The sequence below is a fragment of the Rhinopithecus roxellana genome, chromosome 4 (genome assembly GCF_007565055.1).
Source record: "Rhinopithecus roxellana isolate Shanxi Qingling chromosome 4, ASM756505v1, whole genome shotgun sequence".
NCBI lineage: Eukaryota > Metazoa > Chordata > Mammalia > Primates > Cercopithecidae > Rhinopithecus > Rhinopithecus roxellana.
The window spans coordinates 53061950-53350307 of record NC_044552.1 but is presented as its reverse complement, the minus strand read 5'-3'; the positions used below and the strand labels follow the sequence as shown (position 1 = coordinate 53350307).

At 38.5% G+C, this 288358-nt stretch overlaps 1 protein-coding gene and 2 pseudogenes across 2 annotated transcripts; 1 reads left to right on the top strand and 2 right to left on the bottom strand.

Moving 5' to 3' along the window:
- Positions 1-29478: 29478 nt before the first annotated feature.
- Positions 29479-55334, top strand: TFAP2B (transcription factor AP-2 beta). 2 transcript variants are annotated; one of them, XM_010364272.2, is made up of 8 exons: positions 29479-29538; positions 29965-30101; positions 34485-34943; positions 39659-39719; positions 47069-47288; positions 48991-49109; positions 51207-51348; positions 54134-55334. In XM_010364272.2, exons 2-8 carry the CDS (start codon positions 30021-30023, stop codon positions 54432-54434), a joined length of 1383 nt encoding a protein of 460 aa, XP_010362574.1. In that variant the 5' UTR covers positions 29479-29538; positions 29965-30020; the 3' UTR covers positions 54435-55334. The 2 variants fall into 2 exon arrangements, with proteins under 2 accessions (XP_010362574.1, XP_030783937.1); XM_030928077.1 differs by lacking the exon at positions 29479-29538 and adding an exon at positions 29658-29745.
- A 12953-nt stretch (positions 55335-68287) lies between these two features.
- On the bottom strand, positions 68288-68695 carry LOC104663127 (annotated as a pseudogene).
- A 40644-nt stretch (positions 68696-109339) lies between these two features.
- On the bottom strand, positions 109340-235957 carry LOC104663271 (annotated as a pseudogene).
- Positions 235958-288358: the final 52401 nt, after the last annotated feature.

Sequence of the window (288358 nt, the reverse complement as noted above, 5' to 3'; positions counted from 1 at the left end):
AACAGTACTGCCTTCTAGGACTGTTGTGAGGCTTAACTGAATGAGTGCAGGCAAATTGCTTAACAGAGGGCCCAGCATGGAAAAAGCCATTTTGAGGGCAGTTTTCCAAAGAATTAGGAGTGATGAGCATGTTGGAGTCAGACTGTTTCAATTAGAATTTAGGCTCAACCACTTTCCTAGCTCTGTACCCTGGAAAAGTTCCATAACCCCTCTAAAACTTATGTGAAGTGGGACAAATGACATAGTGAGAATTAAAGGTGATAAACTCTGTAAAATATATAGCATATGCCTGATTCACGGTAAATGCTCATTCAGTTATAATTTCATCAAAATTAACAAATGTGCAAATTATGTTAAATGCTTTTATGAAGAAAAATATGGCAGATATTTAACTTAGACCCGGAGGGGTAGGGCAAACCCTCTCTAATGGAAGGGACAGTGACCTGAGGGAGGAGTTAACCAGTCCAAGAGGGAAGGAAAGAGCATCCCCCAATGAAGGAATAGCATGTGCTGATCCTGAGGAGGCGCCTGAGGAAGGAGAGGGCTTGGGATTTGTAGAAACTGTCAGAGGTCAGTGAGATTGCCATGCAGCAGTGGGTGAGCCAGGAGTATAGGTGGAGAGGAGGCTGCAGAGGTGTCCAGGTCCATGTGGCCTCACTCTACATCCTGTATTTCATCATGAACACAATAAGCAGGGAGTGAGGAGTTTTAATCTAGAAAGTGATGAAACCCAATTTACCTGTCATTCTTCGAAGGCTCTTAATGTCTGCCCTTTGGCTTTCTTTTTCTTTTCTTTCTTTCTTTTTTTTTTTTTTTTTTTTTTTGAGACAGAGTCCTCGCTCTGTCGCCCAGGCTGGAGTGCAGTGGCCAGATTTCAGCTCACTGCAAGCTCCGCCTTCCGGGTTTACGCCATTCTCCTGCCTCAGCCTCCCGAGCAGCTGGGACTACAGGCGCCCACCACCTCGCCCGGCTTGTTTTTTGTACTTTTTTTTAGTAGGGACGGGGTTTCACCGTGTTAGCCAAGATGGTCTCGATCTCCTGACCTCGTGATTCGCCCGTCTCGGCCTCCCAAAGTGCTGGAATTACAGGCTTGAGCCACCGCGCCCGGCCTTGCCCTTTGGCTTTCTTATCTCACAACTTTTTTCTTCCAATTTCCTTCTGGCTGCAAAATAGGTAGGCGATTTGGGGAGCTTAGAAATAAATGTTTTAAAATATTTTTAGGAAACCAAGTATGTGCAAATGGGACCAGGTGAACAAGAAACAATTGCCCAGCCCTCAGAAATATAAACATCATTGGCATCAGCAAAATGCCAACTCTGCCTTCTTTTAGAGGAAAAACAAACAAACAAACAAAACCAGAAAAACTACCCCCTCTAAATCCTTGAGGTAAAAGTCATCTAGATTTACAATACAATTGTTTACCCAAAAAGTAAAGGACAAGAGATTTAACTTCTGGTCTTATACTTAAGCCACTGTAGTATATGGAAATTTGGTAAAATTGGTATGTGAAGTTGAATGTTGCTTTGGATTGATCAATAATTTAAAACAAAATTAATCTTTCAAGTGTGATTTTTTTTTAAAAGATTTTATGCCCTGCCTTTAGAATTTCTAAAAAAAACAAAAAAAAATTCTAAACCATTGGTCTTGTCTGCTATCATATTTTGAAAATACTTTTATACACATAACCCCAAAAAGAGTTTGCTTATATTTCATAAGTATAGCAGTTCTCATTTTAATAATTATGACTTATGGATTAAATATATTATATGAAAAATATTATAACATTAAATTTCAAATTAATGACTTCTAGAATTAAAAATAATAATTAAAATATTATATATACAATTGATAACTACTTAAAGGCCCTGGTATGTAGCCATTTAAAAGGATCCCCACTCCTAAATATCTGTTAAGTTTGGCCAGAAAATTCTCCCAGACAGCTTCGTAAGCCTTAACAATTTTAAAAATTTAAAAAATTACAAAACAATTTTTAAGAAGAAATGGATTTGACTATATTTTATTATACCTCGTTCTTCTCTTTACATATAAACATATAAATTCAACATTAACAGAAAAGGCAGATAAAAGTGAGTATATGGAACCCTCAATTATCATCCAATCTGAGAAAACATCTGCAGACAGAATCAAGCTACACAGATCTAATGGACTAAGGCCAGCTGTTCACAAAATCTCACCTATGCAGACCCACTACGGGATATGTCCAGAACAAATGATTTTTAATGAAAGAAGCAGATGAATGTTCAGTCTTGTTTTGGCCGCATAATACTTTTGTGGCTTGTACTTTAACTAAAACTAAGACAAATCTGTTAGGAGACAATTCTCCGTGGGTCTCTTGTGTTTCTGCATGTATTTTGCACTGACTATTTCTGTACTGAACTGTCTTTTCAAAGACATTTTTTATTGTGTACCATTGTGGAAGATAGAGATAATGTTTCCCTTTGGAGTAAAGGGCAGGATTGCTTATAGCCTTAGTAGGTAGAGATGATATCTTCTTCCAGAGCACAATATAGGCATGCTTCTGTTTATTACCCATTATAAAATAGTTGTGTTCCATAAGCTCAGGTTTGCCCTGTTGTAACACAACCCACTGCATGTATAGGTGTCAACTGACCCTCTTCACATTGTTCTGTGAAAACTGGGAACTGGCACAAAGGCTTATACTTTGGCTACTTCTGTTACTACGAGTAATAAAGTTGTTTGTCTCTGACCTACAAGTCTTGTGTCTTCTGCCAGTTTATGTGAAACGGTGGCAGGCTAACTTGTTAGATTGCAAGTAGAATCTCTTCACATTTCTTGACAAAACCATTCCCTGAAGAATTCTTTGCTAATTCATACCTTTAAATAAATCTACATATGTGGGAGGATTTAATCTATGTTCAATGATACATTCCTATCACCCAAAACAGTGCCTATGTGAAGTGTCACCTAAATATTGATAAATAAATGAAAGAAATTAGAAGTATTATTTGGAAAATACATGCATAATACAGGGGTTTTGCCAAAAAATAAAGTAAAATTTCTGGCATTCTGAGAGAAATGGTTTATAAACTAGAAAATGGTGCCCTGTATTAAAACATATTCTGAAAATACTTCTTAGAACTTTAAGCAATTCCATTTAATGAATATTGGCTCCCAATGCTCATGGGCCAAAATTTGAAAACTTTAACACAGCTTAGAGACCTTTCATTTGTTTTTTGGCCTGCCAGCCTCTCCAGCCTTATCACCCAGACTCACTGAGGGCTCCTGGGCAGATCTGGATCACTTTTAGCAACTTGACAGGACAAGTCATGCCATCTACATCTTGCAAATACTCTTTTCTTTGCCTGGAATGCTCTTTACCCACCTCCTTTCCCTTTACCTCTCACACCTAGGAATCCTTCAGGTCTTAGTTTACATATCAGATACTTTGGTAAGCATTCTCTGATATCCCTTACCATCTAATTACCAACTAAAACTACCAACTAAACCAAGATTAGCTGCGATAAGAGCACACTCTTCTACTACCTTTGCGTAGTATTTGTTTACTTTTTTCACAGCACTTACCACTATCTGAAATTATCTCATTTATTTGTTTACTGATTTATTTCCTGTCTCCATGGGATTGGGGTACCTGACACAAAGTAGGTCATCAACAAATATATTAGTCAAATAAGTAAAGAATAAATGGAGGGACAACATTATAATTCTTTATTATATTTCTTTATTCATTTATGAGCCCAACCGGACTGTAAAGTCTTAAAAGCAGGAACCTCACCTCTCTTATTTCTATAGTACCTGGGACAGCAGCAAAAATTGTTGATGTAATGATAAAGATTGTTATAGCAAACCACTCAAACACTCACATAAGAGGAGCTATTTAAATAATTTTGAGCTGAAGTGAACCAGAGATGAAATGCAATATAGCCACTTAATCCTTTAACAAAAAAGCAGTATTTGAAATGATATGGACTTGAAATCTCATACAGGACCACTATTAAAAATGACTGTATATATTGCTTTGCTCAGAATACTCTTCCTATCTCTTCCATTGTGCCCACTCTTCTTCTCTACCCACTGGTTCCTCAAATTCCAGTTTCACTTTCATCATGGCTAGAAGGTAGCTGAGTTACAAATAGCTGGCATTGCCTGACAGTCTCCAATAATGAGATACCTCAAGGAATTGTGATTTGGGAGAATATTTAGATTTTCCTACTTCCTTTACTTCCTGTCCTCCAAATTGAAACTTGGTACAGACAGAGATAACCATAATAAAAGGAGGAACAAGGACAGTGTGGATGTTGTGGATGATAGAGATGTGTACATGTGAGTGTCTGCATATGAAATATGATCAAGCAGGTGGTGAGATCAAAGAGTAAGTGCTGAGACAACTCTCTGCATATCCTAACATGTTTCCAAGTATGGCATAAGCAAACAAGGTTTGGAAAAAAATTATCTATGCAGGCAGAACTCTAGAAAAAGATCTCTGCCCTAAAAATCTTTCTTTAAAGTTACTTTTAAAATGTTTATTCAATAATTAATAAATAAACATAATTATAGGACACAGATTTATCTGACTATAACATATTTTAGCAACTACTAGCAAAATTGTTGCTAGTATTTTATACCTTAACAACTTGGTACTTATGTACTACCTGAAATTTATCCAGTTTGTAACAACAATGAATTACTCAAAAGGGCAACCACAAAGTCTTTCCACAGAATTCAGCTCTAGAAGAAAACCAAAAAGTCATTTACCTTGTTAAATAAACTAGTAATCACAGGGGCATATTTATATTCCCTATAATTCTTCTCTACCCACTGGTTCCTATTCCCTATAACTCATTCAACAAAGGAAATACTGTGTAGATAGTATTTAAATACAGAAAGAATTAACAAAGGCGATTGCAAAGTATAGGCTTCTCTGGTTTTGAGTCACATACCACCTACAAATTCCCTGAAGAAGAAAAATATTACAATGAAAATTCTTTTGCTTCACTTGTAACAAGAATTAATATAATGTCTCTTTTTCTCTAATTTTTTTCACCAAAAACCGTCACCTTATTCTCTATCTTCAAACATATCTGAATACAGTACTTTCAAAATAGCACCAGTATTTCCCAAAGCCTTGGTGCTACAGAGTGTATTCTACTGCCCTCTGCTGGAAGATGAAGTGAGTTACCATTCATCAACGGGATTGCTGGAGCAAGTGAAGGAAAAAGTTGCTCCCATATCCGTTCAACAACTAGGTGTTTATCACCTACCAGACAATGTACCAGATAATTGATAGATAGATCAGTTGGTAGATTGATCTATCAATCTACAGATTCAGAATATTATTCAGAGACAAGATTGGTTCTCTGTACTCTACAACTATATTAGATTTATTTATGGAAGAAAGTTGAACTTCCTCAAACCTGCAAAATAAAAATAAGACAATACATTTAAAATGACAAGTGACAAGCATTTAATGAGTGGGGAATATGGAAGGATTGATTCTAACTAATGTGCAGATAATTAATAAAATGAAGCTTCTTAGTAAAGGGAAGGATCTAGGTTAGAACACAGGAAAATTGGTGTCAGATAAATAAAGAAAGAATAAATGGATGGGTAACTGAAGACCTTATCATAACATTATAATTCTTTATTACATTTCTCTGTCCATTTAAGAGTCCTCTGGACTGTAAAGTCTATGAGAGCACTTAATGCAATGTTCAGTAAATAATTTCACTGCTCTGTGCCATGGTTCTCTTATCTTTAAAGTAGAAAGTTTTCCTCCAACCCTACAAGCATATTGAGGGTGACAAATAAACAGTGTGTGTTATTTTGTGTGTGTGTGTGTATGTGAATTTTCTTACAATATGGATGTTATGTTTAATCTCATAACTTTATTTGAATCATGGATTTAATTCAAAGTTTCCAGAAGGTTTATGTGAAATATAATGGCTTAAAATCTTAATTGGTCCCAGTTTGGGAACATGTTGTATCCTTCCTTGCCAGTTACTTTTGACATTCATTTTTGAGTCTAAATGATGCATCTTGACTCACTGAATCTTTATTTGGACTCAAACACTGGCTCAGCAATGTGGTTTCAATCACTGGGCTAAGAACTAGCATAGGTTTCATATTCAAACAGACTTGGATTCAAATCTCAGCTCTAACAAAATATTTAATAACTGTCAGAGCAAACACTTGCATAACATGTACCATATATAGCAACCCCATGAGGGAAAAACAGTTACAATGCTCATTTTACAAATGAGAAACCTATGTCATGGAGATGGTTCAATAACTTTTATATACTGAGTCATATAGTTATTGAGTGGTGGAGTCAGGATTTGGGTCCACGTCTAAAGGCTCTAGAACTCTTCTTCTTAAACCTTACATTGCACTGCCTGTCTTCCCCAAATCATATTTTCCTAATACATAAAATGATAGTAGAGAAATCAAACTGAATTCAGGGAAGGATTGGGGCAAATGCATATGAAGCATAAAGCAGAGATCCTGGTACATAAAAGGTGCTGAATAAAATTGTTGTTAGTATTTTATGCCTTAATAACTGGATACTCAAGGACTACCTGACTTTTATCCAGTTTCTGAAAGCAATGAATTACTCGAAAAGGTAACCACAAAGTCTTTCTGAGAATTCAGCTCTAGAAGTGAACCAAAAGGCCATCTTTCCCACACTCTTCATTTTAGAGGTAAGAATCATGATGCCCAAAGAGCTTCAGAGGTTTACCCAAAGAAACACCAAAACCAGACCCCAGAGCCCCTCATGGTCAAATGGGTTTATCATTCTCATCATGCTGTGTTTTCTCCTGATATAGTTTGCTATCTGATTAGCCCCACTTCTGGAAAGTTTAGTGAGAAATTCTAGACTGCCTTTTATGTGAGCTCAGATGATGGTAAACCTCATCAAATCACATGTTATCAGTTGAAAAAGCACAATAGAAAAATAACTATGGTACATCTTCCCTATTAGATTATTAGATATCATGGCAGCACACAAATAAAAAATATTTTCAATTTCCTTCCATGACTTATACATGCTTTATTTTTTCTTTGTCCAAGTAATCAACCCTGAATTTCTAGTATGGGCGCATTTATTTGAAAGGAAATTTTATACACACATACCACCCCCTACAAAGTTTCATAGGACCACCTGAATCTGAATTTTCTGAAGTTTAGTAAAATGAAAATCCCTAGACTGTACTCCTGATTTACAGAATGAACCGAATCAGTATTTCTGAAGGTGGAGGCTTAGAAATTGTATTAAATTCATACTCCCATTAAAGCATCCTAAAGCTTGAAAACTATCACCTTAGGGCAGAAAACTATGGTGGAGCGCAGAGGAAAGTACGTTACACATCTTAAGCCCACATTCCCAGGGCTGAGTTTGATTCTTTGATTTTCCTTTCTGCTCCCACTCCCTCCCCCATGCCCATAGTGTGTTTCTCTCTTCCTTTCTCTCTCTCCATCCCTGTCTCTCTGTCTCTCTGTCTCTCTGTCTCTCTGTCTCTCTCTCTCTCTCTGTTTCTTTCTCTTTCTCTTTTGCCTTTTGCTTTATTGGTAAAAATGGGATCTGTATAGGCTAGAAGATGCTTATGAATTTCAGATCAGTATTTATGGTAAGGTATACATATGTGCCAGGAACTGTTGGTTTTAATCACATTTCTTTATTTATTGTAGCATATTTAAATTCAACATCAAAATTTATTTCTGACACTGGCAAAAATCTCCCATTTTCTTTAGTTCACCCCTAAAGAACAACTCATTTGGGGTGAGCTAATCACACAGAATAAGGTCACTTCAGGACTTTGTGGGGCTAGTGGGTTTCAAGGACCTCTCTTTGGTCAGTCTGCTAAGAAAATGAATCAGGGGAGAGAAGGAAGCATAGAAAAGGACACCCACCTCCTTCAGGTAGCTCAAGCACTACCAGGGTCCAGGCTAACCGAAGGATGGAAGGGCAGGAGACCGGAAGGCTAATTGACAGGAAGGTGGAGGCCTGTAAAAATGTGACCATCTGGGAGAAAATGGAGTCCCCATGGAGCTTTGGAAAGGAGAGAAAAGGACCCTTTTCTTCACTGAATACCCTTTTCTTTCCCATGGTTTTCCCAGGCTTCTTTTCCCTCACCTATCCATGGCCAAGTGGGTTTGATGGAGCCCTAAGATGGCTTCTCCTTTCCCTACTGGACTGAAATTGCATGCACAGCTAGAGTGGGTGTTAGGGTGAGGTTTTTCTACCTCCCACTCTTACACCTTAAGTAATGGGCCAATCCCATTATCTACATAATTCTGGGCCTAGAATCTACATGTACAAAATGCACAGAATAGTTGAAAATGAATACATTCTCATGGATCATTATTTAAAAGCAATATCAGACCCAGAGGCCACAGTGTGTTACAGTTGTCATTCCTGACTGATATGGTTTTCTCGGGGAACACAAGTTGCCCTCCTGAAGTTTCAATGGTATTAGGAAAGATGTCTTTTGTTTCCCTCTCCTCAACCCACAGAACGTCTTCAGTCCCTATTAACCCCTTAACCATTCCATAATATGACCTCTATTACAGAATGTTTACACCCTTGGTTGCCTCAAATGTTTGATGTGGTTCCTCCAAAGGATCAAAATATTCTTCAGATCTTTCTTCATGTGTCTGCTGCTTCTACCTGTGTAAGTAAGTAGCAGATGGGAAGGTGTCATTACTATACATTATTTATGAGCTGCAAAATTATATAGTTCATTCATAAACCCTCTGGTAAAATAGGCTTGTACAACTTTAAGTTGGAACATTTGAGGGGATTTCCAGTTAGTTTCAAGTCAGTTTCCACAGCACTAATTGGTACATTCCAGCTGCATGTGATATCTTTAAAAAAAAAAAAAAAAAAAAATGCCCAAAGCCTGGCACAGTGGCTCACGCCTGTAATCCTAGCACTTTGGGAGGCCAAGGCTCACGCCTGTAATCCTAGCACTTTGGAAGGCCAAGGCAAGTAGATCACAAGGTCAGGAGTTCGAGATCAGCCTGGCCAATATGGTGAAACCCCATCTCTACTAAAAATACAAAAAAAAAACTACCCGGGCGTGGTGGTGCGCGCCTGTAGTCCCAGCTACTCGGGAGACTGAGAAAGGAGAATCACTTGAAACCAGGAGGTGGAGGATGCAGTGAGCCAAGATTGCACCACTGCACTCCAGCCTAGGCAATAGAGGGAGACTCCATCTCAAAAAATAAAGAAATAAATAAAATAAAATAAGAAAAAAATAAGAAAAAAGAAAGCACTGAATTCCTACCCCTGTAAATATTTCCATCTAGGAGTTCCACCATCTATCAATAATGATGAATTATTAATGTACATGCTGTTGTTAACTATAGTTTGCCATGGTACACTAGAACTTATTCCTCCTATCTAACTGTAAGACACTTTCTTGAATATATGGGAAAATCAGCTTATACATCTATGGTCTTTTATAATAAAGGGAAAATTTTATTCTCTAGCCTCAAAAGTCCTCATTTAGTTATTCAATAAATATGTATTGAAGACCTAGTAGGTGCCATGCACTCTTCTAGATACTGGAGATATATCAACAAAACAACAACAACAGCAAACCTAAAGACTGTGCCCTCATTGAGCTTACATTCTAACTTGTGTTGCTTAACAGGAAGAGAAATATCTGGGAAAAAAGAAGATTTGGGTTCTAATCTTTATCTTCTAACTTATTTTCTGTTACCCATTTTACTTATTTTGACCTCACAGTTTTCCTTCCTATTAAATGATTGTTTAAAAAGAAAATAGGCTGGATGCAGTGGCTCATGTCTATAATCCAGAACTTTGAGAGCCCAAGGTGGGAGGATCACTTGAGACCAGGAGTTCAAGAACAGCCTGGGCAACATAGCAAGACCTTGTCTCTACAAAAAATAAAAATAAAAAATTAGCCAGGTTTGGTGGCCTGCACTTGCAGTCTCGGATACTTGAGAGGCTGAGTCAAGAGGATCACTTGAGCCCAGGAGTTCAAGGCTGCAGTAAGCTATGATCACACTGCTGCAGGGCAGGCCAGGTTCAAAGTGAGGTTTAGCCCATGAGGGTTCTTGGTAGCGGGATGAGGGAGAGTGGGGATGAATGGGAATAGTTAATGGGTGCAAAAATATAGTTAGAATGAATAAGATCTAGTATTTGATCATGCAACAGGGTAACTAACTATAGTCAACAATAATTTATTGCATATTTTAAAGTAACTAAGGTGATGAGATTGAAATGTTCCTCAAATAAATAAATGCTAGAGGTGGTAGACACCCAATTATCCGATATCATGATTACATATTGAATGCCTACATCAAAAATCATATGTACCCCATACATACATACACCTAGTATGTGCCCATAATAATTAAAAACCTAAAATTAAAAAAATAGCTTTTACTTGCTTCATTTAGGTGGATTGAAATTCGATAAAGCAGCATAGCTACAGAATGCCATATACACAAAAGCATGTAAGAGACATCTATGAGATATACTGAGGATGAACCTCAAAGAAGTCTTAATCTTGCTCAAGGAGATGGCTGTGATGTAAAACATACAGTGATGATTAATTACCAAGCTGTTTGCTGTTGACTCTAGCTTGTAGTCAGAGAAATCAATGAGCACTTGAGTAATGAGAGGGTGATTTAAGAAAAGGGTAAAACTTGAACTGAATCCCAAGTAATATTTAGGTTAGGCAGAGTAAGAAAAGTATAGAGATGAGAATTGATATGATGTAACTGGTGTACAACAATGAGGACTACTTAATAAGAAATGGGAGAAATAATTGGCGAAGTAAAAGTCATGAAAAAACATCTGGGAGGCTTTAAAGTCCTAAAGGAAGTTTTGATGTAACAGAGAGCCAATGGAGATCTCAAGCATGAAAGTGAGATGCTGACAGTCCTGTCTTTGGAGAGTCTATACTAGATGCTGATTTTCTGCTATAAATTTCTCTTATGAATAAGCATGTCCTGACATTGTCAGCCTCCTCCAATTATTAGAAGCCTTCCCTTTATAGACCTAGCAAAATCCTAAAGTCTTGGAAGAAGGGGAGAAACATATGTATGCTCTGAAGAAACCTGTCATCACCACACCACTGGATCCTCCATCTCTACCTATTTGGGAAGACCCTAAAAGTAAAGCAAAACTTTTGACTCAACTTTCCTCTTTCAAACCAAAGAAGAATAGCTTGGTCTTCGATCATGGTCATTCCATAAAGCATTTGAAACTTGAAAGACTGTGAAAATACAATTAATATACATTTGATACCTAAATGTAGGAGATGGCTGGAGAAACTATCTTACTATATTAAGACTCTCAGAGTAATGTGGTCAATGGGTTAAGAATAGGTTTAACAGAAAATCCAAAATCAAAATGGCTTGCATGAGAAAAAGTTTATTTCTCTCTTATATAAAAGAAGTACAGAATCAGGCAGTCCAGGGTTGGTATAGTGACTTCATTCATCAGTAGTCCAGGCCTCTTTCTGTCCTTCAGCTCCACTATCTGAACACAAGCTTCCATCTTTAAGTTTTAATACATGGCATCATTCGTACCTACACTGCAGACAAGAGGAATGAGAAAGAGACAAAGAACTAAATGTACCCGTCTCAGATGAGTTGCTCCGTTTGAACAGCCTTCCTAGAGTCTCACATCACATTGCACTTACAGTTCACTGGTTATATGACTATATGACCATCAGAGGCTGGAAAAGACAGTCTTTCAGCAAGGTTTATTCCTAGTAAAAACGAATTCACTAAGGCTATAAAGAAACTGAATTTCAAAGTCTGAATATAAATTCACTACAAATGGGAACAGAACAAAGTGAAAAATGGTGACAGTGATAGTTAAAGAACAGGATCTAAGTATTTTTCCCAGGATTAGACAAGAAATCAAAACAAGAACCAGCTGTCAGAACTGGGTCTTTTCTTTGGCCTTATAAATTGCTGAAGAGTGTGTTAACATACACTTCACTCGGATTCTCTAAATATTAACATTCTACCTAAATTGCTTTATATATCCATTTGAGAATAAATCACAGACATAATTCTCCTTTACCCCAAAATACTTCAGTGTGTGTTTCCTAAATTCAAAGACGTTTTTATATAGCCACACCCTAATTTTCAAAATCAGAAACATAGTATTGATAAAATACTACTTACAATTTACTAACTTATTTAGATTTCTCCAAATATACCAATAATGTATTTTATAGCAAAAGAAAATACCAGATTACATCTTGCATTCAGTTGTCATTTCTTTAATCTCCTTCAATATAGAATAGTTTCTCAGTCCTCCTTTTATGATTATTAACAGGTATTTTGTAGTGTATCTCTGATATCGTATTAGTTCTGTGCTTCCTCCCCACAGAGGAAAAAGAATGGCTTTAAAATGGAGATACCTAGGAGACACTATGTTAACGAAGCAATCAACATTAATATCACCAGCAATGGGACAGGCTTACATCATTTGCCTTTGATATGATGCAATTGACAACACATAATTCCCAAGCTATCCCTGCCAAAAATGCATAACGGAATCTCATTTCATGTTTATTTCTTGTAATATGCTAAAACTATTCAAGCAAAAAGATTTTTCCCTTACACTATCTATCTGTTGTAATTGAGTGATGAACCATGTGTGGTTCTATTTCAGGCACTAAATTAAACCATCTTATTTACTTCAAGATTTAGATTGTGAGAAAAGAAAAAGGTGAGTCCTATAAAGAAAACGATGCCAGGTGTTTTTCTTGACTCATTATCATATCTGGGTTTCTAGGCTTCCGTAATTTCCTCCACTTTTTGTATCTAACCAGTTGTGTTCTACTCTTTCTTTGTATATAAAAGTGTAAACCCAGAATCTGGTGAGCTAAAGGGGAAACTTAGTTCCCATCCAATGTTCTAGATTTTGAAAGAGACAACATTGCTCATTATGTTATTTTTTAACCACATCCTAAAGTTGCTTTGTGATTCTTCACTCTGAACAAAAGATAAAAAGAGATTTTAAAGTATTTGTTAAAATTAATCTTGTCTCTTTTCCCATGAATGCCCAAAGTATAGTATTGACATTATTTGCATAGAGAATGAAAGCTAAAATGTTCCCATGGTCTAATAGCAAACTATGCCAAAATTTAAATTTTCAGAGCCATTCCCCATTCCTCATGAAACCCAAGCTACCTAAGTAATGAAAAGAATCATGTTTTATTTATCAGCATTTATTATTTATCTTTATTCACCACCATATTTCCTTTATCTTATTTGTTTCATTTTATAACAGAGGTTAATCTGGAATCTCTGATTTTAATTGCAGATTAACTTTATACAGAACTTTTAAAGTATGATTTTTAATGTTATTTCTTCCTGACCTCAAATCCCTTGGACAGGTAATGTCAACAACTTCTAATAATGTTCTTTAAAGATTACATTAATAATGATTCAATGAATGGGCCAAGTGAGACCCACTGAAAAAAAAAAATCAAACAGGGGAAAGCCAAGAGCCAACATATATCAGTAAGTAAAAATAGAGTCAGCCTTGCTTTCAAAACAGCATAGTCCACTGTCTAATGGTACAAATTACGCCTTTTACTCTGTGGACCCAAGATAGTCCCTTAACCGTGCCATTCTTTCTGTTTTCTCTACAAAGCAACAATTAAAGCAAGCCTCTCCTGGATTTGTTCAACTAGATGTAGACCCTCTCCCCAAAACTGTTCTGATTAATCAGTAGAATATATAATATATAATTTTTTTTATTTTAAGTTCTGGGGTACATGTGCAGAAAGTGCAGGTTTGTCACATAGGTAAACGTGAGCCATGGGGGTTTGCTGCACCCATCAACCCATCACCTAGGTATTAAGCCCCACATGCATTAGCTATTTTTCCTAATGTTCTCCCTCCCCGACATCCTACCCACTGCCAGACCCCAGTGTGTGTTGTTCCCCTACCTGTGTCCATGTGTTCTCATTGTTCAGCTCCCACTTCAAAGTGAGAACATGTTGTGTTTGGTTTTCTGTTCCTGTGTTAGTTTGCTGAGGATAATGGCTTCCAGCTTCATCCATGTCCTTGCAAAGGACATGATCTCGTTCCTTTTTATGGCTGCATAGTATTCTATGATGTATATGTACCACATTTTTTTTAATCCAGTCTATCATTGATGGGCATTTAGGTTGATTCCATGTCTTTGCTATTGTGAATAGTGCTGCAATGAACATATGCGTGAATGTATCTTTGTAATATAATGGTTTATATCCAGTAGTGGAATTGTTGGGTCAAATGGTATTTCTGATTCTAGATCTTTGAGGAATTGTCACACCATCTTCCACAATGGTTGAATTAATTTACATTCCCACCAGCAGTATAAAAACATTCCTATTTCTCCACAACTTTTCCAGCATCTGCTGTTTCTTGACTTTGTAATAATCACCATGACATGGCATGAGATGGTATCTCATTGTGGTTTTGATTAGCTATTCTCTAATGACCAGTGATGTTGAGTTTCTTTTCATATGTTTGTTGGCTGCATGAATGTCTTCTTTTGAGAAGTGTCTGTTCATGTCCTTTGCCTACTTTTTAGTGGTGCTGTTTTTTTTTTGCTTGTAAATATAAGTAGTAGAATATATTTTTATATTCTTATCTGTAAGATAAGATATTTTGTATCTGTAAGGTAAAATATATTTTACCTTATCTGTAGTCAACCACATATGAAATTTTTATATCTAGGCTTTAGGATTTTACAATTCCTCTAAAATATTATTTTAGAATAATTAACTGATATTAAAACAAAGGTGGTATTATTGCTGCTTTTTTATCACCTCACTCTGCACATAATATTTGAGTGAGTTGCACCTCTGAACAAGAAATATTTGACTACATCAGTGAGCCAATTAATCCATCATCCTGTACACCTTTCCAGTTACACAGGAAAATAAATAGTGGTTTGTTGTTGTTGTTTTTATCTCCCGCCAAATGAAATTGTTAGCTAGCTGAAGAGACAGACCACTAGATGCCTTTTGGAGGTGTGAGCTAACTCCTTAGAACCAGCCTGGAGGGAAAAACAACATTCATTTTCACACTCAGGAAGAACCCCAGATCCTCGGCTTAGATCCCCTCCCAGTTCTGGGAGCTTCCCCTCTGGCTTGCAGATAAAGGCTTCAGGTATCATGTTCAGGTAGGTCAAGTTGAATTCAATTCACCCTGAGTCATTTAATTAGTTTTAGAACTTTGCCTTAGAATATAACCATGAAAAAATAGCAATTAATCAAAAACATATTACAATATCATTAATGTGGTTTCTCAGTTGCAGTTGGGAGAGGGTTCTTTATACTTTCACAATGACTGACACCCAATCCTCCTGTGCTGCTTTGTGTTTTCCCTCTCCTCTGCTTACTTTCAGTTTTAATTGTACATCTACCTTCTCCCAGAAACCCTCTCTGATTAAAATCATGCTCTTACTAATACTAGCTTTATCTCCTATTGGTTTTCCTTTTAGGCTTGATCAGACATTTCTATGTACAAGTGAGTATCAGCCTCATATGCATTGCTTATCTAATTAAATACATATTCTCAAAAGACAGAGGAATTGGCCTTTAGTTTCTTGTCATCTCCAGATCCTACCGTGGTTAGTACAGTAAATGAGTTAATACGCATAACACATACACTTACACCATTGCCTGGCACAGAGAAGCATTTAAGTGTTAGTTGTCACTGTCACAATCTGAGGTGCTCAATACAGGCAGTTGGCATCTAATAAATGTTTGTATATTAATGCATAGTTCATTCATTTTTCTGATTTCAATTTTTGTGCTTTATTATCCCATGCTTAAGTTACACTGATGAGAAAGACATATTTGAAAACTGCATTAAATTAAGAGAAACAGTGAATCCAAAGTGTTACTACTACTGTGAATTATAAAGGCTTGGCAACTACCATAATGGCAAAATTATAATCTGATTTAATCAAATGCAGTACTTTATTATCATTACATTTCTTTCCTCAGAAAAAAGAGGGGATATTGTATTAACTATTACAAAACTTTGAAAAGAATCTGTAAGTTGTTATGTCTGTGTGTCAGGGTTTGTGCTTGCCTCTTGTGTGCTTTTAACAAATAGACCTGATAAATTAAAGAAAAAGATGCTTAAGTCATTTCTGATGGTTGGTGTTAGTAGTAAATTGCAGCATCAAGTTTGATAGAGGGAAAGAACTGAGAATTAGAAGGTTGAAGAACTGGGATTTTGTCTCAACTCAGCCATCTATGGCCTTAGGCAAGTCACTTCATTTTTCTGAGCCCTGACTCCCTCCTCTGTAAAATGACAGGCCTGATATAATGGTTCCTTATGGTCCTCTCTGTTCCAACACTGGGATTTTAAAGTCCTCACATAGGAGAGTTAGAACTGACTGTTCAACCCCATTCTGCTTCCTTAGAGTTCACTGACATTAAATTGCAATTTATATTGAATAACATATTCAATTTGTATTAAAATATGAAGTGTACCACTCTAAAACTACATTATAGAATTTTTCCTCAGATATTGCAGGGACACAAAATAATCTACCAGTACTAAGACTTCTTTCATGTTCTTTTGTAACCTAGATGATGATCTCTTCATTTCTCCCTCCAAAATGTCTTTTTTAAATTATTGGTGTTAGTTAGGGGAGGTTGGACAAGCAAACCCTATACCAGGGTTTCTCAACCTCAGTACTATTGACATACCGATAATTCCTTTTTATAGAAGCTGTTCTATGCATTACTTAATGTTTATCAGCATTGTTGGCCTCTGCCCACTAAATGCCAGAAGCAGCACCACCCTCCAGGCAGACTGAGAATTTAAAAATGTTCCCAGACATTTCCAGATATACTCAGGGGATCAAGATTACCTAACTGTATGTTGAATAGCACTATTCAGAAAGTCAGCAGCCTACTACATGCTGTGTCTGTTTTCTTGTCTTTCTTTAAAATTTTACACTTTATCTATTCATCTTTCTTTCCTTTCCCTATTTGATTTCTCTTTCCTCCTTCTTTTATTCTTCTTTTTTCTTCTGTCTCTCTTATATGTGATCTGGTTTTTCCATTGTCCAAACCACTGGCTTGTGGAAGTCAGAATAAAGCTGACTCTGGGCCTTGAAAGTTTACACAGCTAAGGAGACGGGTTTACAGCCAAATTTAGGCTCAAATCCTATTTCTGTCATTTAAAAGTTCTATAAAAATTGATGAAAGTTATTTAAACCCTTTGGGGCTTGGTTTCCTCATCTGAAAAACTGGAGTAAGAGTGCCTTTTTCATAGACCCTGTGAAGATGAAATTAAGTGAGCTGAAGTAAAGTACTGTGCTTCATTTAGGGTATGAGACATGGTAAGGTCTCAATAGGTGGCAGCTATTGCTTAATACTGTTAGGTTACTAGAGAGGAAGAAGCAATTTCAAGAGTAGAAAAGCCCATAATAAAAACTAAAACAGTGTTGTTGTTTTCAAAACAGGTAGAATCCTAATCAGTGTACATAAAATAAACGTGCAGTAAAGGGCAGAGCTAATGATGGTGGTCCTTTGTGTCTTTCTGCCCAGTTAAATCCACAAATTGCTTATTTAATTGAAATGTCTATAATGTGACCATTTCACATAGGAGTAACTGCATTTATTCCCAAATATAAGTTGATGGTATAGGGTATATTAATATAATAATCACTCCAAAAGAAATGGTGTTCTTCCACTGAAGAAAAAAATAAAATGTTGCTTGGAAATAATAGTTTAAGGCACTAGATAATATTTGGATAAAAGGCTAGAGCTGGTATGCTGCCTCTTTTCAAATTTCATGTGACTTGGAGGGCCCTGGAAATCTGGTCTCTCTTTTTAGGCAAAGTCATTGTTTTTTTCTTTTGAGTTGCTTGGGTACAAGGTCATTTTGGAGCCACTGTCATCACATTCTCTAAAATTGTGTTCACCATTTTCTAGTACTGTCCCTCTAGTTAGAACTGAAATAAAAAGTATTTGCAAAAACAATATCAAGGTCATTAATAAGAAAGACCCATCGCCCCAAAACACCAGGTTAAGGAGAGATCATAGTCAGACTTTCATTATGGATTTGTGAAAACCAGAAAAGTTGCTGCCAAGTAAAGCTGTACATCCTAGATCATTTCTAGTATCTCCAATGACTCGTTGTTGTCAGATCTGCTCTCTCCCTGAGCTGTATTTCCGCAGAAGAAAGACTTAGAAAAGCTGTCATTCAATATGCATGAACACTCACTGACAGCATCTAGCTCCTGGATTCTGAGGTAAAAGGTCAGCCAAGTCTAGGTAATGTGTGGAGTCAAGGCCAAGGCCAGCCTTCACATTGGTTCACAGACCAATGCTGTTTGCTTTCCTTGGACCAAGAGCCAAAACCTAAGAAGGTGGTAAAAGGTGTGACCCTGGAGATAGGCTTCCAGTGGAAAGTGTATAAATCAAGATTTAGAAATTCTCAGAGTGAGACTTCATGGGAGAAAGTCACCACTAGCAGAATATGGAGGAGTTTCTCCTAAGAAATGCAGAATCTCAGAGCCTGATATGAAGCAAATAGAAACTCCTATTGATATGGTTTGACTGTGTCCCCACCAAAACCTCACCTTGAATTGTAGCTTCCATAATTCCCACTTGTTGTGAGAGGGACCTGGTGGGAGATAATTGAATCATGGGGGTGGTTTCTCTTATACTGTTCTCATGGTGGTGAATAAGTCTCACAAGATCGCATGGTTTCATGAGGGGTTTCCCCTTCCACTTGGTTCTCTTTTCTCTCTTGTCTGCTGCCATATAAGATGGCCTTTCACCTTCTGCTGTGATTGGGAGGCCTCCCCAGACACGTGGAACTGTGAGTCCATTAAACTTCCTTTTCTTTGCAGATTATCCAATCTCGGATATGTCTTTATCAGCAATGTGCAAAGGAACTATACACACACACACACACACACACACACACACACACACACACACACGCATATGCATTTAATTTACCAATCACTAATCACAAATTTTATTTATTTTTATTTTTATTATTATTATTTTTTTGAGACGGAGTCTCGCTCTGTCGCCCAGGTTGGAGTGCAGTGGCCGGATCTCAGTTCACTGCAACCTCCGCCTCCCAGGTTCACGCCATTCTCCTGCCTCAGCCTCCCGAGTGGCTGGGACTACAGGCGCCCGCCACCTCACCCGGCTAGTTTTTTGTATTTTTTAGTAGTGACAGGGTTTCACCGTGTTCGCCAGGATGATCTCGATCTCCTGACCTCGTGATCCGCCCGTCTCGGCCTCCCAAAGTGCTGGGATTACAGGCTTGAGCCACCGCGCCCGGCCACATATTTTATTTTTAAAAAACTTTCTGGCCAGGCTTGGTCGCTCACACCTGTAATCCCAACACTTTGGGAGGCCAAGGCGGGAGGATCGCCTGAGGCCGCGAGATCGAGACTAGCCTGACCAACATGCAGAAACCCCATCTCTACTAAAAATACAAAATTAGCCAGGCATGGTGGCACATGCCTGTAATCCCAGCTACTCAGGAGGCTGAGGCAGGAGAACTGCTTGAACTCAGGAGGCAGAGGTTGCAGTGTATTCTCCAAAATTATCAAGACAACCAGTAAGAAAGAGCACGAAAAAGTGACTGCCCATGCTTAGTTGGGTCTTTAAAATATTTTTTAAATTTAATTTAGGTTGTAATGATGGGGTTAATACAAATATTTTATAATACAGCAGGAAAAGAACATTCTTTATACTTTCTTTGTAAATACTAGTGAAAGTTTTATAAAGAGTTTTCACATTCCTTTGCAATTAAGGAGGGACTTGGAAAGAATTGCTTCTCTTTACTTGTGTGCTTATTTAAATCACTTAAAGGTTTTTGAAACTCCCTCAAAGGGAGCCTGGCTTTGAGTGTGTTCATTGGAGAAACGTTCTGCAAAGCATTTATTTCTTTTAGGGATCAAACAAATGTTCCTCAAAAATTATTGCAAATAAAAGCCCAAAAGGCCCTTCATCTATACCCTAAATAAATAAATTTGCTTTTCTTCATTCTATAAAGTCACCCACATAAATCTTATTAAATATGGAAAAAAGTGATAATGACAAAAGCAAAACAATCAGAGACTGACAGACCAATAAAGCTGTTGAGTATAATTACTGTGATGTTGTTTCTACTAATAGAAATCAGATAACATATGCATTACAAGGAAACATGGGCTCAGTAAATGTGTACAATTCCCCAATCAGATAATACTTTTATAGATGCAGAAATAATGGAATCTTCCACATGTATCTCTCAATGCCAGTCCTTTACAATGATTAATCTGCTCAGCTCACAATGCAATATCAAGCTGAGCACCTGTAGTAGAATCCCAACATATTGGTGTTGCAAAGGATCTCCTGCCCAGTGTTATATAGATAGACTTCCTGCCCCAGCATTACCCCATTCTAGACTGAGGTCATACAAACTCTGCCTGCATCCTACGGCTACCGACAGTTCATCATAATCAAAGATGCGTTTTCTAGTGCTTCAAATTTTTAGAATTTTTTTTCTCACACGGAGTTAGATCTGCCTCCTAGTAGCATCTCTCTATTGATCTTATTCTGTATCTTCAGAGCAAAGAGAATTATTTTGCCTAACATGCTTTGAGCACATCTGAGCCAGTCACTTTGCTATACAGTGGTAATATAACAGTGAACAAGACAAACGTTGACTTTTTCCTCAGTCTAATTCTCCTTCCCTATCATCAAATATTGAAAGACAGCATTCACATTCCCAAGTTTTCTCTGTATTAGTGTAAAAATTCAGTTTTCTCAACTCTTTCTTCCTTGGCATGACTTTCAGAACTTTTTAAAATCCGATTGCTTTCCTGTTTTTGTTTTCACTTTGAGACATGGTCTTATTCTGTCACCCAGCCTGGAGTGCAATGGTGCAATTTTGACTCACTGTAATCTCTACTTCTTGAGATCAAGTAATCCTCCCACCTCAGCCTCCTGAGTAGTTGGGACTACAGGCACAAGCCACCGTGCCCAGCTAAGTTGTCTTTAGTTTTTGTAGAAACGAAGTGTCACTACGTTGCCTAGGCTAGTCTTGAACTCCTGGACTCAAGCAATCCTCCTGCCTCTGACTCCCAAAGGGCTGAGATTATAGCCACTGTACCTAGCCTGAATACTTTCTGAGACATTTTGGTTTAGCAGTGATAGTTGTAGAGTAAGCCACCCCTGTTGGACACAAGTCCTGAAATGCAGTTTTACCAACATAAAAAACTGTGGGATTGCAACTTCTCTGCACTTAAACCAGGTTTACTAATGCAACTTGGAATTTCACTTACTCGATAGATTTTTCATTCTCATTAAGTTGTTGGGCATGGTGCTAATGTGGTTACTACAGTCCAGACACCATAAGGGCCCTGAGTGGTAAAAAACTATGGGTATTTTCATGTCTTCCTCTGTCGGTCTATGAGGCCCCCGCTTCTTGCTCATGTTTTTGTTACTTTTATCTTTGCTAATTACAGCTCTTGGGATTTGTTCCAGAGTATTGGCCTATTAAAATATTTCCGAATCCTCATTCTGTAATCCAGTGTACTGACTATTTTCCCGATGTTTAGCACCTAGAAAGTAACTAACATGTCTTGTAATTATTCTTCCAAGTCTTTTATATTAGCAAGAATGAGACTAAGGACAAACTCCTGTGGCAAACTAACTATTAAAGCTACTGTCTCAAATTGGTTTTTATTAATCAATTAATCTCTTTGGGAGATAATTATTCAAATAACTGCAAATCTGAGATAGAAACAGTAGATACAACATATACTGAGTTTCCTCATACTGGAGGTCACGAGAAGCATTTTATATGTATTATCGCAATTGATCATCATGACTATTTCCACACTATGGCTATTGCAATGCACATATTTCATGTAGGAAATATATTTAATAAGGAAATATGTATCATACAAAGCAATTGAGGCTCAGGGAGTTCAGGTAATTTTCTTACTGTCCAAGATAGTAAGTGGCAGATCTGGAATGTGCACACATCTGTCCTACTCCAAAGCTCATATCCTTCATCAGAGAGAAACACAGTCTCCAAATACCATAACACCACTCAACCCAGAAAAGGAGTCACTGAAAAACCTTTGAAATGTCTTCATGAACTCCAGATACACTGTGTCTCCAATATTCAATCTAGTGAATTTTTAGCAAAAGGAAATGAGAACATACAGAATGATCTGTTCTTCCTGAATTCATGCTAGTTCTAAGAGATCTCTTCATTCCCTTCCAGAATTGGCTAACTGCACTTTGACAAACTAAACTATCATTTTCTTAGGGAAACAATAGTATGATTCCCCATATGTAGTTTCTAGTATCCACCGAGTATCACTTTTTTTTTTTTTTTTTTTTTCAGACCGAGACTCACTCTGTCGCCCAGGCTGGAGTGCAGTGGCATGATCTTGGCTCACTACAGCCTCCACTTCTTGAGTTTAAGCAACTGCCATGCTTCAGCCTCCCAAGTAGCTGGAATTACAGGCGTGCATCACCTCACCTGGCTAATTTTTGTATTTTTAGCTGAGAAAGGGTTTCACCATGTTGGTCAAGCTAGTCTCCAACTCCTAACCTCAGGTGATTCGCCTGCCTCGGACTCCCACAGTGCTGGAATTGTAGGCACGAGCCACTGAGCCCGGCCTTAGTATCGCTCTTTCTGAAGAATGAAGTGTTTTCCATCCTTTGTTATTGGACATTGGTTCCACTCTGCATACTTTATCAAAGATTACTAACCACAATTTCAAGATTATAACTGCAAATTCTTTTAGTACATTAAATGTTATTCTTGTAGACATACATCCTTGAATTTTTCAAAGTGCCTATTAAGTACTAGCTATTAAAATAATATTCTCTTCCCTCAAGCTATATCCACAGTCTGAATGTTTGTGTCCCTCCAGAATTCATATGTTGAAATCCAACTCAATGTGTTGGCATTAAGAAATGAGGCCTTTCAGAGGTGGCAAGGTCAAGAGGACAGAGTCCTAGTGAATGGGATTAGCGCCCTTATAAAAGAAGCCTGAGGGCCAGGTGCGATGGCTCATGCCTGTAATCCCAGCACTTTGGGAGACCGAGGCAGGCGGATCACCTAAGGCTGGGAGTTCGAGACCAGCCAGGCCAACATGGTGAAACCCTGTCTCTACTAAAAAGAAAAAATACAAAAAATTAGCTGGGCATGGTGGCAGGCACCTGTACTAGCTACTCAGGGAGGCTGAGGAGGAGAATCGCTTGAACCCGGGAGGTGAAGGTTGCAGTGAGCTGAGATCACGCCACTGCACTCCAGCCTGGGTGACAGAGCAAGACTCCATCTAAAAAATAAATAAATAAATAAATAAATAAATAAATAAATAAATAATGCCTGAGAGCTTGTTTGCTCCTTTTGCCTATCCACCATGTGAGAACACATAGAAGTCACACACCATCTATTGGAACAGGCCCTCACCAAACACTGAATCTCCTGGTTAACTTATCTTGGTCTTCTCAACCTCCAGAACTGTTAGCAATAAGATGGTGCTGTTTATAAATTACCCATTCTAAGGTATTCTTTTTGGCCATACATAAAAACTTATTTTTATTGCAAACAAACAAAAAAAAAGGAGAGAAAGAGAGAAAATGGTCAGAAATACAACACATAAGATTAAGAATTTAAAAGCATCTTACATTCTGTCCTAATGGCAGGATAATTAATAGGAACGAATGGTCATCTTGCTTCCTGCCACAGCTGGGAGGTATTTTTTTATAGCAGCCTTTACAAACTAAGACACGATTTTCTTATCTTTCCTTTGTTTGCTTTCTTCTAAGATGGTATTCCTAAAAAAAATTTCGTGATTACCATTTATTAGAAGATTGGGACCAATTCTTTTAAACTGTCTCACAGAGGGTTCCAGAAAGATGAGGTTTGCTGCAACATGCTCAGAAAGAACACTTTCATTTAAATTTTTTGACTGGTCCCAGTGACTCACAAGGCTGAGGAAGGATTGCTTGATGCCAGGAGTTCAAGACCAATCTGATCAACATAGCAAGACCCCTTTCCTACAAATATAAAAATTAGCTAGGTGTGGTGGCATGCACCTATAGTCCCAGCTACTGGGGAGGCTGAGGTGGGAGGATTTATTGAGCCCAGGAGGGTGATGCTGCAGTGTTCATGTGATTATGCTACTGCACTCCAGCCTGGACAACAGGGTGAGACCCTGTCTCAAAAGAGTAATATTTAAAATAAAAAAAATAATTAATTACTACTTAATGCTTTTATCAGTTTCATAAAGTCCACTCCTAAGGAAGAAGCTTGAATATCACCTAGTATATTCTCCTTTTTTTTTTTTTTTTTTTTTGATGGAGTTTTGTTGTTACCTCCCAGGCTGGAGTGCAATGGCGTGATCTTGACTCATTGCATCCACCGCCTCCTGGATTCAAGCGATTCTCCTGCCTCAGCTTCCCAAGTAGCTGGGATTACAGGCGTGTGCTACTATGCCCACTAATTTTGTACTTTCAATAGAGACAGGCTTTCACCATGTTGGCCAAGCTGTTCTCGAACTCCTGACCTCAGGTTAAACAGCTGCCTCGGCCTCCCAAAGTGCTGGGATTACAGGCGTGAGCTTCTGGCTGAATTCTCCTCATTTTATCAACGAGAAAACTGAGACCTGGAAAGGTCAGAGGACTTGCCCAATGGAATGTAACTGGTAAGTGAAAAACTCATCTTATGTCAAAGAAATAAAAAAGAGGCATAAAATGAAGATCCTTTCCTATTTTTATCAGAATGCCAAATTGTGAATTTTAAGAAGTAGTTCCAATATAATGCTAATTTCTCCCAAATGTCCCTTGTACTAGACACTTCAGCTCTGATGCTATGCATTGTATGTGTTTATTCATGCTTTAAAGGTTATATTTCTGCTCTACATCTTTCAAAGTCTTTATTTGCAAATTTTTTTCCTCACAGATGTGTACTGGTCTACTGGTTGCATTTTGAAGCCAAATTGTTTAGTTTTCTCACCCTTCAAGATTGCTCCTTCTTAAAGCAATAATATGGAAAACATCCACAATGATGAAAGTACCTGTCCTCCTGCATTAGTCATGGCAGAGGAGACACACACCTCTCACATTTTGTATGTGAAATACCTATTGGTGTTGAAAACAATTGTTGCATGGCTGTTTGTATCATTTACTTCAGCCCCTCATCTTCCATTCCTTAACCTCTTTATCTCCAAGGGATAGAAATTTCAAAACTGTCCCCTTGGCCACTTCATACCCCCACAGTTAAACAGAAAAGCTTAAGGGGCTCAGGACATCTAAAATATATAATAAAATTACTATTGCTTCTCAAAAGTTCCAGAGAAAGGAGGAGTTTTCACAGTTACAGTTATTTTTATTCTCACAAGTGATTTCAATTCAGTATCTTTTACAAATTTACAAATGTACCATCAACTGAATATTATGATTAAAGTAAGAAATGCTGTTTCCTTTTTAGTGCTTGCCTCAATCTCGATAATTATGAAGGGTCAATTCAAAGATAACCCCACCCACATTTCTTTTTTAAAAACACTCCCATGCACACATTAGTCCCTCGTATTTTGTTTCCTCATACCAAGTCACTGAAACCTATATGGTATCAAAGCCCTAGAAATCTGAAGGCAGGCACTTAAATTGTAGTTTCAGACATTCAACAATATTTTGTTTCCAAATTGATGATAAAAACACATACCGAATCTTTCAAAAAAAATATAATCACTAGAAAGTTTCAAGACAGAAACATGGTAGGAAAATAAGGAGCCAGACTGCAACAATAAAAAATGGAGCTGTCATGTTTTATCATTTTTTAACTTATCAAGATCTGTTATATGGATGTCGTGTCTTATTATTCAACTCAATAGACAATAATGCTTCTGATGGGTAAAAGGTGGGCAATATCTGAGGATGCTGAAGTAAGACAGTTTTTCCTTCCTCTCTTCTTTCCTTTGCCTACCTATAAATCCAGGAGTATAAAAAATAACCCTGGAAATACTCAATGATCCAAAAATACTGTCTTCTTAACTTCAGAAGGAAAGATGGATGACAGCATCATGAGACTGTGGGCAAAGTGCTGAGTACATAGAGTACACAGTCTGAAGACCTTTGATGTGTTTCCCACCTCCACTTTCTAACCAGGAGCTTATTGCTAAGCCGTAGCTGTTAGAAGCCTCCACTTTCCTGACTCCCTCCTAAGTGTTTTGAGACAATGATAACAAGTTAAATTGTTTATGAAGCAATAGTACTACATGTATTTTTCCACTGGTATTATTTTAATAAATTTTCACAATCGTTTCCATTTTGTAGTTCAGTGCACTGAACCTCAGGCTATTAAATAGCTTGCCCCACCACCTAGAATGAGAAAGGCCAGGGTGAGAACTTGACACAATAATTCTAATTCTTGACTTTTCTAACTTTATTATTTTTGTGTGTTGGGTAGATGGAAAGGGGAAACCCAGGGAGACTGTGTAATAGAAAAAGAAAAGGTGGTACAGTGGGCATCTGCAAAGGAAGATAGCTCATGGAGTCTTAACCCATGGGTGCAAAGGTGAGGACTAGTGGAAGGAAGGAAGTCAAATAAATTTAGATAATTCGTAATTAGATTTTTACAAGAAAGATGAAAGAAGACATGAAAGTGCTCCTAGTTGACCTTGATTTAATAATGATATTTTTCTGTTACATTTTTAAAAAAACAGTCCGAAACCTACTTCGAAAATCACCAGCAGAGGGCTTCTTGCTGGGTGCATTTGCTTTTAATTATTAGACTCCGACACTTAATGAATAATATTCCCTCTATTTGAGGCTGAAAAAAGAGGGTATGAATAACCATTTTCTTTGCTGTTTTAAACTGAAATAAATATAAATGAAAGAGGAAAGCACGAGTGTTAATTATCTGGGATGTCTCAAGCGCCGTTCTACCTAGGCGAGCGTGTGCGTATCCTGAAAAAGAAATACGGACATAAAGCAAGATGAAATAACGAGGAAAATGCATATTCTACTCGTTTAATTTCCTTCAAATCCAATGTTTGTTTTGCCTTTGTGTTTCCATTTACTGAGTTCTTGCGGGAATCTTTTCCCTACGTCAAGTGATTGGGTGATAACGCGAAAGGCAATAGAAAGTAAAAGCAACAGAGGTAGGTTCAAGTTAGGAAAAATTTTCTCCGTAGTGGCTGAGCTTTTATTGTGCGTTTGGCGTTTGAACTTTTTAGATGCTGGAACGATCGTTTCTAAAATTAGTAAATATCATAAGAAGTGAACTTTAAAAATGTTCCTCTCGATAAATCACAGGTTTTCAAGAACGGAAAGAAACCTTTGCCGAAAAAGAAATCAAGGGGCCTTGCAGGGTTTGTGTCTACAAAATTCCGACAGAGGGCGCTGTTGCCCGTCCAATGATGGAACGCTCCGTGGGAACGGTTTACCTTGCAATGTAATGTCTAGAATTTTTCGAATAACGCCCACGTTAAAAAATTAACTAGGATTTAAATTATGATTATGTATTTTGAAGGTATTTCTCTATATGTGTATATTTTTAGGTTTATGCTTCATTATTAATAAAACCAGATTTGTTATTTTTCAGGTTTCCTGAATAACTTAAATTTTAACCAAATATCTCAAGATTATTTTCACTTTAAAAAATACCTAATACTAGCATAAAATAAAATTACATATGAAAAGTTTGAAATTATTCATATATAAGGCTATAAAAGTTATACTAACACAATACATTATATATATTTTAATTTATATATAAAATTATCTCTTGCAGGTTTTGTTTTGTTAAATCTCAGAGTTTATTTATTTTAGACTAGGCAATAATATACCAAAAAGATATTAAAAGCTGTTAAAACATTTAGAGAAAAATAGTAAGATTTTTCCAAATGTATTTTATTTGGGTTGTAATGATCTTTAGGTAATAACAATGATAGAATTATTGATTTGAAAGGGAGAAAACAATTATTTCCATTAATGAAATCTCTTGTGTCTGGAGAATCTGAATTTCCAAGTCTATAATATTTATCTTTCAGAGTATTGATCTCGCAGTGATTTTAGTTCTAGAAGTCAGGGGGTGTGGAATCCGTTTCTAGTCTCAACACACAATAAGATCAGGAAGAATCCCTTCCCATCTCCTAACTAGCTCCGGGAGCAAAGAAGAATATCTTTGCTGATGCTCCTAGTGAAAAATCTGTATAGATTGTGTATGATTTAAGGTTAACATTTAAAGGGGAACGAAGGAATGGAGAAAGGAAGGAAGGAAAAGGAAAATGAAGGAAAGAAAAAAGGAAAACAAAAAGGAGGGAGGAAGAGGAGAAACAGAAAGACAAAACATAAAAAATTCAACCGGAAATAAAGGGTTTATTTCTGAAGTTCCTTCTGAACCACCTTCTTTGTGTTCTTTTCCTTTGACTTATCTTTAAAAATTAAATTAAAAATCTGCAGAATTGTTTATTCTGTACTTCGTGAAGCTTCTCCTTGGTTTTGATGGAATCGACGTCCAACACGGTTGTCCGGAGCCCTCTACTCAAAGAGCGTCCATCTCTGTTCGCGCAGAGCTGCACACAGCAGTCTTGGATTTAAAGACAATCACCCTTTGCAGATTCACTCTCACCACACTTAATAACTTCCACCCCAAATTGCCCCATCCCTCTTCGGTCCCTCCTGGCATTTCTCTTCTGTCCCAGGGGGAGAGATCCTCTTCTGGGCGTCTGTTCCCGGCTGTGAGGAGCTTTCTGAACCCTGAAAGGGAGTAGAAAAACAGAGGGGATGGGAAAGGGGGGAACAGATGAGTATTCATTTCATTACAAAATTCAGAATCCATGCGCCTTAAAAGGTGCCCATTTTCGAAGTCTGGTTAATATTGTTCTTGTTGCTGATGATGTTTTCTTTTTTAAAAGACTGTATGAATCACCTTAGTAAGAAAAATTATACAAAAACAAAACAAAACAAAAAAAAAAAACAAAAAAACTCCACATACCCGAAAATATTTTTCACTGTCTCTTTGAAGACATTCTGCTTAAACCTTTTCAAAGATTCGGGTGGCCATTTCTTGACTCTCCATGATTAAAACCACCTACAAGTCATACACAACAGATGCAAATATAAAATGTCCTTTGCCTCTGCAAAGAAGGCTCAGAATTAACCTTTTGTGTATGTGTGCATATGTTGCCTCCAACATCTGAAAAAAACTTGATAAAATGGAGACTCCAGCCAAGAGGAATGGTGCATGGAATCCCTTGAAAATGCACACAAACAACACCTAAAATAACAAGCAGCGCAAACTGAGGTGTATTTAAGTTTCCAAAGGTTTTAGGCAAAACGACCAGAAAATATTAGAAATGGTCACCAATGGTGGCTAGCTTTTTTGTTCTACAGTGACACAGATAAAGTTAAAAAAAAAAAAAAAAAGTTGTGTAGCCATCAACACAGAGAGATAGTCCTTAAAATCCCCCATATCCAGTCTTTCAAAATACTCTCCTCCGGAACATACATGAATAGGAAGGAGCTTTTGTGTTTTAAAATCTTGGTAATGGTCCCCCTTTAAAATCTACATAGAAAATAGGGGACTGATGGCCCCTAGTTTCTCCTTATGAATTGCAAAGACTTCAGTTAGTGGCTACAATGATTTGTCATTTTCGATATAGAGGTTTTAAAATGTATATATTATATTAATCACCCTGAACAACTCTCTGTTAAATGCACATTTGGAGTCTGCAGACTGTGTGACCCAGAGGTGCTTATATAACTATATGTGGGTGTCTGGGTGTAAATACGGGTTTATGATTTTTATAATATATATGTCTGTGGGTTGCATCTAACTCCTGTGTGTGCAATAATGTTTTTTCTCTTTGCTGAGGCTTACTTGTCCAGCCTATTGTTTGAGACAACAGATATAAGTTGCGATGGGAGAGGAGCGTCGGATTTGGTGTGTATCCCCCATTTCCAATTATAGATGGATCATTACAGACAGCGGAGTCCTGAGAAGCCAGACATCTGCTCCTCACATGAATGCACTCACCTCCTAGAGACCAGGCTGCCATCATGCTCTGGAAGCTCGTGGAGAATGTCAAGTACGAAGATATCTACGAGGTGAGTTGACATCCCCAGATGCATCTTAGAGCTTTGCAGATAGAGAATTTGAGCTTCTTGATACCCCAACTGATATGTATTTTTAAGCTATTTACTGGTAGATTTCCGGTCGGTTTTCTCATCTTTCTTTAACTTTTAGAAAAGCTGGCTAGGGGAGACTTCGCTGTTCTGAAAAGGGACTTTAAAGTTGAAATCTGACAACTTTAATTTAGGAATTTTTTTTATTTATTTTATTTTTCTTTCTCTTTTCCTCGCCTCCCCCCACCCCACCCCACCCTTTTGAGCTCTGATGGGGAATGTGGTGCTACTGAATGTGGGCACGCTGTCAGAGAAAATCGAGATTCTGATAAAGGCAGGGACTTTTCTCGTTTTAAGTGTGGAAGAGAATTGGGTTTTCAAGCCTCATTTGTAACAGACTCGGGCTTTTAAATTTTATTTTCAATAAAATTTCTGAAATTGATAACAAATGGTTCCAAGTAGAGGACAGAGAATTAGCGGGAAAGAGGTAGATAGACGGATGGAGATACGGATGGATAGAGCAAAATCGAAGGAGTCGTAGCAGTTTATTATTTTCTATTTTCTTGTGTTTTGCTTCCTTGAGGGTCAGTGCGTCCAAACAGAGAAGGCAGCCGCGCCCTGTTTGGGCATCTTTCACAGAAATTTCTGCCCACATTCAATGCGCACGGGTCTCTAGCGCTGAGGCTAGCTCAACTCTTCCGGGACAGGAGAAGTTGCGCCCAGCCGGGAGAACGCCAGCCGCCTCCGAGGCCGGGGCCGCGCTCGTCAATGCCCTTTTCCGGCTCGGGCGAGGGCTGAAGCGGAGGCCGGGCGGCTCCGCTACTCGAGGGCGAGGCGGGCTAGGCGCGGGGCGCGCGGCTGGCTGGGCTGGGGACCGGGAAGCCCGCGGAGCCTCGCTCTTGAGCGGAATGGCCTGGGACAGCCCTAGGTGGTTGCCAGGGTAAGGGAGGAAGCGAAGGCTTTGCGGAGACGTCGAGGGAGGAAATAAAAACTTCAGAAAGGCGAAAGGAAAGGCGAAGCGGAGTTAGAAAAGGGGGGAAGTCGAGACGGGCGAAGCGGGCCATGGAGATTACTAAGAGGAAAAGTTGGAGAGAAAAGGGAGGAAGAGAAGCACACTCCCGGGTGGCGGGCATGGGCCGCTTGGTCGGACGAAAGGTGGAGGGACGCAGAGGCTCCCCAAAGAGCCGAGAAAGACACGCGACTCCTCCGGATCGGGACAGCTCCTGAAAGCCCAGCGGGGAGCCGCCTCGAAGATCATAAGAGTGGGCGACTCACAGGAGCGGCCGGCAAGCTCCTGCGGGACTTGAGCTCCGAGGAGGGCCCACAGGCAGCGCCCGGAGCCCACACCTCCTGCCCTCCCCGAATCCTAAAGTTGGGGCGTATGTGTGGAGATGTGTAGGAGAGAGGAGGAGGAGAGGAGAAGAGAGGAGAGGGAGAAAAGCAAGAGAGCCCGAGAGCGCAGAGGAGAGAGATTCGTCTTGTTGCTGAATGATGCTTGGGGTTTTCCTTTCCTCTTTGTGGTTGTGTATCGACTGTAACCAAGAGCCGCGCCTACGCGCCTGGTGGGGATTGTTTCGGTTCGGCCTCCTTTTCTTTCCTTAACAGGCGGGATAATGGTAGAGTCGAAGGCACTAGAACTGTCCTAAAGAATATTGGCGCCCAAAGTGGGCATGACATTAGCAGCCATGGGGCCATGGTGAAAACAGCTCAAGGTATATGTATGTGGAGGCATTTCAGTGAGTTCTAAAAAGTAACCAGGGTAACGCTGGTTCTTTACAGAAAGTAAAGTAGCTAAATGGGAAAGGAGGGAGGGAGAGAAGAAAGGAGGGAGGGAGAGAGGAAGAGGGAGGGGTGGAGTGGAAGGGAGGGAATAGAGAAGAGAAAAGGGGGGAGGGAGAGAGAGAGGAGAGAGAGAGAGAGAAAGAAACAGGGAGAGAGGGAATATTACAGGTAGTCCTGTCTGCCTAAATTTTCTGCTCAAAAAAACAGAATCCGCAGCTTGGTGGAAGGAGCCTATTTAAGTCTGGACTAAGGTTGAACTTTAACAGAAATGGCAGTCAGGCCAGTTGAACGGGTTCCTGAAACATCCAAAAAGGTTTTCTGTTGCCCCTGGCTTTGCCTGGAAAGGATAAGTTTAGTGTATTTGAAGATTGATGGCTTATGTTTTAAATTGAGGTAAAAATCGCAAACTATGTAAGCACTAAACAGGAGAAGGCTGCACAAGGAATGAAAAGCCTACATCTCGCGTCTGTCCTTTAACAAATGAGCGTAATCTTCCACATTTAGCAAAAGTCTGCAAAAGTCACTGTAAATAACCAGGCCCACCAATTTTCTTTTCTCTCGCCTCCAAATGATGAAGCAATCCTTTTTATTTTGTTTTTGTAATCCGCACACAAAGCGCCCAGGGCAATCAATTCCTCCGATTAGGAAAGTCTCTCTCCAGGTAGGAGGACACCTCCATTCTATACAACCTCCAGGCACTGTTCTCTCTCACTGCCTTGTCCAAAGGAGCAGGGGCTGCTTTACTCGTGTCCAAGGCACAGTTAATTGAAGTTCTGCCTCTTTTCTGCTAAACTTTTTTCCCAGTCTGCCTTTGCCAGCCCCCTCGTCTGATTACATCTAGTAATTCTCCACTGAATGAACGTCATTTACAATAGTAGGGGAGCTCTGCGCTCGCTGCTGCTTCACGCTCCATTTGTCCTCCATTCTCCCTTTAAAGTACTCGTGTAATATTAATAGTCATGAATATCAATTATTATGAGGCGGTGTAGGCAAGCGGAGGGAGGAAGGGGCGCCCGAGCAGTCTGAGCCCAGCTTTGGGTGGAAGAGGACTGCATCTGGAGCCCCGAAGAACGACAGAAGAAAAGAGGCCAAAAAGACAGCAAAGAGACAGATGAATAGTTCTGTCTGTGTGTGATAGGCATCACCAATCTTGTTGGGGTGGGGGGGGGAGTGTATTTTTTTTTTTTTTTTTTTTTTTTTGATGGCTTGTCCTGGAAACACATCAAGCTCAGCTCCTGTGTCCAGCTCGCTTCTCTGCTGGACTCCTTGATTTTTTTTTTAAATCATTGTTTGATTTTGAGCAGTAACCAGGCTTTTTTTTCCAGATGTTAGTCCACACCTATTCATCCATGGTGAGTTTGGATTCACGTGTTACCAGAATTGCATGCTCCCTCCTCTCACTGTCTCTCTGTCTCTGCGTCTCTGTGTGTGTGTGTGTCTCACACTCTCTGTCTCTCTCTGTCTTCCTCTGAGCGCCTTTGGCTTGGTAATTTAGCACCATAATTGGACGAGGCTGCAGCTGCTTCTCTCTGCATTGTGTGTTCTCCGTCTGAGCTCCATGAGTTAGCTGGGAGGGGAGAGGTCAAAAAGAAAAACTTTTTATTTGCCGTTGCAGTTTGGAAATTTAGGTGACTATTTCTGCAAAAAGAACCATGGGGAGATCCACAGAAGAGAGGGAGAAACAATGTCCCCCCCCCCATATACACACCTCCCCCTTCTTCTTTCACTTAGTTCACACTCCAGATAGGACCAGGAATAAGTTGTCTGGGCTTTTATTTCCCCCCACCCCAACTTTAGGTCCTTCATTTTCACACCCTGAGTATAACAGCATTAGATATAGAAAAACAGTCTTAGAAATAACTCCTGTGAACCACAATGCAACTTAATTCAACATGGGCTTAGGATATGATTTCGAATGAGATCCATTTCAATGAAATACTACTTAAGTTATTTAATTTCTCCTGGGGAGGGAGGAATGACTGGGAACTCAGACCAGGCCGATTCCTTGGAGCTCTTGGAATGATCCGGTTGTGTGGAAAGCTCCTCTTGATCAGCCAGCTGCATTTCCAGCCAAGGCAGAAGTTGGTTTTTAATCAGGGGGAGCAGCACAGCAAATAGTATGAAGTTTTATTTGTTGTGATTTGGACCTCTGGAAGAGTTAGAAAAAAGTAGTTAAAAACACCCACAGGAGCAAGCACCATATGTAAGACTCCTACAATTTTAGTTAAGACATTTAGAATCTCCCTCCATACACACTGTTCCTATATCCCTGCCTTTTGCCTGCTTTGCACTCCCCAAAAGGCGGCTAAAATGTTAAAGTGGGTGATTCCTTTCCCATTTACTCCCCAAGCCTCGGGTTTGAAATTGCTGAAATCATGTGGCCCTCTGAGTCAACTTGGGGGGTCTGAGTTTCAGATCCTTGCTTCCCTTGTCCCTGGAAGAGCGTACAAAAGCCGGGCTTCTCCATTTGTCACTTGTATTTTTTTTCTTCCTCTCTGTCACTCTGTCTCTCTCTGCCTCTGTCTCTTTCTCTTTCTCTGTCTCCTTCTCTCGCTCTCTGTCCCTTCCTCTCTCCGCTCCCAGGACCGGCACGATGGTGTCCCGAGCCACAGCTCGCGGCTCTCCCAGCTGGGCTCGGTGTCCCAAGGACCCTACTCGAGCGCCCCGCCGCTGTCCCACACCCCGTCGTCGGACTTTCAGCCTCCCTACTTTCCACCCCCCTACCAGCCGCTCCCCTACCACCAGAGCCAGGATCCCTACTCCCACGTCAACGACCCCTACTCCCTGAACCCACTGCACCAGCCCCAGCAGCATCCTTGGGGGCAACGACAGCGGCAAGAAGTGGGTTCGGAAGCCGGCTCTCTCCTGCCCCAGCCTCGGGCCGCCTTGCCCCAGCTCTCGGGCCTTGACCCCCGGAGGGACTACCACTCGGTCCGCCGGCCGGACGTGCTGCTGCATTCGGCGCACCACGGCCTGGACGCGGGCATGGGTGACAGCCTCTCGCTGCACGGCCTCGGCCATCCCGGCATGGAAGACGTCCAGGTAACCACAAACAAATAAACAAACCAAAAAGACCACGAATAAAGAATGCTTCGGGAGGGGGGAGGGCAGGAGAGGGCAGCTCTGTCTCTTTTTGGGGAGTTTGTTCCCATGTTTAGAACAGGACTAGACAGTGATATAGAACTGTTTATGTATGTCTGTATGTATGGATCTATAGTGGCGACTTCCAGAGGTCTAATTATGATAATCCAAACCACGAGAAATTAAATCTTGAAGAAGAGAAATATGTATTTGTTTTGGTACCTTAAGATTATTAGAATAAAGGCGAATGCTTTTGTCCTGCCTCAGCTACCATCTCCTGCATATTCTCTAGTGCTTTGTAGAAGCAAGCTTGGTACCCCTTCTTTACCAACACACACACCCTATAGTGGGGCTGTCCTGCTAACTTGACAGGTGAAGATCTGGCTGGCTAGAGGCTAGCTTCAGCATGAAGGTCCAGGGGCCTCTGTAAGCTCCAAAGGTTGCTGCTGGATGTACAAAGATTTTGCTAAGCATGACAATGAGCTATGATCATCTAAGCCAGGTTTTGCCTTGAATGTCTCATAAGCCACAGAGCTTTTTTCCAAGATAGAGTTGCAGTCGTCATCTGAGAAATAGAATATATGTGAAGGAGAAACTCAGAAAGCCATACTTCGGGAGTCCATGATGGTAGATATCATTTTGGAAATTCTTTTCACTTTTTGGTTCATTAAGTGACTGTAGAGTAATATTCTCCACCTCCCTCTCCTGGCTTCCGCCTATATTAACACTCTTCTCTCCTCACTGCCATCATCCCAGTTGAGAGGCATCACGTGTTTATTTCTTAAAACAAAAGGCTCAAAACACTCCCCCTACCCACCCACTATCCCATCTGCAGTCTACACAATGGAGCCTGATTTGGTTGAGAATACTTGGTTAAACTAAACAAAGAAACATCAAAGAAATTATTCCTAAAAATTGTTTGGGTGATTCTGAGCAGGTCTGCTTTTTCACCCTAAGTTAAATAGTCTGCAGAAAAGATAAGTACAGTTTACAGGTATGTAATTGACACTTCAGTTTCATTGTCCTAGTTGTATTTATTATGCATCCTTTGACATACCTCTGAAGCAAAGGAAAATAAAATGGGAAAGAGAAAAGGGTGCACAAGTGATTCTTCTGTACCTTGCTGAAAAAAAAATAGTTTTAAACAGTTAAAATGTGGTGACAGCATCAAATGCTGTCTGTGTGGTCTGTGATTGTTTATTATTTTAAAAGAAATTCAGTTATTTATTTTTTTAGAAAAGATGGAATTACCTGATTTGTGGCTGGATTTACCGATAGTAATAAGAGTGATGATGGTTTTGTTGATTTAACTGAGCTTGACTGTCCCTGTCTAGAGATACTGCTCATTTCAGAATATCATATGAGAAAGGAAATATTTAATAGTTTTTTTTTTTTTTAAATGCATGGGGTAATATGTGTCTCGGGGGGAAAAGTTTTTAAATTAACCTTTCTGAGCACAGTTCAAAGTGCTGGATAATGAAAGTAGATCAACTCATCACCATTACTGTTGGTGATGCTAATGCTGGTCCTGTCACCACCACCCTGCAGGCCGAGTGACTCTAGCGAAGAACTCAGGAATTTTTCCCCCAAAAGAAGGAGCAGATTTTTTAGTTAAATGTTTTTAAAGAAATAATTGAGTGAGTTTATTGTGTTTGGTGAAATGCAAAGTCTGAGAGAAAAACAGGGCCAGATAAGTGCACATTTGGGAGAATAGTCTTGTCAAAGCGTCGGAAAGGATTTAGAGTGTTTGTGTGAACAGAGCACCTCAGGGCCAAGTTGTTGCTGTGGGGAATACAGACCACAGAGGTGGAGAGCTGAAAGGAGAAAAGCAGCAGGCAGCAGACCAGGGGCACTTGCAGGCTCCCCACTCACCCGATCCCATCCTGTTCCTCCCCTGCTTAATCACATCCCATCACCTGCTGGGAGGTCCGCAGGACCTTCTTGGGACGACCCCTGTAGTGCAAGGGACACACCCTGTTCCTGTCCCTAGAGGGAAACAGCAAAGACAGGGACACTCTCTGTCTCCGCAGTGATAACAGACTTCCTGAGGCCAGGGTGAAGTTGACTGATGCAGGGCAGGTGACAAAGACCAGGGGTTATGTTTCCAGGACCACAGCCTCGAATCCAGAGGCTTCCACTCATCTGCTTAACACAGAAGGATCCATTTCTGAGTTAGGGATCTGGGGTACGGGGGCTAAAGTTACACAAGCAGGTCGGCATTTCAACACTCCCTGCAGCTATAGAATGGGTAGCCTGTGCTGGTCCAGTCTTTAAAAGGACCAGAGAGTGCCTAGGTCTGGATCTTAAGGTCACTTTTTCTGATCTCAGGGACCTCGTGTGTGTTCCAGATCTCCCTGAGCCAGGGAGCAGGCAGACCCTGAGGGTGCTGCCCTGCCTATGGGTTGAGGGTTTTGTTGTGTGACCCAGACGCACACACTCAGGGCCACAGCCCCCACCATGAGAGAATAGAAGGAGGAGAGCTAATTAACCAAATGCTTCTAATATTTTTTTTAAATGAAACTATAAAACCCTGTCAATTTCTATTTCAATTTACTCACAGGGGCTATTAAACTAGCAAATCGCTGTTTGGGTTCTGGGTATGCTACATTTCACCCATTGTGCATGCGTGCGCGTGCGTGCGTGTGTGTGTGTGTGTGTGGTTGGGGAGGGGGCTACAAGTGTTAAAAACTCAGGAAAACACCTACAGAGAGAGAGACAGAGGGAGTGAAATGACACCTAGTTTGGGATTTGTTTAGTTGCCATGTATACCTCTTTTTTTCTTCCCACCTTTGCTCTCTTACCTCCCATCACCTCCAGCACCCATGAATATGAGCATATAAGGATGTCAAGTCAACTCCCCCCCAAACACATACACACACTCAAACACACCCGAGTGTCTTAAAGCAACCCCTGGTATCACTTTTAACTAAAGAAGTCTAGTAATTACGAGTCTGAGTTGTTTTTCTGCGCTTCCGCATGCAGTCCTAATTAAATCTTTACGATCCTCCCTGTGACGATTAAGCGCCAGCATGCTGCGTGAATATCCTGTACAAAAACCCAGCAGGCGGCCGTAATTAGATAGAAAATCAGACAAGAGCCTTCTCATTAACTACCACAACTACCCCACGTCGCTGATGAGGCGTTTATACATATTTATGTACAAGAGTGAGGGTAAGGTGTGGGGGTTCCCGGGTCCGGGTCAGTGTAAGTCAGGGTCTGGCTGCTCAAGGCACAGGAGAATATTTCTGTCCCGCCTGGACACATTGTCACTGTATACACATGATCATAGAAAGGTGTGAATCGTGTGTGTTTGTGTGTGGCAGGGTCCCCTGAGGATTTATGAACAAGTTACATGAAATATTTTTAAAACACCTTTTTACTATTTCTTAAGATGTGCATGGCATGTTGCAGCAAGGAAAACAGTTCCTATAGAGAATAACAATTTTGCTCACCTTTCTGAGAACAAAAGAGTGACTATTAAAAATGAAAAGAAACAAATCAACCTGCCCCCTCTACGATTAGATCATCTCATTTCTAAAGTGTTGCTTGTTTGGGGTAGACAGTCTTTTTCTTATGATGAACTCACTCTCTGAGGATGCAGCATGAGTGGGTGTGAGTGCTGTGAAAACACCTCCTTACTCTCAAGCCTTTGCTTTTTACTTCTCTATAAAGTGGGTAACAATTTGGTCCCAACTTAGGTTTTGAAGGGTCAATAAAGTAGTTGTAGATTTTAGAAAGACCTAGTATTTATTTTCTTGGTGGGAGAGAGAGGGAACTCACTGCTTTTGGATGCCCTGGGATGCACAGCCAGAACTGTTCATGTGTATTCTGACAGTAAGAAACTTGCTCCAACAGCTATTTCCTCTCAGAAGTGCTACCAGTGCTCAGAGTTAAAACTTTCCTTCTCTGGAATGAAACTGTGGCACGGAAGATGAACATTCCTTGCAATTACCTAGGCGCTGACTGGGAGGATCTAGACCTTTGTGTGTGTCTGCTTGTCTGTAGTTACTGCCTTCATAGCAGGTGTGCTCCTTGCTGGGAAGCAGCATCAGCAGGGCTAGGAGGAAGGGTAAATTGTGAAGGTTCCTCCAAGAGGTTGTCATTGTGCAGCAAGAAGCTCATAGTTTACAGGATCGTGTATGAACTGTAATGGGTGTGCAGTCCTAGAGGCTTGCAAACATGTTCCTATGTGTTGCTGTTTGCATTCCATTCCAAATTGCTCAGACTTTAATTAAAATCCCATAATGTAAACTATTATGTATTTGTAAAATGGCTCTGGGGTTAAGATGCACTGGGATAGAATGGAAAACACAAATTGCTCGTACTAATATTGGTGAAAATCTGTCAGCTGTTGCCAAATTTTTACGATGCATAAGAGCAAATAATATAAAGGTTTATCTGTCTAATATCTATGTTTTATATAATAACTAAACCAATGTTGCATCCCAGATGTCTCTCAAAGTTTTCTTTGTCCACTTCTTCCACTGGAAAAATTTATAATTTGAGTAAATTTCATTTCTATGTCAATTTGGAGGTAATAATAATAATAATAAAACAGCCCTTTGTGAATTAATATAAATGGAAATAACAGAAGTTCCAGTTTGGAATAACATGATTTATGTGTGCAATTCTTTAATATCCAGTCAATTTGAATAGTGATGTTTTTATATTCACAGTCAGTTGAAGATGCCAATAACAGCGGCATGAATCTATTGGACCAGTCTGTCATTAAAAAAGGTATGGATTATTCCCCCCAAAAGTAAGCAAAGTTTTCTCATGCATTAATGTCTTTATGATGAGTTTTCATTTTGGGGGAATTCATTATTTGATAAGACATAAATGTTCACAATCATAGGGCAATGGCTGTCAGACTAAGGGGAAGGGCATGTTGGGAAGATGGAAGTTGGGCAAGGGAGAATGAAAACCTCAGACACAAACTCAGATGAGTGAGACAGACTGTTGCAATTTTTCTTACGGCATATTTGGTAGCCATTCTCGATACATCTTAAATAATTGAGCTATCATCATGTGTGGAATTGGCTGGTAAACACTGGTTTCAAGAAGGTGCTACAATTATTTCAATGATAACTGGAGTTTGCTGAGTTAAATCCTACGTTATTGAGACAGTTCTTTCTTCGTTTTGTATTTGATTTTTTGGTGATAATTTTGTTCCCAGTTCTCTATGTTTTATATGCTGTTTTTTATTTATTTATTTTTTCATTGTGCCAAATGTGTTGCTAAATATGCACATCCTGAGAAGCTGAGACAGCCTATGCACATTTCTAAATCTTCCTACATATGCATTCATGATTTAGTGTGACTGTGGAATCACCCCATACTGTTAAAGGGCATGTGATATTAACAAATGTTTGCAGTCTCTTGTACAGCTGTAAGCAAAATAATTAACTAATTAAACTAATTAAATGTAATTACAATAACTCATTTTGGGCGTATTGCAGCTGCTTAATTTTTTCTCCTCTTCTCTGACAGTCACTGAGAGAATTTCTGGCGATTAGTGTAGCTGCTGAAAGGCCTGAATGTCACTCACATGCCACACATTTAGGAGCTTAAATGTGTAAACAGGGCAATCTTTAATTATCACAGGAACTGGCATTTGAAGATACAATTTTAATACTGTAACCCTTTCTTATGGATGCTGGAGAAATTCTGTCCCTATATTTAGTGTCAACAATCCCCAGCTTTCAATCATTTATGATTCACTTGAGCCACTTGACATTCAACAAAAACAATTAAAAGAAAAAATGCTTTGGGAAGTAATTCATCCAGACTCAAATGGGATAGTAGGAGGGTTGTGGAATAAGGATTCCAAACAGGGTGAGGTATTCTAAATTGTCTTCTTTTACAAAGGCAGGAAGAGTAGCTTTGAAGGTGGGTAGGGGAAGCTGTACTAAAGATGCCATTGGGCCTTGGAAAGAAAATCCTGAAGTATAGTAAGGTTTGGGGCAAAACTATTTATTTTAATGGTTGCTTCAAACATCTCTCTCTCTGTCTTTAAATAATATTGTTTTGGCTTTTAATGCCAGCTTTTGGGTTTGCTAGGATAACCAGGCTCGGTGCTTAAATTTGCAACTCTGCTGACTGACAGCTCACTTTTCCCATTTTCTCTTGGGTCTCCTCTTTCTGTTAATTGCTGGTTGATTAGGGTGGGGTCGGGGAGGAGCTTCTCCATTGGCTTTTTTCAGTTTGTTTTAGTTCCTCCTCCCTTTTCATGGAAAACTAGAACCACTTAGCTCAGTGTTCTGTATCCTAGCAACATCATTTGGGCTGGTAGGGGAACATGCCCAACAGATGACCAATCAGAAATGTTATTCATAGCTGGTCCAATAAAAATATTTGTAACTTAGCTTGCCTAGCAAAACAGAGCTGGAGATTTTCTTAGATGTGGGATGCTTTGGTTTCAGAGCTTGTATATGTCTGTCAGTGAAATGTGAATATTGATGTGCAAGGTTGTCTCCAAGAATAAGAAAAGGAGAATGACGACTAAAGTTGATGGTTCTGTTTTTGGAAACACAAGAGTACATTTTATGTCCCCCCAAATGTGCAGTTTTTTAAAAATGTGCAGCTTAAAATATTTAAGTAGCATCCCAGTTACTTTAATTGATTCAGAGGTGTATGAATATGATGAAATGGTAGGTCAATTCCATTATTTAATATTTGACCTATTGCTTTATTACATTAAGAAAAGATTCTAACGTCATTTTTTTCTTTAGAGAGCCATAGGCAAAATAAGAATACAAGGTTGATTTACTTTTCTAACTCACTATAAGCCACTTAAAGTTGTGGTGGGTTCATTAGCCCCTTCCCTGCACCCTAGGCTCCCATCTTTGCTCATCATCTCCCCAATTATGAGAGATGTTTCCAAGAGATTAATTCTGTAAAAGAGGTGAGAAAGTCTTGTGAACTAAACATTCCAAATTTCAGCAGCTGGAAGAAGGCATAGTTTCTTAACATATTTTCTAATGGGCTTTTAGGCAGATAAAAAAAAATCTACCTCATTAGTAAAAGATTGGCAAGTGGTCTAGGTTTGGGGGTCTCTGACCCTGTGTTTATGAAGCTAGAAGACTTAGGCATAAATGATACATGTCTCTATCTCTATGTCTCTTTCTCCAGTTATGGCAAGGCCCCTTCTAAAATTTAACCAGTCTAATTTTTCACCTGTGTTTATATCACCCCATACATTATGGGCTCCCTCTCTTGTTATGTTTGCTATCTGGGTTTAGCTGACATTTCTGAAGTAATTTAGTTAAGAGGAAATGAGTTGTTCCCAGTAGAGAGAGCAAACGAGTGGAGTGAAGGTAGCCAGCGTGATAAATGGCTCTTTCATTTGAAGATCTCCAGAGCTCGTTTACGGCTAATTTTCTGTATTGGCCCCCTTTGAGCTATTAATGCAATCGGCAGGGACCGTGGCCCCTCTCCTCTTAGCTGCCCCATTAGAGCTCCCATTAAGCTGCCTAGTCTCAACTCCATGGCAGAAGTGGGCGGGGGATGGGAGTGAGGGTGGGGGTGAGAGCAATGAAAGGTGCTTTTTAAACTCTTCTAATCTAAACCGGCAGAGGGTGGTTAATACGATTTGAAGGGGGCTGGTCAATGAGCAATCAATAAAGTAATAATGAGAAGGATTCGGTACATTAACAGTCTAAAAATCCAACTAGACATTAAAAAATCATTCTTAACTCTCAGTTCCATTAAGATTAGAAATCTGGGGGGAGGAAGAGGGTGTACCCAGCTAATAAAAATGATCACTGCCACCATCATATTGCTTAACTCAGAAAAAGGCTCACCTAAACTTTAAGAAAAAAGTTTTTGGTGCAATCAGAGGCCAATATGCAATCTGTTTAACACCTTAGACAGCAGAAAATATGCTGGGATTTCTTGGAAAGGCTAGCGTGGCTGGAATCCAAGGTTCAAATGTTGTGACTGTGGGGCATTTTCATTGGTCTTAAGGATATCCTGTTTGGTTAGTTTCAGTTCAACCTCCATTCTCTTCCACTTTTTTTCCCGTTAGTTCTGGCCCCTTCCCCACATAAACACTTTGATTGGTGTGGATTTTCTTTCATGGGAAGTAAAGAAATTGCCAAATTTCTGTTACAATTGATTCTGTTGGGATTCTTCTGACCTAGAAGGTAAAATGCTCTGAGAGTCTGTCAGAGTCTTTGAATGGTATGAGTTTCCTCTCAAAAGGAAAAAGTTCACATTTCCAGGGTGGACTTGCATCCCAATAGCTATTTATCAACTAGAGACCCTGAGAAACACTGCAGCCACTCTTTCAAAGTCAGGCAGATTAGACATTCTTCTTCAACACTCCAAGTGCTGAAACTGAGAGAGACAATAAATGACTTTCTCATGGTCCTATACACCATGTAAGTGATGAGACTCAACTCAGTTTCCAGACTCTTAGCCTTTTAGACTCTGTTCCTACAAGATGCCAATACTGGATGTTTGAGTTTTTTAATATCCCTGCTTTATTTGTGGAAATTATTTTTCTTTCCATAATTTCAGTCCCCACACTTAGACACACGCTATAGCTGTGGAATAAAATTTTATGCTCAGGTACATGAGAAAGTGTTCAAATGTGAGGAAAGGGTGCTCTGCTGGAGAGAAAGAGTGCTAACTTTCAGGGGCCACTTTGAATCATTGCTAAGCCTCCTGGTTGTTTCCAGCATCATTTACATCTTTAGGTCAAGAGTGCCTTTCGGAGGGACTTACCCCATGAATCTATAAGATAGGTCCATTTCTTCCCTTCTCCTCACCAGCAGATCCAATCAAACACAAAAGTCTCAAAACTATAATTTCACGCTTAAGTTTAAAGAGTAGAGAATAAAAGCTAGCCCATTAACATTTTAGCTCTTCTAAAGAGCTATAGTCCACTAATGAATACAATTTTCCTAATCATTTTTCTTTCCTCTCTCTTAAATAAAACTCCAGCCATGTTAATGAAATATTGATCTGCGTTTAGCCTTTTTTTACTTCTCCCCAACATAATGCAGCAAAAAATGGGGGGAAATGAGTTTTGTAGGTGTTACATCCAGAACTTGGCCTTGACACCCAACTGGGAACTGAAGAGGAAAAAAAACACTTTTAATATATGCACAGAAAATTGTAAACATGTAAAGAACTGAAAGCTTCATGCTGAGTTTTGCCATGCCCCATTTCCTTACTATTTCCTGCTGTCGCTTTAAACCTATCTCAGTCATCTCTGGGTTCCATGAGCGGGAACAGTGTGCTCATAATTACTAACAAATCAACCGGGCCCTGTTGAGCGCTGGGTTTATTGATAAACTGGAAGAAAGCAGAAGGGAAAAGACAAAGAAAATAAAATATGGGGTTAATCAGGTGAGCTAAGCACGTGTGAAAGTGGAAGGGAAAGTAGATGATGATGGAGTTATGGACCTAAAGGAAAGCTGGGACAAGAAATGTGTCAGATCTAGTCTAGGGGACCAATACTAAGGAGAGAGGTTTAGAACATGAGGATAGGAGGCTAGGAATACAATTGTGATACTTAAATTAGAAAATGGAAATATAGTCCAAAGCACATCTTCTGACATTGTCCATGCTTTGACTGCAGGGAGCAAAAAAAAAAAAAAAAAAAAAAAAAAAAAAAAAAAACCTTCCCAGAGAGGGCAGTGCACTAACAGAAGCTGATTGGATTGGGGATATGCAGGTGATAATGTATATGCAGAAAGGTATTCAACCCATGGCAGGGAGCAATATACATTCCCCAAAGGAAATAGCTCTTGTCAGGTGAATCAGGCAATTAACAATAGTGAAATTACAGGGTGGTTTATAACATTTCTTTAAAAGGCCCAGCTTTTCCAGAGGTTTAGCTTCTGGGAGGGGGAGAAGCAGGTAAGAGTCCAATCCTCAGTGGGTATTTGGTTATCCACTGTAGGAAGCAGGAACTGAATTTAGTACTTTCAGCTTAGTGGAGTTGGTTGTTGTTATTTAAAAAAATATTCTAAATAGTATTTAGAGATAAATGTGTTGCTGAGTATTGAGGTGAGATTTTTATATAATTTATTTCACATCATGTTAAAATTACAAAGGGTCATCTATATTTTGGAAAATGAACTTTTCCAAGTTTTCATAATGCTAATTTCCATGATTGTCAATTATTTGTTTATAATGCCTTCACTATGAGTCTGAATTATGGATATCAGCACTGTTGTGAAGAATAAGATAGATGCCCCCACCAATCACCTATTAAGTGACTTTAAGTTCACATTTTACTCAAATTTGATTGACATTCACACTTCAACTTTTCATTGATTCATTCTTAAATGGGAAGCAGATTCACTGATGAGAAAATGAGGGAAATCAAAAAGAAGAAACACCTCTCTATATCCCCTGTCCCCACCCCATGACAGTGCAGAATATTTACTCTGTTGCCAACATCATTCATCCATCTGGGACAAGGTCTTGGGCTCTGTGGACAGATCTATAGATCCTAAAATGTCTACCAGGGAAGGCTTTAGTCTCCTCATCCACTCCTGTAATAAAGCTTTTTTCCACAAGGTGTTTGTAAAGGATCTAATGAAATTCATAGTAAATAAAAGATTTGGGACCAACCTGGCTTTTAGGAGTCTCTAAATAACTATGAAGGTTTGTATACTGGAATCTGTGGGAGAGAGAATAAACGGTTAGAGAAATACTCAGTATTGGTTAGTCTGTTCCATAGAAGGGAGGTTATGCATCTTGTTTGATATATAGGGTTCTAGGCTCCAGATGATAGAAACAGCATATCTTTCCCCCACACAATTACAGAGTGAGATAGACTTTATCAAATAGGTAGGGTTGGAAACCTCTTTTTTTTCACACCAGATGCATGTTTCCATAGATTTTTTGGACTGGTGATCAACAAATACCATGAAGATTTGGAAGCGTCATATCCCAGTGGAAGAAGCAAAGTTATAGTCACCTGTTCAGGGGCCTGTAAAACCTACATAAAGAAAATGGGCTTAAGCAGTGAAGTCCAAGGGGCAATACTGCCAGGGAACTGGGAGGTTGACTGTTCCTCATTCCCAGCCTTCTGGTTCCACTGAGCCTAGCCTCTTTCTGACATGCAGATGACACTGAAACACAATTAAGCAGAAATACAGGCTGGAGAGGCTGAATGCGCCAGGGTAGCAGTGGCAACCAGCTGTCAACTCTTATTAACTTCTGCATAAAACATACCTTGAGTGCGGTTTGTTATCAATTACTTGCCGAAATGAAACAACTGGGGCAAGGCAAGACCGCAGCTCATATGAATTAGAGTGATTGGTTGATTGATCAGGGCACCTGTTGTAAATCATAACTGCTCCAAACAATCACCAGCCGGTGCTTTAATTTGTAAACAAAATTCATGTCACTGCAGAATTGCTTTCACCGAAGATGAGCATTTGCGTTCCTTTCTAAATGAATCTGTTGTTATTATGTAGGGAAGAATGGGGCCCACTTTAAAGAGATGAGCAGCTCTTTTGGGCCCAACTCCCCAGCTCAATGGTATTATTTGTCTGTTCTTGGGCATAGTGTTTGATGGGGTCCACCCTCATTATCCTTTCTAGTGATGATCATAGATCTGGGTCCAATAGGAAAGGAGGAAGGGGTTTCCATTGGAGTTACCATTTTATATCACTGCATGGTGATAATCACCATCAGGCTTCAGCACCAAATGAGATAGGCATTATTATCCTCAGGAGACAGATAAGGAAACTGAGGTTCAGAGAGAGTCAATCAGGTGTCTAAGGTCACAGAGTTAGCACACGATGGGATAGGATTTGCCTGGTTCACAGCACAGTCCAAACTCTGGATTGTTTGATTTCTTGATTTGTGTAGTGAGCAGGACTGTAGCAAATGACACTCATATGTCTACACACGACGTAAGTTTCCAGAGGAGGTATGGCTTTTCCGTCTCTTTTTGCCGTTTTACAGCCCTCTGAACGCACTGCAGCCCCACTGGAACAAACACTTCCTCCCTCAGCTTTCCACTTGGTGTCTGTCCAGTGGCCTCACACAGAGACTTATTTTATCAGCCTGCCACCAGAATCGAGACTTGGTCACCTTTATGGCAATTTTTCTCTTTCTAGTTCCGGTTCCTCCCAAATCGGTGACTTCTCTAATGATGAATAAAGATGGCTTCCTGGGAGGCATGTCTGTCAACACCGGCGAGGTGTTTTGCTCCGTTCCAGGCCGTTTGTCTCTGCTCAGTTCAACTTCGAAGTACAAAGTAACTGTGGGAGAAGTTCAGAGACGGCTGTCGCCCCCAGAATGCCTCAATGCATCTCTCCTCGGCGGAGTCCTCAGAAGGTAACCCCACCACCAAAAAATAAAAAATAAAAAAACAAAACAAAACAAAACAAAAACGAAAAACAAAAAAACACCAGTTTTTATTGGACAGGGAGGAGAAGGTTCCAGCAAAACCCAATCTGCCGGCTGACGCGGTTGCCTAGCAACCGGGTGGTCCGCCGCACTTGCGAGGATCCATGGCCACCACGTGCTCGCCCACAAACTCTGGTGCTCTTGCACCCAGGCCTGCCAGCGCCGCCGCGTTCTACCGCAGATTTTGCCGCCCTGGGAACGTTTCACTTTCCTGGCCCTGCGCCTGGCACCTCTCTCCCTCTCACCCCTAGGACATCTCAGGGGGCATTCTCTAGCCTGAGTACAAGGCGGAACTAACATCTCCCCTTACCCCCCCATAAAAAAAAACCCGTAAGTTTCATGAAGCAACTCTCTTCATACCTTCAGGGTACTCTTTCTCTTTTGCAAGTTTTAAATGCAGTTGGCGCCCAGTGAAATTGGTCTTTCAACCTGCTGATGCACCGTAACCCAGTTTGATAAACTCTTTTTCTACATTTCTGACATCCCTCCTTCAATAACACCACCACCAGTAATAGCAATAATACCACTTTAGAAGTATTTATAGGTATTCCTTGGAGCCATTCAGGTGCTTCACAGTATTCCATAGCCCAGAGACTGACTCCTCCTCGTGGAAATGGGAGAGAATGTGGCTTTTATGTTGAGATGTAATGCCTCCCTTAAAGTCCCTGCCAATGTCTGAACACTTTGGCAGTATATGAAAGTGACTGATATGAAAGTGACTTTGTCTGAGACAAAACTTTCCAAGATAACTCGTTTTGGGGGTTGACAGTCCTTTTCTTTCCTAAAAGTGACTGTATGTACAGCAAAAGAGATTATAGTAACTGAGGATTTTTACTTGTACTTTTGTCCATACTTTAGAACATACAAGGAGAATCTTGGGGGAAATTAAGAGTGTGACCCAGGAACTTTCTCATTTTGAATCCTCTTGCTTTGACCTCCTTTGATTCAGTTTTCAAGTGAGTGTGTTGAGCCTCAGAGTGTGGAAGTTTTCAGTCACCCCTGAACATTAAGCCTGTGTACATAAACTTGCTGAGATGAAGTAAAATAATCAATATAAAGTGCTTATCACATAACTACACTTCCAAAAATGTTAGCCTTACTGTTATTATGATTATCACCATTTCATATTTCAGTCTGCCCTCTCCTTTTAACATAACACCATATACAGCAACTCTTGACCCCTTCCTCACAAAGCCCACCTGTTGCAGTAAGCGCGCTCCCCTCTCTAAGCCACCTGGCTCTTTCCCTCTTTTCAGCAAGGTTATGCTTGCCCAGTCTCTGCTCACCTCACTGACTCCATGACAAGGAAGCAACATGCATGTGTGTGCATGTGCAGCTTCTACTTTCTCTAGACCCATAACCTACACCTAATTATTCCCATCTGGTATCCTTTTTTTTTAATTTTCTTACAAGATAAAAAAAGAAAACTCAGTTAAAAAAAAAACTCTGTATTGCAGAAATTAAGCAAACCTCAGCAAACTATCAGCAAATAACCAAAAGGAAGGGGGAAAAATGTGCTAACCTCAAGTTAAAACCTCTTCAAGCTCCACTGGGCTTTAGATTGCTAAGTCTAAACTTTGTTTCAGGAACACTCTAAGGTTAATCAGAATGTTAATTCTTGCAATTTCAGAGCCAAATCGAAAAATGGGGGGAGATCTTTGCGAGAAAGGCTAGAAAAAATCGGTTTGAATTTACCCGCGGGCAGGCGCAAAGCAGCAAATGTCACGTTACTCACCTCCCTGGTGGAAGGTAAGCAAGACGTGTGGCCATTTCACGAAGTGGCTGAGCTTAACTGTCGGCTGGAGGCTGACATTTTACACATTTCATGATTAACTGGAAATCATTGTGATTGTTGTGCTCTTATGAGCTGGATGTCAAGCGGCTGCTTGAGAGAGGTTCAAAGGTCCTTTTACTTAGAGGAAGCCAGCAGTTGTAGAGAGGACAAGGGAAGTATATGAGAGTTCCTGTGTTCTGAAAAGTGCTCAGGTCCAGCCTCCAAACCAAAGCAGAGGTCACTCCTGCTGCCACGTGCAGGACATCCTCTATGTAAACTCGTGCAAGAGTAACTCTTTAAGCAGTAATTCATTCTATACCCCTTCACCTTGCCAGATTTGAATTGTCAGTAGTAGAAAACACATTGCATTCATGACCTCTAATGGTTATTTTAAAACTTTTGTCACTCCTAGGGCCAAATCCGCAGATTACCTGGGACATATTGTTATTGAAATATTGATAGCTTAGTAAGGTCAATGATAGCTAGGGGAAGATTGGGGAGGAGGGGTGACGAAATATTTAGGGGAGTCCGGTATTATCTTCAATATAGATTCATCAGTTGTGAACTAAAGGGTGATAATTGCAATAAGCACCTTATAATTTGCTCATCAGTTTGGGTTTCGGGATGATATTTATGGTATGTAATAAAATCATCTACACAGTCTAGAACAAGAGGATCTGCAGTTGAATTTGTGGAAAGTAATATGAAATACAGTCAGATAGTCCTAATGGAGGAAGATGCAGAATTTTCTCTAGCATCTAGCTTGTAGATCTTGTGTTTTAATTCCATTTGTATGGGTGCAATATTATGACGCTTCTGTAGAGAGTTGGTTTTTACAAGATGGAATATTAAAATATTTAAGTAGCAACCATTAATCATTATAGTTATAGGCCTTATACTTGGCCATTTTTAAGGCAAAGTTGCTTGGCCTGAATACCCTCCAGAGGGAGGAGTCACTGAATTTCCAGACCACACTTACTAGTGATTGACTCTCAGCCTGGAAGTTTCACATTTTACCCTTCAGGGAATTGCTAATATCATAGTCCTCGTTTTGAAAAGCAATCAAGGTAACCTTAGCTCAAGACAGGGATTTTAGTGGAGAAGGGAGGAAACTGGAAACCCCACTAAAATTCCAATATTTGTTAGGCAGTTTTTAGTTTTGTGACTCCTTGTAAGCACCATGCTTGAAGTCTTTTGTTATTATGATAATAATGATTAAAAGTAAGTCATCCTCCTTAAAAATAATGTAGCTATGGGGTCTATGGGGTATTTCAACATATCTGTTTTTCATGTTTGGGATCTTTCCTTGAACCCCAACAGGCTGTGTTTTAAAGGGTAATAATGCTTTACTTGAAAGGGGCTTTCGCATAAGCTGAGTAATACCTTAGATACCCCAGTTTTCTGTAGCTGCTGTGTCATCTTCATGCAGTGAAAAGTCCTGAAGTAGGAGGATGATGACAGGAACCTCTGAGGTGGGGAAACCTGAAACTTGACTAGCAGGAAAAGTGACAAGGAGAATTATTATTTCATTGCAGATAGAAATACTCTTTCCATATACATTTTACATATAGTCTTTAATATATGTGGACATCTATACACATAGGCTTGTTTTTATATATTTGTTGTAATACAATTGTAGCAAGATGATGGTGACTTTTAAGTTTTATTTAAAGCAAGTGTAACAGATACTTTAAAAAGAAAGAGGGATCTGGCTTAAATGTCCAGCCAAATGTCCAGATTCAGTTGCAAGGTGGTTCTTGAATTTATCGGCACATGTTTCCCTTAAGACAAAAAGAGTGGGATGTAGGAGACCCCTTAGCTATTCAGGGATGTCTAGCTAGGACTTGGCTCAGGGAGAGGCAGGAAAAGGGGGCAGGAACAAAGCTGGTCCCACCAATTTTAATTACAGCTTCAGAATCATTTTTTTCCTTTAGGCATCTCTCACCTTTGCTTTTGGCTCCAACAGCTGGCCTTCTCTGGAAATACTAACAAAGTTGACAAAGGACTGTCTCCTGCCCTGGGACATTTAGGGCCTGGGTGCTGAATATTACTTTCACTGCTGTCTTTTTCAGGAGAAGCTGTTCACCTAGCTCGGGATTTTGGGTACATTTGCGAAACAGAGTTTCCCGCCAAAGCCATCTCTGAGTATTTGAACCGGCAGCACACAGACCCGAGTGACCTGCACTCCCGAAAGAATATGCTGTTGGCCACCAAGTGAGTGATTAGACTCTGGGCCCTCATCTCACTCCCATCTGGCTGGGCCACCCGACTTTGGAGTAGGTGGTGGGGAGGGGCAGAGAAGGAATCCAGAGGGTTGTCTAGAAGTAGCATTTACAGCCTGTGGCAAGCAAGGTGGACAGAGTTGATGGGCTACAGGTTTGTCTCAGGTCTCTTCTCTCTGGGAAAATGCCTTTGTTAATCCGAATCCAGGCTTCTTACAATTCTCTTCTATCACTCTGGGAATGTCAGGCAGATCTTTTCTGAGTAGTTCTTGTTCCAGCTCTTCCCTGGATCCGAAGGTGCATATTTCTGCCTGGGTTTCACATCTATCTCCCTGTCGTAGCCACATAGCCATGTGTGCTCACTCAGGGTGTCTATAAAACCCACGTGTACCCATCTCTACACAGAGCTCTAATTACTCCGTTTCCAACGTTGCTGTTTGTCATCTTCCACAGACTTGTAAAATTTACTACAACTCCAGAGGGGAAAATAGTAAATCTCTGGCTAAATTTAGGTCTAGAGCTCATTTGAACTTTTACAGTGGGTTTTCTATTTATTTGATTTACTCCTGTCTTTGGCTTCGGTGTCATATTGTTGGTGTTTTATGGCCGGCTCAGGCCTGCAGTGGGCGGCGCTGCGTGCGCCTGCACGTTTCTCTTGCAGCCGCGGCCCAAACAGCGGCGCTCATTTATTTAGTGCTCGAGGACGCGGTTTGTCCCGTTGACAGCGTAATTTAAAGAAATATATGGAAGGCTGAAAAATCATTTGCTCAAATTTGTCCAGATGTTTTTGAGACGTGATTGGAATTTGATTGCCCCTTTCCGCAGGGTCAAAAAATATTAATGTCCCAGAACTTTAATTGCTTACAGACCCTGGTTTGGGCTTTGAAGATTTAAAATGTTTGACTTGTAAGCATTTGTTCTCCCCAGTTCAGAATATCTTTTTTGGCACTTTGGTAATGAGTACAAACTTGAGGAAAGACTTTACCCATCTCTCCCAATGATCAAAACCTGGCATCCACCCTCTTTTTAAAAGGTTTTCATCTGCTGTATCAACCAGCAATATAATAGATATTTGTCAGTAGATTGCCCTCCTACCCCTTGCGCTGGTGTCTGGTGTGGGGGTGGGGTGGGGTGGGGTGGAGGAATCAGTTGTGCTTTATAAAAGAGGAAGGGTATTTTAGGGAAAAAAATAAAACCAAACTATATAAATCAGATAGGACCCACAAATGACTCTCATTTCCCTACGGTATGCATCTAACTGCCCCCTGTCCAAGCACTGTGGCTTCTCTTAGGCCAGCACTTCTGACCCTGGGGTATCAGAATCAGCTGGTGAGCTCTTTCAAGCTATTTCTATATGGGGCTATCCTCAAATCTAAATTGGAATTACTGGAGCTGGGAGCTGGGAGTGTGTGTTTGAACCCCACAGGTGTTTCTAAGGTGTACCTCTTAAGAGCTTAAAAACTGCCCCACTTTGGTTAGAACCCTTATCTATTTCTTCCTGGTTGTGAGGATGTATGTGTGTATTTCAAAGGGAGAATCGAGGGTGCCTGTTAGTGTTCTCTATCCACCCGCCTTAAAACCAGCAACTGTTTAGCTGCTGTGACTGGGTGGTATTCCTCATCAGATTTAGCCACTATCCCAAAGTGGCAGCACCCTAGGAAAGGATGCCTCAGGGTTCTTTGAGTCCAATCACCTGCCCTGTTTACCTGTTGGCTAGGCCAGGTGTGGCCAGGTATCTGTCAGGCCAACCCATTGGAGGTCTAGGACTGGAGTGTTGTGGGTTTGTTTTTTTCTAAACCCCACAGACCCATAGGCTGGGTAGAGGCAGGTGGACATGAGAAATCTGCGCATCTGTGAAAAGCTGTGGCCTTTGGGATGCTGTGTGTCTGCCTGCCAGCCATTTGACCTTCAGGGCTAAAACCATCCCATCCAGCTCCTATATTAAAATGTCTCAAATAAGCTCAATCCATTGATAGGCACGCAGAATTTCTAAGGCTGGGAGATTCCTCTAAATTGTAGGTGGCTTGAGGAAATAAAAATCTTCAACAAATAAAAATCTATCCTCCCTAGTGTCTTAACAGCCTACCTTTAAGTTTTATTTAAACTATATGGGAATCCTTTTATATTGACAAGTCTGGTTATACAAAGATTTTCAGTAGCCTACACTTAGAAGAAAGAAAGAGGGGAAGGCAGAAACTACCTCCCTCCCCCAATACTGCAGGTAAACAGGTTTTTGCTTTGAATGGAATCAGCATTCTCTAGAATAAACAGTTTCTTGCCCTGGGCCATGGAAGGCTCCAGCAATCTGCTTCAGTGCCAGGGACAGGCTTGTGGCCGAGGGGCCTAAATCTTTCAGGGCTTTTTGCGCCTGATCACCAAGAGGTTGGAGAGGTGGGAGGGACGCGGGGGAAATAGCTCTAAAGAAATGCCAGGTAAGAGCTCAACATTATGAAGTATTTAAAATCAACCGCTAAAGCCCAGCGAATGTCCCAAAGCAGAGTCCACGCGGTCCTGGAAAGGAAGGGAAAAAGGCTGAAGTCGGGGGAAGGCAAGGCTTTGGGGTGGAAGGGGTGCATTACCTCCCCACCCCCGCTTTCCTTTCAGTCCCAGCTGCTCGAGAAGAGAGAGCGCTGGGAAAGGAAACAGAGCGGAATCGCCCACATTAGCCTCGCTCTTCGGTGACCCGGCGCCTCTGGGCTTGTATGAGCGTCTCCTTTCTAATGCCAATGACAACGACACTGAGGGTGATTTTCTGTGCCTCGCCTACCCCTTTGCAGGCAACTTTGTAAAGAATTTACGGATCTGCTGGCGCAGGACCGGACACCGATCGGGAACAGCCGACCCAGCCCCATCCTGGAGCCGGGGATCCAGAGCTGCCTCACGCACTTCAGCCTCATCACGCACGGCTTCGGCGCCCCGGCCATTTGCGCCGCGCTCACGGCCCTGCAGAACTATCTCACCGAGGCGCTGAAAGGCATGGACAAGATGTTCTTGAACAACACCACCAGTAACAGGCACACGTCTGGGGAAGGCCCAGGTAGTAAAACTGGCGACAAGGAGGAGAAACACAGGAAATGAAAAATTTTTAAAAAAAGAAGGAAAAATGTTTTAAATACAAAAGGAAAAACAGACAAAAATTTAATTTTAGCTTTAAAATGTTGGATTGGCTTTGGAAGAATTATATTAGGTAGAATACACATACAATCAAAATTTTAAAAAAAGCTAAATAACTTAAAAAAAAAACTGAGGCGTACAACGGAGCAACAATATCGGGTTCTCAGTGTCTATTTCAAGATACACTTGGAGACAACCGTCCGGATTTTCCACTTCGGTTCTTTCGAGCTTAGTAATACTGATAATAAAAGAAAACTATGATTTCCCCTTCCCTTTGGAAAATAAACATAAGACTAAACATGAGAAAAACGCTAACTTATTGGAAGAAAATCGGAGAAACGTTGGTGTCAATGCTTTGAGAGCTGGTTGACTGAGACGCACGAACTTTTTAATTTTAAATATATTTTTAGGACACTCTCTTGCAGTCCCCGCCCTCCATCTCACTTCACCCCTCTTCCAGCCACCCTTATCCTCCCTTCCTCACATTGTTACGGGAATCTTCTGGGATGAAAATGAGTGTGGTTGGCCCTTTTGTGTTGTTTCAGTCCTCTCGATACACCTCCCCCCGCCCCGCCCTGCGATCTTAACTCACCGGGCCCGGCTCCCCTGCCGCTTGCATAATTAGGGAGGGCGAGGGCGGGGCGGGAGGCCTGCGGAGATCAGGCGGAGGCTGCAGTTTTTGGTGCAGGCCGGCCGAGCAGGTTCTGACGGCTGAGGAAAATCCTGACCGATAAGTTGATTCAGACTCATCATCAGTTCCGTTCAGAAATGTTACTAGCTCCCAGCTTTGACAGCATCTGCATAGAGAGAAACTCACATTTGTTATATTTGTGTCATCTACTAATTTTATGAACGATAGTAAAACACACACACACAATATGAATACGTTGATTAGTATGTAATTCCTTCGGAGGGGTATGTACCATTTCATTCTCTTCTGTTTTCCAAAGCTTTGCCCGCATGGTTTATGAGCTTCTTCAAAGAGGACTTGGGCTTCCTACACAATCTATAAGGTACAGAGAAAAAAACAAAATCTGATCCCTTTTTAATCAAAGCCTGTGTGTCAGAATTCTGCAGGTGCACTTCTTTAAAGAAGCTCAAAGGGAATAATTTAGAAAGTGGCCAATATGATGGAAGCAGCTTTGAATCTACATGCTAACATTCCTCAACACTGCAATTCCGGTGGGGGTGACGGGGAAGGGCGTCTGCAAAATGAAATTTAAGGGAAAAGAGTAAGGATTCTTAGAGCCCTATATTCTAATAGTATTGCCCTGCATTTAAAATCGATTTGATTTCCCTGGGTTCTTTGGTGATTGCTGTTTAAGCGAGGAAAGCAGCAGCTTTGCGAGTGGACAAGGGGAGGAGGGCGGCACAAGCGCCCACATTTCTGTAACAATCGCTTTCTTACAAGATGCTTTATGAATGAGGCATTTTTCCCTCCCAGACGTGCACTTGTTTCGGCATATAATGGCAAAATAATGCAAAGTGAAGGGAGATATATTTCAGCTTTGATTTTTACCGTCTGGATATACTGGGACTATTCCCAGTGGATAAAGTTTCATGCATTTAATATTTCTCACTTCTGGCAGCCCAGCTCCTTTCTTGGGCTCCATCTTAGCATTATCATGAAATAAGATCTGGAATCCATTGTCTGCACCTCCCCAAAAGCAGTAAGAAATTATCCAGGCATAGGGGTGAATGAGAGATGTCTCTAAATACAGTGTAGATACACTCACCTATTTAACAAAGTAGACAGGATCTTTGCAATACTCCTTGAAGATAACGATATAGATGTTGTTCTGCAGGATTTATAGTTAGGACCCACTCAATTCTCCAGGACTCTCAGTTTTGCTCCCCTCCCAGTTTGCCTTGGTGGGGGTGGGGATTGGGTGGGTGGGGATTGGGTTGGGATTTTAGGAACCTGCTGAGAGCTTTGCCCATTTTTATTAAAAGAGGAAGGGGAAGTTAGGAAACTGGTCTCAGGTCACCAAAAGGGCCCAAGCAACTGTTTGGGCCACACTGCAGCCCCTCTGCAACCCCTAGCTTCTCTTGGCATCTCTGATCTTCAGGGCCCAGCCCTAGAACTGTTGAGAGGAATACAATGGCCAAGAATCAGACGTTATGGAGAGTGTAGTCACTCTCTTTTCCCAGTCCAGAGGCCTGCGCCTTCGTCCTAGAGCCTGGCCGATCGCATTAGATGTGTTCTGATTGCACAAGGCCAGGAGAGACCACACTGAAAACGATCGTCTCCTTTCCTTGCAGGGCAACGCGCCCCACGCGTGTGACGTGCGAGAGACGCGATGGACGCGCCTTGCTCTTACTGTGCAGGTCCTGAGAGCCTGTGGGCCACAGGCGCCCAGTCGTGTTGAGGACATAGAATCAGCCGCTGGAGGGGCTGCCGACTGCGCGGGCCCTTCCCGCTCTCGGTCTCACCCTAAGGGCTAAGGCGACCGAGAAAGCCCCATTCACCAGTAGGTAATGGGGCGGCGCCCGGTGGGCTGCAGGTGGGGAGGGCTCCCAGCGCTGCCAGCGGCCTCCCCGGGCGCCTGCTCCTGGAGGGAGAGTGGCCTAGAAATATCCAAGGAATCCGAAGCTTCCCCTCCTCCACCTCAGCCAGTACGGAAACACCCCACCGTCACAATCCTAAAGCGGGGAGATGGGATGGGAATTGTTTTACTTGGCAAGGCAGGCTACCTTCATTGCCAGACGCCCTCATTTGTGTGTTCCTCATTGCTCCAGCGAGATAGAACCTTTTGCGCCCCCGACCCCGTTTTGTGGAGTGAGCCCACTACCCCTTCTCCCTCCCTCACTTCTCCTTTCATGTAGGACCTCCGTTCCCTCGCTTTCCTTAGCCAGGCCCACTACATTTATCTGATAATTGAGTTATTAAAAGATTTGGTTTCCTTGGGCCTATAAATCAATAAACAGTAGGATTAACGCAAGAGTTTGCCTTTTAAGTCAAGGGAAACGTTTAAGGCAAGCCCCTTTGAGCTTTGTTTTCAAACCAAACAGGTGAGTTGCAGCTCTCCCTCTGACCCCTTCACTCTTCAGACATTTGGTCCCTGCCGAGTGACCACTCCTAAACGCTCGGTCCCAAAACAAAATAGCGAAAGACAGGAGGAGTCAGGATGTGGCAGTGCTGCCTTCACACTTTCCACTTCGCAAGTTCTTTTTAAGGTTCCAAATATCTCCAGACCATTCTCTGCCCAACCCTGCCGCCTCCTGCACGTATTGTGGGTCTCTGGGGAGCAAGAAATGTCCTGTTTGGGTGAGGATTCCGTCATCTAAAAAGATGTTTAACTTCTCCCCCAGAGTGAGAAGGTAACTTTCTCCCTCCTTTCTCCACCACCTTCACTCCTACACCCCCAATTACCTTGCATTTTCTTTCCTTCTTTCTGGCCTCCACACCCATAGCTTCCTCCACCCCCACTTAAAGAACCGAAGAGGCTTTCAAAGACCTGGCTGCTTTATTTTCTTTGGCCAAGGAAGCCACTTTCTCTCAAGCAATTATTTCATATCCTATGAAAACTTTGGTCGAATGGAAAACTCGAAACCCCGACCTTATCTACACACTGTTCCTCTGCTACAATGCGTTGCTAGTTAAGAGTGTTTATAAAGAATTTGTCATCACATCTGATATCCTGTACTTGTAATACATTATGTGGAAAGGAAATAACCTTAAACCATCTGATGTTGCCTCAAGAGCCCAAACAGCGTTTCCCCACCTTTGACGATGTATGTGAAATTACTGGCTTAAAAAAAAAAAGTATCGAATTTTTTTTTTCACGGAATGAACACTATCCTTCTTTAAATGCCAAAATCGACTCCTCTTTTGAGTTGGTCTCTAATTCTCTAACATTGTTTTTGCCACACAATCAAGAAATATCAATCTATTGACTCTTCACAAGAAGAGCTCTAGAGGGTATTCATGTTAAGTTTGTATATATTTATTTATGCTTAATTTAATGGGAATGTGTAAATATGGCGAGCAAGTAGTTTGGGATTATTTATCTGTGAATCTATACCTCTGTGAATGGGTGGTTAAAAAACCGCTTGACCCTAGATAGAGTCCTATCTGAATTTTTCTGTTCTTTATAAACAAGCTGTTATGGTAATGGGTAGAAATTGGTTTATTGTCCAGTGTTAATCTGATTTACATAAATAAAAAGATTGTTGTGTTTTTGTTGTGTTTTCATCTTCAGTTTCTTAAATGTGGACAATGTTTTTAATTCTACAGACAGAGGAAAAGTATAACAAGAAGCTTTTTTCTTTTTGTCTCCCCTCATTGAAGCACCCACAGTGTTTTCATTACAACAGAAATACAATAAATTTTGCTTCTCAGAAAAATGAACACTCTTTTTTCACTAGGAACTGTTTTTTATTTTTTAAATTCCAAATTTACATTCTTCTCTCCTATTTCTAACCAGATTTGCAATAAAAGCTAATGTTAACTGAATCTTTTGGTTTATTTTGCCCTTTACAAATCGAGGAGTCAAATTTACTTCCCAGGTAACTAGAGGACTCTGGGTCGCTGTCAAAGATGATGCTTCCTTCCCACACTGTTCATGGGTTGGCATTCTGGCATGGTGTTCTAAGGAGATGGTGCACGGTGCAGGAGAAGTCTTCACGGCTGGGTGTGGGCTCCTGCACCCCTCAACTTGGGATATGAAGGAGTTAACTCCCATTTCAGGACTGAACCCGACCCGACCCTGACCTCATTAGCAGTGCAAGACCCTCCATAAACAAAGGAGGAAAAAGCTCCCTTAACCGAGAAAAGTAAAAAAAGTGTACATGTCTTAGGAAGTTGGGGGGCTCCTACCTTAGGCTCAGAGGCTGCCTAGAGAGGCCAGAGCTTTTCACACCTGGGTTAATAGGCTTCAGCCGGGCCCTAATGGGCTGCAGTGATCAAACATCATCTCAATCTGTATTTTATTCCAAGGCTTAGGTGTCTTCCTTGAGGCCAGGAAAGCAAAATCATCCACGATGTTATACAGTTTGGGTGAGTCACTGTTCCTTTTTGCGCCTCAAGGTCTTTATCTGTAAAAACAAATATGGACCTCCTAACGTCCTTTACTTCATCAATATTGCCTATAGTTTAATTATAAAAAGCAGAAACAGCGACCTGTATATGAGTTCAAGGAGAATTGGAAACGTTAAATCGTGATGATCCCAGATTTATATATGAATTCTTAGCATATAGTTTGTTTTCAGTTAATATTCCTCCCATACAAATTTCCTGTTTTTAAACGTGAATCTTTTTCAATTGGATTTCCCTATAGAGAAAGGCAGAAGGAACAATGGAATCTGCTTTATGTGACATTTCCCCCTTTGTGTCCTATTAATTAAAAGCGGGGAGATCATGGCTAGAACTATAAATAATGGAATCAAAGAAAAGGAAAAAAAAGGGGGGGGGAAATAAAAGGAAACAAGGAAGCAGAGAAAACCAATGGATGTGTGCTTATGAGGACATACATTTATCTAGAAAAAAATAGATATGTCTTAGTCTCTGGCTGGATTGTTACATTGAGTGTCCTTTTCATTTGCTTTACAGAGGATGGGGGTTGATTACCACTGGGATTATATAAAGCAGGTGGTGTGTAATTTCCATATCCTATGGCAATTTTTCCTGCCCAAGGTTAGCTCGAGCCCTTGATAAACCGACTGCAATCTATTATCCCACAGGTAAGCTCCAGGCTACTCCTACCCACCACCACCACCTGGCAAAGAGAGGGTCTGAAACAGTCACCTTTAGCAAGTAAAACCCAAGATTTTGAGGAGCCTGAAAATAACTGTAGTAAAGACCAGGCAAGATGAACCAAATAGGGAAAGAAAAGGGGTTAGAAGCTGGACAGCCCTGGGCTGCGCGTCACAGCCCCCCCCCCCCCCTTTGTTATGGTGTTAGGAGGCTGTAGAGGGAGTAAGGAAAGAGCAGTAGCTAGAACCTCTAGGTCGTTGACCGGCCCAGCTCGAGGACCCCGGGTGACTCTGGAAGAGGGCTGTTGCCGTCCCTGACTGCCAAGAGTCCGCAAGATCCGGTAGGCGGCTTACGGTGACCCAGAACGGGTGCGTACCCGCCGGCCCGTGTAAGCGGGTTAAGGGCTTGATTAAAAATAGTGCTGAAAGGAAGACCCGATTTTTTTTTATGAAGACACATTCGTTTTCTTCATTTGCAAATAACAGTTCCGTAGGGTCCCTCCCCAGGGACCCTGGGCGCCGAAGTTAGGGGCCAACTGAGAGTTGTTGGCCCGCTGGGAAGTGTCCCTTTCCTGTGGGTGCTCACGGCTTCCCGAGGCAAGCTGCTTTCCACTTTTGGACTTCGAGGGCCGGTTGTCTGTCATGTTGAAGCCTCAGAAATTAAACGTGCAGCTCGCAAGTCCATTAATTTTAGCTTCCCATTAATCTATTTATAAGTGAGCCAGCGCTTGCTCTATAAATACAGTCCTATAAAATTGAACTCCTTTCCATAAATCTTCCAAGTTGTTTATTTACATGTATTCCCTGGCTCTCTAACGATCCTCGTGTAAACTTGGGGAAGACTCGGGCAGACCCTACCCACGACGGGGGAGTGCGCTCTCCTCCCGTTCCTCCCCGCCGGGAATCGCGGCCTCCTAGGGGAGGGAGCAACTGCGCGCGGTCGAAGGGAGTGGATAGAACAGAGAGGGCGAAAACTCATTTTTCCTTCTTGACTTTGTTTCCTTGTTTCTATCCTAAACTCGCAGTCTCCATATTTCCCATCACACGCTCCACGGTGATTTATATAGTCATAAACAGCATTCTTGTGACTGTAGCTTCTCTCATAGCTTGAGGTGAGCTCTTTTTCACTTTCCTGGCAGCCACTACTTTAAATCAGGCCTCATAAATAACCCCATGGGCTTCCTCACGATGCGGTCAAACATCTCCCCGGGTCTACTTTTCAGGCTTGGGTCTCGCCATGCCCCTCCCCTGGGTCACATGTTGGCGCACTCCCACTGCCTTTCCTTCAGGTTTCCAGAGCTCAATCGCCGACACCAGTTGGGAGACTGGGTAATAACACACGCTCTGGGCACAGGGACCGCGCGCCAACGAATCGCGCGTGCGCCGCGCCAGCCTGCGTCGAGCCGACGCACACGGCGCCCGGGGCCCGCGACTAGGCACGCTCTCCGGGTTGCTAAGCAGGGTGTCAACAAGCGCGCACGCGCGGATGCCCACCCAGGCGCACGCGCCGTGGCGCCTTCGGCCGTAACCCCGGCCGCCGGAACTGGCCAGGGCTCGCAGCTTGTCTGCTAGAGTTTGTGGCGCGCCCTCGGGATCAGGGCACTGGGGTATGAAGGGGCTGCAGCGTGGGAAGCCTTTATTTATTTATTTATTTTTGTAAGCTGCGTGTGCCCAGATTGAGGAAGCAGTTTTGTCACACAAGTTCAACACGTTATACGCTGGTCACAAGCTAACAAGGTCAGGTAGTGATTTTTCGCCCACTTGCTCGTAAACCTATTAGTTCCTGCTCACCCTGCTCTTCGCTTTTCCTCCTCTCTCCGAAGGGCTGCAGCCTTCTGGAGCTAACTCAGGCGAGAGGCGTCCAGGGCCCAAATAGGGGTCACACCTGCTGTTGAGAGAGTCCTCTGCATAAAAATGCTCTTAAAATTTTTTTTAAATCAGCATAATGGCCAATGGACTTAACAAAGCGTGACTTGCCCAGGCTGCACGGAGGGCAACTCTGGCAGTCATCTGTAACTCGACCAGTTAACGTCCCGAACGTGCCTGTTCGCAGAGATATTAGCAAACGTTTCAAGGATGTGGCTGTCAGATGTCATTAGCCAACGCTTGCTTACCCAACCATTTGCCTAACTGGGAGGAGGGCATGACCACGGCGTATAGGCGTAGAATTTGGGGTGGGCAGGAGTGTCACAGTTTGTTCCCTGTAATAGCCACATGTCCCGAGCTGTGCAGACATTTATCAAATGACTGGAGAAAAGCTGGCACATGACTACTAGGCTACAGAGACGTGGAAAGGGAGCTTCTCTGAGACTGGGACTGAACATGCAAGTCATGCAAGTCTTCTCTAGTGTGGAAACTCCCCAAACCAGACAGGTCTACTGCCTAGAATAGGGTGGAGGATCGAGTCCAGTCACTGAGCCCTAGCACTTGCCATGTGAACCATAAGGCCCTGAACACTGGAAATTCAGCGTCAGGACTCTCAATCAGATGCCCTGCAGCTCGGAAGCACCTGATTGCGCGAAAGGCTGGTGGTGGTTACTTGGGCAAAGAGAGTGCGACTCGAAACTCGAGTTTCTCGGATTTAGGAAATCCGATCTTTAGACAGTTTCTACACAGCGTTAGATTTTACTTATAAACAGTCAGCTGCTTGTTCTAAGTTTGAAAAGGGTCAGGTAGGTGTTGTACAAAATGACTGAGAAAGTGCTAGGCAATGCAACGAAAACAAGTATAAAACCAAATCAAGCCTCAGTGCTCGTTTAGCTAGTCCTCGCCAAACAAATAAAAAACATACAAAAAATGCCAGGACTAACTTTTGAGATTAAAGCATCATTCTTGGGAAGAATTTTCTGCAAATGTTATCCTCTCCGATACATGATTTGCCAAGTGACTAGGTGAAAGGTCCTTTTGGGGGACTGTAGTTAGGGCTACTTACCACACTCATACACATAATATCGCAATATGGGAACTCCCCAATATCATGACTAAATAAAACTCAACCACAACAAAGTAGTGTTTGCCAATGTGAATTTTCTTTGCCATAAGAGACCCATGTGTTAAGCAGAAGGAATTTTTGTTTTTGCTGTTTTTCTCATTGCTTAGGTTTAAAGACTCTTGCTTTTCTTGCTTTCAATATAGAATTCTTTTGGCCAGGGATTCCTAAAGATGGGGGACTATCAAGACTGAGGCAAAAGCAAAGCTTTTAAAAAATAAGTTGTTTCACATGCTTTTCCTTTTGCTATGTTTGGAGGCAGAAGAGGGGGCCACAGGCATGAGCCCTCCCAGTGAAATGAGCCCCCAAATGATGTGTTCACTTTTATGTTCAATCGAAATATTCTTTTCTTCTTCAAAGATGAAGACCATTCAAGACAATGGGGCCAAATAATCTAAAGAAGGATCAAGCTGATCTCGGTCCCTGCGACCTTTTACCCTTCCTTTAATTCTCAGGAGTGAACATCTGTGTTTGGAGCCAATGTCTGAAAGTAATAAAGACAATTAGAGCATTTTATTTTTTCTTGGGGAGGGGGAGTTGGGTGTCAGTGTGCAGAGGTTAAATCTTTGTCTATGACACTGCTTTTCAGTATGAAACTAGTGGAATAACATCCACGAAGCCTTGCTGCTTCTCAGGCCCTGAGGAATGGAGTGTACTAATTATGTACTCTCAAGCTATAGGTAATTCATATGCTTCTTCCCCATCTTTATTAGTCTGTGGGCATTTAAAAAACGATCCTATCATATGTCACCTATACACCAGGAACAGAAGACAGTTTTCCTCTCTTCAACCTTGTTTGGGGTTTACTTTCAGGTGTGATGACTATTAAATTAGGTTCCAGAATACTTCTCACTCTCTCATCAATTTTGTGAAGGCACTTCCCTCTTTCATTGACCTAAAAACAAACTAAAGTCAAACCACACCCCAACCTTGACAAAACACTAATACTCACTACATGTTTGTCAATTTTTTGAAAAGTGTTTCAACCTTTAGTGTGTAAAACTGCAAAGTCCACTAATCTCAAGCCCATTCGAAAGGGTCAAAGATCTGAAAGAATAAGATATTGCAGATATAACCAATTAGAGAAATTGATCTCCAAAACAAATGTCGACAGTGAAATAACACATTTTCTCAATACATGTTGTCCTTATGGCACTCTGTTGTGGGTTTTTGATGATCCAAAGCTTGTCTCTTGGAAAGGATATACCTGCGATCTTGAACGAGCAAACCTATTACATATGCATGCAGAAAACTCCATAACAACTTAAAACTTTTGGGTGAAGTTAAGGTTGAAAAGTGACCAAATATCTCTCCATATCTCTATCCCTCTGTATGTATCTCCTGGAATCACAATTGCAGTGAAACTTTTTTCCTAATGGAGGTCATTTGGAAAAGCCAGCCTATTTTTAATGTTTTAAAATTTGTAGAAGGGGGTGTGTCTAGTAACCAGAGTGTGAAACCTTAAAATGAGGGTAGAGTTTTCCTGTCAACTGGATACTGGATAGCTTCCCTGCATGTCATCACTCTAATGTCGACACAGAAACATTAGTTTGCAGTTGAATCATTCTACATTTAATCACATATGTGCACACATAGAAGACTGTTATCACTCATCATTTCTCCTTGATGTTAAACATGTGTTGGGAATTTTGGAACTCTGACTTCTCCAGGTCATTTATATTTGTGACTTTGTTCTTACACATGCAGTTTAGAAACCTACAAGGTGATAACTAGGTTATTCTTCTTCTGTTCCGTTTTTTTTTTTTCTGTTAATAACTCTGTCCTTCCTTTCCTCTCCCTCACTGACTCCCCCCACCCCAGCATTCTGTCAAGCAGTAGGCTGTAAAATAGTTATCCAGACCAGCAGCCAGGCAAGTGCTGTTTGAGAGTAATTTCTGCCCCAAGCGTTTAGCCCAGGGCAAAGCAAGCGTGCTCTCTAACTGATCAACCTGGATATTTCATTATTCATTAATTTACTGTTTAACCAAATCCCACTCATTATCAGAGGCAATGCTTGGCAGAGCCCAGCGAACAGTAGCAGTTGGTGTCAGGCGTGGAGAATTGGCCCATTTGATCCTGGGCTGTTTTATTATTCAACACCACTGACTGAGAAAAAGGTCCATGAATAATAAAGAGCCAAAGCGTGTTTGAACTGAGAAGCATGACACAGCCTTACAAAACAGCAGTTAGAAAATTAAAGGCAAGGTGGCCCAGACTTTGAATTTTTTATCTTGGCTGTGGGCACAGACATTTATATCCCTACATTGTTTTCAATGATTTTTTTTTCAAGTCTTTAAGACAGAGACATTTGTTTCAGTTGCACCCTTTCAAAACAGGCCATTGAAGAACTCAGGAGCAAACTTACACAGCAAGAAACAAACATGCCTCCAGATGGGAACTTGAAAATGTAATTTCTAACCTTATAATCAGTTAGGTCCTTTGTGGCCCTTCTCAGCTATAGGGAAGATTTGGGTGATTTTAATTCTCCTTTGGGCCTGCCATCATCCATACCCTGGGTTGTTTTAATAATATAATTCATCATGCCAATCAAACACATGTTATATTCCTTTTCTATCCAGCTGATTCCTTGACAAGTCTTTGGGTCCATAAGCACCTGGCCACACAGGGCATACAGCAAGGAGTTTATGGGCCTTATAGGTAATATTTAAGGTTTCATTAATATGAAAGAAGGGCTTATGAAATATATATGGATGGAGGCAGTAGAAGCACCTTTTCTGAATGTACACAGGCAACAGTGGTCATGAGTTCTCAGGCTCTGGTTAGGTCTGTAAGTGTACAGTTGAATTGAATACACTTGTTGGATCTATTAGTGGCAGGCCTGAAAGTATGGTGTCTGTAGGACTGATCTATCCTGTCATTTGTTCTACTCATGCATCTTTTTAATCCATTGCTTTATAGTCCTTGAATAAGTATGATGGAACTTAAAACTGTAATGATAGCAGTACCTTTTTAATATTTCCTTCTACTACCTAGTAACATTTATCCACACACAGCTTTACTTAGGCAGAAAAAATAGACTGCAGGAGCTATGGCTCTTTTATTTAGATAAACAATAGCTGTGTAGGAAAAAGTTTCTGACTACCAACAAAGTCCGCATGGGCTACCTATACCCATCAAAAGTAATATATAGCTGGGCATGGTGACACACACCTGTAATCCTAGCTACTCTGGAGGCTGAGACAGGAGAGTTGCTTGAGCCCAAGAGTGCAAGACCAGCCTGGGCAACATGGTAATTACTCCTGTCTCAAAGAAAAAAAAAAAAAAAAAGGTAATATATATATATATAACCTTCATAACTCGGCCAGGTAGAATGGCCTGGGCGCTAAATACTTAGAATGACATGTAAAAGCTCCTGTTCAAAGGTGGTAGTGGTGAAACCAAATTTCAAGTGATTTTTAATACTGGCATCTGTAAACCAATGCTGAAAGCACTAGAGGGATGTTAACATTTTTTACCTCAGGACATTCGCTTGCTTAAATGGTTTGGCTGTGTCCCCACCCAAAGCTCATCTTGAATTGTAATAATCCACACTTGTCAAGGGCAGGGCCGGGTAGAGATAATTGAATCATGGGGGCAGTTTTCCCCATACTGTTCTGGTGGTAGTGAATAAGTCTCACAAGATCTGATGGTTTTATAAATGGGAATCCCCCTGCACAAGCTCTCCTGCCTGTGCCATGTAAGACATGCCTTTGCTTCTCCTTTGCTGATTGCCATGATTGTAAGGTCTCCCCAGCCATGCTGAACTGAATTCATTATACCTCTTTCCTTTATAAATTACCCAGTCTTGGGTATGTCTTTATTAGCAGTTTCAGAACAGACTAATACACTTGCCTTGGATGCATTTGGAAACTGTTGTTAATATGTTGAATTTAAAATAGGATGCAATATTAGCTTGGAAAGGGTTCTTTTAACATCATAAGATGTTAAAGAATGACTTGTCCAACATCATGCATGTAACTCTTGACAGAACTGCAAATACAACTTTGGTTTCAAAGTGCTCTTTCCTCTACAATAGATGTTAGAGCTTAGGTTTCTATTTTAGATATTAGTGTCAATTATTTTCTACATAACTTTCTATAGTTTTGAAGGAAGAGAGCTTAAAAAAATTCTGATCCCATTGGACTGGAGTATAGTATTTTTAAACTCATAACTTTTTACTTTTATTTTTTATTTTTAAAATTTCAACTTTTATTTTAGATTACGAGTTACGTACACAGGTTTGTTACGTGGGTATATTGCAAGATGCTGAGGTTTCGGGTATGACTGAACCCATCATCCAGGTAGTAAGCATAGTTCCTAGTAGGTGGTTTTTCAACCTTGACTTCCTCAATCCATTTTATTTATTTATTTGTTTATTTATTTATTTATTTATTTAAGACAGAGTGTTGCTCTGTCACCCAGGCTGGAAGTGCAGTGATGTGATCTCGGCTCGCTGCAACCTCTGCCTCCTGGGTTCAAACGATTCTACTGCTTGAGCCTCCCGAGTAGCAGAGATTATAGGTGCCCTCCTCCACACCTGGCTAATTTTTGTATTTTTAGTAGAGGCAGGCATTCACATGTTGGCTAGGCTAGTCTCCTGACCTCAAGTGATCCACCTTATACTCATCAAAAGTAACATATAGCTGGGAGCCACTGTGCCTGGCCTTCCCTCCCTCCCCCGTCTTGTTGTCTCCAGTGTTTATTGTTCTCATCTTTATGTAAATGTATATCCAATACTTAGCTCTCACTTGTGAGGATGTGAAGTATATTTGGTTTTCTGTTTCTGTATTAATTAAGTTAGAATAATGGCCTGCAGGTGCATTCATGTTGTTGCAAAGGACATGATTTTGTTCCTTTTTATGGCAGCATGGTATTCCACCATGTATATGTACCACATTTTCTTTATTCAGTTCACTGTTGATGGGCATCTAGGTTGATTCCATGTCTTTGCTATTGTGATTAATGCTTCAATGAATATTCAGGGACATGTGTATTTTTCATAGAATGATTTATTTTTCTTTTGGGTACATATATCCAGTAATGAGATTGCTTGGCCAAATGGTAGTTCTACTTTTAGTTCCTTTTTGTTGTTGTCCCAGATTTATTGAAAATAATACAGCATTGCAGAAAAGATTTAAACAGGTCCCCAAGGCATTTTGAAATTCATCCCAACTGCAGGCTGAGTGACCTGCAGGTTGGACAGACTGCTGAAGTCCAAAAGTTTCAGCATTTCCTTAGTGTCAGGATCTACTTCAATGATCCCCTGGTCCAGGGCTGAGACCTCAGGAACATAATTGTCTTTCCTTTCTCTCACCTCCTCCTGCAGCTTGATGGAGATACCTCTTACTGGGCCTCTCTGAATCTGCTTCATCTGATGGGTGACATAGCCTCCTATCTTGTTGTGGAGCTTCTTGCTGGGGATAATGGTGATCTCCTTGCACATGCACTTGTTGGATTGGAAGTCGTTGCCCAGGCGCATGTAGTACTTTTCTATGACGATGCAGGCAGCCTTCTTCACGGTTTTGGTGAAAACGCAGCCCATGTTGGTGGGTCCTTGGTAAAAGAGGTAGTTCTTTGAGAAATCTCCAAACTGCTTTCCACAGAGGTTGAACTAATTTAAACTCTCACCAACAGTGTTTAAGTGTTTCCTTTTCTCCATAGCCTCACCAACATCTGTTATTTTTTGACTTTTTCATAACAGCCATTCTGACTGGTATGAGATGATATCTCATTTTGGTTTTGATTTGAATGTCCCTGATGATTAGTGGTTTTGAGCATTTTTAAAATATGTTCATTGGCTGCTTGCATGTCTTCTTTGAGAAGTGTCTGTTCATGTCCTTTGTTCACTTTTTAATGGGGTTATTTGATTTTTGCTTATTAAATTGTTTAAGTTCCTCATCGATTCTGAATATTGGACCTTTGTTGGATGTATATTTGTGAATATTTTCTCCCATTCTGTAGATTGTCTGTTTACTCCTGAGTACATTATTTTTAAAAACAGATCCTTTATAATGGATACTCTTTTGGTACACAATTTTTGGCATTACTTGCAAGAAGAGGGAAAAATTTTTCCTCCAACTTGGTTGGTATTGGAAAGTCAGGGTAATAAGATAAAGAACCCTGTTGTTTTCCTTCTCAATATGGGAGACCAAGTTATTCGCCTACTATTATAAATAAAAGTTAGTATAAGTTATTATAACTAAGTATGAACATGATTGAAACTTATGACAGATAAAGATAATGCTTTGACTTCTCAAGTCATACTACTAGCCCTGATTAAATCCACACCCTTGGGTTTGCCCACATGTGAAGAACTCTTGAAGTGAAGAAAATTAGATAAATATCAAACGTTCATCCACTTGAGAATCACAAGGTCCTTGTTCTCCTTTTTTTTTCTAACCTTGCTCTAGGTTGAATTGAATCTTTATCAATTCAGTATCTTGAATTGATCCAGATATTGAATCTTTTGCAAAGTGAGATGTGATCTAGGACTTTTAAGATTCTCGGGTACCACTTTAAGTCTTTGGGATTTAGAACTTCAAAGGGTTGGGAAGAGCAGCACATGGGAGGAACTCGTCTTCATAATCCGTTTAGAAGAGAAGGTCTGTTGAACATTTGGAAGGGGAAAAATTTGGCATTTTTTCTGGACTTCGTGAATCATAAAGACAAAGAGGCTTAGTATAAGTATCATTTCACCTGAGAAAATGTCCTTTCCTAACTCCTCTACCTGTTATAATTACTCCTTCTTAACTTCTCTATCAACTATTCTATTGCTGGCTGCACATTAGAATCACCTAATTAAAAAATAAATACTAGTGCCCCAAGCCCCATCCTCTGCTTTATTTGATCTCGGACACTGATATTGCTTCAAAAAATCCCTAGATGATTCTGATGTGCAACCGGCATAGCAAAACAGTGCCGTATGTTCCCAGAGCACTTTATTTCATAACTGGACACTTACTCTGTTGTCCCATAGTTCTTTAAAATTCTATCTCCCTGGTCGCTTCATATGATAAACTGAGTATAAAGACCACGTCTTAGTCAACTTACATAAGACATAACCTCTAGGAGTTGCTTGCTCATTGAGTTCTCCTCCTCCTTCTCTGCCTCCTCCTCCTCCTCCTCCTCTTCTTCTTCTTCTCCTCCTCCTTCTTCTCCTCCTCCTCCTCCTCTTCCCCGTTTCCTCCTCCTCCTCTTCCTCCTCCTCCTCGTCTCCCCCTTCTCCTTCTCCTTCTTCTGATGGAGTCACACTCTGTTGTCCAGGCTGGAGTGCAGTGGCATGATCTCGGTTCACTGCAACCTTCACCTCCCAGGTTCAAGCAATCCTCCTGCCTCAGCCCCACTAGTAGCTGGGATTACAGGCATGTGCCACCATGCCCAGCTAATTTTTGTATTTTCAGTAGAGATGGGGGTTTTGCCATGTTATCCAGGCTGGTCTCGAACTCCTGACCTCAGGTAATCCATCCGCCTCAGCCTCCCAAAGTGCTGAGATTACAGGCATGAGTCACTGCACCCGGCCTAATTGAGTTCTTTTTAAAAATCCCCAACACTTTCTACTGAACAATCACCAAGTTCTACAATCTGGGGCTACATCAGAAAATAAGACAGACCTAGTCCTTTACCTTATGAAATTTACAGTATTTTTTCCTTGAGGGCAAGTATATTGTCCTTGCATTTGCAAATCTATCTAGGGTTCACTAATAGCTCACCAAGAAGCATCACAGTAGAACAAATAATTGTTAAGTGCTTTCTGTTTGCTAGCCACTGTGCTAGGTCTTGGCTGTAAGAGGGCAGATGAACCAAGCTACAGAGGTCTTGATTTGTACATACTGTTTTATCTGCCCTTAGGACTGACCCATTCTGTGTTTTCTAAAACTTGTATGTTTGTGAAATTTTCATTTAAACTCCACTTACTTGACACATTAAATCACAAAGATTTTTAAAATCTAAAAGATTTCTACAAATTACTAAAAGATGGTATGGTTTCAGTGCCTACCCCTGCACTCTAAATGGTAAATAGAATGAGTAGATGTTTGTAGATTGCTTCAATTTCAGTTTTACCCCAAGTAGGACACAGTACACTTTTTGGGTAATAATGAACATAAAATGTATATCTGGTTATTTCAATATGGTATGTGTCATCTTCATTTCCTTCTAAATCAAAGGTAAGTATCTATTATGCAGAAAAAATAATTAGAACATATTTGCCTTTCACTTTATGAAGTATTTTCATTAGTTTAAATAACATCATCTGATTTGATCCTTGCACCAAGTCTGAGATGTAGGATGGTTACCAAAGCACTTCTCTTGATTTTACAGTGAGAAAACTTAGGCTCAAGTTGACACTCAAGCTCACCTTGCAAGATAGTGACAGAGCTGATAAGTTCAATGCTCTTTCTGTCATCCCATGCTGCCATAAATGTAAGTATGCATCTATAGGCATCATATAAATATGCAAATACCAAGTTTTGCTAAAGTACTTGAAAAGCAAAAACAAAAAATCTAGTACATTAATGTGTTATAGCATAATATATATTTTAACAGCTTATTAGTTTGCATTAGCTAGAGAAAGATGTGCTTCTCACATTTGTGCAAAATTTGAACTATCAAATATTTTTAAAAGGATGAAGATTTACCTCTTTCAAGTATATAAAAAAGTGGACCTGCAATAATGAAATATTCTTTTTAGAGGTTCTTAGAGTGCCTACTTTGGTTAATACTTAAGAATGTTTTGTAATTATACTCTCAATTATCTGTGTGTAAATGGGTGTTCCTCAAGTACTTGAGGATGCTAACAACAGTATATTCTCTTAAACAGTCTACATATGCTCCCTATAAACTTTATTTACACTACAGATTTGTTTAGCAAGTCTTTTGTCTGTTGATATGGTAATGGAAAACTTCTGCTTAGCCAGACTTTCAGTAGATCAGAAATTCCGATTTAAGGTGAGTCTGAATTAATGAGGTTTTCCTTTATTTGCAATTTAATAGGTGTTGCCCCATGTATCTGTCTTTACATACATGTATAACTTTATTAATATATATGTTTTTATACATTTAACAGTACTTTGCAGAGCTACTGACTTGATTTATCAATGAACCTGAGAAATTTCAAATTATTTTATAACTTCTTAGCATAGATTTGCCTTAGTCTGTCTGTAGCTGTGGAGGAAAAATTCTGTTTCCTTAAGTCCTTTTATGAGGGTGCCAAAAGGTATAAAAATATGAAGCCATTTAATAGCCAGGCTCTTTGAAACTACCAAGCACACACAGTGTGCGTGCTAAGTTTAATCACAGTGATGGATTTACACATAATGTCTCAATTCCAGACTCCCTCATTAGTGCAGTCAATCTTGAAATTCTCCCTGGTGAGAAGGGTGAAGGTGACTTCAACACCCGTGAGAGGACGGCTGGATATTGACAACACCCAGAAAAAGACAGTGGGAAAAATCTCTACCATATGAGGCTATAATCCTAGCTGTGGTCAATGTGTTGAAAGCTTTATATTTCCTGACCACAGGATCTTTCTATAAAATGAACAGGGAGGAGGGATATTCCTAGGATTAGCCAGCTGGCTATTCCTATATGCTTATTAAAATTTCTGGAAGAAATGGTGGGGCCTATAAACCCTTTTACAATAAGATGACTATATCCGTTTGAGAAATTATAAGCTTTTCCCTCCTCCAACTATTTCATGCAAGAGGGCAGAATAAAATATTTTCAATCTTAAAATTTGATAGTTGCAGCAAAGAAATGGGAATATAGAAAATGGTGGTAAAAACAGCAGTAGCAGCAGAAGCAAGGAGAGAATCCAGATGTCACCTTTGCAGGAAGTCTTTTTCTCCTCTGAGGACCTGCAGGTCAGGCTTTTAAATTTTGGGCAAAACACAGTTTTATTCCAAGCCATACAGAGTGTGGAGACAGCCTTGTCTTTTGGAGGCTGCATTTGAAACCTGCTGCCTCTTTTATTCAACACCCACGTGTTATTCCTCTAGCTTGCTGAGTGAATCCCTGCACAATTGTGGCATTAAAGAAAGTAAAGCACTGGCAATGTATTTGGCCTCTTTGTTTAGGAGAAGAAAACCAAGTAACTTAACACTTAACATTCATCAGAAGACACTGGATCATCAGGAACACTGTAGAAATAGCATTAGAATTGGGTCCCTTTTATAATAAATCCTCAGGGTGTTTAGTCAATAGTAGAATATTGTGTTTTATAGTCTTCTTTCTCCTCTTCCTTCTCCCCCTCCTCTTCTTCTTTTTGATAGAGATTTAGTAAGTAAAGCCAAGATGCACATGCACACACACACACCCACACACACCCACACTCTCTCTCCCCCTCTGTGTGTGTGTGTCCCTGAATATATAAGTAGATCTCCATTTCCTTCTTCCTCTCCCTCTACTTTAAATAGATCACTAAGCCAACCAGATCTTCATTTTCAGATGAGGGCTCTCAAGATATACATAGAGGATATCCAGTGAACCTTCAGTATCTTGACATTTTATCATTCCATTTAAGACTGTGTATTTTGTTCTAATTGATATTTTCGGAACTTGATGGGGGCCTTGAATGAACTTGAAGGAAAATCTTTTGTTGAAAAGTATAATTAAAACAATAGTTTATATTTGTTTAGCTTTTGTACAGTTTATAGTGTGCCTTCATACATTTTATTTAATTCCCCATAACAATTTATCTAATATATTATGAACTACTTAGAATTAGTTAAGCAGAGGGCTGTTGAGGAAAGTTAATAGGCTTGTTCAGTGGCCGGGCGCAGTGGCTCAGCCTGTAATCCCAGCACTTTGGGAGGCCGAGACGGGCGGATCACGAGGTCAGGTCAGGAGATCGAGACCATCCTGGCTAACACGGTGAAACCCCGTCTCTATTAAAAAATACAAAAAACTAGCCGGGCGAGGTGGCGGGCACCTGTAGCCCCAGCTACTCGGGAGGCTGAGGCAGGAGAATGGCGTAAACCCGGGAGGCGGAGCTTGCAGTGAGCTGAGATCTGGCCACTGCACTCCAGCCCGGACGACAGAGCGAGACTCCGTCTCAAAAAAAAAAAAAAAAAAAAAAAAAAAAAAAATTGGCTTGTTCAGCAATAAGAAACTAAAGAGATTTAACCTGACCGTCGGGAAGTCTTCTAATTGCCATTGGACATCCTGCCACACCAGAGTCCTCTAAATCGTAATAGACAATCCACACTTATCAATTTGACTACAATAATTTAGGTGGATCATGAAAGAATGAATTAGCATATTTTAAAAGGGTGTGTATGTCTGAATTAGCATATTTTTAAAGGGATGTGTGTATAAGGGACCCAATTCTAATTCTACTCCTAAAGTGTTCCTGATGACCCAGTGTCTTCTGATGAATGTTAAGTGTGTTTCCAACCCTCTGGTTTCTGGGGGTGAGGTGATATATGCAAGTCATGGGTGGTAGTGCAAGATGAAGAGAGGGCACTGAGTTTTAGAAAGATGTCTGCTTTCTGGCATTTAATCATCAGGATTTGAGAGCATGAAAAGACAAAGAATATGTTAAATGATTGTCCAAAGGGGGAATGAGGAAAGGAATATAAGGATGGAAAAGAAAGCAAGATAGGACAGAATGGAGAAATAAAGGAAAGAATAGATTAACAAGTGGGAAGGTAAGTGAAACAGCTGGTAATGCCACTGTTCTTTCTGACTGAAGGCTAATTTTGGGATCCTCAAAGATGATGTTGAAATTGACTCAGCCAGATATTTAACATGAGTTCGAGACAAGAAAAGGCTTCCTTCACTCTAAATATCTCTTCTACCTGATTCTTGAATGCCAGAAATTCTCTTAACATGAGGCAAAGTTTTTCAGTTCTTTATTACAAATTAAAGATTTTTAAAGCACAAATCTATAGGTAAAAGAGTATATTAGTATAAATAATTTTCTGTCAAAATATAAAGGGTAATTTCAGCTTATTTTTTGTTTGGATATACGAGTTGTATTCACAGTAAAATATTCTTTGTGTTTTCAATAATGAGGTGGAGCTACCACTACACAAAAAATGAATGGAGTCACTGGAGACTCTAAAGAGATATTTTACAATTTGCACCTGGTTATATCTATGCACTTGCATATGGGCAAGCAGGTTATTTATAGAGATGTCTTAGTAAATGTGATATGTATAATTAGACAGTTTACTTTGTAGTAGCCTTTCTGATCATCTCTCAAAGGTATACATCTCAGATATATAGTCAGATGACTGATTTAGAGAGTGATGGTTTTTCTAAACAAAAGAGAAATTCCAAACCCTAGAGAAAGATTCAGAAAACTTTGTCTTGCTGGTAAATATTTTTATAAGTCTGAGCAAATGATTCAATTAGTTTCAACAGAGTAAACTTTATAGAGTGCAATGCACTAGCTTCTGCAGAGGATAACAAGGTGAAGAGACACAGCTTTCTAGATCCAAAAGAACATAAAGTTGAGTTAAGGAGGCAATGCTATTTCCTTTTTTTTTTTTTTTTGAGACAGAGTCTCGCTCTGTCACCCAGGCTGGAGTGCAGTGACCGGATCTCAGCTCACTGCAAGCTCCGCCTCCCGGGTTTACGCCATTCTCCTGCCTCAGCCTCCGGAGTAGCTGGGACTACCGGTGCCCGCCACCTCGCCCGGCTAGATTTTTGTATTTTTTAATAGAGACGGGGTTTCACCGTGTTAGCCAGGATGGTCTCGATCTCCTGACCTGACCACGTGATCCGCCCGTCTCGGCCTCCCAAAGTGCTGGGATTACAGGCTTGAGCCACCGCGCCCGGCCTGGCAATGCTATTTCTTAAGTTGGACAAGATGAAGAGAAATAGAAAAATGTATAATTTAAAGCTAAGTTGAAAGAATAGATTAACAAGTGGGAAGGTAAGTGAAACAGCTGGTAATGCCACTGTTCTTTCTGACTGTTCTTTCCCTTCTCTTTCCTTCTCTTCTCCCTACCTTCCATCCTTTCATCCGTCCTCTTTTTAAATTTCTTCTCATATGTTTTTTTTCCTTGAGTGCCAGCTTTGTTTTTACTCAAAGCAAGTCAGCAAGTCTGGCATTCATCAGTTTAGCAGAGATAATCCTTAGTTCCTAGAAAGGCTGATTTTTTTGTTGTTGTAATGAAATCAAGAAAACAAAGGCCTAGCATTCCAGGTTTATACATGCCAATGTATCCAAGTAAAAGAGGGAAAAGGCATGACTCTTCAAGTAAAAAGTACTAGATAATTAGAGATAGGTGACTTTACTCTAAATTCAATTACTAGCTACTTGTGGCTTTAAGGGACTGTATCTTAGTTTATTCATTTATAAAATGGAAATATCATTTTATACTTGCCTCCTAGAGTTGCTATGATGGTTAGTATAATTAATATATGAAAAAGTGTTCTGTTTCAGTGCTACAAATGTTAGTTTACTAGGAGCGTGGATTTTTTCCTTAACTAACATAGCACCTCACGTGAAATGAAAAATAAAAAGTAACCCCATTCTGTATTTTGCATGTGAAAGAAGAGGGACATAAATTGCTTTCGTTAAGGTTGCACATAATGAAAGCAAAGACAGGAAAGCAAATCACCTTTATGTGTTTTATTGTCTTAGCTGGAGTGGGTTGAATTTTGTCCTTCAAAATATATGTTTAAGTCCTAAACCTTGGCATCTGTGAAGGTGACCTGATTTTTTTTTTTTTTTTTTTTTTTTTTTTTTTTTTTTAAGAATTTTGCAGATATAATTAAGGTAAGGATCTTGAGATGAGATCATCTGGGATTAGGGTGGGCCCTAAACTCAATGGTGAGTATCCTTAAAAGAGACACAAAAGAAGATGCAAAGAGACACAGAAAGAGAAGCCATGAGAAGACAAAAGCAGAAATTAAACTGCTGTGTCTTCACGCCAAGGAATGACAGAAATTGAGGAGAGTCACCAGAAGTTAGGAGAGAGGCATAGAATAGGTTCTCTCCCAGAATCTCCACCAACATCTTATTTTCAGACTTCTGGATTTTAGAATGGTGAGAGACTACATTTCTGTTGTTTTAAGCCACCCAGAAGATTCTAATGTGAACTAAGTTTCAGACCTACTGCTTGAGCATTGAGGGAAACAAATTTACCAAACTAGAGCTCATTATTTCTACTTAATGTCTGGTAGGTTGTTTTATAGGAAACTCTCACCTTACTTGTAGGCATGATTGATACCAACTTAGCTTCAGATAATGCTAAGAAAAATTTCATTTCAATGTCCTTTCAAGGAAATTAGCTCTAGAAATCAGATAATTTTATTGATAGGGTAATAAGTACATACTAGGGGAAGTTTCTGGTTTAATTTGAGAATGTCATCTGACAAAATACATTAGATTTAGACCAAAATGTGTTACTTTTCATTTATTCTCTAAACCAGAACTTGTTGGAAGTAAGAACATTCTTTTCAGATTTAACTAATTTATCATTAATAAGCTGTGTTCTTCAGTACATGGTCCTGCCAAATGCTACATTAGAAAAAGTTTCTTTTGACTTGAAACCATTATCAGGATTTTCGTCTCTTACAGCTTTAAGATGCATGGTAAATGCTCTGAGAAATCTTGCAATAAAAAACTGTTTATCCCTGTTTAAGAATTACTGAAATTTATTTGAAAATAGAAGGTTATTTTCCTTCTCTCATATAATATCGATGGATAATACACAAAATAAGTGATCTCCAGAAAATTGTTTTTTAAAAATATATATTATTAGAATTTTGTCTGGTTAAGAAGAGACTGTTAAATGAGATGGCTTGAGGGGTTCACATTTGACAAATCTGGGACAATTTGCCATCAAAATGAGTAAGGATAGTAATGGGTTATAACCCATGAAAAATATAAAAATTGATAATTCCATACTAATAATCAATCGATTGATAATTAAGTAGAAGGAAAGGAGAAGAAAACTCTTCCTGATTGTAGGATGCCAAATAATAAATGTAGAGGGAGTGATAAGAGTTTTTAAAAATCACCATTTTGCAACCATCATTGTAAAAATTGATTTGGATGAGAGTCATCAATAGATCCTAAAATTAATGAATACAATATGATGGATGTCAAGTTATTTATATAATTTCAAGGCATGCACCCAACTGATTACTTATTAATTGTAAGAGAAAAATTCTTATCGGTAGAAAATGTTGACTACCACTGTTTCAACAAGTACCATGTGTCTCCTCATAAGAAGCCACTTAAACTTTGACACTCTGCTGTTTGAAACTTGGGGGAAAAAATGCATAAGTTGAATTTAATCACAAAGAAACATCAGGTAAACCCAAATTTAGGGACAGTGTACAAAATAAGTGGCTTTCACTCTTCAAAAATATCAATGCTGTGAAAGATAGAGACTGGCCAAGGAACTCTTTCTTTCAGATTTTAAAAGACTTAGAACTAAATGCAATTTATAATCCCAGAATAGAAGCTGGATCCAAGAAAAAAATTGCTGTAAGGATTTATTGGAGAAACTGATATATATTAATCAATATAATTAATATATTAGAAAATAATATTGCACAAATGTTTTCCAGTTTTGATATTTGTACCTTCATAAAGTGACATGATATGTGCAACTTACTCTTTTTAAACATTATTATTATTTTTGAGACTGGATCTCATTCTGTTGCCCAGGCTAGAGTACAGTGGTATGATCATAGCTCACTGCAGTCTCAATCTCCAGGGCTTGACCATCCTCCCACCTTAGCCTGCCAAGTGGCTGGGACTTCAGGCCTGTACTACCACACCTGGCTAATTTTTCAAATTTTTAGTAGAGATGAGATCTCACCGTGTTGCCCTGGTTGGTCTTGAACTCCTGAGCTCAAGCAATTATTCTGCCTTGGCTTTTCAAAGTGCTGGGGTTACAGGTGTGAGCCACTGCACCTGGCAAAATTAATATTACTTTTGATTGACAAATCATAATCATATGTATTTATAGGGTAAAATGTAATGCATATATATATGTATATATATACACACACACAGGGTAGAGCTTATTTTTAAATATTTTAGGAGAACATGAGAGAAGGAGAAAGGAAGGAAGGTAACAAAATGAGGTAAAATGGTGAATCTGTGTGAATATGGGAATGATTTCTTCTGAAATCACTTGTGTAAGTTTGATAATATTTCTACATAAAAATGTTGTAAAAAGTGGAAAAAGTATTTTTTTTTCCAGAAAGAATTTCCTGCTGCTAAAGAGAGGAAAATTGAATTATGCATTTGGACTGTGTTTCTATAACTAATAACTTTTCATCTCTCACTAGTGAATAAGAGTAACAGGCTTAGATGCTGTCATTTGTTTACATTAAATACAAAAAACTAGCAGTGTTGAAGGTTCACATTGGTCAAACAACATAGCTCACACATTTGTAATATGTAATATTATGTTTTCAGCATAAACATATAATGCAAGATACTCTACAATGGGTTAGGCCTAGGTCAGATACCATTTTGTTTAATATGCAAACACAAAAATCTTGATTGAAAACCTGATTTGTGACCATTTGGTAGAATTTTCTCTCTTTAAAAATGATCAAATGGAGTTATTTGAAATATATATAAAGGCACTTTATAAAGATACAAAAATATTAAGAATAATTAAATGCTCATAATAGAATGAAGTAGATGTACTTACTAAATCATTAAATTACACACAACTGTAGACAAAACGAACTTTCTTTTTTTTTTTTTCTTTGAGACGGAGTTTTCCTCTTGTTGCCCAGGCTGGAGTGCAATGGCGCGATCCCGGCTCTGCGCGATCTCACTGCAAACTCTGACTTCCCGGGTTCAAGCAATTCTCCTGCCTCAGCCTCCCGAGTAGCTGGGATTACAGGCATGCGTCACTACGTCAGGCTAATTTTGTATTTTTAGGAGACACAGAGTTTCTCCATGTTGGTCAGGCTGGTATCAAATTCCCAACCTCAGGTGATCCGCCCGCCTCAGCCTCCCAAAGTGCTGGGATTACAGACGTGAGCCACCGCGCGCGGCCCGACAAAACGAACTTTAAGTAATATTTGGGAATAGTGATATTATAGTTCTGTGTTATTTCTTCATTTCTTCCCAACAAAGCCAGCAGCAGATGTGGCTAGAAAAACATCTCTGCTGTGGTTCAGGTCCAGACACTCAAATTTTCATTTTTTTCTTGAGACAGAGTCTTGCTCTGTCACCCAGGCTGGAGTACAGTGGCCGGATCTCGGCTCACTGCAAGCTCCACCTCCTGGGTTCATGCCATTCTCCTGCCTCAGCCTCCCAAGTAGCTGAGACTACAGGCGCCCGCCACCTCGCCCGGCTAGTTTTTTTTTTTTTGGTTTTGTATTTTTGTAGTAGAGACGGGGTTTCACTGTGTTAGCCAGGATGGTCTCGATCTCCTGACCTTGTGATCCGCCCGTCTCGGCCTCCCAAAGTGCTGGGATTACAGGCTTGAGCCAACGCGCCCGGCCACTCAAATTTTCTATTACCGCCGGAGTCCACATCAGTCCATGCCCATGTACCCATGTTGATGTGTTGCATCTTACAGCGGTCCATAGAGGCCTTGTCATGCTTCTGTCATACTTATATATGAATGATGTAGAATTCTTTGTCTCTCTGCCTGCGACAACAAAGTTTAGCATTTGAAGTGCAAAATCCTTATCTACTGGTATCTGTTTACTGGTAAATAAAGCCTTATCTGCTGGCTTTAGCTATTTGCTTCCTATCTCCTACTACATGGATTCATGTTAATGCTGGAAATGTGATTAGCCTCCCATTTGGTACTTGTTTGGTTATTCTATAGCTGCCCAGAAACACTTTCTTTTTCTATTCTTTCTTTCTTTCTTTTTTTTTTTCTGTAGCTATGGGGAGACTTTGTAGATATTCCTGGATTTTAGGGGTGGGAAACAGAACAAATTTCAGCCTGAGCACTAGTTAAAAAGTGTCTCCCCCACTACTCAGAAGTAATTTACTTTATTGTTACTTCCTGTGTTTTGCTATCAACAACCCCCCATGACATCAGCAGCCCTTGGTTAAAAGCTGTTCACTGATTCCTTGACAGGCTTTTGCTGTTTAACTGTTTCAGGCTCACTTAAGTATGTCATATACACACGCCTCCCAGTGATTTCATTGGGTTTTCCCATGAAAAAGGTCCTAGATCTAAACTAAAATCTTCAAAGACACACCCTGTTTTAAAAAGTAGCAGGTTTAGAATTTAGCTAGAGGAAAAAAATGTGAAAATGCACAGAACCCATGGGGCTCTCTTGAAATTCTTTACTGTCAAGATTTCATCATAACATAGGACACAGCTGGGTAGTACAGTGGGAATAGGAAATTTATGATTGAGAAGGGGGAACATGGTTTTATTTTCTGCCTCTATATAAACATTCTGATCCCTGTCTTGTTCCCTTACAACTAAGGATTGTACAATTGTCCAAGCCTCCACCAAAGAGTGATTTCTGCCGTATCTGAGTCAGTGCTGTAGCAGCATCAGTCAGAACATAGCCATTAGCAGGAACTGTCACAAATGTGGGGGCAGCAACATGGTAAGGGAGAGTCTCCCTTCAGCAGTAGTAGTTCCTTGGGGTCTCCATAAACATAGCCTCCTATCAGGTTGGCTTACAGGTTGCCACAGTGTTTACAGATTGTCCTGGAAATGAAATGTCATGTGAGGAGGATCCTGGGGTGCCGCTCTTGAAATGAATTCAATATGAAAAATTAAAGTGATGTGAGATCTTAGTACAAATCAAAAACCTATGCAGAATTATAGATGAAAGGAAGTTAGTACTGTAAATTATGTTATCACAGATGGGGAACATTTATATCAATCATTAGGGCTAGAGGATGAATTTATATAGGGTTAATTGATGAGCCACATTAAAAAAAAAAGCTAATGTAGATAATAGATGAGTAGAGAATAGTACTCCTGGTGTTTGGGCCTGCAGCTGTCCTCTGGGTCATAGTAGGTAACAGTCAGGAAATTATTTTTAACTGTGTGTGTAAGAAAATGCTGAGTACCTTTTCCTCTAGACATCCCTGAACATCCTAAGTCATTACAGGTGCCAAAGCCATGTATGGAGTTTAAAGCACTGCTTACAGATTCCAGAGGAGAAGGCCTGTGTGGTCTGTTTTACTGCAAGCACAGTAAAAATTAGTGGGCCCTATTTATTCATTATTAATCTGGTGGCAGAGGTGTATCTTAATTCCCGATGGGTTTTACATGCTGCTGCTATTATTTGTTGGGAAATTTCCCTTTTTTTTTTTTTTTTCTATTAAATCTTCATTCCAGGAGTTGTGTTTATTTGGCACCAAGTTGAAAGGAGAGGATGTTGTTAAAAGAAGGGACCACTTTACTGTTTCTTTTAACACAGCATCTCAGTTCTTACTACTACTAAAATTCAGTTGATTCAGTCTCTGAAGTCTGTCATCAAAGGTTAATTCAGAAACTATTAGAATTTGCAGATGTAATTTTTAAATCTAAAAATATGTATCAGGGTCAAACGGTTGGAGTTTTGTACAACAAATTTCCGTTCTCTAGGTTTTGGTAATAGGTAGTTGCCATATTGTATTTTGATTTCATTATTTTTCAATGCTTTTCATAGAGTTCTTTAGACTTCCCATCCTAGAGGCATGAGGAATTTAGAAAGGAAACAAAACTTCTTCCAATAAAGAATTCTGTCTACACTAATATGTACAAATAAGAACATTTCAAATTGCTGCAGCTGATGAGCAATGTCTGAAGTATCAGAAGACTGAAGTGTCCAGACATTGGCTTTAATGTATCTATCTGCTCTAATATTGAAGTATGGTGCACAAATAGAAATTTAATAAAATTCAAAGAGATAATAAATAGTACATTCTCTTCCAGAAGAGTAATAATTTAATTCTTAAGATTTTCCCTTTTCCCCAAAGAATTCAAGGAACTAGTAATGTTAAGTTCTTTGAAGCATTTGTACACTTCATATTATATAGGCATAATTGAGTGAACACTCCTAAGATAACCCCAGTTTTCTTTTAAACCCAGAACCCAAATAGGTATTTCTTTCTCATATGTGCAAATATGTATTAGGATATGCTATCCTATGTGCCTGTACCTAACTCCCTGATCCTTTAAGGGACTCAGAAAGACCATTTGTGGTATTGACCTAGTTTGATTTCAGTTGAAGATTCAGATGTCCTAAGAATACTGGAGTTTAGAGCTGGAACTTTATTGAGGGTACCTGGAGAGTCAGGTCGATATTATAGTGCTGGCTTTCCCCTCTTGTTACAGGTATTCTGGAGGTGGGGAGCAATGGCCATTCAATGTGCCCAGAACAACTCCTGGACAGAGAACCATTTTATGACTCTCTAGAATGAAAAGCTAATTTTTACTTAAGTTTGGGTACCCCCTATATTGATTTGACTTTCAGCCCTTTTACTATTATTATTATTATTATTATTATTATTGTTTTGCAAAGAGTTTCAATGGTGGTGCAAGCAGTATAGATTGTATTAACTCACAGTTTTTCTTTCATTCAGCCATTTTCATTTTGGTTTTGTTTCTGATTTGCCTGAAATAGACTCCCCAAATTGGGCTGCTCTGAAGCTTGATGTGGGGGCTGCTGAACTCATGGGTACTCCAAAGACTTTTATGGCTCTGTTGTTTGCCCCTTCCTGTCTATCTTGATAGTTAAACACTCAGGAATACTCAAATGTTCTTGAATATAAGGCTTTGTTTTTGTTTAGGTAAGTCTTGTATAAGAACTCAATTTATTCCAACTGAAAAAAAAATGCCTGTTACAGGTCAAGGGCTATGCATTAAAGTGAGGATCTGATAAAAGCAGGAGGAGCATGCTGTAACTCAAGAGAAAAATCAGAGAAAAATAGAAAACGATGAAAACTAGATACTGGTATGGTCTGATGAGTAGTCCCATTTCCTTATTGTGAGAATTTTTGAGAGAGTATACACTAAGCCTTATGATTATCATATCAACTTTTCCTCCTCAGGAAAATGAGACCACAACATTTTATTTTATTTTTATTTATTTTGTAGAGACAGGGTCTTGCTATGTTGCCTAGGCTCATCTCAGACTCCTGGCCTCAAGCAATCCTCCAGCCCTGGCCTCCCAAAGTGCTGAGATTACAGGCCACAACACATATGTTTTGATGACATTACAGTTGTTTCAGTGGATATCTGAAAGAATAATGATAAGTGATTAGTAGGTATAATTAAGCTCTTGAGAAAAATAAAGCACTACATTAGATTTCTAAGCTATCAAAACAATGGAATAGCATATTATAGATTATTTTTATCAATGTAAGAAGGACTCCAGATATGTGTTCATGATACTTGGGTTCCAGTGCTGGCTCTACCACTAAGTAGTCACATGACCTTGTAATTAGTTAATTCTCTTAACCTCCTTGGGAGTTGGTTTCTTTGCCTATAAAATGAAGGGGCTTTGGTAGACAGTTGAACTTTATAGACTTTGTCAGCTCTTTAACTCCATGCCTTTTGAAGGCATTTTGAGAAATAAACAATTAGCCTTCTTTGTTTTTTATTTTTTACAAAAATCTCCTGTTGGAGTATGTACCCACATGACAGCTGGGGGCTCTATTTAGTCAACTTATTAGTGAAAATATTCCTGAGTTTGTTCAGAAGATCTACAGATATGCTAATTGGCAGCTGCTCCATTCTTCTCAGGGAGCAATTCCAAGTGAAATATTTGGAATTGGGTTTGAAATACTTTTTCCTTATTTCTGCCTGGGGGATTCATGTAAAAGAATAAAATTTACCCTAAGTCAGAAGATTCTCTGGTCTGTTCCATCTCTTCTAGGACTTTATGAGCAGGGGGGATGGTTATAGCAGTTTTTCATTTTCTATGAGAATGTCAGAGCTTGGAACAATAATGGAGTCTGAAATTGCTCTTCATAAAAGTGTAAGAAATTATCAGCAGAATGGGAGGGAAATGCAGCACGTGAGATCAGAGATAGAAAAATAATTTTCCCATTACAAAGTAGTTTTCTTTCTCCAAATGGCATTCAGGGATAATCCTCCCTGATATCCATGCTGGGTATTTATCTGGATATTAATATATTTCATTGCAAATAACTTCATACTATACTATTATTGTGATAAACTCTCCTCTATCTGGAGCTTTCCCAAGTGGTGTAACACCCTAAGCAAAGCTGCTTCTGTCAACAGTGCAGGTGACTGTGGAGTTCTTTAGAACTTCAGACCATGGATGAGGCATTCCATGAAACATGACATCCAAAGGCTAATAAAAATCATGAATATTAAGTCTTGACTAAGTTTGCAAGAGAAATGGGGATAAGGCAACTCAAGTATCCCAGGACAAGCCAACTACAGTGCCTCCGAGGAACTGGCATTCATATAACCCTAAGAATGTAAATTGAATAATAATTTTGTAGACTTTAAGCCACAGCAGATGCCTGAGGTCAATATTAAATGCAGAAAAGAAGATGCTTAAAATTCAGCTATAGAAACTTGAATACTTTGTTAGATGTCCAAGGCTTTCTCTAACTAGAAAAAAAACATATTCTGTTGAGCACATGCATGATACATTATACATGCAGACATTCTAGGGGTTTATGAGTGGTGGTAGAGAGAGTAATTATGGACTACTGTTCGCAGAAAAGGCAAGAGGAAAGACAGAATTGCATTTTAATGTCACAAATAGTTCAAAGACAAGCCTGAGACATTTTTAGAAAGGGAAGAATTTGAGCAGGAAGGAAGACACAGAGCCATCCCTAAAGAGACTTGCTCGGAGCAGAGAGCCCTCCAGATCATTCTCTGGAGAATGGTCTTACAGTTAGAAGGAGTCATGGAAGACCTGGAGCTTAAATTTCCTTTCTGCTGAATGTCTGTGTGGAAATACTGCTTCTTTTTTTCTGTATTTGCTTTTTCTCTTTTAAAAGAAAATTATGAGTCCTGGGTATTCATTCCTCATCAGATTTGTTTTAATATACAATGCCCACCAAAATTATTTGTATTCCACGGTTCTTAAGTCAAACCTAGTTCAGTCAATTTCTATGTAATCAATTCCATACCAAAACAAGGTCTACATTTCTAAATGCAAGCATCGATATTGGAACAAAAAAAATTGCTCTTCTTGTTATTAAGCTAGTGAGATGCTTCTGTCAATTCTGGCATCCTTGTAGGGAAAACACATTACTTTTCCATTAATGAAAGCTGCGATGTAAATTAATAGCTTGGTAATTATTTGTCTTTTTTTTTTTTTTTTTTTGAGAGGGAGTCTGGCTCTGTCGCCCAGGCTGGAGTGCAGTGGCCGGATCTCAGCTCACTGCAAGCTCCGCCTCCCGGGTTTATGCCATTCTCCTGCCTCAGCCTCCCAAGTAGCTGGGACTACAGGCACCAGCCACCTCACCCGGCTAGCTTTTTGTATTTTTTAGTAGAGACGGGGTTTCACCGTGTTAGCCAGGATGGTCTCGAACTCCTGACCTCGTGATCCGCCCGTCTCGGCCTCCCAAAGTGCTGGGATTACAGGCTTGAGCCACCGCGCCTGGCCAATTATTTGTCTTGATTCATACAAAAAGGATGATGAGCAGCCTAGTGTTGTAAAAAGAACAGCAGCTTTGGAGTCAGAAAGGTCTGTCTAACTCTACCACTTACTAATTTGTTTGGTCTTGGGAAAGTTGCTTAAAATCTAAACTTCAGTTTTCTCATCTAAAAAGTACAGTTATAACATTTGCTTTATAGAAATATTCCAAATGTTAAAGTGAGTAGTGAGTAAGGAGTGTAAATCACTTAGCACAAAGCCTGGCAAATTACATAGTTCAAATCAATATTAGTTTAGCAAATCCCCCTGGTCCAATTTCCCCCACCCCTAGTAAGAAGTACACTCACGTGAATGGAAATGTATTCTAGGAGTTGTTTTCCTCAGCTATCCTTGACTCAGTGTACTGGCAATGCAGCTGTATTGAGCACTGAACTGTGGTGCGCCATCTTAATGGGCAGGGCTCCTAACATCTCCAATCTTTTTTTTTTTTTTTTTTTCTGCACCTGCCTCTTCCATTTCTCTTGCCTCAAGACAATGGATCTCTATCTTGAGGAGTAGTAAATCTACTTCCACTCCTGTTGTGGCTTATGAAGAACCATGAACCATTCTTTCCAGGTGGCCTTTAATTAGAGCTTCAGAAGGGTAACTTGGAACCCTTAGACTATACCCTTTCTCTATCTCTTTTTCTACTTTTTTTGCCCTTAAACTTTAATTTTATTGTTATATTCTCTATTGTCTAGATCATTTACTTAAATATTTTACTAGCTTTTTATATACTTTTGATATTAATTATAAAATATGAGACTATATAAAAACTTTAATTTCTATGGAATTACATTGATACCAATGTTTTTCATAGTTGTGCATCCTGTTTCCTCCATTTAAACATAGCTCCTGGGTAGGGATTTGATTTAGTAATAGGTAGGAGATATACTACGTCACTGAGATTAGGGGTCTTCCAAACTAATATCACTCATGATGAAACTTTTTTTTTAAAGCTTTGTTCAACAACCTAAACTAGCTGAAGACTGGAGGCCCTTGATGTAAATTTGACTGATTGTAACTGTATTGTAATATGATAATGCAGTAGTTTGACCATAGCACCAATGCTGTGTTGGAAATATAAGCATGATGACTTTTTGCTATGTATTTTAAAGGGGTAGCGACACTTTGTGACCCTGGGCATCTCAGGCCTGCAAGGCCTGGCTACTTGTGATGAGAGTTAGGGCTTCATCCAGTTGACTGGAGGACCAGCTCTCTGGAACAACCTGAGACCACAACATGCTCCCAGGGTATGTTTGTTGTACTCTGTAACCTGCTAACATTTTCTTAGCCTAGGTCCCCTTAAAAAAGAGGCTGAGACAAGTGTTTGATGTGGTTACTTTGGGAAGAAAGTCCACAGAACAGGGGTAAAGGACTAAAAAATGTGAAATCAAGAACAATTTAAAAACAATCAAAATGTGCATTATGGAATTGATCAGTACTTTGTGAAATTTAGACCAAGGAAAGAAATGTATACCCTTCAGCTTCCAAGCTCCAGAAATGGTTCAGAATTGCTCCTGGAACATTTTGCCTTATACTTCCAAGTGTGCTCATGCATCTGGCTGACTGTGCTTCTGCAGTACTCCTTGTGGGGACAGGGTGTGGAAAGCAAATGAAATTTGGTACAGTTGGAAAGAGCTCTTTCTGGATGCCTTGGAAACACCTGGAGAAAACAAAATGTCCCATAAGTGTAAGAAGTATTTAACACAGAAGTGCTCTTTTCCTTCAAGCCAGTCAAGGAAGGACCCAGTTTCCTTAGGGATCTGTCTGGAGTAGTGAAAAACCTGAACTTGAGACTTGACTCTGTAGTTAAAGTCCACAGTTGTAGACTTTCATGTGCTGCCTTAGTTGGATTCCCTTGAAAGCAGAGCCTGCGACAAAAGTTTGGATGGAGGTAGTTTATTTGGGCATTTCCATCCCAGGGAGCCAGAATTCAGGAGGAGGGGTTGATATAAGGAATGAGGGAGAGAAAATTAAAAGATGTAAGAGTGTGTATTATTGATTAGGCCACACTGGGGGGACTGGGGCTTGATCTTGCCTGGACTTTTGAGGAGCAGTATGTAATGTGTCTCTTTCATTGTCCCCCAGGCTTAGGGAAGTTAAGTACATCTCCTTAGGTCACAGGGCTAATAAGTGGCAGAAGACAGATTTTTAATTCAGATCTGTGTGACTCTCAAAACCTTCTATTTAACTACCAAGCTGTAATGTTTGCCTATGTGGCACATTTTTCTTATGATAATCTCATGTCTATTTAACCCCCACCCCCAGTCTAGAAGATAGAAGTCGGGTTAGAACAAAATTATCACACATTCTTAGTGATCAGGCATAATCTGATTTTTAAAGATTATGTCATTATGTCATTTAATTCTATGTCCATAAGACTACCACCAGAATTTGAGATGATAATAAATAGATTTGCCTACCACTATTCCCAGAATAGTAGACAGGAAATTTAACAGTTAAAATGTCTTGAAGGAAAGTATTACATGTTACATGCACTAACATTGTTTTCCTTTATTTGTTTATTTACATGTAAAATATCCAGGGAATCTAATACTTACGGTATAGTATGGAGGGGTATATGAGATATCATACAACTTGGACAATTTCTGTGATGACAGGGAATAGAGCTGTTAAAACAATAATTTGATTACTCATAATAATATTTCGATTCATCATAATATTGACGATATTTTTGAAATTGTCTAAAAGCATGTTTGTGGCTTCATTGTTTATGTTGTAGGCAAGCTTAATTGTCTGTGGATGATTTTTTCATGTTAAAGAGGCAGTTGTTTGTCTGTCTCTGCTTAGGACCCACCTAACCAAAATTACTGAAGGAGCAATGTTTGCCTTTAATATCTTGAGGCTTCGTTTTGGTCATGGTTTTCCCTTTCTCCACACTCTCAAATGGCAAGTACATCTATTCTAGCAGGGGAGGCTTTATGATCCATCATATATAATTAGCTATGAACTTAAATAGGCGTATTTGTATTTATTACCCCTTGCCACTTTCCTTATGTTGCAACAACCCTAAATTATCTTCAGTAGCCTAAACACAGTGTGGCTCTGATGTTGGCTCTATTCATGCATCCTTGTTTTTCTGTAAGACCCTCCTCCTTCCTCTTTGCTTGGCTATCTCCTGCTTATCTTTTGAGACTCAGCTCAGGGATAACTACTTCAAAAAGTCGCCCTTGATACTCTTGTCCTTTCCAGAGGTAGGAGACCCTCTTTTCTGGTCCCATAATGTTCTTTGTAGATACCTATTATTATACTTATCACATTACTTCACAGCTATTGTTTTCATTACATAGTGATTTTCTTGAGGGCAACAACTGTGTTCTCACATTTGTCAACTCAGGACCTAGTAAATAGAAGGCACTTTATATATGTCTGCTAAATTAAATTTGAACTAAATTTAATATTTTAGGGGCAAGAATTCTTTCTCTAGCTCCTAAAACAGTATCATAAAAAGGCTGCTTCTTCTACTTGCCCAGTGGAACATCAATATTTCCATTCTATGACTCTTACACTCAGGGTTTATAACTCGGTGAAGAGTTAAATTTGATCTACATAGTTTCATTTGATTAAAATAATTTTACATCATAGTGGGAGAGTTGAAATGAGTTGGAATGGAGTAGAAAATATGTTTCTGAATTTTTAACTGACACAAGAAATCAATTTTAAAACCGAAATAATATCCTTTGGTTTTAGTGACATTTTGTGCCAATTCTGAGTCATTGCATAGCTAACTAGAAGCTTCAGAATATTTAAAAAATGTGCATGCTGTGTGGATGGTGGGATGTCCAGAAAGTTGTAACCTTGAACTTATGTACTCACTGCTTCTTTCCCTGCTTTTTGCAATTCCTTCATATATGGGAAGATTACCATATATATGTAATCATTTATATTTGTAAGTTTGAATCTAGTGCTTAGGCAACCTACATAATTCTAAATTTTAAAGACTGCATAAATACATGCTCATGGATATTAAGGGAATTTTCAATTCCCATTTCATACATAATCATGTCATGCATTCTAAAAGCACAGTGTTGGGGGAAAATCACAAATCAAAGTCATTTATATCTAACGCCATTAGTGAAAAAACTTTAATATTAAAATGGTAAACATCAATTATTGCTATCACTGTGACAGCTTGGTAGAATGAACTTAAAAGATGGGGGGCCCTAGACAGTTAAAATACATGCTTTGTTGCATTTTAATTATTGGAGCTCTATATGTTGAAAAAACTGTTCAAATATGCAGGTATACATATGGTTTACTGTGTACTTGTACTGCCACTATTTTAGAAATATTTTTCTCTTTCTTCCTCCACTGTTATGTAGACTCTACTAATCTACATTCAAAACTTACTTAAGACTTCATTTCAAACATTTTTCTTTTCAAAAGGTTTCCATGATTTGTACTAACTTGCTCTAATAATTTCTTGTTTTCTATTTCTCAGCATTTATTTATCTAATTTATCCTGCATATTTTTCCAAACATATAAACTTTTTCACAATTTTATCTTTTATTCAGTGATATTAACTGTGAGCATCTCTGTGTGTGTGTGTGTTAGTGAGGTAGGAGTTTCAAAAAGAAAAAAATGGTTCTTTTCACTCACTGTGTATCAGCCAGGATTCAACCAGAGAAACTGTAGGATGGCTGTGTGTGTGTGTGTGTGTGTGTGTGTGTGTGTGTGTGTGTGAGAGAGAGAGAAAACAAGAATTGCCTTGCATTGTCAGAGCTGGGAAAACAAATTCAAAGTCTATAGGTCAAGCAGTCAGGAAAGGAAAATTATGAGCAGGATGAAACTCCACAGATGAAATTTCTTTCTCTCTGTTTCTCAAGCCTCAGCCCTACTTGTAAAGCCTCCAACAGGTAATTCAGGATATTTTCCTTTCCTTAAACTCAACTGATGATGAGAAGGCCCCCAAATACATCGGCAAAATCTCTTTACAGTAACATATAGGTTAGTATTTAATTGAATAACTAGACTGTGGTCTAGTTATTGTGGCATATCACAAATGCCATCAACTATATCTACACTCTGATGGAGAGTCAGGAGGGCTATAAGGTGTACATTAATGAAGCCAGTGAGTAAAAGGATAATCTGAAAACTATGCGGTACTGTTAGAATTCAAGACATATTCAAGGTTATTAAAGCACTGAGGTTAATCTAAGAAGGTTTTAAGCTGGGCCCTTTGGCAAGAATTGAGTATGGCAGTTGAATCTGGAAAAGAGGTCATGGAAAATATTCCAGATTACGAGAGAGGTATAAATATGGGCAGATGGATAAGACAAAAAGGTAAAGGACAGGAATTAAATTAGGTTGATTGGCAGGAGTTACAAACTTAACATTCCTTTATGGGGTAGGCAGGCAATGTTAATTATCTAAGTGGGAAAACATCTAAGGCAACTAGGAGTAGTGGGAACTGGGCTGACCAGGAGAGCTTGTACCCACCTTAAAGGCATCACATTAAACAAGCAGACAAAAAGCACTGTTTCAGCCAAACAAAATATACTGGGAGCTTCAACAAGGATACCCACATAGAAAATGTTACTTAGTGGTTGTGTGACCTTGGGTAAATTATTTAATTATGCTAATTTTTAAACTAGTGGTAATAATAGTACCCCCTTGGTAGGGTAAAATACTAGTACATGAAAGTGCTTAAAAAGGACATGGCACATAGTAAGCATTAGTTGTTTAATTTTTTAGTAAGTGCTAGCTGTTTCTGGCCTCTCTCCCCATCCCCCAGCCCCCCCACCCTCAGGGTATACTATCTGTATCTATATATCTATCTATATCTATAGCCAACTAGTCTAGTAAACTATGTTAAATTGATAGGGGTACAAATAGAAAAAAAGTGTTTTTTTTTTTCCCTTCTAACTGTTTTCAAACATGCTTTGATAAATCTTCTTTCTTTACACCTTGTCTATAACTTGAACAGACCCATTTCTTTCCCAGTCACTCATAGGCATTAAAGCATCTAATTTTCAGGTATTTAAAGGTTCATTCCAATCTAAAACTTAAGTTCTATTCAATTTCCCTCCCTACTCCCCTCCCTTTTTTTCCTTCTTTCATTCCTCCCTTCCCTTCTTCTCCCCTCCTCTTCCCTTCCCTCCTCCCTTCCTGTCCCCTTTTCTCTCCTCCTTTCCCCTCCCCTCCCCTTCCTGTACAGGTATTTTTTGAGTGCTTAGTCTGTGCTAAGCTCGCAGGGGGTTTTTAGAGGAGGATAAGGGTGGGGCTTCAGTGCTGGGAACACTGAAATAATAAGTACTTGCTGTCTATCGGGATACATAGGAAGTGTATGTAGATCAATACTGAGGCATCAGGGATGTCTTTCTGGATGAAGTAATGTCTAATATAAAACCCAAATCATAAGCAGGCATTAGCTAAGTGGGTGAGGAGGGACAGTAAGGGTACAGAGAGAATTTCTGGCAATGGGAATAGTAGATGAAACAATAAAAATTAGAACACGCTGATTTCTGAGAACTACAAGTATTTCACTATGGCTAGAAGAAAAGTGCAGGCAGTTAAATAAGAGACATGAAAAAAATGCGGCATTATACATACCTTAAATTTTTTTTCTTTTAAAAAGGAGGCTTAAAGTGTTTTATGTCACTTTCCTGTGGCCGAGTAGGCAGTATAGCTAGAACCAGGTTCTCCTTTGTCTCCTTCTCACTTTACTGAGCTCACACCATGCCATACCCCAGGACCATCCTGCCTCCTCTTTATTAGTACTAATGAAAGAGAGAGAGGCAAATGAAGACTCTGATTCCACTCATCCCTTCACTTAGAGAATCCATAGGAAAAGAGCATTTTCCTAAGTCATAGCTTTCAGGGGGAACGTTCTGCAGACAAAGTCATTCAGAGGGGAATATTCTGACTTGTGTGGACACAACCCACTGTTTTTTTCTTTTTTTTTAATATGATTTAATTCTTTTGATCATTAGATTCTTTTGTTTCTTTAAACTTTTAGGAGCTTTGCATTTTAGGTCTCCATTATTGTGAAACTGGCCTATCTGGGGAAGGGGGGCAAAATTCTTTTTCCTCACTACTTCCTTACTGGTAGCCTGTAGTGCAGGCATTTTTCAGGAGCCATTCTCATGCCTGACTTGGACTGTGTTTTATGGGGATTTTGCTGCATTTTAGCATTTTAATTTCCATTTCTGCAGTATAATGCTATTGATTCATTCAAAACCTTGTTCTCTGTATAACATTTTATACGTTGGTTATATACTTTTTAGAAGTTAAAAATACATGGTAACAACCTAGTAATACAAATAATGACATGCTCCATACTTGTACTTTGGTCCAAATTGCCTTTATATACTAAATAAAAAAAAGTTCTATTCACACACACACAAATATATATATATATAGATATAGATATAGTTTTTTTTGAGACGAGGGCTTCCTCCATTGCCCAGGCTGGAATGCAGTGGTGCGATCTTGGCTCACTGCAGCCTCTGCCTCCCAGGTTCAAGCAATTCTCCTGCTTCAGCCTCCTGAGTAGTTGGGATTACAGGCATGTGTCACCACGCCCCGCTAATTTTTGTATTTTTACTGGAGATGGGGTTTTACCATATTGGCCAGGCTGGTCTCGAACTCCTAATCTCAAGTGATCCACCCATCTTGGCCTCCCAAAGTGCTGGGATTACAGGTGTGAGCTTAAAAATAAGCCAGTTTCTTGTGATATAGGTGTGGTTTCAGCTGTAGAGTTTGCATATTGTAGAAAAGTTGGCTTTAGCAGTTTTTGGAGAGCTGTCATATTTGCAAAAGTATTTTAAATCAGAATATCCTATTATCTGCCTTGTATTTCCTATTTTATTCATAGGTAAAATCTGGAGACAACATCAGGGAAACTAGAGAAAAGACCAGGAAAAATGGAGTTTTATATAATTTGTTTAGTTATTATAATTAAAAAATCACCACAACTCTTCCATTAATGATCATAAATACATTGTAATTCTGTGATGAGTATGAGAGTGCAGATATCTTTTTAAGACACTTATTTCAATTCCTTTTGATATATACATCTAGAAGTGGGAGGACTGAATTGTATGATAGTTCTACTTCTGATTTTTCTTCAAAAGCATTCTTAATGTGTTAATGTTTATAGGATCCCACGCCAGACAGTAAGTAAAGGTATACACTGTGCCAGTCACAATGACTACTTGAATCTCCACATTCACTTGCAAATTGGCCAACTCTTTTATTTGCAGAAATCTTTTAGACCTATGGAGTTTAAATCTATAGAATGAGAATTTCTAGGGCTGAGCACAATTATTCATTAAATATTGGCTTAATTGAATTTACTTGAATTCAGAAGTGGTGTCAGGAACAAATATTTTCATTTTTGGAGAGAAGCAGCAGTAAAATGGTTATGTAACAGAGAACAAAAAGTAGGTTGATGAAAACTATGCCTGAATTGTTTTAATTTTATAAGTCTACGTTAACTATAAATAGTGAAAAATTCTTTAGAGAATGAAGTATGTTCATAGAGTAAATACAAGAAGGTAAACATACTTAAACATTCTAGAAATTTATAAACTGGCACAAGACTCATTCTCTTTGAGCCTTAGAACCTCTTCTGTAGGACTGATAATTTTTTAAAATTCTAGATAATTTCATGGGACCCTTTCTGCCTAAAAAATCTTGGATTTTGTGGTTTAAATTTTCTCTTCATCAAATAGACAACCAAAGATCATATATTCGTGTGTGTGTGTGTGTGTGTGTGTGTGTGTGTGTGGTGTCTTCCTGTTAAGATCTTCTTATCCTAAAGTGAAATTGTACAGCCAAAGTATAACCCTCCAAGGAATCTGTGGAAATACTGACAGATCTTAGCAGCAGGAATAAATTCTAGGGGTTCATCTTGGAGTTCAGATGAAGACATTGAAAACCCTGGGGCAACTCTGAGAGAGATTATATTATTAAAGGAATTTGGATAGAATATAAAGTATTGCAAAGCAGCATCTCCTGTGCAGAGGAGCTGTTTGGAAGATATAGTGAGGAGTGCTCAGTGTCACAGGGGAGTGCTCTTTGAGATCTCTGCTAGGGACTTTGGAGGAGAGCAGTGTAGAACCATGAATCAGACAGCACACGTGTGCAATGGTTGTTAATTATGTACCCTCTTGAATAGTTAGGAGAAACTTAATCTAAGTTCTATATTCCAACCAGAATAAATGCTTTTGTTTGAGGCATAGTTGCAGTACACTCCCATGGTACTTAGCACAGAGCACATTCTAGGTGCCCAATAGCTACTTGTGGAGTGATGATGTGAATGACTACTGGAAATCAATCAAGGGGGCCATATGTCTTGACCTGCAGCAGTGAGAATTAAGAGGGAAGTGGAAAGACAGTGAGGAGAACGGCTGAGTTGTTAATGTTAGGCGCTGTGAACGGACGCAGTGGCTATGAACCAAACAAGTATGTTAGTGAAGAGCCAACCTGAGAAGAATTAGTGTGTCTTTGTGCCATACAGGTAGCTGATACAGGCAGTAGCTGCCTCCCACCTGTTGGGTGAGTCAGAAAGCTAGAAGAAACCGTTTAAGTTTGAGGTCATTTGCTCTATTCTTCTTTTGGAGCTGAAAATTCATTAATATTTGTACCAGACACTCAAGTAACAAACCTGGATAATTTTTTTTTTTTTTTTTTTTTTTTTTTTTTTTAAGACAGAGTCGTGCTCTGTTATCCAGGCTGGAGTGCAGTGGCGCGATCTCGGCTCACTGCAAGCTCTGCCTCCCGGGTTCAGGCAATTCTCCTGCCTCAGCCTCCCGAGTAGCTGGGACTACAGGCGCCTGCCACCTCGCCAGGCTAATGTTTTTTTTGTATTTTTAGTGGAGACGGGGTTTCACCGTGTTAGCCAGGATGGTCTCGATATCCTGACCTCGTGATCCACCCGCCTTGGCCTCCCAAAGTGCTGGGATTACAGGTGTGAGCCACCGCGTCCGGCTTAAACCTGGATACTTTTTAAAAAGAAGATACATGTTCTTGGATTTCTAGCAAAATAGACCAAACCTGAAAGGCACTGTCTTAATACCAATGATCCAATTAGACATTGATCATTGCAAAGGGGCTTGGATGTTGTAGATCACTAGGAACAGGCTTCCTCGAAATGACCAGCAATGGATGGTATTGGTCTTCCTGTAGCTTGTTGTTTCTGAATGCTTTGTGGTTGCTCCCTAGGACCAAGCGTTGTATGCCTTTTCAACTGTGTGGTTATTCAGAAATGATTTTCCTACCAAGTCAAGTAATAGACAAAGTAATCACAGAATATTCTGTTCTTGTTGAACTAAATAGTGTGGTTTTTCAAAGGAACAACAATCAAAAGTGGTGGAAATCACTCATTTGCACATTTGCTTCTAATGAAATTAGAAACATTGAAACAAGTATCCGTGGGACTTTTCAGCCTTCTGGAATTCTAGTCTGTTGTGTTTGAAATAATAGTGCCTGGAACATAATAAGTACTTGAAAAATATTTGTTAAATGATTGAGTCAAAATGTTTTCTCCAGCTGCATTTTTGAAAGTTTAATAATTCTCCCTCTGTATTTAAAAACTGGAAAGCCCTTATTTCTATAGCAAGAGGAAAGGATTTGGGTATCTATGGAGGGCTTGTCTATGCCAGGAACTTTGCTAAGAACTTTATATTATTTCAGTTAGTTCCTACAACAACCCTGTGAGGCAGGTATTTTCACCATATTTTACAAAAGAAAATTAAAACTGCATGAGCAAATAGCACAGAGGCCCAGAATGGTGGACTTAGGATTTCCTTTTGAGTTAAAGGATTTGTATCTCCAACGGACTGGTTCTCTGGGAATCAAATCCAGGCAGTTCCTTATTTTTCTTTATTGCATCTATGTGAATTAAGATGAAAACAATAGGAATATCTCCTCCATTTTCTCTTTCTAGAACTTCCTTCATTATTCTCAGTTCCAAAAATCAGTCTGGTAAAAGTTGTACAGGTACTTATCATAGATTTAGAGAAGACTATGAAAATTATTTTTGAGAAACAATAGCACTTTTCTCAGAATGCTCTGTTAATATTTGAAAAAGTCATGAGAAAGCATGATTCTGGGACTGAGATCAGGTTCAGGAAATTAAGTGATGCTTCTAGTTTTTATTGGAAATGAAATGTTTTCCACTTTTCATATTATCTTATTGACATTTAAATCATCTTGTTGAGATGTGAGAATATAGACGCTAGAGTCATGTTGCTGGGATTTGCATCACAACTCCTCCACTTATTGGCTGGTGACCTTCAGAGAGTTACTTAACCTCTGTTTCTTACTCTCCTTTCCTGTAAGATGGGGATAATCGTAGAAATACATGGGACTGTTATGAGTGTTAAATAAGTTAAATTCCGTAAAGCACTTAGAATACCATCTGGCACAGAGCAAGCTCTATATAATATTTGTTAAATAATTACATAAAATGATCTGTCCCTAAAATTATATTGAAAAATCTCCTTCATACAAACTAATCTCAAAATTTCATTTATTTTCTGTTCTTAGAGTGAAAGTAAGATAGAACCAGACTTCAAATGAAGACCCTGTATGCTTTCAACATAAAGTAATTAAAATATTTGATTATCAGTATGTCTTACTGTTTCATTTGTCTGAGAAAAATTGGGACAGAGAGTTTATTGTTTTGAGTTTGTTTATCACCTGTCTACTTGTAGACAAGCATCACAGTGATGAGTACCAAGCTTTAATTTTACTGAGTAAGGATTAGGAGGTAGAGATTTGGCAAGAGCAAAAGTACTGGACAACACTGAATCACAAAAGATAAAATAGTCTCTGAAGTTTGAACTATATACAAAATGGTTACATTGAGATAATTGACATGATATCTCCACTGAAATATATGTTTTAAAAAACTTGAATTTCTATGTGTTAGGCAGTTACATTTTCTAGATGATTGAATTTCAACTCAGGAAAGAAGTGACTGAAAGGACTGAGTTAATACCTGGGCAAGATATCAAGAAATATATTATTTCCAACCCTCTTCTCCCACACACAGTCTAGCAATAGCATTTATTCAGAATCTGTTCCTGGTGAAGATTTAGATTGTATACATTTTAGAAAATGTGCAGAAGATAGACAAGATGGGGGCAAAGGACATGGACATTGTCTGGGCTGAATTACCTATGTTACCTCTTTGGAATCTGGTCTCCTGTATTCTGTGGTGATCGTGTCATATCATTTAAAATAGCCTGAGTTTTTTTTTTTCAGTACATTGAGGGCTAGAGACACTCCAAGTTAAGAGTGCACATATTCACTTTTAGGAGATATGCTCTTAGTTTGCTAACCAGTCCAGAGAGACTTCCAGATATACAGATCAAATGGTGATGTCAGGATATTTAGCATTCAGAGGGGAAGAGAAGGAAGCTAATATTGAGATACTTCTGGCCTAGATTTCCTGCCTGCCAGTGGTGACTATCATGATCAAATATAGAGACATCAATCTTTGCTTTCTCTGTGGTCCATTTGGTGCTCCAATGAACACCTGATTCCTTTAAGTATGAATTTTGGCAATTTAAACTACTTTATCTGCCAGACAGCCAAATATATTTAATGTTTTACCAATTCATACTGGGGGTCAGATTATTAACTGAATCAGATACAATTATTAAAAATTGTCTCACAAGGTCAGCAGATCGAGACCATCCTGGCTAACATTGTGAAACCCCGTATCTACTAAAAATACAAAAAATTAGCCGGGTGTGGTGGTGGACGCCTGTAGTCCCAGCTACTGGAGAGGCTGAGGCAGGAGAATGATGTGAACCTGGGAGGCAGAGCTTGCAGTGAGCCGAGATCACGCCACTGCACTGCAGCCTGCGTGATAGAGCGAGACTCCATCTAGAAAAAAAAAAAATTGTCATTTTCCTATAGAATATTTTGTGTTTTTTATGTAAATTTTGAAAAGATAGGGATTGGGTTCCATATTCCTCTGCTAAGCCACTGCATATTATTGGAAAAATCACTAAATCTCTCTGGGCTTCAGAATTTTTATTTCAGAATCGTGGAGAGTATGCCATTTCTTGGCCACTTGCATATGTTAGAATGATGTGGGAAGTCTTATCTAAAAATGTTCTTTAAAGACTGGGTAGGTTAAAAGTTTGAGCATTAAAGTAACAAAAAATTTATCTAATTTATTTTAAAATTCATTTTTAGAATATTGGAGTTGACATTGATGTTAGGGATCTTGTAGTCTCTGCCTCTTCCAATTAAAGATGAGGAAACTCATGATTTGCCTTCTATTTTTAACAGAAGCAAAACTAGAACCCAGGGCTCCTAACAGAGTCACATACAGCCTCAGAAAGGGTGCTGCTTAAAATTCTGACTCAGAAAGGGCACTGCTTAAAATATTTGATTTGGGCTTTAAAAATGTCATGGTGGAATCTAGAAGCAAGCCAGTTGCTTTATGCTTTTTATCCTTTCTGGTTTGAATTATTAGCTCTAATTCTGCACAGGTCACCATGTTATGGAAGGGGGCTATTGGAAGACAGCAAGATTCATGGGTTTTATACCTTATACTGCAATAAAGCAACATAAGAAGAGGAGGGGCTTTGGGGGCACATGATGACAAATGTAATACATCACAACACAAACTTCTTTCAGCCTCAGAAGCAGTATGTGAGATGACCAAAGTCTGTAAAATTAAGCATAAGAGGAAGAATGTCTGATACGAAGTTTCCTCCAGAGTTATCTAGCTCTCACCAACTCCCAATTTATTTGCAATATTAACCCTCAGTGAGTAAGAAAGGAATAAACCATAATATATTATTATTGGTAAAACAATAATAAGGGCAACCTTCATGTGAACTGGACAATAAAGCAATTTGCATGTTTGATAACAAGTTTAAAAGCTCTTCTAAGAAAATAATTTAATTATATATATATATATATATTTTTGCATGCTCTACTTTACTCTCCTATAGAATCTCAGTTTATCATAGCATAATCACAGTGCATTGTAAATTGCTAGTTACTTGTCTATCTTCAGCATGGGGCTTTAAGTTCAGTGGCCCCTAATTTCATCTGGTGCCTGCTAAATATTTGCTGAAATAATAAATGAATGAATGGCACTTCCTTCTCCCCAGTCTGTAGTTTAAAAATAGCCCGAAAGGTAAGATTAAGATAGAAAATACTGACATGATGATATATAAGATGAAGAATTATCTGTTTCAATTAATTAGTCAAACAACCAGTATTTTTGAGCATCTGATGAACTAATGTTAAGCAATTTTTATGTTACTTTTTCTGGTAGAATGTTTTGGAGGCTCCCACTCCATTAACTCCTTTTGCCAAGATTTACAGGTGCTTATAATACTACGGAGCATATAGAAGCTGCTCCTATAATCCTAACAGGGAATTGACATCTCCTAAGTCTGAGACACTGAATCATGGCCTCAAGTAAAATTTCATCAAGGTGAGTTTGGTTAATCTCAGACACTACAATGATTACACACTATGAGGGCCTCCTTGTTGGGTGATGACAGAAAATACTGAAATTATGGGAAAAAACATGAAGGATGCCCAGCTTGCCAAAACATGTAATCACGGGACTCTAGTACATCAGGAAGGTGAAGTGGGGAGAGGGTAGTGAAGAGTAGGGTAGGGTAAGGTCTTTGATCTACACAACTCAGGCTATGATCCCAAAGAAATAAAATTAAACACCCAAAACTTAATTTTCATGACAGTGTGTAACCCTCCATAATAGCTAATCATTCAAAGAATGAAGTCCTTTGAAGTATCCAAACAGGGCAATCCTTACCACCCTCCTACCCCATCCAAGGAATAGGCCAATGAACTGAAATCAATGGTTTGGAGCTTTCTTTTATTCTGAAACATTACAGCATCTTCACAGTAATTTGAATAGGAATTGAATAGGAATTAAACACTAAGATAGTAGAAGAAAAGATAAGCTATATCCTATCAATTCTGTATTATTTTCAGCATTGCACAGGCTCTTTCATATCATGCTGTGATAAAACTTACAAGTTTTCAATTTTATTTTATTTTTACTGCCCTCCCCCTTTGGATTACATAAATATCAAAATGAATACATATTTTCTAGCCCTACTCTGTTTTTTTCCCCTTTAATACTGCAGCTAATGAGGCAAAAGGCAATCCTACTGATTCAAACACAGCAATTTGGCAACTTTTATTTCCCTAGTTCAGCTGATTTTGTTATTCTCATAAATTTTTATAATTGCTATTTTTCAACTATCAAGTTAATGTAGGTAGAAGGGAAAGCTAGTTTGAATCTGAACCTGGTGCTAGAGGTCACAGGAAGATTATGTAACAGGACTGAGAACCTCTGCAAAGTATTTAATAGCAGAGCATTTCCAGGAGAGTTCAAAAACATAAAAGTGAAACCACAAGCCTAAAACATTTTGCAGTTACTGACAAAACTGTGCCTTGTCAGATAATGCCGGGGAATAGCTCAAGCAGAGGAGAGAGTTGCTAAAATGGCAATAAAGAGTATATATCTTGATTCTGAAACAACTGATTTCTCGTGTTTAATTTCTTGCTGTAATGGTTTTCCTTGAAAATTTGTGAATAGGTAGGTAAGACAAAGAAGAAAAAAATTTCAACGCTTTGCAAAGGACATGATAGAGATTATGGGTTATTTTCGAAGCAAACTCTAAAAATCTTAGTTCAGAAGCTTAAATGTGGACCGAGGGACTGTGTCCTGTTTCTCCCTGCTGGGTTCATTTAGGCTGAATCCCAGGCTGTCCTGCGTTTTAGTTGGAGACTCTCACAGTGGGGGTGATTGGACTTTCTCTGCCCTAGGCACAACATATGCTACTTCCCATCCCTTTTATAGGCATTAGTTCTGCAGACAGCACTGGTCAAATGTACATTATTCACAATCACTTTAATGCAAATATGCAAGGCTGAGGGAGAAAATATGTCACAAAGAGGCAGTCATCCATTTCTCTTCTTTTCTGATTTCTTTCTTTATAGGTTCCCTTCTATATGTTTGATTTTACAATTAATACAGGATAAAAATAAATAAATATGTAGCATCCACTGTGAGAACCATAAAAGAGCTCCCTAAAATTCCCTCAAATGCCTTTTGTTAAATGCTAGTAACTAGAACCCTATAAATTGTTTTGTTTTTATTGTTGTTCCTTTTTTTCTTCATGATTCTGCTTGTTTTAATTAAGTGGAATCCCTGCATATACTCTGACACTATCACATTTGTAAGAAACAGAAGAGGAATCAAAGCAAGGGTAGAACTATATTTAATCTGTTAAATGAAAATAAAACACACAATTAGTTTTGTACTGCAAAAATTAGCTTTTGCTGCATTTTCAACCTCTATTTAAAGAACTGTTTGATTTCTCAGTAACAAGGCATCTGATCTGTGGCAGAACATTTCTAGGACAGATTTGCAAATGTATATTACACAGGCATGCATTTTAAATTTGAGCAGAGATTATGTGGTATTTGTCTGTCAAAACCATGAAGATATAACTTACTTTGCCAGTAGTGAACCTGAGTCTTACAAAATCATCTGCCAAATATAGAAAGACTCCTGGATTTCTGATACCTTGTTTCTGAGAAGTTAAACAGTTCTGTTTTGTTTTAAAGTGTATCCAGTGAATTTATTTATATGCAACTATTTGTCACCCAAGACAACCTGACATGCTAGGCCTGGCTTTACATTAAGCACATGAAAGTTCTTCTATGTGCAGAATGAAAAACTAAAATGTAAGCATCTGCACATGATATTTAGAGGTACATAAAATTGTGCCAGGGACTCTGAGAAGCCCATATGCATGAACAGCAATATAGAATTAAAAAAAAAATGCAGATTAATAGAACATTTGGAAGACATTGTGCTACTTGAAATAATGCAATTAAAATGTTAAGCAAATCCTATGTTAGTCTAAGGTACAAGTGTAGCAAACATTTGTCATGAAGGAAACAACATGCTTTTATTGTGACTCAATTCTGTTAATTTAATGATCTATGTCAATGTGCTTAGATATCATGTAATGCACTCTTCTTTCTTTTCAAAAGCAGTCACTCTTATTCACCTTTATATTTGCTTTGTTATTGTTATGCTTATGATTAACTTAGGAAGTAGGGAAAATAAAAGCCAAATAAAGTGTCAGGTCACCCATTTTTTCTTACCATGTTGTTTTAATGTAGTCTTAACCTCAGATAATTTTATTAATAATGTTACTTTTTCCCCTTGTCCCAAAATTATCTTTTAACTAAAATAGCCAATTACCCAATCGATGAAGGAGTTCTCTTCCTCTATTGGTGCCTAGTGATTTACATGGACCCTTATTAATGCTAATGGAAGATACATCCATAAATCTCTTCACTCCAAAAGGATAATGGCCTTCTATTAGTCTCCCATAAAAGGAGAATAAGCAAACTCTCTTTATAAATGATACAGGTAGTGAATTACTTAAGGGAGATTTACAGCACCTGTAATTAAGTAGTTTAAACTATTTTGTTAGCATTCTGTGTACATTGTTGTAAATTTAAAAACGTCAGATATGTCTTCGACTCTACATAAACTGTCAAAATTAATCCAGGGAACTATTATTATTAATTAAATACCTGTGTTTTCAGAGGCAAACACATTTTGTAGTGAAAATATATGTCTTGTTGTTTCTAAGAAAAAGAATACGTAAAACCTTTTAAATTTAATTTAATTAATATTTTGTTTCAAAACATTATCATGTGCCTAATTTTGAAAAAAGAAGAAAAAGGGTTATTTTAGTTCATTTTTAAAGAGAAGTGACATACACATTTATTAATGTGAATGAGGGGCTGGGGTGGGGAAAATCATAGAGTAATTATCTCACCTACATGATAGGGGTACAGATAGTAATATACCAACAAGGTAATTGTGGATTGGGTGTATCAATTTTCATTAAAATTAAAAAAGAATTTTGAGAAACCTAGATTTTGACATAAGAATGAAATGACTTCATTTAAGTAAATAACATGGCCAGCATTGGTACTGGGATTCTGCATTATTGAATTGTAAAAGAGGAGTAGGTGTGTGTGAAGTGTTATCCTGAAGAATTACCTAATAGTCCCTTAATTCCTGGGCCCTGGGGAAGGTCATGGTGTTAGAGTAGTTTGCCAGACACCTACACAATGGTAACACTAAACTTTGTCAAACTGAAGTAAATGAAATTTGTTTTGGCATCAACTTCCCATGTATATACTGGATTCTCCTTTATTTGCTGTCCTTTTGCTTCTTCAGACATTTATATCTCACCCTTCCCAAAAGTTTATTTGAAAAGTGATACTTCAGATTAGTCATTTAAATCTTATCAAAACTTTATTAATGTATATACTACCACTAGGTCTATTTGCATTTTAAATCTCTTCTCTAGAAGTTCTCTTAGACTCCATAGTAAGGGACTCAGGTACATAGGCAGATTTCTTGAAATCATATTAATATGGTACTGCCAGGATTGGCTTTGGTTTACAGGCTGGTCTGAACTTTGCTTGAGAGCGTAGGGAATAGGAAGGTTGGAGAGAATTTGGGAATCCTGGAAAAAGGTTGAACGGTTTGCTATTTGTGGATTTACAGATCTACGTTTACATAGATGTGGTTGTAGTAGCCTGAATCTAAATGTCCATGATTGCTTCCTTTTCAATTCACACAAACCCTTGTTGTCAATTTTCAGAATTAGTGCTAGTTTCTTGATTTGGGGCCTAAAATTAAAACACATGAGATCAGATTAAGAGGTTCTATTTACTATATTTAATCTTTTACTCTTTCTCAAAAATAGGGCTATTCCCATTATCGATTTCTTCTTGAGTACATTTTGGTACTTTGTATTTTTCATTTAATCTGAATTATTCATTGTTTGGCCTAAAATTATTCATAATGATCACTTATTGTTATTTTAATGTCTATAGGACATTTAGTGGTATTTTATTTCTGATACTGATAATTTAATTTTCTTCTAGAAACATTTTGAATCTGGCTAAAGATTTATAAAATTTATTTATTTTTTTGAAGAAACTGATTTTGGTATATCAAATTTTTTCCTATTATTATCTTTTCTTTTTTTGTTTTCTCTTATTTTTATCATTTTCTTTTTTCAATTATTTTAGATTAAATTTTCTCTTTTTAAAAAATTTCTAAAGATTGATTTTGATAATCAATTTAGATATTAACTTGAGAACCCCTTTTTCTAATATAATCATTTCAAAGTTCTCAATTTCTCTCTAAGCTCTTCTTTGGCTGCATATAACAAAATTTTAAAAGATGTTTTTATTTTCCTTGTCTTTAAAACATTTTCTAGGCCGGGCGCGGTGGCTCAAGCCTGTAATCCCAGCACTTTGGGAGGCCGAGACGGGCGGATCACGAGGTCAGGAGGTCGAGACCATCCTGGCTAACACGGTGAAACCCCGTCTCTACTAAAAAATACAAAAAACTAGCCGGGCAAGGTGGCGGGCGCCTGTAGTCCCAGCTACTCGGGAGGTTGAGGCAGGAGAATGGCGTAAACCCGGGAGGCGGAGCTTGCAGTGAGCTGAGATCTGGCCACTGCACTCCAGCCCCCAGCCGGGGCGACAGAGCGAGACTCCATCTCAAAAAAAAAAAAAAAAAAAAAAAAACAAACACATTTTCTAGTTCTTATTGTGTTTTCTTCTTTGATATAATTTCTTCTTGGAAATAATGTGGTTTTTTTTGTCTGATTGCTCTTAAGTTTTCTATTCGTCACTGATGTTCAGCAAATTGAACACAAAAGTCTTGGTGTGGTTTCCTTTTTGTTTATTCTACTTGGGGTTTATTGAAATTCTTAGATTTATAGGTTTATAGATTTGGAAAATTTGGAAAATTATATATATTTTTGTCTCTTCTCTGTCCTCTTTTTTGGAACCCTAATTACTTATATGTTAGAAAACTTGTTGTCGGCCGGGCGCGGTGGCTCACGCCTGTAATCCCAGCACTCTGGGAGGCCGAGGCGGGCGGATCACAAGGTCAGGAGATCGAGACCACAGTGAAACCCCGTCTCTACTAAAAATACAAAAAATTAGCCGGGCGTGGTGGCAGGCGCCTATAGTCCCAGCTACTCGGGAGGCTGAGGCAGAGGAATGGCGTGAACCTGGGAGGCGGAGCTTGCAGTGAGCCGAGATCGCGCCACTGCACTCCAGCCTGGGCGGCAGAGCGAGACTCCGCCTCAAAAAAAAAAAAAAGAAAAAAGAAAACTTGTTGTCATGCGATAGGTCACTCATACTCTGTTCAGGTTTTCCAATTCTTCCAGTGTTTCATTTATTGTTTTTTACTCTTTATTTTTTGTCCTTGAAATTTCTAGTTCCATATTTTCAAGTTCATTGATTTATACTTCTGCACTGTTTAATCAGCTGATGATTTCTTCCAGTGTATTTTTCCCTTCAGAGATTGTGTTTTTCAGTTCTGTAAGTGCCATTGGGTTTTTAAAACATATTTTGCATTACTCTTTATACTTAATACTTAATACTTTTTAGAACATACATATTTTTAAAACATATATTTTAGAATATATGTATACACGTATAACATAATTATATATTTTTATATATATATATTCGCTGTAACATCTTTTCCTGATAATTCTACTATCTCTGTAATCTCTAAGTCTATTTCTCTTAATTGATTACTCTCTAATTTATGTTTCATCTTTTCCTGCTCCTTTGTTTGGTAACTTTTCATTCGATATTGTGTATTGTGCATTTCATATTTTGGTGTACTGTAATTTTTTGTATTCCTTTAAATAAAGTTGGACTTTTTTTCTGGCATGTGGCTATATTACTTGGAAATAGTTCATTCTGTTTGATGTTGGCTTTTACATTTTATTTATTTTTATTTTTTATTTTTTTGAGACAGAGTTTCAGTCTTGTCGCCTAGGCTGGAGTGCAGTGGTGCCAACTCAGCTCACTGCAACCTTTGCTTTCTGGGTTCAAGCTATTCTCCTGCCTCAGCCTCCTGAGTAGCTTGGATTACAGGTGTGTGCCACCACACCTGGCTAATTTTTGTATTTTTAGTAGAGACAGGGTTTCGCCATGTTGACCAGGGTGATCTAAAATGCCTGACCTCAGGTGAGCCACCTGCCTCGGCCTCCCAAAGTGCTGGAATTACAAGCATTGAGCCACCAGTGCCCAGCCAGCTTTTACATTTTATTAAGGTGGGTCTAGAAGAGCTTTTACTATAAGGTTAATATAGTTCTACTACTAAGATGATACCCCTCTGAGGATTCTAATCAATGATACATGATTTAGGAAATTTTATCTGGTGGAAAATCAACATTTTTCAATCCTACATTGGCTCCAAGAATATGCACAGCATTCAGTTTTCTAGTGATTTGATTCCTGGTTTCTCATACATGCATAGATTGGTACACAGCCAAAGACTGGAGTAGACCTCTGTAGATTTCCAGATTTGGGCTTCTGGCCTACAGACTTGTAAGAGAAAAAATTTGTGTTGGTATAAACTGTCAAATTTGTGATAGTTTGTTACAGCAGTCATAGGAAACTAATATGAATTTTATAATTACAGTTCTTATACTTAGGCCTATCATCTATTTTGAGTTCATTTTTTTATATTGTGTATGAAAGGGGTACAATTTTAATCTTTTGTCCATGAATATTAACTGTTCCAGCACCAATTGCTGAGAAGACATTTCTTTCCTCATTAAATTGGGGAAATCAACCTTGTTGAAAATCAATTAGCTATAAATGTTAAGAGTGTGTTTCTGAGCTCTCAATTCTATTACATTGATCAATATAGTTACTGTTAGGCCAATACTACATTGATTTGATTACTGTAGCAGTGTACTAAATTTTGAAATTGGAAAGTGTGAATTTTCCAACTTTGTTTTTCTTTTTCAAGACTATTTTTTTCACATTTAGTTTTCTTTTTTTAAAATTTTCCTTCCTTCCTTCCTTCCTTCCTTCCTTCCTTCCTTCCTTCCTTCCTTCCTTCCTTCCTTCCTTCCTTTCTCTTTCTCCTTCCTTCCTTCCTTCCTTCCTTCCTTCCTTCCTTCCTTCCTTCCTTCCTTCCTTCCTTCCTTCCTTCCTTCTTTCCTTCCTTCCTTCCATCCTTCCTTTCTACCTACCTAGACGCAGTCTTGTTCTTGTCACTCAGACTGGAGTGCGATGCTGTAATCTGTAATCTCAGTTCACTGCAACCTTTGCCTCCTGGGCTCAAGCAATTCTCCTGCCTCAGCCTCCCAAGTAGCTGGGATCACAGGTGCATACCACCATGCCCACCTAATTTTTGTATTTTTAGTAGACATGGGGTTTCACCATGTTGGCCAGGCTGGTCTCGAACTCCTGACCTCAAGTGATCCATCTGCCTTGGCCTCCCAAAGTGCTTTGATTACAGGCATGAGCCTCTGTGCCAGGCCCTTTTAAAAAAGTTTCTTAAAATTATTTTTCCTTTTAGAAACAACTTTACCAGGAAACCAGCTCCCCTCCTGCCACACTGGGCAGGCTGCAGTCATCTTTTTTTAAACTGCTCTGATTTTCCCTCACACCCCCAAACAGGATCTCCTCAGGATGGCCTCAGAAAGCTGGAGTCTCTCTGTGCCTGGTCGTAGACCCTGCTGGTGGTGAAGACCTCTCTGTCACATTGGAGGTTTCTGATTGTGGGACACAGTCTGGTTTTTTGTTTTCTTCCTATCTTCTAATTTAAAAGACAGGAACAGTGCAGGAGTGTGAGCTGTTGAAACAACCTGGTGAAGTCTTGCAAGGTCCAGCAAATTGCTTACATTCCTTAGCACTAGTGACTTGCTCACGGAAGTCTGTAAGTTGTTTGTGTGTCATGGTGCTGGGCTCCCATGGTTGTCTCCTTTGGCAATCCTTTCAAGGAATTATCTAACCATTGACAAAAATATTGGACTTTCAACCTGCATGACCTCCTAGAGCACTTTGGCTACATCTGGTAGGGTACGTTGGGGTGGAGACAAAAGCAGCATGTGTGGAGCAACTGGCTGACAAGTTACTGTCTAAGCTGGTTCATCACCTGCCCAATCAGATCTTTCTGTAAATCAAAGTCTTCGCCATGATCATTGGTTACCCCTGTATGGATGGTGGGAAACTCATGACAGTACAGTTGGCATCTCAGTGGTCCAGGGTAGTAGAGGCAATGGCCCACTGTGAGATAAGGGTGATTACTTGGCTCTTCAGCAAGGTAACAGGGCAATACTAAATAAACCTGGTGGCTATCTAGGCTGAATATGTCATCTACAGTGTCAGGGTGATTCTGGAGACCATTCTGCTGTTCTAGGAGCTGAAAGGAGGGGATGCATATTGCCTGGACATGTCGGGTAGTCCCTGTGTTTTGGCTACTTTGGGCCCCTACATTTCCACATGAATTTTATGATTAGACTGTCAATTGATGAAAAATGTAACACATGATGTCGAACATCTTTTTATGGGTTCATATGCCACGTGTATATCTTTCATAAGTTGTCCGCTTCAGAAATTTGCCCATTTTAAAATTGCCTTGTTTCCATATTGGAATTTAAAGTTTTTTAAAAATATGTTTTAGATACAACTATTTTATCAGATACATGTTTTGCATTTAGGTCCTCTCAGTCTGTAGCCTCTGTTTCCATTTACTTTTACTTAACTTTTCAGGGCCTTAGTTTTCTCATCGGAAAAAAAAAAAGGTATAATAATATGATCCACAGGATTATATTGAAGTTTATATCAATTAACATTCAATTCTTTAAAACCACTTCAGGTATTTTAAACAGTAAGATATTTAATACAGGTTAATTATGTGCTTATGAAATTGTTGGAAGAGCTAAAAAGCAAGCACCAGGCTGGACCGTGAGGCTATCCTCTGAAAACAAAACTATTCAATTGGCTTCCCAAGAGAGTTGCTGCCTCTGCCACATATGAGAATGTGGGAGTCAAGAGGCTGCCACTGGAACCATGTGTTAATAGCTCACTAAAATTTAGGATTTGAGAGCTTGTCATAACCTCTGTTACCACCACTCCCACTGCTACATCTATAACTGCCTGAGCATTGGGAAACTGAGCCCAGGTGCTATTTCTCCAATTCCTTATCAATATCTATAAAGCTGTGGGCATTGACTTCTTCATAGCCTTGCTTGTCATCAGAAAATATGCTGAAAGCCACAGGTATGTGATCTCCATTTACTTCTGCTTTCCAGATTTCAGGGGAGTGCTTTTAATTGGTGAAATCTACTTTGTAAGCCTAATGTGTTTTGTTAGTTGCAAAGAAATTCTGGGAATATACTTTTAAACTTTCCAGTGTCTGTAATAAAATGAGAAACAATAGAAGAAGGTGGGAAGAAGTGCTGAGTGCCAATATATACATACCATATCTAACTCAACAATTAAATGAGGTAGCTTATCCTCATTTAATTGAAAATTGAAAATCAATCAATTTTCATGATTACTAATTTTAGTGCATTTTGTGACCCATGAATTAGGTTATGAATTTTCCTACTACCATAAATTAAAAATCTAAAATTATTGATGTCAGATGCCAGGACTACACCTTTAAATGTTCCACAATTCCTTCAAGAAGGTGTATAATGTCTCTTTCATAATGTCCCCAATAGAGTAAGATTTGGGTTGGTGCTGTTGTAGAATAGCTATTTCCTCCTCATGTCATTTTTTGCTAACTTGTTCACCTTTGGAATTGTCTAAATTTGGTTCCTATTACTCCATTTTCTTGATTTTGAATTCTGAAATCCTTTTTACTCAGTTCTTTTTTTTTTTTTTTTTTTTTTTAAATCCTGACCTTAATTCTAGACCTTTACTTTGCTTCTTTCCTCTTTCTTACAGGCCAGAATCCAACTTTTTCCACTGCTTTTCTGGTATTGATTTGTGATCTGATCCTGGTTTGGGTATTCCTATTGCATATCTGTGACCCACCTTTACCACCACAGTATGGCAGTGCCTTAATCCTTTTGTGTTTCTTTATGTAGACAAGTTTCTATTTCTAGATGCAACATATTGGAAATTTTGAGGCCAATTTTTCTTTTCTTTTCTTTTGAATTGTGTCTTGCTCTGTCACCCAGGCTGGAGTGCAGTGGCATGGTCTCAGCTCACTGTAGCCTCCACCTGCCAGGTTCAAGTGATTCTCGGGTCTCAGCCCCTTGAGTAGATGGGATTCACAGGCACGCCACCATGCCCAGCTAATTTTTGTATTTTTAGTAGGTATGTGATTTCATCATGCTGGCCAAGCTGGTCTCGAACTCCTGGCCTCAAGTGATCCACCTGCCTCGGCCTCCCAAAGGGTTGGGATTACAGGCATGAGCCACTGTGCCTGGATGAAGCCTATTTTAAGGTATCAAATAGTTTATATTTTGTCTACAAGTCAAAATCTTTTATCTTCCTAGGCAATTCTAAATCGATATATATTTTATAAGATATTTAATTGATAACCCTTTGACTTACATATTTGAACCATTAGTATGCTTGGAAATGGCCATTTAGGAGTCTATACATCTCCAGCATGTTATTTTTCTTAGAAGAAGTTTGCTCTAAGTGAATTAATTTATCTTTCCATCTTTCCATGTTCAAAGCTTGGTTTCAAACTTGACACTTTGAATATAGAAAAGGTTTTGCTAGATTTTGGGAATTTTGCCACCTCTCATATCTAATTTAAGAAAAAGCATTTTTTTTTTTTTTTAGCTACCCATACTTACAAGTTTCCAAACAAATGATGGTTGTGGGAAAGCAACAGTCAGTAAGCATTTGAATAATGCATTTAAAAAATATTTTGTCCTCTTTTCCTGATCTTTAGAATGTTTGCTTCTGTATTTTGGATTAATATTTACTTTGTTTTAATTTATTTATTTTAATAGGAACCTTTTTACTGAAACAGAAACTCCATAGGATTTCTGAATTTGGAAACTGAGAAATACATAACAGTGTTAGCCACTTTCTACAGGTGATTTCATTTTAGCTGTTGAAGGAAGGAAGGAAGGAAGGAAGGGAGGGAGGGAGGGAGGGAGGGAAGGAGGGAGGAAGGGAGGGAGGAAGGGAGGGAGGGAAGGAGGAAGGAAGGAAGTAAGGAAAGAAGGGAGGGAGGAAGGAAGAGAGGAAGGAAGGAAGGAAAGAAGGGAGGGAGGAAGGAAGGGAGGAAGGAAGGAAGGAAAGAAAGAAGGGAGGAAGGAAGGAAGGAAAGAAAGAAGGGAGGAAGGAAGGAAGGAAAGAAAGAAGGGAGGAAGGAAGGAAGGAAAGAAAGAAGGGAGGAAGGAAGAGAGGAAGGGAGGAAGGAAAGAAAGAAGGGAAGAAGGAAGAGAGGAAGGGAGGAAGGAAGGAAAGAAGGGAGGGAGGAAGGAAGAGAGGAAGGAAGGAAGGGAGGGAGGAAGGAAGAGAGGAAGGAAGGAAGGGAGGAAAGAAGGGAGGAAGGAAGGAAGAAAGGAAGGAAGGAAGGAAGGAAGGATGGGAGGGAGGAAAGAAGGGAGGGAGGAAGGAAGAGAGGAAGGAAGGGAAGGAGGGAGGAAGGAAGGAAGGAACTTCAGAATCCCATATAAGACATGATGAACCTTGATTATTTTTGGTTATATCTGATGTAAGTAATAAACTTATATTCTTTTAGAAATGGCAGATACTTTTGATAAACCTAGGGATCCTCCAATTGTGTTCAAGCATTGCAGTACAACTTTTAGTGGGGAAAAGATACTGAGTACTTTCTTCTCCATTGCTTTTCCAGTGTTGCATTGGGCTTTGAAGAGGGAAAGCATTTTGTATGCTGTTTTCAGCAAGAAAAGCTTTTGGAGACCTATAAGGGAGAGCATAGTGTGCTTCCCTATAAATTTGTCACCCTATTTTTAAGATTGAACAGAAAGAGTAAAAGATAGGAACAATTAAGCAATAGATTATTTATTCAAGTATAAGACTATTCCTGTTTATCTCTTTTATCTTGTGGTGTTGAATACGTCTTTTACTTCTAAGGCCTCTAAGTTTCTTAAATCTAAGACATAGGGATAATATTAAGTCTTTAACTGTGTTATATATGTATGCGAAGTACATTTTGGCACTTTCATTCGTTAATTTTTGAAACATATGGAGGACCTATTGTGTATCTTTAGCATCAACAGGAGCTAGGAATACACAGTTGGAGCCAGAGGAGACAGAGAAACTAACCAAAATCGTTCTGTGTGATAGGTGCACTGATAAAGGTGTACCCCAGGAGCTTTGGAGGATGGAGAGAGAAGGTTTTCTAGAGCAGGTAACTACTGTTTCAGAGGACAAGAGGACCTAACCAAGAGGAACAACTGGGGAGAGGAGGGGGAAGGGAAAGGCAATGTCTCTTCAGGTAAAGGGAAGAGTATGGCAGATACTGCTAGAGGAAGTTCCACTTCCTTTTCCTTCTGGTACATGAGAGGAAACTACATTTCCTGCCAGTTTGCAGTTATATGGGGCCATGTGACTGTTCAGACCGATGGAATGTGAGCAGAGTGATTTATACCATCTCCATGCTGAATCCACATGAAGACCTCCCGGATGATTTTCCATGCATTCTTTTTTACCCTCTTTCTCTTCCTTCTTTGGGATGCAGGCAGTTGATTTAATTAAAAATGCTGAGCCCTCAGATTAGTGGCTCTTAGGTTTAGCTCCTGGGTAATTCTTTTTTTTTTTTTTTTTTTTTTGAGGCGGAGTCTCGCTCTGTCGCCCAGACTGGAGTGCAGTGGCGCAATCTTGGCTCACTGCAAGCTCCGCCTCCCGGATTCACGCCATTCTCCTGCCTCAGCCTCCCAAGTAGCTGGGACTACAGGTGCCCGCCACCTCGCCCGGATAGTTTTTTGTATTTTTAGTAGAGACGGGGTTTCACCATGTTAGCCAGGATGGTCTCGATCTCCTGACCTCGTGATCCGCCCGTCTCGGCCTCCCAAAGTGCTGGGATTACAGGCTTGAGCCTCCGCGCCCGGCCGCTCCTGGATAATTCTAATATGCAGCCAGTGTTGAAGACCATGCCCTGGAGCAGCCTTCCTCAAAGGGTTCATAGAGAAATAAGCTCTATGGAAAATGATTTAATGACTATTTTCTCAATTCATGCAAGGCTAGTACTTAGCTAGCATCATTACAGATGTGTAGGAGATGGCTAATTCCTCACATGCAGTACATTTCTGTGGAAATTACAGGTTAAGTCTTTCGTGGAATTCTGACTGAGGACTGTCCTAGAGGATACTGGAGATACTGAATGGAAGGGGCTTGGATTCTTTTGATGACTGAGTAGAGGAGAGAGAACCACTGCTTACTTGAATTGGATAGTGACTTGAGTGAGAAATAAGCCTTAATGCATTAAGTGACAAAATGTTGAGGTTATTTGTTATGTCAGTTAGCCTATCATTACCAATACAAATGGCATGTGCAAATATATTATGGCTGAAGAAGGCACAGGGAATCAAAGAGATCGTATAATTTTTTCCAGATAGAATAATGATTATGTATTTATTTGAGGTTGGGATGAGTTTAGGGAGAAGAAGGCATGGCTAATGTTGAGGCTGAACAACTATTCAGTGGCCACATTATTAAGAGCCTTGTATGACTTTTTTGGCAATTTCTCTTACTCTGAAAGTAATGAAATTCCATTTATTTCAAGACTTCTCGCTGGATAGGTAGCTTGACAAGTTCTACACTTTTGAATATTGCTTCAACTAAATCTTCTACAGTCAAAGTGAAGCCAATACTCTGATGGGAACTGAAGCCTGAAAAGGATGACAGCATTCCAGGGTTTGCTCTGTAATGATGAAAGCAGGATAAATGAAACTGGGAGAAGGCACCCCTCACCTTGCTGGAAATCAAATGATGTTTGCTACTCATTCCAACTGACTGCTAGCCTTGGTGATATTTAAAGAAGGCAGCCAGGATGCCACTGCTTAAACAAACATGTTTTTTATATTTTATTCTCTATGCCATTACACAATTAACACATGAGCTAACTGAACCAAGCAGAACAGCAAAACAACACAATTGGAAATGGTAAGCCTAGGGCAATAACCACTACTCATGCTTTATGTGGATACCTCAGTGCAAAAATCTGAACTGAAATACTGAGTAAGCACCATTCTTTGGATGTTCATTCAGTTAGGGGTATTAGTACAAAGACAGCAATCAGGAAGGACTGCTAAGCTTCACCTTCACCTCAGGGTGCAGTGGTATTTGAATGGAATCTTATGTGCTCCATTCTGGTTGGCTTTTGTTTTTAGTGGGTTTTTGATGTCTGAAAAGTAGGGGATCACTACACAAATCTGCAGGCATGCACACACAACATGGTTTCTCAAGCTTATATTGTTCTCTTGGGTAGAAAGAGAAAAAGGAAACCACTTTGGGAAATGCTAGAGTATTTTCTTGTAGGAAGTTCAAAAATTATCCATTCAAAAACCTGACAAATTAGGAACCAAGCCTTCCTGGGTGTTTGTCTGAGTCATATTTTCCAATCTATTATGAAAAACCTGAATAGGGCAGTCATTTTGAAGATGGCTTTGACCTTTATCAAGAAGAAGGAGCCAATTACATTCAGCACTATCTAGTCTACAATCAGTCATTGTGCTGTCTGGGCCTGCTTTTTTTAAGAAAGCTTATTTTTCTTCTTTCTTGTTGCTCATGGGCCTTGTCGTTTATGATTCCTCTACTGCAGGAAGTCTCGTTTGTGAAGAGTCATAGACTGTACCAGGTTTCCTTTTTCTGTAATAGGATAGATGAGAAGAAGACTTCACAGCTGCCACATAAGGTTATGCTGTGCTCATAGTGCCTTGTGAAGGATCTTTCTCTAAAGAATCTGTGTGCCATGGAGTAGTCCCTGAATCGCTCCATGCCTCTGTTTTCACCTGAAAAGCAAGCATACCACCTGCCTCCCAGAAATGTTTATAAAATCGATGAGCTCACATACTTGTTTATCACCTCTCTCTCCCTCCTAAAGGGAGGTGCCCCCTTAAGCAGTCATTCTGAAGTGATTAGTAATTTAAAAAAGACCTTTTTTTTTTCTTTTTGGACATAGTCTCACTCTGTTGCCCAGGCTGGAGTGCAAGTGGCATGATCTTGGCTCACTGCAACCTCCACCTCCCAGGCTCAAGCAATTCTCCTGTCTCGGCCTCCAGAGTAGCAGGGATTACAGGCATGCACTACCATGCTAGGCTAATTTTTGTATTTTTAGTAGACATGGGGTTTCACCATGTTGGCCAGGCTGGTCTCAAACTCCTGACCTCAGGTGATCTCAGGCCCGCCTTGGCCTCCCCAGGTGCTGGGATTATAGGTGTGAGCCACCACACCTGGCCTAAAAAGGCATTTTAAACTAGTTGCTAGGGAAATTTTCCCATAGGAATATTGATTTTGCATGTAGAATAATCTCTACCGTACAAATAAAATTTATTTTGGGGTTCTGTAGAACAGGCAGAAGTGTTCAAAGATTAAACCTTATCTCCAGTCAGAAGCTCTTCTAAAGAAAAATAAGCAACAATGAAGTGATTACAAATACAGATTTTGCAGACAAATAGTCTGGGTTCAAAACTCAGTTCTGCCATTTAATAGCCATGTGAGCTTGGACAAGTTTTTTTTTTTCTTTTTTTCCAACCTTTCTGTATCTTGGTTTTCTCATCTGTTAATTGGAGATAATAATGGAAACTTCATTTTAAGGTTGTCTGAAAGATTCATTTAAATGATAGTACTTGTAAAATGATTGTATGTGTTTCTGGTACAAATTACGTGCTATGTGTTGTTTAATAAAATACCATTCTGGTTATCTCACCTCTTCTGTTTGGAATATATGTATTTATAAAAAGTGGAATGAAACCTGTATCTCTCTTACTTTTCAAGTCTTTACTGAAATAGATCCTGCGTTAAAGGGGTTATAGGAATTTTCTTCTCCCCACTAAATTTTTCAAGCTCTCAGCTTATCTGCCAATATGGAAAGTCCCAGAGGCATTTCTTAAACTTCCTGGATAGGATAAAAATCTGCATGTCTATCTTATCTATCTGTATAGGTGTTCCATGTTGGAAAAAAGAATGCCATTGGAAGCAAGGCCTTTGCTTATGTTTAGAATAACCCCAATCCTTGCTTTCTTGTGGAATATTCTAGGTTTTTTAAACCTAATCATGATAATCAGTTTGCTAGTTTATTAATATACTTTCTTTTTACATGTTTGCTGGCCTCTCAATAACTCTAAATTTTCAAGCATTTTATCTACATCTATAAAATTTATCATATTTAAGATCGAATGCCTCTGTTCATGAATTAAAAAGAATTTATGTCATTCATTGTTCTTATAAGAAAAAAATTGCTTGAGCAAGAACTACTGGTCTCTGGATGGGCACTCTTAGCATATTTGATCAACAGTGTTTCCAGAGATCATATAGACTGGGGACAGAAATGCAAGGGTGGAACTGGGAGAGAAAAATGAAGGAAAATTAATATGATTATGATAACTCCTAGTTTTGTAAACATGTAAATCTTAAACAGTATACCACTGCCTTACTAGTCATATAGTTAGTCTTAGAGCAAATAAATCTTGTTACTTTTTCTGATCTACTCAATCTCCTTCCCTTCAGGCTGGATTATACTTCGTCATACCAGACATGTGAATGTCTATTCAGGTTTTTGTTGCGGCCATTCTTAACTTATGTTTAATTGTCAATGACACAACCGTTTTGAGAGTTATGGTGATCTTCTTTGCCTGGGACTCTTGTAAATGAAATCACAGCATAGTATGCAGCAAGTTGCAAATGAGCTTTTGTTTGTTGGTAGGTTTTTTGAAGGAATTTTTGTTTATTCTATTATTGGCCTAAAAATGTGATGCTGGAAAAGATGATCCTTTTAAGAAACATGATTCTATGAAACTTAAAGAAAAAGAATTATTTAGAATTATGCAATTGTAAATTATGATGCGATTATTATATATATTTTTTATAGCCAAAGACACACTAATAGAGGAAGAGATCCATAAGGTCTGTTTTATCTTTTCAACCCAAATGAGAAGGATTGAATTCTCAAGCATGAAATTGCCATCTGTGCTTCCCCTTCCCACCCCTCACATTAATACTTTTTTTTTTTCTTTTAGCAGACCAGGTGAAGTCAGAACTTTGTTTTAGAAAAAATGATGTCATTGTATAATTGAATGTATGCATTCATGAAGCTACTAGGAGTAACAACTTGTCACTTTAAAAATATGCCCAAGATAAGTTTTTCTTCTCCCTTGGATTCTAACCTCATGCTAATAATAACTGCTACTGGTTTTGTAAGCATTTGGTCTGTGCACCATGCTAAGTGGTTTAGGTTCATCACTTCTTTTTTAGGCCTTTTAAGAAACTCTTTAGGTAGATGTAATAGTGTAAATATCCCCCTTCATAGTTAAAGGCACTGGAAACTAAAGAGGTTAAATAATACCCAATGCCACGAGGCTAGTGCTAGTGTTGGGTGTCTATCTCACCTGATTAAACTATTCTTTAGCCTAAGAACATATGCTGACTCTTCTCACATTCATTCCTTTGTTTATGATGTTCTCTCTGCTCAGACTGTTCCTCCACCTCTGCCCATTGAAAATCTGCAGAACCTTCAAAACCCAATGGAAAGTTCTCTCTTCTCTGTAAACTAAGTTTCATAGAATCATGTTTCTCTGCACATTCCAGTGCTCCCTCCTATAAAATTTGTACACATTTACATATTAAATGTATTAATATCTTCATGGTATTAACAAATCTTGCAGCATGATTATTAGTGTACATGTCTACTCTCTCCTACTAGGATGCAAAGTACCTGAAGAGAAAGCCAGACTGTTCTTTGCTGCAAATTTATCAAGGACAAATCTCATGTTTTAGCCATTTGAATAATTACTTATATTTACTTATATCTCATCTTGTTTCAGAAATAATTCAAAGAGAATCCAAGAATATAGAAAATATAATCATATAGCATAAGAAAGAAACAAGGACAGAGACATAAAGTGGAACCAGAAAAGGAACTTAGCAGTGCTTACCATTTTATCTACATATAAATTTATTTTTTAAAAATAGGCTTTCCAAAAGCTCACTTATTTTCTTTGTATTCTTTATGCCAATTGCAGGATCTGAAGCATAGTAGGGTCAATAAATACTCATTTAATTGAATACTTGCATGTCAGATGTGGGAGGACAGTGGAGAAAAGATTGGTATTTGAAGTCTGATTACTTAAAAAAAAAAGGTTTGTTTTGAGATATAACTGATACACATTAAGCTGCATATATTTAAGTTATACAGTTTGATAAATTTTCAAACTTATAGACACTTGTAAAAACATCACCATATGCAAAATAATGAAGATTATATAATCAAAAGTTACCTTGTGTTCTTTTGTGTTATTTTGTGTTCTCCTCCTATCTAAGCAGCCAGTCATTTACTCTTTCTCACTCTGTATTAGTTTGCTTTTTTAGAAAGTTATGTAAATGGAATCATCCATATGGAGTGTGTACCAACATTGTTCATTCCATTTTATTGCTAAATAGTATTCCATTATATGGATGTGCCTTATCTTGTTTATCAATTTGTTCATGGACATTTTGTCATTTAAGGTTTTGACTGTTACAAAGATGCTAGGAACCTTTATATACAAGTATTTATGTGGACTTATGCTTTCATTTTTCTTGGATAAATACCTAGGAGACGAATGGCTGGATTATGTGATGGGTATGTGTTTAATTTTAAAGATATTGCTAATCTGTTTTCCAAAGTTTGTGGCATTTTCTATTTTCATCAGTAGTGTATGAAAGTTCCAGATTTTTCACTACTTTTCCCTGCCTGGCATGGTCAATTAAAAAAAAATCAGTCACTCTAACAGATGTGTAATAGTACCTCATTGTGGTACATTTCTACAATGACTAATGAGATTGAACCTCTTTTTATGTGCTTATTTGCCATCATTTATCTTCGTTGGGGAAATGTCTGTTTAGGTCTTTTGTCTGTAATTTCATACTTCTGTTGGATTTTTTTTTTCTTATTACTGAGTTTTGAGAGTTCTTTATATGTTCTGGGTATAAGTCTTTTAACAGATATATGACTTGCAAATACTTAATCACAACCTGTGGTTTTCCTTTTCATTCCATTAACTATCTTCTGAAGGCACTGTGACAGAAAATTTTAATTTCAATGAAGTTCAGTTTATCAATTTTCTCTGTCATGGATTGTACTTAGGTATTGCAGCCAGTAAGTTTGTGCTGATACCTATTTTTCCTGGAAGTTTTGTAATTTTAGGTTTTGCATTTAGGTCTATGATCTATTTTGGGGTAAATTTTGTATATAATGTTGAGGTATGGATTGATGTTGGCTTTTTTTTGCATATGGATATCTAATTATTTTCTGATTTTTTGAAAAGCTTATTCTATTTCCACAGAAATGCCTTTGCAATTTTGTTAAAAACAAGTTTCCCATATATATATATATATATATGTACATACACACACACAGTGGTGTGTGTGTGTGTATGTATTTTGGGGATCTATATTCCATACCAATGATGAATTCATCTTTATGCCAACACCACACACGCAGATTCATAATGAGCTTTGACATCAGGTAATGTTAGCTCTCTAAATTTACTCTTTTTCAAAGGTGTTTTTGGCTATTCTAGGTCCTTTTATTTTTCTATAAATTAAGAATCAGTTTGTCATTTTCTACCGAAAAACCTAGCTGGGATTATAAATAAAAATTCATAATATTTGTAGATCACATTTTAGACTTGATATCTTAGCAATATTTAGTCATTTGACTGAAGAAGATGGTGTATCTATTTATTTAGGGCTTCTTTCAGTGACATTTTGACGTTTTCAGTGTACAGAACTTCCATGTTTTGTCAAATTTATCTCTCCTCACTTTATTGTTTCTGATGCTATTGCAAATAATGTTATTTTGAAGTTTTAAATCCTGATTGTTTATCAATAATACAGAGAAATACAATTGATTTTTGTATTTTGATTTTGTATCCTGAGACATTCCTAAATTCAGTGATAAATTCTGTAGATTTTTTTCTCTTGGTAGATATTATCAGATTTCCAGTTATACCTTTGGGAACGATGTTTTCTGGAAATACAGTTTTACTTGTTTCTTATGCCTTTTTCTTTCTTTCTCTCTCTCTGGATAGAAATTCCAGTACAATGTTGATAAAAGTGGTAGTAGCAGATATCTATCTCTGTCTTGTTTCTGATGTTTGGAGAAAAGTTTTCAGTCTTTCACTAATAAATATTATAAATATAATGTTTGCTGTAGGTTCTTTGTAAATGCCCTTTATCAAGTTGAGGTTTGTTGATACTTTATCAGAAATGGATATGGGATTTTGTCAAGTACTTTTTATGTCTATTGAAATGATCATATGGTTTTTCTTTTTCCTTTTTTTTTTGATTGTTAATATAGTGAATTACATCAATTATTTGAAAATGTTAAACCAATCTGACATTCTTGGTATAAATGTCACTTTGTAATGATGCCTCATCTTTTTTATACATTATTGGATTTGAGTTGCTAAAATATTGTTTAGAATTTTTACATCCGTGTTAATGAAGGATGTTGGCCAGTAGTTTCCTATTCTGATAATAGCTTTGTCTGGATTTGGTAATAGCATGATAATGGCCTCCAATAATGAGATGGAACATTTTCCTCCGTTTTAAATTTTCTGGAAAAATTTGCATAGAATGGTATTTTTTTTCCTTAGATGTTTAGTAGAATTCATCAGTGAATCCATCTAGTTCCAAATTTTCTGAGAAAAATTTTAACTAAATATCCAATCTAACATAAAAGGTTAGTATCTTCGCTCTTTTTTTCTTGATCAGTCTGAACAAAGACTTTCAATTTTATTCATTTATTCAAATAATAACATTTTTGTTTTGTTGTTTTCTTTTCTACTTTGTTTTCATTGATTTCTGCTCTTTAAAAATTATATCATTTATTCTAGTGGCTTTGGATTTTATTTGCTCTTCTTTTTCTAGTTTCTTAAGTCTGAAGTTGAGATAACTGATTTAAGAAATTTCTTTTCCATTATAGGCATTTAGTGCTATAAATTTCTTCATCGATGCTACTTTAGTGGCATCACATACATTTAACTTGTTCTTTAAAAAATTTCATTCAGTTGCAAATGCTTTTCAGTAACTCTTCTTTATTTTTAAAAGTATGTTATTTAGTGTCCAATTATTTGGAGGAATTTTTCAGGTGTCTTTATGTTATTGATTTATTTTTTTTTAATTTTTATTTTTTTGAGACGAAGTCTTGCTCTGTCACCCAGGCTGGAGTGCAGTGGCCGGATCTTGGCTCACTGCAAGCTCCGTCTCCTGGGTTAACGCCATTCTCCTGCCTCAGCCTCCCCAGTAGCTGGGACTACAGGCGCCCGCCACCTCGCCCGGCTAGTTTTTTTTTTTCTTTTTTTGTATTTTTTTGGTAGAGACAGGGTTTCACCGGGTTAACCAGGATGGTCTCGATATCCTGACCTCGTGATCCGCCCGTCTCGGCCTCCCAAAGTGCTGGGATTACAGGCTTGAGCCACCGCGCCCGGCCTTGATTTATTTTTTAATAGAACTGCCAGATTTACTTATTTTTATTTTAAAAACTTGACAGATAAAATTGTATGTATGTGGAACCTAAAAATGTTGATCTCTTAGAAGTAGAGAGTAGAATGGTAGTTATCAGATTTATTTTAAAAAAATTTTCATTGATTTCCATTTTAATTCTTTTTATTCAGAGAATATAATTTGTGTGATCTGAATGCTTTCAAATTTGTTGATACTTACTTGTGATCCAGAGTATGTTCCATTTTGGTAAATGTTCAGTGTGCACTTCACAGGAAGCTGTTTTTGGGTGAAGGGTCTGGGTCAAACTTATTGATACTGTTCAAATTTTCTATACCCTTACTGATTCCTATCTAATTAGTCTGTCATTTATTGAGAAAGAGGATTGAAATCTCTGACTATAATTGGAGATCTGTTTATTTCTCCTTCCAGTTTTTGCTGCATTTATTTTGAACTGTGTAATTAGGTTTAGGATTATGTCTTTTTCATGAGTTGACCCCTTTATCACTATGAAATAATCATCTTTATTACTGGTAATATTCTGTACTCTGAAATTTACTTTGTCTGATATGAATATAGCCACTATGGCTTATTTCTATTTGTATTCACATGTGCTATCTTTTGTCATTCTTTTACTTTTACCATATCTGTGACTTTATATTCCAAGTGTGTTTTTTGTAGTTAGGTCTTGAATTTTTTCATTATCTATTTGACAGTCTCTCCTTTTTAATGGGGGTATTTGGACCATTTACATTTAATGTGATTATTGTGTGATTAGGTTTAAGTCTCTCAGCTTGGTGTTTGTTTTATAATTGTTTCATCTGTTCATTCTGTTTTACTATTATCCTGTCTTTTTGGAATTATTTGTATATTTCTTAAAATTACATTTTATCTCCTTTGTTGTCCTTTTTTAATTTTGCTATATTAATGGTTGCTTTAGTGTTTATAGTATATAGCTTTAAATTATTGCAGACTATCTTCAACTGATAATATACTAGTTATGTTGTTTAAGAATCTTAAAATAATAAATTTAATTTCCTTCCAATTTTATGTTATTTTGTCAAATATTTAATTTCTACATATAAGTCTGATACTACAATGGTTTATTTTAGAATCTGAGACAGATTCTTACTCTGTTGCCTAGGCTGGAGTGCAGTGGAGTAATTTCAGCTCACTGCAGCCTCTCCCTCCTGGATTCAAGTGATTCTCTTTCCTCAGCCTTGAGAGTAGCTGGGATTACAGGCACCTGCCACCACACCTGGCTAATTTTTGTATTTTTAAATAGAGACAAGGGTCACCATGTTGGCCAGGCTGGTCTTGAACTCCTGACCTCAAGTGATCCACCCACCTCAGCCTCCCAAAGTGCTGGGATTATAGGTGTGAGCCACTGCACGCAGCCTACATTGATATTTTTATTTAAACAGTCAATTCTCTTTTAAAGCATTTAAATAACAAGAAAAAAGCAATATATTTACTGATGTAGTTACCTTTTCTTATGTTCTTCATTCTTTCATGTAGATGTATATTTCCATCTGGTGTAATTTTCCTTCTGCCTGAAAGACTGCCTTCTATAGTTCTTTTAGTATGAGTCCGCTGGAGATGAATTTGTTCAGCTTTAATATTTCTAAAAAGTCTTGATTTTACTTTGATTTTTAAAAGCTGTTTTCAATGAGAATAGTTCTAGTTTGACCCTTTGCCCCCATTACTTTAAAGAGATTGCTTTTCTATCTTGCTTGCATTGTTTGATTGTTTATGATGTGAAATCTGCTGTCATCTTATTTTTGATTCTCTGCACATAAGGTGTTTTTCATTCTTGCTGCTTTTGAAACTTTTTTCATGACTGGTTTAAAGTGTTTGGTTACAATGCACTTTAGTTTTCCTCAGATTTTTTAATGTTTTGTGCTCATTGGACTTCTTAAATTTTTGGATTTATAATTTTCATCAAACAGAAATAATTTTAGCTCAATATTTCTTCAACTTTTCTGACTTACCTCATTCCCAGTTCAAGAACTCCAGTCACATGTATATTAGACTGCTAATGTCTCCCAGTTCACTATTGCTTTTTTCTTTTAAAATAAATTGTATTGTGTATATTTAAGGTATACAACATGATGTAATGGGATATGTGTAGATAGTAAAATGGTTACTATAGTAAAGCCAATTAACATATATTTCAGCTTGCATAACCATTTTCTATATGTAGCAAGAGCAGCTAAAATTTACTCAATTAGCAAAAATCCTGAATATTACATTATCAACTATAGTCTTTATATTATACATTAGATCTCTAGACCCTCATCTTACATATCTGCTACTTTGTATCCTTTGACCTACATCTCTCAATTTCTTCTCTAACCTGTGCCCCTGATAACAGCTGTTTTATTCCCTATTTTTGTATATTTGACTTTTCTTTTTCTTTTCTTTTCTTAGATTCCACATGTAATGGGACCATGCAATATTTATCTTTCTCTGTCTGCCTTATTTTACTTAGCACATGTCCTCTATATTCAACCATGTTGAGGCAAATGGCAAGATCTTCTTTTTAAAAGTTGAATAACATTCCATTTTACACACACGCACGCGCGCGCGCACACACACACACACACATGCCCCACAGTTTCTTTACCCATTTTTCCATTGATGGACATGTAGGTTGTTTGGCTATTTTAAATAGGTAATGAACATGGGAATACAGATATCTTCACAAGGTGATGATTTCATTTCCTTTGGATATGTACCCAGAAGAGGGATTGCTGGGTCATATCATGGTTCTATTTGTAATTTATGTAGGAACCTCTATACTGTTTCCCATAATGGCTGAACCAATCTCCACTTCCACCAACAGTGTACAAGGATTCCATTTTTCTCTATACCCTCATCAACACTTGTTATTTCTTGTCTTTTTAAAATGGTAGTTTTATGCTATTGAGTTCTATGAGTTCTTTATACCTTCTGGATATTAACCCCTTTTCAGATACATGGCTTGCAAGTGTTTATTTTTTTCTAATCCATAGGTTGCTTTTCATTTTACTGATTGTTTCCGTTGCACAGAACACCACACCCAGCTTTCTTTTTCTTTTTTCTTTTGGTAGATACAGGATCTTGCCATGTTCCCTGGGCTCATCTTGAACTCCTAAGCTCAAGCAATTTGCCTGGCTCCACCTCCCAAAGTTCTGGGATTACAGGCATCAGCGACTTCACCTGGCCAGGGTAGCCTGCGCTTTTGATGTGTTATTCAAAAAAATCATTGCCAAGGTCAATATCAAAGAGTTTTCTCCTATGTTTTCTTCTAGGAGTCTTATGGTTTCAGGTCTTACATTTAGGCCTTTTGTCTATTTTGAGTTGAATTTGTGTATGGTGTAAGATATGGGTCCAATTTTATTTTTTGCATGTGGGGATTCAGTTTTCCCATTGCCACTTATCAAAAAGACAATTTTTCTTATTGTGTCCTGTTGGTGACCATATATATTTGGATTTATTTATGGGTTCTCTATTCTATTCCACTGATTTATGTCTGCTTTTATGCCAGAACCATGCTGTTTTGATTCCTATAGCTTTGTAATATAATTTAAAATAAGGAAGTGTGATGCCTCCAATTTTTTTTGTTGTCGTTAGGGAGGGGGTGGATTGTTGTTTTGCCACCCAGGCTGGAGTGCGGTGGGGTGATCTGGGCTCACTGCAACCTCCACCTCCTGGGTTCAAAGCAATTCTCCTGCCTCAGCCTCTCAAGTGACTGGGATTACAGGCACTCACCACCACGCCCTGCTAATTTTTATATTTTTAGTAGAGATGGGGTTTCATCATGTGGCCAAAATGGTCCTGACCTCAAGCGATCCACCCACCTCAGCCTCCCAAAGTACTGGGATTATAGGTGTGAGCCACTGCACCCGGCTCAATGTTGTTTTTTCTTTCTTAGAACTGCTTTGGCTATTTGGGGTCTTTCGGGATACCATATGAATTTTAAGATTTTTTCCCCCATTTTTGTGAAGAATGCCATTGGGATTTTGATAAGGATTGCATGCAATCTGTAAATTTCTTTGGGTAGTATGGATATTTTAACAATATTAATTCTTTGCTTTTTTTTTCTTTCTTTTTCTTTTCTTTATTTTCATTCTCTGCTTACTCTGTGACTCATTTTGGATAGTTTCTATTGTTATGTCTTTAAGTTCACTTATCTTTCCTTCTGCAATGCCTAATCTGTCATTAATCTCAACTGGTATATTTTTCTTCTTGAATGTTGTAGTTTTTATCTCTGAAAGTTCAATTTGGGCCTTTAAAAAAAATCTTCCATGTCTCTACTTCATTTTTTGAACCTGTTTAATTTAGTTATCAACCATTTCAATGTGCTTGCCTACTAAATCTACAAAATGTATCAGCTCTGGGTCAGTTTTGAATGATTGATCGTTCTTCTTCTTTTTCTTATTGTGAGTCCTATTTTCCTGCTTAGTAATCTTTTATTGTTATGTCAGACAGTGAATTGTACCTTGTTGGTTACTGGAGAGTTTTCTATTTCTATGGATATTCTTGAGCTTTGTTCTTGTGATGCAGTTAAGTTACGTGACATTATTTTGATCTTTTCAGGTCTTGCTTTAAAGATTTAATGAGTAGGAATGGATTCTCCATTACTGAGGCAAGAGCATCCTATGTACTCTACCTATGCCCCTTGAATTCTGAGGTTTGCTAGATACTATAGCTGACCCTTTGTGAGTGTCAGGCACTGATATTGCTAGATATTGCCTGTGATTCTTTCCCTGTCATTTCCTCACATACATGTGTTACTTGTACTCAGCTGAACACTGAAGGACATCTTCTGTAGATCTTTAAGGAGTTCTCTCCATGTGCAGTTCTCTCCTCTTTAGGAATTTGTCCTGCAAATTCTGGCTGCCTTCATCTCTTCAGACTCTCAGCACTGTCTCCTCAACTTAGGGGGTCTTCTGGGCTTCACCTGGGTTCCATATTCTTGTGTGGGAGCTGGGAAACCCTCTCAATGACTGAATTGGGGGAAATTGCAGGGCTCACTTGTTTGTTTCCTGCTTCTCAGGAAACATTTTTTCTCGCTGTTCCTCATTGTATAATGTTAAGTGTTTTGAATATTTTGTTTTATATATTTTGAAAACCTATTTTACATATTTTATATTTTGGTTGTTTCAAGCAGGAGAGTAAAATTTTCCCCTGTTATTCCATAGAGGTATAAACAAAAGTTTAGGCACAATTGGTTTGAATGGCTCAGTCATTTAGTTGCTATCAGACCTTAGATACATTTCTTTAGTACTTTGAACTTTAAATTTTTTATCATTAAAACTAGGAAAATATCAGTACTTTCTTAATAGAAATAAAAGATAACATTCAAAGTTGTGTCCAGCATGGTGTTGAGTATATAGTTGGTATTTAATGTATCTATATTTTTGTGTCCCTTCTCACTTCTCTTTGCTTATGATAGTGTGGAGAAAATACTCATTGAGTTTGTTAAATTAGTTCCGTGATTCCAAATTCAATTCACTCTGTTCTCAAAACATGAAGATTAAACAATGCCACACTGTTGAAAACTGCCCAAACATCTTTTTCTTCTGAGTGTCCAAGGGCAAATAAATCATCTGCTTCTATTGCTAAGATTTGTCTAATTGCTAAGAATTGCTTAATCTTATGCTGTTAGTGTGAATAGTAGAGAAATACAAGTGAAGCTCATTGAATAGTACAGTTTTTGACCCCTAACATCTTTTCTCTTGTGCTAAATGATAGTTTGCAAGTGTTTAAAAATTATTTTATTATGCATGGCTTTAATATCATGTGGTGGGATTGGGGTTATCCAGAAATTTTAGGTTCTAATCTGTAAGATTTCACTTGATTCATACCATATTTATCTTTAAGGAGAGATATATAGACAGACAATCATATTTAAATATATTATTTGCATGTACCATGTGGTACTTAATCTAAATACCTATGTGCATATACCTACACACACCATATGTATTTAATTTTTAATTATGTCAAATGATTTACTAAATTCCTTACATACTACCTATGGTTAAAATTTGAGTTTTAGCTGTAGACTAATAAAACTTGTTCTGAGGCAGCTATTGCAACCATTGCATTTTTTTTTTCTCTGAGCATTAATAGTCAATTTTAGAAAGAGTAATTGGATCTGTTATCTATGTTCCTCCAATTCTCCTACATAACTTTATCAAATTAATCTTTCTTAATCACTGCTTTCATGCTGTCATTCCCCTTTCTCAGAAAAAGTTTAGGAAGTCTGAGTTTTTATCGGCTTACGAGGGAACCCGTTTACTTTCTTTCAAGTTTCTACCCACATAGTTCTCATCCTTCATATAAAAGCCCACTTCCTTTTACTTTCTTGTGTGAAGGCTTCAAATCGGTCAGAACATTGTCTTGTTGGTTCCCCTAGTCTGTCCCACTCCTTCTCAGTGTCTTCTCATATGTTTGTTTCTGACCCTGACCCTGCAAATTTATTTCTCACCTTTTCCCTTAGGTAGATCACCTTAACTTCCTTAATGAAAACTTCCATGACTCCAGCCCTCACTGATACCCCCATCTCTATTTATCTAATAATGTGTAATTATAGAATGATAGCCAGTGCCATAATATTGCGTTGAAACCATCTGGGCTAAATAAAACTTTATGTTTAGGTAGGGGAAATTAAAGTCCAGGAAGTTGATTACTAGCTCTGGCTCCCACAAGGTGCTAGTCATGGAGTCTGAATTAGAATTCAAATCCAGGCGTGGTGTCTGGAGCCTGTAATCCCAGCTACTCATTTAGGGCTGCAGTGAGCTATGATGGTTCCATGGCACGCCAGCCTGGGTATCAGGAACAGACCTTGTCTCAAAAAAAAAAAAAAAAAAAAAAAAAAGGATTCTTATATTTTGGACCACTGTACTTTATAACTGTGTGTAAAATTTTATTCATTTGTTCATGCAATTAACAAATATAAACAGTGTACCTTCTTTGATCCAATCTTTTAATCTACACAACAAGAGATAGATACTGTTGTCATGCTGATTTGACAGACAGGGACTGATCTAAGGCATCAGAAGTAAATGTCAGAGTTGGGATTCAAACCCCAGTCATTGGGCACTAGGACCTGTGTGTTTAATCACCATGTGACACTGCCTGTCTTTGCTGCAGGTCTAGTTCCCTGGCTACTTTTTATGTACATGAAGGATGAGGTCATGCCACATACTCCTGGTTCCCTGTTGTCTTCCAGATAGGGAATAAGCACACAGTGTGCCTCAATATTTGTTGATTGACTGGTGTCTGATTCCACAAATTGCCCATTAAGACAGTCCCCAAATCTGAATCAACATTGCCCACAGTCATATTTTTTAAAGAAATTACTTGAATCTAGATAAAGGATTCTGTGTGTATATATGGAAATTAAAATATGAGGTAATCATGAAGATAATTGAGGCAATACCTTACTTTTTACTTCAATAATTTTCCTTTTATTCTTTGTTTGACTTTGTCAGTGCAGCACTATAGCTCAAACCACTTGACCTGCACCAGTCATTTAGTTTTTGTCACAAAGCCAGGCAACTATGTAGAGAATTTGGATGGCAGAGCCAAAGTCAGTTCTTTCAGCCTCTTGACTGAGTTTGATTCATTCTCACCACACAGTCCAGGGTTATCAGTGGATTTCTTCACACACTGGTCTGTGTAGAATTTGTCCAGCGATCTCCATATTTCATTGCTTCACATGCAATGTGTATATTTCAGAAAGTAGACCTTATCTATATCTTTATATTAATATCTGTATTTCCAGAAATATTTTCCTGGATAAATTACACAGCCAGCCACCATGCCTGGAATTAAGTGAAGGAAACAGACCCACTAGAAAAAAAAGTCCTTTTTGCAGTCAGGTCATTCCAGACCAAAAAACTCAAATCCTTATTGTCAATAAGTATAATATATCATAACAAGATAGTGATTTGTGATGCAAGGCACCAATATAAAATATAGAAGATTATTATTATTCTTATATTTAACTCAACAGCAATATGAGGTTGATCTGCTTTTATTCTTTAAGTAAATGCTGGTAAGCTTACTAGGTTTATATGATCAACTGGTAGGACTTACTGAAATGATAATCAATAGTATAAATTCTAGTTTTACTTGATATTGGTATAGATATATAGTGGTGAGAAGTTCTGTAAGTTCACTGATTGTTATCTTTTTCTCTCACAGATAGATGAGTAATAAAGTTCTTCTTGAAGTAGAAACAAACGACTGTGTTAGGAACAGGGTTGTTGATTTGAACTTGTAATAGAGTCTGGAGAACCAGTCCAATTGTTGTTTTGATCTGAACCTGAATTTATTTTAAAAGATATAAAGTTTTGTAACTCTTTTCTGTTCTAGGAAACAAAATGAAGAAGAGGGCTTTTTATATCTTCCTCCATGTATTTATTTTAGGATAATTATTTAGATGTCATGTTTACTATTAGCATTGCCATTTGGAGCTATTTCCAGTTTTAGTTCAATTTCCATCTATTAGAAGGAAAGATAGAACAGTTTTTACCCCCTGATGGAAATGAAAAATGGTGACTGTTAATGTCTTTTAGCACAATAACCATGCTTGTTATGATGATTTAGTTGAATTCACTGGAACAGATATAATGGCTAACTTTAGCTGTGTCTACAGAATGGCAGATGCAGATCATTTGCTGAAAAAAACTGTAATAGTGCTCTGTACATCTCTGTTGATTTTTATTGTAAACAATAAAATATTTCATTAAAGGAGGCTACTACTTGATTTTTATGAACATCATCTGATCAACTGGACCTGGGACTATAGAATGCAGATGTACACTTGAGTTTCAACAAATGAGTGCTCTCTCTCTCTTTTTTTTTTCCTAGTTGAATATTTCCATTTATGTTACTTGGGAAAAGATTGCCACCATAATATGAAGCATCATTACTAAATCTAAATGATGCCCAATTAGGAAGGAGCCATGAAAGGTAAAGGAGAATATTAACAAGAGAAACTCAGTAAGAAGCTTGGCAGGCAGTTTAGGAAGAGACCCTAATCAGTGCATTAGATCTATTTCATCATAATCAGAGATAGTAATTTACTTGAATGAGGCCTACTAAGTACTTGGCACAGATTTGGATAACATAATGCAAAACAAAGACATACTGAAAGTGGCTTCGAGGGCCCTAGACGAGGGATCACATTTCTCCCGTGAAAAAATAACACAAAAATCTGATACCTTTTTTCTTAGGCTACCTGGACACACTTCTGTCATTGTGAAAATGAATGCATGTGGATAGCTGTGGCATCCATTAATGATTATTTTTGTGCTATGTAGATAGGTAGAAAAGGGTGGTTGCATAGTAGTTTAGTGAAAAAACTATACGATATCACCAGATTCAAAATTCATCAATGGAGGCTACCCTGCTAACAAGTCAAAGTGCTAAAATTTGCTGTGCTGTGGCTGGGTTAGTTCAACCTTCTGACAAAGGAATGAGTTGGCAAATACCTTTTGGGTTCTGAGGTTGTGGTGGTCGGCGCCATACTGTGGCTTATTTCTAAACTACTACTTAATGAATCTGAGCTCCAGCAGAGAAGCTATGATGATGACACCATTTGAAGACACTTTTGGACCTTTTTGCAAGTGTCCTTTGGTCTGTTTTGTGTGCTTTCATCTCTAAAGTGTCTGCTCCAGCCCTGCTGTCATTGCTGTTGCTACACATTTTTGAGACTTTATCAGAGGGGTTGGCAACTGTTCCTATAATCACACGTTTCACTACCAGGCCAAGCATGATTCAGTTTTTCAGTCCACTAGAAACTACAATGTTTTCGGAATTCCACAGCTATGTATTTTAATGTAAGGCTTTATCTACTCTATTGCCAAGGTGACATAAGACAGATTCAGTAGTGTTTGAGCCCCTTTAACTCGTTTTTGTACGTTCTCTCATTGGTAGAACTTTGCCCCACCTGTATTTTCTCTTCCAGCTATTGGGTTAAGCCAAGGAACTTCCTGAGACTTCTTGAGTGATTGATAACTCCATTGTGATTGGGAGAGTGGTGACTGAGCATTGATGCTGTCAAAACCCTTCTATCTGCTCTGTGGGCATCAGCATTTTGATGGTGCTGTTATGGATTTACCCCCACAGGCAGTTGAGAACCCAGTAGTTGTTTCAGTTAACCTACTAATCTAAACTCAGTACTATAGCTTTTCTGGTCTAGAGAATCAGTTTTTCAGAAAAGTGGCTTTGACCCCTTCATTTAAATATATAGTTTCTGTGTGCATCAAACATTTAGGGAAAAAAGTCGTTGATATGAGATGTCTTATAATTATGGGGTTATTTGTTTAGCATCAATCATGTGTCAGATACTGTTCTATCTCTGAAGATAAAAGAGTGAAAAACACAGGCAAAAATACATACCTTGATAGAGCTTGCATTCTATTGGGTTAGGATGGGACAAATAATAAAATAAAAGTAAAAAATAAATAAAATACATATAAAAAGAACTATGTGATAAATTTAAGCAGCCAAGTTGGTAACAAGTTGTTATGGTGCCAATAGAAAACTACTACAATTGTGCGTATCCAACATTTCTTCATTTGTATTGCTCAGCAGTATTCCAGGGGTCAGTGTCTTAGTGGACTTACCAGCTCTCCTATTTTTGAGCATCTAAGTTGATTTTAGTTGTTTAGTTATTATAAATAAAGCTATGGAACAAGAAAAAATAAAGTGTGTGGCATGTTGGATGGTAGTAAGTGTTATTGAGAAAAATAAAGAACAGAAGGCCTTCGTTGAGATGGTGGTATTTGAGCAGAGGCCAGAAGGAAGTATGGAGTGAAAAGTCTCCCTGGCACATAGACCTATAAAGAAACAGGTCCTGATTCCAGGAGTTTGCCTGGCAAAGTGAGAGCAAGGAGTGGAGTGGACAAGGGAGAGACCAGTAGGAGGTGAGGTCTGAGGGAGAATCGGGGAGGGCAGAGTTTGGAGACAGCTTCATTGTTGTTTTTGTGGACTTAGTTGATGTATTTAAGTCTATTTACCCAGTTGTAATAATGTGGCAACTGTGAAGGATTGGTTGCCCAGGGAAATTCATAAGTGAAATTTTTCATATCTGTAAAATCAATCCACATACCAGTATCCCTGTAAAGGGCTATGCTGACAGATGTTTAGAAGGTAACAGAGAGCAAGTGGATAGCAAGTGTCTTTATGCGGAGGCATGAAGGCAAGGCAGCCTGCACCTCTCATTATGATGATTCGGTAGATAGTATTTTACCTTGTCTTCAAAAGACAGCGACTTGGCAACTGAGCAAGGACAGCTACTTATGAATTTATCAATATAAAAATGTTTAATAAGGTTTTCTTTTAAACAGTTTCTGTTTTTTACCTTCATGCTTTGAGACATATCTAACAGTTATTCTTTCAAATCTTGAAACAAGAAATAAAGCAAAACAAATAATTTTGGGTGGCAATCTCAAAATAACTTGAGAAGAACAGTTTTTGGAACAAGGTTTTACATTTTTAGTGATAACATTGTGTGTATACATATAGTCAAATTGCTTTTATCTGTGTTCCTGTTTGTTGTTCAGCACAATATCCAAATTTCATGGTAACAGACTACATCCTTGTAGTTTTATTGCAAGAAAACTCAGTGTTCCAGAAATTTCCTTTTTTAGTTTTCAAATGTGCTTATTTATCTGGACCCCAGCACTGAATAATCAGTGTTACCAGAGTAATTAAATGCTTTTTCCAACTTCCAGAAAAGTTGACTTTATTTACCTATTTATTTAAATAAACTTTTATATAGAAAATATATTACAATATTTTAACTTTAAAACATTCAGAGTTATAAGACTAAAAAGTGAAATTTCTTTATTATCTTTCCTTGTAATAACTACTTGACTCTCCAGGAGCACTAATCACAATTTGGTATGCATCTTTTTAGATCTCTGTTATTTAATAACCTACATATATCTGTACACTTACACATATAAAGTGACAGATCATACCATGAGTCATGTCCTACAACTTGCCATTTTTATTATATTTTTATTTATTTTATTTCTTTGAGATGGAGTCTCACTGTCACCAGGCTGGAGTGCAGTGGCGTGATCTCAGCTCACTGCCACCTCCGCCTCCCGGGTTCAAGCGATTTTCCTGCCTCAGCCTCTCGAGTAGACGGGACTACAGGCGCACACCACCACGCCCAGCTGATTTTTATATTTTTAGTAGAGACAGGGTTTCACCATGTTGGCCAGGATGGTCTCGATCTCCTGACCTCATGATCCACCTGCCTTGGCCTCCCAAAGTGCTGGGATTACAGGCATGAGCCACCATGCCTGACTTGTTTTTATTTATTGACAGGTCTTGGGGAGCCTTCCATGCCACTATCCTACTTCTTTCTTTTTATTTGTTACATAGTATTCCATAGAATATATCTATTCCCTAAAATATTTCCATAGACACTTCTGTGGAATATTTTTAAAAATATATTTAATAGACCCATAATAATGCTATATGTTTACAGGGTACAGTGTGGTATTTTGATATATGCATACAATGTATAATAATCAAATAAGGGTGATTGGGATTACTGTCACCTCAAACATTTATCTTTTATTTGTTTTGGAAACATTCAAAACCATCTCCTCTAGCTATCTGAAAACATGCAGCAAATTGTTAGGTATCATCACCCTGCAGTGCTATAGAACAGTAGAGCTTATTCTTCCTATCTAGCTGCAATTTTGTGTCCATTAACCCAGCTCTACCTATCTATCCTACCCCTTCCCTTCTCAGCCTTTAGTAACCACTATTCTATCCTCTGCTTCTATGAGATTATCTTTTTTAGCTTTCTATGGAATATTTTAATATACTATTTATTTATAATCTCCATTTCATAAAGGAAATGTGTATTACAATAATATATAGTATACAATAAAAAATAAATTTCATTCATTTATTTATTTATTTTTAGAGATGGTTGCTCTGTTGCCCAGCTGGAGTGCAGTGATGAAATCATGGCTCACTGAAGCCTTGACCTTGTGGGCTTAAGTGATCTGTCCACCTCAGCCTCCAAAGTAGCTACGACTACAGATGCATGGCACCATGTCCAGCTAATTGTTTTAATTTTGGTAGAGATGGGGGTCACACTATGTTATCTTCCCCAGGCTGGTCTCAAACTCCTGGCCTCAAGCAATCCTCTTGCCTCAGTCTCCCAAAGCATTGGGATTACAGGCATGAGTTAGGAAACCCAGCCAAATTTTTGTTTTTAGATACAGTGGTGCTTCCTTATAGGTTGACCTTTTAATCAAGTGCACATATTTCTTGAAAACAGAAAGTTAAAAGGAAGAATTTTTTAGCTGAAGGATATACTCGTTGTGTACTCCCTATTGTAGGCTAGTTTAAAAATGAATGTGTTAGGCCGGGCGTAGTGGCTCACACCTGTTATCCCAGCACTTTGGGAAGCCGAGGCGGGTGGATCACCTGAGATCAGGAGTTCGAGACCAGCCTGGCCAACATGGAGAAACCCCATCTCTTCTAAAAATACAAAATTAGCCAGGCATGGTGGCGGATGCCTGTAATCCCAGCTACTCAAGAGGCTGAAGCAGGAGAATCGCTTGAACCGGGGAGGTGGAGGCTGCAGTGAGCCGAGATCGTGCCATTGCACTCTAGCTTGGGCAACAAGAGCGAAACTCCATCTCAAAAAACAAACAAACAAAAAATGCATTAACATCATAAACATAACATAATTCCCATGGTACAAATTCAAATACTAAAGCAAGGCATAATGTGAAAGTTAGTGACTTCTTCATTCCCTAAACAATGTGTTTTGCTTGCTGCAAAGGTAATTCCAATTAATATTATTTTGAGTATTTCAAGAACAATTTTAAGAATGCACATACACAGAGAATACACACCCAGAGACAGATATACATATGTACTATTCATGTTTACACAATGTAATTTTATATTATATATTTACACAGACTAAGGACAATCACTTTAGAAAACATTTAAAGTGATGTGGTTTAGAAGTTAAAGCTCTGGATTTAATTTTCCAGGTTGTATACAATGTTTTTCTTACTTCAAATTCTCTTTGGTCTTCCAAGTTAATATATTAAAACAGCTGAACTATTTTAAGTAAATTTATTAATATTGCAATTTCATATTTGCACATTGGAATTTTACTCCAAAATAATACACAATCTTAACATAGGTATTGTATTTGCATCTGATATCCCACTCTCACCATGATTGTGGATGGTTTAATTTTCTTGCTTACATGCTTACCTGCTTGCCCTATCAGTGTAAATGAAACCATAACTCCTCAATGAAATATATTACATTTCCTTACCAAACGCCTGTCCTTGTGACAGCATTACACCCAGCCAACAGGTATTATTTTTAACATTATAAAGTAGCAGCTTTCTTTCTCTGCATTGTTCATTTCCAAAAGTAAATTTTTGCGTGCCTGTAATCCCAGCTGCTGGGGAGGCTGAGACTTGAAGAATCACTTGAACCCAGGAGGCAGAGGTTGCAGTGAGCCAAGATTGTGCCACTGCACTTTAGCCTAGCAGACAGAGTGAAACTCCTCTCAAAAAAAAAAAAAAAAAAAAAAAAAAAAAGAATAAAACGTGAACATATAGAGAAAATTTCAGTTTAATGTTTATTAATGCAATTCCACAAATATGTGCTAGACACCAAGGAGAATATTAGACACCAAGGATAATATAAGGATGAAGAAGAAATATTTGTGTCTTCAAGGAACTTCCAATATAGTTACAGAGCTAAGAGAAAATATTACAGTAGTATAGATTATAATATGTTTTACAGGAATGGCATGTACAGAGCACTTGGCAAAAGGCTACAGGAGATACAGAGATGAATCCTCATCTTAAAAAGCCTAGTTTATGCCAGTGAGGGGACTTAAGGCATGTATACAAACAACTTTCAGTAAGCAAGAATGTATTAACTGTCACAAGAGACAATGTAATCAGTGTTCAAATAAGTCAAACTCCTATTTGACCAAAAGAGGCAGGAAAAGGTTTCAGAGAGGAGGTGGAATTTACAGTGTGCTTTGAAGGATGCATAGAAATTTGACAGGCTACTAGAAGTGTTCAAAAGGACAGATGCATAAACATTGTAGGAATTATTTCATTTGATCAAAAAGTACTCGTATGTATGAATAACTTTGAATAGAAAATAATCAGTGACATCTCCTCTGGTCTTTTACAGAAAAATGCAGACAATTACCCTTTTAGAGGCATAGGCATGACTGAGGCAATGTCTAGATAAATTGAGACTATAATTCAGTGATTCTCTAAGCCTGAACCCAAATAAAGTAAATATCTACTTATTTAAAATAAAATTTGTACCCATACCTAAAAGGAGTTGAAAAAAATCACATAAATGCCCATCTTAGTGGTACTAATAATAACTGCAACCATATTTTACTAAAATTTTTGAAGAAATTAATAAATTGTGGATTGCACATTCTCACTTTTCAGGTGAAGGAATGCTCAGTAGAGTTAAGCAATTGTCTTGAGTTCACACAACCATTAAGTGGAAGAATTAGGATTCCAAACCATGTCCTACTGACTCCAAAGACTCTTTTCTTCACTGCTGCTTAACACCATCTTCTTACCTGTTTACTGGAAGAGTAGGATAGAGTCAGTATGGTTGTACTAGAGTTCCTGTTTGCCAAAAACAAATGTCACTCTAGCTAAGATAAGTAGAAAAGTAAATTGTTAAAGGTGATTGACCATCTCACTGAATCTTTAGGAGAGCCAGGAGTCAAACTTGAAGGCTATGCATCCAGATAGGGTACCCAGTCCCACTGCTGCACTGATTTGATAGCGACCCCATGATTGCCACTTTTGTACAAAGCTTTGCACAGGGTGCTGTTGACACTGATTCAAGGTGCCAGTAAGACCTGGGCCACTGCTGCTCCTGGCTGCTAGATAGCCCTATGCCTCTCTTGCCAGAAGGAATAGTTCTATGCGGTGTCTCCTTTCTCCTTTCACTTTCTTCCAAATTGAAGTTGTAAGTGGGTGGGTCTAATTGGCAGAGCCTAAGTCACATGTCATAACAAATTACAAGAGGATGTGGGCAAGCAAATGCCCAGCTTCTAACTTGAGGAGGAGAGACTCAGAAATTGAAAAATTTCTCATATTGAAAGGATTTTCAAAAGGTCCTGGATAGGTTAAAAAAATCAGTGGCCAGGGAAATCTCATCTTGCATAGGATTCCAGCATTTGTCTAAATTTTTCTTTATCTGTCTGAAATTCCCATCTGCCCTTTACTTCCTTGTTTTCCGAAGGTGACCTCACCAGCATCTCAATTCTAACATTATGCTGGCAATGACCCAGGCAGTAAAAAATATATCACCAAATTAATTTAGTGGAAATACTAAAACGTTCATGGTCTTAAAATTTTAACAGAAGCCTGTGTTTTCTCCATTAAAAAAATGAATCGTGTAGGATGTCTTTAATCAAAAGACAAATCAACTGGGTCGCAAAAAAGACTAAATAATGGCATTGTAACTGTACAAATCTGACTTTTGGCTGCTTTTTATAGACCTGAAAAAAATATCAAAAGCAGTAAAAACTTATATTATTTCTGTCAGTAGTCCTTTTCATAAAATGTTGTGAAAACAATCTCTCTAAGTAGGAAGCAACATACTGAGCAACAAGCCTCAGTCACAGGAAGTTCATTTTTTCTTTGGCTTACAGCCCAATGCCATCAGAACTAATTAAAAACAGAGCCACGCTGGTATGGGGCTCGGTGTTTGGGTTTTACAATAACAGAGTCACAAAGCAGGGGGATGTCTAATGAGAATAGTTTCTGAGTTTGTTTTGTAGCATTGGGCAACTATGTCAATTACTGGAACTGCAGCTTAGGGCCAGCACCCATGCTGGGATGTGAGAAAGTCTTACTGCCTTACAGATTGAGCTTCCTCTTTGATACATGTGATATGCATGTCACTTGTATACTGGTGCCACTCCTTGGCTGCAGATTATATCAGAAAAGGCTGATGCCACCTAGCTTCTCTTATCTGAGGCCAGATCAAATGTTACCAGGCCCAGATTTCATCTGCATTATTAGCTATGCTCCAGTTAAAAAATAAAGCATGTCTTTTAGTTGAAAATTATTAGAAATGAAGGCTCTGACTTATACAGCCATATGTATGAGCTGCTGGAAAATTAATGTGGGATGGGAGGGGAGCACAGAAAGATGTACATTCCAAGGTAAAAATAGAAGAACACAGTAGTACGGCTAAAATATCTTCTTGCTTTCCTGCGTGTATAATAGGGATAATAGCAAGATTTTTCACCCTTGCTTAAATAATCAAAATTCACTCCACCCATACCCTAAAAGAACCTTTATTTCTTATTTGTGTATATGGGGATTATGATGTATGATGTTCTGGTCATTTAAGAAATTGACTTGGAAAAAGAAGGTAGGAGAGTCATGGAAATAGCTGGTAAAACATGGATAAGTAGTTATCAGTAGAGTGCTTGCAACTCCATATTATCTTTTCAAATTTACCAATTTAACCTTGTGTTCAAGGAGATTTTTCTTCTCCTTCATGCAAACCATAATGACAGAACAATTCAGTGCCAAACGTAAGTACCATCGATGTATTAAAATATAACTACAGGGCTGAGCATGGTGGCTCCCTCCTGTAATCCCAGAGTTTTGGGAGGCTAAGACTGGAGGATTGCTTGAGGCCAGGAGTTCCAGATATCTTGGACAACATTGCAGCACTGTACCCCAGTCTGGGCAACAGAGTGAGACGCTGTGTCTAAAAGTAAAAATGAAATAGAACTGCAATAAGAGCTTAACAAATTTTATATCCACTTCTTTTGGTGTAATTTAGTGCATTTAAGACAGATGTGTTTATTTGTATTTCTATTTCATTTACATTTCTTTTCATATTATAAGAACATATGTAAAGAAAAGTCAATAAATATGTAATTCTAGTAGAGGAATTAAAATAAATATTGAGACATTAACTAATTATGTAATCAAGTAATTGGTTATTTCAGTTACTAATGTCTCATGAAACACATACCTAGTTATATAAGATCTTACTTTATGCTTTTAAAAGTTGTGAGCAGATAAGTTTATGGCAGATGAACATGCTATAAGAGCAAGATTCTAAGAAGGCTGACATACACATTCTAGTCCAGCAATATTTGTACAAATTAACTTAAAACATTTAATAATTTATATATTAATTCTCAATCTCAGTGGTGATTAGGCAAAAAGAATAAGATTTTTTAAGTATGTGCAATTAATATTACCTTGCAAAGTAGAATATAACTTTATGCTTTTTCTTTTCTTACTTTGTTCACTCGCTGGACTTTCAATCTATGTTAGTATTGGATATTCCCCCTATATCACGTATAGTGCATGTCACGGAAACATATATCTGCCTTGAGAGTTATACATAACAAAACCTAATTGGCTGGGATTCCTTATCGTCTCTCTCTCCAGCACCTCCTCCCTCTCCTCAAAAAGTATTTCATCCCATGCCCCAGGAATTCTTTGATAGTACACTGAGCTAGATATCCCATACCTGTGCTCCCAAGTATACTGGTTTTCACCGGGCTCAAATAGCAAAGCTCTAAGTCAGGTCTGGTGGCTCATGCCTGTAGTCTCACCTACTTGGGAGACTGAGGCTGGAGGATCATTTGAGCCCAGGAGTTTGAGACCAGCCTGGGCAACATAATAAGACCCTGTCTCCTACAAAAACCAAAAAACCAAAAACAAAACTCTGGGCAGAAGATTCTAAGCAGTTTGTTTGGAGAATGGCAACAACATTAGCACCCTGAAGGTGTCATGTTGGAACACTTGGTGATGTCATGGCCTAGAGAATGATTAAGAAGTGGGACTTGTCACTCCAGAGTCTATTAATTGTGGACCAGAGAAAGGGAAGGTAGGGAAGGAGGGAAGGAGGGAAGGAGGAAAGGAGATGGGAACTGAAAAAAAGTGTGACAAGCAGAGACCTCTTCAAGTTGAATTCAGGTCCTGTGACTGGACCTGAAAATGATAGGACAGTCTCTAAAACTCTACTCTGTTCGAATAGAAAGGGGCAACATCAAATCTATTGTCACAGCAGGATTTACCAGGGGGTGGAGTTTGCAGTCTAAATCCTGCAGAAGTGGAATACTGAAAGTCACCGGTGGTAATTTAGACCATCAACAGCATGAATGAAGAAGACTTGATTTTTTCCTTTTCTTTCACTTTTCTTTCACAAAAAATGACGAGAGAACGTGATGTGTTTGGGGAAGGCGTGAAGAGTTTGGGTGATTTTGGAGTTTTTGCTTTGGTTCCTGTTTATGCTCAACTTCATGTATAAACTTATGTAAGTGACTTTGTAGAGCAGCCCCAGTCCCTTGTATAATCCTCTTAATGCAAACATTGATTTTATGATCTATGGCTTATAGTGTTGTAACCAATGAATGGTGAGGGAAGAGAAACTATATTTAATTTGGTATCTGTTACATGCCAGATCCTTTATGACATATCTTATTTATTTCTCAATACCATCCCCCAAAATGGGAAGTGACAATTATTTTCACAACTAAAGAAACTGAGTCTAAGATGGAATTAAAATTAAGACCACATAATTTGATTTAAAGAAAACCATTTTCTTTGCTTCAGAGGCAATTTCTTTTTACATTCCACCACATATTATTTATATGTTTATTATATTTCTTACGGAATTTGAAAATCATTGCAATCCAGTGGCAGTCCAAAATGATGTATTAATATCTTGGAGGTATCTACTACTTAAATAGGAAATTTATCTCCCTAACAAAAATAAAAATAACATCTTTGGCTAAAGCACACAGGATGTTGACTACACTAATGTGTATTTGTGAAGTGCTTTCCCATATACATGGCAGGTTCACCAGCATAACTCATCTGATCTTGACAACAACTCTGTAACCCGGATATTAGGTAAAATTGATTGAGGTAAAAATCTAAAAACAAGCTGGATGATATTAAGTAATTCATTGAGGATCCGAGTAGATAAACTGGAATTAGAATTCAAAACTTCACATGCCTAGTCTTGTCCTTGTAGGATGAGATTCATGTTTTTTTTTTTTTTTTTTTTTTATACTTTAAGTTCTAGGGTACATGTGCATAACGTGCAGGTTTGTTACATATGTATACTTGTGCCATGTTGGTGTGCTGCACCCATCAACTCGTCAGCACCCATCAATTCATCATTTATATCATGTATAACTCCCCAATGCAATCCCTCCCTCCTCCCCCCTCCCCCCTCCCCATGGTAGGCCCCAGTGTGTGATGTTCCCCTTCCCGAGTCCAAGTGATCTCATTGTTCAGTTCCCACCTATGAGTGAGAACATGCGGTGTTTGGTTTTCTCTTCTTGTGATAGTTTGCTAAGAATGATGGTTTCCAGCTGCATCCATGTCCCTACAAAGGACGCAAACTCATCCTTTTTTATGGCTGCATAGTATTCCATGGTGTATATGTGCCACATTTTCTTAATCCAGTCTGTCACAGATGGACATTTGGGTTGATTCCAAGTCTTTGCTATTGTGAATAGTGCTGCAATAAACATACGTGTGCATGTGTCTTTGTAGTAGAATAATTTATAATCCTTTGGGTATATACCCAGTAGTGGGATGGCTGGGTCATATGGTACATCTAGTTCTAGATCCTGGAGGAATTGCCATACTGTTTTCCATAATGGTTGAACTAGTTTACAATCCCACCAACAGTATAAAAGTGTTCCTATTTCTCCACATCCTCTCCAACAACTGTTGTTTCCTGATTTTTTAATGATTGCCATTCTAACTGGTGTGAGATGGTATCTCATTGTGGTTTTGATTTGCATTTCTCTGATGGTGAGTGATGATGAGCATTTTTTCATGTGTCTGTTGGCTGTATGAATGTCTTCTTTTGAGAAATGTCTGTTCATATTCTTTGCCCACTTTTTGATGGGGTTGTTTGTTTTTTTCTTGTATATTTGTTTGAGTTCTTTGTAGATTCTGGATATTAGCCCTTTGTCAGATGAGTAGATTGCAAAAATTTTCTCCCATTCTGTAGGTTGCCTGTTCACTCTGGTGGTAGTTTCTTTTGCTGTGCAGAAACTCTTTAGTTTAATTAGATCCCATTTGTCAATTTTGGCTTTTGCTGCCGTTGCTTTTGGTGTTTTAGACATGAAGTCCTTGCCCATGCCTATGTCCTGAATGGTACTACCTAGATTTTCTTCTAGGGTTTTTATGGTATTAGGTCTAACATTTAAGTCTCTAATCCATCTTGAATTAATCTTCATATAAGGAGTAAGGAAAGGATCCAGTTTCAGCTTTCTACTTATGGCTAGCCAATTTTCCCAGCACCATTTATTAAATAGGGAATCCTTTCCCCATTTCTTGTTTCTCTCAGGTTTGTCAAAGATCAGATGGCTGTAGATGTGTAGTATTATTTCTGAGGACTCTGTTCTGTTCCATTGGTCTATATCTCTGTTTTGGTACCAGTACCATGCTGTTTTGGTTACTGTATCCTTGTAGTATAGTTTGAAGTCAGGTAGCATGACGCCTCCAGCTTTGTCCTTTTGACTTAGGATTGTCTTGGCAATGCGGGCTCTTTTTTGGTTCCATATGAACTTTAAAGCCGTTTTTTCCAATTCTGTGAAGAAACTCATTGGTAGCTTGATGGGGATGGCATTGAATCTATAAATAACCTTGGGCAGTATGGCCATTTTCACGATATCGATTCTCCCTATCCATGAGCATGGTATGTTCTTCCATTTGTTAGTGTCCTCTTTTATTTCACTGAGCAGTGGTTTGTAGTTCTCCTTGAAGAGGTCCTTTACATCCCTTGTAAGTTGGATTCCTAGGTATTTTATTCTCTTTGAAGCAATTGTGAATGGAAGTTCATTCATGATTTGGCTCTCTGTTTGTCTGTTACTGGTGTATAAGAATGCTTGTGATTTTTGCACATTAATTTTGTATCCTGAGACTTTGCCAAAGTTGCTTATCAGCTTAAGGAGATTTTGGGCTGAGACAATGGGGTTTTCTAAATATACAATCATGTCATCTGCAAACAGGGACAATTTGACTTCTTCTTTTCCTAACTGAATACCCCTGATTTCTTTCTCTTGCCTGATTGCCCTAGCCAGAACTTCCAACACTATGTTGAATAGGAGTGGTGAGAGAGGGCATCCCTGTCTTGTACCAGTTTTCAAAGGGAATTTTTCCAGCTTTTGTCCATTCAGTATGATATTAGCTGTGGGTTTTTCATAAATAGCTCTTATTATTTTGAGGTACGTTCCATCAATACCGAATTTATTGAGCGTTTTTAGCATGAAGGGCTGTTGAATTTTGTCAAAAGCCTCTTCTGCATCTATTGAGATAATCATGTGGTTCTTGACTTTGGTTCTGTTTATATGCTGGATTATGTTTATTGATTTGCGAATGTTGAACCAGCCTTGCATCCCAGGGATGAAGCCCACTTGATCATGGTGGATAAGCTTTTGGATGTGCTGCTGAATCCGGTTTGCCAGTATTTTATTGAGGATTTTTGCATCGATGTTCATCAGGGATATTGGTCTAAAATTCTCTTTTTTTGTTGTGTCTCTGCCAGGCTTTGGTATCAGGATGATGTTGGCCTCATAAAATGAGTTAGGGAGGATTCCCTCTTTTTCTATTGATTGGAATAGTTTCAGAAGGAATGGTACCAGCTCCTCCTTGTACCTCTGGTAGAATTCAGCTGTGAATCCATCTGGTCCTGGACTTTTTTTGGTGGGTAGGCTATTAATTGTTGCCTCAATTTCAGAGCCTGCTATTGGTCTATTCAGGGATTCAACTTCTTCCTGGTTTAGTCTTGGAAGAGTGTAAGTGTCCAGGAAATTATCCATTTCTTCTAGATTTTCTAGTTGATTTGCGTAGAGGTGTTTATAGTATTCTCTGATGGTAGTTTGTATTTCTGTGGGGTCGGTCGTGATATCCCCTTTATCATTTTTTTATTGCATCTATTTGATTCCTCTCTCTTTTCTTCTTTATTAGTCTTGCTAGCAGTCTGTCAATTTTGTTGATCTTTTCAAAAAACCAACTCCTGGATTCATTGATTTTTTGGAGGGTTTTTTGTGTCTCTATCTCCTTCAGTTCTGCTCTGATCTTAGTTATTTCTTGCTTTCTGCTAGCTTTTGAATGTGTTTGCTCTTGCCTCTCTAGTTCTTTTAATTGTGATGTTAGAATGTCAATTTTAGATCTTTCCTGCTTTCTCTTGTGGGCATTTAGTGCTATAAATTTCCCTCTACACACTGCTTTAAATGTGTCCCAGGGATTCTGGTATGTTGTATCTTTGTTCTCATTGGTTTCAAAGAACATCTTTATTTCTGCCTTCATTTCGTTATGTACCCAGTAGTCATTCAGGAGCAGGTTGTTCAGTTTCCATGTAGTTGAGTGGTTTTGATTGTGTTTCTTAGTCCTGAGTTCTAGTTTGATTGCACTGTGGTCTGAGAGACAGTTTGTTATAATTTCTGTTCTTTTACATTTGCTGAGGAGTGCTTTACTTCCAATTATGTGGTCAATTTTGGAATAAGTGCGATGTGGTGCTGAGAAGAATGTATATTCTGTTGATTTGGGGTGGAGAGTTCTATAGATGTCTATTAGGTCCACTTGGTGCAGAGATGAGTTCAATTCCTGGATATCCTTGTTAACTTTCTGTCTCGTTGATCTGTCTAATGTTGACAGTGGAGTGTTGAAGTCTCCCATTATTATTGTATGGGAGTCTAAGTCTCTTTGTAAGTCTCTAAGGACTTGCTTTATGAATCTGGGTGCTCCTGTATTGGGTGCATATATATTTAGGAGAGTTAGCTCTTCCTGTTGAATTGATCCCCTTACCATTATGTAATGTCCTTCTTTGTCTCTTTTGATCTTTGATGGTTTAAAGTCTGTTTTATCAGAGACTAGGATTGCAACCCCTGCTTTTTTTTGTTCTCCATTTGCTTGGTAGATCTTCCTCCATCCCTTTATTTTGAGCCTATGTATGTCTCTGCATGTGAGATGGGTCTACTGAATACAGCAGACTGATGGGTCTTGACTCTTTATTCAGTTTGCCAGTCTGTGTCTTTTAATTGGAACATTTAGTCCATTTACATTTAAGTTTAATATTGTTATGTGTGAACTTGATCCTGCCATTATGATATTAACTGGTTATTTTGCTCGTTAGTTGATGCAGTTTCTGCCTAGCCTCGATGGTCTTTACATTTTGGCATGTTTTTGCAATGGCTGGTACCGGTTGTTCCTTTCCATGTTTAGGGCTTCCTTCAGGGTCTCTTGTAAGGCAGGCCTGGTGGTGACAAAATCTCTAAGCATTTGCTTATCTGTAAAGGATTTTATTTCTCCTTCACTTATGAAACTTAGTTTGGCTGGATATGAAATTCTGGGTTTAAAATTCTTTTCTTTAAGAACGTTGAATATTGGCCCCCACTCTCTTCTGGCTTGTAGACTTTCTGCCGAGAGATCTGTTGTTAGTCTGATGGGCTTCCCTTTGTGGGTAACCCGACCTTTCTCTCTGGCTGCCCTTAAGATTTTTTCCTTCATTTCAACTTTGTTGAATCTGGCAATTATGTGTCTTGGAGTTGCTCTTCTCGAGGAGTATCTTTGTGGCGTTCTCTGTATTTCCTGAATTTGAATGTTGGCCTGCCCTACTAGGTTGGGGAAGTTCTCCTGGATGATATCCTGAAGAGTGTTTTCCAACTTGGTTCCATTTTCCCCCTCACTTTCAGGCACCCCAATCAGACGTAGATTTGGTCTTTTTACGTAATCCCATACTTCTTGTAGGCTTTGTTCATTTCTTTTTCTTCTTTTTTCTTTTGGTTTCTCTTCTCACTTCATTTCATTCATTTGATCCTCAATCGCTGATACTCTTTCTTCCAGTTGGTCGAGTCGGTTACTGAAGCTTGTGCATTTGTCACGTATTTCTCGTGTCATGGTTTTCATCTCTGTCATTTCGTTTATTACCTTCTCTGCATTAATTAGTCTAGCTGTCAATTCTTCCACTCTTTTTTCAAGACTTTTAGTTTCTTTGCGCTGGGTACGTAATTCCTCCTTTAGCTCTGAGAAGTTTGATGGACTGAAGCCTTCTTCTCTCATCTCGTCAAAGTCATTCTCTGACCAGCTTCGGTCCGTTGCTAGTGATGAGCTGCGCTCCTTTGCAGGGGGAGATGTGCTCTTATTTTTTGAATTTCCAGCTTTTCTGTCCTGCTTTTTCCCCATCTTTGTGGTTTTATCTGTCTCTGGTCTTTGATGATGGTGACGTACTGATGGGGTTTTGGTATAGGTGTCCTTCCTGTTTGATAGTTTTCCTTCTAACAGTCAGGACCCTCAGCTATAGGTCTGTTGGAGATTGCTTGAGGTCCACTCCAGACCCTGTTTGCCTGGGTATCAGCAGCAGAGGTTGCAGAAGATAGAATATTGCTGAACAGCGAGTGTACCTGTCTGATTCTTACTTTGGAAGCTTCCTCTCAGGGGTGTACTCCACCCTGTGAGGTGTGGGGTGTCAGACTGCCCCTAGTGGGGGATGTCTCCCAGTTAGGCTACTCAGGGGTCAGTGACCCACTTGAGCAAGCAGTCTGTCCATTCTCAGATCTCAAGCTCCATGTTGGGAGATCCACTACTCTCTTCAAAGCTGTCAGACAGAGTCATTTGCGTCTGCTCAGGCCTCTCCTGCTTCCCCTGTTGTTTTTTTTTAGCTGAGCCCTGCCCCCAGAGGTGGAGTCTATAGAGACAGGCAGGTTTCCTTGAGCTGCTGTGAGCTCCACCCAGTTCCAGCTTCCCAGCAGCTTTGTTTACCTACTTAAGCCTCAGCAATGGCGGGCGCCCCTCCCCCAGCCTCGCTGCTGCCTTGCGGTTAGATCGCCGCAGACTGCTGTGTTAACAATGAGGGAGGCTCCGTGGGCGTGGGACCCTCCCGGCCAGGTGAGGGGTATATTCTTCTGGTGTGCCTGTTTGCTTAAAGTGCGGTATTGGGGTGGGAGTTACCCGATTTTCCAGGTGTTGTGTGTCTCAGTTCCCCTGGCTAGGAAAAGGGATTCCCTTCCCCCTTGCGCTTTCCAGGTGAGGCGATGCCTCACCCTGCTTCAGCTCTCGCTGGTCAGGCTGCAGCAGCTGACCAGCACCGATTGTCCGGCACTCCCTAGTGAGACGACCCCAGTACCTCAGTTGAAAATGCAGAAATCACCGGTCTTCTGTGTCGCTCGCGCTGGGAGTTGGAGACTGGAGCTGTTCCTCGAGATTCATGTTAAAAAGTGTACTGAAGACATGTGCAAAGACTTCTTCTGAAATTAATTTGGAATATCATGGGATTGGGTTTGATCTCTCAGCGCTCTGCATTGTTCAAGGATTTGGGGGATTAGAGAGAATGTGCTTCAAGTGGCACTTCATGGTAAGCTAAGACATTATGAAAAGTACTTCTGTGGTTTCTTTTTATCCAACTGACGTAAGAGGATTCCTGATGGGGGAAAAAAACCTGATTTTTTAACATTCTGGGCCACTGAAACTTTCCCACAAAATTTGACATATAATTATGTTGGTGTCTAGAAGTTGAACAAATAAGTGGAATTTTTTTCATGCCAGCCAAATTCATCTCCTACCAATTCAGTGGCATCAAATATTCCTTATTTCCTGTTCTCCCACTATACTTGGCAATTATATGTAGCACTGGCCTGTTGTTCTGTGAATGTGTCATCATTTCAGAGGTGCCAGCGAGGCTTTTGGCAGAAGCAGGATTAGTGTGCATTACTGATAATAACTACCAACTGGGCAGCAGTGTTGCCCCTGGTGCAAATTATAAATGACCTGTGTTTTTGGTCTTATCATATTCCTCTTTATCTTATTAATACCTTTTAGAAAACATTTATGAAACTCTCATTGGATACGAGTCATTATGGGGATGATACAAGAAGAGAAAACAAAGTGCTGTTCTCAAGGAGCTTCAGTGTGGTAGGGGAGTTAGACAGATGTAAACAGGTGCATCTATAAGGCTACCTCAACAATGTTCTATGGGGTCCATGAGGACATTTTTACTGTTTAGCAATTTTACTGTTCTTTAAACCAATCATTCACTTTGGTTCTATAATATTTGAAAGAAAAAAATATTAATAGGTGCATTAGGCTCCCTTTTCTCCCCAAAATAAAAGCCATTTCTTCTTTTCCATAGACTCTTTTGGATTTTTTTGGTGATTTGTGCATAAATTCTTTCCATGAACAATTGCTGATAGTGGTATATAAACATGTAGAGGTGAATAATTGGATGGACTGGAAAGAAAATGTAAGATGCTGCTGCTTCAATGTAATGTGTAGTCATTAGTGCAGTGGTCACTTTTTCTAAAACAGAAGGGGAGAATATTGATGTATCAAAGTCTTTCTTTTGTTTAATGTGAGTTTTGGTTTGTTGAGCCATCTCTTACAGTATGACCTTCTCAAATTCATTCACTGAAAATAGATCCAGAAGAGACTAACATTATGCAAGTTTAATTGACTGTAATCCTGTAAAAAATTAGAACCACATTTTTTTGTGTGTCCTCTACATGTGGGTGTTGAGGAAGAAACCTTCTAAATGAGGCCTCTTGACCTGGCTACAGCCATTGTGTTTGAGTTTGTCTTAGTAACACCAAACCTTATGTTAATTACCACCACCGAATTTTCCTTCATTAAAATTTAAGATAAAAACTGCTTTAAAATGTTGAGTGTTTTGAAAAGAAAGCCAGCAGCGTTAGAATAGAATAGTCATGTTAGTGGTCGCTGACTTGTCTATATAGTGAGCAGCTATTGAATTAATAAAAATGGGCAGAATAAAGGAAAGAAAATATTAATTGACTGGATTGTTGGGGTTTTAAGTGGGATTCCATAGTTTCCCTAGGTATTTTGGCGGAATAAGAATGCCACCTGTGGTGGGAATGTAATGGTGCAGTTGCTTTAGAAGGCAATCTGGCGGTTCCCCAAATGGCTAAACCTAGAGCTACCCAGCAACTCTACTCCTAGGTATATACTCAAGAGAGAGGAAAACATATGTTCATGCAAAAATTTGTACATAATATTCTTAGCAGTATTATTCATAGCAGACAAAAACTAAAAACAACAAAAATGCCCACAGGTTGATGAATGGATAAACAAAATGTGGTATATCCATATAATGGAATATTATTTGGCAATATAAAGAAATGTAATACTATAACATGGATGGACCTTGAAAACATTATGCTAAGTGAAAGAAGCCAGTCACAATGTACCCCATATGATATGACTCCATTTATATAAAATGTCCAAAATAGGAAAATTTATACTTAGAGGCAGAAAGTAGAATAGTGGTTGCCTAGGGCTGGTGGGGGAAGGAGGGGATTGAAGAGATTGGAGGGTGATGGCTAAAGGGTATAAGGTTTTCTTAGGGGAATAAAAATGTTATAAAATTGATGGTGGTGATGGTGCACAACTGTGTAAATATACTCAAAGCCATTGAATTGTACACTTTGAATGAAATATATGGTATGTGAACTACATCTCAATAAAACTGTTTTTAAATAAGAAGAATGTTGCCTGCATTCACAGTACCAGTATATAAAACTGAACCACTTTATATTATCAGTTTTAAAACCCTTACTTGTATTATGTTAGTTGATCTTTGGTCTCTTTTAATAAAGATTTAATATGACTTACATTCCATTTTACAAGGTGGGTATATAGAGCTAGGGGAACTATCTTATTATTACATATAATATACCAGCAATGCTTTTGGTCACTATGTAAAAGAGCCCCCTGTTAACCATGAAAAATCCGACTGAAGCCAATCGCGAAAGAACCACATTCATTTCAGAAGGATTTGTAAAAGCAAAAGTAATTGGCAATAATATATATAGGACTTGTAAATATTATATATACTTGATGAATTAGGTCTGAAACTTCTGGACTCTTGTCATGTGGCACTTCATTTGTACTCCATTCTTCCAGACCTCTCAAATTCATAAAGAGACATTAAAAAATTGTTATTAAGCTGTTAGGACTGCATACGGAACATGGGATGTGGTTGGCGATATACTCTGCATCTCATCACACAGCAAACTACAGAAGTGGGACGTTGGTTTTTGCTCACAACATGTTAAAGTACTGCTTGGCAAGTTTGAACAGATATATATTTTCTCTCTCCTATTCATCTTATTAATTGTGCAATAAGGTGTCAGTAATAGAAAAAGGCCTTGCTTCTTTCCTTCTTATATTTAAAGAAAAATGATTCTCAGTTTCAATGTTTATAAGAACAAATGAAACGCTTAAAGTATCAACAGTACAAAATTACAGATAATGTTATTTACCTTGTATGTATTCAATAATCTGAATGTATTTATTAAAGCTGTATTTTCTTTCAAGAAATATGTGTGTATGGTAATACACCTTATCAGATGGTATGCTGGTAAATGTTTAGCAATCAGATCTCCTGAAAAAAAAGTCTCAATTTATAGCTGTTGCCAACTTTGGTCATGTAAATATTCCCACCATGGCTGATTTCAAACTATTGAGATGTCTCTAATGTGGTGTTAAGCAAAGATATACAAAATGGCTCTTGAGAGGTTATATGAGTTGACTGCAGCACACTATTGGGTGCTTCTTAACATATATACACACACAAACATAGAGACACATGTACATGTGCACAGACATGCACACACTGTCATTTATAATCTATACAACTGTATTGGGAGATGATATGTTCAACAATATGTTTTTATTGATACATCCAGAGATACTTAAAATGTTTACCACATTGGAGTCTTCTCTTGCTAAAATAGATGATCAAATTCCTTGCTGACAATATAGAGCAGGGGTGTCTAATCTTTTGGATTCCCTGGACCACATTGGAAGAAGAATTGTCTTGGGCCACACATAAAATACACTAACACTAACGATAGTTGATGAGCTCAAAAAAACAGCCAAAAAAATCTCATAACGATTTAAGGAAGTTTATGAATTTATGTTGGGCCACATTCAAAGCTGTCCTGGGCCGCAGGCAGCCCTCAGGCCATGTGTTGGACAAGACTGATATAGAGTATACCTTAAGAAATGTAATCTTTTCTTAATTCAAAATCAATTGTTAGAGTAATAAAGTAGGACTAAGATTCTTATTTCAACTCAGTGATTAAGTAGGGGTGTGTGTGTGTGTGTGTGTGTGTGTGTGTGTGTGTGTGTGTGTGTGTATGGGGAGATTACCTTAATTGAGAGATCCCCTCAATCATCTCCCTAGGCTTTGGCTTGATTTACTTCATTACATTTAGCAAGTTTCATTGGATAAATTCCAAGTCCCTTCCATTTCCAAACCTATAGATTTAGTCACCATGAATTAATATATGCCACAGTACTAGTTTCAGTAGAGTATGATTGGGAGTGATTATATCTGTTATTGAGGTTGGTTCTCTTCAGCTGTTTGTGATATTATCCTTATTTTTGTTCTTGATCTTCAGATCTCCTTCCTCTACCTTTAGTTTGCTGCTTCTAATGTAATGGACTTGGGAGAAGCAACTTACGAGAATGGTATGTAAGCCAAGAGCAAATGAACTGATGTCTGAGGGGCCGGCTTTCCAAAGAACAAAAGATGGATCGTTAGATCATTCATTGAGGAGTTTCTTGCTCTTACAAGGTCTTTGCAATGATTTGAGAGAGGAAGTTGCTAGATAATGCTATCTGGATGAGGTCTTTGTATTTTTACTCTGCATTTTATTATTTAGTATTTATTCTGTGTTTTGGTTATATCACAATATTCTGGTAGTTTGTAATAGAACTTCAAAAATTCAGGTTTATTTAGAAGGCATATTTTAAGACATCTAATTTTCACATGTGGAGAATTTGAGGAAGATATTTGCTCAAAGCCACACATCATATTTCAAGCACAGACAAGACTAGAATTCAGACTTCCTGACCTTTAGGACTATTCAAACATTCATAATCCACCATCCATCTAGGAGTTTCAGTAAATAGGCCATAGTCCTTAAGCTGTAGAAAATTTTATTTCTAAGTCCTTCAAAATAGATTCATGAGGTACAAAATGTTGCATTCCATTCTTTATAAAGTGATTTGATTTGACCATCCTCCCTGGGTAAATATTCTAGCTTTATCATTCTTGTAGGCCCCTGTTGGGTCTTGAGTAATCAAAGGTAGTTACAATGCCTTGGCTGGTGGTCCTCTCTGATCATTAGCTTTCTTTTCAAGCAGGCTGCATCTCATTGTGCATTTGTTCTTTTTCCATTGTGACTTTAGGTTTGAGGGTCATTGTTGTTTTCATACCACAGTTGAGACATAACAATCTTTACAAGGTTTCCAATAGTGCCATCTGTAAATTTCCAAAGATACTATTTTCTCAAAGGTCTTACACCGCTTGTTTTTTGCCCCTGTAGGACTTATAGACCTGTTTCCCCTCTCTAATTCAGTGGGAAATTCTTTTTCTTGTTTATAAAGACAACTTTCTTCTTTGCTTCTTTCTAGATGCTCTGCTTGTTTCTGTAATTCCCCTTTGCACTTTTCCTTTCTTTGACAACTCTGTTTGTTCTCCCTTGGGACAGATTTTAGAAACAAGGACAGAAAGTCTGGCAGGCTAATTCTGCTTTTTCTTCTTTTACTGAGCACATCGCACCTCTCCTCCACCACGGATTTTGAAAAGTTAACTGGATACCTGCTTGAATGTGGGAATGTAAGAAATGTGTATAAAAACTGGTTGCTTCAAGGAGGAGGGATTAAGGATGAGACAGAAAAAGTTCATTAATATTTTCTTTATTCACTTTTGTAATTCTTGATCTTTCATAATTAGCTTATATTATCTTTTAAATCCAAAACTCTAATAAATAATTGGTCGAGTTTGGAAAATAGACTAGAGCTTTTCTAAAATCACTTTTTAGTTCCAATAGCGTTTTTTGTAGGCTGCAGTCTGTTTTCTAAACTGCAGTCTTACTTGCATATATTAGCAACAAACAAATGGAAATCGAAATGGATAGTTCACTTACAATAGCACAAAAATAAAATATTTAGAAATAAGAAAACTGAGGGAAGGGCAGCCTTTTCAACAAATGACAATTGGCTATTTGTATATTAAAAAAACTCAACCATTACCTTACACATTCATAAATATTAACTTACAACAGAACATATAATTAAATGTAAGAGCTAAAACTTTAAAGTACCTAGAACAAGATATCAGAGAGAATCTTTGTGACTCTGAGTTAGACAAAGCATTCTTAGATAGGATACAAAAACATGAAAGAAAAAACTGATGTTAAACTTCATCAAAGTTATAAAAATTTTACCCTTTGAACAACACTGTTAAAAACATGAAAAGCTATAGAATGGGAAAAACTATTTATAAAATGCATATTTGATAAAGGACTTATATCCAGAATATATAAAGAACTCTTACAACTCAGTAGTAAGAAGACAAATCCTTGATAAAAAAATCAATAGACAATTCAATAGACAAGATGTATGAATGGTCAGAAAACACACACAAAATAATACTTAACATTATTAGTCATCAGGGAAATGCAAATTAAAACCCATTAACATTGAGATATGCCTACACACCCACTAGAAAAGCTAATATTAGAAGGATAGAGAGTTCCAGGTGCTGACAAGGATGTAAAGCAACTAGAAGTCTCACACATTGCTGGTAGGAATGCAAAATGATACAGTGACTTTGAAAAACAGTTTGTCAGTTTCTTATGGACTTAAACATAGAATTGACTTGCTGTAAGACCCAGCAACCTCACTCTTAGGTTAGGTAGGTTGGTGCAAAAGTAGTTGCGGTTTTTTCCATTACTTTTAATGGCATTACTTTCAATAGAATACTTTTTTTTTTTCTTTTTTTTTTGAGACAGAGTCTCACTCTGTTGCACCCAGGCCAGAGTGCAGTGGTGTGATCTCAGCTCACTGCAACCTCTTCCTCCCGAGTTCAAGCGATTCTCCTGTCTCAGACTTCCAGGTAGCTGGGATTACAGGCACATGCCACACTTTTAATGGCAAAGACCACAATTACTTTTGCATCAAACTAATATTTAGGTAAGATAAATTAAAACATATGTTCACAAAAAGCTATATATGTGAATGTTGATGATAGCAGCATCACTCACAGTAACTCCACACTGGAAACAAACCAGATGTCCATCAGCGCGTGAATAGCTAAACAGGTTGTAGTAAATCCACGCAATGGAACACTACTCAGCAACATGAAAAAATAAGCAATCAATAAATGCAACAACCTTGATAAACCTCAAAAACACTATGCTAAGTGAAAGAAGTCAGACACAAAATATTACATACTGTGTGACTTCATCTATGTAAAATTCTAGAAAAAGCAAGAGTAGAAGAACAGAGTACAGATCAGTGGTTTCCAGAGTCTAGGGTGGGAGAGAGATTGACTACAAAGAACCCAAAAGGAATTTTTTTCAGGGGATAAGATAATAGTCTATATCTTTGTGGTAGTAGTTATAGGACTATATACACATACGTGTTTCAAAATTTATTTAACTGTGCACTGAAAAAGAGTAGACTTTATGTAATTGTACTCAATAAACCTCTCTTAAAATATACCGGGGACAGCGGGAGGAGGGAATTATATCTCCCTGCTTCAGTTTCCTCATCTGTAATGTGGACCTGATAATAAAACACTGCAAGCTCTGCCTCCTGGGTTTACGCCATTCTCCTGCCTCAGCCTCCCAAGTAGCTGGGACTACAGGCGCCCGCCACCATGCCAGGCTAATTTTTTGCATTTTTAGTAGAGACGGGGTTTCACTGTGTCAGCCAGGATGATCTCAATCTTCTAACCTCGTGATTCGCCCGCCTCAGCCTCCCAAAGTGCTGGGATTAGAAGTGTGAGCCATTATTATTATATTAATAATCATATTAGTTATTGTATCAGTCAGGGTTCTCTACAGGAACAGAATAGAATAGATGTATATATGTAGGGGAGTTTATTAGAGAAGTTGACTCACATGATCACAAGGTGAAGTCCCACAATAGGCCGTCTGCAAGCTGAGGATCCAGGAAGCCAGTCCGAGCCCCAAAAGCTCAACAGTAGTGAAGCCGATAGGGCAGCCTTCAGTCTGTAACTGAAGATCTGAGAGCCCCTAGCAAATCGCTAGTGTAAGTCCAAGAATCCAAAAACGGAAGAACTTGGAGTCTGATGTTCTAAGGCAGGAAGAATACAGCACAGGAGAAAGACGGAGGCCAGAAGACTCAGCAGGTCAGCCCTTGCCATGACTGCTTTTATGCTGGCAGCTGATTAGATGTTGCCCACCCAGACTGAGGGTGGGTCTGCCTCTCCCAATCCACTGACTCAAATGTTAATCTCCTTAGGCAACACCCTCACAGACACACCCAGGATCAATACTTTACATCCTTCAATCAAGTTGACAATATTAACCATCATAATAATTATTATTATTTATGGCTTTTCTGTGTTTTACTTATTTTACTTAGTAAAGATTAGTTAACTTACTGTAGTTCCCCATAAGATTTCACTGGAAACAAAGTTTGCTGCTAACAAGCACAAAATATAAGTTTGTAACTACATCTAAAAACTATGATCATGGACAGGTGTTTTTATGTGTTTTGGCATTTGTGAAATGGTGGCTGGGCAAAATGTGGGAGGCTGTGCTTATCTAAAGCCTTCGGGGTCCTAGAACCCTAGTTCACTGGGCATTAAGGCTCATGGAGTTGTAGCAAAGATCTGCTTGGATTTGGAGAAAGAGTATCTCAGTGTGTTGTGTTTCACTCTTTGAAATAACATAAAAAATCCCTGGTTCTTTCTGGTTCAGAAGTAAATTGTTTCATCAGTCTAAGTTCCCTTACTTCTTACCCCACCATGCTCTGAATAAGACCCATTCTTCATACTTACTTTTCCCATTTACACTCCTCCAATTTTCTAACTCTGTACAAAGACCAACTGATGCCTTTATATCCCTACATTAATTAAGCATTAATGTGGGCAGTTTTCTGCCTATTTATTTTAAACATTTTATTTTAAAATACTTTCATACAATTATACTTAGTTTTATTGTGCTTTGTAGTTATTATATTATTTACACCTGAACCCTGGGTTGCCACAAACATGTACCGAGAGTACATGTTATTTTTCCAACATGTACTCTCTTCCTGGCTCTGCATCACATTTGGTAATTCTTGTACTCCTTCAAGTATTTTCATTGTCATTATATCTGCTGTGGTGATCTGTGATTACTGATTTTTGATGTTACTATTGTAATTGTTTTGGGGTGCCAAGAACCATTCCCGTGTAAGACAGCAACATCATCAGTGAATGCTGTGTGTGTTCTGACTGCTCCACCAACCAGTCATTCCCCATCTTTCTCCCTCTTATGGGGCTTCCCTTTCCCTGAGACACAACAATATTAGAATTAGGCCAATTAATAACCCTACGATGACCTCTAAGTGTTCAAGTTAAAGGGAGAGTTGCATGTCTCTCACTTTAAATCAAAAGTGAGAAATGATTAATCTTAGTGAGGAAGGCATGTCCAAAGCTGAGACAGCCCAAAAATTAGGCTTACATTTACATAGCTAAGCTGTAAATGCAAAGGTAAGGTTCTTTAAGGAGACTAAATATGCTACTCTAGTGACCACATGAATGACAAGACAGCAAAATAGGCTCATTGCTAACATAGAGGAAGTTTGAGTGGTCTGGATAGAAGATCAAACCAGCTGCAACACTCCCTTAAGCCAAAGCCTAATCCACAGCAAGACCCCAACTCTCTTCAGTTCTATGAAGGCTGACAAATGTGAGGAAACTGTAGAAAAAACAGTTTGAAGCTAGCAGAGGTTGGTTAATGGAGTTTATGGAAGCAATCCATCTTCACAACACAAAAGTGCAGGGTGAAGCAGCAAGTGCTAATGTAGAAGCATCAGCAAGTTCTCCAGCTAAGATCATTGATTAATGTGGCTACACTAAACAACAGATTTTCAGTGCAGATGAAACAGCCTTCTATTGGAAGAAGACGCCATCTAGGATTTTCACAGCTAAAGAAGAGAAGTCAGTGGCTGGCTTCAAAGCTTCAAAGGACAGGTTGACTCTCTTGGGGTCTGGTGACTTGAAGTTGAAGCCAATGCTCATTTACTATTCCAAAAATTCTAATGCCCAGGCCGGACACAGTGGCTCACGCCTGTAATCTCAGCACTTTGGGAGGCCGAGGTGGGTGGATCGCGAGGTCAGGAGATTGAGATCATCCTGGCCAACATGGTGAAACCCCGCCTGTACTAAAAATACAAAAATTAGCTGGGTGAGGTGGTGCGTACCTGTAATCCCAGATACTCAGGAGGCTGAGGCAGGAGAGTGGCTTGAACCAGGGAGTTGGAGGTTGCAGTGAGCCGAGATTGTGCCACTGCACTCCAGCCTGGTGACAGAACAAGACTCTGTCGAGAAAAAAGAAAAAAAAAAAAATTCTAGGGCCCTTAAGAATTACGCTAAGTCTACTCTGCTTGTGCTCTCTATGTGGAACAACAAAGCCTACAGGACAGCATAACTGTTTACAGCATGGTTTACTGAATATTTTAAGCCCACTACTGATACCTACTGCTCAGAAGAAAAGATCCCTTTTGAAATATTATTGCTGTCTGACAGTGTGTACTTGGTCACTCAAAATCCCTGATGGAGATGTACAAGGAGATTCATGTTGCTTTTATGCCTGCTAACACAATATCCATTCTGTAGCCCATGGATTAAAGAGTAATTTTGATTTTTTAAGTTTTATTATTTCAGAAATTCATTTTATAAGACTATAGCTGCCCTAGCTAGTGATTCCTCTGATGGATCTGGGCAAAATAAATTGAAAATATTCTGGAAAGAATTCACCATTCTAGATGCCATCAAGAACATTTATGATTCATGAGATGAGGTTAAAAGATCAGTCTTAACAGGAGTTTGATGGAAGTTGATTCCAACCTTATGGATGACTTGGTGTGGTTCAAGACGTTAGTGAAGGAAGTAACTACAAATGTGCTGAAAATAGCCAGAGAACTAGAATTAGAAGTGGAGCCTGAAGATGTGACTGAATTGCTGCCATCTAATCATCAAACTTGAACTATGAGGAGTTGCTTCTTGTGGATGAAAATAAGTAAGTTTCTTGAGATGAAGAATCTACTGATAAAGATGCAGCAAACATTGTTGAAATGACAACAAAAGATTTAGAATATTACATAAACTTAGTTAATAAGCAGTGGTAGGATTTGAGAGGATAGACTTAAGTTTTGGAAGAAGTTCAAATATGGGTAAAATGCTATAAAACAGCATTGCATGCTACAGAGAAATTTTTCATGATAGGAAAAGGCCATCCATGTAGCTGGCAAACTTCGTTGTCTTATTTTAAGAAATTGCTATAGCCACCCCAAGTATCTGTAGCCATCACCTTGATCGGTTGGCAGCCATCAACATCGAGGCAGGACCCTCTACCAGCAAAAAGATTATGACTTGCTGAAGGCTCAGATAATTGTGAGTACTTTTAAGCAATATTTGAAAATTAAGGTATATACATTGTTTTTACAGACGTAATGTTATTGCATACTTAATAGACTACAGTATATTGTAAACTTAATTTTATATGCACTGGGAAAATAAAAAATTTGTGTGACTTGCTTTATTGCAATTTGTTTTATTTCAGTGACCTGGAACTGAACCTGCCATATCTCTGAGGTTTACCTTCAGTTAGATAAAATTTGCAAAATAGTACAGGGAATGTTTACCATTCATGGAGCTTTCCCTAACATTAATATTATTACAATACAACCATAGAAGTTAAGAAGACCAGGAAATTAACACTGACACAATGGAATACTGTTAATTTGTCTGAAAGTCTCATTTACATTTCACTTTTTCCCCACTAATGCCTTCTCTTTCTGATCCATGATTCTGGTCCAGGATCGTACTTAGCTATTATGTGTCCTTAGTCTGCTCTAATCTGTGACGGTTTCTCAGTCTTCCCTGTCTTTCATGACTCTGACACCTTTGAAGATTCTGGTTAGTTATTTGGTATAATGTCCCTCAATTTGAGTTTGCCTGATGTTTTATTCATGCTAAGATTGAGGTTATATTTTTTTGTGTGTGTGTTTTTTTTTTTAATTTTTATTTTTTTGAGACAGAGCCTCACTCTGTCACCCAGGCCGCAGTGCAGTGGTGCTAACCTCGGATCACTGCAACCTCTGCCTCCTGGGTTCAAGCGATTCTCATGCCTCAGCCTCCCAGATAACTGGGATTACAGGTGCCTGCTGCCATGCCCTGCTATTGTTTGTATTTTTATTTGAGATAGGGTTTTACCATGTTGGCCAGGCTGGTCTCAAACTCCTGATCTCAAGTAATCCATCTGCCTTGGCCTCTCAAAGTGCTGGTATTACAGGCATGAGCCACTGCGCCCAGCCTGGGGTTATATATTTTTGGACAAGAATAACATAGAAATGATATTGTGTCCTCAGTTCATCATAGGAATGGTATAAGATACTGGTATATCTTATTACAACATCTTATTACTGATGATGTTGACGTTGATCACTTGTTTAAGATAATGTCTGCCTAATTTATCCATTATAAAGTTACTATTTTTTAAGTTGCTTTTTTCACTTTTATAATCAATAAGTATATTTGGGAGAGATACTTTGAGGATTTGCAAATATCTTGTCGTTATTATATTTTTTCCTACTAGTTTTAATACAGAGAAACATTGGTTTACCCTGATTCTTAGCCAAGTGGCTCAGAAATAAAGAAAGCATTTAGGGACTTCAAAATGTGAGTCCCCAATAATTGGATGTATAAATGTACTTTAGCATTGATTCCTTCTGAATATGCACAAGATTATTTAAGGTCAAGTGAGGAGAGGGAGTAGACTGAAAATGTTTCAGTTTTCTGAAACATTTCAGGTTTCTGAAACAGCTGACTCACTCAGTCACATTCATGGCATATTTTTGAGTCTTATTTCATATAGTCCCTGCTGCCACTCTGACTTACTCCACCTCCAGGCCATTTCACACTGAAGTTTGTGAGGATCTCGGCTCAGTGTCCCCAGGGTGTTTATTTCCTAGTTTCTCAGAGGGAAGGCTCAGTGTGCCTACCCTGGCCTCCCACTCCAATCACAGATTCAGCTACTTCCACAGATGCCCATGTAAATCATCTTTAGTAGAACAATGAGAATCTGGGGAAAACCCCTCCTAGGGAAACGAGTGTCATTTCATTAAAAGAAAAAAAACCACAATCCTTCAAATCTGGTTCATCTCACAGTCTAAATGCAAGTTCTTAATTAAAAGCCAACAGAGATTTCTAAAGTTGGAGAAAAACTGGAGCAACAACTTTTAAAATTATCCTGTGGGCTTTTTTTTCCTTCTTAGTCTCTTAAAGGGAAAAAGGCTAATAATAACCATTCAGTGGCAAATTGCTGTTCCTTCAGAACAAGGAAGTGAATGAGAATGAAAAGTGGCATCCCAGGGGAATAGGGAGTCATCCTGTAATTAGACGGGGCACCATGTCGAGAGGCAGCAAAAAATTACTGGAATGGATCAATGAGGAATTGTCCTATTAGGCCTGAATTGTTTATTCTAATTTCGAGTTTCTGGAAGAAATTGTGTTTTCCACGGTACCTAAAACAGTGCTGAGCATAAAGTAAGAACTCAGTGAATCCTTGTTTATTGATTTGAGGATTCCATAGTTCAAAGTCTCTGGTGTTTTGGTAGACTGTGAGTTTTGTTTGAGCATGTCAGTGCTGAATGATGGTGATGATAATAAGCTCTTTATGTATGGGGTTGATCTTCCTCAGTACTACTGACATTTGGGATCAGATGATTCTTTGTTGTGGGGTGTTCGTTGTGGGATATTTAGCAGTGTTCCTGGGTTGTATGCACTAGATGCCAGCAGCATTGCTTCAACTCATGACAATCAAATATGTCTCCAGACATTGCCAAATGTTTTTATTTCTTTATCCCAAGGTTATCCCACAGATAAACGGTAGAATTGAGAATAAGACTCAGAGAGTCTGAATCCTGGCCTTTAGTAATTGCCATACTATAACCCTACTAATTGCATCATTTACTACATTGATATGAATGAAATGTTAGAAGCATTGACATACAGCAGCACAGTTTTTAAAAAAATTGTTTAGAATGAACTCTATACACACATCAGTTATGCAACTTAGTGGCATGGTGACCACCTTGAAGAATCAAGAAATTTTGTCCATTTTGCAGGAGAACCCACTGACCATGGAGGCATAAAACAAACTGAGTAGAGGAGATTTGCTTTTGCTTCTTTCTGAGTACCAGCCGAGGTCTGGGCAGTACTGAATCCGAGTCTCTTTCCTTAATTTACATATTGCCTCCATTTTAGCAATACAGAAGGGAAATGAATAAAAACAATTATCCTCAAAGACATTCAGTCTGGTCTTGACTTGTTAAGAACGATAAAAGTCAGCAGTTAGAAGCGTTTAATACAGCTGAACAAACCATAGAGTCTCAAAGAGCTTCATCTGGCGCATTTCCTCTCAATGGCAAATAAAAAGGAAGACTATAATTAGGGCATGATTCTGCACAAGCTATCCAATAAAAGCTTTTAAAAATGATTGCCCTTATAGACAGCAATGTAAAGAACAAAGGAATCGTGAATGGTTTATTTGCTTATTAGTATTACTATATGATAATCTATTTTTTGCATTTTAAACAAAAATGAAATGCTAAAATGCTCACCTGATTTCTTAAGGATATTTTTGACACCTCATTCAAAGTATGCTGGTTTGTCATTTTCTGAAAGTCAATTCCTCAGATTTTCAATTAATCAATAAATGTTTATTAAACCTCATGCTGTTCGCCAGATCCAGGGTACTGCACAAAATTTGGTTGGAAGATCTGAGTCTTCTCTTTCAATCTAGAAATTGAAAGTAAAATAAGAAAAAGAGGAATCAGTGACCCTGAACATTTAATGTGCCCATAACTCACCTGGGATCTCTTTTAAATGAGTTCCTGACTCCGCAGGTCTACGGTAGAGCATGAGATTCTGCATTGCTAAGTTTCCAGGTGATGCTGATGTTGCTGGTTCAAGGATCACATATTGTGTGGCAAGAATGGAAATGACAGTCCAAGGATACATGATATAAAATAAGCTGAGCTCTAATTACTAAGTACAAAGTATGTCTCATGTATGCTCAAAGAGTTATTCTCTTCTCATCTCTGTGGTATAGCAATCACTGAGGATGTTTATGTGCCTTGTGCTTTTGCCTATTGCTGGTACTGCATGTTTTTCTTTGTGCATGAAAACTTCCCTGCATTTTGCTACATGGAGATGGGATTGGGCTTCCACTGTTGTGCACTGCTAAGACGTATCTCAGCTGTTTGGAAAGCCACTTATAATTTGACATTGGCAGACGGTCTAGATTTCCACTGGAACCTCTGTGACTCATGTATTTTCTATTTAGGTTTTATAGTTGCTCAGAGACTCTTCAAATTAAGGTCTATGGCCTAACCCTGTGTACTAAGCACATGGTCCCTTGAGTACACTTCTAGTCACTCTCTCTTGATGCAGTGTGAGAAAGAAACAGGTATAAGTAGAGTCATGCTTTCTATTTCAAATAAAGGTGTAGAGGCCTTCCCTTTCAAGAGTTGCTCATGGCTGATTGTAACATTGTGCTTAGCTAGCAGCTTAGCACCTAGACCAGCAGTGTCCAATAAATCTTACTGCAATGATGTGATTTTATGTTTCTGTGCTGTCCATTTGGTAGCCATTAGTCACACGTGGCTATTGAGAACTTAAGATATAGCCTGTGAGACTGAAGAACTAAATTTTGAATTTTTATTATGTTTAAATTTAATTAAATAAAACTTAAATACTATTTGCGGCTAGTGGTTACCATATTGGACAGCACAGCCACATGAAATTCTCAAAGACACATGCACTCACAGGAAGGCAGCAGGAAATGATTGGATTCAACCAAAACTAGACTACTTTTGACCTGGCTTTCTAATTTATCAAGGTCATGGAGTACCCTGGGAAAATGTCTTAGTTTCTCTGTTCATTTTTGTATCTTTCTTAGAAATACGAGAAACAGTAGGTATTTAATTTTTAGTTTTAAATACCTTTCTGTTCACTTCATAAGAAATATGTAATCATTATAGAAGGCTTAGAAAATGTTATTATATAAAATGAAGAAAAACACTGATAATCCCACCGTTTAAAAATACCAGAGTGAACGTTTTGGTGAATAGCCTTTCAATTCTCTGTGTGTATGTATCATAATGATCTATAAATAAGCCCATATATCTATAAATCTATACATATTACATGAAAACATTTATTATTATTATTATTATTTTGAGACAAGTTTCATTCTTGTTGCCCAGGCTGGAGTGCAATGGCATGATCTCGGCTCACTGCAACCTCTGCCTCCTGGGTTCAAGCAATTCTCCTGCCTCACCCTCCCTGAGTAGCTGGGATTACAGGTGCCTGCTACCATAGCCAGCTAATTTTTTGTATTTTTAGTAGAGATGGGGTTTCACCATGTTGGCCCAGGTGGTCTGAAGCTCCTGACCTCAGGTGATCCACTTGCCTTGGCCTCCCGAAATGCTAGGATTACAGGCATGAGCCACCGCGCCTGGCCTTAATTTTTTTTTTTTTTTTTTTTTTTTAGACAGAGTCTCGCTCTGTTAACTGGGATGGAGTACAGTGGTGTAATCATGGCTCGCTGCAGCCTTGACCTCCTGGGCTCAAGCAATCCTCCCACCTCAGCCTCCTGAGTAGCAAGGACTACAGGCATGCACCACCACACCTGGCTAATTTTTAAAATTATTTGTAGAGACAGGGTCTCACTTTTTTTTCCAGGCTTGTCTTGAACTCCTGGCCTTAAGCAATCCTCCCACTTTGGTGTCCCCAAATGCTAGGATTACAGGCATGAGCCACTCTGCCTGGTTAAAAACACTTACTTTAGATAGAATACTTTTGGAAGGGGTCATAGTGACTTAGTGGTGGTAAACATGAACCCCTAGATGTCACTGGAAAAGGAGAGATATGGTAATTTTCTTCCTTTTTCTTAGAAAAAGGAATGCTTTGTTTTGTTAACTATGTCCAACCTAAGAAACTTTTTTGTAGGCATCAAAGAAATGGAGTCTATGAGTGACTGATCAAAACTCACGGGTTAACAGACGGACCCTAATCTAGAAGCCCTGGATGAGCACTTAGCCATCTGAGTTGCTGGCAGTATCACAGCCAAATAACAGATGGAAATGGTGGGAGAAAGTAGACCTAGCAAACTCCAGGATGAAGTTTTTCTTCATCATGTAGCGTTAAGTACTAAACAAGATGTTCTCTAGTTAGTAGAGTTGTTTTTGTAAATGCCCTTATGTTACTGCCTAAGCAGCCCCTGCCTTTGTTCAGGCCCACAAAGGGAAAAAATAAATTGCTTCAGGAATCAAGATGGTGATGTTTTGGGTTAGTTGAGTGGAGGGGAAAGTTCCTTTGCAAACTGCACTTGGACATTTGAAATTTAAATTTTTATATCTGGTGAAATGCAAATCATCTTTTAAAAAATCAAGATGACTTTCTGTGGGACAGAGAAAGGAAGAAACACAGGAGGCTGCCCAAGTCAGAGTATCAACCAGCGATTCACCCAGAAAGTTTCTGCAAGAGAAGCTTTCAAAATGTAGCTCCGTTTTCACTTTAGATCAGGTGCAGTGTTAAGTGCTTAATCAATCTGGAAGCACTGTCATAATAACAGCTGGCAGTACTGCTTTCATTCTTTTTCTGTCTGCTTCTCAGACTCACACAGAATGACAGGTTCAAAGTTTATGAAGCCTAGCAAGATGTACTCAGACTTTTCTCTTGTATTCTGTGAAAGCTTTATATTGTCCTCCCTGCCACCTAAGCCAGAAGCACAAATATGGCTGCAATGAACTGATGATTCTCTTTATGAATTACTGAAGGGTTCTTCCTTCTTATATTTTCTGCTCCCTTTTTGACCAGTTCTCTGAATATTTAAACTTAACGACTCCTGTGATATTTTCCTTCTAGAGTACTGGCTGCAGAGTGGTTCACAGAGCGTGGGCCCTGGGATTGTACTGCTAGATTTGAACACTGGCTTCACCATTATTTGGGCATGTTTCGACGTAGCTTTGTGTCTCAGTTTTTCCTTACTCAGCCTATTATCCATTATTATTGTCTGTTATGGATTGGGGATACTATGCTCCAACTCATAGAGTTGTGAGGCTGAAATTAGAAAATCCTTGAAAAGTGTTGGTTATAGTGATCAGCATATTCAATATTAAGTATCTATTAGTAAGAGTTGCACAGACTTGCCATTTTTCTCCAAGGGAAATGACCAGGGAAATTACATGTCCAAGCTTAAAATGAATTTTTTTCTCTGGAGAATATTCATTTATGGTTTGAATGACACCTACCAAAGTCAGATTCTATACTGGTGCCCCCTGCTGCAGCATTCAATTCAGGGTACACAATGGGTGCTTGACTTAAAAACTGTATATATACTTATAAATACATATAAATGTATATATAAATGTATAAATATAAAAAGATATATACACATATACACACATATATCTCACTTATGTAGCATTCACTATGGGTCAGGTATTCTAAATACTTAAATATTGAATCATTTAATTTTCACAGTAACTTCCATGAAGTATTACTATTGTCATTGTCATTTTACAGATAAGAAAACAGAGGCACAGAAAGGCTAAGTAGCTTTGGGGTCACAGAGCTAAGTACATGACAAAGCTGGGATTTGCACTCATAAAGTGTGGCTCAAGAATTTGTGTTTTGGTCCACTACACTATGCTGCCTTCAATTTATCCACATATATTCCCACTATATATATATATATATATTCCACATATATTTCTCCTTACAGTCTTCATTTTCTTCTGAATCTGGAAATCAAACAACCAAATGTAAAAGAAATATTTCTCTTTAAAGTTCTTTTACCTCTCTTCTCTCCCCTCCCCTATTCTTTTGCCATCCTATCACTTCATCTCTCAGGCCATTCCATTATATAAATTCCATTATGGGCTGCTGCTGTCACATGCTGGATACAGTATAATTCAACATGACACATGGTGAGCAGAGATGTGTAGAAATACCTGAAACTATTAGAGCCAAACAGCTTTCTGTTAAAGTTTTTTACTGCCACATAAATATTCTCCTAGGTGACTGGAGTCTCTGAGTATAAATACTTCATTAGAGACTATATCCATGGCGGTAGCATGGCCCTCTGGGTCTTGCCTAAGAGACCAAGAAAATGCAAGGGTCTGGTGGCATCTGGTTTCTTTGTATTTAAAAGGCCTTCTCTAGTTTCCAAAGTACAGGGGCATTATTAACACAGTCCATTTGGCTTATTACATCCCTAGAATAAATCCCAGCACCTCTGTGGACAGATGTAAAAATCAGTTAGGCAACTTGTACTTATTAAGTACTTACTATGTGTCCAACCTGTGCAGGCACTATAATAGAAATAGGTAAGCATTAAGAACCACAACTCGTTATCACTGAATATTCAAGCATTCTCATATGAGCTCTCTAAAGTGTTAACTGGACTTTAACTAGGTAGAGGGTCTTTTTCATCCGCAGATGGCACGTTTACCTTCCACAAAGATTTCTGAAAGAAAAAATCATTATTATTTATTTCCATCTCACCAGTTCTTGCCTTTTAGAATACCCAACCACATCTCCAAAATGCAGACGAAAAAGACTTTCCTGGCTGTCTCTTTTATAATATTTTCTGAGGGGGCCAAGCTCATCCCCAACCACTCCAGGTGGCTGATAACACCATACTCCTGATAATATAGAGATTATTATTTTCTGAGGAGGGATGACTTAGGAGGAAGGATGGGGGTCAGACTATTCAGGCCCAGCAAGACTGTATCATCAGCTTGTCCACAGACTTGCCAGATTCATTCATCCTTGTGCTCTGTCTGCCCCAGGCTATGCCACTCCAGAAACATGGGAACAGAGTGGCAGCATACAAGCTGGACACTGCATGCGGGCAAATGAGGCATACCCTCAGCCCTGCGTAGATATGAGAAGGGCATGCCTCTGCTTTCTCCGATCCACAAATCAGAAAATTAAGGTCTGCCTCTTTTTAGTCTAAACAACATCTCAGTGAGATGAAGTGGAAAGGAGGCAGTCAGCCTTATCGCCATTTCACAGGCTGGAGAGTTGAGACCTAGTGAAGGCCACACCTCCAGAGGGCAAGATGTTGTGAAGGCTCTCTCCACTGACGTGTCATATGCTTTCTACTTGACTGGGCTTCCCCAAACTTGGGTAATTAGCAACATCACCCATTGGCAAGGGTTAAACATACTGGATTCCAAGGCTCATCTATCCGTCAGAGATTCTGATTAAGTAATTCTGGGTACCAGTAATCCATATTTTCAATAAGCTTCCCACATAATTCTAAAGCTTGGCTATGTGCTACACCTCACGACTTTCCTTCTTTTTCCATAACTGACATGGGATGGGGGAAAAGGTTATATTTGACACTGATTGAAACTATAGTCAGACAGGTATTATTTGCCCTGTTGCATGAGATTCTATTGGGTCTTAAGCAAAGGATATCTCTTGAAAGAACAACTTTTCTGAGGTAAAGTCAAGCCACTTCTAAACAGCTAACACAGGCCCTGCCAATGTGTGATCAACATGAGGCTTTCATCCACCAAATGTATATATATTATGGTCATAGAAATGCCACACTATTTTTCTTGCAATGTATGCTCCCTGGGTTATGTTCCAGGAGGTTTTTTTCTGGGAGACATCAGTGTGAAAGGTATGCCAAATTCATCTTATGAGGGGTATCCTTTGGCTACGGAATGTCTCAGTCACATGGGGATTTGGTCTATTCTGTTTTCAGGGGAAGTCTGTGGAAACAGTACACAGATGTCAGATTTTTGCATGAAGTCACCTTGGCGATGGGGTCTTCCTCCCACTCTGGTGTTGGATCAGGTTGGGAGAAAATTGCCAAATTTTATTTCAGTAAATAAACTACATAAAAGGATAAGAATTATCAGAAATGAAGCTGAATGAACTCCTTTTCTTATATTCCCCAGCTAATTTAATAAATCACTAATCAAACATTAGCCACAGCAAGGAATAGGAATAGTGTGGGTAACTGAAACCTTCACATAGTTGCTACCCTTACCATTTTCCTTTAAACTCATGAGAACCCAGTTTTGTGAATAGAAAATCAAATAAACTGATTTAAACTCTTCTCTTTTTCTTCCCCTGTCTACCTTCCTGAGAAGGTACTCCATTTAAAAACATATTTATTTGAAAGAGGAAGGGGGTGGAATGGAATTTTATTGTCCACTTGGAAATAGGGAAAAATTCAATTATACTTATGCAGTAATCTTTACAGATGATTCCAAGATCCACATGGACATATTGACATATTTGATCATCCCAGGAGCTTTCCGAAAAATTAACATTGCTAGTGCATATAAAACTGCAATAATATTTTTAGGTGAAGAGAACTTCAAATACGTGGTTAATTCAGTTTTGCTGTGAATATACGTAGACATGTTTATTAGATTTTGCAAAAAGTTTAAAGCTAAATGCCTGAGATAGAATGTTAGTTATTTGCCTGTGTATGTCTTATGGAAGGTCCTGTGTGTGTATAGAGCTTACTCACTATTTCTAATCAGCACAGAGATGTCCCAGAGCTGGATGCCTCCCTTCAGTGGCTAGTTCTATGCTTAGGTTGTGGTGACAATAAAATGGGTTTAGCCTCTGCTCTGTCTCATCACATGAATTAGGGAAAAATTGCAGAGTAATAATGGGGTGAACTCAGTTCTGAGTGTATTTTATTTCATTTTATTTTATTTTTTGCTTCACTCCTAAAGCCACAGTCAAAATGATATTTTTCTCCAGTTTGTCTCACTATTCTTTAAAAATAAATTTTTGTCAGTTTCCTAATTTTCACTGCTCAGGAAGACTTTTATAATTCATTTTGTAACTAACTCTCAGGGGCTGGCAGTGGTTTGGTTAACAACTAGCTTCCAAATAGTATTAATCACTGTACCAAATTCCTCTTACTATAAACCTCCGGAATCTGTTTCTTTAAATGTGTGATGTCTTCCTTTCTTACTTTTCACTCTCAGCAGATCCTAGATGCCACATTTTAATAGTCAATAAATGTATCTAAGGAAAGTTGGAGGTTGGAACAAAATTTTATTTAAGAATGCGACTCTGTTGGGTTTAGCAGCATAAAGCATTTGAAGATGTATTGCACTAACATTATTGGAGGTACAAAATGGTAATCAGAAGACTTAATCTCACACATTAGTAGAGACCCTTTGAAGTACTTTTCACTGGATCTACAGTTTTTAAAAGATACGGTTTATTTTTATAATATAAATACATGTTTACTCTTCCTCTTCCACCACCAAAGCCAACACAATTTCTTATAAGGTTGGACTGCTCAAGTATTCATGATTCCTTCTCACATGTTTCCTTCTCCTTTTACTTCTAAATGCACTTCATCGTCTGGCTACCTATTCTCCAGACTTTGACAGACTTCTGCATTTATAGAGTCTTTATCCCCACAATCATGCAAATTTTTCAATACTAGAGTCTTCCTTTCAACAAAGTCACATAAATGCTTTCTTTGTAACTAGCCTTACCCCACCCCTCTTCTTTCTCTCTCCTAGTTTTGGAGAGCTGGCTCAAATTGGATATAGTATATATGCAGAGACTAGTTGTTCCCATGACTCTTTCTCCCCGAACGGTTTTTCAAAGAATTAGTAGGTATTATCTCCTTTCCTTCAAGAATGTTTGTTTGGGTATGTAGTTTGGCATGTAAGTATGCTATGAAAGACACACCTAAAGAAAACTTTGCTACATTCTGATTATTCTGTTTTCTGCGGCCTCTCAAAGGTTTTAGTAATCTGCTCTCAGCCTTCTTCAATGTAAACTTCTTCTCCCTTGGTGAGTCCATATATCTGAGGCTCAAGTCAGTATCTCCAACCCTCCTTCTTTTTTCTATGAGGCTGATTCAACAAATGTTAGTATTGAATACCAACTGTGTTCCAGGCATTGTAATGAAGCTATGGATATAGCAGTGAAATAAATATGAAACTCCGGTTCTCATGAAGCTTACATTTTTAGGTGAAAGAGATTAACAGACAAAGAAAGGGGAAGTAATGATGAGTGCAATGGAGAATGTAAAGTCGGGGTAAGGTTGATAGGAAGCGACAGTGGTGCTTTCTTTTTATGAGGTCATGAAGGAAACCTTCTCTGATGACACTGGAGCAGAGACCTGAAGAACACAAGGAGGAAAGCAGTCCATGTGACTATGGGTGGTATGACATTCCAGGCAGAAGGAAGAGCAGGTGCCAAAGCCCCAAGGCAGGAGAGGACTGAGGAGGTCCTAAGAAGAGCGGAGAAACTGGTATGTCAGGAAGGAATTGAATAAGGAAAAGAAAGGTGGGAGGAGAGTCAGAGAGGAAGCAGGGAGACCGAATCTTAGGGCTGTGAACAATGATGAAGGCTTTGGATTTTATAGTGAGTGAGATTGGAACATTTTAAGCAAACAAGGGACATAATGTGACTTGTTTAAAAAGTATCATCGATGTCGTGTGAATTATAGACTATTGAGAATAACACAGAAGCAGGGAGACCCATTAGGAAGACACAGTATTAGTTCAGATGAGAGATGATTATGTCTTGGGCTGGAATGGTAGTTACAATAGCAGTGAGAGAGAGCCAGGTTTGACATATATGTTGAATTTGCTATAGGAGAGTTTGCTATAGGAGAGTCCTATAGCCAACAGAATTTGCTATAGGAAAGTTTTCAAGGAAGTTGCAAATGTTTAACACATAGAAGTGAGACTGACAACATTTGGGGGTGGTTCAGTTTTTTTTTAATTAACTTTAGTTTTTAGAGAAGTTTTAGGTTCACAGCAAAATTGAGCAGAAAGTTCAGAAAGTTTGCATATACTGCCTGTCTCTACATACAAGCAACCTCTCACTATGGACATCTCATAGCAAAGTGGTACAGTAGTTACAATTGATGAACCTATATTAACGTATCATTATCACCCAAAGTTCATTGTTTATGCTAGGGTTCATCCTTGGTGTTGTACATTCTGTGACTTTGAACAATATATAATGACATGTATTCATAATTGTCATATTGTTACCTGGTGTAATGCCTATGTAACATAACTAAATTTCTACCCTGCTATAACTGTGTTTGTCTTTAAGAAACAGGAAACCTGCAATAAAAAGTTCCCCTGTAACCAGACCAACTGAGACTGCTTAGAACCAAGATAGCTGACTGACAGCTTCAAAAAGACTTCAGGCTTCATTATAATCTCTTTTCCATGCTAAATGGCACTACCACCAGCGCCATGACAGTTGACAGTCTCCATGACAATAATTGGAAGAAGTAATAAAAGGACAGAAAGGATGGCAACACTCCGGTTCCAGGAAGTTCCCTGCCCATTTCCATAGAACACATGAATATTTTTCCCTTGCTTTTTTTTTTTTTTTTTTTTTTTTGAGACGGAGTCTTGCTCTGCTGCCCGTGTGATCTTGGCTCACTGCAACCTCTGCCTCCTGGGTTGAAGCAATTCTCCCACCTCAGCCTCCTGAGTAGCTGGGACTACAGGCATGTGCCACCACACCTGGCTAATTTTTGTATTTTTAGTAGAGACAGGGTTTCACCACATTGGCCAGACTGCTCTCAAACTCCTGACCTCAAGTGATCCACCTGTCTTGGCCTCCCAAAGTGCTGGGATTACAGGCATAAGCCACTGCACCCGGCTTTCCCTTGCTTTTAATGTCCCACTTATTCATTAGAGAAACTATATTTTAACTTCCTCACCCTTCCATAGTAGAGAAGTTGATTTGTGAGCTAAGCTCCCACTTCTCCATTCCATTGCCATGAAATAAAGCCTGCACTGCTTGACACTTTTGGCTTTGCATATTGGCTTCATGGCACCAAACAGGCAAGGACCCCATTTTTTTGGTGGGGGCAGCTTTGTTGGTAACAATGTCATCCAGAATAATTTCACTACCCAAAATTTCCTCAATGCTCTACTTTTCTCCCCCAAACCTTTGGCAAATACTGATTCTTTTACCGTCTCCATAGTTTTGCCTTTTCCAGAATGTCATATAGTTGAAATAATGAGTGTGTAGCCTTTTCAGATTGACTTCTTTCATTTACTAGTATGCGTTTAAATGTCATCCATGTGTTTTCATGGCTTGATAACTTATTTCTTTCTACCATCCCATTGTTTGGATATACCATAGTTTATCCATTCACCGAAGGACATCTTCGCTACTTCCAAGTTTTGGCAATTTGAAATAAAGCTGTCATAAATATCTGAGTGCAGGTTTTTATGTGGATATAAATTTTCAACTCACTTGGGTAAATATCAAAGAGATAAATTTCAATTGCTGGATCATATGGTAAGAGTCTGTTTAATTTTGTAAGACACTGCCAAACTGTCTTCCAAAGTGGCTGTACCATTTTTGCCTTCCTACCAGCAACAGTAGAGAATTACTGTTTCTCATCATCATTTTCAGCATGCGGTGTTGTCAGTGTTTTTGCATTTTACTCATTTGAATTAATGGGCATATAGCGATATCTCGTCGTTAATTTGCAATTCCATAATGACATATGATGTCGAATATCTTTTAATATGCTTATTTGCCATATCTTCTTTGGTGAGGTGTCTGTTCATGTCTTTAGCCATTTTTTCAGTTAGGTTATTCATTTAAGACCCAACACTTAAGACTGTATTTTGGATAATAGTCCTTTATCAGACTTGTCTTATGAAAATATTTTTTCCCCATCTGTGGCTTGTCTTCACATTCTCTTGACATTTCTCTTTGTAGAGCAGAAGTTGTTCATTTTAATGAAGTGCAGCTTTAAAATTATTTCTTTCATGAATCACGCCTTTGGTGATATATCTAAAATGTCATTCCAATATCCAAGGTAATCTAGGTTTTTATCCTGTTATCTCTTAGAAGTTCGGGTTTTTAGAAATTAATTTTGAGATACCTATGAGATGTTCAATTTGAAGTTCAATGTATGAATCTTGAGTACAGTAGAAGTCAAGCATGGACACACAAATTTATGGATACTCAATATGAAATTGATCACTAAAGCCATGCAACCGAATTGATCATCTAGACATAGATAAAGAAAGGGTCAAAGGAATGAGTTCTTTGGCCCCCACATATTTCGTTTAGAGGTTGGGAAGATAAGGAAAAACTAATTAAGGGAACAGAGAATAATAATCAATTAAGTAAAAATAGAAGCAAGAGAAAATATTGTCCCAGAAGCCAAGTGAAGAAAGTGTCTCAAGATGCAGGGATGATTAAGTGTATCAAATCATGCTGATAAATTAAATTAGATAAGGGCTGAGAAATGACCATTGGATTTGGCAACATAAAAGCCATTGATGTCATTGGCAAGAATTATTTCAGTAGAACAGTGGGAAAGGAAATTCTAATGGAGTATGTTGAGAGAGAACAGAAGGAGAGAATGTCTAAACAAAATTGTCAAGGATTCTTGCTGTAAAGAAGAGACTAATGACATGGTTGTGAAGTACAGGGAGATTGTTTTAAAGATAAAAGATATTAAAGAATACCGTCTGTTGAGGGGGATAATCTAATACAGAGAGAAAAACTGATAACACAGGAGAGTTAGGAGACATTGTTAGAGCAATATAGGTGAGAAGGGACCAGATCTAGTGTACTGTAAGGGGATTGATGCTAGAAAACAGCATACAATAAATATAATGATAATAATCCATTTAATAGGAGGGAAGGCATAGATAATGGGTACTGATATAACTGGGTCAATAGATTTGTTGTTGAGAATATATGAAAGGGGGTATTTCCTGTTGATTTTCCAAAGACACCTAACATATAATATCATGAACACGCCGGGCGCAGTGGCTCAAGCCTGTAATCCCAGCACTTTGGGAGGCCGAGACGGACGGATCACAAGGTCAGGAGATGGAGACAATCCTGGCGAACACAGGATATTTTCTACTAAAAAATACAAAAAACTAGCTGGGCGAGGTGGCGGGTGCCTGTAGTCCCAGGTACTTGGGAGGCTGAGGCAGGAGAATGGCGGGAACCCGGGAGGCAGAGCTTGCAGTGAGCTGAGATCTGGCCACTGCACTCCAGCCTGGGCGACAGAGCAAGACTCCGCCTCAAAAAAAAAAACAAAACAAAACAAAAAAAATCATGAACACAACTTATCATTCTGGTCCCATCCCGAGTAGCCAATGATATTTCTGCTAAAAACACTACTGTTTTACCAATCCCCAAAACAGTAAAATTTTTTTTGCTGTTTCTTATTTATTATTGTTCTGTCACCTCATAATTTCGCATACCTGTTCCCACCTTAACATTTGTGGAGCTACAATTCCATGTCAGTGAGGTCATGTGACTTCAGTATGTATCTATTTTAAAACTTTATAATTCCTCTTTGAGTTATAAGATCTACTGTTAAAGATTTTTATTCTTCATCATTGTTAAGTTTCTTGGCATTAACTAACATATGTCCTCCTGAACTATAATTTTTTTCTTGCTTTTTGAGGAAGGTTTATGAAGATTACCATTATTCTACCATTATTTCTAGTGTTTCTCTTTTCAAAACACTTTAAATAGTCTTTTTGTTTTATTACTATCAATTATTTTTTGTTAAGGAGTCCTTACCTTTCACTATTCTCTCTACCTTCTGTACTTTGTTTGCATACACTTTTCTCAGTTTCTTTTTTCTGTTTATGCTTTCTTTTATTTCCTTATACTTCCCTATCTGTTTTATTTCATTAAACACTCTGTAGCTGAGAATATTTGTTTTGTTTGGTATAACCTTCATCTTCTACCAATGCATATTTTTTATATCATATTTTAACATATGACTGCCTGTCTGATATCTTGAAACTTAAGCTTTGATTATTCTTTTTATCATAGTTTTCATTTTTTCTTGTTCTAACAGGACTTGGTTTATTCATCTTTTATTTATTTAATATTTCAGGGACTTTGAGACATTAATACCAGTTATCACTATAGCATGATTAGCAAAGATGCTATCTTTCATTTTGTATTATACAAATTTTGTATTACACAAATTTTCTTATACATAAATCATATCACTTATAACTGGCCCACTTCTCTCTTTTTGTCATTTAATTTTTTCAGACTTAGTGTAATGCACACAAAACAGTCATAACAGATTTACTTATTATTTCAATGTGGTTGCCTACACTGTACTCATATTTGGGGTAACAAAGCTCTTTATAATGGGCATTTAGAGTAAAAAATAAATAACTATAGTGAAAAGGCATTTGAGTAATGTGTTCAATTTTGAAGATTATTTTTCCTACCGTAAGTCATGAGAGTCAGTCATATTCTTCTAAACTAGTACAATATAGAAGAAATTAACAAAGGAAATTAACAAGCCCAACAAAGTAGTCATGCCTTCTATACTTTATGTATAACATTAACTTTCAAAATAACAAATAGAATTTTATAAACAGAAACAGAACAGTAGAAACACAAGAGATAAACTTAAGTGGCTACAACCAGAAAAACTGTATAATTGAAAAATTATAGAGCTTATTACTATAAGCATATCAGCATTGATATCTGGAATTAATGAGTCTTGTATGAAATAGGAAGGACCAAGACAGAAGTCATATTTTAACAACAGTTGACAATTCTGGCCAAACATTTCTTGTAGATATTTTCTGGCTGAGGGGTATGTATTTACAGTTGTATATTACTCACAAGTACTGTTGAGTAGAGTTACATTTAATTATATCATGTAGTATGTAATGCTTTTTATAGTATATGTTCAGTTTTCCTTAATAGTTTCTTCCTTAAAAAATGGCTTTAAGATTAGCAGCAGAACAGGAACTGATTGAACAATTTACTATTATTTCCCTTATGGGGTAGTTTGGGTAGGCCAGATTTTACTTTATGTTTAAAAGTATGTTTCATCCATATTTTGTCATACATCAATAAGATTACTTTTCTTATTGTTTTCTTATTCTTCTTATTCTTTTTTCTTTTCTTATTTTTTTTTTTTTTTTTTTTTTTTTTTTTGAGACAGAGTTTCACTCTTTTTGCCCAGGCTGGAGTGCAATGGCATGATCTCGGCTCACTGCAACCTCCGCCTCCCAGGTTCAAGGGATTCTTCTGCCTCAGCCTCCTGAGTAGCTGGGATTACAGGCATGTACCACCACACCCAGCTAATTTTGTATTTTTAGTAGAGATGGAGTTTTTCCATATTGGTCAGGCTGGTCTTGAACTCCTGACTTCAGGTGATCCGCCTGCTTCTGCCTCCCAAAGTGCTGGGATACAGGCGTGAGCTACCACACCCAGCTGTTTTCTTATTCTTCTTATCCTGAACCTTACAATACTAACATTTAGTTAAGATGGACTTTCAACATCATCCTTCTTGTCTGCAGTACTTATGCCATATAGATTTGTATGCAATATGTCACTTTTGATCTATAATCTTATGTTTAATCTCAAATTAAATTGATTTTTTCATCTCACAGTGCTGTATCCTGTCTTTTAGGCTTCTCCAGTTTATGCTATTTTATTTATTTATTTATTTATTTATTTATTTATTTATTTATTTATTTTTGAGATAGAGTCTTGCTCTGTCACCCAGGCTGGAGTGCAGTGGTGTGATCTTGGTTCACTGCAACCTCCACCTCTCGGGTTCAAGTAGTTCTCCTGCCTCACCCTCCTGAGTAGGTGGGATTACAGGCTCATGCCACCATACTCGGCTAATTTTTGTAATTTTTTTTTTAGTAATTTTCACCATGTTGGCCAGGCTGGTCTCGAACCCCTGACCTTGCGATCTGCCCGCATCGGCCTCCCAAATTGCTGGGATTACAGGTGTGAGCTACCGTGCCCAGCCTGCCACTTTCATTATGTCTATGCTTTACCTAGTGCTATTCTCATGATTTTGAAAATGTATTTATTTTATTTTGAGGCCTTCTTTCTTCTTCTCAGACTCTCATCATTCTACCTAAAGCAAAACAAAAACGTTAAAAAAGCCACCTTTCTTATCTGTTTCGCCTTCTTAAACTTTGGTTCCATATATAGAGAACCTGTTTTAAGTTGTCTTTGCTTTCATTTTTGTCTATTAATTTCTCTGAATGCTTTATATCTTTCTTGTCAAGAACTAAACCACTTCTTTTGAAGGGTTTGTTCTCTCCTTTCTTTCTTCTGCAAGAACCACCCTTTCCTTGATGTCTGCTCACTGCTCTTGTCATCTGTCTCAAGCATTTCTGTGTTCCTTACAATACGGGGTTTCTATGTTCTTGAAACCTACTTTGGCCAAATTCTAAACTGAGGAGAATTTTAAACAGCTTTTCCTCTGCATACTGGATACCAGCCAAGATTTGCTAGCTGCCTTTTGCCATTACACTGCGTTGCATAGGTGGCATCACAAAAAGTGTGCTGAGTTTTCCCATTAACCAAATCGCTGTGGGCATTTTGGTCTCTGTATTTAAAACTTTTGTCTGGCTGCATAGCGCTTGCAGAAAGGCCACTGCTCTAGTCCACCGACTTCCATAATAGGTGCCACCAAGACCTAGAGGTTCATGAAACTGCGTCAAGGGCCACTGCAGGATGTAGGAAAGGCTGAGGGCAGAGTCCAGGACCTCTGCCTCTAGCTCTAATGTGAATTCCTCCTACATGTTGGGATTCTATATAAGTTTTCTATTTGAAAAAATGTTTTATGGATAAAAGTATAAGCTTGAAAACAGTTGGTACAGTGAAGAAGAATTGGCCAAGAAGCCAGAAGGTTCTTTACCTACCCCCGGGCAATCTTGAATACTCTCATCTGTAAAGTGGAGATGTTATAACTCATTTAACTCACTTGGAGTTGGAAGGATCACACAAAATAGTGCAAGAATGCATGACTGTCAGAAAAAATTAAATATGTTAAAGAAATCTCTGTATATCAAGATTTATGCATCTCAAAAAATAATATTTCATAAAATAGGCAAGTTGTAGAATGGTGGATACAGTGTGACAACATTTGTATTAATTTAAAACAAATACAGAATAATACCTATTATTGCTGGAGGATTAGCAGCGGGCATTAGGACACAATGGACTTGAGGATGATATGTAATGCTTTTTTTTTTTTTTTTTAAAGAGGCAATTAAGTCAAATGTTAATAATAATTGTACTGGTTATGTTATCATGTACTTTTTATGTGTTTTAAAGATACCCCTCTTCTCCCAAACCTGTAAATACTATTTAACTGTGTTCATGGCATTTTATTAAGTGATTTCTTCATCAACATTTATATCTTCTCTTCATTAGTCCCTAAAACTGTGTCTGTGCTTAAATGAAAAGTTCAAGGGGAAGAGAAATTGATGGTTGCTTTTCTGGCATGGTTTATATATTGGAATATATTTAGTTTATACCTTCTCGTCTACTCATTATTTTATTCCTATAAAAAGCGAAGGAAAGCTAAAACTCTGGGTGGTATCATCATTTATTTTTTCAACTATCCCATCTCTTTTCTCTGCTCAGAAACAAATCTCCAGAATAAGTTATTCTTTCACTGCCAATTTGGAAAACACATCAAACTTCCTCCTTCCCAGGCTTGAATGCCTGCAGATCAATCTTTTGAATCAATGTCAGTTCAATTACTAATCGGGGGTTCCTCTGCTGTCTACCAGGATGCTGAGCATAGATCTTTTCTCAAAAGGTCCTGATGCTTCCCTCCCTCCATGGAAATGGCAAGTATCTAAGATTACTTGTTTTTCCTCCTCTTTCTTCTTCTTCACTTCCTAACCTGGAAGGACACAATAATATCTAAAAGCCAGCTGCAGAGGTGCACACCTGTAGTCCTAGCTACTTGGGAGGTTGAGGCGGGAGGATCATTGAGCTCAGGAGTTGAAGTGCAGCCTGGGCAACATCCCCATCTTGAAAGGAAAACAGGAAGGTGGGAGAAAGGAAGAAAGGAGGGAAGGAGGGAAGGAAGGGAGGGAGAAAAGGAAAGAAGGAAGGAAGGAAGGAAGGAAGGAAGGAAGGAAGGAAGGAAGGAAGGAAGGAAGGAAGGAAGGAAGGAAGGAAGGAAGGAAGGAAGTTACTATTTCCTTTGCTCTTTAAATCTCCCCAGAATTTTCTTTCTTTTCTCTCTTCTCTGGCACTGCTCTAACTCATTCCTTTAATGCTCTTCTGTGGACGTTCATTTTGTAGCTCAGAGTTGACATTATTTAGCAGATGGGAAGAAGAAGTTGGGAGTTGGGGGATGCAGATATGGACTGCACATATTTTGGAATTAGCACAATGTCACTCTTGTCTTTCCTCTTCCCAGTATGTTATGGTATTTCTTGAGTTCACAACTTTTGTCTCCTTGCCTGCTAGAGGTGCTGCAACATTTCCGTGGTGACTTGTCACAGATGAAAGCTTTTGTGCCTTTTAACAAAGGTAGAAGTGTGGCAGGCACAGGTGATAATCCTCATTTATAAGTTATGAAGTGGAAATGAAGAGACCTTGATACTAGCCTCTGATACAGCTGTGATTATGGCTTGGGCCTCTGGTTGCCTAGCTTCAGCCTCCTTCTTCTTCACTTTTTGTCCTAGGTAAGAAATCTTTGCAGTCTTTGTTGGATCCTGCTTCACTCAATTCTAAATGCTAGGATGTCTTCCCCAGTTGTGCTCACTTTCTTGGTAATCTCATTCAGCTCCATTTAAAATACCAACTATATGCTATTGACTTCTAAATAGATATCTTTTGATCTGACCTCTCCCTTGAATTCTAGTTTCATTTGTCTTACTTATTTGACATCCATCAGGATATTTAATAGGCATCTCAAACCTAGCTTGTCTAAACTTGGTTCCCCTCCATCCTCAAACCAACTACTTCCTGAGCTTTCTCAATGTGACAATATTATTCACACAGCTGGCTTTTGTTAAAAAACAACTTGGAGTCAATATTGATTCTTATTTTTCTTTCATACCATTATTCAAACCATCAGCTAATCATGTGTGCCCCACTTTCAAAATATATCCCAAATCTAACCACATCTCACCATTGCCATCCTATTAAAGTTACTCATGTATCATCTATTCCGGGAAGACTCCTAACTGGTTTCCTTGAAACCAGTCTTACTTGCTATAATCTATTTTCCATGCAGCTGTCAGTGGGGTCCTTGTAAAACATAACTCAGATCATGACATCCCTTTGCTCAAAATTTTCTGATGTCTTCTCAGCATATTTTTAGGTATTCCAAACTCCTTACGATGGCATCTGATGACCTATATGATGGGCCACTGGCCAATTCTCTAATTATATCTCCTCATTTCTCTCCCTCACTCACTCTGCTCCAGGCACACTGACCTGCTTTCCCTTGAGTTGCCAAACACACTTGGCTTCAGTCTTTCCTATTGCTGATACTTTGCCTAGAAATATCCCAGGATAATTGCCCTACTCCCATCTTCACTTCTTTCAGGTATATGCAGATATCACCTCCTCAAGGACACTCAGCCACACTAATTAGAAACCATAGCCCTATCCCTCACTATCTCCTTTCTTGCTTTCTCTTCACAGCAGTTACCACATGCTGACTTCATACATCTCTTTATATATTTATCTTTTTCTATTTATCTTTCTAGAATGTAAGCTCTGTGAGGGAGATACTTTAACACTCTTCTTTACTGCTGTATCCCCACTGTCTAGAACTGCTTCTAAGTTATAAGAACAGATTAAAATGGACTCACTAAATATTTGTTGACTCGATGACTACTGGAGGATACTTCAGGCTAGACTACTGAGATGGGCCCAGATCAGAAGAAATCCTCTGACAAGGAGCCATCACACACTGAGCCTTACTGTGGTTGAATGCATGCTATCTATCTACACTATATAAACACACTTGTTTTGGGGACAGGCCCCGTTTCTACAGTCTGACTTATCTTAGCTTTTAATATTATTTTGTTTCTATAAATATACTCATATTTCTCAGATTACATATTTATTGGGTGCATACCAGAAACCAGTCTCTATAATATATTTTTTTTTTATTTTGGTAGGTTTCTGGGGAGCAAGTAGTTTTGGGTTACATGGATAAGTTCACTAATGGTGATTTCTGAGATTTTGGTGAACCCATCACCCAAGCAGTGCACGCTGTATCTAATGTGTACTCTTTTATTCCTCACCCCACTCCCACCTTTTCCCCTAAGTTCCCAAAGTCCATTGTATCATTTGTATCAGGCTCTGTACTTTTCTATTCGTTACGTATTTTAATCCTCACAAGAACTTAAGGGCACTATTGAGCTTGAGTACTTTGCCCAAAACTGGTCAGTGGTGAAGTGAGAATTTTAATCCTGGAAGCCTGACAAGAAGGCCAAACTCTTAACCACCATCGCTCTGCTTTGTGTTCTCACACTGCTCCTGGTGTCTCCGTTTTTGGCTGAGAAGCTATGAATATCATAGCAAAGCATCAGTGCAGCAATGCTCCCAGAGGATTCACACACCGTTACATATTTACTGAGGTGTGTGATGGAATGGCATTTTTCTTTTTAAGATTCAACAACCCATTAATTCTGCAACTTTAGGACAACCTGTCCCATGTGCTGCCCAACAAATATTCTTTCCCCCTATGATCATTGGACAATAAAGAGACCATGTTCTGGTCATTTCTCCCCACCTTGTCCTGCCCTCCTCCTCCTAAGAACTGATTGTTTTCTACATTCTGCAGGCTGCTCAGTCAACCCGGTCACTGTGATATCCTCAGTGCTAAGGACACTGGAAGCGGGAGTCAGGTTTGCACAGTTAGATTGATAAGCAGATGCTAAGCTGATGTGACACAGCTGCTACTGCTGAGCCAGGAAAAGCAGGTCAAGGTTATTAGGAGAAAGTGTAGCACTTGTCCATAGCTGGAAGCAAAAATATTCCCATATACTATTCCCTTTCCCAGTCTCTCTCTTCAGATCCCTTCTTGTTCTCTCTTTGTATTTCTTTCTGTCTTCTCTTTTTTTAGAGTATTGTGGCCAAAGAGACACATATTGAAATAGGTGGACCTCTCTAAACAAAGGACATCCATAAAACAGTAACTTTATTTTTCTAACATTATGTGTATTATTTGCTCTTCCAAGTAGTACCATGCTTTAAAAGTAAGTCAAAGATTAACAGTGACCATTTGCCATTTATTATATGATTCTATTTCTTTATTTCTAAAACATGGCTTCACATCTGAAATATACAGAACATTTTGTACTAATGCATCAGAAATGCATGGCACATTAGCATACATGCAATGCAGCCAGGCAGTCTAGTTTGCGGTTTCCATTTTTCGTTGAATTGAATTTATTGGTGGCTAAATTTGATTTTTCATCCAGAAGAACCTGTTTCCCCTAAGGTCTTTTTAGTTGTTTCTATGTAATTTTGAACTGAATATGATTTAATTAGGTGAAAATGACCACATGAAATAAACCAACCCTAAAACCAAAGGCATTTTAAAATGCTCATCTTTAGATTGACTGCATCAGTAACTACCAGTAGAACTTGAAGTCATATCAGGAAGACCACCAGATAGTACATGTTGCCCTGCCCCTGTTTGGGAATTCTCTGACTGTTACAAGTAGTGTGGCACCACCAAGAAAGTTCACTTCCCTTCTAGACCGCCCCCCGCTAACCTATTATGCCAATCCCCAACCTGGGACCAGGCCTTATCCTCTGCTTGGAAATCTTTGGGCTCACCAAAAATTTGGAGACCTCTGCTTCAATTATATGTTATACCTAATTTTGCCTTTACAATCCCTTCAGAATATGTCATGTGGAACATACGAAGAGCACTGAGATGGAAGTCTGGGTTTGTATTTGAGCACTGGCACTTATTAGCTGTGTAAGTACAGGAAATTGCACATCTCTCTGAGCTTCAATTCCTTGTTTGTCTGAATAAGAAGGGAGTGATGAAAGAAACAAAATCTATGAAGTACCTAGGATAATATAGTAATAACTGCAATAAACAATAGCAGTTCTTATAATATTGTTATTGTTTCCCTGAACTAGCTTTTGTGCTCCTGGTAATAAAGCACCTCAAGGCAGGGAATGATAAGTGAATAAATTAAAATGACTTTTCACCAAATTTTGCTTGTAAAATGTCTGAAATTTAAGCAAACAGACAGCAAACTTACATATAGTCAGGACAAGTAACTAGGTCATGGAGAAGAAATGGCAGATCTTACAAATGTAAAAAGTAGACCCAGGATTTAACAGTATGTTTCTAGGTCATATCCATAAGTGGGAATAAAAGTAATGCCTGCTGCATTGTGTTGTTATGAGAATAGAATGGTTTAATCCATATAAAGCACTTAAAAGATGTAGGGAGCAAAACCTCCAAATTAGATATTGCCATCATTGAATAAAAGACTTGACTTTTAGTCTCGGTGCCATGTCAGTGATTATGGGGAAGTCTCCTTCGTTTGAAATAGTGCAAGTCTGATTGTGGTATTTCTTGAGATTTTGAGGATGTCTAAATAGTATCCCATTAGCTCCTTGAGGCATTTATCTCTATATCTTACCTCTTGGTACAATATTTGGCACAGACTCAGTATTTAGTGAATGCTTATTGAATGAGTGGATAAGCGAGTAGAAAAGCTACCTGTCTTGTCTAATTCTAAAGGTTACTTGGTTAAGACCATAACATTTTGATGCAAATTGCAATTTCTTTATTTTTCTTCTCACTTTGCTCACCCACCCTATCCCATCAGGCACACAATTGTGCAACCTCCCTACCTCTTCTCACTCTAGAAAGCATTTACCTGGAAGCAGTCTGGAGCCACAAACTCTAGAGCCCACAGGATCCACACAGGGAGTACGAGTGAGTGGAGTGGTCCAGGGGATGATAGATGAGTCCTCCCAGAAAGTAAGATTAGGAGAGCAGCGGCCTCACCTGTGTTTCAATTGTGTCTTTACTCAGCAACTAGAACAGTGCCATCTACATAGTCCATCATAAATAAATACTGGTTGAATGAATAAATAAATACTCAAAATGAACTGACTGTTGAATGGAAAGGATGAGGACTAAATGCTGTCCAACTCTTAGCTTTCTTAAGAAATCTAAGAGAGTTTGTACTTTTATGTGAATTGTGTTGGTTTCAAAAGTTGACAACAAATTAAAAATGTAAAGACACTGGGCAGGTCAAACAAAAACATATCTAAGGGGAAAATTCCACTCCTAAGCTCCAGTTTGAAACCTCTGCTCTTCATAATAGCTTATGTAATATTTTCCCACTTGCCCTGTAGGATCACTTTTGTTATTACACTTTTTTTATATGTGCTGGATAGTATAAATAGTATTGTGCCCATTTTATGGATGAAATCACTGAAGCTCTGAGAATTTAATTGACTTGTTTAAGGTCACAACACTGGTATGTAATGAAACTGGGACTAGGATTTGTTTTCTGACCTCAAATCCTGTGTACATTCCAGGGCACCATTCTGATTATTTTACCGCACGTCCTTTGGGAGTAGAAGGTAAATCACAAACCATTTACTTGTTGTTACTTCACCCACTTGAATTTCTATTCTTATGACTGTCCAGCACTTTTTCACTGCTTCTTCTCCCCATCCTCCAACCAATCTGGTTCAAACAAGTAGTGTGCAATGCAGCATTAGAATTGGAATTAAAATAAAGTTGTTTCCAATTGGTGTTATTAATTCAGGAAAAGGCTGATTTCTCTTTGGCTATCCATTTGTATGTACAGACATCATTTTGAATCATGGAGAATTGGCAGTTCCTTCCATTTGGATCTAGATTTGATCACTGCAAAAAGAACATAATCTTTTTAACAAGATAAAAGTTGTTTGTATTTTCCCCTCTTTCATGTACATCTGAACATAAATAGTCCAGGGATGCTATAGGGGCTCCAAAGTGTTGGAAAGGTAGACTTTAAAAATTTATTATGTGGTTGTTATTCTTGTCTGCTTTACCAAGTACACTCACTAATATGTTCATATTAAATTCAGATGGGCAGAGGAAAGAGAAGGGGATTGTGTTCCCATTCCTCTTTTGGGCATGAAGTGAAGATTGCACGTATTGCTTCTGCTCACAGATTACTGGACAGAATTTATTATTTAGCCACTGAGCTGCAAGGGAGTGAGAAATGTAAATTTTATCTGGATGGTCATGGGTTCAATGCCATATAAAAACATGACAACAAATATAGGGAGCAATTTGTGATATCTGCCACAACAGCTAAGCATGAATGTGTTCTTTAGTGTTTAAGCCGTGTTTTCTAACTGGATTGAGCATTCTTGTTACAGATACTTAGTCTTTCTTCTTTTCACTTTTCATCTGCAACATTTAGTATGAATAGTAGATGTTTGGTGGATGAATATTTTAACACATTAAATTAAGGTGTTAACTGGATATGTCTTAAGACTCTTCTCTGAATTCATTGCAAATCATTAGGTAACTTTTGAAACTTGAAATTTCCAGAGAGTTAAAATAGTCAAGTATATTAGGACTTGGAGTTGAGAATTGTGGACAGAGGCCATTGAACAGGAATTCATCACATAACTCTTTGGAGATAACCCCATCCCTCCTGTTCTTAAGTATGTGGTTGACACAACCATTTCACATATCCACTCATCTTCTGATACTTGGGAGGTTTAATTCATGAGAACACTGAAAACATTACAGGTTAATTATTTCTGTTTTTGTGGCTGTTGTAACAAATTACCTCAAACTTTGGGGCTTAGAACAGCAGAAATGTATTCACTCACAGTCTTGGAAGCCAGAAGTCTGAAGTTAGTATCACTGGGCCCAAATCAAGGTGTCTGCAGGGTTGCACTCCCTCGTAAGGCTCCAGGGCAGAATCTGTTCCTTGCCTTTTTCAGGTTTTGGTGGCTGCTGACATTCCTTGACTTGTGGTCGCATCACTCCAGTCTCTGTTTCTGTCATTACGTTGCCACCTTCTTTTCTGTGTCAGATTTCCCTTTGTGTCCTTCTCATAAGGCCTTTTATGGTTGCATGTAGGACCCCCTGAATAATCCAGGATAATCTCCCCATCTCAAGACATAACTTTATCACATCTGCAAAGTCCTTTATTTGCCATGTAAGGTGACATTCACAGATTCCAGAAATTAGAGCATAGATATCTTCTGGGCAAATTATTATTCTGCTCACCATAGTAACACTATTGTTGTTGAAAACAGTAGCTATTTATTGAAGCTATACTGTGTGCTGAACATTGTGCTAGGTACTTCAGAGAATTTATTAACTTAATTTTTGCCTTGCATTAATTTTATTTTACTTCTCAGGAAACTAAGGTTCAGAGGTGCCGAGTAACCTGCTTTTGATCACCCAGACTGCTCTAGCTGCTTTTACCCACATTGCTTTCCTAAACCAGTATTCAAGTAAATGCACAATCAGTATATGCACAGTCAGCCTAGGACAGCATGACAGAATGTCCCCCTTCCCTGCTTTCATTACCAGGTCAACTTAAGTAGCACTACCTGCCTCTCCCTTTTGACCTTTTTGAGGCCCTTTCTGACTCCTTTTTCCGGTCAAGGGTGCCTTATTAATGTCCATTTTAACCTCATTTTACCTGTGTGTGAAGCTGAATGTCTGGGAGAGGTGCCACATGCCCATGTAACTCAAACTTTTCATAATTTACCCAAGGGACAATTGGGAGAGTATCAAGTTCCCTTTGCATAATTGAATCCAGAACTCTTCTAGACTCTTGGAGTTACAAAGTTGGATTATAAATGTCATGAGAACAAACTCTCTGGCAAGGTATCTAATGCTACTACTTCCAGTCTCAACTAGACATAGCAGGAGACTAGCTTTTCCCAGGGTATTTTAGTGCTTTGGGTTCTGGTCCCAACTGGAATCAAGTTGTGAAACAACTTCCAAGTAAACATTCAGAATGTTAGTGAAAATGCTTGGTTCAATATTAAGTGTATCAATAGGTGAAGCTGGGAGAGTGGGGTGATGAGAATGAGTGGAAGGAGTATAGGCATGTTTTTTTCCTCCAAATTATTAATGATTAAGACACCTATTGGAGTCCTAGATGGATCTACTGGATATTTTACATGCCATTTCCCAAATAGTTCTGTGCAGAGGTAGGGCCAGCTCAGCTGTATTGTTGCTATACTAATGTGGTAGCTCAGTCATTTGGAGTTAATTGTTAATCAGGCCAGACATTACTGTAATACTATTCTGAGAGGTAGAGACAAAAAATTCAATATCTTGTTATCCTTGTCATGAAAATGCTCTAAAAATTCTTTGATAATAAATAGTCAAAGGAATGACACAGACAGAGCTATTATAAGAACCAAAAATGCCTCTGTTTTTGGTTTCTATTTTCGAATCATTTTTATCTATGAACTAAAATCAGCTGGAAAGGATCTGACATATACTGGAAATTGCAAAGACTGGCTTCCAGCAGCACCCTCTCTGTGACACTCATTTTGCTATTAAGAGAAGCCACTTAACAAACCAATTGTCAACAGGGGGAGATGAAAACACAATTGTTAATCAGGCTTTACAAGGTCACACATCTAATTCAAATTGTAAAAGGACTCCATTAGTGCCTTCTTTCTCTTGTTCTAGAATGTAACCTTTCTTCAAATTGAGGGCTTACCACTTTGGATCCCCCTACAAGATAGCAGTAAGTTAATAAAGGCTTGAAGTACTATTTTCCTAACTGAGGGCCCCCTTTGGAGCCTATTAACACCCTTTTTTTATGGTGAGCAGAGCAAGTAGCCACCTCCTGACATGTGTTGGCACTTTCTAAAAGGTCATTAATGCTCCATATTTCAGAGCATAACAAACCCAGGAAGGCTTACAAGGAGCCCAGCAGGGGTAAATAAAAACAGTGAGTAATTTACAGAACTTCTTGTTTCACCTAGGTGGTGCATGGTAAATGAGAGAGAGAATTAGGCCGTTTCCCTCTTTTGACTTTTGCAAGGATTTGCAGGGTCCTAGAAATTTCCAGGCAAAATCTAGAAAGCAAGCTTTTGGAGAAAAAGCCTTGACCAAAGATTTGTGTTATAGAAAAGCATCATCACAGCATCAAAGTGGTCTTATTCCTCGCCTATTCTTATTCTTTAGAATGAATATTATTTATAGGTAGGCCTTTCTGGCCTTCTGATGAAGCTCTGCTGTGATTCTTCAATAATATATCATACTGAACGTGGCAACTGATGAACAATTCTGGAGCTTCACTTTTTTTCATGTTTTCAAATTTCAAGGACTTTTTAAAAATAGATAAACTCATTATATACTTTCCAGGGGAGCTACTGATGTTGCTAAAACTTACATTGAACACTAGATTGATGGTGGTTTATTTTCATAAATTACATGTTAGGGTCTATGATAGAAATGAATGTTAAAAAGTAAAAAAAAAAAAAAAACTTTAAAGCATTATTACAAATAAAAAGTATCTAAATTTCACTTATATATAAGACTTTGCAGAGCTGACAAGCCAATGGCCTTTCTGTATATTTAAAGGTAAATATCACACCAACGAATGTGTATGCAACAATCCCTTCTTGCTCACATTGTAGTTTCCTCAAAGGATAGAAGGACCATTCCCACTGGCCATTGCCTCTGGTGAGGTGTTCCTATTCCTCCTGTGTTCATAAGCATATCCTTTTGCACCATTCCAGCATTTGATAGGATTCTACTGAAAAGTACCTTCTTACCATAAATACCTCCTGACCGTGATAAAGATGCCCATGACCCACCCATCTTCTATTTTTCTGAGCCTGTTAGAGAACCAGAGAGGTGCGAAGCAACTTGAATTATGCATGAAGGAAAAACCTGGTAATAGCTGCCAGACATTTCTTCAGGTAAGTTAGGCTGGCTAGTTAGGGACAGGGATTTTTTTATTCTATCTCAAATTCAGATTTAAGGTGACAGTATATATCCCAGCAACTATTTTGAGCACCGGAGCACCTACTATGTGACAGATACTATTTTAAGGTTCTAGGGAAACAATAGTAAATAAAGCAGAGTAAACCTCCTGTCCTCATCATGTTCGCATTTGTGTGTGTGTGTGTGTGTGTGTGTGTGTGAGAGAGAGAGAGAGAGAGAGAGAGAGAGAGAGACAGACAAACAATAAACAAGATATACAAATTACTTAAATACTATATTGTTTAAGTTTCTAAGTGCCATAGAAACAATAAAGCAAGAAAGCAAGGAATGGGAGAATATATGATGAGGAGTTGTGATTTTGAATTGAGGATTCAGGAAAACCTCTCTGAGTAATTACTATTTGATCACAGACTTGTGAAATGTACTTTTTCCACTTAATTGGTAATTGATGGATAAAATGAGTATTCCCATCAAATAGTTATATTAGAAGAATTAAACAGGTTTCATTTACATTTCAAGATAAATATGTTAAGTGCCTTAAGAAATCTATGAGGGAAACAGCAGAGTGGGTAGAGGAGAAAGATAAGCGAAAGTTGGTGGGAGGAAAGAGAGGAGACAGAGATATCCTCTCATTAAAATGATTAGAATCTTGCCTGGGCACGGTGGCTCATGCCTGTAATCCCAAAACTTTGGGAGGCTGAGGCAGGCAGATCACTTGAGGTCAGGAATTCGAGACCAGCCTAGCCAACATGGTGAAACCCCGTCTTTACCAAAAAAATGAAAAATTAGTCAGGTGTGGTGGCAGGCACCTGTAGTCCCAGCTACTCAGGAGGCTGAGGCAGGAGAGTCACGTGAACCCAGGAGGCAGAGGTTGCAGTGAGCTGAGATCCCACCACTGCACTTCCAGCCTGGGCAACAGAGTGAGACTCCATCTCAAAAAAAAAAAAAAAAAAAAAAGTAGATTAGAGTTAGATGTATGAAGAAGCATTGCCTCAAGACTATGAGAAATCTGATATAATTTAAAGATTTAATTGTTTCTGATTGTACCTTTGCTGACTACCATTAAGCCTAGCCTATAGGAGAGGAGATGAATCAGGCCCTCTGACATTTTTGTTAGGGCTTTATGAAAGGAATCAAAACTAGGATTGAGAAGCTGAGTTTCCTCATCCTGCTAACCATCATACTTGATTACAAAGGTGTATGCTACCCACAGGACACTTTAGTTAATACTCTCTTTATTACTGTTCAGGGCTTCGGCCCCGTTGCCTATCTGTTCTCTGACCCTATAAGGAAGGGTGGCCTTGAGGGCTGACTCCTTTTATTGCTGTAGCCTGAGGCCCACCATTTACTGGAGAAGTGGGCTCCTTGGCCCTTTGTCCCAAACCCACACTTGTCCTGGCTGTCTGCTTCTTGCACTCATACTGTGAATGGAGTCATGGAACATAGAGTGAAAGTGGTCATTTGTCCTGATCCAGATCCATCTACCCCCCACTTCTCTCCTGTAAAAGTGCTTCTGAGAACCCAATTTAGCCCTTGACCCTTCCAGAGCTCTTCCCACCTGTTAATGAATGACTAGAAGCCCCAAACTTAAAACAGAGCATGAAAATGAGCACTATGTAGCTCTGTTATCAGTTTTAAAGGCTCTATGGTATTCCACTGAATGGAGGTAACATAATATAGTTAACTAAATATTTAGTAGAACGTACTGTGTTTGTTACTAGTTTTTTTCTCCCCTATTACAGGGATGCACATAACTTAAATACTATATTATTTCTAGTATTTTATAATAATATAGTATTGTAGTATTTTCTAGATAGATCATTCCCACTTTAAATTATAAAAATATTTACATTTTCCCCTAATACTACTTTAATTTTTCTTTGTTACATTTTAGTTCACTTATGTTTTATTCTAGTACTTTTATGCTTTACTTTTTAAACTTTACATGTTAAATTTTAAGTATTTAAATGATATTCAATAATTTGATGGCTTAATATAAAATATTCACCCATATTTTGTGTGGACTATTTGGAGTTGATTTTGGAATAAGAAGTGAGGTAGTGCTCCAATTTTATATTTTATTAAATATAAATGCTAAATGCTAATCAATTTTGTAAATACTACTTATTGGATAATCCCTAGTTCTCTCTCATTCACAAATTTGAAATGCCGATCTTTTAAATATATCAAATTCTAAATATGCTTGTCTTTATTTCCGAATTTCTGTTCATTCTGATATCTTTCTTCTATTTCTATACCATCAGCACATGGTTTTAATTATAACAGATTTTATAATTGAACATCTGTCAGGACAAATACCTCTTCGCTACTTTTCTTTTTCAAAATTTTATTGTATGTTACAACATGTTTATTTTTCCAGGTGAAATTTTGAATTATTTTGTCCAGGCTCAAATGTAAACCTCTTTTGGATTTCTAATATGGATCACACTGAATTTAAAAATAAATTTAAGGATAAATGGTATTTTTATGTTACTGATTCTACTGAACCAAGAGACAAAATATGGCTTTCCAATATTTCAAGGTTTTCTTTGTTTTGTTTTGTTTTGTTGTGGTGTGTGTATTTCCCAGCAATGTTTTGTTTTATTCACTCACACTGTATCAGTTAGGATTTGTCAGGTGTTAGACAGAAACTGAGTTTAGCTAATTTAAACAAAAAAGGAATTTTAATTCAAAGAAAATTATCAGCTCAGAAAGTTGCTAAAAGGTTGGGGAAGCAAGCCTGGAAAAAAGACAAAAATCAGGGCAGTCCTGGCAGGAAGAACTGGGCAGTCTTGTCTAGGAACTGAAGCGGGAGAGATAACCATGGACTGTCTTCCTATGCTTAAGATCAAAATTCTATTTTGGGACTGAGGTATCTAACTGGTTTGACTTTGATAATGTGTCTAGCTCTTGACATAAAAGAAAGCTTACATAACTCTGGAAAGAGTCTCTATATGCATATAACAGGATGACCCAGCTGAGTCTCCATGGAAGACAGACTCTGGGAGGTTGGTGACCTTATCTTCAACTAAGATTCATTTGTTTTGTTAGACTAATGGGGTTGAGAAACATCCTGAGAAAAGATCATGAACAGAATCAATGATGGCAGTCTAGAAATATACAGATATCCCAGAAAGCCTTGGGAGGATGCAGTGGAAGGCAGAACACAACATGTCAAGCTAGATTCAGTACACAATGTGAAGGATAGTAAGATGAGAGAGAGAAGACTATCTGAGTATAGTATATTACTATGATTTTAATGTACCTTGGCTCAGCCACTCTGACATTATGAATGCCCCCTTTGTTTAAATGCTCAGTGTATAAAAATTAAAATAATTGTTGTAACTGGGGGTCTACAAACTATTTCTGACTGTAGTTTCAAAGTAGGGTTTGGTGAGCAGAAAGCTGTTTTCTTTCCAAGTAGTAGCAGGTAAGCACTAAGAATTTGGATCAGCGCCAGAACTATGTATGGTTGTGCAAGTTGTACACTGCAATTTCAGAGGCTGTCTTTCACATAAACTACAGTGTGCAGGTACTTTATGGCTATACTTCATTCCCCTGCCAAGAGTAAACATCAGCTGGGGCAGTAGGGAGAGCAGCATCTCAAGGCAACATCAGTGGTCTGAGATGGAGTAGCCATGATAGTGCATGGCAGTAGGCTGGCCCCAAGTGATGGTCAGCTGTGGACAGTGACTTGGAAAAGCTCAATAACTTAAATTAGAGTGCTGGTCTGAGGAAACTCTGAGTATAATGGGAAACCCCTGGGAGCTTCCTGAGATACTAGGATAGGAGAGGATATTAAAAGGTGGTGGAGGAACTGGCTATGTTTGTGAAAACTGAGAAACTTGTGTGTTAGTGGAGCCTATTTTCATAGGACCCTGGGGTCTTGGATTATCCACGTAGACAAATATGCTTAGTTTATTTTCAGAACTTAGATTTGTGGCTGAGATCTGTTTGTCCTTTTTGGAGGTTTGATTAAAAATCCCTTCTTTGTTAATGGGAAGAGCATGGCTGCTGTAAATGTTTGCTATTTGGCTATGAAAGAGCACGTAGCCAGCTGGCCTAGTAGTCGCTGCCATACTACATTTTTCCTAAATCTTGTTAACTGGCACAAATTTTAAAGTGAAATGACATTAAATGGACTGATGATCTGAGTGCTCCATGATAAATCACGAGAAAATAATTCTTGGCCATGACATTTAAAGAAAAAGGAAAAAATAATAAAATAATGATTTTTAAGAGACCTTCAGGAAAGGGAAAAATTTCAGATTTTTTTTTTTTTTTTTTTTTTTTTTATCAGAAAGCATACACAAAGAGGATAAGACTACCTAGTAAAAAGTCTTTTCCTTTCAACCTAATCATAACAAAATAAACATGATGGGAAACTATAAGGAGTAGTTTTAATGGTGGAATTTCTACGTCCACAGAGAAGGCAGTATCTTAAAGGCCCTGTGGTTCCAGCATTTTATAGAAATTCACAAAACGCAACCCCTGCTGCAATCAGCTCCAGAGGAAAGGGGCAGTGAGCCAACTGGCAGAAAGGCAAAGCTGACTCAGGCCAAAGGGTGTGGCTGAATTTTCACACCTCCAAAAATATCACCTGGGCTGGGCGCAGTGGCTCACTCCTGTAATCCCAGCACTTTGGGAGGCCAAGGTGGGGGGATCATCTGAGGTCAGGAGTTCAAGACCAGCCTAGCCAACATGGTGAAACCCCATCTCTACTAAAAATACAAACAGCTAGGTGTGGTGGTGGGTGCCTGTAATCCCAGCTACTTGGGAGGCTGAGGCAGGAGAATCACTTGAACCCAGGAGGCAGAGGTTGCACTGAGCTGAGATCTCGCCACTGCACTCCAACCTGGGCGATAGAGTGAGACTCCATCTCAAAAAAAAAAGAAAAAGAAATCACCTGACCGATGCCTTGCTTGCCCACATAATATCCAGCATAATCAATATTCAGCATAATGTACCCACTTTACATTGAGCATTTACATAAAATCCTTGGAAGTCAAGAAACACTTTCTTTTAATGAGGAAGAAAATATGAGATAATTGATGAAAGAAAAGAAGAAAAACTGGCCTAATATTCCATAAGCTATTTCTCAGTACTAGTAAGAGGATGTATAAAGAATTGACATCTTCAGGGTGGGTTTTGAGGAAAAGGTGTAACACATAAAGCCTTTGTAGAGAAGGAAAGCAAGTATATATGAGATAACTTTAAATGCCAGGAACTTTGCATTATCTCTTGAGGTGTGGATATTATCATTCCTATTTTATCAAAAAGGAAAATGAGGCTCAAAAAGCATAAGTGACTGCTAGAGTCACTCATCCAGTAAATGATAGAATCAGGATTGAACTGAGTCACCTCTGAGGGTAACTCAGGTTCTGTTTCCACCACACCAGGCTGCTCTTTCTCCTGACCTCCCTCCAACCATGGAACCCTATGGTGCTCATATTTGTAGGTGCTGTCCTCCAAGTGTGTATTGGCAAACAGCGCCCCCCTTCCCCCCTGCCCCATTTACAGGTCAGGTAGCATCTCTGGACTCTCCATCAATCATGAGAGTATTAGTGGTTCTACTCTATCATCTACCTGATTGCTCGCTCACTCATGTCTTCACCTCTGCGAACCTCTGTTAACTCTTGTTTAAATATACATTGCTGAGAGTGATAGCATTTACATTCTCTTGAGTAAGTTTACTTAATTCTTCTGAGCTTTGTTAGTCAAGTAAAAGTTCACTTTAAATCCCGAAAGTGAAATTAGGTTCTCCTTTTTAAAAAATAAATAGATTGGTAAGGCAGAAATATATCAGTCTCATTCAATATGCCACCACTGTCATACTCAGAGCCAGGGAGAGGGAAGAAGAGGTTTCATTCACTGTTACTCCTGGAAGAGCATGACACATTCTGGGGATGGAGAGGGACTTCCAGTAGCTATTGGGACCACAAAGAATGTGACTGCAATTCTGTTAGCAGGATCCAGGAGGTGTATCTGCAATGGCACAGACAATAGAGCTTAGCCTGCAATGTCATCATGGCCTCCTAAAGGGAGAATAAAAGATATCAGGTTCTGTGTGGACATTTGGGGGTTTTACAGGAGTTACCAGTCTTTCACCAGTGAAGGTGCCTATTGACAAGTAACTTTCTCATTTTTTTTCAACTAATAACACAAAAGACAAGCATAAATGTATGCCTAAATCATAATTTATGCCCAAATTCAAAGTACACTTCAGTTGCTTCTTCTTACTTATTACTTAAGGTCTAAAGTAATTTCAGGGAAAGTCTACTGATGAAGGAGAAAATAGCTCTTTATTGAATGACAGTTGCTTTGAAGGCCCATTCTACACAAAGAGAGATTTTTCCTGGAGACCTCTACTTTGTCTATGTCTACGTTTTCATAGCTGAAGTTCAGTGAAAAGCATTTACATTATTATGCTTATGTAAATATTGCTCACTATATATAAAATAAATGTTACATCCTCAAACCCCTTATGACCCTTGAGCAATCAGTGTTCCAGTGCTAGGTCAACAGATTGTATTTATTTAAAGTCTTTCAAATACTCTAATCATGTTGCAGTTTTCCTGGGGTTTCTAATTACTAGGAGAAGAAATAGAGCCTTCTACACCATATTATTATGACCTTGCAGCTTCTGGCTCATCCCATCTATTGAATGGGATCAATTCCTTCATCCTGCCTGAAAAGTTAGTCATAGGAGCCCACTGAGTTTCTGTTCTTGTTTGGAGCGATTGCTTTATGGGTTGTCTACACCTCTGTCAACCTCTGATTTACTTTTATTGAACTTTTGAGTTATTCCTAGAGATTATTAATCGCTCAAGTCTCTTTCTTTCTTGAATTTGACACTTACTTTGTTGGAGCATATCTTTAAGTTGCTTACTTAAAAAGGCTATGCAGGAGGTAAACTTTCTAAGCACTTTTGTATAAATGATATCTTTATTTTCTCACTATATTTAAAATGTAGAATAATAGATTCAAAATAACTTTTCCCTAAAACATTTAAGAAACCAACCCACTGTACATTTCTGCATTTATTTTAGACTTCCTCTTATTTCTTTTTCTGCAAAAATGTTTCTGTATACCATCCACCTTCAAGAAATTTGTAGAGTTGTCTCTCTCTTTTTAAAAACCAAATGATCCTCCTTTCTTCACAATTAGGGGTTTAGTCCCTTAAGAGAAAATTTTATTATCAATTTAGTTATATTCATGAAGGGAGACAAGACACACTTCTACATTCTATTTGTGCTCAGTCCACCTTCTTGATAAAAAACAATAACAAGCCCCCAAATAATTAAATCTGAAAATGAACAAAAGATCTGAATAGACATTTCTCGAAAGAAGATATACTAATTGCCCACACATATATAAAAAATGTTCAACATTGCTAATCATCAGGGAAATGCAAACGCTGACCAGGATGTAGAGAAAGGGGAATACTCATACTTTGCTAGGGGGATGTAAATTAGTATAGCTACTATGGAAAAAAAAAAAAAAAAAAACAACCCAGGAAAAAAAGGTGTCTTAAAAAACTAAAACTAGAACTACCATACAATCCAGCAATCCCACTGAGGACTGCATATCCAAAAGAAAGAAAATCAGTATGTCAAAGAGATACCTGTACTCCCATGCTCATTGATACTGTTTACAATAGCCAAGGTATGGAATCAACCTAAATGTTTATCAATGGATGAACGGATAAAGAAAATGTGACACACACACACACACACACACACACACATACACATTGTAATATTCAGCCACAAAAAAGGAATGAAATTCTGTTATTTGCAGCAACATGGATGGAACTGGAGGACATTATGTTAAGTGAAAAAAGCCAGGCACAGAACTTATCCATATGTAGAAGCTAAAAACAAAAATGTATCCCATTGAGGTGAGAGAGTAGAATAGCTGGAGGCTGGGAAGGCTCGGAGTAGAAGATGAAGAGAAGTTGGTTAATGGGTACTAAAATACAGTTAGATAGAAGAAATAAGTTCTGGTGGCTCATGTCTGTAAACCCAGCACTTTGGGAGGCTGAGGTGGGTGGATCACCTAAGGTCAGGAGTTCAAGACCAGCCTGGCCAACATGATGAACCCCATCTCTACTAAAAATACAAAAAAATTAGCTGGGTATGGTGGCAGGTGCCTGTAATCTCAGCTACTTGGGAGGCTGAGGCAGGAGAATTGCTTGAGCCTGGGAGCCAGAGGTTGCAGTGAGTTGAGACTGCGCCATTGCACTCCAACCTGGGCAACAAGAACGAAACTCCATCTTTAAAAAAAAAAAAAAGAAGAAGAAGAAATAAATTCTAGTGTATGATAGCACAGTAGAGAGACTATAGCTAACAATAGTTTATTGTGTATTTCAAAATAGCCAGAAGTGAAACCTTGTAATAGTCCCAACACAAAGAAATAATTGTTTGAGGTGATGGATATCCCAATTACCCTGATTTCATCCTTACACATTGTATGCATGTATCAAAATATCACATGTACCCCATATATGTGTACAACCACTATGAATCAATTAAAAGAAATTTTGCCTTCACCTGTTAAAAGTACAAATACCTTTGGGGTAAGAGTGAAAGAGGAAGCTAACCTTATCACATGCATTCCAATAACCAACTTATTCTGAACAGCTGGAGCGAACAGTAAATCCGAGCTTTCCAAGGGCATATAAACAAGGCTTTAATAGTACCTCTTTATGTGAACTAGGAAATGGATAACAGTTTCTTTGGAACTGGAAAGCTGACAGTGGTTATAACTGGTGTTTAATCCTAACCCAGGGAGAATTACGTCAGTGTTGGAAATCCTGTGTACAAGTTGCTTTTGATTTTTTTGGTAGTAGTGTCATATATATGTGTCTGTGTATAAATAGATATACATAGATACATATGCCATGTATATACACATATTATACACATATAAACACATATCTTTACACACATATTTACTGATCTATTAAACATATATAAGCACATATGTACATATATAAACCTATATATTAAAGTTGGAGCCTCAGCTAGTTTTATTTCAGACATACTTCCTTTTTTTCTAAATCTTATAATAGGATGTCTGGGTATTTGGTTACTGTAAGTCTTGGGGTTGCTACTCATGGGTAGAATTTAGGGCGCATGCCCATGTGACCTTTGAGGCAACCAGTCTTACTGAGTCTTTAACTCTTAGAAATGTTCAGACTCCTCCCGGGTCGGGCGTGGTGGCTCACACCTGTAATCCTGGTGACTTGGAAGGCCGAGATGGGAGGATCACTTGGGGCCAGGAATTCAAAGCTAGCCTGGGCAACATAAGGAGACCCTGTCTCTAGAAAAAGAAAGAAGATACTAGCTGGGTGTGGGGTGGAGCGCACTTGCAGTCTTAGGTACTGAGGAGTCTGAAGAAGGAGGATCACTTTGAGCCCTGGAGTTCAAGGCTGCAGTGAACTATCCAGCCTGGGTGACAGAATGAGACCCTGCCTCAAAAACAAACAAACAAGCAAACAAACAAAAACCCAATAAAAAAGAAATGTTTAAACTTCTTTTCTGACAAAGTTGTGACCACTCAGTTTTTGTTGGTTTGTTTTGTTTTAACAAGACTTCATGGTGCCCTGAAGAGAAAATAACACCTTCTAAAGTTGATTTTATCATACAGTTCAAGCTTGTCCAACCCACAGCCTGTGGGCCACATGTGGCCCTTGATGGTTTTGAAAGTGACCCAATACAATTTCATAAATGTCCTTAAAACATTATGGGGTTTTTTTTTGCAATTTTTTTAGCTCATCAGCTATTGTTAGTGTTAGCGTATTTTATGTGTGACCCAAAACAATTCTTCTTCTTTCAGTGTGGCCCAGGGAAGCCGAAAGATTGGACATCCCTGTGGGGAAAAGAAAGAGAGATCAGACTGTTACTGTGTCTATATAGAAAGAAGTAGACATAAGAGACTCCATTTTGTTCTGTATTTGAGATGCTGTTAATCTGTGACCCTACCCCCAACCTTGTCCTTGCAAAAGACATGTGCTGTGGTGACTCAAGGTTTAACGGATTTTGGGCTGTGCAGGGTGTGCTTTGTTAAACAAGTGCCTGAAGGCAGTATGCTTGTGAAAAGTCATCACTATTCTCTTAATCTCAAGTACCCATGGACATATACACTGCCAAAGGTCGCAGGGACCTCTGCCTAGGAAAGCTAGGTATTGTCCAAGGTTTCTCCCCATGTGATAGTCTGAAATATGGCCTCGTGGGAAGGGAAAGACCTGATCGTACCCCAGCCTGACATCGTGAAGGGTCTGTGCTGAGGAGGACTAGTATAAGAGGAAAGAAGGCCTCTTGGCAGTTGAGATAGAGAAAAGCATCTGTCTCCCGCCCGTCCCTGGGCAATGGAACATCTCGGTGTTTAAAACCCTATTGTATGTTCTGTTTACTGAGAAAGGAGAAAGCCGCCTTAGGGCTGAAGATGGGACGTGCAATGCTGCTCTTTATGCACTAAAAAGGAGATGTTTGCATATGCATATCAAGGCAGAGGACTTTTCCTTAAACTTATTCATGTCACAGAGATCTTTATTCATATGTCTTACTGCTGACCTTCTCCCTAAGATGATGCTATTATCCTGCCACTTCCCTTTTTCTAAGATGGTAAAGATAATGATCAATAAATACTGAGGGAACTCAGAGACCAGTGCCAGTGTGGGTCCTCTGTATGCTGAGCTATGGTTCCCTGGACCCACTTTTTCTTTCTCTATACTTTGTCGCTGTGTCTCATTTCTTTTCTCAAGTCTCTCGTTCCACCTAACGAGAAACGCCCACAGGTGTGGAGGGGCAGGCCACCCCTTCACATCCCTGATGTAGTTGTTCAGGCTGACCATACTACCATTTGAGACCAGAGTTCCTCTAGCTAAAACTCATCCACCCCTCATCCTCTTTTTTCAGGAAATTTTGGGTTTGAGAATATGCAGGTGAACCTGGCTACCTACATAGGTTACCCAAGACCACGAAGGGAAGAGACCATTTTCTCAAGAGGCCTCACCTGTCACTAAATCTTTCCTTTGCCCACTGTCTTAAATGTCACTAGTTTGATCAATAGGATTAGTTATTCATACTTAAATGTTTAAATGTCCAAGATTTTTTCCTTCCATCTACTTTAGGCCTGTTGAGGAAATGAGGTTTGGAGGTGAATGAAGGCGGAGGTGAGAAAGGAAGCTCTGGGGCAAGCAGGGACAGGCAGGAGGTGGATAGGACTCAGGGAGAGAGTGAAAAAGACAGTGTGGCCTCCTCCCAAGGCAGCATCCCATTATGCAAGCCGGGGACCTCTGAGAGCTGTAGAATGCTGCTGTCCACATCACTAGTTTGGGACATCTCTATCTTTTGGTGATAAAAGAGCAAAATACTCATTTCCCCCAAAGTTAACCCTCTGGTTTGAGGACCTGTAACCCTAATTCCTGAGGTATGTCAGCCTCTTAGGCCAATGTGATCCAACTATGTCCATGCTGAGAATTCTCACCATAGTTTCCTCACAGCTGGAGCCATATTTGAACAAGTGGTGACTCACTGGACTGTGTATTCCAATTTCCCTGTAAGAAAGGTAATGAGAAAAGGAAATGCCTACAGGAGAAGGACTTCAGGGGAGGTTTTGGGACTTTTTCCTGAACATATGAGGCAATATTTATCTTCTAGGCCTTAGTTTGATGCTAGCTGGGGGAGGCAGACTCTGTATCCCTGTTTAAAAAAACCTAGCTTTAGTTTTTTGGTTTTTTTTTTTAAATTTTTCTATTAGAATTAAAGAAGAGAACATTTTTGAGTTTCATGTGTTTAGATAGCTGCAAATTGAGCTCATTCCTGGGTCAGGCTAGCTAATTCAGCCTCCTGAAGCAGTGGAAATGTGCAGCCAGACCCCTGAAATAATATACAACAAATAGCTATGACATGATTGAGTTATATGTCTCTTACAAGTCATTTTCAGTTTGCTTTCTCTCATCTGTCAGAGTTTTTTTTTTTTTTTTTTACTACATTAATAATTCATATCTCACACACAGAAAATGAAAAGATTCACACTATGGATTACTCAAAATAAGTAATTTGGAATTTTTGCATATGCAGGATGAATTTAGATAGAGATTGAAAAGGGCTTAACACTTACTGAACATGTTTTATGTGCCAGGTATTGTTTAGATTCTTTAATATATTTTCTTATTTTATTTTCCATTACAAAAACAACAATACCACTTTGAGAAAAGTATTATTAAGATATTTTATAGTTGACAAAATTGACTTGCAATGAACTGCAGTAATTTGCCCAAGGTCTCTTAGCCTATAAGTGGTTGAGTTACATTCAAATCTAGGTTTTTGTGATATCAAATCAGAACTTTTTCTGTCATCCCACAGTGTCTCTGAAAATGATGCAAAAACGTCTTCCTGGTCAGAAATATTTCTGTCACTGATCCGCCACAGGGCCTGAAATTGCCTTTACTGAAGTCACTGAAAGACGTAATTTTTAGAGGTTGTCTATGAAAATGTGATGTGCAACCCAGAGTAAGTACAGCAAGGAAGTCATATTAATCCCCCTGCCAACTCCTACTGGAGTTTACTGATAGACTCAATGTTAGACCACAAAGGGGCTCGGAGCATTTAGCCCACCTCTTCTTTTTAAAAATGATAAAACTTGATTGAGAGAAGTTAAAGAAACTCCTCAAATTTACATAGCTTGTGTGGTTAATTTTATCAGAAATCAGGGCCCCCAGGGGCTAACACAGATGAGACTTGATTTATGGAGGGAGGAAGGGACAGATAAGTTTCATGTTCAGGGTGCTTCTTAGTGGAAAGCATGAAGACAAATAGCATAGTGAGAAATCACAGCCATCCATAGGGCCACTGGTCTGGGTGCCTGGGTGGAGGCAGCCCCAAAAGTAGGGGAATGCCTATCATAGGGAGGTGAACATTGCAATTTTGCCCAGTACCTGTATTGTTAGAGGGCACAGATCATTAGAAATGTTTGGGAAGGCCTTTACCGTTGTTGTCTGTTTCTTGGGAACTCCTCCAATCATTACTATCTGTAGTTCATTCAGAGTTGATGAAGTACTCAAATTAAAACAAACAATACTCTTTGAGAACAGTTTAGGCGCAATTTGTAGGCCAAAGCTCCCAAGTGTCTGGCACCTGAAAATGGAGAGTCAAAAAGCAAGAAGTTAAATTGTGACCTCATCTAATGTTTTGTGTGTCAGTGACCTCACTGGGCACCCGCACAGACAGCTTCCGGTTTACCTCCCTGATTCTGATAAATGGAACTGCCAGGGAAATGGCAGGTCTTGCAAATGTGATAGCATTCTGGCTGGAGGGGTTTGGTTTTAGTACTCATATAAATGTGAGGAAAGCCTTTTACCTCAAGCTTAAAAAACAAAGGAGCAATTCTAGTTCCTAAAAGCGAGAAATGCTACCCTGCTTGCCTCAGCCTAGGAAATAGCACCACTGGCAAATTTGGCAGCTGTTCTGAGGAGAGTTGTGTGGCCAGCTTTTCAGGCTAGCAGTGTAATGGTAACTGCATAATGATGTCTGAGAAAATCAAAGACCAAAGGAACAATTACAGTTTGGAGGAAACAAATATACAACCAAGCTCATCTTGGATAATTTTTGAAAGGATGCCCTTGGGTCTTGGGGAGACATTCTGGCTATAGATTCTAGAGGAAAATCATAATCATAACAGGGCACTCAAAAGGATCTGTTGACCTGTGGTTAGGCCTGTATGTGTAATTGTGATTAGCCGGTCAGGCGAGAGTACTTGAGGATCAGGAAGCCAAGAATGACATGTCCAAGTGTAGCAATAGAACTAAACCTTGGGTACTTGTTTCCCACGAAAGCACAGAAGAGAGAAAAGCGAGACCTTGTTTTTACCACTCACAGGCTGCTTGTTCTTGGAAAATCACCTGGCCTCCTTAGATCTCAGTTTTCTGTAAAAAGAAAAGCTTCAATTAGATTATTTCAATGATCCTTCCAGTTATAAGGTTATGTATTCTGGGCCTCCAGAGTATTTATATGTATAGTTTTCTAACTCTTCAGATGGTTGAGTGCTTCCAGAGAGTGGGACGCTTGCAAGGAATAACAAGTCCTGGATTCCTGCCCTTCAGATTGATAATTCAATGTTATTAATGTCCTGAGATGTACGTGAAATTCAGTGCTAACTAAATATTTATATGGGTGCTGTGCACGATGAGAGATGCAAAAAGGTGTAAGGCCCCTATATTCAGGAGTTTCAGTTAATACATGTGAAACAATTAGAAGATAATTAAGGAATCAACTTTTGGATACCGACTATAAATACAACTAGGATTCATCATGTGGACTGGGAATTCAGAGCAAGCATACTGGAGAAGGAGGGACTTGGCGGAACCTTGGAGGAGTGCTAGGATTTGGATAGGCAGAGAGGAGAAACAAGGAAACACCAGCTGGGGAAAATGGTATAATAATTAATAGAAAAGATTATTCATAGTTTTTCTCAGAAGCACTGAGAGCTTCAGCTGTCTTCAGCCAAATGTTAACCCAGATGGTATATCCAAATTTTATAATTAACAGTTCACCCAGTCACCACAGGTGCTTACATATAAGTCTTAAGTTATTTATTTGTGGGGCCACAGAAGAAGAAAAAACCTAGGGGTAGGGAAGGAGGAAGGGTGGGTGGGAGTGATACCCAGGGCAATTTTCCAAGATGAGTGAGTTTGATTAGTTTCTGTTTGGTAAGTGTTCCCGAAGTTGATTGTAGGTTTCATCTCTGTGTGCAGACAAGGTATCTGTTTTGCTGGGAAGTCACAGATGGAGTTAATAAGTCTAGAAGATGAGCAAGCACAAGGCACAGTAGCTGACACAGAATTCTCTCTTGCGTTCTTTGGCTGAGTGAGGCCTAGGCAAGAGAAGATAGGTAACCAATTAGTAAAACTAATCATCATCTGTGTTGAAAAAACAAGTCACAGCAAATCTTGTACAGAAGATGGCTATGGGAAGGAAGAAATAGAAATAGCATCTTTAGCATAGTTCCCAGATACAGGGTTGAAGCTACACTGGGTTACCCATGAGACTGGGTTCTAGTCTCTTAACTCCTTGCTTCCTGGACTAGCCCCATCCTCAAAGGCACATGGATGATTTCTGCAATAAAGGCCCTAGGCAAAATTGCAATGTGAGCATAATTTATTTTGGGCTGCTGCTGTTCCTTTTTGAGAAAGGTTTCAACTTCCATGAGGGCATGTTTAACTCAGCTCATTCATTCCATCCTTGGAGTTCTGTGTTTAAACATTCCCCTTCTTGTAAAGTGAGACATGGCATTGGGATTCCAATTGGTGAGCTTTGTGGGTTTAAATTCAGAGTGAGAGTAGAAGTAAAAGCCAGTTAGCAAGGTCTGAGGAATGCGCATTAGAACCTAGGACTGAAATATTTATTCACGACGCTCAGCTTGAAGCAGGCTCATGTGCCTTCTCAACCTTGTGCTTTTAATGGTAGGAGACAATTGAGTGCCAGGGCTGTCTGTCAGCTGCCCTGTCCTAAGCGGAAGCAGCTCTTCTGCAGAAAGAGACAAGCTGGTTGCAAACGTGATTCTTGAATTTGATAAGTAGATCCTTCCACAGAGTCATTTCCCGCTCTTCGGAAGTGTCATTTCTAATGAACTATGTGCAAACAGTGAAAAGAGCCTGTCTCTCCTTAATCCTCTTCATTTTTAAATGCTTTCATTTTTCCCAGTTTCTGTCATGTCAGGGATTGGTGGGTGGTTTGTTCTGGAGCATGGAGGGGTTTTAGCTGTCCCAACTACCTCTTGTTTATTTAGAAGTAAAAGGGTCCCCAAGGAGTAACTGCCCGAGGCCGAAGTGCTTCTTGGCTGTGGCTCTCAAATTTGGTTGATTATCTGAATTACCTGGGGGCATTTTTAAAAACATAGATTATTGGACCTCACTTTTGGGAAGTCTAACTTAGTAGGTGTAGAATCTGTTTTATAAAAAGCACTCTGGCTGATTCCAAGGAAATACAAGGATAAAGCTTTCATCTGTAACAGCAGTCCGCAAGATTTTTTTGTTTTGTTTCCTTCAGTAAATGTTTCAGGCCTTGTATGCCATACAATCTCCATTGCAACTACTCTGCCACTACGGTGGGAAAACTGTCACAGACAATGTGTAAATGACTGAGTGAGCTGGGTTCTCATAAAATACACTGAAATTTGAATTACATAAAATTCTCATGTGTCACAAGATATTATTTTTTTCCCTTAACTATTTAAACTTGTTAAAACTGTTCTCAGCTTATGGGCCAGATAAGTATAGGCAGTGCATTGTATTTGGCCCACAGGCTATAGTCTGCCAGACCTTGATCTATAATATGTACTAGGGTACTTAACTGCAAATATCAACTAAATTTTGACCAGCATAGCTTAGAATATAGGCTGGAATCCCAGCTTCACCACGTCCCACTCCTCTGATCTTGGGCAAATTAATTAACCTCTCTGGGCCTCTGGTATCTTTAAATGGGATACTCTAGTTCATATTTCCTGGGTTGTTGTGAAGATTGAATAAAATTTTACATGTAAGTTTCTAGCATAGTACAGTGCCTCATAATTTCAAGTACTCGTAAGTGTCAACATTTGTATTATTACAAAGAACTGCAAACTCCAGAGATTTAACATATGGATAAAGCCAATTCTTCAGCCTTAAAAGAAGTTACACACTAACCAGCAGGATAAGACTTGTATGCAAACAGTTATTTTATGATATAATATAAATTCCACTGGGGCTAATATTACACAAAAACTATGTCTGTAGACATTGACAAGGGTGTTGAGGGCTCTTATTATTTGGTTTTAGGGAGGCAGGTCTGCAATCCTGTTTTGCACAGAGTCATTTCCACCCTTCCTTTGGAAACACCTGCATGTTGATCTTGTATTATGAAGCATATCAGTTATAACAGATCTCCTGATAGACACTGAACAACTTGAATAGGATCTGTAGCTCTGGACAACATAGTCTCATCTGATTGATTCACATGTCTAATCATTGTCAACTATCAAGGGAGTGAACACAGAGCTTGTCCTTAGAATACAATTGACTCATATGTTCAGAGTTCCATAAATCACTAAAAAATGAGAGTGTAAAAAACACTTTTGAAATTTAGTCAGTTTGTTTTGTTTTGTTTTGTTTTGTTTTTTTTACACAGAGAGACATAGATAGTCGGAGGTTGGCATTCTCAGCTTGGTCACTTACCAGCTTTCAGATCTTAGACAAATTTTTTTTTTTTTAAATATACTTTAAGTTCTGGAATACATGTGCAGAATGTGCAGGTTTATTACATAGGTATACATGTGTCATGGTGGTTTGCTGCACCCATCAACCTGTCATCTAGGTTTTAAGCCCCACATGCATTAGGTATTTGTCCTAATGCTCTCCCTCCCCTAGTCCCCCACCCCCTACAGACCTCTATGTGTGTCCATGTGTTCTCATTGTTCAACTCCTATCTGGTGGAGTTTCTTTGAAAAAAAAAAGTGCTACATCTTCAACGTAAATTTTAAAAAATTTGAAAGCACAATGAGAAAGATAAATATAACTTTTATTCTCCATATTTAGCTATATCATTGTTAGTATTTTTTGCATATGCTCCCAATCTTTTTGGGACTATGCGTTGATATGTACCATGGGATTGATTGATCAATCTATCTATCATCTCTCTCTCTCGCTCTACCTGTCACATTTTCTTTTTAACAAGACTGGGATTATGGTATCTAAATTGCATCTTAAATTTCTCTTTGGCTTAACAATATTACATGTATAATTCATTATTATTCATTAAGTCATTAAGCATTATTCAACACCATCCCTGTAAAATTATTCAACGTATAGCAGTATCTGTTAGCTGACAGCCTCCAGCTGCCACACTTCAGGATCTGCCAGAGTGTTTATGCTGGGGCTGCAATGTGTTGGCACTGAACATGAAGAGGGTTTTGACACCAGGGCACTTCTGCCTGATGTGGGACTCCTCTGTTGGGCACTTGCTGGATGTTTGGTTCTCCATTGGCCTGGCTGGAACTTCCTCAGAGCTGCACTGCACTCTGAGGCTCCTTCTGTCCTATCTTTCTTTCTTTCTTCTCTCCTTTCTCAGGTGTCAAACCCACATTGCAGTTGGAAGACTCTCTTTGCCTTCTCCTATTTCCTCTCCCTTTTATCTTACAAATGTTTTCCCCAATAGATCTCTTGTACTTGCAATCTTATTTTGGCAGCGTCTCCCTGGAGGATCCAAATAGATACAGGTGTATAAGTCTCCCTCCCATTCCTGCTTCTTAGCCTCTCAGTGCCCTTCCTCAAAGGCAATTCCCACTATTGCTTTATATATGCTTCCAGAGTCTTCATTCATATGGAAGCATTTCATATATTTCTCCTTCTGTTTCCTTTCCTCTTAATATTTCTTCATCTTCTCTTCTTTCTTCTCTTTCTTAACAAGAATGGTAGCATACAGTGCAAATTGCCCTGCATGTTGCTTTTTTATTTAATATATCTTGGGGGCAGTCTTACTTTATCAGTAGTATATGTAGAATTACGTTATTCCTTTTTAAAATTTTGTCTTTACTGTAGTCCCCCCTACCCACCTTATCCATAAGGAAAATGTTCCAAGACCCTCAGTAGATGCTTGAAACCACAAATAGCACCAAACCCTATGTATACACAATACTTTTCATATAAATATATATATATAAATATGATGAAGTTTGACTTATAAGTCAGACACAGAAAGAGGCTAACAACAATAACCAATAATCAAATAGAACAATTATAACAATACATTGTAATACAAGCTATATCAATGTGATCTCTCTCCCCATCCCCACCCCTGCCCTTAAGATATCTTATTGTATGTAATATTTTCAGACTGTGGTTGACTAAGGGTAACTGAAACCACTAAAAGTGCAAATATAGATGGGGGGGTACTGTATAGTATTAAATTGTTTAGTGTATTATAATTAATCTAACTAATTATCTATTATCAGGTTATTTCCAACATTTTCTACTAAAATCAGGGCTGATCCATAACTAAATATTTTTACACCCATGTGAGAGTATATCTTTATGAACAAACCCCAGATGTAGCATTGCTGGATCAATTGGTATGAGTGTTGTGATTTTAATACATATTGTCAAATTTCCCTCCTTAGAGAATGCACCAATTTCTACTTTAAGGCATGCATGGCAGCAATAGCATCAAGTATAATGGCAACATCGTTTCCCATCATAAAATATAGAATAGACATAATATCATTAAGCTCTTCTCTACTGGTTTGGACTTCAATAAAGTGTCTGATCTTTGTTTATTTTCATGGTTACTTTCCCTGGAGACTTTTCATTGAGGCTTTGTGAACAGTCCAGGAAGTTAATATTACTATTGGAAGTTTGAGAACCTTGTTGAACATTCAATATCATCAACAGGAAATAATAAACAGTTATGTTGATAGGGGCCACTTGTAGCTGTTAAGGTATTAGAATAAATTAGTAAGACACCAGAAGTAGAAGTTTATACCTTTAGGAAAAATGATTTACACATTAAGAAGAATACAGAACAGGAGTAAGCAGGCTGTTTTGTTCTGTTTTTGTCTCTTCTATGGTTCTTCAATGTCCTCTACCCGTTTACCTCACAGGGTTCCTGCGAGGGCAGAATAAGAGAGCAAATGTAATATATTATTAACATGATCATTTGTTATTAATAAGGGTAAGATGTTATTCTAGAGGGTCAAATGTTAGTGACATTCATTCATTCAACATTAATATTTACAGTACCAGTACACTGATTCTTCTGGTGAAATTCCTCCAGTATAGATACGATTTGGGTTAAAAAGTGAAGAGGGTTGGTCCTAGGACAAGCTATTTTATTTTTCTATATGTTATTATAAAATGGTGATATTAATAGTAACTACAGCACAGAGTTATTGTAAATATTAAATTAGTAATGTAAAAACTCTTCTAAGAATCTCTGGCACATAATATATACTCAATAAATATCAGCCATCATCATCATTATTGTTATACACAATTACCTCTATTTAATTTATTTACTCTTTGAATTTGAGGTTATAGAATCATTTATTAAAAGTTAATTCAAATAAAGAAGAGAGGTAGCCCTAAAAAGATATAAAAATGGTAAAAAGAAAGGGCTGAAAAATGAACCAAAATTAGCGAGTCAAACAAACAAACAAACAAACAAACAAAAAACAACCCAAACAAACCAGTAACCAGATACATTTTTCTCAAAGCAAATCACCATATTAATAAAATTAATTTTGGTCAAAGTGTATGCTGCTGAATTCTTAAATCTGATGCATGTCACTGTCATCTCATCTCCATTGCGCAAGTATTAGGCAAAATTCTGAACCATGTAAAATACATCTTGGGATTCATCTTTCTCTCTTTTTCTGCATCCCCTCCTGAATCTTTTCACCCAACTCTATTGTAGGGCTGCTCAGCTTGCCTTCTCAGCTGCCCATAGCTGTGAATCGTCCCCAAACCACAATGTTTTACCCCAAGAAATGCAATTGTTCTAACATTTTTTCTCCCTTCTTTTATTGGAGAAAAGTAATCAGATAAATTAGTTCACATTAGACTTTACTTTTGTATCTTTTGTAGATGGTCCAGCTAGACTGAATTTCTATCACAAAGATTAAAAACACAAAACCCAAAGGCTATCTCTATCTATAGTCCTGTCAATTCCAACTCCTTAATATCCTTTGAATTCATTCCACTTTCTATAGCTCTGCTGCCATAGCCTGCAAGTCCTAATCAGCTCTTACCTGGGTAACCGCCCCACTCAGTCTTCTAAAATAAAGTTTGACTATGTCAACTCGCTCTTAAAATCCTCCGTTTAATGTGACCCCTTACCTCGGTAGCTTCACCCATCCTCGTTTCTCACTTGTGGACTGTGCTACTACATGAAAACTTCTGGAAGTTACTCATTTTTCTCTGTATCTCTGTTTTGCAAATGCTTAACTGGATGAATATCGGCTCTTATTTTTATTTCATCTCTCTGCTTGAGGACTAATTCATAATTCCCCCCCTTTTTTTTTGGAACCGAATTTGTGGTTCTCATTTTACAGACACATGGACATTTACTAGCATGCATTGAATTTAACTCTGAGTTCAACTGGTTTTCCCCACAATTTTTCCTTTGTCCCTCCTTCTCCACTTTAAACAAAAACCTTATTTTGCATTTTTGTTACCTTCTCTGTTTCTTCTATGCAAAGTTTAGCAATAGGCCACCCATAATGTCTCCTGATGATGAGAAAGAGAAGCTGAAAGATCACTGGAAAAAGATGAACATACTTGAAGAAATAGTACTCATTGAAAGAATAAAATGTCTTTTTTATGTTCAGTTCATCTATGCTGATCAAGAAAAATGATGTTATGAATATTTCTCTTAACTAAAAAATCCAAAGCAAGAACTGCTCAGAATTTAGCGTACAGCTGAGGTCACATGTTATACATTCCCAAGTTTTCTTTATGTGCTTCGGAAACTGATGTACATAGTATAATTTATGCATGTCATCTTTTTTTTTAATGTCCAGCCATAGATTTATCACCAAGTTTGGGATTAATGGCAGATTTGGTTTTTAGGTCATTTAGATTAGTTATCCCAGGTAAATTTAATATTCACTTTGATATCCATCTTAGGTCCCCTGACATAAAAATGTATGTCTGTGCTAGAGGCCTTTTTCCCCCTCTCTTTTCCCCAATATATTATTGCCTTATTCATGTTAAGGACAGATTTTAGACCTTCTGTTTTCTCCAGGTTCATTTCTGGAATATATTTCATAAGGCCTAAAAAAAAGTTCCAGTTTTGATGTGTTTTTATTTCCATTATTTAAGGTACACTTGTCACTGAATACCAACAGACTGACCACAACACCTTTCAACTGGTCACTTTGAGGACACAGAGTTTCCTAAGGTAGAATGGGCTTATCCATCCTACCACTATCCATGGTGTCGAAAGCTACAGATATAAGGGATACTCCTTGACTGCAATCAGTGAAGGGGACTTGGTCTTACATAAAACTAAAGTAGGTGTCTTGTGGCACTTTGAAACGCTTGATAGAAAAAAGGCTTTACATCAAGTTTCATATATTATATCTCCCTCTTGTTGCTCTATAATACATATTAGCATATTACAAACTTTAAAAGGCCCTATATTGCCAGATTAATTTCGTTTAACTTATTGTTTCTGATAAATACTTGACAATGGTGGTTTTAAAAATGATATTGGGCTGGGCACTGTGGCTCACGTCTGTAATCCTAGCACATTGGGAGGCTGAGGTGGGAGGATCACTTGAGGTCAGGAGTTCAAAACCAGTCTGGCCAATATGGTGAAACCCTGTCTTTACTAAAATACAAAAAAAGAACCATGCGTGGTAGCAGGCACCTGTAATCCCAGCGACTCGGGAGGCTGAGGCAGGAGAATCACTTGCACCCAGGAGGCAGAGATTGCAGTGAGCTGAGATTGCACCAATGCACTCCAGCCTGGGTGACAGAGTAAGACTCCGTCACAAAAAAAAAAAAAAAAAAAAAAAGATATTGTTATTAGTATTAGCACTGCTTTAGCATGTTGGTCTAATAGCATGCTGGTCACTTTTATGACTGTGAAAATGTTTCATAGGAAATGCTAACATCAAATGTGCATGGCCATGATTCTCTAAATGTGCAACTAGAAACTCCCTGCTTTGGTTAATTCCTACAGTACTTATTAAGTGCTATGTGAGAATTGACACATGAATATGTAAATAATAATGCAATTATAATTTTTTAGGGTGCTGTATTGTTTACAATTCAGGACTCATAAGAAGGAAGTGAGAAAGTGGTCACTGTATTGTAGGAAGTGTTCCTGGAGAAAGAGAGGAGGCATGGCATGGTGGAAGGAGCTCTAGACTGAATCATAAGACAAAGGTCAGGTATAAGCCTCACCACTAGATGTGCTTTCTGGTGGTAACCAATTCAAACAAGGTTCAGTTGTGTCATCTGCAAAGTGGGCTTATGAGGTAGGTGGAATTTCACAGATGGTCCCTTCCTCACATTCCTAGCCTAGCCCTTACTTATTCAGTCAAACACTAATCTAGGTACTTATGGGAAAGGATTTTGCAGATGGAATTAAAGTCCCAACTCAGTTGATCTCAAAATATCTGGGTGATCCTAATCTAATTACCAGTCCATTAAAAGCAGAAAGTTTTCTTCAGCTGGTGTCAGAATAAGTCAGAGAGGTTCCTGCTGACCTGTAGTAAGAAAGCACTTATGTTGTGATCTTCCTATGGGGCCAAAGGGCCTCTAAAAGCTGAGACCAACCCTGACCAATGGGAGAAAGAAAATAAAAATCTCAGTCCCACACTTGCAAAGAAGGGAATTTTGCCAACAACCAGTGAGCTTAGAACAACTCCTCTAGAACCCCAAGTGAGAAAGTATAGTTGGCTGACGACTTGATTTCAGCCTGTGAGACCTGAGCTGAAGACCCAGTCAATTCCTACCTGAAGTCCTTTCCCAAGGCAATTATGAGATAATAAATGTGTATTGTTTGAGTTGCCAAATCTGTGCCTTTTTTTTTTAAAGGTAGCAATGGAAAACAAAAACAGGCTATTCACCGCTTTTCCTTGTCAGATGAAAAGTAACAGGACATAATGTGAGTGAAAGCACTTTATAAAATGTAAATGTGCACATGGTGAAAGTCTGAAGCAGATTCCTTGACTTCCCACCCAAATCTACTTCTCCCGCTCTTCCCTGTTTCAGTAAATGGTACCATCATCCAGCTTCTACAAGCCTAAAACCTAGGAGTCATCATCTTTATCTTTTTTGCTCTCTCCCTCCATATCTTATTCTGCCAGCAAGCCCTGTCAGCTCCTAGAACACTGCCTGACACTTAGAAAGTTCTTCAAAACATGTGTTGATTCAGTGAATGATGCTAATTATCCACTGAATTAAGTCATTTAGAAAATTGCATCCATTTGCCAGGCACGGTGGCTCATGCCTGTAATCCTAGCACTTTGAGAGGCCGAGGTGGGTAGATCACCTGAGGTCAGGAGTTTGAGACCAGCCTGGGCAACATGGTGAAACCCTGTCTCTACTAAAAGTACAAAAATTAGCCAGACGTGATGGCAGGCACATGTAACTCCAGCTATTCAGGAGGTGGAGGCAGGAGAATTGCTTGCACCCAGGAGGCGGAGTTTGCAGTGAGTCAAATTCACGCCATTGCACTCCAGCCTGGGCAACAAGAGCAAAATCCCATCTCAGAAAAGAAAAATAAAAAAAGAAAATTGCATTCATGAGCTTTGCTCTTTGGGCTGTCTGTCAATGTGATAGATTGGAATTTTTTTCAGAAGTACTTACTCCCTTGTCCACTCCCTACCTCAGTGGAAGGGTCTGTTTCCCTGGTTCATTATGTTACGGTTGGTGATAAGACTGGCTTTGGCCAATGGGCATAGGAGGAAGTGATAATCTGCCAGTTTGAACCAAGGTCTTAGGAAGCACTGGTTTTTCCACTGGCCCCTTTTGGAGCTTCCAAACTTCTTCATTAATAAAACAGCCTCTAGGTATCTGCTACCCCTCCAATGTGGACCACTGAGTGAGATACATGGAGCAGAGTTACTCTAACCACCCTACCTTCTGGAGGCTGCGACAGAGCAGTCACAGACAACTGCAGGCCTGTGAGCAAGAGGATAAATAATTGTGCAAGCCAGTGATTTTTGGCTTGGTGTGTTATGCAGCATTTGAAAGACAATAGTGGACTAATACACATTTCTAAAGCAGTAATACTCCTACACATCTAGGAAGTTATGCACCTTATTTAATGAGATTATTTAAGAAACTGATTTCCATCAGTTAAATATACTGAGCACTAACTCATTTTGTGACTTAAGAGATTTAAAATTATAAAACTGGATGGAATTTTAGAGATTGTTCAGTTTGCATCTTTCATGTTGCAGATAAGGAAATTGATGTCCAGGTGTGCTCAAGCTTGTATAACTAATTCATTCTCGAGTAAGGACTGAAGTCCAGAGCTCCTGAAGCCATGCCTCCAAGGCCCTAATGGGAGAATGTGATGATAAGGAAACCAAATTGTGTGTGGAAATCAGTTCATTTTATAACTTTCTTTGAAAGATGCAGAGAGCAAGAAGCTCAATAAAAGCCAACAATGGCAGAACATATTTTAAAATATCCTTTGGGAGGAAACTGCCATGTGCACCTATTAGCTGCCATCATTCAGAGGCATAATTTTAGCTAATACTGATATCCTGATTAGACACAACCTTAGGTTTTGATCTCAGCTGACCTACAGGACCTGAATTTTGATTTGATTAAAGGAATAGGTGACATTTAATTAGAAAATTTCTTTGAGTTAAGCTTGGGTACAGCAGTTAATTCCAAATCACTTTCACTGATACCTGTTTTATGAACATATCGGCATTTTCCTTTGAAAACAATCACATTAGACACTCTTTAGGTATTATTTAACTTAGTTAAGGATCCTCATATACTTCTGGGTTTTCTAATTTAGGAGAATCCACTGTCCTCAGAAACCCCTTTACACTATAAATTTGGATATGCTTTAAAAATTTCATACTTTTGTGTCAGGATATATTAGGGTTGTAACCTACAGAGGTGTCTGTATCAGCAAGTGCCTTTCTGCTCATACCTACTTCCCCCAGCTATTTTAGCCTGATGGCCATTTGGCCCAAATGTCATATTTAATTGTCTTTGAATTTCCGTAAGTTTTATAATTGTAGCAATTCAAATCCAGGTACACAATATCTTGACAATATGTCTAATTTCTTTTCTAAAGAAGGCAACTTGATTATATCCTACAGTTTTTTTGAAAGATGGTGAGTTATGGAAAAATAGTCATCTTAGTTTGTGTTACAAAGTAAGTAAGCATTCAAAAAATTAATATTTAGTAACTAAAAGAAAGACATTGGGAACTAGATGAATAACTATTTATAAATGCACTTTTCTGGAGTTCTCTCAATATCTAAAAAAAAGTTAGAATAAAAGTTAAAAACATAACTATGTGTATGCATTGTTTCTGAATTTTAAAAAATCTTTTTAAATTATCTTATATTTTCTGGTTTTTTTCTTACAAATTACTTGACTATTTTTATTGCAGTATTTTTGTTAAATTAGAAAATTCATTGTGGAGAAAAGGGAATGCTTATACACAGCTCGTAGGAATGTAAATTTGTTCAGCTACTGTGGAGAGCAATTTGGAGATTTCTCAAAGAACTTAAGACAGAATTTAAAGCATTCGACCCAGCATCCCGTTACTGGACATATAAGGGAATATAAATAATTTCAGCATAAAGAACCATCTACACACATGTTCATCGCACATCACTTTTCACAATTGCAAGGACATGGAATCAACCTAGGTGCCCATCAACAATGGATTGGATAAAGAAAATGTGGTACATATACACTGTGGAATACTATGAAGCTATAAAAAAAGAATTAAATCATGTCCTTTGCAGCAACATGAATGCAGCTGAAGGCCATTATCCAAAGCAAATTAGCACAGGAACAGAAAACCAAATACCACATGTTCTCACTTATAAGTGGTAGCTAAACACTGAGTACACTTGGACACAAAGAGGGGAAGAATGGACACTGAGGCCTACGTGAGGGTGAAGGATGGGAGGAGGGTGAGAATTAAGCTTCCTATTGGGTGCTGTGCTCACTACCTGGATGACAAAATCATTTGTACATCAAACCCTAGTGACACACAATTTACTCACGTAACAAGTCTGCACATGTACTCCCTGAACCTCAGTTAAAAGCTGGAAGGAAAATAAAAAAGAATAAACCTTGAATTAAAAAAAAAGAGAAAATTCAGAAAAGCACAAAACAAACAAACAAAAACACCCAGTAATCTTATGACCAGTAGCAGATATTATTAACATTTTGGTATATATTTTCCCAGTTTTTTGCATATCTATATAACTAAAATATAAACTGAAATTTTTAGCCAGTAATTTTTTGGAAACATACTGTAAAAATGACATCTTTATTAGTTTTTAACTTATAAAGTAACACATGGATGTTGTAAAAACGCAAATATTATATGTTTAAATTACAAAAAATAGAAGTTTTTCTATCCTCTTCTATGTCCAATCCTACCTCTCACAGGGAAACTATTATTTTGTGTGTGTGTTTTCAGTCTTTTGCTTATGTGTGTATATTTTAAAAAATAAAAGTTAACTGTTTTCATTTCTCACACATTATAAACATTACCACATTACTTTAAAGAATCATCAATAAGTGATTTTCATTAGTTGCCAGGTTTTATGTTTCATATATTATTGTAATTGATTTTTACTAAATTCCTACTATTGGAGATCTTTACTGATGCATTTTTTTTTTGTATGTCCATTGCCTCCTTATGATGAATCCTTAGAAGTGAACTTTCTACATTAATGCCTTTATGTGTATGCGTGTGTGTGTGTGTGTGTATTTCTGTGCATATGTTTGGACAAACTTTGTTTCTGGAAACACAGTAAAATTTCACTTTCACCTAGAATTGTATCCTTTCACTGTTCCTGTTTCTTTTCACGCTATAAGGGACATTATAATTTAAAATAATTTTGCTCAGTACTAGCTTATTTGATTGTATTTTCATATCTTTACTCAGCAAGGTTGAACACTTTTCCTATATTTATTGAACTTATGCATTTCTTTTTTTTTTTTTTTTTTTTTTTGAGACGGAGCCTCACTCTGCCGCACAGGCTGGAGTGCAGTGGCCGGATCTCAGCTCGCTGCAAGCTCCGCCTCCCGGGTTCACGCCATTCTCCTGCCTCAGCCTCCCTAGCAGCTGGGACTACAGGCGCCAGCCCTGTCGCCCGGCTAGTTTTTTGTATTTTTTTAGTAGAGACGGGGTTTCACCGTGTTAGCCAGGATGGTCTCGATCTCCTGACCTCGTGATCCGCCCGTCTCGGCCTCCCAAAGTGCTGGGATTACAGGCTTGAGCCACCGCACCCGGCCGAATTTTTGCGTTTCTTTTGAGAAATGCTAGTTCATGAGGTTGGTTTTAAAATTTGATACTATTAGTTTATAAAAAGTATTATTTACAGGTTAAATTTATCTTTTTTTGCTAAAGTATATGTTGCAAAAAATTTCTGCTCAATTAATACGCCTTTACATTGTAAGTCATTGCTTTCTTTTCTTTTCTTTTTTTTTTTTTTTTTGAGAAGGAGTCTCACTGTCGACCAGGCTGGAGTGCAGTGGAGCGATCTGGGCTCACTGCAAGCTCCGCCTCCCGGGTTCACACCATTCTCCTGCCTCAGCCTCCCAAGTAGCTGGGACTACTGGTGCCTGCCACCACACCTTACCTTTTAAAATTATACTTTAAGTTCTGGAATACATGTGCAGAAAGTGCAGGTTTGTTATATAGGTATAGATGTGCCATGGTGGTTTGTTGCACCCATCAACCTGTCATCTACATTAGACATTTCTCCTAATGCTCTTCCTCCCCTACTCCTGCCCAACCCTCAACAGGACCCGGTGTGTGATCTTCCTCTCCCTGTGTTCATGTGTTCTCATTGTTCAGCTCCCACTTGTGAGTGAGAACATGCCGTGTTTCGTCTTCTATTCCTGTGTTAGTTTGCTGAGAATGATGGTTTCCAGCTTCATCCATGTCATCCTTGCAAAGGATGTGAACTCATCCTTTTTTATGGCTGCATAGTAGTCCATGGGATATATGTGCCACATTTTCTTTACCCAGTCTATCATTGATGGGCATTTGGGTAAGTTCCAAGTCTTTGTTATTGTGAATAGTATGCAATAAACATACGTGTGCATGTGTCTTTATAGTAGAATGATTTATAATCCTTTGGGTATATACCCAGTAATGGGATTGCTGGGTCAAATGGCATTTCTGATTCTAAATACTTGAGGAGTCACCACACTGTCTCCCAAAATGGTTGAACTAATTTACACTCCCACTAACAGTGTAAAAGCATTCCTATTTCTCCACATCCTCTCCAGCATGTGTTGTTTCCTGACTTTTTAATGATCACCATTCTAACTGGCATGAGCTGGTATCTCATTGTGGTTTTGATTTGCATTTCTCTGATGACCAGTGATGATGAGCATTTTTTCATATGTTTATTGGCCATATAAATGTCTTCTTTTGAGAAGAGTCTGTTCGTATCCTTTGCCCACTTTTCGATAGGGTTTTTTTTTTTTTTTTTTAATTGTAAATTTGTTTAAGTTCCTTTTAGATTCTGGATATTAGCCCTTTGTCAGATGGATAGATTGCAAAAGTTTTCTCCCATTCTGTAGGTTGCCTGTTCACTCTGATGGTAGTTTCTTTTGCTGTGCAGAAGCTCTTTAGTTTAATTAGATCCCATTTGTCAATTTTGGGTTTTGTTGCCATTGCTTTTGGTGTTTTAGTCGTAAAGTCTTTGCCCATAAAAACTCTCAATAAACTAGGTATTAATGGAACATATCTAAAAATAGTAACTATTTATGACAAACCCACAGTCAATATCCTGAATGGGCAAAAACTAGAAGCATTCCCTTTGAAAACTGGCACAAGACAGGGATGCCCGCTCTCACCACTTCTATTCAACATAGTACTGGAAGTTCTGGCCAGGACAATCAGGCAAGAGAAAGAAATAAAGAGTATTCGATTAGGAAGAGAGGAAGTCAAATTGTCCCTGTTTGCAGATGACATGACTGTATATTTAGAAAGCTTCATCATGTCAGCCCCAAATCTCCTTAAGCTGACAAGCAACTTCAGCAAAGTCTCAGGATACAAAATCAAAGTGCAAAACTCACAAGTATTCCTATACACCAATAATAGACAAACAGAGAGCCAAATCATGAGTGAACTCCAATTCACAATTGCTACAAAGACAATAAAATACCTAGGAATACAACTTACAAGGGATATGAAGGACCTTTTCAAAGAGTACAAACCACTGCTCAAGGAAATAAGGGAGGACACAAACAAATGGAAAAACATTCCATGCTCATGAATAAGAAGAATCAATATCGTGAAAATGGCCATATTACCCAAAGTAATTTATAGATTCAGTGCTATCCCCATCAAGGTATCACTGACATTCTTCACAGAATTAAAAAAAAAAAAAAAAAAAAAAACTACTTTAAATTTTATATGGAACCAAAAAAGAGCCCGCATAGCCAAGACAATCCTAAGCAAAAGGAACAAACCTGGAGGCATTATGCTACCTGACTTCAAAGTATACAAGAAGGCTACAGTAATCGAAAGAGCATGGTACTGGTACAAAACAGATATACAGACCAATGGAACAGAACAGAGACCTCAGAAATCACATCACACATCTTCAACCATCTGATCTTTGACAAACCTGACAAAAATGAGCAATGGGGAAAGGATTCCCTATTCACTAAATGGTATTGGGAAAACTGGCTAGTCATATGCAGAAAACTAAATCTAGACCCCTTCCTTACACCTTATACAAAAATTACTTCCAGATGGATTAAAGATTTAAATGTAAGACATAAAACCATAAAACCCTAGAATAAAACCTAGGCAATACCATTCAGGAATCATTAATTTTTATGAGGTCAAATCTGTTAATCTTTTAGTTTATAGAGATTTCACCTTTTGGCATTATGCTTAGAAAGGCCTTCTCAACACAGAGATCAAAAAAATATTCTTACGTTTTTTAAAAATTAACTTTTTATTTTAGAATAGTTTTACAGAAAAGTTGCAAAGGTAGTACAGAGATTTCTCATATACTCTGCACTCAGTTTTACTCATTATAAACAATGGTACAATGCATTGGCACAACTAATATACCACTATTGATACATTATTATCAATTGAAGGTCATATTTTGTTCAGATTTCCTTTGTTTTTACCTAATGTCCTTCTTCTGTTCTGAGATCTCATCCAGGATACCATATTGCATTTGACCATCATGTCTCTGCCGGCTTCTGTGGGTGTGACAGTTTTTCAGACCATTCTCGTTCTTGATAACCTTTGCATTTTGAGGTGTACTGGCTAAATATTTGTAGAAAGTCTCTCAGGTAGGATTTGTCTAATATTGTTCTCATTAGTGGATTGGGATTATGGATTTTTGGGAGACAGAACATAGAAGTAAAGTTCGGCATCATTATATCATATCAAAAATACACACCATCAATGATAAGCCACGTTTATATTAACCTTGATCATCTGAGAAAGATAGTGTTCATCAGGTTTCCACTCTAAAGTTACTCATCCTCTCCCCTACTTTCTCATATGCATGGCTCAAATTTAAATTGTAGGGAATTAATGCTTGAAACTCCTTGACAGTGGAGTATCTACACAAGTTGCCTGGTATTCCTTACAGGAGATTTGTCTCTTTTCTCCTATTTACTTTTTCAATGATTTGTTTATATGTGTATAAACTCATGGTGTTTTCTTCATGCTTCAAGTTATAATCCAATACAATGTTATCAGTTTCGTTGCTCAAATTGTTCCAGTTTTGGCCATTGGGAGCTTTCTTTTTTCTTTTTTTTACTTTTATTTATTTATTTATTTATTTTTTGAGAAACTGTCTCGCTTTCTCACCCAGGCTGGAGTGCAGTATCATGATCTCAGATCTGCAATCTCCACCTCACGGGTCCAAGTGATTCTTGTGCCTCAGCCTCCTGAGTAGCTGGGACTACAGGCACATGCCACCATGCCTGGATAATTGTTGTAGTTTTAGTAGAGACAGGGTTTTGCCCTATTACCCAGGTGGGAGCTCTTTTCAGTTGGCTTTTGTCAAAGGGTTGACATTCCCCAGTCACTTGGTTTTGGAGCACCTCCTTACTTCCCGACACTACAAAGAGCTCCAGGCTATTCTTGTATGTTCCTTTCCCAACTCTACACTCAGTAATTTCTCCAAGGAGCCTTAGCTCCTTTTATTGTAGGATGTTATTACAAAAGAAAATTTGAGTGCTGGGTTTGCACACTGCTACTGGAGAATCCTTGTTTCTAGATCCTCTCAGCTGACACAGCAAGAAAGTATATGTATAATCTGTGTATATATCCATATCAATGATTATATATGTTGATTGTAACATCAATGATTATATGTATCCATTAACATCTTTATTAAGCTAAACATGAGGTCCTACTCATGTCTCTCACTGTAGTCTACAACCACATTCGTGATTCGAGCCTTAGTCTTTTACTTATCTGTAAATTCTCACTCCTCTAGTAACAATCCTGGCTCCAGAAACTACCATCCTTTTACTTATTTTTCCAATCTCAGCCTACATGTGTACTGGTTTCAGAGTTGGTCACCCAAGACCCCATAGAAAACAACTTGGCAGGTAGAGTTCAGGTGCTATATACAGTTTTATTTGTTTTTAGTTTAATGGTTCCAGTCATTTTCAGAGTTACTTAGGTCAGTATGTCTTTTTCCTTGCCCCTACATTGTTGTATTTTACACAAGTTATATCAAACATTTGTAACACAGCTAGATTGTTTTCTCACAGTTTCATCTTATTCTGGCATCCCATCTCCTCCTGGTTGGTATTTTTGAGGTGCTATATGGATTTTGACAAATGCAGTGTCATGTATGCACCACTGTAGTGCCATATAAAATAATTTTATTTATTTTATTTTTTGATTGTTAAAATTATTATTGTTGGTGTTTTCTCTTTATTATATCTTACACACCCTTATGTCAAGGGCTGACTCAATAATCACAGTGAGAGAGCCACTCTGCTATGAATAAAACCCTGACCCAGAAGCAGGCTGTCCAAGAATGGTTTAGCACCAGGTTCCCCAGGAATGCACACGGAATAATTTTATAGCCATCAAAAATCCCCAGTGCTTCACCTTTTTAACCTCCCTCATCTCCAAACCCCTGGCAGCCACAGGCTTTGCCATCTCTATAGTTTTACCTTTTCCAGAATGTCACGTAAGTGGAATAATACAATATGTAGGCTTCTCGGACTGTCTTCTTTCACTTAGCAACATGCAACTAAGATGGATGCATCAATGTTGTTGTGTGGAATTATTAATTGTTCTTTTGGATTTATCCTTTATTTTACCTAATTCTTTTATGATTTCAGTTTTTACAATTAACTCTTTAGACAGTTTGGTATTTATTTTGGTATATGGTTTGTGATAGAGATCTAACTTTCCCTACAAATAGTTAATAAATTTTGTATAATTTATTGGAAGGACTCTTTTCATTGAATTTGAGTTGAAATACTTTAACATAACTAAGTTGATGTTCATGGGATGGTCTGTTTCTTAGCTTTCTAAGGCTCAATTTTTCTGTTATTTAATTCTTATGCTACTCCCAAAATATTTAAAATATTGTAATAATTTAATATTATATATTTAAATATTAAATTATATAATGACCCCTTTATTCTTCTTCATTAAAATTCTTTATATGTTTCCTCAAGTCTTTCTTTTGAATGAGTTTTAGATTTGTTTTCTTTATTATAAAAACCACATTCTGATTTGAAACAGAACTAAGTTTACAAGCTAAATTAAGGAAGAATTGATATCTTTACAACGTTGTCTTTCTTTACCTAATCATGATACATCTCTTCATGAATTTTAACTTTTTAAATTGTTCAGTTTTCTTCATTTGAAACTTGCATATATTTTATTAAGTTTATTTCTAGATACTTGCATATTTTTTGGCATTGTGAATTTTTGCTGTATGCTGTACATTTTCAATTACATTTTCTAAAAAGTTAATTTCTTATATGTAGGGGAGCAATTAATATTTACATTCTAACACATAATATGACCTTTTATTAGATTTTAAGTTGTCTTTCATAGACAATTATATTCAAATAATGATGCATTGATATCTCCTTTCTGAATTGTATATTTCTTTCTTTTACTTATTCTACTGGATGGAACTTTCAGATGAATGGAACTAGTAGATTATTTTGTCTTTCTTCCTACTTTTAATAAAAAAATGCCTGTAATGTTCAATTTAAGGAATTTATTTTAAAGGCAACACAGATTTTTCCCATTCAAAGAGATTCTAAGAGCATACTTGATTTTGCAAATGGCATAATTATGAATTAATTTATTCTTATAAAACAAGTCATCCCTATACTTACTGTTTACTTTAGGAAAAACATACCAATATCTGCTTTTTTTTTTTTTTTTGCCAGTTTTATCAATATATAACTAGAATATCTTCTTATTGCTAACAACAGGAGCACTGGGATTAAATCTACTTGCGGTACAGCATCGAAATTGAACACAGCACTTTAATTTTCCAGTTACTTACTTTTCTAGCTGTACTCCACCATCCATGTTGCAGTACATTTTGACAGAAGTCTGTTTGTCTACCTATGCAGACAAAACATACCATTTTGGCTATGAATGTGTTGGAATTTAAGCTTTTGTTAATTTACATAAACTTAATTTCTTAAACTTAACACTTTATGGTTGTTGAAGATATAATTGCACACTAGTCTGTGTCCATTCTGATTGGTTAAATATTTCTTCTTACTGATTGTTGACTATACTATGCCAGTAATAAATATATTTATATGACCATAAACATTTGACTATTATAAGATAATCAATCCTTTATTTTAAAAAAGATTTTCATTCTCTAGTGCCATGCAACATCACATTCCTAGTGATTGGAACATGAAATCAGTTTCAGAATTTCGATGTACTAGAGGGAGATATCTCTCTCTTTCTCTATCTGTGTGTGTGTGTGTGTGTGTATTATATATATATGTACATAAGCTAAAACTTGTTCTAAGTCAATATATCAATCAATATCTCTGAGTTTCCAGTATCATCCAGGTCAGTAAGTGCTATTGAATAGATAAGAGGTGTGTAAACCCTTTGGTGGACAGACGTTTTCGGTCCAGAATTCTGATAGGGAAAGGACAGGCCTGTAGTATTTGGTACAATCTAAATATAAGAACATTATCTTCCTTTTCTTTTTCTCCCCAAACTCAGCATTTCCTTTCATCTGCAAGATGTTTCTGTTTTCCAATGTGGAGTCCTGGCAGTTAAGGTTGCCTTGCCTTTGCAGTTTACGTTGGTGATGGCTCAGAAGACCGCCCAGGTTCAACGAATGACAAATCATTACTGACTGTACAATGTAATTAAACAACACAAGCATTGATTAGCGATGAGCTAAACCTGAGACCAAAAAGTGGGAGACCCAGAATAGCTGGCACCGCTTCTCATTGGATCTGTCTGAAATGGAAGATGTTTGCCCCTGCAGGCATGGCGCGAGGCCCATTGTGCATTTCCATTAGAGACCCACACTGGATCTGAGCATGCCATTGATGTTGGCCTATTTATGAGAGGCTGTTGAAAGAGGTTTCAGAGCTAATTGAAAAGAGATGTTTCTGAACTACAGTCACTTCAAAAAACATAGCTCCAAAATCTGTTTCAATAGTTGGAAAATTGGTGCATTTCCATAATTTACACATGAAATTAAACAAATGATTTGAAATGAAAGCTTCATGGGCATTTAGTAAGACTTGGTTCTTTAAAAGAATTATTAATTGAACAGTTGGCTGAATTTATTATAACAGTCCTTCCCCACATCTATCTGTGCTTCCGTTATTTAGTCTATTCCTGTTTTCAGGGATGTCAATTGCAGTTGCCTAAATCTACCTTGTCTGGAGACAAGGAATTTAGCCTGAACAGGATGCTGTCAACTACTGTTCAGTTGCAAATTTTTATCTTCTAGGAAAAAGAAATCTCTCACAACCTACTTTGCAAAAAAAAAAAAAAAAAAAAAAAGTAATAATAACAACATCTTACACAAGTTTCCACAAGATTTTCTCAAGGTAGAACTTAATAGAAAAACTCTAGGGCAAGCCGCACCTCGACCACACTGAAAATTGAGTGTATTTATGTGAACAGAATGCAAACATAATTATTAAAAAATGTTCTCCCCCAGGCAGTTTTCAATCAAGATCTGAAAGCATTAGCAAACACTGATTTCTTCCATATCACTTGTACTTATTATTGGACCTGATTTTTGTCTATTCTTAAAGCAGAAATCGAGGTCTGATAACTGAAGCTGGTGTGGCCAAGTTTACAAGTTACCCATTGCCTCTAGGGGAGGGAAAGTAGGGACTAATATATAGCTCTTCCTCAAAGCAAAGGGGGAATCAGGTTCATTGCTATTATCTTAATTGTCATAATTACTCTGTCCTTAATGTTTTAACAACTTTTTTTTTTTTTTTTTTTTTTTTTTTAAGTTAGGAAGACTGGTGCTAAGCAATTTACCTGGTTAGGCATGTAGTTGGTGCTAAACCAGAAATGAGATACAATTTATCACCAGTCTCTTATTCTGGTGTGGTTTAAAGCAAACAATCAGGTTTTAAAAGTTTAACCCCCAAGGGGAATACGAAGTCCCAGTTTCTATGACTGATTGAGAAGGGTGTTTAAGGCTTAATTGTCATAACCACAACGGAGATAATTTGATTGATTGAAGTAAATCAATTAAGATGGTAGGTGCAGTTACTTTGGGTATGTGTCTGACTGAATTGTTTTAGCTTTGGAGAAACTTAGTGCCACTTTTTGTCTGACAACAGAAAATGTCCTCAAGATATTTCTTATTCTGGTTCGAGCACTTACTGGACGTTTTATTTTATTTTATTTTATTTTATTTTATTTTATTTTATTTTTGAGACGGAGTCTGGCTCTGTCGCCCGGGCTGGAGTGCAGTGGCGGGATCTCAGCTCACTGCAAGCTCTGCCTCCTGGGTTTACTACATTCTCCTGCCTCAGCCTCCCGAGTAGCTGGGACTACAGGCGCCCGCCACCGTGCACGGCTAGTTTTTTGTATTTTTTTTAGTAGAGACGGGGTTTCACCATGTTAGCCAGGATGGTCTCGATTTCCTGACCTCGTGATCCGTCCGTCTCGGCCTCCCAAAGTGCCGGGATTACAGGCTTGAGCCACCGCGCCCGGCCTACCTTATCTGCTTCTTGAGAGCTAGAGTATCTCTGAGAGATCCCAGGACATTCAGAAGAGCTGGGACAGACGATAGGAATGTGGGAAAAGGAGTGAGGCAGACCCGAAAATGATTTGCCTTAGACGCTAAGGCGAGGGTTCAAAATTTACTTGAGGTGGTGTAGGAAACATAAAAGATTTTATGATTCTGCCTCCTCCATGCAGACATGGTAAAACTCACTTTTAGCCTTCCTTTCAATAGATGATCATGAGCTACAGTGGTAGAGTTTTGGCGCCTCTGGCCTTAACTATTCATCCCTAGCTCTATGGAAGCCTTTAACACATGTACTCTTTCTGTGTTTTGTTTTTGTTTTTTTTTTTAAATTAGGACTCTTAGGTAACCCCAAGCTGCATTTTGTGTTTGATCCTGAGTGGATTTAATGGGGATATGCTAGAAGTCCGGAGGTTTAAGGGGGAGAAAGGATGAATATACCTAACAGTGGTGGACAGTGAAAGACTGGGAACCAATGTGATCTGATTTGAAAGGCATCAGGTAGATCACAGGACACATGGGAGTTTACATACAATGATTGTTTAGAAATAGAAAAAACAGCAATATATTTTAGTAGGTCCTAATTCTGGTATCTTCTTCTTAACTAAGCATTCATGGGAGAAGAAATGAAAAGGAGGAGAGAGCTGGTCAATTTAACATCGATCCAGTGCTTATGATGTGTGAAGTACTGCACTAACTTTAGCCTGCATTATCTCATTTAGTCCTCATAGCGTCCTGTGAAGGAGACTCTGTTATTATTCCCATTTTATAGACTAGGAAACTGTTCTCAAACCATAGAGAGGATCAGGTTTATACTCAATGCCAAAGTCACACCCTGGATTGCAAACCTAGCTATATTTTATGCCTAATAGCTTTCATGTATATTAAAGTAAAGCAAAAAAAAAAAAAAAAAAAAAAAAAAAAAAAAAAAAAAAAAAAGAGAGAGAGAGCAAAAGAGAGGAAAATAGAAAGTTTATAAAGTACAGACCCAAAACCAGTATTTGCTTATAATCTGACTCTCTAGAAGTTCCATGTTTTCCAAATGATTTTCCCATTATTTTCCATGGCTGCCTATGAGAGCTAAGCTTGTAAGGAGATGGAGTGGGTAAGCCATCTGACAAACCCAGAACCAACTTATCAACATGGCTGAAATCATATGATTAGGAAGGATCATATGCATGTGTGCGTGCACATGGCTGAGCAATTGTGAAGCAGAGATTAAGGCAGAAGTTTCTTTTTAAATCATAAATACAATCTGAGAATAGGATGCATTTAAGCAGTCTCTGGACATCAGTATGAATCATTTTTATGGGTAGCAGAGGACTTTTCAAAAGCAAATGGTAAGTCTATTTTCTTCATGGAGTTTATTTTTATATCTTTAATTCTTCAAAATGTTGTATTATTTCCAAGTGAGTAATACACTTATGTGGTCTAAGCAGAAAAAGTGTTATAATCAATTATGCATGGAGAAGGTTTGCTCACAGAACAGTTCTTGTCCCCACTGCTTCCTCTAGATAATCACTTGCTTAAATTCTTCTATATACTTCTAATATATAAAAGCAAATATGAATATCTATTCTTATGAGCCCCTTTTTTACACAAAGGTAGCATACAAGAGATATTTCATTAATACCTTGCTTTTTTCTCCTAACAATATATTCTGGATGTTTGGAGATCTTTTCATACCAACACAGAAAGTGGTCTTTCCTCTTATACAGCTGCATAGTATTCAGTTACATTGTGTAATATACTATAGTTTAATCCATCACTTCCCTATTTATGGGCACCTGGGCTGTTTCCAATTCTGCAAACAAATAACCCTATACAAATGTCATTTTGTATGTGAGCAAGTGTTGCCATAAGATACATGACCAAAAATTAAGTTGCTGTGATAAACAGTATTTATATTTGTAATTGATAGATTTCGCCAAATTGTACTCCACAGCAGTTGTATCAATATAATAAATTCTATGGATAAATCTTGATTTTCTGTTTATAAATGTTGATTAATTCTTATGAGAGGAGATGTCATGTTGGCAAACGCAAGGGGTTTCAAATCAGGGAATTGTGCTAGGTTACTGTAGCACTCTAGGCCTTATTAACCTAATCCATAATGAGAAGGCGTAGAGTGTGATCATTTATAGGGTTTATTCCTCCAAAAGCTTTTTAAAATAATAAGCTTTCTTGAGAGGACAACGTGGGTGGATCACGAGATCAGGAGTTTGAGACCAGCCTGACCAACATGGTGAAACCTGGTCTCTACTGAAAATACAAAAATTAACTGGGCGTGGTGGCATGTGCCCATAATCCCAGCTACTCAGGAAGTGGAGACAGGAGAATTGCTTGAACCTACAAGGTGGAGGTTGCAGTGAGCTGAGATTGCACCACTGCACTCCAGCCTGGGTGACAGAGTAAGATTCCATCTCAAAAAAACAAAACAAAACCAAACAAAAATAATAAGCTTTTATATTTCCTGTAGTTATCAACACTGTGTACTTCATGTTTAACATTACCCCAGTTCTGTGATCTTTTCCAATATTCAAAAGTAAAGCAAAATCTTCCAATAGCTGTTTCACCCAGAAAAAGTTGCCTAAGAATGATAACTACTGTTAGTTACATTGCTGAAATGAAATGAAACTTAGGTGCTACCTAGAGTAGACTTTGGCTGCTGGTTGGTTTGAACAGCTCTCAAGCATCACATTTCACTGCAGCCGTGGTGTGTGCTAGAGGCTTACGGCATAGTTAGCAGCTGAACTAAGCTTCATCAGGTAAATAGCTACATGACTGTGATGCAATCTATGTCAGGTGCTCCCAGCCCGGTGTTTTGACAGGCAGGCACTGTCTGCCAGCCATGAAGAGCCCATCTATTGCACATGCACTGTGGTGGGCCCTCCAGTAAAGATACTAAAAGGCATCTAGTTGGCAAATGCAGGAGGAGGCTTGACCATATTAGGAGTAGGCTGGATCTTGCTGTGTGTTCTGGTTTGAAGTCTGGGTGGGTATGCATTATGGTTTTGGAGAGAAGGCAGCAAAAAAGGCCAGTCTTTCTTGGTACTCTAAATTTTCTATTTTGCCATCTTATTGCAAAACTTCAACCACCTAACATTTTCAGTAGGTTGATATCTGAATAAAAATATATTTATCATGGGCTATCCCATTATGTGTAAAAATATCCCAGTCTCTTTTTTTTTTTCCTGCCTCTGTAAGTTTTAGCAATAGAGAGGAGAAATCTTTTGTGGCAAATAGAAAAAGGGAAAGGATGCAGAGAAAGTACTATTTGTTGAATGCCTACTTTCTGCCAAACTGAGCTGGCTGCTTTACATGTAAGCAAAAATGGAAGCTAGGTTTTGTTTCCCCCTGGGATTAGCAAACTCTTTTTGCTGCCAAAGTTCTTAGTAGCCTTTCAGAATCAGGAAATGAAGACCAAAATTGACACTACACTAGGTATATACATTATTATATGACAGGAAGAGAATATTATTGAGAAGCTGATCGTGTTTTAGATGTTGTATAGAACACTGTGAATGCAACAAAATTAATTGTCTCTGTGCAGATAAATCTTGCTAGAACACTGAAGTTATCAAATCTCCATCTCTTCAAAGCCCCGTACCTATATTTCTCCTTATCAGGGAAAACACACACACACACACAAACACACACACACACACACACACACAGAGATAATAGTTTCCCAGGAGTACATATCTTGTCTCATTTTTTCCTTTTTATCTCGCAGATAAAAATTGCAATTTGAAAAGATAATTCTTCCCAACTGTCAGACTCCATTAGAATTTCTTCAGCTTGATGTTCTTTAAGGTAAACATACCGTATGCATTTACTGCAACCAACTCATCGTATTTACATTTTGATTGTCGAACACTGTACAAATTGCACATAATTGCCTTCTCTATGGCTACAATCTTGCTATTTGAAACTTTTGAAAATCTTCCTCATCTGGAATTTAGTAACAGATTAATCTTCCCATCAAATAAGGGGACAGGAAATTATCTTCTGCAGTTGTATCCTGTGAGGACACTACTAATTAGAAGCCATTTCCTGCTCTCTGACCACTTTCTAGCAGCACTCCCTGGAGGTCCAAGACATGTCACGTGATTTCATTTGAGCTGAAGTCCTTGGTGGTCAGTAGAAGTTGTCTATGTGGAGCGTTTGGAGATGGTAGGAATCCAAATTATTTCCAGATTTGTGTTGTCTGTAGAGCAGGGTTTCTCAACCTTGGCATTACTGATATTTTGGACCAGAAAATTCTTTGTTGTGGGACTGTCCCTGGCAGTGTAGGATGTCTAGCAGCCTCCCTGGCCTCTACCCACTAGATGCCAGTAATGTTTTGACAACCATAAATGTCTCCAGACATTGCTGAAGATCCCCTTGGGGACAAAGATCACTCCTGTTTGAGAACCACTGATGCAGAGAAATTTAAATTATATTAAGTATCGAAATGTGGGTGAACTCACTGGCAATGTTAAAATGCAATCATTTGGATGAATTTCTTCCTTGTCTCTACACAAATGCCAGAAGGAAACTGGTTCACACATTAGCTTCTTTCCCCAAATTTCTCTCTGGTTTGGTGGAATCAGAACAGAGGTTTGACTTCTCTGATCCATTTTTTTTTTAACAGCAGTAGTTCTAACTTTCTTTTAGAAGTCTCCAGAGTCTTGGTCTAGTTTCTTTCCAACAAATGAGGTTGGTGACCTCAAGACAGTAAGTGTAATTTCCTGGAATGACAATGAAATTCATTTTGGTATTGATAAGAATTAGAAGTAACCTGTTCTTTAGCTTCTGTCTTGGTCTGTTTGGTTGCTATGACAAAATATCACAGATTGAAAGCAACAGAAATTTGTTTCTCAAAGTTCTGGAGTCTGGGAAGTCCAAGATCAAGATACCAGCAGATTTGGTATCCAGTAAGGACCCACTTTCTACTTCATAAAATAGGGCCTTTTCACTGTGTCCTCACAAAGTGGAACACGCAAGTAAGCTCTCTGAAGTCCTTTTATAAGGGCATTAATCCCATTCATGAGGGCACTAACCTTATTACCTAATCACCTCCTCAAAGGCACCACCTGCTAATACCATCACCTTGGAGGTTAGCATTTCAACATATGAATGTTAGGGGTACACAAATATTCCAACTATAGTGGCTTCCATCATCATGTCTGAATGGGTTCAGAGAAAAATATAATCATTTATATGTATCTCTTAAACATGTTTGCTATTTTGAATGACAGATTATTTTCTAGTTGGGGAACAAAGGACACTTGGTCCCAATAATCTATTTGTAAGCTTCTTTAATCACACAGCCCACCATACATACACCTGACAGCAATTTTAACCCTAATGGTGCTTATTTATATATTTACCTCTCACTTACAGATATCAATTTCTTATCAGTAGGAACAATGTCTATTTTATGTTTGTCTTCATTATCTAGTACAGCAATTGGAACATATGGGGCCAAAATCACTAGACTATATATTCCATGAGAAAGGAACTATATCTGGTTCACCACTGTTTCCATAGGACTTAGCATTTTCCTGGCACATCATGGGCACTCAATGCATGTTTATGGAATAAATAAATGATTGGGAATCACACTGGAAAACTGGAATTAAATTCTAGGTGCACAGGTTAAATGGATTTTGACTTCATAGTTCAAATGAATCCAAGTTAACTCAGTTTTACTTGTTTTAGCTAGAGTTTGGGGAAAAAGTACTTTGCCTGCTTTTTTTATTTGCTTTATTTATAGGCAACCCAAAAGAAAGATGTGGGAAGTCTAACTAAATGCTCACAAAAGCACTTGACATCTAATGAATAAGTGCAAATTGGTGTGACCACAGCTTTCTTCTCATGAACCAAGGGTCCTATATCTACTCCAGCTGAAAGGAATGAACACTTTCTTTCATTAGAGTCTCTTTTCTCCTACAGTCTGCTTTAAAAGGCAGTTTAGCATAGTGGTTAAGAGAGCAGACTGTATAGTTAGACTGATCAAGTTCATATTATACTATTTATTGGATGTGTGACCTTTCAAAAATTGCTTAACCTTGCTGTACTTTAATTTTCTTATCTAATAGATACCTAAGTTTAAAAACGGTACCCACATCACAAAGATATTGATGGGATTACATGGATAAATGAGTAAGTTGCTTAAAACTCTTAAAGGGTATGCCGTGTTAGATAGTACTTTACTTTTTAGATGGAGATCTCTATATATCTATATTTCTCTGTCTATATTAAATTCAGTTAAAAAAATTAGACTAATTTTCTTTTCTTTTTGAGTCAGAGTCTTGTTCTGTCATCCAGGCTGGAGTTCAGTGGTGCAATCTCAGCTCACTGCAACCTCGCCTCCTGGGTTCAAGTGATTCTCCTGCCTCAGCATCTGTAGTAGCTAGATTACAGGCACGCACCACCATGTTAATTTTTAGGTGGCAGATTTTGTATTTTTAGTAGAGATGGGGTTTCACCATGTTGGTCAGGCTGCTCTTGAACTCCTGACCTCAAGTGATCTACCTGCCTCGGCCTCCCAAAGCACTAGGATTACAGGCTTGAGCCACTGCACCCGGCCTAGATTAATTCTTATACTACCCCAAGTTTAAACATATTTGAATAAACGATAAAAAAGCGAAACTCCACTCTATTGAAATTCTTAGGAAAATAATATCCAAATTGTCAGCTTTTGAAGGCAGGAAAGGCTCATGTCATTGCGGAGACATAGCTGGCCTTGTGGCTTTAGCAAAAATGAGATGTTAATGAAGGATGCAAAGGGAACAGCTGTAGGGGAAACAAAGGTATAATGTAGCAGAAATTGAAGACTCGAAGCCTTCCATTTTGTAAATATTTGGGTTGGTAGAAATTTGTTAATTGAGGCAATTGATTTTCACCTGAAAGTGGTAGCAATATCTAATTCATTAAATCCTGAAATAACATCCTTTGGGCCAAATGGGGTCATTCCATTCTTAACCTCTTAGTGATATATTAACAGTTGGAAAGCATTTGGACGCATATCTTAAAAAGTGCCTTATTAACAGGAATACATGGCGGAAAAAAAAATGCACAAACCCACACTTGTACCGAGATGGGGGAAATGCCTCCATGGCCTCCAGCCCCTGTCCTCCTCTTCAGTAGTATTTTAAGGTCTGTGTTTAATATTGCCAAGCCTACTTGAGTGATAAATGTAACTGTATAAAAATTACTTATTACAAGCTGTCATGTTGCCTCACTCACATCGGCTGGGCTGGAGGCATTGTACATAAAACTTGAATCTCTACCTTGACAGCGTCAGCCGCACTGGCTTTAAAGTAAAATGCTTTCAGTCATGAATACAAAACATAATTTACCTTTTCATAATACTTCAGTTTGAAACAAGTTGGAAAGCTCGTGTTACTGTCAGACCTGTACCTGAGCCGAGTAGGGAACCAGTGAATTCCAAGCTGTCACCTGAAACCTACTGCTGCTTCCCTGCAGTCCTTTGAAGCAAACTTAAGCTGTTAAATTATGGGGCCTCTAATTTTTAAAGTCGTATTTATGTGTAATTCCTTTTTGCAACTTTGCAGTGACAACATGTTGTCAAGGTGGATTAGCTCATTTTCTAAATTGGTATTTGTATTGGAATTCCTGATTGAATGAATTTTTCTCCTCTTGAAGCTCTTAGGCCCCTTCTAGCAACTATTCGTTCAAGAGGTCAGGAAGCTTTCACTGACAGATGTATATTTTCAAAAAATGAAACCCTTAGCCATTTGCAAACACAATCAAGTCTACCGTGAGTTCTCTCAAACCAGCAAAAGCTTTCAAACCAGTGGCCCAGTCAGCAAGTGAATCACCACCATTCGGGGACTTGAGGGTTAGTTTCGAACCTCTGTTTAATCGAGCCTCTGACTACAACCTGCAGATGTCAGCCGGATGGAAATTGAATGTGAAGGTTCCAAGGAGCCTCTCCGCAGTACAGCTGATTCATTGTGACTGTTTTTATGGCTGGTCATGATGCATACAGTATGTGAGGATCCATCTACGGGGGTGTCTGCCCACCAGCCTCTATGCCACGTCGGCAGACCTGGCCCCCACCAGAATGCAGTGGGGATGGAGCTGCAGATGCTGTGCGTTAGCCCAATTCCTTTTGACAATGTTCACATTCAGTTAGGGCCCAAAGTGCTTGTAGTTGTCAGCTGGGATAAATGATGAAGAAAATAGTTCCCCTGCGGAAAGTGAAACAGAATGACCAAAGGAGAGACTTTCCTCTACTGATCCTCCACGCTGTACTCCTAAGAACTCATCCTTATAAAACAGCTCCTGCGTTTCCCATTTCTCCTTCACTTTGCCAGATATGACTGTTGGAGAAAAGATAGTTGACCTACAGGGGCGTTCAATATCGTGGGCTGTTCTCTTTTTGAAATTTTAGGACAAGTGAAATTGATTCTGAAAGGAAACTAGTGGGGCAGGGAAAGTATTTCTGCTTCCACAAAGACAACTCCCTCAGAAATGTTGGATTTTGATTTCATAGTTTGCCTATTTGTGTCTACATAACACCTTCCCCTAAGGAATTTAAAGCATTAGACAAACACTACTTTTCATGTTTATAAAGGCCTCATTGGTAAATATAATATTCTTTTTACTAGCAGTTTGAAGATTTCCCAAAACGTAGCTCCAAGCTCTCTTGTCCAGCTCTTTTCCTCAGACACATGATCCCCCCTTCCCCCAGAGGTACTTGTCTTAGGCAGACGTACTCCATTCTTGACTTCATAGCTTTTCAGTGCCATCATTACACCCCAGCTGGCCCATTATTCACCTCCTCTTTCTTCTTCATTGCTGCCTTCTCTGATTGATGGAAACACATTTTCCTTTATCATGCCAAGTTACATAAGGCACATAGTGTAAATCCTAAGTTAAAAAGGTAAAGTCTCTTCTCTCTGGGGTTTGCCTCTTGTTCCACATTCTCACTCAGCTCTAGGACCCTTGCAATGGACACCTGAAACAAAATGTTCTGCATGTCATGCCACATTGTATCTCATGATGTCTCCATTTCAACACATATTTATTGATTGATAAAAATTTTGCCAGTGGACTTTTTCTTCTGCTGTATTATTTATTCTCTGTACATTAATATAGATTCTCCTGGGAATTCTGTTATTCTAAATGTACAGGACTTTTAGGTAGTGCCTGTTTGAACTTAGAAGCATATAAACTGGTTCTGGGTCTAAACAATGTGTTTTTATGTGGTATCTTGGTGGATCCTAATTGAGTGTGTGCGAAAGTGACGTTTGATGATTTTCAGATATTATTTTTAAAGTGTCTAAATGGACCCTTACTGGGTTCTGGGATAAAGCTCTAGTATGAGATGCCATAGATCAGTGGTCATCAGATCTGTATTTCTTATGTCCTACTGAACACATGTGGAAGCATATTTATTCATTTGTGCATTTATAAGTGTTCTATTAATTTCTAAATTTACAATGACATTTTAGTCATACCATAGCATATTATTTTGGAGATCACTTCTGATTGTCATTGTTCATACACATGCTTCTGAACCAGGTAAGCTGATTATATCAAGTACAAATTAATGTTTTTCTTACATTTAAATAATTGGAATATGTATAGATTTACAAATATATCACAGCATAAAGCTCTATATCAGTAGTCAGCTGACATATAGGGAGTATCTATTTATTAAACAAAAATTAATTCAGAATTTACTATGGGTTTAATGTATATCTTCCTAGTTACCTAGGAGGATAAGAATGGTAGATGATAGTAAGATAAGCTTATATTCTTTACTCCCAAGATGAACAATATGTTAATAAGTACTGTAGAAGCTCACTGAAATGGGAGATGAGTGGGTCTGTGAAAAGCTAAGATGTGAATACAAGTTTAAAAAGTAGAGAGGAAGAGAGAAGAGGGTCAGAAGATGCAATCTTTGCACGCCCGGCTAATTGTTTTATATTTTTAGTAGAAATGGGGTTTCACCATTTTAGCTAGGGTGGTCTCGATCTCCTGACCTCATGATCCATGTAACGTTTCTTTAGCTTGTAATTCATTATTAACAAAGATGGATATTTTCAACTAATATATGTTCTAAAGTAAAAAGAGAAACATACATCCAATTAAATCAAAAGCACTTAGAGTAGCTTTCAATATCAGTGTATTGATTCAATTGTTAATAAACTAGGAATACATATTTTTCCCTTTCATTGTAGGAATATTTACTTTGTGGTTTTAAAGAAGCATTTTGTCTCCTCAAAGTCAAGTAGTTATTCCTTTTTAATTTCATAACACCATGACAAAGCAACAGGTACATTCTGTAACAGCAGGTAAAATGCATGAACATTGTAGATAACTTTATTTAGCATTATTTGTTTATCATCTTTTTACCCTAGGAAAACAATAACAGAAATCAGAAAGTCATGTAGAGGTTATATGATGGAATCTCATTCTCCTCCATGCATATTTACATTTCCGGGACCAAATAAGAACATGTCAGCAGGGTAGCTCCCTTTGAAGTCAGGGCAGGCAAGACTGAGAATTCCAAGTAGGCATCTGAGCCTCATTCACTGAGGCACATGCTGCCTTCTTTTGGAGAGAGGTTGGCTCATTTGTTCTGGCACCTGGAAGGTAATTTTCACCTTTTCTCTTGAGAGTGAAAAAGCAGTGGAGAAGAATTAAAGAAGGGAAAGCTTTGGATTGTTCTTTTTGAAAATTCTATCAGGGAATTTCTTGGAATTTCTTTTTCTTTTTCTTTTTTAATGAAATTAATCCCACAGCTAAACTACTTCTAAAATAAGTTGTCTAAAACTACTCATTGTTTTAACAAATCAACTGAAATAAGTCTTCCCAAAATCATATAATCACCGAAATGTTTCCTTATGACATAATTTATTGTTCCTTCCTCTATTCTCCAAACGCATTTTGCATAAACTTTATTTATTTCATGCTACCTCATTATATGTATTGTTTAATTTTTGCAAGCCTCATTCTTGCTTTTAGAATGAAAGCTCTTTTTTTTGTTTGTTTTGTTTTGTTTTGTTTTTGAGACGGAGTCTGGCTCTGTCGCCCAGGCTGGAGTGCAGTGGCGAGATCTCGGCTCACTGCAAGCTCCGCCTCCCGGGTTCAAGCCATTCTCCGAACTCAGCCTCCGGAGTAGCTGGGACTACAGGCGCCCGTCACCATGCCGGGCTAATTTTTCTGTTTTTAGTAGTGACGGCGTTTCACCGTGTTAGCCAGGATGGTCTCGATCTCCTGACCTTGTGATCCGCCTGCGTCGGCATCCCAAAGTGCTGGGATTAGAGGCGTGAGCCACGGCGCCTGGCCGAATGAAAGCTCTTAGTAGGAAAACCTCGGTTAATATTTCATTCCACGAAACTTCTAATAAACTAACATTCACAGGATGCATCACAAATGGCAGGAGTAGCATTTCACATGCTTTACATCATTTAATCCTTACAACAACTCCATTAAATAGTTACTATTCTCTCCCGTTTACTGATGAGGAAGTTAAGACTTGAGGAGGTTAAGTAACCTGCCCAGGGACGCACAGTTATTTCACAGCAGAGCTGGAATTCAAATCGGATCTGACTCCGAGCCTAAATTCTTTATTAAAACAGACCATGGTATTACCTTTATTTTTCAAGCCTGGGGAAAATTTTTGGCCCAGGTATTGGAGACTCTTTCAAATGTCTGAATTATCAGGCCTTTTAGGGGAATAAAGTATAGTATTCTGCTTCTACCACCCTATAGAAATGGAAGGTTTTTATGTGTGGATGCCAATTCCAATGACCATTTTTTAATGTTCATCTTACTAAGTAAGGTAGGATCATATTGTAGAAAGAACATGACTTTAGAGTCAGTCTAACCTGGGCTCTAATACCCACCCCATAATTTTATAGCTGTGTCATCTTTAATAAACTACATTACATAGTGGAACCTCCATGTTTTCATCTGAAACATAAGGGTATAATACCAATCTCAGGGCTTTTATGAAAATCAAATAAGATCATTTTAGATTGGAAATCTATGAGTGGGACAGCATATTTATTTTTCACTGTCATATGTCCTGTGATGTAGCCAGTACCTCACATAGTACTGTGGACATAGTCCTCAGTAACTATCTGTTGAATAAATGAATTAACTTACATAGCACCTTACATATAGAAGATGCTCAGTTTCAGGCAGGGCACAGTGGCTTACCCCTGTAATCTCAGTACTTTGGGAGGCCAAGGCGGGCAGATCACGAGGTTAGGAGTTGGAGACCAGCCTGGCCAACATGGTGAAACCCTGTCTCTACTAAAGATACAAAAACTTAGTTGGGCGTGGTGCTGCCTGCCTGTAATCCCAGCTACTCAGGAGGCTGAGGCAGGAGAATTGCTTAAACCCAGGAGGCGGAGGTTGCAGTGAGCCGAGATCCCACCAATGCACTCCAGCCTGGGTGACAGGGCAAGACTCTGTCTCAATAAATAAATAAATAAATAAATAAATAAATAAATAAATAAATAAGATGCTTAATTTCTGCTAGTGTAGTCCACCTAAACTTTTTATTTTTGCACTTACTATTGTTTATCATTGCCTCCTTGAAACTCTGTTTTCTTGCCTTTTGGGGCAGTATGTTTACTTTAGAACTTCTATAATGCTTTGTGTTAATTGTCCATTTCCTAAGTGTTAGTACTCTCATGAAGTGTATCTTTGACTCTCATCTTTTTTCATCCTCACTTGCAGCCTTGAGCAGAACTATATTGCCAGTTAAATGTGAGAAGTGAAGATGAGAACTCAAGAAGGGTTCTCAGCTTCCAGTCCTATTGTCTGGCTGTACAGGGGCTGGTGCTGGGAATCACCGACAGAGAGATTTCAGTTATATGCAGGGTGTGAGTTGTGTGACTATTAAAATGGGCTATGCATAGTGTGAACAGAGCCTGGACAGAGGTGCTATATATATATATATATATATATATGTAGGTAAAGCAGACATTTAGAAGAACCAAATAGATATGATATTTAATTAGGTTAGAGGTTAGAAGGCAAGGAAAAGAGAAGACTTAAGTTTTTAGGTAGGTAACCAGAGAAGTAGAGGTATGTTAAGAGAAACAGAAAAATCATAAGTTACTAATTTTCAGAAAATGTTGATGAAATTCTGTTTTTTATGTGTTAGATTACAAGAGTAATTATAAAAAGTCATTATTGTACAGAGCAGAAATACAATTACAGTCAGTTCTCTGTATCTGCAGATTCTGCATTCTCAAATTTAACTACAGATTGTAAATATAGTATCCATAGGATGTGGAACCCAGGGATAAGGAGGGCTGACATTTTGTGTCCACAGGTCCCACAGGGCTGACTGCAGGACTTGAACATATGAGGATTTGATATCTATGGGGTTCCTGGAACCAATCCCTTACTGATCCCTAGAGATGACTGTATTCATGTATGGGCTGCTGAGATGTTTTCTACTAACTAAATGCACCTCAAATACCTTGTTTTTTGTTTTCATGTCTAGTTTTATAATCTTAGTGCAACTATTCAATATTGTCAGTTGTTTCTATTGCCAAATTATATCAATGAATTTTTTTATACTCAATATTTTAAAAAATTTTATGTATTTATTTTTGAGACAGGGTCTTGCTCTGTTGCCCAGGGTAGAGTACAGTGGCATGATCATGGCCCACTGCAACCTCAAACTCCCAGGATCAAGCAGCCCTCCCACCTTAGCTTCCTGAGTAGCTGGGATTACAGGGGTACATCACCATGCCTGGGTAATGTTTTTGTTTTTTTGCAGAAAAAAAGTCTCATTATGTTGCCCAGGTTGGTCTCAAACTCCTGGGCTCAAGCAATCCCCCTGCTTCAGCCTCCCGAAGTGCTGAGACTGTGGGCATGAGGCACCATTTTTTTTTTTTTTAATTACTTTAAGTTCTAGGGTACATGTGTACAATGTGCAGGTTTGATACATATGTATACATGTGCCAAGCTGGTTTCCTGCACCCATTAACTTGTCATTTACATTAGGTATTTCTCCTAATGCTATCCTTCCCCCACCCCCCAACCCCATGACAGGCCCTGGTTTATGATGTTCCCGACCCTGTGTCCAAGTATTCTCATTGTTCAATTCCCACCTATGAGTGAGAACATGTGGGAGGCATCATATTTTATATTATGTATTGAGTGGATTACTATGTACTAGGCATTCTACTGAATGTTTTCATGCATTAAGTCATTTAATCTTCAGAGAATCCCTGTCATAGATGGCAGTATTTGTCATTTATTGCTTTGTAATCAGTATCCAGTAGGACTTTTCTTGCTTTCCTACAAGCCCACACCTGCTGTATTCTCAAAGCACAAAATTCTACAAAATACGTTCAAGGCATGTTAAGTGTTAACTAATACTTTACCCGAAGCCCACTCACTGTCTGGTTCCAAAGCCACTTTTACATTTTAGGTGTCTGCTAAAACAGCACCACACTTTCATTACCAAAATATGTATTAGTGATCTATTGCTGTATAAAAAATTACCCCATGGCTTGGTGGTTGAAAAATAGCACAAATTTGTCTCAGAGTTTCTTATTATCAGGAATCTAGGAGTAGCTTAGCTGGGTCATTTTAACTCAGGGTCTCTTGCAATGCTGCAATTAGTATGTTGGCCAAAATGCAGTCATCTCAAGTCTCCAATGGGAGGATCCACTTTCTCTTTTTTTTTTTTTTCTTTTTGAGATGAAGTCTCGCTCTGTCACCCAGGCTGGAGTGCAGTGGCATGATGTCAGCTCACTGCAACCTCCACCTCCAGGGTTCTAGTCTTTCTCCTGCCTCAGCCTCCCAAGTAGCTGGAACAACAGGCATGAGCCACCATGACCGGCTAATTTTTGTACTTTTTAGTAGAGTCAGGGTTTCACCATGTTGGGTGGGCTAGTCTCAAACTCCTGACCTCAAGCGATGGGAGGGTCCACTTTCAAGCTCACTCACGCAGTTGTTGGTAGGACTCCAAAGATCCACTTCTAAACTCTCTTACTTCATTGTTGACAGGCCTCATGTCTTTGTTGCTTGTTGGCTGGAGACATCAGTTCCTTGCTACATTGGCCTCTCCATGAGGCTGCTCACAATATGTGCAGCTTGCTTCTCCCAGAATAAGGTTTCTGATAGAGAAAGAATGGACATTATAACCTAATCTCAGAGGTGACATCTCACTGCTTCTGATCTATTTGTTGAAAGTGAGTAATTAAATCCAGCTCACATTCGGGGGGATGGGGTCTCCATGAAGACATGAATACTAATGAACCAGGAATTATTGTAGCCCATCTTCTGGGCTGTCTACTACCATGAGAATGCTGAAACACACAGAGAGAAGTAACTTTTAGCTGAATTACACAAAAGATGGGTTTGACTCTAGAGTCTCAATTCTTGATGGCTATATTATACTGTTATCATAAATATATTGTGTGCTAAGAAATCAGATAGCCTATTTGTTAGAGAAATTCAAAAATACTATTTGTAGCTCCCTTTGAAGACTTATGAAGTTAAGCATGTAAGTTTTTTGTTTATTTGTTTTATATCAGGTTATTGCAGAGACATACAGAAAATGTTTTGTTATTGTGGATCATGGTGTTGTTTATTTTAGCTTACATTTGAGTTGGGTTTCAAGTGTTAAACTTCCAGATAACTGTGATGTTTTATAACTATAATTGTAAAACAAAGAATAAAAAACATTGAACCAACATTCCTGTTTATTCACTTTAGGGTTCTGAGTACAATGAGAAAAAGAATATAGCTCCATAAAAATACCCTAGAAGGGACAAAGAAAGATTCAAGAAAATTCCAATATGAAATCTAAATAAACATTAAAGCCAGAGTTGTGTTAAATGTATGAGAGGAAGGAGGAAAAATTGTGCAAAATAATGTACATTAATGCTTACCTTTAACTTTCCAATCAAGCACATATATTGTGATAGCAAATGTTACACGTTTGATAAGATTAAATGTGTTTAATTCCTTTAGAAAACTTTGCTTACTATTCAGCAATCAGATTTCGTTCATGTAGGCGGTCTGGTCAGCTTACATGATGAGAAGGTCATCTGCCACAACCTAGTTAGGAGGACTTGGACAGTAGTTAATGAACAAATAACATATCACTGTGTCCCTGGAGTTCTGTTCTACAAGACAAATGATGCTTTTTCAAGAGGAAGTTGAGACTGTAATTTCTCCAATGTGTAACAGATCTTTGCATCTACTTACAATTAAGGAGCCTGAAGTGATTTTTAAAATACTTTCAAGTTTTCAAGAAAGCATTTAGACTCATTTCTTTTTTCACTGTTTCCTCTGCTCTATGGGACACCCATACTATGAGAGACTCAGTGGAAAAAGAAAATTCTGTGGAATAAGTTTGTGAATAAATAAACTTGTGAAAAGAAGAGCAATCTGTTAAACATAGACCTGAGTCAACAGATGTAAGAGAATGGATTTGTGCTACTGTGGTTGTGACCACACAATCTGTCTCAAATGAGCCTCCCAGGAAGTGGCCATGAGGTGGGAAACCATTATCCAAGCTCTGCTGCAAGGAGGTGAGCTTGACTCTCCATGCCCCATACCTTGTCTCCTCTTGTCTTACTGTTCTTGCTGTGGGAATTATACCAAGCAAACCACACCCTCATCCCAAGAAAGGAAGAAAAGCAACTCTATCTCCCTCTCTCTGTTTTTCTCCTTTCATGTCAGCAGTCAGGTTTGGGTAGGCTGTGTTTTGCCTTCTTTGCCCTAATGACAGCCTTGAAATGGTTAAAATTGCATGTAACTTTCTCCTTAGTTTCAGGGTGAGATGCTCATAGATGACTGAGAGATGTAAGTATGTAAATAATGAAATATTTTAAGATGTGATAAATGCTATGCAGATGTATAAAATGCTAAGAGAGTGCACAGAAATTAATGACTCCAAATTGAACAATGTGCTGGATATTCACACTTTGCCACTTTCAGATCCACTCTTCATCCTCCCCTTCTCCACCCCTCTGCTTTGCTTTGTGCACTTGGAAACTAAAGCAGACTTCTATGGACTTCACAGCAGGCTTCTCTTGCCCTCCGTTGCTTCTGCTTGAGTTTGGCCAATGGAAGGCACCATTCCTTGCTAGTTACCCTTAACTCTGCCTGCATCTTAGTGAATAGTCCCTTTATTGCATTCTTCTTAATTACACCTGCTGAGTGTGTCATCTCCTCCCTACTGAATCCCTGACTCTAAAATGACTGGATAAATGAAAAGAATAAATCATGCCAGGGCCATAGCTTTATTTTATAGATCGTGCTATGTCTTAACTGAAAATTCACCTTTGGAGTACAGAAATTATATAAAGAAGTAAAAATTAGGCCCTTTGATGATTCTTTAAATCTTATGGTTGTATCGTTACAAAAATTTATTGTAAAATTTTAGCTAACTCTGAAAGCAGCTATGAGAGAAGCATTTTAAAACATGAATTCAGGTTTTGTACATTAGGTAAGAGAGCAGTTAATTTTTATGAACATGATATTGCTTCAAGCTTTCTTTTAAGTGTGATATCTTTAAGTATATCCCATAAGAGAATCTACTCAAACACGTACATTTTGAAAACCCATTTTATCTGCAAATCTTGCCAAATATCTATCACTTCTGTAAATTGCTCTATTTTTTTTTTTTTTTTTTTTTTTACTCAGAAAGGTATTTGGCTTCATCTCAAAATTTGAAAATCATTAAAGGAAAATAGTAAGTGATTACAATAATTCTTTAAGCTTTCCATGAATGTGTGATTCAATTTGACAAAATGTGATAAGAAAAAATTATTTTTTCTAGATTTGTTTGTTGAGGAGAAGTTAATGTTTACAGATAGTAAAAGATAGTTTAAAAGCATTAAAGAAAACAAGAACCCTTTTGGAGATATAGTTTATACCCTTATGTATAGAAAGATTTTCTAGTCCCTATTATATTTTAAAAGAATTACTTTTCCATGGAGACATACCAAATAAATGCCATGATTCTGGAAATGACTTATAAGAAAAGATAGTAGACAGATAATCAGCATACCATGGCTAGTTTTTGGCTCATATGTCATTAAACACGTTAGGTTTCAGTTTCTTTATTTATAATATAAGATGTTGGACTGGATCTCTTTTCCAAGCCATTTCTCAACATTAAGAATACAGTATGTTTTGTCCAGCAGAGACACATAATTTTTTCAAAGGCAGGATAATTGCAGTTAACAAAAATCCTGAGAACTGGACTAGATGAAGAAGTTGAGAGGTAGAAATGTCTAAGTAAGTTCAACCCAATCAGAAGATGTCCCCTTGGTCCTCTTAGGTGACCATAACTCCTCTGCACTATTGCTTTATGCCATGGGGTCCAGATTAGCCTGTTCCAGTAATGTTTTTTCTATTAGAAAGGTGTCTGGGGATAGTTCTGAGGTTATTTTAAGCTAGAGGGAGACCCAGAAATAAACCAGTAAGTGACAGATCTAATGAGGTCAATTGCTCAGCTTTATGTGAGGCCAGACAAAGGTGAGTTTGTAAAACACTAGGTTTGCATTGCTGTCTCCATCTTTCATTTCCATATAAATTCAGTAACAGTCTCGAGGCACCAGCAGAAGTACAGCATGCTGAACAAAAGCCTTTCAAATAGATCCTTTCTTGAAGAATTTCATGAAGCAGCAGCGGCTATTTAAAGCAGCATGTATGTCATTTTCCATGAGAAAATTGAACCAAAGAAATTTGCTTTTCCATTGGTGTTATCTTCCTGAATTCTAGATATCTTTATAGATGTACTATAGGTAGAGCCCAAATATTTGCACTCCAAATGAGCTTTTAAGAGATTCAATCCTTGTTTTCCCAAACCAAGATTTCAGTAAAAACAGTTTGGACTAGCTAGCACAATGTTATGGTTTATATCACTAGAGACCAAATATAAAACTCGAAGAAATATGTTTTGCAAGAGATTTATATCTCTTTCCACATATTAACATTTTAAAAACCTACTGCTTCAATATTTTTTCCCAGTCATCGTAGTGGCAAATTGCTTACATGAATAACTGTCCAAATGAAATTAATGATCACTAGCAAAGAGAACACAAATAGTCAACTAGGAATATATCAGCATGTCCATTTCTGTTTGGTGCCATGTAATAACAATAATTTTTTTTTTAAAAAAAAAACACACACATACAACACCTGGTTCTCATTTTAAAAAGAGAAATTAAACTGTAGCTTTTCAATGCTGACCTCCTGAGACAGAAAGGTGAATAAGAGTTGCTTGTTTGTTTTTGAGTGGTGCAGCCAATTTTCAGACAAATGCAATGTCTATTAATAAGGGCAAATTGTATTTTAACCTCTTCTTGGGCTGGGTCTGGAAATTTTGAAGTGCTATTTGTTACATTCTGATATGACAGATTTAGAAATCAGAATGATATTGTGGCCTACATATAGGCCCAAGAATACAGGGATTCCCAGTTAGCCTCACTTCTGCTCACAGCAGCCAACAACAGTTTAAGAAACATGTGGAGACACTTTGGGATTTTCAGGAATTGTCAATGCCTGTCTCAGTTGACCTAAAACTACCCCAGAGGATTTGTAAAATAAAGACCAATTAACCCTCAAAAATAACATACTGAGAAGTGTGGCTAAAATAGCAGCACCATTCCTTCTTATTGAAAGGATTCATCGTTTTTAAAACAGCATATTCCTCTGAATTAGAGCTATGTATTTTGAATTGCAAGTGAGAAATCTGAAACTAAACTATCAGCTATTCTACTTTGAAACTCACTTAATGCAGCACCTGCCTAAGTGTCAGGTGTGTGTTCAATAACTGGCTTTGTGAGATGGTGTTTTTTGTCCAACTTTCTGTTGTAACATGTCAACTCCCTGGGGGCAGACACATCATCTCCAATTTCCCTCCTTACTAGATAAGTAGACAGCAAATGCTAAAAAGTTTGGCTGACTGACACATGTCGGCCATTATGAAAATTAAAACAAAAAGATGGACTTATTGTTTAAACGGTACAGAGTTTATGTTTTGCAAGATAAAAAAGTTCTAGAGATGAATGGTAGGATGGTTGCACAACCATGTGAATGTACTTAATGCCACTGAACTGTACATGTAAAATAGTTAAAATATTAAATTTTATGTATATGTATATTTTAATGCAAAAATGATGGAGTCATTAAAGGGGAGAGAAAATGATAAAAGTGAAACTCAGACTAATTTTTATCTATACATTCACAATTATAAATTGTTTTCTCTTTTCCTTCTTTTCCTTTACTCACATCAAAGTGACTGATCACTAACCAGTGGGGCCCTTAAGATCTGTCATATGTATCGCTTGAAAATGTTTCATCTTAAATGTTCTTGATTGTATTATATATTTCTTATTTTTTAAATCTGATTTGATGCAAAGAGAGAGCAAATGCAAAAGGATCAGAGGTTTTATTAATTATGGTATTACCCTATTTAAGCCAGGGCATACGCTACTGAGAGGAACGTGAGAGATGCTGATCCAGTATCTACCACTACCGAGCCCAACTTCATCTTTGCAAAATCACTTTGGGATCACTTCCAGCTCATAGAATCCTTTTACACATGGAGAGGAAGATGCCAAGTTCTGGATTTATGAGAGACCAGTGGCCACATGATGGGGGCAGAACAAAGGAGATATAGAAATGGATATTCTTTAGGTCCAGAAGAGGAAGGAAAAGAGAAAAAAAACTTTTTAATTTTTCCGGTGATGAATTTTTCTGACATGATATATCTGTCATATTTCTACTGTTCTGTAAAAGCTACTCTATACGTGTTAATATTTTCCTGTGTGTGATTTAAAGCAATGAGTCTATACACTTAATTTACATAAGTGAATGTAATTCATATAACTATGCACAAAACAATAGATTAATATTCAAATGCATTTTTCAAATTTTAGTTTTTTTTTTTTTTTTTTTTTTTTTTGAGATAGGGTCTACTCTGTTGCCCAGGTGCAGTGGTGCTATGTTTGGTCACTTCTACCTCAACCTCCCAGGCTCAAGTGGTCCTCCCACTTCAGCCTCCCAAGTAGCTGGAACTACAGGCAAGCACCACCACACCTGGCTAATTTCTGTTTTTTTTTGGAGGGGGTAGAGATGGAGTTTTGCCACGTTACCAAGGCTGGTCTTAAACTGTTGCGCTCAAACGATCCACCCACATTGGCCTTCCAAACTGCTAGGATTACAGGCATGAACCACTGTGCGTGGCCAAGTACTTTCAGAATATAAACTTTTGGTATGTTAAAATGTAAAAGATTATTTTATGTATTTTTTAAACTATTGGAATGAAATAAAAAGCAATAACAAATCAAAGATGTTGGTTTATAGTAAACCAAACTAAGCTGCATAAAAGTTGCTTGTTGTAATAATAACAACTAAATGAATAGCCTCCAAAAATAATCCTTCAAATACTTGAACTAAACTTGATAGAAGTTGGTGTTCAAGTTCACGGAATACTTGAAGTGTTCTGGTGTAAATCAGCTAGTAAATGAAAATTTAGGTAAGCTTTTGAGAATACATGTTTCTTATTGATCTCTTCTTTTTAAAATTTATTTCTTATATGGTATATAAGAAAATATCTGTTAGAACAAAAAGACTAAAATAAATGGCGAGAGGCTGGACATGCTTCTTTGAATGCTGTTTTTGACTTGAGTGTGTCCTGTGGTAGGTGACAGGTGCTGTCCCAATATCCTCACTTATTTGACAGTCCCCATTTAGTCATGAGTTTAGTGGAGAAATAGAGCATATATAGTATTTGCTAGATGCAAGGACAAGCACACTGAGCTCACTTCATAACCACATGCTCATCACTGCCCTTGGATAATACAGTAAGGTTCTCTCCCTCTCTGTCTTGCTTACTTACAAATTTTAAAACAGGCCAGGTACCATGGCTCACGCCTGTAATCCCAGCACTTTGGGAGGCCGAGGAGAGAGGATTGCCTGAGCTCAGGAGTTTGCGACCAGCCTGGACAACACAGTGAAACCCCATCTCTACTGAAATACAAAAAAATTAGCTGGGTGTGGCGGTGTGTGCCTGTAGTACCAGCTACTTGGGAGGCTGAGGTTGCAGTGAGCCGAGATCACACCACTGCACTCCAGCCTGGGCAACAGAGCGAGACTCTGCCTTTAAAAAAGAAAAAATTTTAAGACATACCTACTGTCAAAAAGCTGTGGACCTCACTTATAACAATATCAGAATCACAGATTTGTATCACAGTTAAGTGGCAGTTGGCCTCAAAGTAGAAGTGGAATATAGGCCCACCCAGTCATAGAAAACTATAATCTAGGCCCTGCCAAATTCATTATATTTATAGGCAACAGGAAAGAGCAACCTGGAGTTATGATTGTGGATGTAGATTTGTATCCCTTGGCAAGAGAACACTGGAACTGACATCTTACAAAACTGGGAGTCGGTTGCAGAAAGGATGACTCCCTAAAAACATCTAGATTAAAGGAAGATACTGTGGACTCTTCCCAATTTGCCAAGTAATTATTTGGAGCACCTATTATATCAATCATGTAATGACTAAGAAGTGGTGCCCAAGGTACCATTTTCCAGGAGATGTTGATACAGGAAGTTTTATCATAAGGTATATATAAGGACAGGTTATTTTCACTTTAAGACAAAATAAATAGCTAACATTTAGAGAGCTCAAACTGTTTTTGAAGCACTCTTCTCTGTATTATTTTATTTAATCTTCACATCTCTACAAGATGCTACTGTTATCATCGAACTCTTTTACAGAAAAAGAGATAAGTATCACTGTACTATCTACTCCTACTTTGCTTAACAAAGGAGCCTTCCTATAACCACAGCACCAAAAGGTATGTCTCCAGAGAAGCTTCAATCCTCAAATCATGCTTAAGTTAGAATGCCATTTTGAAGCTAAAATATAAAGGTGACTCATTACCTGAATCCTGTACTGGAGACCCTGCAGTAAGTAATGGACACCCCAATTCATGTCCCATTGCATGGGGTGTGGTTATGAGGAACATGAGGGAGACCCAAAAGAACTAGATCCAGGTATCACCTCTTCCTGGTATGAAGGGTCTGGAGACTGACGCTAGAATTTATTGTTACACCATTATATTAAATTTCTTTAGGAAGTTTATATTCTTATAAAAGAATATGGGGCCAGCCATTTCCCACAAATCCTCCACTTGACTTTATAAGGTTAGTAATTAGCAGTGCCAAGGTTTTTTTGTCCAGAGTAAATAAAACTAGATAAACATCATCTTAGATATTTGAATCACTTCTGTGTCATATTAAATATATTATTTCTCTGGGTCTCATTTTTTTAGCCCACAGAATGAAGAAATTTGAGCAGATAAGTCCTACAAAGCCCTTTCAACTGTAAAATCTGTAGATTCCAGGGCGTGATGGGAATCGTAGCCTCATGTAGTTGTCTGAAATGGTGCTTATTATCTTGGATATAGACATTCTCTTAAAGTTCTTTACCTGAAGCCTCACAAAGCATTTAGCTATGTATGTTTACCTGTTCATACTCCATGTTTGAAGGGTGTGGGGGCATGGGGTAATTTTTCTACCTCGTTTCCTCTGTAAACCCTCTTCAGCTGATGACGTGGGAAGCCCAGACCCTCTCCTAAGGAGGAAGACCTTCCCACGTGTGATTCATTTCTGTTTTTATCTTCCTTCTCCCAGAGCCACCCTTCACCCCAGGAGGAGGAGGTACCTGGGCATTCTAACTGTCTCTAAACTACAGTAGTTACTGCCTAGCAGGGTTTGGGTGTCTGTAAGCTCCGTTGGGTAGTCTAGTGCTGGTGTGTTGTGACTTTTCTTTAGTGCTAATTGGCCAAGACAGTAATAATTGCAGATGACGTGAAAGCTGAGGAGTGCTGAGAAAGGTGTACTCTCTATATGATAATGGATAATTGAATATTTTTCCTTTCTGTTTCACAGCCTTGGGAACACCAGGTCTGGCAGATTTAAGCTGAGGCCTGTAAGTTCATTTGCCATTTTCTTCCACCACAAGTGGCCCCTGCTGGGCTGATCTGTTCTTCCACTTGTTCCTCTGGCACCTGCCCATGTGGAGGGGATTCTTCAATAGGGCACATCTGTTGTAGCCTCACAGCTTCTTCTGCTGTTGGAGAGCCGTGTGTGTGGAGGAGTCCCTTTGTGTGAAAATCATCCAGCCACAACCACACAGTTCAGCAATTTTGCTGAAAGGAGAACAGTCTTGGCTGCACTTGGTGAGTCAGGATGACATTAGCAATCTTGCCTTGCTTATGCTTTGCAGAAGGAAGAATCCCAGCTTCTATGCTTAGCTTGTGCTGTGGCTATACAGATAAATCATATGGTTTTCATGCTTGAACTGTATCAGACCTTATTTGACAACACCTTCTTTGTAAGACCTCTAAGTAGCAAGATCCTATGAGTATTATCTACACTAACACACAACCCTTAAACTGTATTCCTACACATTTTCCATTAGTAGTTACCGATTGCAGTTAAAAGCAAAAAGAGTGTTTGTGATGAAAAGAACAGAAGATTGCTTGTTTAGTCCCTCAGTTTTTTGAGTCACTTGTTGCCACAGCTTTTAAAATTCAAGTTCTTTGTCTTCTATTGTCTGAGATTGTTCATTGTTATTTGGCATATTTATGAGGGTCTAACAACTTTGTGTCACTGGAACTTATTCTGATTTTCACTCTACTGTGGGTGAGTCAACATTTTGCAGTCTTTTTTTCTTCTTTTTTTGAGGAGGAAATGTTAGTAAGCCCTGAAGGAAACTCCAGTTTGTTCTTTGAACTTCTTTTGTCCTCTGTGATTTGCTATAGCAACTGCCATACTTTGGGCATCTTTATTTCTATTTTAGTCTCTGAGTAACAGGAGGAAGGCCCTCCTGAAGGTAGATATCACCAATCAACTCTTGTTTTTGTATTCCTAATGCCTGGCACTGTGCTCGTTTGGATAGATAGATGAATAATTAGATGAAATTTAGGCTTAATATTTGATGTTGTTCACAAATGATGTTTTGCACAGATAGCCAAATAATCTGAAGGAGTTTTCTTCATAAATCTTGCTAAATGAAAGAAAAAACAGTACTTGTGATAAGTTTCATATATCCTGCAACTCCACCAAGTTCTCCTTATTTATCACACATGTGCTACCTTTATTTCCCTCTCTGCCAAGACTGTTCATGAATGGCCACACTCTCATAGCTACCATATAATCCCCAACATCTTCAATATCTCAGTCCTACTGACCATCTCTGCTTTCTTGAAAGTCTCCCTTCCTTCTTGTAAGTTCCACTAATGAACTGTTTCTCTTCACTGCTTCTTTCAAAGGGCTCTGTTTTTTTCTGTTTAGAAAATGTTGGCTTTTCCAAATATTCAGTCTCTGCCTCTTTTTTAAAAATATTGTCTCTCTTGTTTGGGGATCATTCATCATGCATCATCTCTAGGCACACCTGTATCTGTTGCCCTGCTGTCTCTTTTATGACCTATGCCTACCTTTTCAGTTGCTTGTTCCACATCCCAGGTTAGGTGCTCTACCAGCCCTCCAAACTAAACATTTATTTTACTGAATGAGTTTTCAGAAGGCTGGCTTCTTCTCATTTTCTCATTTCTGTTGAGAGCACTTCTCCTTTCTTGGTCTCCCAGGATAAATGCCTTGGTATCACCTTTGATTCTTGTGCTTTTATTTCTCCAACTCCAGTGGGAGAGTCTTGAAGATTCTGTTCCCTACCTGTATCTATCCAGTTTGTTCTCCTCATTTCGTACAATGACAACCACTTAGTGATGGTTAACACTGAGTGTCAATTTGATTGGATTGAAGGGTGCAAAATATTGATCCTGGGTGTGTCTGTGAGGGTGTTGCCAAAGGAGATTAACATTTGAGTCAGTGGACTGGGAAAGGCAGACCCACCCTTAATCTGGGTGGGCACCATTTAATCAGCTGCCAGTACAACTAGAATACAAAGCAAGCAGAAAAATGTGAAAAGACTGGACTGGACTAGCCTCCAGCCTGCATCTTTCTTCTGTGCTGGATGCTTCCTGCCCTTGAACATGAAACTCCAAGTTCTTCAGTTTTGAAACTTGGACTGGCTCTCCTTCCTCCTTGGCTTGCAGATGGCCTGTTGTGGGACCTTTTGATACTGTGAGTTAATACTTAATAAATTCCCCCTTTAAATATATATCTATCTTATTAGTTCTGTACCTCTAGAGAACCCTGCCTAATACAGATCTTGATACCAGGAGTGGTTCTAGAGGAATAGCATATTAAGAGTAGAGTTATTTTGTTGGTTTTGGGGTTTTTGGAGTTGGCTGCTTAATATGATTAGATCCCAAAATGCTAAGGATTCTACTTCTAATAGTATGGAGAAGACTGATACTCCTTGGCATGAACTGTTTAGAGAGTTATGCAAAATAAATGCATTTGACACTCCTGATTCACTGCTCATGAGAGGCAAGGAGTTTAGTGACTGTACATAATACCTTTGACCATATGTGGAGAACCAAGAAACATAATGAAACTGGTTGGTTGCTCCTAAGTTCAATGGACAAAGTGATGAAAGAAAATGAGCTCAGGGATTGCAACTTATGACTTCAGAAGCAGATATGGAGCCTCAAATCTGCTAAGATTTCCCTGAGTGAGAGTCTTATCTCCTAAAGAGAAAGAGCTGAAATTGTGGAAAAACAGACACAAACTCTTATCATGTGAGTGACTGACCTGCAACAAAAGGTGTAGCCACAGCCTTGCCAGGTGTCTACTGTTAAAGTGAGGACATTGATTGGAAAAGAATGGGATGTGTGGGAGGACCCTGATGAAGCTGGGGACACTGAGTTTGTGAGCTCTGATGAAACTTTTTTGTCCAAAGAAACAGTTTCCCCATCCCCAGTAGTGGCAACATCCCCTCCCCGACCCATGCTGCCATCAGCCTTTCCACCTTTGTCTGAGGAGATAAACCCTGTGCTGCCTGAGGCAACAATGATGGCCTCCCCTGAGGCAGCTGTCAGGCAAGATAATGTTGATTCTCTTCAGGAGCCACCCCAACACCCCTGTTTGCTTCTAGACCTGTAACTAGACTAAAGTCCCAGAAGGCCCCTAGAGGTGAAGTTGAGAGTGTGACCCATGAGTGGGTGTGCTACATTAGATAATAATTGTATCAGTTTTCTACTTTATACAAGCAGAAATTTGGAGAACAGTCATGGAAATGGATATTAAGTGTGTGGAATAATGGTGGAAGGAATGTAAAGTTGGATCAGGCTGAATTTTTTGATTTGGGCCCACTAAGTAGAAACTCTGTATTTAATATTGCAGCTCAGGGAGTTAAAAAAGGTTCTAATAGTTTATTTGCCTGGTTAGCTGAAATATGGATTTAAAGATGGCCCACCGTGAGTGAGCTGGAAATGCCTGATCTCCCTTGGTTTAATGTAGAGGAAGGTATCCAAAGGCTTAGAGAGATTGGGATGGGTGGAGTGGATTAGTCACTTTAGACCTACTCATCCCAGCTGGGAGGGTCCAGAAACTATACCCTTGACCAATGCCTTGTGAAATAGATTTGTGAGAGCAGCACCTGCCTCTTTGAAGAGCACTGTAATTGCTCTTCTCTGTATGTCAGATCTAACAGTGGGAAGTGCAGTCACTCAACTAAAAACTTTAAATACAATGGGAATAATTGGATCCTGAGGTGGCAGGGGTCAAGTGGCAGCACTCAACCATCAAAGGCAAGGTGAGCATACCTACTGTAATGAACAGCAGAGGCAAAGCAGCATTTATCATAGTCTGACTCCTGTAGTGCTCTAGCATTGGCTAATTAATCATGGTGTTTCTAGAACACCATGAAATTGATAGAAGCTTATTGCATTCCTATTTAATTTATATACACAGAAAAATTTCTAGGTTGAATGGACAAAAGACTAATTTGAATTATGAAAACAGAATCAAGGCCCCTCAATCAATTTCCAGACTTGAGCCAGTTTACAGACCCAGAACCCCTTGAATGAAGGGGATGCTGGGTCCCCTTGAGAAGCGGACCCTAAGACACTATCGACAATTTATGCTGTTAGTGTTTCTCCCAATCTTCTCCAGGGGGACCTCTGGCCTTTTTCCAGGGTAACTGTGGACTGGAGAAAGGGAAATGATCAGACATTTCGGGGACTACTGGACACTGGCTCTGAGCTGACGTTGATTCCAGGGGACCCAAAATGTCATTGTGGTCCTCTAGTTAAAGTAAGGTTTTATGAAGGTCAGGTAATTAATGGAATTTTAGCTCAGGTACGACTTACAGTGGGTCCTCGCACTCATCCTGTGGTTATTTCCCCAGTGCCAGAATGCACAATTGACATAGACATACTTAGCAGCTGGCAAAACCCCCACATTGGCTCCCTGACTGGTAGCCGGAGGGCTATTACTGTGGAAAAGGCCAAATGAAAGCCATTAGAGCTGCCTCTACCTAGGAAAATAGTAAATCAAAAACAATATTGCATCCCTGGAGAAATTGTGAAGATTAGTGCCACCATCAAGGACTTGAAAGATGCAGGGGTGATGATTCCCACCACATTCCCATTCAACTCTCTTATTTGGCCTGTGCAGAAGACAGATGGATCTTGGAGAATGATATTGTAAGCTTAACCAAGTGGTGACTCCAATTACAGCTGCTATATAAGATGTGGTTTTGTTGCTTGAGCAAATTAACACATCTGCTGGTACCTGGTATACACCCATTGACTTGGCATATGCCTTTTTCTACATTCCTGTCCATAAGGCCCACCAGAAGAAATTTACTTTCAGCTGGCAAGACCAGCAATATACCTTTACTGTCCTACCTCAGGGGCATTGCAACTCTCTGACTTTGTGTCATAATCTTATTGGGAGAGAACTTGATTGCTTTTTGCTTCCACAAGATATCACACTGGTCCGTAACATTGATGACATTATGCTGATTGGATCCAATCTGCAAGAAGTAGCAAACACACTGGACTACTGGTGAGACATTTGCTTGCCACAGGTTGGAAATTAAACCTGATTAAAATTCAGGGACCTTCTACCTCAGTAAAATTTCTAAGGTTCTAGTGGTGTAGGACCTGTTGAGATATTCCTTCTAAGGTGAAGGATAAGTTGCTGCATTTGGCCCCTCCTACAACCAAGAAAGGGGCGCAGTGTCTAGTGGGCCTATTTGGATTTTAGAGGCAATACATCCTCATTTGGTGTGTTACTCCAGCCCATTTATTGAGTGAACTGAAAGGCTGCCAGATTTGAGTGGGGTCCAGAACAGTAGAAGGCTGTGCAACAGGTCCCGGGTGCTGTGCAAGCTCCTCTGCCACTTTGGCCATATGACCCAACAGATCCAAAGGTGGCTGAGGTGTCAGTGGCAGATAGGGATGCTGTTTGGAGTCTTTGGCAGGCCTCCATAGGTGAATCACAGTGGAGGCCTCTAGGGTTTTGGAGCAAGACTCGGCCATCTTCTGCAGATAACTACTCTCCTTTTGAGAAACAACTCTTGGCCTGTTACTGACGTTTGGTGAATGTTCGACTACGGGTCATCAAGTCACCATGTGACCTGAACTGCCTATCATGAACTGGGTGCTTTCTGACCCATCTAGTCATAAAGTATGTCATGCACAGCAGCATTCCATCATCAAATGGAAGTGGTATATACGTGACTGGGCTCTAATAGGTCCTGAAGGCACAAGTAAGTTACATGATGAAGTGTCTCAAATGCCCATGGTCTCCACTCCTGCCACCCTGCCTTCTCTCCCCTAGCCTTCACTGATGGCCTCAGGGGGAGATTCCTATGATCAGCTGATAGAGGAAGTGAAGACAAGGGCCTGGTTTACAGATTGTTCTGCACAATATGCAGGCACCACCCGAAAGTGGACGGCTGCAGCACTACAGTCCCTTTCTAGTACATCCCTGAAGGACAGCAGTGAAAGGAAATCTTCCTGGCGGGCAGAACTTTGAGCAGTACACCTGGTTGTGTACTTTGCCTGAAAGGAGAAATGGTCAGATGTGCAAGTATATACTGATTTATGGACCGTGGTCAATTGTTTGGCTGGATGGCCAGGGACTTGGAAGAAGCATGATTGGAAAATTGGTGACAAAGGAATTTGGGGAAGAAGTATGTGGATAGACCTCTGTGAGTGGTGAAAAACTGGGGATGTTTGTATGCTATGTGAGTGCTCACCAAAGGGTGACCTCAGCAAAGGAGGATTTTAATAATCTGTGGACACCACTCAGCCTCTTTCCCCAGTCACCCCTGTCATTGTCCGATGGGCCTATAAACAAAGCAGCCATGGTGGCAGGGACGGAGGTTATGCATGGGCTCAGCAACATGGACTTCCACTCACCAAGACTGATCTGGCTGTGGCCACTGCTGAGTGCTCAATTTGTCAGAAGCAGAAACCAACACTGAGCCCTCAATATGGCACCATTTCTCAGGATCATCAGCCAGCTACCTGGTGGCAGGTTGATTGCATTGGACCTCTTCCAACATGTAAAGGGCAGTTTTGTCCTCAACTGGAGTAGACATTTACTCCAGATACGGGTTTGCCTCTCCTACATGCAATGCTTCTGCCAAGACTACCATCCATGAACTCATGGAATGCTTTATCCACCATCATGGTATTCTACACAGCACTGCCTCTGACCAAGGTGTTGAGGGAAGTCAGGGACCCCACATGGAGCAATCAGCTGAAGCCATGGGAGAAGAACATAAATTTTGAAGATTTCATGGACATTTATTAGTTCCCCAAATTAATACTTTTATAATTTCTTACGCCTGTCTTTACTGCAATCTCTGAACATAAATTGTGAAGATTTCATGGACACTTATCACTTCCCCAATCGATATCCTTGTGATTTCCTATGCCTGTCTTTAATCTCTTAATCCCGTCATCTTCTTCGTAAGCTGAGGAGGATATATGTCGCTTCAGGACCCTGTGATGATTGTGTTAACTGCACAAATTGTTTGTAGAGCATGTGTGTTTGAACAATGTGAAATCTGGGCATCTTGAAAAAAGAACAGGATAACAGCGATATTCAGGGAACCAGGGAGGTAACCTTGAACTGACTGCTGGTGAGCTGGATGGCACAGAGCCATATTTCTCTTCTTTCAAATGCAAGTAGGAGAAATATCGCTGAATTCTCTTTCTCAGCAAGGAACATCCCTGAGAAAGAGAATGTGCCCTGAGGGTAGGTCTATAGATGGTCCCCTGAAGGCGACCACCTTTTACGGTCAAAGCCGAAGGGATGAAATAAGCCCCTGTCTCCTGTAGTGCTCCCAGGCTTATTAGGTTGCAGAAATTCCAGCCTAATAAATTTTGGTCAGACAGGTTGTCTGCTCTCAAACCCTGTCTCCTGATAAGATGTTATCAATGACAATGCATGCCTGAAACTTCATTAGCAATTTTAATTTCGCCCCATCCAGTGGTCCTGTGATCTCACCCTGCCTCCATTTGCTTTGTGATATTTTATTACCTTGTGAAGTACGTGATCTCTGTAGACCCACACCCTATTCATGCACTCCCTCTCCTTTTGAAAATCGCTAATAAAAACTTGCTGGTTTTACGGCTCGGAGAACATCATGGAACCTGCCAACATGTGATGTCTCCCCCGGACACCCAGCTTTAAATTTATCTCTCTTGTGCTCTTTCCCTTTATTTCTCAAACCAGCCAAGATGCCTAGGAAATAGAAAAGAACCCATGATAAACATCAGGGGTGGGGTTTTTCGCCGATACCAAGGCACTCACTTTTCAACTAAATAAGTGTGGCAGTGGGCTCATGATCATAGAATTCACTGGTCTTACCATGTTTCTCATCATCCTGAAGCAGCTGGATTGGTAGAACTGTGAAGTGGCCATTTGAAGTCACAATTACAATGGCAGTACTTTGCAGGGCTGGCCAGAAGGCCATGTGTGCTCTGAATCGGCATCCAATGTATCATACTGTTTCTCCCATAGCCAGGATTCACGGGTCCAGGAATCAAGGGGGGAAAGTGGAAGTAGCACTACTCACCATCACCCCTAGTGAGCCACTAGCAAAATTTTTGCTCCTGTTCCCATGACATTATGTTCTGCTGGCCTAGAGGTCTTAGATCCAGAGGGAGAAATGCTGCCACCAGGAGACAACAATGATTCCATTAAACTAAAAGTTAAGATTGCCACCTGGACACTTTGGATTCCTCCTACCTTTAAATCAATAGGCTAAGAAGAAAGTTACAATGTTTGCTGGGGTGATTGACCCAGACTATCAAGATAAAATCGGTCTACTACTCCACAAGAGAAGTAAGAAAGAGAATGCATGGGATACAAGAGATTCATTAGGGCGTCTCTTAGTATACCATGCCCTGTGATTAAGGTAATGGGAAACTACAACAGTCCAATCCAGGCAGGAGTACAAATGGCCCAGACACCTCAGAAACAAAGGTTTGGGTCACTCCACTAGAAAAAGAAATCACTGGCTGCTGAGGTGCTTGCCGAAGGCAAAGGGAATAACAGAATGGGTAGTAGAAGAAGGTAGTCATCAATACCAGCTACAACCACATGACCAACTGCAGAAACTAGGACTGCATCTGTCATGAGTATTTCCTCCTTCTTGTGTTAAAAACATGTTTGTGCATGTGTACACTTGTACTAACAAAATATCTTCATTTATTTCCTTTTCCTTTATGATGTAACGTAAGATTTATTGACTTCATATCAACATTTAAGTATTGTTAACTTTATGTAATAGTATTTCGGTTGAGGATTGGTGTGTTCTGGTTGTAGAAAATATAGTTGTATTATGTTAGTGTAATTATGATTTTATTATTGTCTTTATTTGAAGATTTCATATGATCTCAGGAGATGTGTATGGGTTCAGGTTGACAAGAGGTGGACTTATGATGGTTAACACTGAGTGTCAACTTGATTGGATTGAAGGCTGCAAAGTATTGATCCTGGGTGTGTCTGTGAGGGTGTTGCCAGTGGAGATTAACATTTGGGTCAGTGGGCTGAGAAAGGCAGACCCACCCTTAACCTGTGTGGGCACCATCTAATCAGCTGCCAGTGAATATAAAGCAGGCAAAAAAATGTGAAAAGACTGGACTGGCCTAGCCTCCCAGTCTACATCTTTCTCCTGTGCTAGATGCTTCCTGCCCTCAGATATCAAACTCCAAGTTCTTCAGTTTGGGGACTCAGACTGGCTCTCCTTGCTCCTCAGCTTGCAGATGGCCTATTGTGTAACCTTGTGATCATGTGAGTTAATACTAATAAACTCCTATATATATAATGTATATTATATTGTATATGCAAAAATATATATATTGCATATTGTATATGCAAATATATATATATATGTGTGTATATATATATCCTGTTAGTTCTGTCCCTCTAGAGAACCCTAATGAATACACATTTTATTTCTAGTTTTTGCATGGCCCCCAACCATATTCAGAGTTAATAGCTGTTCTTACCACCTTCTAATCTGTAACTTAGGTTTCTTAGTCGTTAGTCATAATCTGGTATTCCAGCATCCAGATTTTACTTTTTTTGCAATGCCTCTGCATTCTCCTACTGATGGAGACATTTTACATTAATTTATGTTATTTCCCTCATCTTTCTATACTTGGATGTCTTTGTATGCTATTCATTTTTATCAGAATGCCCTTTCTAACACATTTGCCTCACCAACTTGTATTCATTTCTTATGATTCAATTCAAACATCACCTCCTGAAGAAACACTCAAAACTTTTATTACCCTTGTGATGGACATTGACTATGTCTTAATGTGCTGTATTTAAAAATTGATTTATATGTCTGTCCTCCCATTCAGCTGTGAGTGTCATAAGGGTAAGGACTGGCTTATTTCTCTTTATCTAATACTTTGTGTGGCACATAGTTAGCACTTTATAAATATTCACTAAATACTCTGAAAATATAGCTTTAATCATTGTTGAATATATGGGAGATGTTAATTGGTTCTTTTCCCTGTGATTTCAGTTGAATTGAGAAATAAACACAATGAAGCAGTGTACACCATCTGTTTCATTGTTGGCAAACCCAGATAAGAGAACCAGTTGAGCCTTCTAACCTGCATCTCTTTTTGAACGTATTCACCCAGGCACAGGTGTACAGGCTGAAACTCAGATAGCAGAAGCTTGTTTCTTGAGTAGACAGTGGAAGTATGTGATGAGCTCCCCTCCACGGCTAAGCATAGCTGGCCCAGGATGGTGAGAGAGAGACTGCTAGTTTTTGAGGTAACCCATGGAAATGTGAGCCAATCAGGTTGGCCATTGTTCCTCCTGAAGGGAAAAATGAGTTATGGGGTTAGAGTAGGATGATCAGCTCATCCCAGGTTTCCCAAAACTTTCCTTGTTTTAGCACTGAAGTGCCATGTCCTGCAAACTCCCTTAGTCTCAGCAAACTGGGATAGGTGATCACCTTAAATTAGAAAAAAGGATGGAAGCCATCTTCTCGGCACTTGTGAAAGAACAAAAGAATTGGTGGCAAATGACATTATTAGAGTGAAGAAAAGTTCTCCCCAACTATTATGTTCCTTAGTGGTCCAACTATGAGTAGTTCTACCTTGCCCACTAAATTAATTATAAAATACTCACCTAGGCATTCTAGGAATTTCTCAATTTAGCCCCAGTCTGCCTTTTTTATGTATCACCTAGTATTCTGCAAATGTCTGTTGAGAACCTGCTGTTAGCCAGTTATATTTTTAAACCCATGGAACAACATAGTAAAAAAATAATATAAAAGGCTTTAAGCTTCCTATGGGCAAGGTCTGTGGTGATACACAGTCCCTAACATGGCTCCCGTGATGACTCCTCCCATATTGATTCTCTCCCTTTTAATGTGGGCTAGACCTATTGACCAACTTCTACTGAACAGAATAGTGGAGATGTGATGGGATGGTGGGATGTCACGTCTGAGGTTAGGCTATAAAAAGACAATGGCTACTGTTTTGGGTGTTCTCTCCTGGAGTGTTCTCCCCAAGGGAAGTCAGTTGTGTCCCAAGGCAGCCCTATGGAGAAGCCCACATGGTAAGGGACTAAAGTATGCTGATAACTGTGTGTGTGAGATAGAAAGCAGATCCTTTTCTAGCCCCCTTCCTGTGCAGTTGAGCTTTCAGATAAAATAGCAGCTCTGACCTGCAGCATAACTTCAACTCATGAGAGATTTGAGCCAGAGGCACCCACTGAGTCATGACTCAATTCCAGACCAATTGAAACTATGGAATAATACAATTTTGTTGTCTTAAACCATTAGGTTGTGGGGTGGTTAGTTATGCAACAATGTATAATCAATACATCTATACCTATGCTTCTATTGTTGGATCCTTTTCACTGATGGTCTCCCTAATGAAGTGCTTGCATACAATAGATGCTCCATTTCACTAGTGAATGAATGAATGAATGAATGACATGTGTCTCCTGAAAGAAATTCTGCTGTTTTTACAAAAAAAAAAATGTAAAACTTGTTTATCTCAGGGACTCTATCTTTGAAACAGGTTTATTTTCTGTATTGCCTATGATAATGTTTTATGCATACAGGATCTTAAATATTCTTGATTGGATTTGATGTTTTACTATTTTTTAAATACATAAAATATGTGAAGCTACCACAGTGCTGAATTAGAATACAGAGTTGGAGCTCATCTGGATAAAACCCAAGCTTGTATGAATAAGTATAATGAAGACCAGTGAATTGATCTCAAGCCAGCTCATAACCTCATAATGTTTATTTCATTATTTCTTCTTTTTGATGTTCATTACATCAGTCACATCTTTTATCACTTGTTTAATTAGAAAATGGGCATGGGAATAGGCAGAAAATTTAGTGACTCTCATACCCATAATTAAAGCTATAAATTGGAAAGATTTCCCTATTTGGGGAATTGACTCAATTCCAAATGGCAGGGGGAGTGGTCATAGAATTGCAAATAGTACTAGCCCAGGAGTTAGGAGACTTGAGCTTTTGTCTTAGTTTTGTTAGTAACTAGTCCCGTAAGTATAAAAATTCAATCCTTTCTTTGTGCTTTAGTTTCTTTACCAGTAAAATGAGGAGGCTGGACTAATTCTCTCTGTTTCTTTCCAGGAAGTAAAACAAAAGACCCCTGTGGCTACCTTCTATGAACTAGGCACTATCTAACTTTTACAAAAGATTTAAAAAAAGGCTTATTTTTTTAATGACTAAATTATTTGAACTTAAAAAATTAGTAATTTGCAGGTTGTATGCAAACTATGATTAAAAAAAGGGAAATCAGAGTAAGCCTAGAAGGCAGGCTTCTGAGGAGAAGCAGATCTACTGGGACTCACATGCCCCTAATAATGTGATGTTACCAACCTGAGTGTGGAAACTATTTGGGAAGCTGACCAATGGGATTGGTTGCGATTCAGTAATTATCAGCAATTGACTAATATTTATCTTTTATTCCTTGTCAACATTTCCAGGTAGGAGCCTCTCCTCTGCCTGGCACAGGGTAAGTACTCAATAAATATTTGTGAAATGAATGAATTTTTTAAAGAAGTTCCTCTTTGGGCATGGTAGCTCACACCTGTAATCCCAGGACTTTGGGAGGCCGAGGCGGCGGATCACGAGGCTAGGAGATCGAGACCATCCTGGATAACATGGTGAAACCCCTTCTCTACTAAAAATACAAAAAATTAGCCGGGCGTGGTGGCGGGCGCCTGTAGTCCCAGTTACTCGGGAGGCTGAGGCAGGAGAATGGTGTGAACCTGGGAAGCGGAGTTTGCAGGAAGCCGAGATCGTGCCACTGCACTCCAGCCTGGGCAACAGAGCAAGACTCCGTCTCAAAAAAAAAAAAAAAAAAAAAAAAAAAGGTCCTCTTTTTCCAAGTTCCTGTTCCATGACTCCATAATTAAGCATCCACCGTAGGCACACTATAAAAGCCTGCTCAATGCAATAATGATGAAGTGGTAAGATAAGGGACTTTGAAGGTGACTTATTTGGGGTTAAACGTATGGGCTTGCAAGGAGTGTTTAACCTCTCTAAACTCTAATTTCATCACACGTAGATTATTTTTCTAATCTCAAAGGACTGTTAGAACTACTTTAGAATGAATAAAACAGTTACACGTAACGTCTGACCCAGAATGTAAGTTCAATATATTTTAGTTGTTTTATTGCTTCACTTCCATTTTTAGTCACCTTTTCTCTATTATTATGTCCATGCAAAACAAAACAAGATGAAGCAAAGTAATAATAATACATCAAAGCCCACAGAAGAATTGGAAAACGCTGTGTGTGTGCCTTATGTGATTCACCCTGTGAGTTCTAGGGGCCAGATAAGATCTGGTTATGTTATGCATGATTATGTTGAATTTTTCTTAGACTTTGAACCCTTAGGAATTAAAAGCATATCTTCTATTTTGTGATATTTTTGTAGTCTACATTGTCATTTGTTTGAAGAGGTTCATTAATATTGACTAATAATGACGTCAGTTCTCTTAGCAGTGTAAAATACAATGACATCACTGAAATTCATGTAGAAATTGTTTTTGTTTTATGACTTTATCTCTTCTAAGAGCTGTTCATTGACAAATTATTTTCATAATATGCATGTTAGCAGGTGGGAGGGGGAGGATGGAGCTCAGTGCTAATGGGGGAGAATAAAATAGCGTAAGTATTTACAAATGAGATCTCTCTAGAGAAGTAGATTTTACCAGTTAATACAACTAAATAAATAAATAAATAAAAACTAATGCTTCCTTCCTGTCTTCTCATTCTGGGTGTACATGGAACAGAATCAATTGGAGATCCCACTACTGCACAGGTTGTGAGCCCTTGGCAACCATTACTGACAGGAATTTGTTGTGTTCCTCATGACAGAAAAAACAAAATGCTTGAAAATGTCAATGTGTATGTTTTCATGGCTTCGAACAATGCTTGAGAATGTCTGTGTCTTTGTTTTCATGGCTTATGAATATAAAAATGGTAAGTTTTCATTCCAATCATTTGGTCAGCAGTCACAAATTCAGATACAGTATCATCTACCTTCACTCTTGTTCATTCTTTACCTGACTCTTGATTGTCAATCTTATACCCTGGGTTAGTGAGTCTAGTCCTGCTGGTAATTGTTATGGTGCTGATTCCTGGGAATTTAGATTGGAGATGAAGGGAGGGAGAACTAAACAGAGGCAACTATCCGTTATGAATAAAAACATTACTGTGATTTCTTATAATGTATTTTTCTCTTACCCTGTATTAGAATCTGTAAAACCTAGGCTTATTTGGACAAGGTTCCACATTCAGAACTCTAACTGCTGTGGCTTATTTGAGAAGTCTTTGTCAATGTAGGCCTCTTTACTATTATAGTTTTGGGCAGAAAGCTTTGCAAGAGTCACTGAATTAAGGAGATAGTACTTTGAAGAAAAAATCGGAAAGATTTTATTGAATCCCTGGGTTGAAGGATTCTGTAGCAGAGGTTCTTATCAGTCTCTCAACAGAGGCTGGGCTGTAATAAAATTTTTACTGGTTTGCTGCAAATGAGAAAAGCACAAATAACAACTGTAAGTTTTCCATGAGGCTAAAATATTTCAATTCGAATTGTTGTTCTTTGTTCTGAAATTATAAATTTCTTGGCTTTTTGCTGGGAGAGGATTATTTCTTTTATGAGACAATGGTAAATAATAGCAAAAACGAATGAGAGTCTTTAAAAATGTTATTAATGTCATTAATTGGCAAAATATCATTTTAGTCCCCCTACATTAAAAAATTATGATCTGTAAAATAATTAGGAAAACATTCACTAGGGAGAATCTATTACAATGATTTAAAAAATATAGTGAATAACCCCTCCATTTTTCCACAAAATGAAATTTTATGTGGAAACTTATATGCAAAGTAAAATTTTTCTGGTTGGAGCAAAATGGGGGAGGCTACAGATCTTCGCCACAGCTCCTGAGATAACCCTTTCATAGAATCCTTGGGTTCCTTCAAACATAGTTTTGGAAGGATTGGTTTGTACGACAGTTTCTCAACCTAGACACTCTTGCTATTTTTGGCTGGAGAACTGGAAAGTTCTTTGTTGTGGGGACTATCCTGTATATTGCAGTTTGATTAGCAACATCTCATGTCTCTCTAATGCAAGTAGCACTCACCTCTTCTAATTGTGAAAAAACAAAAATGTCTCCAGATACTGCTGAATGTCCTCTGTGTATGGGTGGGGGGTCAAAATTGCCCCCAGTTGAGAGCTACTGTTCTAGGCAACAGATGAACCCATACAGTGCAGCTATGAAGAGATGAGCTAAGTAGTATTGTGATACTTTTTGCTTTTCTAAAAAATTCTGTTACTCCACCACCTTTCCTCTGTTCAAACTATGTTTGGCTTCCATGTGCCAAGGAAACTGAAGTCACAGCTGAAATGCAAAGAAAAACAAAATAAGGTAATGCTCAGTTTCTGATCTCCCAAGATCTAGAGCCTAGATTAAACAATAAATTTGGAAGAATACATAGCTATCCTGTTTTACCTGGCACAGTGAGTGAATATAAAACCTTCTAGGCTAGAAGAGATAGGCTAGAGATTTTAGAAAGGAAGTAAGAGTATTAGATGAGGCGTGAAAGGTCTGTGTGTATGGTGAGGGGGACAGAATAGACTTTTTTTTAGGCTTGAGGATCTGAGATTAGAAAGCAGTCTTCTTCTCCCTGTGTGTGGGTGAAGCCATAAAAAGCAGAGAACTCCCAAGCAACCCTGGGATGGGCACCAGAGAATGGAAATGCCATTGTGGTCTGTCTAGGTATAAGAAGACAAAAGAAAAACTGTCATATTTCCTGCAGCCACAAAGAGGGACTGGAGAACATGCAAAAGTTCTTGTGCCTCATTCCCTGTCCCTTGCTCTGTGTGAGGGAAAATGAGCTATGAAACAAGTCAATGGGCGTGTAGAGGTTTTGTCCTTCTGGGGAATGCCACATTGAAGACTACAGAGTGGAACAACCCTCTAAGGACTGAATGATGCTCTAGTTACACTTCAACCAGTGCTGGTATAGAAGAGGACATGTCCGCGGACCAGAGAGGACCTGATACATCTGATATGATTCCATCACAGGAGAGATACTGATCAAGATTGTGAAGAGCATTCATCCATCACCAATGCCTCAGTTCCTTAGTGTCTGTCTGCCCTAGAAGTGAAGAGTGATAGGTGAATCTTGAATGTCATGGAGCTTAAACTTGAAGTGTCTAAGGGAAATCATAATCAGGAAGGCAGCTGAATTTACCACCATGTAATTGTATTATATTTTCTGCATTGTGCTAAATGGAGCTTGAGATGAAAATCTTTTCCTCTTCATCCCCAGTTTGCATGTTCCCCATAATATTGTCAGTGGAATGATCTAACAAGTAAAATACCTTCATTCAAGCAAAAAAAAAAAAAAAAAAAAAAAAAAAAAAAGTCCTTAGCTAAAAGCACCAATGTTATCATTCAGTGACTAGATTAGCATCAGGATAAGAGAAAATAAAAATCACACTGAGATTTAGAGGTACTGAGGTCTGTAACTAACTTTGACTGCTTCAAAAAATAAGATGATTGGATAGCAGGTGAGAGAAGTGGATATATATGTGATAAAGCAAATACAGGAAATATTAATTATGGATTCTAAATAGTAGATACATAAACATTCACTGCAAAGTTGCTTCAAATTTTCTGTATATTTGAAAACATTCACAGCATGTCAACAAAACAAGCATGATAAAGCCACTGTTTGTGCTAAGACCAGCTTGTATTTAGATTAGGCTTATTATGTAGTAGTAGAAACATTAGAAATAGTTTTGACTCTTTAAATATACATATGATAATGGGAAGGTTATATATATGTTTATATGTAATGAATGTAAACAAACAAGGGTCAGATATACACTCTGCTTCCCTCCAGACCAGACTGGCTGCTGTGCAGCACATTCTAGGAGTCTTATTAGAATTAGCCACATTCTCCCCACTTGCCCTTACTACTCATATTTCACAACTCCTCCTGGAATTTTCTAATAATTGTACAGTAGTATGTTGTGGTTCATCATCTTGACTTGACATTTTTGGGGGGGAATGTAAATAAAAATACTTCTCACTACTATTGAGGCCTTTGAAACATAAATTAGAATTCCTTGTCCTAATTTGCCATTGACAAGTCTTAGAGGCAGAGGTAAAACAAAATTCTTGAACCAGCAAACTTGCTTCTACAAGTACAAAGGAATTTCAATAGTAGCCTCAGGAAAAAATGGATGGAACTGTCAGTCACATAAAAGAATTGAAGAAGGGAAAAGAACTGATGCTTCATGAAATGGGAGAATTCAAATGTTTCAGCATGTCACTGACCTCCACACTGAATCTAACATTCTTTGAATCTCTAAAGATAAAAAAAAAATGGTTAGGTACCTCCATTAGGCCTAATAAAAAGTGTTCATACCTCACATATTAATTATATGTAGTGTTTATCCCACATAACAATATCAAGTCATAAGAACTTCTGGTGTGTAACCATTTTGAACATCTGTAATGCCTCTTTTAAAATTGAAATATAATTAGCATGTCATAAAAGGCATGGATTTTAAATATTCAATTGGATGATTTTTTGGCAATGTAACTACTCTCCTAAAATATTTGTGACATTCTTAAATTGGGTCAAAACTTTCAAATAATTTCAAGTGTCTCATTGCTAATTAGCAGTTACATGAAATTAATAGTAAGTATTGCTCTAAGTAGTAATCTAAATAGTTCATGACCATACTTGAAATTGTGTATGATAATGAACCTTCTTCAAGTTCAATTTGATATATTTCCTGGGAGGAGGGAGCAGAAAAATCTTACTAGTTGGCTGTAAATGTTTGTGTTGTACAGGCTTTAAAATCTTGACGAAACCTGGGAGTTTTGACCGATATAATTAATTTCAAAAACAACAACAAACACACACACACACAAATTTTATTATGATTGGAGAAAAATAAATTCCAAATAAGATAGTAAATTGGGGTTTGTTTTTACAGCTCCTAAGTACAAGGGTACGGTTCGCCCCAGAAAGAAGCTGACTGCTATCATCATAGCAGCTATTAACCAATGCGCATGGAGACCCTCCTCGCAGTATTGCCTTAGTACATCTGCCCCTAAGGAGCAGGTTTGTTGTAGGACCAGAAACTCTGTTGATCTGTCTGAGTGTGCAGTGCTGGAATCCTATGCTGGGTCCAAAACTTCTTGCCTCCAACAGAAACATTAAATATGCACCTACTCTGTGGAAGGTATTGGATAGGTATACTGCATTCCTTATTTTCTTGTATCCTCTTCATCAAACTATTCCCATTTTAGAACTAAAGCCTATGAAGCTTAGAAAAATTAAGAAAATTTTCAAAGTCATCCAGCTACTAAGTGGTATACCTTCTAAATGGACAGTGTTGACACTATTGTCCGGAAAGTTAAAATAAAATTAATTCAGTGAGATAACTATATTAAAACAAAGTTTAATTTGGGATGTTTAACACACATAGTTAATAAACATTAAGCACCATAAAAGTTAGGTATTACACATTCTAACCAGTTTTTGTTACTGTTTAGAGAAGAGAGGAAGGGGACAGCCTATTAATTAAACAAAAATGGCTTTACTTTTATCCGTTTAATTTGTTTATGATCATGATTAATATTTTATTTGAATGCAGCATTCCATGAAAAATAAGTCTGAAAGCCACTGACCTGGTCTTACTCCTCCATAGTATAGATAAGTAAACTGAGGTCTACAAAGTTGTTTGTATTAGGTTACTCCAAACTGAGTGGGAAAGCCAGAATTAGTTTGACCCAGTTTGGCAAACATATATACAGTTTCTGTTATGCAAGTGAACCTGAGCTAGTTAAGTTAATGTGCATAATTCTGGTTCTCTACCAGTTCACAGTCTATGAGAGAACCCAAGTTTCGTGATGATAAGGCTATTAATGTTTCTGCCTTATCTCATTGCTGATTGTTTAATTTTACCAGTTCATACACACTGTCTCTCATCTGCCAGTCCTTAAAAGAGAGGGCCATACTATAATCATTTTGTACTATGTATGAGTAGCTTTGCTCAAGACTCACTTATTAGATTGGCTTCCCTGTTCTTAAGAGGGTAGCCACAGAGAACTATGTACTTTGGGTAGGGGGAAAAGGGAGAAGGAGAAGGAGACTGAAAGGTAAATGAGCCCTGAAGTGGCATGGGTGGGTGGCAGGCTTGGGAATGCAGGAGACAAACTTTGCCTATGTTATTATTTACCCACACTCTTCCTGGGCTCTAGAGTCTCATGCATGGTATTACAGGGTCTTGGGCAGACAGATAGCTCAAGTAAAAATACAAGCATTGACTTTGGCAGGTGATGATACATATTAGGCTGCTCTTGCATTGCTATAAAGGAATACCTGAGTCTGGGTAATTTATAAAGCAAAGAAGGTTAATTGGCTTATGGTTCTGCAGGCTGTACAGGAAGCATATCGGCATGTGCTTGGCTTCTGAGTAGGCCTCAGGAAACTTACAACTATGGCAGAAGGCAAAGGGGGAGGAGGCACATCACATAGTGAGAGCAGGAACAGGAGAGGGATGGGGGAGATGCCACACACTTTTCAACCACTATATCTCTCAAGAACTCACTTATTATAATGAGGACAGTACCAAGGAAATGGTGCTAAACTATTCAGGAGAAATCTGTCCCCAGGATCCAATCACCTCCCATCAGGCCCTACCTCCAACATTGGTGATTACATTTCAACATGAGATTTGGGTGGGGACACATATCCAAAGCTGTATCACAATGTTATAATCCTTAACATCAATTTTCTCATCTCTAAAATAGTAATTACAATAGTGTAAACAATAATATAAATGAGACTTAATTGAGATAATACTTATGAGTGTCTTAGAACAGTGTTCAATTTAATGGGCCTCAGGGCAGTCCTGATAATAGAATACCATCCAGAATAACTGAAGGTGACTTGTTATTGTTTGTAAATTAATTACAACAACCTTGCCTGGCCATTTGGCCAGTACATTGGTTTCCTTTGCTTATTATAAAGTCAGAGTTTGGGGAAGTCTCTCTACCTGGAGAGACTTTCTTTGCAGGGCATCTTGAATTATTCTGATTTTTTACTTGCTTTCAGGAATGGCTAATTCCTGGAGAGATAACCCAGATGCAGATTATAAACTGGCGTGATGGACCCGCTCATGTGGGGAAACCCGTGGCTTCCTAGCAGTGAACTTGGTTGCGCCAACCAAGAAAAGAAAGACCCTTGAGCACGACTGGCACATAATCACTCCCCTCAATGTTATCACTCCACAAATCAATGTTAGACCTCTGCACAGGTGGAGGTTCATACTTGAGGGCCATTGAACACTACCCATTTCCCTAATGCATCATAATTAAACACCTGTGCTAAGTAAGTTCTTACTCATCCACTGTGGAAATTTGCCGGGTGCTCAACAGTCCTTGACATTTTCTATCTCTTACTTGGGAGGGTGGTCTCACAGTTATGCTTTGGTTCTCCTGGAAAAAAGAAACAAAAACCAGCCCAGCAACTTCTTTCTACTCCGTGAAAAATTCTTACTGAGATGTGGATTTCAGGGCTTTTCAAGGACACTTACAGAAGGAAATATTTTGTGAATTTAGGAAGCATTCCTGTTTTCTCAAAAGCAGTGGTAATTAAAATGGACTGTCCAACAGGGAAAACAGCAAAGTGCATGAGAGCACTTTTTTTTTTTTTTTAAGAGATGGAGTTTCGCTCTTGTTGCCCAAGCTGGGGTGCAATGGTGCAATCTCAGCTCACTGCAACCTCTGCCTCCTGGGTTCGAGCAATTCTTCTGCCTCAGCCTCCCGGGTGGCTGGGATTACAGGCTCACACCACCACACCCGGCTAATTTTTAGTAGAAACCAGGTTTCACTATGTTAGCCAGGCTTGTCTCGAACTCTTGACCTCAGATGGTCCACCTGCCTCAGCCTCCCAAAGTCCTGGGATTACAAGCCTGAGCCACTGCACCTGGCCTGAGAGTGCTGGGGTTTTTTTGTTGTTTGTTTGTTTTGTTTTTTTAATTGTGTTTTTAATGTCACTGCTTCAGTGAAGAGAATGTCTAAGAATGTAGCACGTTTTTAATGAAGTTGGCTGTGCTATTAATATGAGAAATAGGTATAAATTAGGTAAACTAATATTGCAGTAGGTCAGAAGCTCAGCAGAAAGGGTCCTTCTCCATTGTCATGCTCACGGTTGCAATACACTTACATACTGCTGCATTGAGCCTTTTTCTTTCATCTTGAACAGCAACCAGCAAACAGGTTTGGCTCTAGGATAAATTTGTGGCTCAAGTGGAGTCTGTCTTCAACTCGTATCACTTCTCTTTCTTGATAATAATCTCACATTTTGGGTGTTGTGTCTCTTTTCTGTTTACATTGTTCCCTCTGCCAAAACAAGAAATAGTAATAGCTAATGGATACTGTTTATTGAGTATCTGTCTAATCTTGTCTGTATTGTCCATGCACACTGAATAAGGCACATTTTTTAACCCCCATGTTACAGCTGAAGTAAGTTATGTTGAGAGAGGTTAAGGCAAGTTTACTGTGTCCTATAGTACTTAAGTGTCATGGTTGGCCATTAAACCTACAATCTGTGTGACACCATATCTGTGAACATTCCAATCAAGGAGAGAATCTTTATCTGTAATTTGTGCTTGGTGATTGTTTCAGTAATTACTCTTTAGAAAATGTATTCTCTAGATTAGGTACTTTATTTTAAACTTTTAATTTCTAGCACTGCATTGAAATGCCTGGCAAGGAAAATCTTGGACCTTATCAAAAAGGTAGGGAGAAATGGGGAAATCCATTCAGATATGGTGTATTGAGGCAATTCTCCAGATTTACTTAATTTTGTCACTTAAGGTGATTAATTTGGGGAGAATTCTGTATGTTCAATTCCCTACCCATTTTCCCCTTTTCTTCACTTTCCTAGAAAAATATATAATCCTGTATTTGTAGAACAAGCAAGAATCCCTGAGGAAAGTATCATTAGTGTGGCTTTGAGGAGGCAAGGCTACAACTTAATGTTTCTAAAGTCAAATGGGCCTTCAGTTCTGCTCAGTAATTCTTTCCTATGTTCCATGTCTTTCATGTCTAACAATAGCTATTCTACACCTTTATCACATTCTTCAGGATTTAACCACTTCTCAGGTGATGACCGCAATCTGAATTCACAGAGACAAAGCTCTCAAATAAGAATTTCATGTCCTCTTTGGGATTCCAATGGATATAAAAACCATGTCTATTCACTTTCTCATTTCTCTCTTTTTAGAAAAAGATATGTCTGTTCTTTTGTTCAGAGATAATCATTTCACCTTTGTGTTCTGGATCTTCTTAATAGCTCTGCCTTGCTCTGTCTATCATTTCTTCTTTCTCTCTTTTGCAACTTTTGTATTTTCTACTGATTCCTTCCTTTTACTTATAAACATGCTCTAGTTTCTCTTGTCTTACAAAATCAAAATAATAATTCTTAAAAATGATCAGACTTCTTTTGATCTTACATTTCTTCTATCTATTGTTTTATCCTTATTTTTCTTGCAGCTTTATTGATATTTTTTCCCAGCCTTTGGTTTACTTCCCCACTGCCTGAAAACTCTCCACTCCCTTGTAACCGACCTTCTATCTCCTCCATTGCATGAAGCTTATGACTTCTGAACCATGCAGCCCCACTGACAATTCAATCCTGGTTTCATTGAGCATGTCTGTGTAATTGAATACTCTTGTCTTGTCTTCCTTGACATTTTTCTTCTGTCTTTCCTTTTGATTCTTGCAGTATTTCCAGTCAACATCATAGACATTTCTTCCTCCACTTGATCTTTAAATATGGGATAGGTTCTTGCCTCAGTTGTCTTTTCCCGCTTTACACTTTGTCCTTAGGTGACCTTACCCAGGCCTGTGACCTTCCCTACATTCTGATGATGTGCAATTCTGTATCTCTATCTCAGATATCTATTCTGATTTCTCCAATGTAACAAACTGTTTGTTGATGTTATCACTTGGCTGTACCGTGGGATTCCCCAGATTCATCTTGCATTCATTCATCACCTCCCCTTACACACCTCATCATAGATCTTTTCTTTAACCTTTCCTTTAAAAAAATTTATTTCCGCCGGGCGTGGTGGTTCATGTCTATAATCCCAGCACTTTGGGAAGCCAAGGCGGGCGGATCACGAGGTCAGAAGATCGAGACCATCCTGGCTAACATGGTGAAACCTCATCTCTACTAAAAATACAAAAAAAAGAAAAGAAAAAGAAAAAAAAAATTAGCCGGGTGTGGTGGCAGTGCCTGTAGTCCCAGCGATGGGCGGATCACGAGATCAGGAGATCGAGACCATCCCGGCTAACATGTGAAACCCCGTCTCTACTAAAAAATAGAAAAAACTAGCCAGGCAAGGTGGTGGGCACCTGTAGTCCCAGCTACATGGGAGGCTGAGGCAGGAGAATGGCGTAAACCCGGGAGGTGGAGCTTGCAGTGAGCTGAGATCTGGCCACTGCACTCCAACCTGGGCGACAGAGCGAGACTCCGTCTCAAAAAAAAAAAAAAAAAAAAAAGTATTTCAGTAAGTTTTTTGGGAATAGGTGGTGTTTGGTTACAGGAATAAGTTCTTTAGTGATGATTTGCGGTGCACCCATCACCCAAGCAGTGTTCACTGTACCCAATGTGTAGTCTTTTACCCTTCGCCATCCCTTACCCTTTCTCCTGAGTCTGCAAAGTCCAATGTATCACTCTTATACCTTTGTGTCCTCAAACTTAGCTCCCACATATGAGTGAGAATATACAATGTTTGGTTTTCCATTCCTGATTTACTTCACTTAGAATGTAGTCTCCAATTCCATCAGGTTGCTGCAAATGCCATTATTTCATTCCTTTTTATGGCTGAGTCATATTCCATATATATACACACACACATATAGATATACATATATACACACACATATAAATACATATACATATATATGTATATACACACACTCATATATGTATATAATATTTTCTTTATCCACCTGTTGATTGATGGGCATTTGGGCTGGTTCCATATTTTTGCAATTGCAAATTGTGCTGCTATAAACATGTGTGTGCAAGTATCTTTTTTCATATAATGACTTCTTTTCCTCTGGGTAGATACCCAGTAGTGGGATTGCTGGATCAAATGGCAGATCTACTTTTAGTTCTTTAAGAAATCTCCACACTGTTTTCCATAGAGGTTGTACTAGTTTATATTCCCACCAGCAGTGTAGAAGTGTTCCCTTTTCACTGCATCCATGGCAACACCAGTTATTTTTAAATTTATTGATTATGGCCATTCTTGCAGGAGTGAAGTGGTATCACATGTGGTTTGCATTTGCACTTTCCTGATAATTAGTGATGTTGGGCATTTTTCCATATGTTTGTTGGCCATTTGTATATCTCCTTTTGAGAACTGTCTATTCATGTCCTTAGCCCACTTTTTGATGGAATTTTTTTTTTTCTTGCTAATTTGTTTGAGTTCTTTGTAGACTCTGGATATTAGTCCTTCATCAGATGTATGGATTGTGAAGGTTTTTCTCCCACTCTGTGTGTTGTCTGTTAACTCTGCTGATTATTTCTTTTGGTGTGCGGAAGCTTTTTAGTTTAATTAAGTCTCATCTTTTTATCTTTATTTTTGTTGCATTTGCTTTTGGGTTCTTGGTCATAAAGTCTTTGCCTAAGCAATGTCTAGAAGGGTTTTTCTGATGTTATCTTCTAGAATCTTTATGCTTTCAGATCTTAGATTTAAGTCTTTGATCCATCTTCAGTTAATTTGTGTATAAGGTGAGAGATGAAGATCCAGTTTCTTTCTTCTACACTTGGCTTGCCAATTATCCCAGCACCATTTGTTGAATAGGATATCCTTTCCTAACTTTATGGGTTTTTTTTGTTCTTGTTTTTTTTTTTTTTTTTTTTTAACTTTATTAGAGATCAGTTGGTTGTAAGTATTTGGCTTTATTTCTGGGTGCTCTATTCTGTTCCATTGATCTATGTGCCTATTTTTATACCAGTACCATGCTGTTTTGATGACTATAGCCTTGTAATATAGTTTGAAGTAGGTTTATGTGATGCCTCCAGATTTGCTCTTTTTGCTTAGTCTTGCTTTCTGTATGTGGGCTCTTGTTTGGTTCCATATGAATGTTAGGATAGTTTTTTCTTATTCTATGAAGAATGATGGTGGTCTTTTGATGGGAATTTCATTGACTTTTGTAGATTGCTTTTAGTAGTATGGTCATTTTCGCAATATTGATTCTACCCATCCATGAGCATGGGATGTGTTTCCATTCGTGTTATCTATTATTTCTTTCAGCAGTATTTTGTAGTTTTCCTTGTAGAGGTTTTTCATGTCCTTGGTTGGGTACATTCTTATTTTATTTTATTCGCAGATTGTGAAAGGGGTTGAGTTATTGACTTGATTCTCAGATTTGTCACTGTTGGTGTATAGCAGAACTACTGATTTGTGTACATTAATTTTGTATCTGCAACTTTACTGAATTCGTTTACCAGTTCTAGGAACTTTTTGAATGAGTCTTTAGGGTTTTCTAGGTATGCAATTTTATGATCAGCAAGCAGTAACAGTTTGATTTCCTCTTTAAAGATTTGGATGCTCCTTTTTTCTTTCTCTTGTCTGGCTAGGACTTCTAGTAGTATGTTGAATAGAAGTGATGAAAGTGGGCATTCTTGTCTTGTTCCAGTTCTCAGGGGAAATGCTTTCAACTTTTCCTTGTTCAGTATAATGTTAGCTGTGGGTTTGTCATAGATGGCTTGTGTTACTTTAAGGTATGTCCCTCTTATGCCAATTTTGCTGAGAGTTTTAATCATAAAGGGATGCTAGATTTTGTCAAATGCTTTTTCTGCATCTATTGAGATGATCATGTGATTTTTGTTTTTAATGATCTTTATGTGGAGTATCACATTTATTGACTTGTGGATGTTAAACCATCCCTACATCCCTTGTATGAAACCCACTTCACCATAGTGGATTATCTTTTTGATATGCTGTTGGATTCAGTTTGCTAATATTTTGTTGAGGATTTTTGCATCTATGTTCATCAAGATATTAGTCTATAGTTTTCTTCTTCTTTTTTTTTTTTGTTATATCCTTTCCTGGTTTTGCTATTAGGTTGATATTGGCTTTATAGAATGATTTAGGGAGGATTCCCTCTTTCTCTATCTTTTGGAATAATGTCAATAGCATTGGTACCAATTCTTCTTTGAATGTCTGATAGAATTGAGCTGTGAAGCTGTCTGGTCCTGGATTTTTTGTTGTTGTTGTTGGCAGTTTTTTAAATTACCATTTCAGTCTCACTGCTTGTTATTGGTCTGTTCAGAGATTCTGTACCTTTCTGGTTTAATCAAGGAGGGTTGTATATTTCTAGGAATTTATTCATCTCTTCTAGATTTTCTAGTTTATATGCATAAAGATGGTCAAATAATATTTCGTATTTCTGTGGAATCAGTTGTAATATCTCCCATTTCATTTCTAATTGAGCTTATTTGGATTTCTCTCTTCTTTTCTTGGTTAATCTTGCTAATGGTCTATCAATTTTATTTATCTTTTCAAAGAACCAGACTTTTGCTTCATTTATCTTTTATATTTTTTGTTTGTTTCAATTTCATTTAATTCTTCTCTGATCTTTGTTATTTCTTTTCTTCTGCTGGGTTTAAATTTGGATTGTTCTTGTTTCTCTAGTTCTGTGAGGTGTGACCTTAGATTGTTTATTTGTGCTCTTTCAGACTTTTTGATGTAGGCATTTAATACTATGCACTTTCCTCTTAGCACTGCTTTTGCTGTATCCCAGAGGTTTGGATAGGTTGTCATTCAGTTCAGAGAATTTTTAAATTTCTAGCTTGATTTTATTGTTGACCCAATGATAATTCAGGAGCAGGTTATTTCACTTCCATGTATTTGCATGATTTTGAAGGCTCCTTTTAGAATTGATTTCCAATTTTATTCCACTATGGTCTGAGAGAGTACTTGATATAATTTTGATTTTCTTAAATGTACTGACACTTGTTTTGAGGCCTATTGTATGGTCTATCTTGGAGAATGTTCCTTGTGTTGATTAATAGAATGTATATTCTGCAGTTGTTGGGTAGAATGTTCTGTAAATACCTGCTAAGTCCATTTGTTATAGGGTACAGTTTAAGTCCATTGTTCATTGTTCACTTTTTGTCTTGATGGCCTGTCTAATCCTGTTAGTGGAAAATTAAAATCCTCCACTATTATTGTGTTGCCATCTCTCTCATTTCTTAGATCTAATAGTAATTGTTTTATAAATTTGGGAGCTCCAGTGTTAAATGCATATAAATTTAGAATTGTGATACTGTCCTATTGGACTAGTCCTTTTATCATTATATAATGTCCCTCTTTGTCTTTTTTAACTGCCTGTTGCTTTAACATTTGTTCTGTCTGATATAAGAATAGCTACTCCTGCTCACTTTTGATGTCCATTTGCATGGATTATCTTTTCTCACTGCATACCTTAATTGTATGTGAGTCCTTAGATGTTAGCTGAGTCTCCTGAAGACAGCAGAAACTTGGTTGGTGAATTCTTATCCATTCTGCCATTCTGTATCTTTTGAGTGGAGCATTTACGCCATTTATATTCAATGTTAGTATTGAGATGTGAGGTACTATTCTATGCATCATGCTATTTGTTGCCTAAATACCTGTTTTTTTTTTTTTTTTTTCTATTGTGTTATTTTTATATAGGTCCTGTGAGATTTATGCTTTAAGGAGGTTCTATTTTGGTGTACTTCAAGGATTTGTTTCAGGATTTAGAGTTCCTTTTAGCAAATCTTGTAGTGCTGACTTGTTGGTGGCAAATTCTCTCAGCATTTGTCTCTCTGAAAAAACTGTATCATTCCTTCATTTATCAAGCTTAGTTTCACAGGCTACAAAATTCTTGGCTCATAATTATTTTGTTTAATGAAGCTAAAAATGGGACCCCAATCCCTTCTAGCATGTAGGGTTTCTGCTGAGAAATCTGTTGTTAATCTGAGAGGTTTCCCTTTGTAGGTTACCTGATACTTTTGCCTCACAGATCTTGTGATTCTTTCCTTCATCTTGACTTTAGATAACCTAATGAGTATGTGCCTAAGTGATGATCTTTTTGTGATGAATTTCCTGGGTCTTCTTTGAGCTTCTTGTATTTGGATGTCTAGGTCTCTAGCAAGGCTGGGGAGGTTTCCTTGATTAGTCTCTCAAATATGTTTTCCGAACTTTTAGATTTTTCTTCTTCCTCCGGAACATCTATCATTCTTAAGTTTGGAAATTTAACATAGTCCCAAATTTCTTGGAGTCTTTGTCTTTGACTGATTGGGTAAATTTGAAAGCCTTGTCTTTGAATTCTGAAGTTCTTCTTCTTTTTGGTTCTATTGCTGAGACTTTCCAGGGCATTTTGCATTTCTCTAAGTATGTTCTTGATCTCTAGAATTTTTGATTGTTTTTTATTTGTGCTATTTATTTCACTGATGAATTTTCCTTTCATATCCTGTATCATGTTTTTGATTTCTTTAAGCTGGATTTCACCTTTTTCTGGTGCCTTCATGATTAGTTTAATAATCGACCTTCTGAATTCTTTTCCTGGCAATTCAGAGGTTTTATTTTGGTTTGGATCCATTGCTGGTGAGCTGATATGATCTTCTGGGGGTGTTAAAGAACTTTGTTTTGTCATATTACCAGAATGTTTTTCTGGTTCCCTCTCATTTGGGCAGACTATGTCAGAGGGAAGATCTGGGATTCAAGGGCTGCTGTTCAGATTCTTTTGCCCCACAGGGTGCTCCCTTGATGTGGTATTCTTCCCCTTCCCCTAGGAATGGGAATTCCTGAGAGCTGAACTGTAGTGATTGTTTTTGTTCTTCTGAATCTAGCCTCCCAGAGGAGCTACTATGCTCCAGGCTGGTAGTTGGGAATGTCTGCAAAGAGTACTGTGATGTGATCTGTCTTCAGGTCTCACAGCCATAAATACCAGCACCTGCCCCCATGGAGGTAGCAGGGGAGTGAAGTGAACTTTGAGAGGTTCTTGGTGGTGTTTTTGTTTAGTGTGCTGGTTTTGTGTTGGTTGGCCTCTGACGTGGAGATGGTGCTTTCAAGAGTACATTAGCTGTGGTCCTATAGAGGGTATGTAAACTTACCCTAGGGACACCTGGTTAAGCATTCAGCTTTCTCAGGCGGTGGGCAGGGCTGTAGAGTTTCTAAGAAATTCTGACCTTTGGCTACCAGGGCATGTAGAGAAAGACCACCTGGTGGGGACAGGGATAGGCTCAGCCTCTCCTTGGGCAGGGCTTGCTGTGGCTGCTGTGGGGAATAGGTGTGTGGTTTCCAGTCCAGTGGATTTATATTCCCAGGGGGATTATGGCTGCCTCTGCTGAGTCATACAGGTTGCCAGGGAATTGAGGGAAAGCCAGCAGTCACAGGCCTCACCTCACTCCCATGCAAACAGCAGTCCTAAAGGCCAGTCTCACTCTCACCATGCCCCTGCAACAGCACTGACTATTTCCAGGCTGCTAGTGACCAGGGCTGAGAACTTGCTCTAGACCGCCAGCTTCCCCGCTGAGAAAGCAAGCAGATTTCACAGTTTTTCCACATCTCAGGGAGCCTGCAGCAGTTATACAGTTCCTTCAAAGGGTCTGTGGATTCTCTCGGCTTTCCTGGTATGTTCCTGTGGTGGTTCTTGGAGCAAAAGTTCACAATGTGAGACTCCACATGCTGTGGTGTCTGTCTAAACAGGAGCTGCAAGCTAGTCCTGCCTCCTATCCACCACGTTAATACTCATCCTGAATCTTACTGCTGATCCTCCTTAAGAACATAGCCATTCAGCTATATTCCCAAGCCAGAAATGGAAGAATCTTCTCATATTCTTCCAACTCTCACCCTCCTTGCCATATGCAGTTTGTTATCAATTCCCTCTAAATATTTCTTCTGGATTTTTAATATTTTTAGCTTTATTGAGCTATAATTGACAAAATTATATATATTCAAGATATATGCAACATGATATTTTGATATACCTATACATTTTGAAATGGCTACCACAGTCAAGCTAATAAATATATGCATGACCTAACCTTTTGTGTGTATGTGATGAGAATGCTTAACATCTACTTGCTTAGTAAGTATAAATCTATATACTTGTTTTTGTCTTATTATCTGTTCAGTCTTATTCCCTCAGTTCAGACTTTCATCACTGTTGAACGCTGGACCACTTCAACAGTCTCCTGACTGATATGGTTATTACACTATTGGAAGCAAGGAAATCAATCAAAACCTTTTGCAGCAGTTTAGGCTCATGATGAAGTCTGCCTTAACCAGGGTAATGGCTTTGGAGATGGAGGATGAGGGAAGTGAGGCAGGGGAACAATTGAAGAAAACAGAGAAGGTATGAAACAGTTGGGAAAACTAGAAATTGAACTGACCAGAGTAATGCATGAGATTTCTTAGACAGCCTGAGATCCACTTGAAAACTCTGACTCTCTAGGGGCCCCATTCTGTACAAATGTGATACCCCCAGTAGCCCCTGTATAAATGAAGAGAAGTGGGCATTTGACTTTGTAATGGGCTAACATTTTTGTGATGTTGACATGGGGGTGAATATATTTTGCAAGTGGGAGGAACATGAATCGTTGGGGTTCACATGTCATACTACGGTAGGAAGAATAATGCCTCCCTAAAACATCCAGGTTCTAATTCCCAAAACCTGTGACTGTTTCTTCATATGGAAAAGGGACTTTACAGGTGAGATTAAGAATCTTGAGATGAGGAGATTATGCTGATTATTCTGGTGGGTCCTAAAAGTAATCACAAATGTCCTTGTAAGAGGGAGGCAGAGGGATATTTGGCAGAAAAGGATAAGGAGATGTGATGACTGGAAACAGAGGTTGGAGTGAAATCCTTTGAAAATGGAGGAAGGGGTCATGAACCGGGGAACAATGGCAGCCACTAGAAGGTGAAAAGGCAAGGAATTGATTCTCCACTCATAATTTCCAGAAGAAACTAGCCCTGCTAACACCTTGATTTTAGCCTGGTGTAACTGATTTTAGACTTCTGACCTCCAGAAAATAAGGGTATGTTTGCATTGTTTTAAGACGACTAAGTTTGTGGTAATTTCTTATGGCAGTAGCAGGAAACTAATACAGGCTTAATTTAGGGTAGGGGTTTTAGCAGGGAGATGGGGAGTTGGAAAAGAGGCATGAGAGTAGAGAATAATTGGAACAGAATAGTTAAAATGATAGTTTAAGTACTCAGCTTATTAGGGTAGAAGTGGAGATAGACAGGGACTGATAGGAAGAAATTAGAAGGCTGGAGTGGTTGGAAAGCCCAGTACAAGACCAGAAGTTTCTATTTCAATTGCAGTAGCTGGGTGAATAACTTATATATAATAACTTATAAATTATATAAATTTACCTGGTTTTAAAAACATACCAGTTGGGCACTGCGGCTCATGCCTGTAATTCCAGCACTTTGAGAGGCTGAGGTGGGAGGATGACTTGAGGCCAGGATTTCGAGACCAGTGTGGGCAACACAGTGAGATGCCATCTCTACAAAAATAAATAAATTAGCTGGAAGTGATGGTGCATGCTTGTAGTCACAGCTACTCAGGAGGCTGAGGTGAGAGAATCGCTTGAGCCTGGGAGGTTTAGGATATAGTGAGCCATAATTTGATTTGATCCCTAAAATCACCAAATATGGGTTGATACAGTTGTTAACAAAGTATTAAAAGTTCACGCTTTGTTAACATTTTTGAATAGAGCAGCCCAATCTGTATTGGGATAGAGATAAAATAAAAACTCTAGCTAGGAAAGCTGATAATTCACATTTTGATAGAAACAAATAGAATAATAAAAACCTGGTAACATATCTGCTCAAGTCCAAAAAATATCGCAAGAAATCTACACTTACAGATGCACGCATGCATAGTCAAGTATGTAATTAACTGGTAGACGGGTTATAGCAAGTTTAGGAACCGAAACACATCAAAGTCCATTTCATAATACTATTAGCAAATATGAGGTATTTTATTATTTGTATACCCACAGAGCAGGAAACTAATGTTATTTGGAATGATTCAAAAAAGTAGTTTAGTTAGATTTAGATATTAGTTATCTCACTCAAAATGTCTATCTATACCAAGACACATATTTAGCTATAGGGCCATACTATTATAGTGTTCATGTCAGATTCTTAAGAGTATGCACATGCATTGTATTTATATGACATTTTCCTTGTTACTTACACTATTACCTATGATTGCCCATCTTCTTTTATCACAATTGGATGCTTAATTTATGGAGAAAGTTGCTGTCGGTTTTTTCTGCATCTCTTCTCTTCTCCTCTGGGTTGTTATGTCCTTCTATTGCTGTGAACTTCATGTAGTCCAACTATAAACCCATCCAAAGGAAAAGTTAAACAGCCTCATTGTCAGTTGGACTCTTTGCTTTTGTTCTATAAGCAATAAAACTATATGTCCCTGGCTAAATGTAAATAGAGAGGTTTAGTATTGTCCTTCTGGAGATAAACTACAATGGTTGATTTTTCCACATTGAATCATTTAATGGATTTTTTCCACGTGATGGTTTTTTATATGCTAATGAAACATATAAAGTGTGACATTAAATAGTGTAAGGGTCTAAGTAGCACTAACATGGTAAAATTAGAAAATTCTTTTCTAAGTTCTCATCCCTGTGATGCATTCGGCACATGTCAGTCGGTACAACCACGTGGTCTTGAGCAGTCACTCATTTCAGTATTCCAACAATCGCAGGAGTAATACTAACTGTATCAAAAGCACAATTTATATTAGGGCACAGACTAACAAATTATAGTCTATGGGCCAAACCTGGCGAGTTTCCTGTTTTTGTAAATACAGTTTTACTGAAACAAAGCCACAACTGTTCACTTGCAGATGGTGTGTGGCTGCTTTTAGCAGTAAAATGACAGAGTTCTACAAAGCCTAAAATATTTACCTGGCCTGTTAAGAAAAAGCTCACTAACCTCATATTTGAGTCAAGTATATATATATAAAATACAGATACAGTGTCTTGCTTTGAAATGTATTTTAAATGTTCTGAGATAATTTTCATTTCAAACTTTCTCTTGTTTTCATAAATTATTTAAGTGTCCTAGGAATTCCAGTTTCAGTATCCAAACTTCATTTGTGCCTTCTTGACAAAATATGCATTCTGACTTTTGTTTCAAAAACAAGGTTTCTGTTTCTGTGATACATTGCTTTTATTTTAGTTATTTTTTTTAATAATGTGAATCCCATACTTTTTTAATTTTCACATTTTTAATAATGTGAATCCCATACTTGCCTCTTGACACTTTTATTATAACGAAATTTTATTTTGTGTGTGGTTTCCAAACCAAATTCAAATCATTTGAGTTTTGAATTCATAAATAGCAGAGCCCATGCTCTGGGGTTTTATTAACAGTGGTGACCTCTCTAATGCCACTTTTAGAAATTGTCTGAGCTTTGGACTCATCACTTAGTTGCAACATAAACTAACTTGCCCTATTTCCAAATGAAACTATTGGTTGCTTACCTGCAAGGATATGAAGCCCCTCCGGGATTCAGAGTCTATGCTCTTGACTTGTGTATGTTAAATTAGCTTTGCATCCCAGGGATAAAGCCGACTTGATCCTGGTGGACAAGCTTTTTGCTGTGCTGCTGGATTCCATTTGCCAGTATTTTATTGAGGATTTTTGCATCAATGTTCATCAGGGATATTGGCCTGAAATTTTCTTTTTTTGTTGTTTCTCTGCCAGATTTTGGTATCAAAAGGATGCTGGCCTCATAAAATGAGTTAAGGAAGAGTCCCTCTTTTTCTATTGTTTAGAATAGTTTCAGAAGGAATGGTACCAGCTCCTCTTTGTACCTCTGGTAGAATTTGGCTTTGAATCTGTCTGGCCCTGGGCTTTTTTTGGTTGGTAGTCTATTAATTACTGCCTCAATTTCAGAACTTGTTATTGGTCTATTCAGGGATTCAAATTCTTCCTGGTTTAGTCTTTGGAGGGTGTATATGTCCAGGAATTCAGCCATTTCTTCTAGATTTTCTAGTTTATTTGCCTAGAGGTGTTTATAGTATTCACTGGTGGTAGTTTGTATTTCTGTGGGATCAGTGGTGATCTCCTGTTTATCATTTTTTATTGTGTCTATTCTCTCTTTTCTTTATTGGTCTTGCTAGTGGTCTATTTTGTTAATCTTTTTTTAAAAAAACAGTTTCTGGATTCATTAATTTTTTGAAGGGTTTTTCGCATCTGTATCTCCTTCAGTTCTGCTCTGATCTTAGTTATTTCTTGTCTTCTGCTAGGTTTTCAATTTGTTTACTCTTGCTTCTCTCATTCTTTTTATTGTGATATTAGGATGTCAATTTTAGATCTTTCCTGCTTTCTCCTGTGGGCATTTAGTGCTATAAATTTCCCTCTAAACACTGCTTTGGCTGTGTCCCAGAGATTCTGGTACATTGTGTCTTTGTTCTCATTGGTTTCAAAGAGCTTATTTATTTCTGTCTTAATTTCATTATTTACCCAGTAGTCATTCAGGATCAGGTTGCTCAGTTTCCATGAGGTTGTGCAGTTCTGAGTAAGTTTCTTAATCTTGAGTTCTAATTTGATTGCAGTGTGGTCTGAGAGACTGTTTGTTAGATTTCTGTTCTTTTGCATTTGCTGAGAAGTGTTTTACTTCCAATTATGTGGTCAATTTTGAATAAGGGAAATGTGGTGCTGAGAAGAATGTATATTCTGTTGATTTGGGGCGGAGAGTTCTGTAGATGTCTATTAAGTTCACCTGATCCAGAGCTGAGTTCGAGCCCTAAATATCCTCATTAATTTTCTGTCTTATCTATCTGCCTAATATTGACGATGGGGTGTTAAAGTCTCCCACTATTATTGTGTGGGAGTCTAAGTCTCTTTGTAGGTCTCTAAGAACTTGCTTTATGAATCTGGGTGCTCCTGTATTGGGTGCATATATATTTAGGAAAGCTAGCTGTTCTTGTTGCATTTATCCCTTTACCATTATATAATGCCCTTCTTTGTCTTTTTGATCTTTGTTGGTTTAAAGGCTGTTTTATCAGAGACTAGGATTGCAAACCCTGCTTTTATGTTTTTCTTTCCATTTGTTTGGTAAATATTCTTCAATCCCTTTAAGTCTATGTGTGTCTTTGCACATGAGGTGGGTCTGTTTGTTTCCCCAAGATTCACATATTTTATAAAAGGAGAGTCCTAACCATCTGTTTCATATTGGACTGTGGGTCACCGTTAATCTGTGGCAGGAAGCACAGAGTGCTCATAGGCCCACTTGTCTGCAAACTATACTGTCACGTGTGTAGTGAGGAAAGTTGGGGTAAGAGGACCTCTGGTATGAGGAAGTAAAAGGGAGATTTTTTTCCTTCTAAAGTGGGGACAAGCCACCCTCTGGTGAGTATGCTGCTTTTGTACTCGTAGCATAGGTACTTTTATTTCTCGACTTATGAGGTGGCACCCATATTGAATACAAATTAAATAGACATGGCTCTTGCAAGTAGTCAGTAAACTCTCTCTCCTGGGGCACCATGGTATTTGGTAAGTTATTTCCCGCAGAATGGCAGCTTAAATCCTAGATAATTTGGACCATTTTATGTAGATGAATTTGTGTTGCCATCCCCCCTCTGCTGCTTTTTAGAACAAAGCTGATGGAAATTTAATTCTGTGAAACAAAACTACAAATAATAGTATAAGTTAAATGCATTGAAATGTTCAGCTGTTTTCATTTCATTGGGTTTTGAGGAGATGTAGCAACACTGCCCTAGGCAGATGACAAATTCGGAGAGGATATGAAACTGCTTGTATAGATTATTTTGTAAGAGTTAGAATACCTAGTTGTATTTACCAAGGAAAAACTTTAGTTTGGATTAAAGTTGCATAGCTCCCTGTTTTACTGAGAACTAAAAATGAAAGACCCAGACGGGGGCCTTGTGACTCCCCAAGAGTGCACTGGGATTCTAAGTTGCTTGTGAAGGATAGGTTCAAGACGTTTAGCCTTCCTTTTCTATATTTTTATCGATGGACATATGTAATCACTGAGCTTGCTCCCTTTCCCATCCCACTTTCTAGCCCACTGTTGAGCACCAAATCAGGTTAATGGAACTTCTACTCTTTTTGAAAATGGCCCAAAAGACCTGCATTAGAAATTTTATGACTATCATCTCTTTAGGTTTATTTTGTGTTTTACTTGAAAATACCTATTCTATTAAATCAGGTGGTGAGTGGTATTACCCATGTTGTTCTGTCAATTGCTAGAAACAGCTCAAGATGCTCTTGCAAGCAGCCTAATTACTCAATGTGTCTGCATTCTGATGCTTGGGTTGCAATCTGAGCGCCTTTGTACCATCCGTGAAAGGCTCTTCAGCTCTTCTTTACTTGCTTTCAAAC

Bases quoted from the DNA above. Each gene is read 5' to 3' on its own strand.
- TFAP2B (XM_010364272.2), top strand. From the start codon at position 30,021: ATGCACTCACCTCCTAGAGACCAGGCTGCCATCATGCTCTGGAAGCTC. The intron at 30,102-34,484 runs GTGAGTTGACAT...CTCCGCTCCCAG, and splicing joins AGTACGAAGATATCTACGAG to GACCGGCACGATGGTGTCCC. The intron at 51,349-54,133 runs GTGAGTGATTAG...ACCCCTTTGCAG, and splicing joins AATATGCTGTTGGCCACCAA to GCAACTTTGTAAAGAATTTA.